This window comes from Nycticebus coucang, chromosome X (assembly GCF_027406575.1).
Source record: "Nycticebus coucang isolate mNycCou1 chromosome X, mNycCou1.pri, whole genome shotgun sequence".
Taxonomy (NCBI): domain Eukaryota; kingdom Metazoa; phylum Chordata; class Mammalia; order Primates; family Lorisidae; genus Nycticebus; species Nycticebus coucang.
Genome location: NC_069804.1, coordinates 46,442,728 through 46,731,085, shown reverse-complemented (window position 1 = coordinate 46,731,085; position 288,358 = coordinate 46,442,728). Strand labels below are relative to the sequence as shown.

The 288,358-nt window shown below is 41.3% G+C and overlaps 2 protein-coding genes, 1 long non-coding RNA gene and 1 pseudogene across 5 annotated transcripts; 2 read left to right on the top strand and 2 right to left on the bottom strand.

The window, feature by feature from the left end:
- Positions 1-17,536: 17,536 nt before the first annotated feature.
- LOC128577191 (uncharacterized) lies at positions 17,537-52,846 on the bottom strand. 3 transcript variants are annotated; one of them, XR_008377519.1, is made up of 5 exons: positions 52,641-52,846; positions 45,253-45,340; positions 41,042-41,084; positions 37,471-39,245; positions 17,537-17,743 (listed from the first exon to the last, which is right to left on the bottom strand). It is a non-coding gene; the product is annotated as an uncharacterized LOC128577191 (long non-coding RNA). The 3 variants fall into 3 exon arrangements; XR_008377520.1 differs by having other exon boundaries at positions 37,471-37,549; XR_008377518.1 differs by lacking the exon at positions 17,537-17,743 and having other exon boundaries at positions 37,118-39,245.
- An 8,577-nt stretch (positions 52,847-61,423) lies between these two features.
- On the bottom strand, positions 61,424-62,250 carry LOC128576786 (RNA-binding protein EWS-like). The gene has a single exon (XM_053579004.1). It carries the CDS (start codon positions 62,243-62,245, stop codon positions 61,424-61,426), a length of 822 nt encoding a protein of 273 aa, XP_053434979.1. The 5' UTR covers positions 62,246-62,250.
- A 9,852-nt stretch (positions 62,251-72,102) lies between these two features.
- On the top strand, positions 72,103-257,144 carry MAOB (monoamine oxidase B). The gene is made up of 15 exons (XM_053579285.1): positions 72,103-72,262; positions 113,976-114,070; positions 116,819-116,956; positions 206,074-206,178; positions 206,871-206,962; positions 224,623-224,764; positions 226,938-227,087; positions 228,797-228,956; positions 240,585-240,681; positions 241,668-241,721; positions 244,045-244,102; positions 248,219-248,316; positions 254,143-254,254; positions 254,800-254,862; positions 256,141-257,144. Exons 1-15 carry the CDS (start codon positions 72,217-72,219, stop codon positions 256,285-256,287), a joined length of 1,557 nt encoding a protein of 518 aa, XP_053435260.1. The 5' UTR covers positions 72,103-72,216; the 3' UTR covers positions 256,288-257,144.
- On the top strand, positions 128,917-130,827 carry LOC128577190 (proteasome subunit alpha type-6-like; annotated as a pseudogene).
- Positions 257,145-288,358: the final 31,214 nt, after the last annotated feature.

Here is a 288,358-nt window from a genome sequence, read left to right as displayed (position 1 = left end):
AAGTCCCCACCCACATCATCTGTTGAGAAAAGGGTTTGAGAATGCTAGGATACCATTAATCTAATGTCTGAAATTCTATTACAATGGAAAAAAATAAATTGGTCCAGAAAGACATTCTCAGGGGCAGAATTAGATCCAAAGGGATAGATTTCTTTAGGTGAAAGATTTCAATTCAATTTCAGCAAGATTTTTTTGTTTGTTTCACCAATAACTCTTTTCAATTTTAAAAATTAAAAAAAATTAACTACAGAAGAGTTGCAAGAAGAGTACAAAGAACACTCATATGTGGTTTACCTGGATTCCTCAATTGTAAATATTTTGCCATGTTTCCTTTATCTATTTCTCTCTCTTCTTCTTCTTCTGTCTCTCTCTTCTCTGTGTGGAGACACACATACACACACATATTTATTCCGGAACCATTTGAGGTTAAATTATTACTATAATATCCCTGGATATTTCATTATGCACTTCCTAAGAATAAGAACATTCTTTTACATATATAGGAAAAAATTATACTAACGTTTCAGCAATTGTCTCAATGATGCCCTTTATAATAATAATTTGTACTCCAATCCAGGATTCACTAGGATACATTATTGGTGATGTTAATAACTACGCACTTTTTTAAGATTCAGGATTTCCAGAAATGAAAGAGGCTATGTCAAATAACAAAGTTTTGTTTTCAAGATATTGAAGTACGGTTTAACTAGCTCAGCGGCTAGGATGCCAGCCACATACACCAGAACTGGTGGGTTCAAATCCAGCCCAGGCCCACCAAACAACAATGACAACTACAACCAGAAAATAGCCAGGCATTGTGGTGAGCACCTGTAGTCCCAGCTACTTGGGAGGCTGAAGCAAGAGAATCGCTTAAGCCCAAGAGTTTGAGGTTGCTGTGAGCTGTGATGCCACAACACTCTACCCAGGGCAACATAGTGAGTCTCTGTCTTTAAATAAATAAATAAATAAATAAATAAAAACAACAACCAAAGTTCAGCCTGTAATCTTAGCAGTCTGGGAGGCTGAGGCAGGTGGATTGCTTGAGCTCATGGGTTGGAGATGAGCCTGAGCAAGAGCAAGACCCCATCTCTAAAAATAGTGGGACATGGCTTGGTGCCTGTGGCTCAAGCGGCTAAGGCGCCAGCCACATACGCCTGAGCTGGAGGGTTCAAATCCAGCCCAGGCCCGCCAAACAACAATGAAGGCTGCAACCAAAAAATAGCCAGGCATTGTGGTGGGGGCCTGTAGTCCCAGCTACTTGGGGGGAGGAGGCAGGAGGATCACTTAAGCCCAGGAGTTGGAGGTTGCTGTGAGCTGTGATGTTACAGCACTTTACCCAGGGCAACAGCTTGAGGCTCTGTCTCAAAAAAAAAAGAAAAAGAAAAAAATAGTGGGACATGAGGGAGGGTATTTTGCTAGAATCTCACCTAATGTACACAGTGCAAGAGTACATTTCAAAACAACTAAGAATATATTATAAATGTCTTACCACAAAAATAAGTAAGTGAGGTGATGGTTATGTTAGTTTGATTTAAGCATTCCACATTGTATATCAAAATCATCACATTGTACCCCATAAGTATATGTGGTTATGATTTAATAAAAATTAAGTAAAAATGAATAAAAAATAAATAAAAATAAAAACCCACTGGGGTTTTATCTTTACTTTTTTTTTTTTTTCCAGACAGAGTCTCAAAAGAAAAAGAAAAATAGCCAGACATTGTAGTGGGCACCTATAGTCCCAGCTACTCGGGAGGCTGAGACAAGAGAATCATTTGAGCCCAAGAGTTTGAGATTGCTGTGAGCTATGACGCTACAGCACTTTATAGAAGGTGACAAAGTGAGACTCTCATCTCAAAAGAAAAAAATTCAAATATCAGCTCTGGAAACATATTGAAGAATATATGACCTGGCAGGTGGTAGAATATACCTGCAAATATCTTGAATATATACTTGCAAATATATTGAAGGGATATGTGGCAGAATAAATAAATAAATAAATAAATAACCAAAGCCTTTATGGTTAGGGCTTATTCTGTCCTGGGGAGAAAATTTTGTCTTCCTGAAAGTTATGACCATATCCTCCTATGTCTTCTGGAAGCTTTATGGGTGTATCTAGGCTTTACATTTAAGTTTATGATCCATCTGAATAAATTAATGTGAGTTACATAACATTGTGGTCGAGGTGCTTTTTGTTAATGTTGTTGCTGCTTTTTGGTTCTGTCCCATTGCTTCAGTTCTATTTGTTTAAAACATTAGGGTCCTGTTGACCTCCAGGTACTATTCATAGATGAAGAGATTTGGCCAAAGGGTTGCACCCCAATACAGAACTGGGGGAATGGCATTGCATGGGGAAGCCCTGGTCATATGAAGGGGAAAGGAATGCATTCCTTTGGTTCAAATGTCAGTAGTTGGGGATTAGTCCGGGTGGACTGAGTAGTGATTTGTGGTCTTCCTGCTGAGTTTCAGAAGACCGTGAGAGACTTGCTTGCTGCTTCAGAAAAATTGGTGACCTGGCTAAATGGTAGGTTACCACTCAGGGGAGGTCACTCTTACCCAAGAAGCAGCCCCTCAGTGTCCAAGAGTGCCCAAAGACAATAAATATATAGGGTAGAATTCCAATGTGAATTCAATCTGAAAAGAACAGGGTGCTGTGAGAGTTTGTTTCAAGGGGAAAATTTAGTCATAGCATGGGGTTCCCAAGGGAGAGACCCTCAAGTTGAGAATTATAGGATGAGCAGGAGAGAACAATGTGAAGTTCAGATGGCACCAACACAAGGAGGAGGTGAGGGAACTGGCATCCAGCAATAGGCAGCCATACAGTGTGGGGTTTGGGGAGCTGGGCAGGAGGTGGAGGAGCATGGAGATGACTTAGGAAGACAGGCAGGGACTGACTTTCCTCTCTGGTGACTTTGGGCTGTGCTAGGGACTTTAGACTTGATTTCAGATGTATTGCGAAGCCTTGGAAAAATATTAAGTGGCTTTTCTGTCCAAAGTGCTTTTGTGCGCAGAAAAATGGTTTTATAATTACCTGTGTCCTACTATTTAATTTTTTTCCAGTTCTGTTGAGGTATAATTGACAAATAAAATTGTACAAATTTAAGGTGTCCTGCACAATGATTTTATGTATGTGTGCGTATATATATATTTATAGTGAAACGATTACCACAATCATGTTAGTTAACATATCTATCACCTCACCTACTTACCCTTTTTGTGTGTGTGTTGAGAACATTTAAGATCTATTTTTTTTTTTAAGACAGTATCACTATGTCACCCTTGGTAGAGTGCTATGGCGTCACAGCTCACAGCAAGCTCCAATTCTTGGGCTTAAGCAATTCTCTTTCCTTAGCCTCCCAAGTAGCTGGGGCTACATGGGCCCGCCATAATGCCCAGCTATTTTTGTTGCAGTTGTCATTGTTTAGCTCACACTGGGCCCTGTTCAAACCTGCCAGCTTCGGTGTATGTGACTGGCGCTGTAACCACTATGCTACGGGCACAGAGCCAAGATCTAGTCTCTTAGGAAATTGTAAGTAAATAGAGTATTGTTAACTAGAATCATGTCCAATCCCCAGATCTTATTCATTTTATAATTGAAAGTTTGTATCTTTTGACCATTTCTTCACCCCAGCCCCCAGCCTCTGGAAACCACCGTTCTACTCTCTTTTGCTATGGATTTGACTTTTTTATACTCCACCTGTGAGATCATACATTATCTTTATGTGTCTGACTTATTTCACTTAGCATAACGCCCTCCAAGTTCATCCACACTGTCGCAAATGGCAAGATGTTCTTCTTTTAAAAGGCTGGTTAATATTCCATTGTGTATACCACATTTTTAAAAAGTCTACTCATCTATCAATGAACACTTAGGTTTTTTCCATGTCTTGGCTGTTGTGCATGATGCTGCAATGAATATGGGAGTTGGAAGTGCAGATATTTTTTCGTTTTAGTCTTTCAAGATATACTCAGAAGTGGGAGTTCTATTTTTAATCATCTTTTAGATTATATCTATAAACTTTGTGTTTTTATATAAGAAAAATAACGCTTAACTTGGTTATTTGATTAATGTCCAATTAATTCATAAATTTTACAGATCAACTTCTACTAAGTGTTTATCAGAAGTGTCATTTCTTTTTCTTTTTTTTTTTTTAGAGATAGAGTCTCACTTTGTCGCCCATGGGGTCACGGCTCACAGCAACCTCCAGCTCTTGAGCTTAGGCAATTCTCTTGCCTCAACCTCCCGAGTAGCTGGGACTACAGGCGACCACCACACTGCCAGGCTATTTTTTGTTGCAGTTTATCTGGGGCCAGGTTTGAACCCACCACCTTCGGTATATGGGGCTGGCACCCTACTCACTGAGCCACAGGCACCCCCCACCAGTGTCATCTTTAATTAACCAAACTACCTTAGCTATTTCAAACTACATTGACAAATTTACTATATTTGATTCTCTAACTTTTACAAAGTCAGACTCACAAATCTAACAGGGAAAACCCTTCCTCACCACTTCTGAACATCTAATAAATTTATTTACTAGATGAAATTCTCTTAAGCATTTCAAGTGTCTTAGAAAAATAAAAGAGAAGCCTGCTTAGAGCAACACAATACTTCAACACTTGTCAATACACTTGTATAACTACAAGAATGCAACGAATTCTCATTTTTAATACCTTCCAGTTAAGGAAGGGAAAGAAATTTATCATCAAAGTTTAACTGAGATTTCTGACTCAGAAATTCTAGGCTGTGAAAATCTGACCAGAAGTTTCACAGGCCCTGTGGATTAATATGTACCTGGGATTTGTTGGAATTGGGTATGGTAAGACATGCAGACACAGGAATGACTGTGTCACTAAGGAAGTAGTTTTTACTCACAAATCCCTGGACTCAGTCAAGGCATACCCTGCAGGACCACATGGGGAGGCACCAGGGTCAATCAGGAGGCAGAAGGAGGCAGGAGAAAGCATGAGCCAGAGACTTTATTGTGATTTTCATGGGGAAAAATGGGCAAGGCGGGGTAGGCAAGTGAGTGGCATTAGGATTGAGGGTTCTGAACAGTTTGGGCAGGCTCTGGGCTATCGAGTTGCATGGTACCTGGCCCTTGGGTGGTTTGAGGCAGGGGAATAGTATCCCAGACAGCAGGAGCCTGATAAAAGGAGGTAAGCAGGGTATGAAGTTGGGATTGGTTGGTTTGTAGCAAGATGTTTGCTATCTCTAGGAATTAGCTATCTCTGGGAGGTGTAATCACTCCTGGGTCTGTAAGAACTCAAGACGTTAAAGCATCATAAAATACAGAAATACATTTTTAAAAACATGATTAATACATCCTGGGAACCTCACTCAATATGAAGCAGGCAACTGTTGGGAAGGCCTTACTTGTGCAGCTTTTGTCTACTATGTCACCTGTCATCTGGGATTTCATCAAGCACTCACATTTCAGTTTCTAATAATACAATAAAACATAGTAATTCTGATCTAAAATGATCCCTTTGGTGGCACCTGTGGCTCAAGGAGTAGGGCATCAGCCCCAAATACCAGAGATGGCAGGTTCAAGCCCAGCCCGGCCAAAACTGCAAAAATAAATAAATAAATAAAATGATTCCTCTATTACATGAGCTGGGGACCTTTCCAGGTCCCCTGACTGACATTCCCTTTTGCATAACCACTGGTAATGCCTTACATTAGAGTCTGTTACATTGTATATGGATGAAATTTTGAACTGTGTACTCTGGCCTTGATTGCGTTCATTGTCTTTTTTTCTCTATTTCTACTTCTCCTATTCCTCATGAATTGCTACTCTGTTATTGCTTTATTCATTTATTCATGCAAAAAATAATTATTGAGAGCTGTAGGTGCTATGCCAGGCACTGTTTCAGGTGCTGGGGCTATGCCAGAGAATAAAACTGATGCAAATTCCTGCCCTTTGTGGAGCTTTCATTCTAATGGAGGGACAAACACCAAGCAATGTTCATAACAAATATGTTAAGTGTATAGTATGTTAGAAGGTGGTGTTATGGAAAATGAAAAATAGGGGAGGATGGGGCTGGGAATGCTGGCAAGGTATGAGCTCAATCCTAAATAGGGTAAACAATGGAGTACTGGAGCAAAGGCTTGACATTTACTAGTAGAGTGATGTAATCATACATAAATATCTGAAGATCAAGGCTGTGGCTCTGTTGGCTGCATCTGTCATTCTCCAAAAGTTAGGTAAGGGCTGAGCACCCGTAGCATAGTAGTTATGGCGCCAGCCACATACACTGGAGCTAGCAGGTTGAAATCCAGCCCAGGCCTGCCAAACAACAACACCAACTACAATCAAGAAATAGCTGGACATTGTGGCAGGTGCCTGTAGTCCCAGCTACTTGGGAGGCTGAGGCAAGAGAATCGCTTAAGCCCAAGAGTTTGCTGTGAGCTGTGGTGCCATAGCACTCTACTGAGGGTGACATAGTGAGACTGTCTCAAACCCCCTCCCCCACCAAAACAAAAGTTAGGTGAGGGCATAATAGGAGGAGTAGTAGAAAGAGAACAGACACATGACTTATGGAGGATGCAAAGTGTATAGATGTTGAAGGTGGTGCTACGGTGCTCCATCTGTGGGTCATCCTCCATATTCTGCAAAGGGTAGGGTACTAGGCTCTTAGAAGGGTGCTGGGCTGGACAAGGTGGAGGATAGAACCTAAGAGACAGGCGCGGCAGTCTGAAACTCATAAGTGGTAGTGGGAGCCATGAGAATAAACGAACTTACAAGGGGTCCCTGGGAACACCCATATTACAAGGGGAGGTAAAAGAAAGGGGAGCCCATGAAGACATCTGGGAGAATTCAGACAGAGGTGGTGAAACAGGACCTGGAAAGACAGGAACAAAGGAAGCAGAGGTTGAAGATGATCCAGAGGGTGGTCAGCAGTACATCACCCATCCATGGACTGTGTGAGGACCTAAGGGTTTGGATAGCACAATGTGGGTGGGGGTGGGGCTCTGGTGACATAGCAAAGGGGAATCAAGGTTGCAGACGGGATTAAGTTTGCCAAGCTAACTTTAAGGAGATCATGTGGATTATGCAGGTGGGCCGAATATAATCCCACGTTTCCTTAAAAGTGGAAGAGGAAGGCAGAAAAGTCAGAGTTAGAAGGACACATGTTGATAGAAGAAAGGTCAAAGTGAGGCAGTATGAGAAGGACTCCATTCACATTTGCTAGCTTTGAAGATGCAGGAGGGGGCACAAACCAAGGAGTGTGAATGGTCACTAGAAGCGTTCAGAGGTGCTAGGGGAGAATTAATTTCCTTGATTTCAGCTTCTAAAGACCACTTGACCAAAGTCCAAAAAACTCTTCTTTTAAGAAGTGGAATTACGAGTGTTAGTCTTTTAAGGAGTGTCTGAGATGGAGATATGATTGTGGTCAGCATTGTTCTCAATCATGCAAAAAAACAGTTCAGGAAGGTGGAGATGATCAAGAGAAGCTGGAGGCGTAATTAGTACAAGGATATGTTTTGAGAAATGTGTTGTTAGGCAATTTCGTCATTGTGCAAACATCCTAGAGTGCACTTACACAAATCTAGGCAGTATAGCCTACTACACACCTAGGTTATATGGTGTAGCCTATTGCTCCTAGGTTACAAACCTGTCCAGCATGTGACTGTACTGAATGCTGTAGGCAATTGGAACACAATGGTAAGTATTTGTGAATCTAAACATAGCTAACCATAGAAAAGTTACAGTAAAAATATGGTATAAAAGACAAAAAGTTATCACTGGTATATAACATCTCCATTATAATCTCATCAGACTACCATTGTATTTAGGCCCATTATTGACTAAAATGTTGTTATGTACTACATGACTGTATAATAGAATTTTCATAGAGATGAATTGGATCATTTTTCTTTATTTTCTTAGAAGACAGAAATATGGAAGTGGATTTAAGTTAGCACTGCAGAAAATTTACATCCTCATTAAGAAAAAACTTTTCTTTCAACAGAAGAAAACATGTTCCAAAGCTGGAACATGCATCCAATGGAAAAGATGTGAACTCTGGGCTGGAGAACCTTGAGAAAGGAAGAGAAGAGCAAATTGACAAAGTTTGAGACAATTCCCCAGCCTTGAAGTGAGTTCTGACAAGATGGATGATTTTCTAGAATCTCTTCTTCTTCTTTTTTTTTTTTTTGTTCGTTTTTTTTTTTAATTTTTGCGGTTTTTGGCCTGGGCTGGGTATGAACCTGCCACCTCTGGCATATGGGGCCGGCGCCCTACTCCTTTGAGCCACAGGCGCCACCCTCTAGAATCTCTTCTAATTCTAAAAAGAGATAATAAGCTGCTTCTTTTTTTTTTTTTTTTTTAGACAGAGAGTCTCATTTGTCACCCTTAGTAGAGTTCTGTGGTGTCACAGTTCACAGCAACCTCAAACTCTTGGGCTCAAACAATTCTCTTGTCTCAGCCTCCCAAGTAGCTGGGACTACAGGCACCCACCACAATGCCCAGCTAGTTTTAGAGACTGGGTCTCGATCTTGCTCAGGCTGATCTGGAACCTGAAGCTGAAGCTATCCACCAGCTTTGGATAGAGATTACAGGTGTGAGCTTCTATACCTGGCCAGATGATAAGCTTCTAAGTACAGAGAGTGTGTTGTGTGTCACAGACAATGTTAAAACTTGTTGTTGCTGACAGCACTCGATAATTTGGAAAACTTGTCACCCAAAATGAAAGGAAAGTTTGGAAGTCAAACATTTAGAAAGTTAGCGTTGCTTGCTTTGAAGGGATTAGACAATATGATGGAAGAAACACCTGCATGATATCTCCAGTCTTGGAAGAAGTGGTTGGACTTGTCAGATTGTCTTGGGTTTCAACCCTGATTATACCACTTTCTACTTAAGTGGCCTTAGCAAATTCACTGAACATCTCTGAGCCTCAGTTCTTCCATCCCTAAAATGAGAATAATACTTTTAAAAAGGTTTTTTAAGGGGACTTAACAAGGACTGTCCACCAAATTCTTAAAATTAGACCTGTAATGACAGACACTCAGTTAAGGACATTCTCCATCCTCCAGGGAAACCATGAAACAGGCTGCATTTGAGTTTAGTAGTTTTCATGCTGCCATTAACAGGCCTGAGCAAAACCTCCTTAGGATCTGCCTTCCTAGGAATGTGCTCTCTGTGCCTACATTTTCTCTCCTCCCACTGTATCTATATTCCCTCCCAAATTTACAACGTATATTGAGTGAATAAGACAATGTTCTTATACTCAAAGACAAGGAGAAAATAGAAGACACAAGAAAAGATCAACATAGATCAAGAAAGATCAATAGAACAACATGAAAGCTTTGTGAAAGGTGTAAGACCACCCTCCAACCCTTATGGTGCCGTCAGAGTCATAATGTGGTTGGCAAAGTGGCAGGTAATAAATCTAAGCTAGAAGTTGGGCTTTCTGCTGGTTTGGGTGTACTTTTATCAGGTGTTCCTGGGGACAAGTGTTTTAATGTTGCTAATCCCAAAGGATGGTTCAAATGGTGGAAGATGCTATTGATAGTGATGCTTTTAGACTACTTGGGTCTTTTACTTTCTCAGTAATGGGTCTCTTACTACATATAAGATGCACAGGGAGGCACTCTCCCCAGAGCCATGTCACCAGCTAGAAAGGAGAAGAACCATTCTAAGAGATTTGTGAATCAAGGGGATTGTCACTTAGTATGCATTGCTCAAGATTATTTAGATACATAAATTATGGTTGGCTGAGAAATAAAGAATTAAAAATGGCCACAAATTCTTCTCCTCCCATAAAGATGCATAATCTATGGCTTCACCTCAATTGGCTTGAAATTTTCTTTTTTTTTATTTTTTATTTTTTATTATTAAATCATAGCTGTGTACATTAATGTGATCATGGGGCACCAAACACTGGCTTATAAACCGTTTGACACATTTTCATCACACTAGTTAACATAGCCTTCCTAGCATTTTCTTAGTTATTGTGTTAAAACATTTATATTCTACATTTACTAAGTTTCACATGTACCCTTGTAAGATGCACCACAGGTATAATCCCACCAATCCCCCTCCCTCTGCCCATCCACCCCCCTACCTCCTCTCCCTCTCCCCATTTCCCTTATTCTTAGGTTATAACTGGGTTATAGTTTTCATGTGAAAGCCATAAATTAGTTTCATGGTAAAGCTGAGTACATTGGATACTTTTTCTTCCATTCTTGAGATACTTTACTAAGAAGAATATGTTCCAGCTCCATCCATGTAAACATGAAAGAGGTAAAGTCTCCATCTTTCTTTAAGGCTGCATAATATTCCATGGTGTACATATACCACACTTTATTAATCCATTCGTGGATCAATGGGCACTTGGGCTTTTTCCATGACTTAGCACTTACGAATTGGGCTGCAATAAACATTCTGGTACAAATATCTTTGTTATGGTGTGATTTTTGGTCTTCTGGGTATATACCTAGTAGAGGAATTACAAGATTGAATGGCAGATCTATTTTTAGATCTCTAAGTGTTCTCCAAACATCTTTCCAAAAGGAATGTATTAATTTGCATTCCCACCAGCAGTGTAGAAGTGTTCCCTTTTCTCCACATCCACTCCAACATCTCTGGTCTTGGGATTTTGTGATATGGACTAATCTTACTGGAGTTAGATGGTATCTCAAAGTAGTTTTGATTTACATTTCTCTGATGATTAAGAATAATGAGCATTTTTTCATATGTCTGTAGGCCATGCACCTGTCTTCTTCAGAGAAGTTTCTCTTCAATTCCTTGCCCAGCCTACGATGAGATCACTCGTTCTTTTCTTGCTTATATGTTTGAGTTCTCTGTGGATTCTGGTTATTAAACCTTTGTCAGAGACATAACCTGCAAATATCTTCTCCCACTCTGAGGGCTGTCTGCTTGCTTTAAATACTCACCCAGACCGATTTCTTCAAGGGTTTTTCCTGCATTCTCTTCTAGTATTTTTATAGTTTTGTGTCTTAAGTTTAAATCTTTAATCCAGTGAGAGTCTATCTTAGTTAATGGTGAAAGGTGCGGGTCCAGTTTCAGTCTTCTACAGGTTGCCAGCCAGTTCACCCAGCACCATTTGTTAAATAGGGAATCTTTTCCCCACTGAATGTTTTTAATTGGCTTGTCAAAGACCAAATAACGTTAAGTAGCTGGATTCATCTCTTGGTTGTATATTCTATTCCAGACATCTACTTCTCTGTTTTTGTGCCAGTACCATGCTGTTTTGATCACTATCGATTTATAGTATAGTCTGAGGTCTGGTAGCATGATTCCTCCTGCTTTGTTTTTATTTCTGAGTAATGTCTTGGCTATTCGAGGTTTTTTCTGATTCCATATAAATCAAAGTATTTTTTTTTCAAGATCTTTAAAGTATGACAGTGAAGCTTTAATAGGGATTGCATTAAAATTGAATATTGCTTTGGGTAGTATGGACATTTTAACAATGTTTAACAATTTAACAATTCCCAGCCATGAGCATGGTACATTTTTCCATTTGTCAACGTTTTCAGCTATTTCTTTTCTTAGAGTTTCATAGTTCTCTTTATAGAGATCTTTCACGTCCATTATTAGATAAACTCCCAAATATTTCATCTTCTTTGGCACTACTGTGAATGGAATAGAGTGCTTAACTGTTTTTTCAGCTTGACAATTGTTGGTATATATAAAGGCTACCAATTTATGAATGTTGATTTTGTAACCTGAGATGCTGCTGTATTTCTTGATCACTTCTAAGAGTTTTGTAGTAGAATCCCTGGTGTTTTCCAGGTATACAATCGTATCATCTGCGAAGAGTGAAAGTTTGATCTCTTCTGACCCTATATGGATACCCTTGATCACCTTTTCTTCCCTAATTGAGATGGCTAAAACTTCCCTTACAATGTTAAAGAGCAGTGGAGACAATGGGCAGCCTTGTCTGGTTCCTGGTCTGAGTGAAAATAATTCCAATTTAACTCCATTCAATACAATATTGGCTGTGGGTTTGCTGCAGGTGGCCTCTATCAGTTTAAGAAATGTCCCTTCTATACCAATTTTCTTAAGTGTTCTGATCATGAAGGGATGCTGTATATTATCAAAAGATTTTCCTGCATCAATTGAGAGAATCATATGGTCTTTGGTTTTTAATTTGTTTATATGCTGATTATACTTATAGATTTACGTATATTGAACCAGCCTTGAGACCCTGGGGATGCAAACGACTTGGTCATGATGTATAATTTGTTTGATGTGTTGCTGGATTCTGTTTGTTAGGATCTTGTTGAATATTTTTGCATCTATATTCATTAGTGATATTGGTCTATAATTTTCTTTTCTTGTTGGGTCTTTTCCTGGTTTGGGGATCAGGGTGATGTTTGCTTCATAGAACGTGTTGGGTAGTCTTCCTTCTTTTTCTGCATTTTGGAACAGGTTGAGTAATATAGGTAATAATTCTTCTTTAAAGGTTTGGTAAAATTCTGATGTGAAGCCATCTGGTCCCATCCTTTTCTTTTTAGGGAGATTTTGCTTGGTTGATGCTATTTCAGAACTTGATATGGGCCTGTTCAACATTTCCACTTGATTCTGGCTAAGTCTTGGAAGGTGACGTGCTTCCAAGTATTGGTCAATTTCCTTCAGATTTTCATATTTCTGAGAATAAAGTTTCTCGTAATATTCATTAAGGATTTTTTTAATTTCTGGTGATGGATTTTGTACCTTTTGTTTGTATCCTTGGGGTTGCAGCTCACCTCAGCGGGGTTAATGTGTGTTCTTCAACCTTCTCTCTTGTGCAGCTCTAATCCACCAGGTTACTTGCTAAATTTCTGTCCTTTAACTCTCCTTCTGGACAAGAGCCTCTGTGGAAAACTGGCTTCCATCAGCCATCTTTTCTCCACCCTCTGGCTTGCAATTTTCTTTGGCTAATGGAAAACTAGTCAACAGGATGCCAGTAGAAGCTTGAAAAATGCTCACCATTTTGGCTGAGGTTATTCTAAAACTGCCAGCCCACAGCTCACACACTTCTGATTCTAGATCAGGAATTGGCAACTAGAGTTTTCTAGGCAGTAGCCTGTTTTTGTTAATAACAATTTGTTGAAAAATAGCCATGCTCACATGCACTTCTGTCTACGGTTCCTTTAGTGCTACATTGGCAGAGCTGAGTAGTTGCAACAGAGACTTTACAGCCCGCAATGCCTAAAATATTTACTATCTGGTCCTTTACAGAAAAAGCTTGCTCATTATTGTTTTAGACATATAAGTAAGCCTAGCTAAAACCAGCAGAAGAACTTCCCTAACTGGTCCCAGACCAAATTGCCAATCCATAGAACTGTAAGCTAACAACAACAACAACAAAGATTGTTTTCAGAAACTTTTTTTTTTTTTTGCAGTTTTTGGCCGGGGCTGGGTTTGAACCCGCCACCTCCAGCATATGGGACTGGAACCCTACTCCTTGAGCCACAGGCACCGCCCTGTTTTCAGAAACTTAATTGTGGAATAGTTTACTGTGAAGCAAAAGCTCATTGGTGTTAGAGAGGTATGAAAACCTTGTGCAACTGAAGGAAGTTTTAGAAGAAGTCAGATGAAGGTAGCATGACAGCATGCACAAGCTTTTCATAATATTCCTGCATGCATTTATGAACTGACTAAAGAATAATTTGTTACAGGAGTTATACATACAGCTCCACAGCTATCCATCTGTCAACAAGTATCAGTCTATTTCTGTTTTATATGCTAATAGAGATTGTAAACAGATTAAAAAACTGGATGGCACATTCATAAGAGACAGCAGGGAATTTGTAAATAAAGACCCTTGGATATTAAATTTTGACAAGAGTTTTGTTAAAATCAGTAAGACTTGTTTTTCTTGATAACTGAGAATATTGACATAGTATCATTAAGTTGTCTCACTCTGTCATCAGAATGAACTTTGCCCATAATTAAATAAAGGTTATTTGTTGTTTTTAGTCGGTCAAGAAAACATCCTCTGTAAGGCAAGAAAAAGGAAGATTTTTTTTTTAACTCTCAAAGAGCAGATATATTATTTCTATTCCAGGAATTAGAACTGTCTTTCTCCCATCCCATAATTCTAGCCTCTTACTGGAATTTAAATGTCCACTTCTAAACTAACATTGACATTTAATTGCCATTGTGATGATATTAAGAGGTAGGTTCATTAAGAGGTGATTCAGTCATGAGGGTTTTGCCTTCATGAATGGATTAACATAGTTATCGCAGGAGTGGGTTTGCTATCCCAAGAGTGGGTTGTTAAAAAGCAAATTTGGGGCTTGGCACCCATAGCTCAATGATTAGGGTGCTGGCCACATGCACCGGGGCTGGCAGGTTGAACCCAACCCAGGCCTACTAAACAACAATGATAACAACAACAACAAAACAAATAACCAGGCATTGTGGCGGGCACCTGTAGTCCCAGCTACTTGGGAGGCTGAGGTAAGAGAATCACTTAAGCTCAAGAGTTGGAGATTGCTGTGAGCTGTGATGCCATGGTGGCATTCTTCCGAGGGCGATGTAATGAGACGCTGTCTCAAAAAAAAGCACATTTGTTCCATTCTTTTTCTCTTGTCCTTTCTCTTTCCTCCATGGGATGATGCAGCATGAAGATCCTTACCAGATGCCAATGCTGTGCTCTTGGACTTCCCGGTCTCCAGATATGTGAACCAAAAAAACTACTGCTTATATACTACCCTGTTTCAAGTATTCTGATATGGTAACTTAAAATGAACACAGACACCCTCGAACTCTGGAAAACAGAATGCCTTTTAGAGAGAAAAACCACTTTATTGTGTCTGCATGCAAGTTGCTTATTCTTAATCAATATTTGTTTCTGTTAAGAAAATGTTCATGTATGCATATGAGCCACATATGCCCAGAAGACCCAAAATAACTAGTTTTGGTTGGTTGATTGATTGATTAAACCCACATTTATCAAGAGAAATAAAAGAATTGTGGTGACCTTCACGTATGAAAGAACTAAAACCAAGAGTTATATAAAACCATCCCATGGATCACCATTAAATCAAAGCTTAGTGTGCACAATTTCCTGTCACCTTGATCCTGCTCAAACTACATCTTCATTCTCTCATAAAAATTCCAAAAGCTAAAATTGCAAAGTTGTTATATTGTCAGTTATAAATCCCTAGCTTTCTATGGACATTTTCCCGTGAAAATATGATTCATATGATCCTCACATCCTTCTACACTTTAAACTGTAGATTAAATTTACTTTTCTTCATTTGCTAAGTGCCACCTTGTTCAGTTTCCGATAATTTTTTTTTTTTTTTTTTTGTAGAGACAGAGTCTCACTTTATGGCCCTCAGTAGAGTGCCGTGGCCTCACACAGCTCACAGCAACTCCTGGGCTTAAGCGATACTCTTGCCTCAGCCTCCCGAGTAGCTGGGACTACAGGCGCCCGCACAACGCCCGGCTATTTTTTGGTTGCAGTTTGGCCGGGGCCGGGTTTGAACCTGCCACCCTTGGTATATGGGGCCGGCGCCATACCGACTGAGCCACAGGTGCCACCCAAGTTTCCGATAAATTATCAGCAAGTGTTTTGCTGTTCTAATGAACTCAGGGTATTTGAAATCACAAGATGATATTTCACAGACTGTTTTTTCAGCCACAATTTTAATTTAAATGATCTCCAAGAAAAAAAGCCAGAAATATAACATCTTAGTCCTAAGAGACTGATCCCAGAAGTCTCTTCCTGTCTGCAAAGAAAGAGAGAAAAAAAAAGACCTTCATAATTATAAATTTGCCATCAGGGCTTTATATAACTAATCACCAAAGAGTTACAATGAGATAGATATGTTATGCCAAAGTTAGAAAGATATTGTTTGATGACAAAATTGAAATTATAATTTGAAAATAGAAAATCATCTACAACACACAGATCCACCTTGCTACTACAGGTCCCTGATGTTTCTTACTAGAATATTAATAAATAGGGAGTAATAGGAATAGACATTTTTATAGAATCTTAGATATGTTTGGACACAGGTGGGTTCTTTAAAAATTCTATTTGTAAACTATTTTTAAGCCAAACAAGTATCTACTAGAGTATACAACTATTTATCTTCTCTTTCTCAGTTTATAATTATCTTTGTGAAAGAAAACGAATAATAAAGCAGACTGGCCACAGTGGCTCATTCTGGTAATCCTAGCACTATGCCAAGCTGAAGGCTGAAGGAGGATCGCTTGAGGCCATGATTTCAAGACCAGCCTGGAAAACATAGAGAGACTTTGTCTCTACAAAAAAAAAAAAAAAGTAAAAAATAAATAGGAATGGTGGCAAATGCCTATAGTCCCAGCTATTCAGGAGGAGAAGGAAAGGAAGACTACTTGAGCCCAAGAATTATAGTGAGCAATGATCCTACCACTACAATCCAGGCTGGGCAATAGAGCCAGACTCTGTTTCTAAATTTTCTTTTTAAATAAAGAAATAAGTTAAACCGTACTTCAATATCTTGAAAACCAAATATATCTTGATTTGATTCAGAGATGTAAATCTTCTCTTGTAGGTAAATAATAAGTGGGCAGAGATCCAATTAATTGGAAGCTGGCCAAAAGTGAAATGGAATCTTACATAGTGACCTGCTTTTATAATAGCATACTCTTCTATTTTTAAGGTAAAGCTATGTGTTCAAAGGTGGCACAGACTTCTTTGTTCTAGATATGACATGTCATTGTAGATCAAAAGAACTATCTTTCTATATTTCAGCTGGCATGATTTATTATGTAAAAAGGATGAGGATTTTCAGTAATTCCATATGCATTGACCTGATAGCCTTTTTCTTCCACTTGCAAAATCAACATAAAACATATACTCCTTACATAATTAAATGCAGTGATTAAGAAGATAGTGGTGATAAAAAAATCTTAACCCTTTCTGATCCAGTGTTGGACCTTGCATGATATAATGATTTTTCTGTTCCTCTGGGATGTTGGAAGATGGCAGACACGTTTTTGTTGTTGTTGTTGTTGTTGATGATATTTGTTCCCCTGGCTCCATTATATAGTATGGACTCTAGCCAGTAAAGAGATAGCACAGGTAATACTCTTTCTGTTTCTCAGCAGGCCATGTGTTTTGATGTGAATCGATGATCATCCTGTGTTGTATTGGTGCTGTTGTGCTTGTAGGAAAATGACAGGGAGAAGGCATGTAAATGATAATGATATTGTAATGTGGATTTTTGAGGACAGTGAGGTTGAAGGAGAGTTTAGAGATGAAAGTGAGCATGAAGAAACTCTTCCTGTATGCAGTGAATCTGTAGCTAGTGATGAAGAAGAAAGTTGACAATAATATGCAACCTGTAACAGGTAGTAGGAAGGTTTATCATGATGGTGATGGTGATCTTATAAAGTTCCCATATTCTATCACACAACAGTGATTCACCCTTCCTCAAAGTGCTCTGCAAAAACTGGACTTGAATATTTCCAGTGTTTTTCTCAGATGATCTTATTGGTGAAATTGTGACCACAACAACACATATATATGCGGGGGGGGAAATACAGAAGGTGACTTCACTAACAAAATACTCACTGTGGCACTTGTGGGAGGATATTTCATCAGAAGAAATAAAGTGTTCTTTGGTGTAATACTGAACATGGCTCTGAATTTGAAGGCACAATTAGTTTACTATTTTACTGAAAATTGGCTAGACCAAACCCTAATCTTCAAGGATTTCTCTCGTCTTCATTTTTCTCAAATATTTTGGACGCTTCATATATCCTGTCGCAGCTGAAGGGAATGTGCGTACCTGAGGGAACAAAGTGAAGAATGTTAATTAGTATATTGACAATAAATGCAAATAACTGTATGTACCGAGAAGAAGTGTGATTATAGATGAGAGCACAGTAAGTTTCAAAGGAAGGATTCAATTCAAGTGCTACCATCTGAAGAAGCCTACAAAGCTTCTTCAAACGAATTTTTTTTGCCTGTGTGATTCAGGAAATGGTTATGTGTTTTCTCATTCCCTATTATGGCAAGACAACAAAAGAAAGTCTTATTCATCCAGATTTGCCATTTATGTCTCAAATAGTAATTCATTTGGCATAAGTTTCACAAGCATATAAGAGTGGTTCAGGCTACCACATCTACATTGACAGATTTTACACAAGCCCTCAACTTGCTCAGGAATTGCATAAAATGAAAATACATATAACAGGAAAGGTTATGGATCCTAGGGAGGATTTTCCAAGTCATCTGAAAAAGAAGAAACTTCAAGACTCTGAATTCTATGCCTACCAATGTGATATAAAAATAATGTGCCTCTCATTCCATGATAAGAGGTGAGTGACAACGCTGAGTATCATGCTCGGCCCTCAAACACAAATGGTGCTGGGAGAACTGGATAACACATACAAAAGACTGAAACTGAACCTACACATTTCACCACTTACAAAAACTGATTTAAGATGGATAAAAGATTTAAATCTAAGGCATGAAACAATAAAAATCCTAGAAGAAAGTGTGGAAAATCTCTTGAAGACGTCAGACTGGGGAAAGACGTTATGAAGAAGACTTCCATGGCTATTGCAACACCACCAAAAATAAACAAATGAGAAACCATTTTCTTTCTTTTTTTTTTTTTCTTTTTTGAGAAAGGTAGAGTGCTGTGGCATCACAGCTCACAGTAACCTCCAACTCCTTGGTTCAAGCGATTCTCTTGCCTCAGCCTCCCAAGTAGCTAGGACCACAGGCACTTGCCACAACGCCCGGCTATTTTTTTGGTTGCAGCCATCATTGTTGTTTGGCAGTCCCGGGCTGGATTCGAACCCACTAGCTCTGGTGTATGTGGCTAGCACCTTAGCCGCTTGAGCTACAAGCACCAAGCTGAGAAACCATTTTCTATTGTGAGACATGCAAGAGGAAGCTTGGACTTCATCCTAGAAATTGCTTTAAGAATTATCACACTCAAAAAATTATAAACAACAGCTCAGCACCTGTAGCTCAGTGGTTAGAGCGCTGGCCACATACACTGAGGCTGGCGGGTTCAAACCGAACCCAGGCCCACTAAACAACAATGACAACTGCAATAAAAAATATAGCTGGGCATTGTGGTGGGCGCCTGTAGTCTCAGCTACTTCGGAGACTGAGGCAAGAGAATCACTTAAGCCCGGGAGTTTGAGATTACTGTGAGCTGTAACACCACAGCACTCTTCCAAGGGCCACATAATGAGACTGTCTCAAAAAAAATATTATAAACAAAAATAAATAAGAACACTTTAATTATTTTATGTAACTTGGATAATAAAATGAAGTGAGTTCTTATTTATGTTTTTCTCTTTTAAAAATGTAGGATAATTATAAGTAATCCACCCACCTCCTTCCCACCCAAAATAAATAAGAGCTGGGAAGTATGAGGGTGGCAGAAAAATTGGATGGAAAGGGAGGGGAAAAACATTTGACCCAGCACCAAAATCTCAGTGAACAAAAGGAAATTTCTGTAAACTCAAGAAAAGGCTTGCTACCCCTATATTCTCTGTCTGTCTTTTTCTTTTTTTTTTTGCAGTTTTTGGCCAGGGCTGGGTTTGAACCCGCCACCTCTGGCATATGTGGCTGGTGCCCTACTCCTTTGAGCCACAGGTGCTGCCCTATTTTCTGTCATTTTTTAAACAACTTCATACTATTTCTTATTTTATTATACTTTTTAAGGATTTAGTCCTTTTGTTAAATCATGTTTCAACTTCTTTCCTTCCTCCCACTTCTTCGCTCATAAAATACTTTCCCATGAGAAGGGCATGAGTGACTAGGACCAGTTTTAAACAATAAGAAGGATCCAAACAGTTGGCTAATTACTTTTATAAAAGGAACTAAGTGCTGTGTGTATTAGTCTGCTGGGACTGCTATAATAAATACCAGAAACTCGATGGCTTAAATGACAGAAATTTATTTTCTCACAATTCTTGAGGCTGGAAGTCTAAAACCAAGATGTGGCCAGGGTTGGTTTCTTCTGAGATCTCTCTGGCTCTTTGGCTTGCAGAGGGCCACCTTCTCACTGTGTCCTCACATGGTCGTCCCTCTGTATGTGTATGTGTCCTAACCTCTTCTCATAAGGACACCAGTCATATTGGATTAGGGCCCAACCTAAAAACCCCATCTGATCTTAATTACAGTTTTAAAGACTTATCTCCAACTAATGCTAATTGTGAGGTACTGGAGGTTAGAACTTCTATAGATGCATTTGAGGTGGGGGATACAATTCAGCCCATAACACTATGCTACTGTAAATCAATGTCCTTCTCTTTTGAAGCAGCAATAGCATCACTACCCTTGTCATTTTCATCCTCTTTCTCTTCCTCCTTTACTTCCTCCTCCTCCTCCCTCATCTCCATTTCATGAAATATATCCTCAGTGGAGGTTAAACTGGGAACCAAGAGGCTTTTTCTGGCTTTTAGTCTTATCTCCAATACTGCCTATCTTGAGGCATTCCCTCTAGCTCCTTGGGTATTGGTTTCTTCCTGTGTGAAGTGGCTGGTTAAGTGTTGGTGGATAAGAAGATATCCAAAATTTTATAGGCCAGCCAGGCACAGTGGCTCACACCTGTAATCCTAGCACTCTGGGAGGCTGAGGAGGGAGGATGGCCTGAGATCAGGAGTGCGAGACCAGCCTAAGCACAGTGAGATTCCATCTCTACTAAAAAATAGAAAAATTAGCCAGATGTTGTGGCAGACCCCTGTAGTTCCACTTGGGAGGCTGAGGCAGGAAGATAGCTTGAGCCCAGAAGTTTGAAGTTGCTGTGAGCTAGGCTGAGACCACAGCACTCTAGCCTGAGTGACAGAGTGACTCTGTCTCAAAAATATATATATATATATTATCTATGCCTGAAATTTCACCATTCCATTATTATATTTATGGCCTTATCCATAGTCACTGTAAGGAAAATTAGAGGTTATTTCTGGAAGATTTCTTCTGCTCCCAAATAACTCTCTAGCTCACTTGCTATACTCTAAAATTGTGTTATTAGAATTCATTCTTCAGCTAAAGATATTGCTCTTCTAGCATCTAGTTAAAAATATTATTCTTGGGATGAGAAGTATGTAAATAATAACGTGCAACAGTGCATTTCAGGATTGGTTTGCAATTTTTCCAAAGAGCCTAACTAACTGCATAATTTTATTTATTTATTTATTTATTTATTTATTTATTTTTGAAACAGAATCTCACTTTGTCACCCTCAGTGGAATGCCATGGCATCACAGCTGACAGCAGCCTCAAACTCTTGGGCTTAAGTGATTTTCTTGCTTCAGCCCCAAAGTAGCTGAGACTATAGGTGCCTGCCACAATATCTAGCTAATTTTAGAGATGGGGGTCTCTGTCTGGCTCAGGTTGGTCTCGAACCTGTGAGCTCAGGCGATCCACCCTCCTCCACCTCCCAGAGTGCTAGGATTACAGGCATGTGCCCAGTGTAGCTGCATAATTTTAGTGTGCATTCCTTCCATCAGTCAGCAAGAAATGTCTGTTTAGTACTTACTCCATGAAATATTACTACTACTACTACCAACTCCAATTTATCGAATACTTACTAAGTTATAGGTTTTTTTCTACCTATTATTTGTAACACATAACAATTCTAGGAAGTGGGCTTTATTATCTCCATTTTTTGCTGGTAAAAATTCTGAGACTCAATTGATTAGCTTTCCCAGATGTAGACCTAGTCTACTTGATAGCAGTTTTTCTATCTCTAATGCTGCATCACTTCAGAACTGATTCTGACAAAGACCTTCATGTTAGGGACCTTGCAGACTCAGTAAATGAGGCATAAAAATAGAAATGAAGTAAAGCATGATGAAGACTGAAGGAGCTAAGGAAATTTCATCTCAAAATATGATTTCTTGGTATAAAGAATATTTTAAATTAAAGGCCATTCATGATCAGAAAGCACTGGCCTCTCCTCTATAAAACCTGAGTAACCTGATTTAGAATCAGAAGGGGCTGCTGACTTCCTTATTGCATACCAATAGACCTGGCCCTAAGGCCATTTGAAACAATATCTGTTTCTAAGGTTAATTTACAAATTAATCTGTTTCTCCCCATCTACTCATCCCTTCCCCACCCCAGCAACCACTTGCTGTACCTATGCTTTCCACATTCTCCTCCCTACCTTCCAAAAGCCATCTATAAAGGCTTCCGACCATCTCTGGAACTTTGGGGTAATCATTCTTGTGATTCCCCTCATGTGCATGGTATTTGAAATGAACTTTTCTCTTATTAATCTACCATAATTGTGAGTTGATCTTTCAGCAAGAAAAGGGCAGGTTTCGCTGTGATCTCTACAAGACCATGAGGAAGAACTGTGTAACCTTAGAAGTAGCTTACTGTCCCGATACTTTTATCACTAATGAGATTTTATCATCTCCAGAAGGTGGGTGAAAACATTGATAACACCAACAATAATGATAATTCTGGGTCAGGCGCGGTGGCTCACGACTGTAAATCCCAGCACTCTGGGAGGCCAAGTGGGTGGATTGCCTGAGGTCAGGAGGTCAGGGTTTCTAGATCAGCCTGAGCAAGAGCCAGAGCCCATCTCTTAAAAAAAAAAAAAAAACAGCTGGGCATCATGGCCTGTGCCTGTAGTCCCAGCTACTCAGGGAGGCTGAGGCAAGAGGATTGTTTGAGCCCAAGAATTTGAGATTGCTGTCAGCTGTGACGCCATAGCACTCTACTGAGTGAGACAAAGTGAGATTCTGTCTCAAACAAAACAATAATGGCAATTCCTAGAGGAATCTTCATACTTCATATGTGAGACTACCCAGGGGGCCCCAAGCACAAGATCTTTTTAAAAATATAGACATAGGCTTGGTGAATGTAGCTCAGTGGTTAGGGCGCCAGCCACATACACTCGGGCTGGCAGGTTTGAACCTGGCCCAAGCCTACTAAACAACAATGACAAATGCAACCAAAAAAATAGCTGGGCATTGTGGCGGGCATCTGTAGTCTCAGCTACTTGGGAGGCTGAAGCAAGAGAATCACTAAAGCCCAAGAGTTTGAGGTTGCTATGAGCTGTGACAGCACAGCACTCTCCCCAGGGCAACATAGTAAGACTGTCTCAAAAATATATATATGGACATAAAAAATTTTAAATCTGTTGTGAGAATTGGCATTTTTTAAGTATTAACTTTTTTCTGATTGTAAAAAATAACAAGTTCGGTGTTGAAACTTGGAAAATACAGAAAAGTATGAAGAAAAGAATACAGTATTCTATATTTCTATTTCCAGTGATAATAATCATAATAATGTATTCATTAAATAGGCATTATTGCCATGAAATTTTAACATGGTCAAGTACTTACTATATGTTTGATTTTGCTCTTGTTCTCTAAAATTAGTAACTATGTTTTGTCTCTAAATTATTTGTAAACATTATTAATGGTGTTATACTATTTTCATTGTTTAGACACATCATCATATATTCAATTAATTAGATATTTCCGTTTTTTTACAATTTGAATTTGTTTCAGTACAAATAAATGTTTGCATTTAGAATTATTATTGCTTAAAATATGTTCCCAGAAGTGGAATTACAGAAACAGAAGAAAGGAGCACTTTTAAGACTACTGATTAATGGCTCGGCACCTGTGGCTCAAGCTGCTAAGGCACCAGCCACATACACCTAAGCTGGCATGTTCGAATCCAGCCCGGGCCCACCAAACAACAATGGCAGCTACAACCAAAAAAATAGCTGGGCGCTGTGGTGAGCGCCTGTAGTCCCAGCTACTTAGGAGGCTGAGGCAGAAGAATCACTTGAGCCCAGGAGTTGGAGGTTGCTGTGAGCTGTGATACCCCCTAGCATGCTACCCAGGGTGACAGCTTGAGGCTCTATCTCCAAAAAAAAAGACTGCTGATTAATATTACCAAATTGCTTTCAGAAAAGGAATTCTTATTTGTATTTCCACTGGCAATATGGCACTCATTTCATTCCCACTACCTTGCCAACTTTGGGTTTTATTTTTTTTTACTCTTCTTTAATTTGGTAGATAAAAATAGATTTCCCCTTTTTTACTTAATTTTTATTAAATTATAACTGCATACATTTATGGGATAAAATATGATGATTTGATATACAATGTGAAATGCTTAAATCAAACTAATTAACATAACCATCACCTAACTTACTTTTGTGGTAAAACATTTATAATATACTCTTAATTATTTTGAAATTGTTTTGCAATGTACCGTTGAATTGTGTACAATAGATGAGATCCCACCAAATGCCCTCCCTCCACTCTCTCCCCATCCTTGCTCTTTCTTTCTGGACTATCTTTGTATTTTATCATTCGTATGAACGTGTAAGTGATTATATATTGGTTTCATAACAGTATTGAGTACATTGGATACTTTTTTTTCATTCTTGAGGTACTTTACTAAGAAGAATATGTTCCAGCTTCATTCAGGCAAACAAAAGGTGTAAAGTTTCTCTCTTTTTAATGGCTGCATAGTATACCATGGCATACATATATCACGATTTATTTATCCATTCATGGGTGATGGATATTTAGGCTGCTTCCACGACTTGGCTATTGTGAATTGGGCTGCAATAAACACTCTGGTGCAAATATCTTTGTTGTAAAATGATTTTTGTTCATCTGGATAGATACTTAGTAATGGTATTGCAGGATCAAATAGTAGGTCAACTTTTAGTTCCTTGAGAATTCTCCATACTTCTTTCCAAAAAAGCTGTATTAGTTTGCAGTCCCACCAGCAGTGTAGAAGTGTTCCTTTCCACATCCATGACAACATCTGCAGTTTTGGGATTTTGCAATGTGGGCTAATCTTACTGCAGTTAGATGACATCTCAAAGTGGTTTTGATTTACATTTCTCTGATGATTAATGATGATGAGCATTTTTTCATGTGTTTGTAGGTCATGCACCTGTCTTTTTCAGAGAGGTTTCTGTTCAAGTCTCTTGCCCACAAAGAAATGGGGTTGTTTGTTCTTTTCTTATTGATTAGTTTGAGTTCCCTGTAGATTCTAGCTATCAGACCTTTGTCAGAAACATAACCTGCAAAAATCTTCTCCCACTCCGAAGCCTGTCTGTTTGCTTTACTTACGTGCCCTTAGCTTTGCAGAAGCTTTTTAGCTTGATCAGATCCCAGTAATAAATCTTTGGTGTTGCTTCAATTGCCAGGGGAGTCCTCCTCATAAAATATTTTCCGAGGTTGATATCATCAAGCATTTTTCCTGCACTCTCTTCAAAAAATAAATTTTCATTGTTGCTTTTAGTTTGCAATTATTTGGTCACTGACATGCTTAGTAGCTTATCACAAGTTTATTTAATAATTTAACTTACAAATTCGAAGAGTATATACCCATAACATGGGTTCATTTATACTTTGGGATCATATTCATTTTTATATTAATTTTTATTTCTCTTTAATTTATGAAGTTAACACTTTTTTTTTTTTTTTTTTTTTTTTTTTGCAGTTTTTGGCCGGAGCTGGGTTTGAACCCACCACCTCTGGTATATGGGGCCGGTGCCCTACTCCTTTCAGCCACAGGCACTGCCCTGAAGTTAACACTTTGTTCATAAATGTTTGTTGAAGATATTTTCTCAATGTTTCTCATTTATTTTACTATTAGTGTTTTATTTCTGCTAGTCATATTTGTTCGTTCTGTGTTTTCTGACATAGTTTTAAATTTAAACTTAGACACGCTGTATGGGGATTAAATAAATCTTTAATTTTTTTGTATTTGCTTTTTTTTTTTTTTTTGTAGAGAAAGAGTCTCACTTTATCACCTTCAGTAGAATGCTGTGCCATCACAGCTCACAGCAACCTCCAACTCCTGGGCTTAGGCGATTCTCTTGCCTCAGCCTCCCGAGTAGCTGAGACTATAGGCACCCACTACAACACCTGGCTATTTTTTTTATCGTTGGTGCAGTTTGGCCCGGTCTGGGTTTAAACCCGCCACCCTCGGTATATGGGGCCATTGCCCTACTCACTGATCCACAGGCACCGCCCTGTATTTGCTCATTTTGATAACATATAGTAAGATAGAATAAACAACATTTGAGGCAGCGCTTGTAGCTCAGTGGGTAGGGCGCCGGCCACATACACCTAGACTGGCAGGTTCAAACCAGGCCTGGGCCAGCTACACAGCAATAACAACTGCAACAAAAAAATAGCCAGGTGTGGCTCAGGGCCCCAGCCACATACATTGGAGCTAGTGAGTACGAACCCAGCCCAGGCCTGCCAAACAGCAATGACAACTACAACCTCCCCCTAAAAAAATAGCTGGGCATTGTGGTGGGCGCCTGTAGTCTCAGCTACTTGGGAGGCTGAGGCAAGAGATATTCCTTAAGTCCAAGAGTTGGAGGTTGCTGTGAGCTGTGACACCCTGGCACTCTACCAAGGGTGACATAATGAGACTTTGTCTCAAAAAAAAAAACAGTTGACACACAAAAAAGTGATTATAATCAACAGTAAGTTAGGATATTCTTTAAAATAACAAAAATAGTGAAATTAGAATGTTCCTAACACAAAGAAATGTTAAATGACAGGTGATGCATACCTCAATTACTCTGATTTGATTAATTCACATTGTATATAGTTACTGCTAACCAATTGAAATTTATTTCAAGTATTGTGTATGGTGAAGATTTAAAATTATTTTGTTCCCAAGTAGCTAAAGAATTTTCCAGCTTATTGTACTGATTAATTTCTCCTTTACCACTAATTTAGGATGCCACCTTTATGATACATTGCACGACTGTCTGTCAATGACATATAGATGTAATGATGTATCAAGGCATTCTTACATCATTTTTAAAAGCTTTTAGTTACTAAATCTTTATGATGCATATTAAAATACATTTTTTTTTTTGAGACAGAGTCTCACTTTGTCACCCTGGGTAGAGTGTCCTGGCATCACAGCTCACAGCAACCTCCAACTCCTGGGCTTAAGTGATTCTCTTGCCTCAGCCTTCCAAGTAGCTGGGACTACAGGCACCGGCCACAATGCCTGGCTATTTTTTGTTTGTAGCTATCATTGTTGTTTAGCAGGCCTGGGCTGGATTTGAACCTGCCAGCTCTGGTGTATGTGGCTGGCGCCTTAGCTGCTTGAGCTACACGTGCCAAGCCTAAAATACATCTTACTTTGTATTTCAGCTTCTACTCAAAGAAGAGACCCAAAGCCATTTTTTTTTCCAATGGGAAAATGTATGAAACAGTGGTTTTCAAATATTGGAAATCAAGCAGTGTAGGACAGTGATCCCTAGAAGAGGGCAGGCAAAGGAAGTAAGCCTTATGACTATCCCAGCTTTCTACTCAGAGACAATTTCCTAGCAGCAAAGCAGAGGGGAGGAACCAGATAAAGCCTTGTCCGCTCCCTGAGTTGACTTTATAGAACAGAGTTCCAAAGAAGAAAATGCCCAAAGAGGTTTTCCAGCCATCTGTATAGGACCTCATTGACTCTTCACCTGAGTCATGATGTGTACATGTATGTATTAGAGACTGGGGAAAAAAAAAAAGCTCAAAAATACTAGAGGGAAAAGTCTCCAGAACTGACAGTGTCAGAAGTAATTCAAGCTCCCAGTAACCAGAGAGAAAAGCTCATAATTCATAGGGCATTAGGTAGAACAATCACATGGATATTACACTGACTGAATCATGAGGCAAAATAAGACCTACCCAGAAAACTACTCAGATCTCATCTAACAAAGCTTAATACAAAATCTCTAAAATACTTTATTTACCAGTTACTTAACTCATCCTAGAACAAAGCTCAAGAATTATTATTTGAGGGAATGCAACACATCTAACTACCAAAGATACAAAGATACAGGGAATTTGATGCAAATGACAGAGAAGATAGAATTAGTAGATAAGGATATTAAAATAATTATAGTTATATTCCATAGGTTATATAAGATAGTAGAGACTTGGAAAAAATAGAAAAGAGCCACATGGAATGTTAGAGATAAAAATACAGTAATATTTTGGCTCAACGCCCATAGCATACTGGTTACGGCGCTGGCCACATACACCAAGGGTGGCAGGTTCGAACCCAGCCCAGGCCAGCTAAGCAACAATGACAACTGCAACAGAAAAATGGCCAGGCATTGTGGCAGGCAGCTGTAGCCCCAGCTACTTGGTAGGCTAGGGCAAAAGAATTGCTTAAGCCCAAGAGTTTGAGGTTGCTGTGAGCTGTGATGGCACGACACTCTACCAAGGGTGACATAGTGAGACTCTGTCTCAAAAAAAACAATAATATTTGAGAAGAAAAATACTCTGGATGGGATTGATGACCCATTGGACTTCCCAGAAGATCAGTGAAGTTGAAGACATAGCAATAATAACTACTCAAAATGAAATAGAGTGAGAAAAAAGCTAAAAATGTGTACAGTAATGCACCACATAATGTTTTGGTCAATGACGGACCACATATATGACAGTGGTTTCATAACATTATAATATTGCATTTTTATTGTGCCTTTGCTATGTTAAATATTTAACATTGTATTGTAATTGCCTATAGTATTCAGTGCAGGAAAATGCTGTACAGTTTTTAGCCTGGGAACAACAGGCTATATCACACAGCCAAGGTGGGCTGTAGGCTATGCCATCCAAGTTTGTGTAAGTACCTCCATGATGTTTGCACAATGATAAAATTGCCTACTGACACATTTTTCAGAATATCCCCATTGTTAGGCAATACATGACTATAAACAGAACAGTATCAAGTGATATATGTATAATTGGGATCTTCCAAGGAGAATAGAGAGAAGGGAACAGACAAAAAGAATTAGAAATTTTGATGAAATCTATAAAATCTTAAGAAACTCAATGAACTTCAAATGTAATAAACAAAGAAAACTACACAAATTTGCAACATTAAAAAATTGCTTGAAATTTTTTTGCATCATCAGCTGTTCTTTTTTATTACCAATAAAAAAGTAATAAAAATAATTGCAATATAAAAGTCTGAAAATTGAAATAAGCAGAAAACAAAATGAATTAGAATATTCACTTACTGTGACAGGTATACAAGAAACATAATGCTTGGTATTTTTTAATTGAGCTCTTGCAATGAATTCATTTGTTAATAATAGTTTTCCAATTGATTTCCTTGAATTTTTAAGGAAAATATTATGTTGTCATAATTACCATATTAAATGGTAATTTCCATATGTTTTATTAATATATTATCTCTTGGCAGGGTGCTGTGGCTCACACCTGTAATTCTAGCACTCCAGGAGGCTAAGGCAGGTGGATTGCTTGAGCTCATAGGTTCAAGACCAGCTTGAGTAAGAGGGAGACCCCATCTCTACTAAAAATAGAAAAACTAAGGCAAGAGGATCTCTCAAACCCAAGAGTTGGAGGTTGCTGTGAGCTATGATGCCATGGCATTCTACCCAGGGTGACAGCCTGAGACTGCCTCAATTAAAAAAAAATGTATCACTCTCTCTCTCCTGCTCTCCCTGTATTTTATATGGTACCATTCGATTTGGAGGGATTTTTATAGGAATCTTAAGGAAAAAGAAGATGGAAAATGAATGTGTAATATGATTCACTTTTATGAAATAAATTATGACAAACACTCATATGTGTGCATATATATATATGATTATGTAAGCTTGGTAAGAAATGTAGAAGGATACATACTAGGTAGTTCAGGGACCAATGCCCTTGGCCTTCTAAAGGGTCATTGAAAAAAATTCAGATATGAGACAAACTTATTAATAGGAGAAAAGGCATACAAATTTATTTTAACAAGTATAAATGAGAATCTTCAGAACTAAGACTCAAAGATACAGGAGAAATTGCCCATTTTTGTGCTTAAGCTCAGTAAAGTATAGACAGCTATGTGGAAATACAATTGGACAAAAAGGATATGATTTAATGCTAATAGACTGAATGGGGAAACCCAGAAAGTCTTGTCTACATAGATTGTTCTTGGCCACTGTGAGCAGCATTCCTTCCTTCTAAGTGCGGGACAGGGCCTTCTCCGGAAAATGGGGGTCTCATGACTCATAGTCAAACAGGATTGGTCAGATAATTTCCTTATGAACATTTTTTTCACAGGATAATTTTAGGTTTTGTGGCTGGCCTTCAGGAAAAGGGTTTCTGGCTTTTATGACCTGTCTTGACGGAAATGGATTCTACCCTGTTTCCCGAAAATAAGACAGTGTCTTATCTTAAGGTGTGCTCCCAAAGATGTGCTAGGTCTTATTTTCAGGGGACGTCTTATCTTTCCTACGTAAGCAGGTCTTATTTTCGGAGGATGTATTATTTTCAGGGAAACGGTAGATTCTGTGGCTGCTTCAGGGCAAAATGGGACTGACAAACAGGAAGAGAGAAGGTGAGAAAAAAAATTGCTACTAAGGCCTTCATTTGGGGGTATTGTTCTCTGAGCCCCAACAGTAGTGTGTGTTGGGGGATGATGATGGGTGAGAACAGAGGTGGATGCAAGCAAAAAATGGAAAATAAAATAAGAAGTTTGAATTATTAAAAATACATGTATAGGGGCGGCCCCTGTGGCTCAGTTGGTAAGGCGCCGGCCCCATATACCGAGGGTGGTGGGTTCAAACCCGGCCCCAGCCAAACTGCAACGAAAAAATAGCCGGGCGTTGTGGCAGGTGCCTGTAGTCCCAGCTACTCGGGATGCTGAGGCAAGAGAATCGCTTAAGCCCAGTGCCGGGAGCCAAAACATATCACAAGAATGCCCCTTGCTATCTTGATTTTACGAGCAAACTATTCTCAGGAATTCAACCGTAAACAGCAACAGTACTTTCCCCTTGCATATCTCCTCAAAAATGCACCCCCCTGCCTTAGGGTCCTTCTCCTAATAATTTTCCAGAAACTAGCCCCCTCCCCGCCCTGCTAGGAACAGCCCTTAGTTACTTCCTCGTTTGTGTGCTTATAAGCCCAGCTGAAAAATAAACTCTTCGGAGCTTGATCAGACTCTTGACTTGCTCTCATTCTTTCGTGTCTCTTGTTCCCTCATTCGACTGACCCCTTTGTTTCCCAGGTCCCCGTTGAATTCCCCGCGGGCCGGGGCAGCCCAGGAGTTGGAGGTTGCTGTGAGCTATGTGAGGCCATAGCACTCTACTGAGGGCCATAAATGAGACTCTGTCTCTACAAAAAAAAAAAAATACATGTATATGAGGACATATATGAATCATATAAAACTTAAAATGTACATATGAAAACAATTTTATGAATAACAAAGTTTTATATGCTTCATGTTCATATTCAAAGCACCTTTGGAGTTTAAAGTTGACTGTTACAGATGTCGTTTCGTTTTGAGAAGCTTGAGCTAAATAAAGGAACCATTGTTTTCCTCTAGAGAGGATTTCAGGATAATGTAGTTCATAAGTTCTGATCTTATTGCCAAGAAAATATCGGAACCTCAATCTGTGAAATCCATCCTTTGTTTTATGTTCACATAGACACATCCCCTTCCCATTGCCTTGTCTTAGGCATAGACATCTGGCCAACATTTTTAAAAAATGATTGTTGTCTATGATCAGAATTAGATATTCTATAGTTGTTACTGCAGCAATTAATGAAATTTGCCTTAGATAAAATTTTTCATTGTTTCAGATGGTTTGGGTTTGAGCAATTTCCTTGACAAGCCAAATAAACAAGTTCTGTTCTGCCCCTAGAATTTAAATAACACCTACTTTTTCTTAGGGCAGTTGGAGCAAGTTCTGTCATATGCTGTTTACTATAATATAAACAAGTCCTAGACAGGAAGCACCTTGGGCACTGATACAATTCAGAATGAACGAAAGAGCATAAAACCCTAAATGAAAGGTAGGGTCTTAAATCAACAAGCCAGCTCAAAAGCATAGGAAAAGTACATGAGGGATGTAAGTCTGAAGCACACAGGGACAATGTACGTAGCTGTTGCTCCTTACTCCTAAAATCCAAGTGAACAAATAAATAAAACCAAAAGGCTTCTTTAGGAGGAGAATCTATAAGATTGTCTGGTGTGGTTAAAGAAATGGAGAGACTATTTGCCATTATTTTCATGTGGAAATGAGAGGAGAGTGTGACCAGGAAGGATACAAACATGATTCAGGTACATTTTTTTTTTAATCTAACAATTTAGTTCTTGCTCTTTTACCTTATTTACATTTATGTGTTACAATATGATGATTTGTAGCAAAAGATTTCCAAAGTTGTTAGATCATCTAATGTACACAAGCAAGGGTAATCTCACAACTTTAGAAATCTGTTGCTATTTGAAACTAATACATAATATTTGAATCTTAGCAACAACAGTTTCATAGAAAGTTAACCTCAAGCTTCACTGCTTATGTGTCTCTGTCCTAAATTCTGAATGTACTGTAGCAGATAACTTGCCTGCAGGATCAAAATGCATGGGACTTTACAACCTGAAATATTAATTTTGTAAATTTGTTTTTAAGATAAAACTTCTGTGCATCTGGATTGTGTGCATAGATGAACTGTGGAACTACATGCACTTGCTTCCTTCTGGGACATTTAAGTTAGTCTTTATCACCACCAAGTGCACTGAGGGTCAGAAAAAAGATGCATGCAATTAAGACCAAAGACTACCTTTTGCCTGAAATGCACAGTTGAAAGCTAATTCTTGAATAATTTAAACCACTTTAAGTTTTGAACATTCCAAGTAACATATCTGTCTTTTTATTTATGTAATTCTTTAGTATGCTTTTTAAAAATTGTTTCTAGACCATCCCAAATAGTAGTTATGTATATTTTAGTTGGATGAATGAGTTGATGTTTAAAACTCCCCCTTTTAATGATTTCAACTATAGTAGAACCTCTGTAAGTTGACTACCCAAGGGATTATAACAAACTGGTCAACATATGAAGGTGGTCAACATAAGGAACTAGGCCTACTGGACTAATATGTACATATGATGCATGTCCAGTCTATGAAAATTACATTAACTTAAGGAGGTGGTCAATGTAGGGACGTGGTCAACTATACAGGTTCTATTGTATATGACATTCTGGAAAAGACAAAGCTATGGAGACATAAAAAGGTCAGTGGTTGCCAGGGATTAGGATGGAAGGAAGAATGAATGGGCAGAGTACAGAGGATAGTTAGGGCAATTAAAATACCCTGTGTGATACCATTAGAGTGGGTACATGTCATTATACATTTAACCAATCCTATAGACTGTACAACATTAAAAGTGAACTGTAATGTAAACTATGAACTTTGAATGATTATGATGTGTCAGTATAGGTTCATCAATTGTAACAAATGTATCCTTCTGGTGGGGAAAATTGGTAATGAGGGAAGCTGTACATGTGTAAGGGACAGGGGTATAAGAGAAATCTGTACTTTCTCCTATACCATGTTAATATTTGCTGTGAACCTAAAATTGCTCTACAAAAATAAAATCTTCAAACTTCTCCCTTTTAGGTAGTTCATGGTGCAACTGTGTCTGCCTTGGTTCAGACCTCCTCTTTTCCTTTCCAGGATGAATGAAATCCATGGTTTTTTGACAACTGAGAGTCATCCCAAATCCCACTAGGTTGCAATACAAATTCTATCTCCAGCTTAAAATTATTCAACTTAATTGTTATTAAATATTTAAATCATTCTATTAATTATATATTTATTGTTATACCTTTTATTACTAAGCATTAAAATTATTCCCTTAATTTTCAGGATACATTTAAATTCTTTACCATTGACATGCCATGCCAGGCACAACATGATTATGCTCTGTTTGTCTCTCCACCTCATCCTCCATCACACCCTTCAGGTTCAATTCCTATGAGCACAATGAGATATCCTTGGTGTCACACTTCAAAGAGCCACCATACACTTTACACACATCGCTGAGGTCTTTATTCATCTCACAAACTCCTATTTCCTTGAAACAAATTTTTATTTGTAACATCCTCCAGGAAGACTTCCTAGTAAGATTTTCTTTTTTTGAGACAGAGTCTCATTCATTATGTCACCCTCTGTAGAGTACTATAGTGTCATAGATCACAGCAACCTCCAACTGCTGGGCTTAAGCAATTCTCTTGCCTCAGCCTCCCTTGTAGCTGAGACTACAGGTGCCCGCCACAACGCCACAATGCCCAGCTACTTTGTTGTTGTTGCAGTTGTTGTTGTTTAGCTGGTCTGGACCGGGTTCAAACCCACCAGCCTTGGTGCTTGTGGCTGGCGCCATAACCACTGTGCAACAGGTGCTGAGCCCCTAGTAAGATCTAAATTTTCAAGTAACAGATACCAGAAAGAGTTAGGTGAAGGGAGAAAAGAAAAAGGTATTTTATAAGAGTCCAGAAAGGGACTGAGAATAGGAACTGTTCTCAGAACAGAAGCCTCTAGCAGTTTAGGTAGTATCACACTTCTCATTTTGTATCTATCCTACAACATTTCTGTCCATTGCTTTCCTTGTTTATTTTTAGGTCACCATGGAGCATAAAATATCCCTCAATCCCACGAAATTATGCTTATAAAGGGTTTAGCCATTCCTTGGCACATAAAAAATATTAGTTATTATATTAGCAGACAAATGGATCATTTGAGTACTAAAGTTCTGATTAAATTTCAATCAATTCCAAAGTTAGTATAAGAATTCAACACTAAATCAAGCAATCCACAAAAGTCAATTGAATGATCCATTTTATTAGACACTGCGGGAATAAAATATAAACCTAAATGAATCTATTTGGAAGTTGGATTACTGTTCCCATTTTCCAAAAGGGAAGAAAGGCAAGTTCAGGAAACGAGGAAAGAATGTATTTGATGGAATTGCTCAGCAAAATTCTCAAGCAGATTGCAGAGGGGTGGTTTGGAATACACAAAAGGAAGCCGGGGGTGTTGAGTGATAGAATGAGTTCATCAAAAAACAAGATGAACCTTGTTTCCTTTGTTGATAGTGTTAATGAAACCAATAGGTAAGGAATTTCCTAGGCAGAGTGAATTTTAAATTCAGCAAGGTATTTAGCAAAACATTCTATTGCATGTTTGTGAACAAAATTGTTGGATTAGTAACTATTTGGACAGCTTTAACCAATGGATATCAACCAGGCATGACCAGCAGTGCATGGAAAGGCTCTGTACTTTGCCTAGCTCAGCTCATTTAATCCCCACAACAACCCTGTAAGGTATATGGTACAGTATTATTTCCATCATTACAATGAAGACATGCAAGCACAGCAAGGGTAAAAAACTTGTGCAAAGCCTCACAGCTAGAAAATCAGAAAACCTTCCTGGAGAAATCCAGCTCTATCAGACACTAGTTAATCTTGGGTAAATTACTCAAGTCACTCTGCAACTCAATCTTCTCCTTTGATGAAATGAGGATAGTAATGTTTACCAACAGGATTGTTATGGTGATTGGGCATTTATTCGTTCAACAAATACCAAGCGTTGTGCAAAGTGCTGAGAATACACTATTGAGGAACTGTTGGAGATGGAGACATATAGAGAAGAAGGAGGAAGGGAGACATCTTAGTAACAAGCAAATGAACAAATAAATATCAATTCCAAAATAGTACAATGGTTTCATTGTATAGGTGTAGGTGCTGTGAGAGACAAAGGCATGTAGAAAATGCTTTCAGGTATAAATAGATGGGAAACTTGCTTTGTCAAATTTAAAATTCTATTACTACATTAAAGGCCAAATGAGTGATATGGTAGTTTAAAATTAAGAGGGATTCCTTGGGCTGAGGTATTTGGGAAGTCATCATAGAGGAGAGAGATTTTAAGCTAACCCTTTAAGAATGGGGAGGATTGATAGCTGGGGAGGAGGCAAGCATTCTCAGGCAAGAGGGAAAGGTTCAAACAAAGGTATCAGAAGAAAAGGTTCTTATGCCAGATGTTACATGAGTTTAATAATTATTCTGTTCCCCAATATTACAGCTTATGAGTAGATATTTGTACTTACTCTCTTTAAGTTAAAGTGTAGGCGTCATGTACCTTTAAATGTTTTTAAGTAAATGTGTAAGGAAATGTCTCTAAGAAGATAAGCTTGAGTTATTACAGGGCAATTAGAGACTTCGTAGGTTAAAAATAAGGACAACACAGCTTAGAGGAAGATTAATATAATGGATATTGAAAATCAAGTGAGAATTATCCAAGAAGGAACTATAGATTTAAATTTCTTGATATTTAATACACTTTACCCTGGGTAAGATTTATGGCCCAAATGCTTGTGGTTTTGAGTTCTTAGTAAACTATATCTAGGGCAGAGCATAAGGATTACAAAGACAATGAATTAAAGCCCAATTTTTGGCAAAGGAAGCCTTTTCCAATGTAGGGCACATGAAGTGCTAATGCCTAGTTACAGGACAGAGGTCTTGGGATCTCACTGAGCCTTTGCTATTGATAACAGTAAAACTATGTCATGATTTGAAGCGATTGACATTATTAAGAGTCAGTAATTTAAAGATATTTTCCAGCCCAGCATGGTGATTCACACCTGTAATCCTAGCACTCTGGGAGGCTTAGGTGGGTGGATCCCTTGAGCTCAGGAGTTCAGGACCAGCCTGAGCAAAAGTGAGACCCCATCACAACTGAAAAATAGAAAAAAATAGCCAGGCCTTGTGGCGGGCACCTGTAATCCCAGCTACTTGTGAGGCTGAAGTAGGCGGATTGCGTGAACCCAGAAGTTTGAGGTTGCCATATCAGCCTGGGCAACAGAGTGAGACTCTGTCTTGAAAATAAATTAAATAAATAAATAAATAAATACAAAATATACTTTTTTTCTTTAAGTGAAATGTTATCATAAGATGTATGGGGATATATGAAAATTAACAACTATAAAAGTAATTCTTCCTTTGTTCCCAAACTGGGCAGGTCCGTATTAAAATGCCATTTCCATTCTATGTTCTCTAATGTAAGAAGGATTACCGTGATCCCTACAACCCAATAATCCTAGAAATCTTCCATCAAAGCTTTTTGCAGACAACTATAAGAGTGCTGGGCTGGGGATCAGAAGACCCTTAACCCTTAGTTAGTTCCATGACCTTGGGTGAGTCACTTAGCCTCTCTGAATCATAATTTCTTTACCAGTAAAGTGGCATCCTATAGGACGGTTGGAATGCATCCCCAAAAATGAATAAGAAAGCATTCTAGTTAGGGCATCCAGATTCAATGTAGGACACCCAGTTAAATTTGAGTTTCACATAAATGAGAAAATTTTAATATAAATATATCCCAGATATTGGCATGGGGCATACTGTCACACACAGAAAATTTATTCATTGTTTACTTGAAATTCAAATTTTAACTGAACATCCTGTATTTTATTTGCTAAATCTGGCCAAAGGGAATGGCTCTAACAAAGGCACATAGGTGTGAATAGCCAGGAGTGTGGCATTATAAGAGGGTCAAATATGATGCAGAAGGGTGGCAGATGAAGCTAGAGAGAGGTAGGGACCAAGTCAGTGGACAGGAATGCCATGCAAAGGAGTTTCTACTTCATTCTCGTTTCTAGCATTAGCAAACCTTGAAGTCACAGAAGGCTGAAGGAGAATGATTTACTCTGCAGAATCAGAATGCATGAAGGTCTGCAGTCAGTACCTGTATTTTCTACCCTCTTTCATCTTCATCGCTTCTACTTCACATCTGTGAAGTCAGGAACAGCTCCCCTTTCTTCTTCCTGCAGCAAAGCCACAGCACCATCACATTCAGGCCTAGCCCAACCTGGGCTGTCAGGAGTTTAAGGAGCCATGTTTCAGTAACAGATGCCACTAAGTAGTCAATCAACATTCTACTGGATGTGCCTTAGGTCCAGCTCTCTGTATTGTTTCTGGAGTTTCTGCTTTGTTTTGTTTTGCCATCTTTCTGTAATCAAGTTTTACTTGTGAGCTAATTATCCTAGTTCACATTGGTTACATGACGAATACCTCTGTTTCTTCCTGCAAGGCTGGGCCGGGACATTTAGCCTGTTCACCTATGCTTTGTAGACTCTGTTGTACTTATCCCTTTGAGAGATAAATCCTTGGTCAGCAGCTCCCATTTAGGAGGCCTCCTATAAACTGTCCAGACTGACCTGGGGTTCACTTACTAGCTATCTGTTCTCTTGATTTGCCTCCTTTAGAGATCTCCTAAACAGAGCTTCCAGGTATCAACTGCTGCCTCTTCTAAGTCAGTGCTACAAGCTCCAGTCTCCAGGCTCTGTGCTTCTCTTTTGCCTGCTACCAACTGGTACAACTTGGTGACTTCACACCTTCCAGCCATGAGCACTGCTCTGACTTCCACCCCATGGCTAAAGGCCCTCCCTGGAATGGGCACATGTAGTTAGACTTCCTACTGTAGTTGGAATAACCTTCCCTTAGCTTGCTAGGACTCAGTGGCTCTGGATATGCCATTTGGGTTTTCTGTCCTTATCTGGTTATCATTTGGAAATCACTGCCCTGTCTCAAAGAGGTGTCAGTTCACTCCTCCCTTAGTCTGGACTCCCAATGTCATCTTTCCTACTCCCTGAAGGACAAAGTCCATGCCCAGGATGACCAGGAAGGCCTTCTCTGATTTGACTTCTGTCTCCCTCTCCAGCCTTAGCTTTATCTGGTTTTCTATGTTGCTGACATACTATGTTACTCATCTGTGCCTAAGGAAGATACTATACAGCTTCACCTCCACCGGCACTATAGCTTCTTCCTAGAATGTCCATTCCTGACCAATGCACCCACTCTCATTAAAGTTAATTACTCCCTACTTTGTGCTAACATCATCCTTTAGCATTAATCTCTATATAAAGACTTACTGTACTGCACTGCAATTATTTCTTTAATGTCTATCTTCTCTATTAGAATACATGCATCTGAAGGACCATGTCTTATTTATCTTGGTATCTTCAGAGTGTCTAGAAGCTGGTGGGATTTCAGTAAACATTTGTTGCCCAAATGAACATATAGATGGAGATATGAGTGAATGGCCCATGTAGCACTAATTTCCACTCTAATAGTTCAATATATCAGACATTTATCACAGAGTAAACATTCCCTCCCCCATTTTGACTGCCCAGGATCTAATCTCCTCTTACATTTGGGGAATTTGGGATGGCATTTACCAGATGACAAGGTGAGAGATAGGTACTGGCAGCTAGAACACAGTTATGTACTCAAGCTCAGTCAATTAACAGGGACTTTGAATTAATAATGAATTCAGGAGTTTGAAGACAGTTTAGGCTTCATTCTGGAAGCACCGGTGATGACCAACAATGTCCAGTGGTGTCACCCTAACCAGGGAAATTTCCTTCTGCACGGCTTGGGTAGTCTTGAGTGTTACTTGTCAGCTATTTCTGGTTCTTTCCTTCTTCTGAGTATGTGGCACAATTTCATTTCCTGGCTGCCCTGTAGTTGGGGAGAGCCATATGGTCAGTTATGCCCAATGAATTGGTTGGAAGTGATGCAGGTTACTTCAGGGCTGAGATTCTAATGAGTTGAGTCAGGCCCTCTAGAATTCACTTTTTGCTCTGTCATGACCACTAGGCAATGTTTGAGATAGTGGCTACTTTATCAGTCTGGGGTCATGAGTGACTGTGTTGAGCAGAAGCCCCTTTCCTAACCCAAGATGGATATGTGGCTTGAGCAAGAAATAAGCCTTTATTGACTCAAGCTGCCTAAACATAACCTAGTCAATCCTGTAAATTTGTTTCTGGTTTGTTCATTAGCTTAGTACTTTAGCCTTTCCATTGATTCCGTGAGGCAACCCTGATCCTTCCAATAAATTCTTTCCTTTTTTAAGATAGGCAGAATTTACATCATTCTTTATACTACCAAGAATATCAAGTGGCCCACTAAGAGGCACACCGATAATTGTGGCAGAAGATGGTTATGATGCAATGCCCCAGTTTTTATTTGTAGGAAGAGAATCAGTCATTTTCAACTGTTATGATCAAGAAATAATGTTCATGAAGAAAGAACATTGTCAGAAATCCTAACATTCTATGGCTTGGTCACCATGCTACCTTGGTAATATTACTGTCACTCTTCCTGTTTGAACCTATTCCTCTGGCATTGATATATATGTCAAATGAGAAATGTCACGTGAAAATGTTCTGTAACATTAGTAGGCATGTACAAATATGGCAGTACTGGCTTATCTCAGGCTGGGACTGAGCCAGTCTGGATCACAGGGAACTGAAGGAGTCCCTTTGCAGTAACACTTAGGACTGAATTATAAAGTAATTATGCAGAAAAGCAGGTCACTTCAGCTGCTGTGTAAATGTAAGAGGGTATTAGGGACTTTAGGAAGTAAGAAATCCTGAGAAATCAGCTATAGGTCTCAGCTGTGCTTAGGTGCATGGTAGAAGAATTCCTGCCTGCCCAAGCTGTCACTGGGACAAGGCCAAACTCACTAGAGACTAATGGGAAGAACAACACGTACTACTAAAGTTCCCCCTAAAAGCTTTTGTTTCTTACGATGGAACTACTGCTTCTGGATCCTTCTGCTTGACAAAAGCATTGTATAAAACACTGTGGGTGCATTGCATCACTTCCTCCTAGCCTGCATTTTGCCCCAGCCATTGGAGTGGCAACCAGTTCTGCACAGGTATAACCTCACAGCATCTCATCTCAACTGCATCTTGTACTCCTTGCATTCTTCCCCAGGATTCCTCTGACTCCACTGTCTGGGACACCTGGAGAAACCCTCTTGATGCTCATATAGGCATAAGCTGAAAGTATGGGGTAGTAGGCAGCGCATGAGTCACCACTGAGGTATGGGGAATGAATGTGAATCGATGGATAAATGCTCCCCCTTCTGTGCCATTGGCAGACAATTGTGAGGTGCATTCCATGCAGCTCCCCAGAAGGTCCCAGTGAGATTGAATATCGGGTATCCATCCTATGTTCCTCCTTCCTAGTTTCCCTGTTCTCCCATTTCCCAGAATCACTTCTCAAATCAACTGTCTGCATATACACCCATGTCCCAGGCTCTGCTTCTCAGGGCAACTGAGGCTAAGGCAAATGCCATATTTTCTGCAGAGCTGAGATATTCTCCCGCCCTATGAATGCCAGTGTCTCTTCTCCTGTTCTCAGAATGCCTCTCTAAATTTCCCATCTTCTTCGCTGGCCTTCTCCATTTCCCTCTTTTTCTGTGTGTCTCTAGCTTTCTCGCTCATACACACTAACACATACATACGTACAATGGCTGCTGATGCTCCTTTGTTAAAGTTTGCCACTTTCATCCTGCAGACACAGAATATTCAGACTTTGGCATTTTGCAGACTGATAGGATTTCCCTAAAAATAATATAATAATCAACTCATTGGTTTAAGGTTGCCACATTTCAGACAACCTTCTATAAAAAGATTTTAGAGACCATCTACTTTTGTCATTATTTTATAAAAGAAAGGACATGTTAACATCAAAAATGCATGGTGGTCCTCAAACTAGCATCATCTTAGCTTTCTGACAATTTTACCACAATGTGAACGTCTTTCTTTTCTATTTTGAGAAGGGTTGATAATTCTTAGTGGAACACAGGCATCAGCTCCTCCCTCAGGGTCCCACGTGGACTCTGCTGTTTTCCACTTGTACTCTTTGGCCCCTGGGCTCCTCTCCCCCTCCCCCCAAGCAACGCCACCCAGCTCTGTTCCCTTCAGTAAGAGCAAAAGGGTTTGGATTTATCTTACCCAATTCTTTCTTCTAACTAGACATACTATTTCTGAGATTCCAAAGCCAAGAAAATAAATTAGAAACCAAACCAACAATGAGAGATTTGCTTCAGTGTTTGTTTTCTTAAAGATAAAAATTCAGGGAAATGACAAAAATTTATGTTCTTGGCATCAGAAGACAAGAAGTAAAGTAACAGCTCTGTCATTTATCAGTTGTGTAATGTCAGAGAAGCCTCCATCTCTAGTATCATGGTATCTCTGTGTTATTTGTACTGAGGGAATGTCTTGGGTTTCAAGTAATTTTGTAAATAGCCGAAGAGTAAGGCTTTGACCTCTGGAATTGGGACTTTGCCACCCTGGCATCTCTTGAAAGCCTCTGCCCAGACCCTCCCATAGGACACTGCCACAGTCTGCTACTCTCTAGGAATTCTTAGTAACTCATCAAATAATTTATATGGCTGTTATTTTTTTCTCACTATGATTGTATATAAATTTACTTTATTTTAAAATAATTTGTAACCTGACATTTCTGAGTTGGTTTTATACACTCTTAGTCTGGTTAGCTTGTTTTAAATTCTTTTCTATGAATCAGTATTCTATTTTCTACTCTTTGGCTAAGAGCTATGCTTTTAAAAAAACTTTCCCTTTGAGGGTGGCGCCTGTGGCTCAAGGAGTAGGGCGCCGGTCCCATATGCCGGACGTGGCGGGTTCAAACCCAGCCCTGGCCAAAAAAAAAAAAAAAACTTTCCCTTTGAGTATTCATTGTATATGAATTTTTGCTTTTAAAATAACATTTACATGTTTTAGATATTTTTCCTTTTTAATTCTGATGCACAGGCCTTTTTGATTTCAACACTTTACATTTTTATCATTTTGTTTAATTTTATTTGATAGTTTAATATGATAAGTGATTATCCTTTTTCATTATAAATATTTAACTGTTACCTTTCCCTTTCATTTCTATCACTCATCGTAACCAGCTGTTATGGGGAAGAAACTGCTTTTTATTTTTGAGTGTGTTTTTTAATACAAATCCAGATCCTAGGCCAAGATATGTTCCTTTTCCTCTACCTTCCAAGCAGGTGGCTTGTGTCCAGTGAACACTGTCATTGACTCTGTTAGTGTTTGGGCTTCATTCAGGGTTCTCAGTTCCAACATTGCTTTGTGGGTCCAAACCTTCTCCTCCTGTCCCAGTTCTTCCCTTAAAATCCAATTCCCTCAATTAGAAAAAGGACCCAGGATATCTATAGTTTCAGATGATCACTTGTAATTCCATCTGTTTTCTATGTTAGGATCCTCACAATCTTTATCACTTATTAATTTATCTTTACATTAAAGGTTTTTGCTATATATTTTTATTGAAGTGACATTCACATAAAATAAATATTAATCATTTTGAAGTATATAATTTGGTGGCATTTAGTACATCACAATGTTGGGCAACCACCATCTTGTCTACTTCCAAAACATTTCGTCACCCCAAAGGACAACCCCTTACTTGTTAAGCACTTAATTTTCCATTTACCCCTTCCCCAGCCCCTGGCACCTACCACTCTGCTTTCTATCTTGATTAATTTACCTACTTTGGCTATTTCATATAAAAGGAATCATATAGCTCATCAGTTAGGGCGCTAGCCACATACACTGGGACTGGTGGGTTTACAACCCCACCTGAGCCTGCTAAACAAACAAACAAACAAAACAAACAAAAAATAGCCAGGTGTCCTGGCGGGTGCCTGTAGTTCCAGCTACTTGGGAGGCTGAGGCAAGAGAATCACTTAAGCCCAAGAGTTGGGGGTTGCTGTGAGCTGTGATGCCGCAGCACTCTACCTAGGGCGACATAGTGAGACTCTGTCTCAAAAAATAAAAATAAAAATAGGCTCGGCGCCTGTGGCTCAAGTGGCTAGGGCGCCAGCCACATACACCTGAGCTGGTGGGTTCAAATCCAGCCCAGGCCTGCCAAACAACATTGATGGCTGCAACCAAAAAAAAAAAAATAGCCGGGCATTGTGGCGGGCACCTGTGGTCCCAGCTACTTGGGAGGCGGAGGCAGGAGAATCGCTTAAGCCCAGGAATTGGAGGTTGCTGTGAGCTGTGATGCCACAGCACTCTACCAGGGTGACAGCTTGAGGCTCTGTCTCAAAAAAATAAATAAAAATAAAGTAAAAGGAATCATACATAACTTTTTATATCTGGCTTCTTTCACTTAGCATTGTGTGACGTTTGCTATATTTTATCTAGAATTTTTAGCTATTTTGTATTGGGAGAATTTGTCAGGACATCTAGTATATCATGTTGCTGGAAATAGAAGTCCTATCTCTGATTATTACTTAATGTTACCATCAGTAGGAAATTAAGGGACTTTATTGAAAATCCATTTTGACTGATACTTATCACATGGAGTTCCAAAACTTCATTCAGTGCCTCATTATTATTTTTAAGGCAAAGATATGAGAGTTTTCTCTAATATTTGGTCAATAATTCCCCTGAAAGAGTGGGTATTCAAAATATAAATTCACTTTATCCATATTTCTGAATCCCATACTAAATTTCACTTACTAAATTATGAAGAAAAACAAGATTTCATTTAAAGGCTCTAAGTTTGCCATGAGAAAAAAATTGTTTTTTGAATTAGGAAAAAAGTATAAGGATTATTATATGGAAAATATATATTTTCTCTCCCATAGGATCAATTCTTATAAGCCCCCTAATAAGTATTAGATGGAAGTAACCTTCGTTTCTCAAAATAATGAAATTATGTCTGTAGGATAGAATAATCATAGGAAAAAAATATGGGTGTTTTGGTTGAATGATACTGAATGTGAAAGTTTCCAGAGGATCTTTGAACTGATGGGACACAACATTTATCGACTGAAAGGAGTTGTCTCTCCGGAGGTCTAAAGGTCTTTCTCCTTTTCCTTTATCATGGGCAAATTTTCTTCTGTCCAACATTGTAGATGTAGAAGCATACATTAAAGGTAATCATCCCTGTCATTAGCCAGTAACTATCTGCTTTTCATTGTCAAGTGCACTTATTTCAATAATGGAACTTAACTTGAACAAGAACCACTGAAGTCTAGACCTTTGAAGTAAATCTTCAAAGATTTACTTAATGGATACAGGTTATCATTTCCCTTTTCATCACTCAGTATTCATGTTTGGCAGAATTTTTATTCATCTTTCAGACAAGTTTCTGAAATGCATGGGCTTTATTTGCTTAAATTGTCCCTTATTTGCCTTGGTTGGATATGAAGAATTACAATAGAGACTTCTTAGGCATCTAATTCAACTGGTACAGGAAGCTTTCATCTAGAGCAGGGGTTCTCAACAAGGAATGATTTTGGACCCCCCAGGAGAAATTTGACAGTGTCTGGAGAAATTTCTGCTTGTCACAAAAATAAGGGAGAGGGTACTACTGGCATCTAGTAGTGTCTTAATCCATTTATACTATTGTAACAAAATACCTGAGACTGGGTAATTTATAAAGAGCAGAAATTTATTTCAAATAGTTTTGGAGGCTGAGAGGTCCAAGATTAAGGCACCAGCAGGTTCAGTGTCTGATAAGGGCTTTCTTGCTGTGTCCTAATATGGTAAAAGAGGCAAATGCTATATTTTCACTTGGCAGAAAGTGGAAAGACAAAGAAGGGGATGAATGCCATGTGAAGCCTCTTACACAGAGTCCTTGATCCCATGCACAAAAGAGGAGAACTCATGACTCAATCACTCTGTAAAGGGCTTACCTCTGAGGGTGATGCCTGTGGCTCAAGGAGGAGGGCACCAGCCCCATATGATAGAGGTGGTGGGTTCAAACCCAGCTCTGGCCAAAAACTGCAACAAAAACAACAAAAAAGTTTATATATACCAACAATAGTCAAGCTGAAAAAACAGTTAAGGACTCTATTCCATTCACAGTAGTGCCAAAGAGGATGAAATATTTGGGAGTTTATCTAACAAAGGACGTGAAAGATCTCTATAAAGAGAACTATCAAACTCTAAGAAAAGAAATAGTTGAAAATGTTAACAAATGGAAAAACATACCATGCTCATGGCTGGGAAGAATCAACATTGTTAAAATGTCCATACTACCCAAAGCAATATACAGTTTTAATGCAATCCCTATTAAAGCTCCACTGTCATACTTTAAAGATCTTGAAAAAATAATACTTCTTTTTATATGGAATCAGAAAAAAACTCAAATAGCCAAGACATTACTCAGAAATGAAAACAAATCAGGAAGAATCATGCTACCAGACCTCAGACTGTACTATAAATCGATAGTGATCAAAACAGCATGGTACTGGCACAAAAAACAGAGAAGTAGATGTCTGGAACAGAATAGAGAACCAAGAGATTAACCCAGCTACTTACAGTTATTTAATCTTTGACAAGCCAATTAAAAACATTCAGTGGAGAAAATTCCCTATTCAACAAATGGTGCTGGGTGAACTGGCTGGCAACCTATAGAAGACTGAAACTGGACCCACACCTTTCACCATTAACCAAGATAGACTCTTACTGGATTAAAGATTTAAACTTAAGACACGAAACTATAAAAATACTAGAATAGAGTGCAGGGAAAACCCTTGAAGAAATCGGTCTGGGCGAGTATTTTATGAGGAGGACCCCCCGGGCAACTGAAGCAGCTTCAAAAATACGCTACTGCGACCTGATCAAACTAAAAAAGCTTCTGCACAGCCAAGAACACTGTAAGTAAAGAAAGCAGACAGCCCTCAGAATGGGAGAAGATATTTGCAGGTTATGTCTCTGACAAAGGTTAAATAACCAGAATCCACAGAGAACTCAAACGTATAAGCAAGAAAAGAACGAGTGATCCCATCGCAGGCTGGGCAAGGAATTGAAGAGAAACTTCTCTGAAGAAGACAGGTGCATGGCCTACAGACATATGAAAAAATGCTCATCATTCTTAATCATCAGAGAAATGTAAATCAAAACTACTTTGAGATATCATCTAACTCCAGTAAGATTAGCCCATATCACAAAATCCCAAGACCAGAGATGTTGGCGTGGTTGTGGAGAAAAGGGAACACTTCTACACTGCTGGTGGGAATGCAAATTAATACATTCCTTTTGGAAAGATGTTTGGAGAACACTTAGAGATCTAAAAATAGATCTGCCATTCAATCCTGTAATTCCTCTACTAGGTATATACCCAGAAGACCAAAAATCACATTATAACAAAGATATTCATACCAGAAGGTTTATTGCAGCCCAATTTATAATTGCTAAGTCATGGAAAAAGCCCAAGTGCCCATCGATCCATGAATGGATTAATAAATTGTGGTATATATACACGACGGAATATTATGCATCCTTAAAGAAAGATGGAGACTTTACCTCTTTCATGTTTACATGGATGGATCTGGAACATATTCTTCTTAGTAAAGTATCTCAAGAATGAAAGAAGTATCCAATGTACTCAGCCCTACTATGAAACTAATTTATGGCTTTCATATGAAAGCTATAACCCAGTTATAACCTAAGAATATGGGGAAGGGAGAGAGGGAGGGGAGGGAGGGGGGAGGATAGGTGGAGGGAGGGAGATTGGTGGGATTACACCTGCAGTGCATCTTAGAAGGGTACATGTGAAACTGAGTAAATGTAGAATATAAATGTCTTAACACAATAACTAAAAAATGCCAGGAAGTCTATGTTAACCAGTGTGATGAAAATGTGTCAAACATTCTATAAAACCAGTGTATGGTTCCCCATGATCGCATTAATGTACACAGCTTTGATTTAATAAAAAAAAAAGGCCTTACCTCTTAATACTATTCCAGTGAAGATTAAATTTGAACATGAATTTTAGAAGGACCCAAACATTTAAACCATAGAAACATGGTAGAAGCCTGGGATGCAGCTAACCATTCTTTAATGCACAGGTGGTACCCCACAACAGGCAATCATTCTGTCCAAATGTCAATTGTGCTGAAGCTAAGAAACACCACTCTGACAGGGGTAGGGGATCACGGTGGGTGACAAACCTCTTTGAGGTGGTATGCAATTATAAGAGGAACTTTACCAAACAAATACAATCCGTGTAACCTGGTTTTCTGTACCCTCAATGAATCCTCAGCAATTAAAAAAAGAAAGATAGAGAGAGAGGAACTCCGCTCTACCCTGAAACAATTCTAGAATTTAGGTCTTGTTCCATCTTGGTCCCAGTTAGTTTTAAGTGACTTTGTAAAATTCCTTTAAAGTCTGATAGGCCAGAGTGTGGGCTCTTTTTTTTTTTTTTTTTGCAGTTTTTGGCCGGGGCCTGGTTTGAACCTGCCACCTCCAGCATATGGGGCCAGCGCCCTACTCCTTCGAGCCACAGGAGCTGCCCAGAGTGTGGGCTCTCAATATGAACACTTTTATATCCAAATGTTGAGGACCTAATGTTTGTTTTTTTTACTTTTCATTTTTCTACCTCAAAAAACTTACCACTTCTATGCTAGTTGAATGTTTCTCAAAATATAATTCTTGAGCCACAGGGGGAATCAAGAACTCCCCTAAAGAGATATAAACTGATCTAAAAATGTAAATCTTGGGTGACACCTGTGGCTCAAAGGAGTAAGGCACTGGCCCCATATACCACAGGTGGTGGGTTCAAACCCGGCCCCAGCCAAAAACTTAAAAAAAAAAAAAAAAAGTAAACCTTCACATCAATCTTTCTAGGAGCATCACATGCAATTCTGCAGACTTTCATTTAATTTTGTTTCGTTTGTTCTTTTTTCTACTGGAAAGTGCAATGAGTACAGTCAGCAGCTATGGAATCTTCTGTTCTAAGTTATTCTCAGTCAAACAAAGTTTTGAGAATCACTGCTGTAGAAAATTTCCTTCATGACAGTTCCTTCTGATGTGGCTCTGCTAAAATGCATATGTTTATCCCTTCTTTCAGCTCTTCTTTATTTATACAAATCTCGATCATCCTTCAAGATCCACCTCAAGTCCTCTCACACTGATTGACATATTCATTTAATTGCCCATTTATTTAACATATTGTTTTAATTTGCATTTCCACTGCCACCATGCTAAGGGTTGAGGACATAGGAAAATCTCCAAAAGATAGAGTTTCTTGAGTAGCTCATTGTCTGTTGGAGGAATTTTGAGTTCTGTTAACACTTCCCTTTTCCTGTACCCCATAATTTAATACTTGATCTTATTCTTTCATTTATTACTATCCAATTGACTTCTGTCTTGATTTCTCCTCCTGAACCAGGATAAAATATCTTTTTGGACTAGGGTTGCCAGACAAAATATAGAACATCTAGTTAACTTTGAATTTCTAGTAGACGACAATTAAATTTTTAGTATTGTTGTAAACATTTGCCACATGGAAGAAAGACTCAGACCCCACTTCAGGTATAAATTAGATGGTGATTTATTACACCTGTGCAGGGGACTGCTGCCCAAAGAGCAAATGGCCCAAAGAGAAAAGCAAGTTGCCTTTTATACCTTTTATGTTGCCATGCAAGCAAGCAAAAATAAAAGCAGAACGTGGCAGTTAGTTAGCCCAGGGGTGGGGTTACAGAATTGGCTCAGGGGGCCTTGGCACCAGTTGCAGGGAGTCATGTGGGTTGTATCATGGCAGCTGGCATGGGGACAAACTTGGCATGGGGACAACTTGGGGGATGCAGTACCTTGGGAACTTCACGTAGGTAATTTATTTGTTTACCCATTGCTAGGGGGTTGGGGTTGGGGCAAGTTTTTCATCATTGTTTACCCATTGCTAGGGAGTTGGGGGAACTCGGAGAACTTCCCTGTTCTATTCTGAAATTTGCCTTTGAAATTAACTGGTGAAACATCTGGGGGACCAAGGCTGAAACAGGCTAAGACAAACCTGGGTCTTTTAGGGGGCTTCTCTTTATTACATTCCCCACTGGTCTTATGGGGAATCAAATCCTTGATTCATCTGTCACTGGGAAGGGGCTGATAATTGATATGTATTAGATTCTTATCTCCAGGCACAAACTCTCTGAGTTTCAGTAAGGTTATGAACAAAGCAGTTTTAAACATTTTGGATGGCTTTACCTTGATTAAGGAGTGTGCACCCTAATTCTTTCTCTAGGCAAAAATTGTAACAAAGACTTAATAGCCAGGGGACAAAGTTGGAGCAGGGAAGAAGGGCACACTTGCACATTTGTTTCACCTCATGAATGGGGGGAGGGGGTGAAGCCTCACTTATTGTTACCTGTCTCAGTCATTTTCTAAGCACTTACATGTGTACAATTTTAACTTATTTTTTTTTTAACCAGGGTAGCCTTGATTTCCCACTCTAGTTGCCACTTAGTCATAGGAAGCAAACCAATACACCCCTAGACCCTGTGAAGGGAGGTCTAACTCCATCTTTAGAGTTTTCTCAGTTACATTACACCCTATACATTCTTATACACTTTTTAATAGACCTGCTGGTGATTTAATGTTTAAGGAGTTGATTTAGGGTTTCAATATGCTTGTCTCTGCAGGTGCTGATATTTTAGCACTGAGGTCTTAGGGACTGTGACTCCTCTTGGGTTCTCTACTCAGGCCTTAATAGTACCATGGTGGTGGGCTAATATACCTTTCCCTGTGATATTTTTCCCTTTTTCCCAAAGTTCAAAAGTCCAATTAAGGTAAGTCCCTTGAGGTGTTTCCTCAGGCTTCAGCCATGTGTTGACCAGCCAGCTGTCTGTATGTGGCCAGAGCAGGGCATGTTGACTGTCTCTAGATGTCATTTTTTAAGTCCAGGCAAGTGGGTCACTTGGCTTCTGCCAACAGAAAACTCAGCAGAGTATATAGATTAGGTACAGTAGTATGCAGTGTTACAGTTATACTATTAACATTTGATACTGCACAAATTCTCTAGTGTAGCCAACAGGTGATCTTTGTTGAGTCTTAAGGCTTTAGAGTAAATATAACTACTGTATATAATTCTATACTCTTTGACTAGTCTCTTAGCCCCATTTAACAGATTAGTTTAGTAAAACAGTTACGTCTCATTTTATGAGTTGACATTACAGACAAGGCTGGGATTTAATACAGGTGGGTTATAGCCTTTTTTCTTTGAATCATTTTTTTCTCTCTAATCTTTCTCTTTACTAAAAACAAAATATAGTAAAACTAACTTAGTTGCTAAAATAAACTGTACTTTCAGTATACTGGGTTTGATTATTTGCATAAAGTGCAGTAAGAATAATTAATAGCCATCTAGGCTCTGTTTTAAAGTTGGCTTTGCTGGAATCTTTTTTTTTTTTTTTTCTTTTTTGGCCGGGGCTGGGTTTGAACCTGCCATCTCTGGCATATGGGACCGGCGCCCTACTCCTTGAGCCACAGGCGCTGCTCAGCTGGAATCTTTTATAAGGAATCTCAGTTGGAGTTTCTTGAAAGCCTTTCAGGAGCCCAGGTTTCATCTGTGCCATTTGATACCTGTATGCATTGGGTAAATTCTTCTTCTCTTGGGGTCCCCAAGCATATTTCAATTCTCAGACCCATCAGCAAGTGACCTTCATTACTCACCACAGATCAGGAAATGTTACTGATAGGTATCTGGCCAGTTTTCCAAAGGGCTTTTTATTGGCTTTACAAAGTCAACCTTAATTCCTTAGTGCAGTCTGGATACTTCTGGAAATGCTATTCCAGCCAAAGCCTTGGTAAAATAACTAGTACCTTTATCATGTTCTATAGAACAAAACAGATTCTTACTGAACTTATGCAAATAACTGTATTGTCAGGAATTAAGAATACTTACAAACAGCTTTTAAACTTCAGAGAAATTAAGGAGAGAGAAAAAATACATGTTTCAGATTCTGCTCATAAGTACATACTTAAAAAGCTATAAATAGCTCAAAAGACAGAAAATTATTTTCTTGACTTCTGGAAAACAGAACACGGAAAGAATCAACAATATTTTAAACAAAAAGCCATAACAAATTAGCTCAGTTCCACATGACTGATTTCTGTTCTGTTTGGAGTTAAGTTAGCAATACCCATAGACATGTTATCTTTCCAATGAAAGTTAGAGGAAATACATAGTTAATTGGATTACATGTAAACTTTTTCATAAGTTGTATTTAACCTGCACTGACATTTTAAAAATATTTTAGACCTTTTTAACTTTTTTCTTGTCTTTTACTTTTCTATATAACCATTTTGTTTCAGGACAAATTTATGACATAAGTTTCTTTTCCACAAAATTACAAAGTCTGTGACGTTAGAGGAGTTAGGTGTTTAACTTAACTTTAAGATTTTATATGAAGAGTGGGGGAGGGTAGTTAAACTTCATTTTTCACAGGCGAGGAAGTTGTGGAATACACAGGGGGTTGTATTTTACCTTTTACTTCAGAGATGGAGTTAACAAAAGTAAGTTTATTGTCAGAGCCTGCTCCTCCCCTGCATGTGTATTCCTCTATTGGTGGGCTGCTGTTACAGAGGACCACCATGGTATCTTCCTGTCACTCTGCTAGGGCCCTCCTCTCTGTGTAATTAGTACGGGAGGGCTCTTAGGGAATGGCATTATTCAGGGTGCTGGAGAGCACTCTCATCAGGGAACCAGAATGTTGCAGGAAAACAGTGAATTAAAATAGACAGACATTTATATTAACAATATAGAGGAAGAAACCTCTAATTGCTGACAAAAACTAGAACTCAGGTGTCTCAAGTCATAAAATGCTGAGTTCTAGGGAACCTTTTAAAACTCTTTTATACTTGTTCTCTTTTTCTCTTCAGTTTATATTTACTTTTATATTTTCATATTCTCAAAACCAGAACCAGAACACTTTCTCATATAGTTTTTAATAGGCCTGTGGGTGATCTAATACCCCAGGGGTTAATTGGATGTCCACTTTCATTTTAATGGTGTTTTTGGTGACGGGCGCGAACATACATTTCTGGGAGCCCCTGACTGACCAGTAGGGCTGACGCTTCTCATGCCTCTAAAAGCTTTTGAAAGGCCAATAGCCCAGCAACCTGAGGTCCCGGTCTCTTTCGCCTTCCCTCAGAGGCTCTACACAAATTACAACAACTGAATTTAACAAACAGTTACATATTTTTCTGATAATTCACAACAAATAAGCACAGCAAAAATACTATGAATAATTATATTAATGTCTGCTGACATTAGCCAAAATTAGATGTTAAAGTGGCTTACCTCCAGAGGAGGACTTACAGGTGAATTTAGGAGTGATCGTCAGCTGGTCTCCTGAGGGGCTCCAGGTTCTCTGGGGACCCTGGAATGTTTCCAGAGGGCACCTCCCCTCAGAGGGACACAGCCTGCCCCCCTCCTGGAGGTCGCCTGAGGATCGGCAGAATAAGAGCTAAACAGAATAATGCCAAGCGCTGCAGTTTTAAAAAGTAAAGAGGACTGTTTGTTTGTTTGTTTTTCTTTAGTTCCAAATGAGTAATTGACTTTGGTTTTTTTGCTGAATGCCAGCACCTTATCTTAAGACTATTTGTAACATAGCAACCACAGTTCTTAGCAATCAAAGGGAGGAAGAGTTTTACTAAACCTTGTAGTAACTCTTTAATTGCCAGAAAGAGAGGGTTTCAACCACAAGTGGGTTATAGGGCAGTGGAAGACATAGGGGATAAAACAAATTGTACATTGACACATTGACAGACAACAAGAAAACAGAGATGTTGACACCCAAACTTGGAATTGACCAATCTTTGAAAGGAATTCTGACAAACCATTGGACACAGCAAATACAAATTTGACAAACAACTCACACACACTAGTGCTGACATAAACTTGGATTTTACCAGGGACTTAACCTCTGAGAGCCTAAAGAAGAAAACCTGACAGACCAGGGACTCAACCTCTGTGAGCCCAAAGAAGAGAAAAACCAGACAAAACAAAGACCCACTTTCTGTGAGTCCTAAAAGGAAAAGCTGTCAGACCAACAGACCCACACCCTGTGAGTCCAAAAGGAGAAACCAATGGACTGGGCACCAAAAGACTGACAAATTTCACACAGTTTGACTGACATAAGAGTGAACTACCGAGAGACAGAAAGACAGAAACAAAGACACAGTGAGGACTCAACCTTTGAGTCCGACCTGACACCCAGACCAGACTCAACCCTGTGACTCTGGTGAGCCCTGCATGAGACCTGGACCCAGGGCCGTGAGCCCTGCATGAGATCTGGACTCACTGCCGTGAGCCCTGCATGAGACCTGACCTGGGGCAGGGAGACGCCTCCCCCAGCCCAGGGAACCGACTGTGTAGTTGCATCCAACTGGTCTGATTTCCCCCCCAAAAAACCTCTAGAGATCCAATAAATTTATAAAACTCACAAGGGTGTTACTGATTAATCACCAATTCAAAGGTTTTGGAAACCTATGCCCTGGCTCCACACGCCCGAGGACTCCGGGAGTGGAGGAACATCTTCTCCGAGGCCTTCCCCTGGAGCTGTGGGGCAGCAGTGGGCCTAGGTGGGGGTCCAGGGGTGGCAAATCTCACTGGGGCCTCCATAATGTTGTAAACATTTGCCACCTGGAAGAAAGACTCGGATCCCACTTCAAGTATAAATTAGATGGTGATTTATTACACCTGCTCAGGGGACCCCTGCCCAAAGGGCAAATGGCCCAAAGAGAAAAGCAGGTTGCCTTTTATACCTTTTTTGTTGCCATGCAAGCAGGCAAAAATAAAAGCAGAACATGGCAGTTAGTTAGCCCAGGGGTGGGGTTACAGAATTGGCTCAGGGGGGCTTGGCACCGGTTGCAGCAAGTCAGGCAGGTTGTATCATGGCAGCTGGCATGGGGACAAACTTGGCATGGGGACAACTTGGGGGATGCAGTACCTTGGGAACTTCACGTAGGTAATTTATTTGTTTACCCATTGCTAGGGGGTTGGGGTTGGGGCAAGTTTTTCATCATTGTTTACCCATTGCTAGGGAGTTGGGGGAACTCGGAGAACTTCCCTGTTCTATTCTGAAACCTTGCCTTTGAAATTAACCAGGTGGAACATGCGGGGGACCAAGGCTGAAACAAGCTAAGACAAACCTGGGTCTTTTAGGGGGCTGCTCTTTATTACAGTACGAATATGCTGCAAATGTTGCATGGGACAATTTATCTTAAACATTTATTTGTTGTTTATCTGAAATTCAGATTTAACTGGGCGTCCTGTATTTTTATGTGCTAAATCTGGCAATATTGTTAGGATAAAGTCTTTCTAATATTTTGGTTATATCTCTAAGGAAATGTTACACAGAACTCATATGGAGTACCCAAATAAGCATCATTTGTCATATTCCTTTGAGATAGGTAGAAAGTTAAAATTTTCTTCCTCCAAAGGTAAGGACAGTGAGGGATTTATTCTAATTCATATTCACACCATAGTTAAATCAATTGTGATCTGAAGTAAAGAACATACTTACAGGAAATGGTGGAGCTTAGTATATAACTTCTAAATATCAAGTTAGCTTTTATAATTTTTAAGAATTTAGGAGGCACAGGTGTTTGTGTTACATGGATGAATTGTATAGCAGTAAAGTCATGGCTTTTAGTGTACCCATCATCAGAATAGTATATGTTAGACCCAGTAGGTAGATTTTTATCCCTCATCCTCCTTTCCAGCCTTCCCCCTACTTAGTTTCCAATGTCCATTACAACAATTTGTATGACAAAGTATACCCATTGTTCAGCTTCCGCTTATGAGTGAGAACATGAGGTGTTCGTATTTCCATTCCTGAGATATTACACTGAGGATAATGGTCTTTGGTTCTATCCAAGTCTATGCTACAACAGACGTAACTTCATTCCTTTTTATGGCTGAGGAGTATTCTGTAGTATGTATATCTATCTACCTATGTATAGATACAACACACCACATTTTCTATTTGCACTCATCAATTGATGGGTGCTTAAGTTGATTTTGTATCTTTGTAATTGTGAACTGTGCTGTGATAAACACATGAGTGTAGGTTCTTTTTGATAAAATGACTTCTTTTCCTTTGAGTAGAACTGGATAGAATGTTATGTCTACTTTTATTTTTTTGAGGAATCTATGTACTGTTCACAGAGATTGTACTAGTTTACATTCCCACAAACATTGTATAATTAATTCCCTTTCACTTCATCCACACCTATATCTATTGGGGTTGTTTGTTTGGTTGGTTGGTTGGTTTTTTTTTTTTTTGCAGTTTTTGGCCGGGGCTAGGTTTGAATCCACCACTTCCAGTAAATGGGGCCAGGGCCCTATTCCCTTTTGAACCACAGGCACTGCCCCTCTCTGTTGTTTTTTGACTTCTTAGTAAAGGCTGTTCTGACAGGGGTAAGGTGGTATCTCAATGTAGTTTTAGTTCACACTTCCTTGATGATTAGTGATGTTGAGCATTTTTTCATGTTTTTCAGCCATTTGTATACTTAACTTCTGAACAATCTGTTCATGTGCTTTGCCCACTTTTTGATAGAGTTATTTTTTCTTGTTGATTTGTTTGAGTTCCTTGTACATTTTGAATATTAGTCTTTAGTCAGATGCATAGTTTGTGAATATTTTCTCCCATTCTGTGGGTTATTTACTTTGTTATGATTTCCTTTGCTGCACAGAAACTTTTGAGTTTAATTAAGTCCCATTTATTTATTTTGATTGTTGCTATATTTACTTGTGTGTTCTCACTCAAAAATTCTTTGCTTTCGCAATGTCCAGAAGAGTTTTTCCTAAGTTTTCAGGAGTTCAGAAAAAGAGAAATTCCAAGTCCTAGAATTGTTTTTAGAGTTTTTTTGTATTTGGGGGTTTTGGTAGAAGGGTAGAGTAGATGAGTTGAATTTTAGTCCCTTACATTTCCATCGTGAGTTTTACATTGCACATTGGTATATCAGTAATGTAGGAAAATAATTTGTTCTAACCTCAATTATTTGGAAAATTAATCATGGAAATTATACTCCAAATAGTATTTGTTTTTATCTAGCACTTTTCAATAAATGAACATTATTCTATTTCTACAGTGGGCATTACAACTAAAAATTCCTTGGGTTACCCTAAAATCTCAGCATTCAATGAAATGACTTCATTTGAATGCTAAGAAAGTGCAAACAGTCATTGCTAAATAGCACCCAACCTGAGCCCAGCAAATCAATTTCTGTTTGCAACATCAACTATGAGTAATGCTTTTTTGGAATTTGAAAGTGTTCTGCTACCTGGAATTTGGGGGCAAATGTGCCACATAAAGTAGAGTACTATTTAAATGGGAGCTACAGTCACAAAAAATGCTATGTAACTTCACAACATTCGAACATTTTATACTTGATTTTCATAGCCAAGAGTCCTGAATTCTAATGCTGGCTATATAAATGAGTGCTATTATTTGCAGGAGAAAATTTCAGAGATAAGATTACTTCATGTTCGTATTTAGAACCATTTACTTCACTGCCTCATTGTTTGGGCTTGTCTGCTGTTGACCTTGCCCTTTGACCTCAAAGCTTTAAGTATGCTGCTGTAGGGAGGTGACAGAGGAGATGTATACCAGATGGCTCCAAAGATCTTTGCTGGTTCTGTGGCTTACATCATTAATCCTCTTTAAGATTAAAAAGTATTAACTTCTCATCTGCCTCCAAGAAAGGTTTACTTTGTATTTGTTCTAGGTAATTTCCAGATGGAGAACAAATAAACTGAAGATTTGCTAGATTAAGAAAGATGGAAAAACTTAATTTTCATTAGCTTATAGTAAATCCTCTGTTATCCAACATAGTTGCATAAATTTATCAACTGATCACCAATTTTCAAATATTTAGCATAATAAAATATGTTTACTAAAATTATAGTGAAAATACCTTTGAACAATTTATTATGGAAATTTTCAAAAATGCACACAAATAGAAAGAATAGTATCATAAATTCCCCATGCACCTCTCACCCAGCTTCAAGATCTATCACTGTTTTTCCACTTATGTTTTATTTATAACCACTACGATTTTTGTCCTAGAGTATTTTAAAGAAAATCTCAAATACTATGTCATTTCACCCTCAAATACTTAAGTATGCATTTCTAATAGGCAAGGACATTTTTAATACAAGTATCGTGTACTTGGACATATATCAAAATGAACCATAATTGCTTAATATTATATAATAGCCAGTCCACATTCAAATTTCCCCAGTAGTTCCCAAAATACAGATGTTTTACTCTAACCAGGATCCAAATAAGCCTAAATATTGCATTTGGTTGGTTCTTTTTTTTTTTGAGACAGAGCCTCAAGCTGTCACCCTGGGTAGAGTGCTATGGCGTCACAGCTCACAGCAATCTCCAACTCCTGGGCTCAAGCGAGTCTCCTGCCTCTGCCTCCCAAGTAGCTGGGACTACAGGCGCTGCCACAACGCCCAGCTATTTTTTGGTTGCAGCCATCATTGTTGTTTGGTGGGCCCAGGCTGAATTCAAACCTGTCAGCTCAGGTGTATGTGGCTGGTGCCTTAGCTGCTTGAGCCACAGGTGCCAAGCCTGGTTGGTTCTTTTAAGTTTCTCATAGTGAGTATAATTTGATCTTTTCCTAATGGGGACTTTAGAAAATATTCTAGGATTTCAGAGAATTTTGGGATCCCTAATATAACAGTAATTTTACTATTCATAGCCAGATAGCTGGGAAAAGTGGTTATAATATATGGAACTTCTGGCTCAGCGCCTGTGGCTCAAGTGGCTAAGGCACCAGCCACATACACCTGAGCTGGCGGATTTGAATCCAGCTCGGGCCCACCAAACAACAAAGATAGCTGCAAACAAACAAACAAAAAAAATAGCCAGGCATTGTGGCAGGCACCTGTAGTCCCAGCTACTTGGGAGGCGAAGGCAGGAGAATCACTGAAGCCCAGGAGTTGGAGGTTGCTGTGAGCTGTGATGCCATGGCACTCTACCCAGGGTGACAGCTTGAGGCTCTGTCTCAAAAAATTATAATAATAATATGGAACTTCTTCTTTTTAAGACAATATTTATTTATTTTAATTGACAAGTTATAATTGTGCATGTTACATATTTCTGGGTTCAACATAATGTCTCAATCTATGTATAGCTTGTAGAACAATTACATCAAGCTAAATAACATATTCATCACCTGAGCAACTTATTTTGTGTGTGTGTGTGGTGAGAATGTTAAAAATCTATTCTTCTTGTAATTTTCCAAATGAAGCACCACAAATCAAAGTGAGACCACAGCTTTTGTCATATAACCTCTTTCTGACTATATGTAAAGACTTAATTAAACTTTGCTGACTTTGTTCTACAAAGGCCTTAACTAAAATTTCCCATTTTAAAAGTACCATTAAAATACTATCTGAGGGGGCGGCCCCTGTGGCTCAAGGAGTAGGGCGCCGGTCCCATATGCCGGAGGTGGCGGGTTCAAACCCAGCCCCGGCCAAAAACCACAAAAAAAAAAAAAAAAAAAATACTATCTGAGGGGTGGCGCCTGTGGCTCCAAGGGCGGCGCCTGTGGCTCAAAGGGGTAGAGCGCCGGTCCCCTATGCCGAAGGTGGCAGGTTCATACCCAGCCCCGGCCAAAAAAAAATAAAATAAAATAAAATACTATCTGATATCAAGACTATCTATTAGAGAAATCACAGTAAAATTTAGCATTTCCACTGTAGGATTTTTATAAATACTGTACTTGCAACTCTTCTGTAAATTTGAGAATGTTTAAAATAACATAGTTATGGAGAAATGATAATCTCCATCTTTTTCCTCTAAGATATCCTTTTTATTATACAGTATATTTCTATGTGTGATTGAATAAATTTCTACCACTTCCATTCCATTGGTTTCTTTGTCTATTTGTGAATAGATGCCACTCTGTTTTAATCATAGAGGCTTTAAATATATTTTTATAAATATTTCTCATTCATGGATTGGAATAATTAATAATTGTTAAAATGCTCATACTATCCAAAGTGATCTACAGACTCAATAAAATCCTTACCAAAATTCCAATGGCATTTTTCCTGAAAATAGTAAAAATAAAACTCATAAGGGACCACAAAAGATCTCAAATAGCCAAAGCAATCTTGAAAAAGAACAAAGTGGGAAATATCACAAATGATATTACAAAACTGTAGTAATCAAAACAGTATGGTACTAGCATAAAAATAGACACATAAACCAATGGAACAGAATTGAGAGTCCATAAATAAATCCACATGTACATGGTCAGCAAATAAGGACACCAAGAACACACAATGGGGAAAGGATGATCTCTTCAAGAAATATTGTTGGGCAAACTAGATAGTTACCTGCAAAAGAATGGTGGGATCTCACCTAATGTGCACAATGTGAGGGTATTCAGAGTGCTCCTTGGGTGAAGGGCTCAACTACAATTTGAACTTTGCCTTAGAAATGAAAGCAATGTAAGCTAAACATTTGTACCCTCATATCAATCTGAAATTTAAAAAAGAAAGAATTAAATTATACCCTTACCTTGCACCATATACAAAAATTAACTTGAAAAAGATTTAAGACTTAAATGTAAGATCTGAACCATAACACTCCTAGAAGAAAACAGGAAACAATCACTTCAGCATTAGTCTTGGCAATTTTTTTTTTTTTTTTTTGGATAGGACACCAAAAGCATAGGCAACAAAATTTAAAACAGTAATAGACAAATGTACTATAACAAAGAAGCTTCTGCACAGGAAAGGAAACAATCAACAAAGTGAAAAGGCAACTATGAAATGGGAGAAAATATTTGCAAATCATATATCTGATGAGGGATTAGTATCAAAAAGATACAAGGAACTCATACAACTCATTAGCAAAAACCCAAAGAACCCAATTAGAAAATGGGCAAAGAACCTGAAGAGACATTTTTATTTTTATTTTTATTTATTTTTTTTTTTTTGCAATTTTTGGCCATGGCCGGGTTTAAACCCTCCACCTCCAGTATATGGGGCCGGTGCCCCACTCCTTGAGCCACAGGTGCTGCCCTGAAGAGACATTTTTCCAAAGAAGACAGAAGACATACAAAAGGTCAACAGGCACGTGAAAAAGTACTCAACATCACTAATCATCAGAGAAATGTGAATCAAAACCACAATGAGATATCACCTCACACCTGTTAGGATTGTTACTGTCCAAAAATCAGGAGATAACAATATTAGTGAGGATGGGGAGAAAAAGGAGTCCTTGTACACTGTTGATGGCAACACAAGTGGGTACAGCCAATGTGGAAAACCGTAAAGTCGTGCCTCAAAAAATTAAAAATAGGGCTCTGTGCCCATAGCATAGTGGTTACAGCACCACCCACATACACTGAGAGTGGAGGGTTCGAACCAGGTCCAGGCCAGCTAAACAATGACATCTGTAACAACAAAAAAAAATAGCCATGCGTTGTGGCAGTCCCAGCTACTTGGGAGGTTGAGGCAAGAGAATCGCTTAAGCCCAAGAGTTTGAGGTTGCTGTGAGCTATGATGCCATGGCACTCTACCTTGGGCAACATAGTGAGACTCTGTCTCAAAAAATAATAATAATAATAATTAAAAATAGAACTACTACATCTGGGCGGCACCTGTGGCTCAGTGGGTAGGGCGCAGGCCCCATATACGGAGGGTGGCGGGTTTGAGTCTGTCCTCAGCCAAACTGCAACAACAACAACAAAATAGAACTACTACATCACACAGCAATCTCACTGCTGGGTTTGTAGCTGAAGGAAATGAAATCAGTATGTTGCAGAGATATCTGCTCCCTCATGTTCACTGCAGCATTATTCGTAAGATATGGAAACAACCTAAGTGTCTATCAACAGATGAATGAATAAAGAAACTGTGCTATCCATACACAGTCATAAAAAAGTCGTTTTTGGTTTTTTTTTTTTTTTTTGGAGAAAAGCACTGAGGTCTTTATTGAGACTGTTAGCTGTTAGCTAAGATGTCATGTCCTAAAGATGTATCTAGGATTCCAAAAGTAAACAATGGTAAAAAGCATTTATCATGTTCAAAAACTTCAGACACAATCATTCTTATTTGGTTTTCTCTCTTAGCAACTCACTCTGCTGCCTGTAGCTGCTGCTCTGTTGGCTATATTGACTTGGAGCCTGGCTGTAGAATCCAGTTTGGGGGGAGTAACTAGTGGAAGGCTGCTGCCCATAGCTGCTTCGTTGACCATAGTTACTCTGCTGTCCATAGCTGCTCGGCTGCCCATAGGTGTTCTGCTGAGAGTAACTGCTCTGATCATAACTAGTCGGCTGTGTAGAAGAATAGCTGGTAGGAGGGTAGGATGGAGGTGCGGTGACTGGCTGCATGGGGTAACTCCCAGGTACCTGGGGATAACTGTAGTTACTCTGCCCGTATCCTAGGTTAGGCTGGTTGTAACCCCCTGTGCTAGACTGAGGTTGACTAGTCTCAGCAGGCTTGTTACCATCCTGTGGTCTTGTAGGTACGGTAGCTGCCGGCTGCTGCCCATAGGCTGGGTAAGCAGGTTGAGTGCCATAAGCAGACTGAGCTGCATAGGAGGCCTGGGTGGTGGTGACTGTAGCAGTGGTGGTATCATAAGCACCAGTGCCATACCCATGGACAGGCTGGCTGTATGCCTGGGGGGCAGTTGGAGTAGTATAAACAGTGGAAGCCTGTCCATAAGAAGTCACATAGGAAGTCTGCCCATAAGTTGCAGTGGTTTGAGCTTGGGTATAGCTGACATCAGTGGGCTGTCCATAGGTTCCATAGCTTTGCTGCCTATATGCCTGGGTGGTCTGTGCATATCCTTGAGTGGGCTGGGCAGTGTAAGCACTGTAGCCCTGCTGGGCTGCAGCTTGGCTGTAGGTACTGTAATCCATGGACGCCATTTTCTCTCCTTATAAAAAAGATATTTTATCATTTGTGACAACATGGATGAAACTGAAGGACACTATGCTAAGTAAAATAAGCTAGACAGAGAAAGGCAAATATTGCATGATCTCACTTATGTGTGGAATCAAAAATAATCTAAATAAATAAGGTAAACTCATGGAAGTAGAGAGTAGAATGGTGGTTGCCAGGTCTTGGGGCAAGAAAATGGGGAGATGGGCAAGGTAGAAATTTTCAGTTATAAGATGAATAAATTCTGCAAATTTAATGTACAGCATGATGATTATACTTAATAATGCTGTATTATTTACTTGAAATTTGCTAGAAGAGTAGCTCTTAAGCATCCTCACCATATTTACCTCCCCCCACACATACACAAATGGCAACTACATGTGCTGATGGGTGTGTTAATTGACTTGGTTGTGGTAATCATTTCACAACGTTTACAGATATTAAATTATGTTGTAGTCCTTGTCAATTATACCTTAGTAAAGTCAGAAAATTATTCAAATTTAAATTTTAAAAATATGTTTTCTGGGGTGGTGCCTGTGGCTCAAAGGAGTAGGGCACCGGCCCCATATACCGGAGGTGGTGGGTTCAAACCCAGCCCTAGCCAAAAACTGCAAAAAAAAAAAAAATATATATATATATATATGTTTCCATGTCTGATAGTGTTATCCTTCTAGCTCCCTTTATTTTTGCACTTTTTTTCAGGGGCTTCCTGGATATTGTAAGGTAGAACTATTTCTATTTGCGTATTCTTTTGTGGAAAACCCAAATAAATCAATGGGGAACTACTGCCAATGACAAGAGACTTTAATAAAGTAACAGGTTATTAAAAAAATGCAAAGATTAAAGTCCTTGTTTACAAAAGAAACAGTATCATACTCAAAGATATAATGAAATAAAAGATTTCATGTTCAATAGGAAAAAAATAAAATACCTAGGCATCGAATTAATAAGGTACATCCAGGGCGGCGCCTGTGGCTCAAGGAGTAGGGCGCTGGTCCCATATGCCGGAGGTGGCGGGTTCAAACCCAGCCCCGGCCAAAAAAAAAAATAAGGTATATCCAAAACCTCAATGAGGAAAATCACAAGACAGTTTGGCAATACACCAAGTTATATTTGAACAAGTGAAAAACACTCCATGTTCTTGGATAAAAAGAGTCAACATCAGTTAATTCTATAGTGTAACATGATCCAAACAAAATCATCCATCAGCCCCCTGTGGGAATTGCCTCAGTCACTGAAAGCCGCTTCACCTTCCCCAGGCAGCCCACATCAAATTAAGGATTGAGTCCTGGCCCCCACTCCAAGAGGGCACAACTTCAAAAGGCCATTCCAATCTCAGGGCCATTGGGAATGAATCACAGCTCAACTTCAACTCCCTGCTCTTTTCCTTTCCTTTGCCTTCAGTAGGCATGAATCCTGAGAACACTCCCTAGTATACCTTCTGCTTTACTTCCAGGATGTAACACAGTCTCTTGGATTTTGGCTGAACTCTGAGCACAAAATCCTCAGTTCTATGGGACTAGATGTAGTAGCCTCAGCTGTATGCTTTGGGCATAAGGCTCTTCTCTACCCTGGGAAAGAATCACCTCAATCCTGTTCTGATACTGCTACATTCCTAAGGAACCCTAACTTCCCACAGTGCTTCTAACTTGCCCTCGGTTATACAATATTTTTTTTTTCTTTGTGGATGTGGGCACCTGGCCTAAAACAACGTGATAATTTGTTTTCTCAGGAGACCCCATGCTGCAAACCACGTGCAGCTGCTGATCCACAATCTTGGCTGTGCACCCCCAGACAAATAGATCTCAGTGGAAGTTTCTAAACACCCTAATTCTGTAATGTGTTTCTGTACAGTCATGTGTCACTTCACAATAGGAATACATCATAAGAAATGTGTCGTTAGGCAATCTTGTCATTGTTCAAACATTCTAGAATGTGCTTACACAAACCTAGATGTGTAACCTACTACACATCTAGGCTATATGGTATGACTTATGGCTCCTAGGCTACACACCTGTACAATATGTGACTGTATACCACTGACAAGTATAACACAATGGTATTTATATATTTAAACATAGATAAGGTACAATAAAATATGATATAAAAGATAAAAAAATGATATACCTGCGTAGGGCAGCTCCATTACATTCTCACATGACTACTGTTGTATATGCAATCTGTTCTATTAGATGTAGTAGTAGCAGATTTCAGAGGTACACTGAAGTTTCCTACCTTTTGGAGTATTATCGCTTGTTGTCTACTTCACTTATTTTTACAATTGTTCATATTTTAAAACCCTCAGAGTAATAACATCCATAGTGAAGAATCATTTTTTTCTCACACACAAAGAAGTCTTTTTTCTTTTTTGTAGAGACAAGAGTCTCACTTTATGGCCCTCGGCAGAGTGCCATGGCATCACACAGTTCACAGCAACCTCCAACTCCTGGGCTTAAGCGATTCTCTTGCCTCAGCCTCCCGAGTAGCTGGGACTACAGGCGCCCGCCACAATGTCCAGCTATTTTTTGGTTGCAGTTCAGCCAGGACCGGGTTTGAACCTGCCGCTCTCGGTATATGGGGCCAGCGCCTTACCGACTGAGCCACAGGCGCCGCCCACCAAGAAGTCTTTTTCCATCCTGACAACAACCAATTCTGATACCAGCTGGTTGTCCAAGTTAATTCAATTCTGACAGCATCTACCTAGAGTTAATATCAGACCCCACAAATTAAGGACTCAATCTCATTAAACTGCTTCCATTTTGGATGCTGATTCCAAATCCCCTGTATTTCAGAGGGACCAGGTATAAAATGAGGATTTCCATGACTCCTGATCAGCTCCAGTAATTTACTAAAATGGCCCGTAGAACTGAAGAAGTCACTTTACATTTCTGGTTTATTAGAAAAGATACAAATGAACAGCCAAATGAAAAAGAAACATAGGATGAAATCTGGAAGGGTCCTGAGTGCAAGAGCTTCTGTCCTCATAGAATTGGGGGGCTCCATCCTTCTGGCACATGGATATATTTGCCAACTATGAAGCTCTCTGAATCCCACGGTTTATGAAATTTTATATAAGTTTTATTACATACACAAAACTGATTAAATCATTAGCCATTGGTGGTTAATTCAATCTCCAGTTCCTTTCCCCTCTCTGGCAATTGGGGGATAAGGCTAAGATTTCTAAGCTTCTAATCAAGCCTTGGCCCTTCTGGTGACCAGTTCTAATCTTGAAGCTATGCAAGGGCTCACCAAGAGTCACCCCATCAGAACAAAAAATGCCCTTATCACCCTTATCTCTCAGGAAATTCCAAGGGTTTTAGGAGCTCTGTGTCAGGAACAGGGGACAAAGACCAAGTATTTTCCTATTATACCACAAATACTTTGTTTCAGGGATTTCGTATAAATTGCCTTTTTATTACTTAGAAGCATTCAAGTTAACGCAAGTCCCAGCTATAATCATCATTTTGTAATGTGTAACCTTTCCATGCGGGAATATGTAGCCATCTGTAAGAAGAGCTACTTTTCTTATCTGAGTACTCTTGACTGCAATGATCATCTGGAGTGCACATGGCATAAATATCTACATAAAATAAAACATGGAAAGATTATTTAACTCAAGTCTACATAAATTGAATAATTGATTCTATATCAGTAAACTCACACTATGAAATTAGATTTATATAAAGCAGAAAAATTCACTGAGAATAACTTTACTCAATAGCCAATAATTAGTATATAGTGTGGCTCTATATTAACTTCTAATTTTCTTTTTTATTTTATTTTATTTTAATTTTTTTTTTTATTGTTGGGGATTCATTGAGGGTACAATAAGCCAGGTTACACTGATTGCAATTGTTAGGTAAAGTCCCTCTTGCAATCATGTCTTGCCCCCATAAAGTGTAACACACACCAAGGCCCCACCCACCTCCCTCCCTCCTTCCCTCTTTCTGTTCCCCCCCCCATAACTATAATTGTCATTAATTGTCCTCATATCAAAATTGAGTACATAGGATTCATGCTTCTCCATTCTTGTGATGCTTTACTAAGAATAATGTCTTCCACGTCCATCCAGGTTAATACGAAGGATGTAAAGTCTCCATTTTTTTTTAATGGCTGAATAGTATTCCATGGTATACATATACCACAGCTTGTTAATCCATTCCTGGGTTGGTGGGCATTTAGGCTGTTTCCACATTTTGGCGATTGTAAATTGAGCTATAATAAACAGTCTAGTACAAGTGTCCTTATGATAAAAGGATTTCTTTCCTTCTGGGTAGATGCCCAGTAATGGGATTGCAGGATCAAATGGGAGGTCTAGCTTGAGTGCTTTGAGCTTTCTCCATACTTCCTTCCAGAAAGGTTGTACTAGTTTGCAGTCCCACCAGCAGTGTAAAAGTGTTCCCTTCTCTCCACATCCACGCCAGCATCTGCAGTTTTTAGATTTTGTGATGTGGGCCATTCTCACTGGGGTTAGATGATATCTCAGGGTTGTTTTGATTTGCATTTCTCTAATATATAGAGATGATGAACATTTTTTCATGTGTTTGTTAGCCATTCGTCTGTTGTCTTTAGAGAAAGTTCTATTCATGTCTCTTGCCCATTGATATAAGGGATTGTTGGCTTTTTTCATGTGGATTAATTTGAGTTCTCTATAGATCCTAGTTATCAAGCTTTTGTCTGATTGAAAATATGCAAATATCCTTTCCCATTGTGTAGGTTGTCTCTTTGCTTTGATTATTGTCTCCTTAGTGGAAACCTTTAACCCTATGTTTTTGGAAAATGACTGTTCTGATCTTCTTTCTGAGATGAAAGTTTTGCTATTTGCCCTTCCTCTGTGTGCCATACAATCATTGTCACATCATCTGTTCTGATATGTCACTCCTTGTTTAGGACCCTATTTGTGATTCGTAGAAATATTCTTAGTCTCAACATTAGTCATTGTAAAAAATTCACTTTGAGTACAGATTGTTTGGCGCTTATAATGCAAATAAGGTTTGGTTTTTCTTTAACATGCTCTACAATATATTCAGGGATAACCTCTATCTTTCTGAAAACTTATATACAGCCTGGTGTCTTTACCTGACTCTGAATGTTCTGGGGCTAATTCCTCCGTGTTTTGCTCATGTGTTCCCTGTTTTGTCCATACTATGGCAATGAAGTCACAGGGTAAAGAGTCATCTTCTGGTTCTTTGTGCAGGAAGAGTCTTTTTTTGTTGTTGTTGTTGTAGAGACAGAGTCTCACTTTATCGCCCTTGGTAGAGTACCATGGCATCACACAGCTCACAGCAACCTCCAACTCCTGGGCTTAAGCGATTCTCTTGCCTTAGCCTCCCGAGCAGCTGGGACTACAGGCGCCCGCCACAACACCCGGCTATTTTTTTTGTTGCAGTTTGGCCGGGGCCGGGTTTGAACCCGCCACCCTGGGTATATGGGGCCGGCGCCTTACCAACTGAGCCACAGGTGCCGCCCAGGAAGAGTCATTTTTCTGTCCATCTCCACCTTGTCACTATAAGCCAGCCCAGCACATTCCCATAGCTGTTGATCTGGTAAGGTGAGCTGTTGATACCCACATGTCATTTGACTTGTTTCCTATCAATTCTACTTTGATCTAGTACCTTACCAGTCCTTTGGCTCTTGGGTAGTTCTTTCCTTTGGCATCTTAAACAAGCCTTTGGACTTTAAAGAAAGATCTGGATTCTGTAATCTATTCTCCAAGCATGAAGGCCTTGACTTAGATTAAAGCCTGGATCCTCCAATTCTTGGGATCCTTGTGGATTTGTGATTTCCCCCAAGCAAGCCATTGAGGCCCAAAGCAAGGTCTTGGCCCACTGAAAGGTCCTTTACCACTTTTTCATTGCCCCAAGAGAGATTTAGACACTCTTAGATTGGGATCCAAGCTGATGACTGATATTTCACTACACAGAACCAGGGCCCTATAACATTTCCAATTTAACATTATTAAAGAACTGGCTGCAATGGCTGACCCTTTCATCGTTTTATCCATCAATATATATTTAAAAAAGATTAACAGAGTAGTTGCAAAAAAGAAACTGATAAGCTCTAAAGAATTTAATTTTAAAACAAATTTTCTACCCCTGTCAAGCTTCTAGCATTAAAAAAAAAAAGCAAAATGTACAACTTAGATAATATCTGGCTAACACACTGTTCTGCACAGCCGACTTCTTTATTGAAATCTCCTAAGACACTCAGTGAAATATCTGTTAATGAAAAGCTGGACAGCAAGAAAGAAGTAATAAGGACATTTTTATCTCTTTGGTAGTCTTCTAATAAAAAATGAAACAAAAGTAAGTTCATTTTAATTGATGTAAGAAACATGGATTTCATCAAGTTGAAAGGCAAGCACTGCTGGGGCAAACAGCATTCTTGCTTAGAGGTGTTGAGCATTGTTCCACTGGAACATGAATTAGGTTTATTGCAATGGTCTGTTTTCATATTTAGTTTTCCTAGGATTAGTATCATTTCTTATTTATAATTGTATATTTCCAATGACAAACACACGGCCTGAGTGTAATAATTTACTGGTGCCTGATAAATTATTCTTGAATGGATGAATAAAAGATGATGCATTATTCTTTCCTGCAGGAATTTATTACCTGGTTGGGAAGGGAATACACAGACACACACAAAAATAAATGATGTTTCATATCAGTTTATTCATTGTTAATCACCCACTGTTAACACCTTACTGTTCACGATTAATTTTGTGGTATTTGTGATAAGTCCTAAAGGGGGTCAAAATGTTCTTTCTATACTGGCCTGTGTTCGTTTCTTCCAATACTCCACCTTCAGGCTTGCCTCCCAATTTATCACTCTGGTCACTCTTCCTGAAGTGCCCATCTTCCTCAATAACTGATTAATCCCTCTTCATCTTTCAAGTCCCAGTAGAAACTTTATTTCTTTCTGGAGATCCTCTGTGATTGCCTGGGCTAGGTTATCTGATCCTGGTTCAGAATTACACTTGTGATCACTCTTCCTGGATGTCATCCCTGACAATCATGAGCCCCATGAAGGCAAGAACAGCTTCTGTCTTGTTCCTCTCTTCCACAGAGCTCAGCATAGCAGGCATTCAATAAAAGCTGATATAACCAATAGCACCTTCTTGTTGGGAGCACCCTAGTATAGGTAAGGGGCTCTAGAGCATGGAACTGGTTCTTGAGCTGACGAAAAGGCAGAGGCCTGGAGTAGGAAACATGCTCAGAGTGTGTGGTTCATGGGCCAGCAGCACTGAGATTACCTGGAACTTGTTAAAAATGTGATTTCTTAGACCCCACCTCAGCCCTGGGTGATTTGCATGCATGTTCAAGTTTGAGAAGTACTGTTTTTCATCTGGCCACCCAAAGGAGAAGACATACCTTGAGAATTATCCCACCTAAGAGTCTGAGGTCTTGAATAAGCCTGGATTGCCTATATGTGGGGACAAAGGGTGGCCTCAGGGACCATCTAAAGTCTCCTGTTTCACCTTTGCACAAAGCCTGAGTTCTAATTCAACCCATTTTTACCTCACCTGGCACAAGGTGACTGATTATTTTTGTCTGGGAAAAACTCTATTTGCCCACGAGCTTTTTCCAGTCACATGAAACTGTGGTTCCTTTCCCAGCCTCCTTGCTGGTTGGTCATACAGAAGGGATAGTCAGTCCATAGTCCACCTTGAATGCAAAGGCTCAGGTGCTCAGGCCCCTGGCTGACTTTGCACTGCCGGAACCAAGCAAAAGATATCTCAAGCAGATCCCACAAGGATCCTATCTTAGTGTTTTTTGCTGCTATAGCAGAATACCTGAGACTGGGTAATCTATAAGGAAGAGAAATGCATTGTCTCATGGTCCTGTATGCTAGGAATTTCAAGATTGAGGGACTAGCATCCAAAGAGGGCCCTCTTGCCTGCATCATCACATGATGGATGGGGTATGAGGGGTGAGAGAAAACAGACCAAACTTGCAGCTTCAAGCCCTTTTTATAGCAGCGTTAATCCATTCATGAAGGTGGTACACTCATGACCTAAACACCTTTTAAAGGTCCTACCTCTCAACACCACTGCCTTAGGGATTAAATTTCTGACACATGAACTTTGAGGGGCACATTTAAGCCATGGCAGATCCACTCCATGCATCCCAACCCACCTGACATGTGAGTCACTTGTAGACTAGGTGTGGGGACAGAGTGTCCACAGCTAAGAAGCCCACAACTTCAGGGACCTGTAGAAAGAGGTAGACCAGGTAGGGCATGGCCAGGAGCCCGTCTGAAGGATGAGGCAGCTTCATTCCCTACAGTGGGGACATGAGGTAGAGCTCAGGGTTCAGATACAGGGTCTTGCTTTATACCAAAGCAAGAGATATGGAAGTTTCTAGAACATAAGTCAAAAATGGACCAAGACTTTTCCTGCCACCAGTGACTTTTTAGTTGCAGAAGTGCCCAAACCCTCTTCTAGACTGAGGGCATATTCAGGATACCTTAGTAGCAGGGGATACAGGGAGTGGGTGGGATGAGGTAGAAGTTTGCTTTAAGTTCTTACCCATTCAGGACACCTGGGCCACTCCCAAGCCCGCAGCTCCCCTAGCCTGAACTTCATCCAGTTATTTCTTGTGTCTCTTCCCACTTTCAGTTCTCAAAGGTGGCTTTCCTACTGCTCTGTAGAAACAAACCTCTGTTTTTTTTTTGTTTTTTTTTTTTGAGACAGAGTCGCACTCTGTCGCCCTCAGTAGGGTGACAAAGGTCACAGCTCACAGCAACCTCCAGCTCTTGGGTTTAGGTGATTCTCTTGCCTCAGCCTCCGGAGTAGCTGGGACTATAGGCGCCTGCCACAACGCCTGGCTATATTTTTATGTTGCAGTTTGGCCGGGGCGGGGTTGGAACCCGTCACCCTCGGTATATGGGGCCGGCGCCCTACTCAGTGAGCCATGGGTGCCACAAACCTCTGTTTTATGCTGCTTAAACATCTATAATCTTATTGAATCACCCCTATGTTTGGTTAGACAGAGTCCCCAGACCTACATCCCAGGGTCACTTAAGTAACTCAGCCTGCTGATTTAGGGGGACTCTGAATCCCACCCTGCCCATCCATTGTCTCTCTCCTGCCGCCACCAGCCTCCTGGATTTCAGTCTCAACAGCTTCTACCACTGACACATAGGGCTATTCAATGTGCAGTTGGCTTTTTTTATCACTTGCAAAAGTGGGAAAACTTAAGAGCATCTTAAGGTGCTGCATTAGCAATGCTAGGGTGAAGGCTTTCTGACTTAATTACACAGGGGAATGGAGTAATTGAAAGTAAATGAAGTGGGTATACAGAGGAGGCTGAGGTGGGATAGAAATCTCACCCAAGAATGTGCCAAGAAATGACAATAGTGTGTGATGGATCAAAGTGGGTCTTGGAATCTTCCTGACTTTTTTTTTCCTTTCAACTTGTTATGTTACCTTGGATGCTCACTAACTACGTTGCCTCACTTTCCTCATCTGTAAAATGGGCTGTTGTAAGTTTGAACAGGAATCATGAGTTAAGCGCTTAGCATAGAGTCTGGTACCTTGAAAGGGTTCAATGAATGTTACTACTTGCATGGAGAAGTAATTTGGGTGGCTAGAAGACCCGGCCAATCTGCTAGCCCCTAGCCCCCAAGATCAATAGCGCAGTAGGAAGGCCCAGGGGTGGTGGCCCCGGAGCGGGACTATTTGAGGCCCCAGTGACCTCTTGGCCCAAGCGCCCGCTCTCCCCAGGCGTGCAGGGGGAGGGGGGGACCGAGCTGCGGGCGGGGGCGGTGGCCCGGCGCTCCAACCAGCCTGCGCGTCGCGGGCGGGCGGGGCTGCGCGTCCCGGCGCCTGGGGCCGGTCTTATAGCAGCTGGCCGAGGCGCTAGTGCGTGGGGGCAGCGTACGGCTGGCGGGCGGGGTCCGAGGCCCAGAGACCAGAGCAGCGGGCACCAGGGCGGCCTGGAGCTGGGCGAGCGCCATGAGTACCAAATGCGACGTGGTCGTGGTGGGGGGCGGCATCTCAGGTCAGTCGTGGCCGCGCGCCCTCCTTCCTCTTCGCGCACTCGGACAGGTGGCCGCCTAGGAGAGGCGCGTGGGGCGGCAGTGGGGCGCGGGCTGAGCCTGGACCCCCTCCGTTCTCTGTGCACCGGCCGGGCTCTGCGGGTCCCGAGCGCTGCGCATTGAACCCTCCCTCGGTGGAAGGATTTGGTGCGACCAGGGACAGAGGCTGGGGGTTAGAAGGAAACCTGTTGAAGGTCTAGGGCCAGACTTTGACCTTCTCCGGGAAGGTTGTCAGGCCTTTGCTTGCTGGAATTTTCGAAGCCTGGGGAAAAGGAATGAGAAAAGAGGAGGCGTCTTGGGGGCGGGAGCGCGCAAAGGTCAGTCATTGCTGCAACTTAATCTGCACACTGAGCACCCTGGCTTAGAGCTGGCATACACCACGACGCATTGTTATCCTGGTATTCGGAAAATGGCCTTGAACAGAAGGAAGAGGTTGGACCCTGCCAATCAGTTACCAAAGGCTTCCCAGAGCCGCCTCCCCACTCCCCCGCCCCCAATCTCTGCAGTTCTATGAATGTCAGGGATCTACCTGAGGCTGCAGGGCCTTCCTGGAAAATGCCTTTTCTCTCCCTCCCAACCCGCTCACCCTGAACAGGGTGGCCGAGCTGTAACTTGGCTCTCTGGCCCAGCCCATATTTGGCATGGATGGAAACAGAGACTATCCCTCAGCCACAGGGCCTCTGTGTGCAGCAGGGGTGACAAAAAAAAAAAAAAAAAGCCGAAGCCAGAAGGAGGAATGGGGTTAGTGGGGGGTGGGGGTGGAGGAGTTGAGATGATCATGACGATGGGATCCGTGGGAATGAATAATGCTCCCAATATGGGCTTTTAAACAGACCCCAGGGATACTTCAGCCCAACTCTCAGCACCTCCTGTTGCTTGAGCAGTAATTAAGGCACCTCCAGACCCTAAGAATGTGTTGTCTAAAACTTGCCTTAACCAGTTCTCAAGTAGCCTTCAAGAGCAGGAGTGGCCTTGCTCTCTATGAAGAGGGCAAGGAAGAGGTGTTGGAACTCCCCTGTGACTGCATTTGGGTTGGTTGCTGACCCTGGTACTATGCTGCGGCCTCTGCTGCAGCCCTCTGCACCCATGCCAAACCCTGTGCTCAGTGCTGCAGGTACATAGGTACATAACCTCAGCATGCTGAAGTTGGCCAAGGCTGTGTATAGATTCAGTTTTCATTTTATTGATTGATTGAGGCAAAGTCTCCCTCTCTTGCCCTCAGTACAGTGTCATAGCATCTTAGCTCACAGCAGCCTCAAACTCTTGGACTCAAGAGTGATCCCCTTGCCTCAGCCCCCCAAGTAGCTGGGACTACACAATGCCCAGTTTTTCTGTTTTTAGGAGACATGAGGTCTCACTGTTGCTCAGGTTGGTATGGAACTCCGGAGCTCAAACACTGCCTGCCTGGACCTTCCGGAATGCTAGGATTACAGGCGAGAGCCACTGCGCCCTGCCTAGATTTAGTTTTCTTTCAATATTTTTGTGAGACAGAATCTCACTATGTTGCCCTGGGTAGAGAACTGTGGCATCACAGCTCACGGCAACCCCAAACTCTTGGGCTTAAGCAATTCTCTTGCCTCAGCCTCCCAAGTAGCTGGGACTACAGGCGCCCACCACAACGCCCGGCCATTTTTTGTTGCTATTGTCATTGCTGGTTAGCTGGCCCAGGCCAGTTTGAACCAACTTCAGTGTATGTGGCTGATGCCATAACCACTGTACTACGTGCGCTGGGCCTTCTTTCAGTATTTTTGACATCCTCTCTCCTAGAGGAACTTATACATAAAAGCATACCTAGAAAGTTTTAGAAAATATTACTAAATGTATCTTGGGGCTGCCTTGCCCAGCACCCCATCTTATGGAAGCTGAAGGTTCTTTTTTCAGTCCCCCCGAATCCTTTTACTTTAGTATGCCTAATGGGTTCAAATTCTTCTATTTTCCCCTTTTATTTTGCCCTTTCTAATTCACATTCAGATTTATAAGTTCATGTAAGTTGTTCATGTTAAACTCACATGAGGAGGGTAGATAAGGGTTTTGCAGTTTTTACAAGCAGTGATGAACCTTGACATTCATTCCCTAACTTTTATCAAAACAAGGGATTGGTGAGTAGATTCACCTTTCTCAAGAACACTCCATGGAATAGGCATTGTTCTAAGAACCAAAAAAACCTAGGTTCCAAGGCTCAACCTTACTCAGTTGTTTATCTGCTACATGGGGATAACACCAATTAGTTATACCTAGATTTCAGGGTTGTGAAGGACAAGCAAAGCAATGTTTATGTAATAACTTCAAAAGTCTGAAATATGGCACAAAGCCCCACAAGAGTTTTGCTGATTTGTTCAAAAAATAGGCATCAGGGGAGGCTATGCTGGGAGATTCAAAATGGATCATGTTGTTCTTGATCTGGAAGACTTTCAATCCAAGAAGGAAGATGGGATGCTCAAACAAAGATGGTCAAGGTAGAAGGTCGTCTGTGCCACAGGAGGGGGTCCATTCATTTATTCATTCATTTATTCATCATTCATTCAATTAATATTGTCTTTCTCAAGTCAATATCCTGTCTCAGAAGGAGGAAAAGACAACTTATATGGTGCCATTGCCCCTGAGGCCCTCACAAGCTGATATGAGAGACAGAGTCCATACTGTTTGACCTATAATAGATGCCTTAGTAGTACCTTTAAAAGGTTCTAGGGAAGGTGATTGGAGAAAATGTCAAACTCTGAGAAAATCTGGGAAGACTTCATAGAGAGGTGACATTTGACTTGAGTCTTTTTTTTTTCTTTTTTTGCATTTTTTGGCCAGGGCCGGGTTTGAACCCACCACCTGTGGTATATGGGGGGCCAGCACCCTACTCCTTGAGCCACAGGTGCCACCCCATTTGACTTGAGTCTTAACAAACATGAATTCACCAGGAGATTAGATGAAAAAAGCATTTTAAGCTACAGCTTATATAAAACCACAAATATGTGCAAGAACATGATTACATGTTTAGAAAACGTTAAGAGAGAGGGCGGCTCCTGTGGCTCAGTGAGTAGGGCGCCGGCCCCATATGCCGAGGGTGGCGGGTTCAAACCCAGCCCCGGCCAAACTGCAACAAAAAAAAAATAGCCGGGCGTTGTGGCGGGCGCCTGTAGTCCCAGCTGCTTGGGAGGCTGAGGCAAGAGAATCGCGTAAGCCCAAGAGTTAGAGGTTGCTGTGAGCCGTGTGACGCCACGGCACTGTACCCGAGGGCGGTACAGTGAGACTCTGTCTCTACAAAAAAAAAAAAAGAAAGAAAACGTTAAGAGCTTCAGTGTGGAGAGGTGGGGGGTCTGGTGGGAGATAAAGCTAGAAAGATCAGTTGAGATGAATTGTGAGGAGCCTTGTGTATCATCCCCCAAAAGCTTAGCCTCTTCTGTGGTGGATGAATAGTACTATTTTTTGTTTCCTAAGAATTATGATACTAGCAAAAAGAGGGATGGGAAGAAGAGAGCAGGTGTTAGAAAAAGATAGGATATGTAGAGTTGGAGGTACTGGGAGGACACCCAGCGAGAGAAATATGGAAAAGAAATTTGAGTTATATGGGTGGCGCCTGTGGTTCAAAGGAATAGGGTGCCGGCCCCATATACCAGATGTGGTGGGTTCAAACCTGGCCTCGGCCAAAAACTGCAAAAAAAAAAAAAAGAGAGAGAAAAGAAATTTGGGTTTTAGATGTGCATGACACAGAAGTTTCAGTTGAATCCATTAAAATAGATGAAATGTTCAAAACTAAGGTTGTAAAGTATCTAATTTTAGAACAAGTAGGTTACTGGCACAATATTAAAGCTGTCAGCAAATTTTAATCAGCCCCTTTGGGATAACAGGGATGTATTGGGAGTATAGTTGGTTAATATATAACTGTCTTTTTGATATTTGAGAAATTCCAAACACTTGTAGACCAGCTTTTTAGAAATGTGTTCTGTATATAAATGAATACCTACTGAAATCTCTTTCACCCATGGGGATGGACATGTCTGGAGACTTGGCATAGCAATGACATCTTCCACATGGAGCTGGACAGTAACATGTTGCTTTTGTCCGAGTCTTGACTTTAGTATTTGGGTTGGTGGAACCATGAGAACTATCTTTTGCAATTCTAGAATGGTTCTTGCTCAGTTCTTAAAATAAAAGCTATAAAAGGCATCTCAAAGCAGAAATAAGAAATTTTTGTCCAGGCTTGGGAGAGGAGAGTTGGTCATCTAAGGGTGGAAAGCACTTGTTTGAAATCCCTAGAAGAGATGGAATCAGGCTTCTAAATTGTAACCAACACCTAGCAGGTGATCTGTGTGGCCAGGACAGCAATCCTGGCTGTAGGCTAGCAGTACTGGCCTGGGCAGAGAGTGGCATAGACAGTTCACTAGGGGTCATGAGTTGAAGGATGCAGTGCGCAGAAGTACCAAAGCCCCCCACTTACCTTTGGTAAAGAAAAATGGAGAACTTCCCTGGGCTTTTCTAACCCATTTGAATGTATAGATGCACCTGGAAATTTATATATCCCCGTCAGGGTATGAATATAGAGAGGTTATACAGCAATGCTAAAACAGCATAGGCTTCAGTGTCAGAGTTGTTGGGAATCCCATTTCTTACACTTACTATTGTATAACCTTAAAAGTTAAATAAATTCTGTTCTTCAACTGCCTTATTTTATTTTTTATTTATTTTTTAAAACATTTTATTTATTTAATTTTTTTAGGTAATTCTCTTGCCTCAGCCTCCCGAGTAGCTGGGACTACAGGTGCCCTCCACAACGCCCGGCTATTTTTTGTTGCAGTTTGGCCAGGGCTGGGTTTGAACCTGCCACCCACAGTATATGGGGCTGGCGCCCTACTCACTGAGCCACAAGCGCCACCCAACTGCCTTATTTTAAAATGGACTTATAATACCTTCCTGGCAGGCCTGTTGCAAGGATTCAAAATAATGTGCATGAAGGACCGTGAACTTTGGTGGTCATTATGGCTTTGGATTGTAGTTGCCTTGCTCTACCTTTTGGAAAATACATCCGTGTTTGGCTTGGAGGGTTTTCAATCTATAGGTATAAGCAAGAGGATTTCTGTGTAATCACTTCTTCCTTTTCACCAAGTAATTTTTTCTGGATGTGAGGCATATAGGTGTACAAGATGGCAACAGGATTTGGGGTATATGTGTGGGTGTCAGTAGGGACCTGCCTATTGGTTCCAGCCTCATCCTGCCCCAGCCCATCCTTTTGTTCCCCCAAGCAATGGAACTGAGTAACTCAGCCTCTTCTTGAGCTATGGGACCCATGGGGTTCCTCATGAGAAATTCTGAAAGCCCTAGATCTTCAGCCTCACCCCAGTCTAACTGTTATTCCAATTCTGACCTGGTCCTCATTTCAGCCACCTGAATTCCATCTTAATTATAATGGAAAACAAATGCATTAATAAATGATATTATTTATTCAATAATATTTAATAATAAATAATCAAAAATGGTAGCATATCAAGATATCAAGGACCGTCTACATGCTGGGCCAGGTATTAGGAGCTTGAGTAGAATGATAGCAACTCTGTGAAGGTTAAGCATGGCAAAGCCTTGTTGCTTCCGCTCAATTCTAACACCTGGGGTACATTGGCAAGTGGGGCCAGTTGGTGGGCTATGGGAGCTGAGCTAGGTGCCTCTAGAGTCACAATTTCTAGGTGCTTGTATGTCTTCAGAAGTCATCAGGGGAGGCTTAAGCCTTGGCTTGGCCATTGATAATGGCCTCGGTTTCCCCTCCCGTTAAGTGAGTGTTGAGGCCTAGGCTCCCTGCTGTGCACACAAGGGCAGTGGTAGAGCAGAGGGGTTAAGAGCATGGCGTCTACCCTTTTCCACCACGAACTAGCTGTGACAAATTAGGCAAACAATTAACCTTCCCATGCCTTAGTTTCCTCATCTGGAAAATGAATATCATAAGGGAATATTTCATAACCATTAAAAGAGAAAACATACGTAAAGTGCTTGGAGGCTCGGCACCTGTAGCTCAGTGGCTAGGGTGCCAGCTACGTACACCAGAGCTGGTGGGTTCAAATCTAGCCCGGGCCTGCCAAACAACAATAACGGCTGCAACCAAAAAATAGCCGGACATTGTGGCGGGCACCTGTAGTCCCAGCTACTTGGGAGGCTGAGGCACGAGAATTGTTTAAGCCCAAGAGTTGGAGGTTGCTGTGAGCTGTTGACACCATGGCACTCTACCGAGGGTGACAAAGTGAGACTCTGTCTCAAAAGGAAAAAAAAATAAAAGAAAATAAAGTGCTTGGAATGGGGCTTGCCATATGGCAAGTGCACAATAGGTGTTGGCTATTATTGTTAATTGGGCTGACAAAATAGCCTCTAGTCACTAAAGCAGTGGTTCTCAACCTTCCTAATGCCACGACCCTTTAATACAGTTCTTCATGTTGTAGTGACCCCAACCATAAAATTAACAATGTTTTGATTAATTGATTAATTAATAATGTTCGAGTTCATAGATTCATTTTATTCCCCTAAATAAAATAAGTAATAATTAAATTAATTCTATAATTAATAATTTATTAATTAATTAATAATTTAATAATTTTATGATTGGAGGTCACCACAACATGAGGAACTGTATTAAAGGGTCACGGCATTAGGAAGGTTGAGAACCACTGCATTAAAGGGTCTGCAGTGCCAGTATGTCAGCCTTCTCTGCTGTCAACCTTTGAGTCGGGTTTGTGGCTGTGTGCACGCATGCACTGACATACACATGCTCTCTCACACTCCAGGAATATTATTCTGTAAGATTGATGCTACTTTCAAGCTCTGCTTTCTTGGCTTATATGTAATTTACTAACACGGATGATGTGAGGAAGGCAGCAGCAGCTCAATTTAAAGAAAAAGCCTCGGGCAGCGCCTGTGGCTCAGTCGGTAAGGTGCCAGCCCCATATACCGAGGGTGGCAGGTTCAAACCCGGCCCCGGCTGAACTGCAACCAAAAAATAGCTGGGCATTGTGGCAGGCGCCTGTAGTCCCAGCTACTCGGGAGGCTGAGGCAAGAGAATCGCTTAAGCCCAGGAGTTGGAGGTTGCTGTGAGCTGTGTGATGCCACAGCACTCTACCGAGGGCCATAAAGTGAGACTCTGTCTCTACAAAAAAAAAAAAAAAAAAAGAAAGAAAAAGCCTCAACTCTACTTATTTTAATGTATATTTAAGAGATAAATATACCAGAAATTATATTTTTCTTTTTCTTTTTTGAGACAGTTTCTTTTGCCCTTTGTAGAGTCCTGTAATGTCATAGCTCACAGCAACATCAAACTCTTGGGCTCAAGTGATCCTTCTTGCCCCAGCCTTTCAAGCAGATGGGACTACAGGTGCCCACCACAATGACCGGCTATGCCAGAAACTGTAAACACAAAACACATTTCTATACAAAAAGAAAGCACGAGGGCTCTGGGGGCCTGGGACTTGGGTTCACATCTCACCTGTTTCCCCAAATGTGGAGCTTGGTCAAGTTACCTACTTCTTCAGCCTCAAGATCCTTACTTAAAAAGAAGGGAGATGGTCTTGGGCTAATTCCTAAAATGTTCAATAAATGTTAACTTTATTATTTTTACAAGTCACTGGGCAATACTTAACTGAGGGGAAGTATTGCAAGAACTAGAAGCTTGCAAGATCAAATACCCTTCTGTTTGCTAAACATAAGTCAAATCAAGAGGCGATATTCAGATGTCTTATGTGTCTGAAAAATGAGTGTTTTTATCTCCATAATAGAATGCTTCAAAAATTTGCTCAGGTTAAACTTGCAGCATTATCCTTTGCAAGGATCTCAGTCTATCCTTTGCTAGCTTATTAGTAAGGTGTTTGCAAAAAGGTTATTTCCCCTAAGAGAGAGGCATAATGATATAAAATTCCTTCTTGATTTTGAACATCCAAGTAACAAACTTCTTCTGAGCTAAAAAAAGTTTTGATTTAATAGATTCATTGGTGACAAAAGATGGAAGTAGCTTTAAAATTTTACCTATTAGTTACATCCAAGGAAAAACAGATCTAGAGAGGTCAAAGACCTCACAGCTCCAGACCTCACAGCCACTTCTTTTGAATAAAATTTCTGTCCTTGGAGATGAGCCCTTAGCCTTAAGAGGAAATACAATTGGAACTGACCAAATGGTGCTGGGTGGGAGGTAAAAATCAAGAACATTTCGAATGCGTTGTTTCTATTCTCAAGTTCACAAAATGGATCCATCTCTAGCCTCCTCAGTTAACTCAGTAAATAAAGGTATTATAGAAAGGCAAGTCCCTGTTAGCAATGTTTGCCAAGTCAGCATGCATTTATTTACTGAAAGGAGCTATAGAAAAAGAGTAAGGACAAGTTCTTAACCGCAGGAATCTGAAAATGTAGCCAGAGACACACAACTAGTAAATAACTGCAATAAGGAACAATTAGAAAGGTTGAGAACCGGCGGCGCCTGTGGCTCAGTGAGTAGGGCGCCGGCCCCATATGCTGAGGGTGGCGGGTTCAAACCCAGCCCCGGCCAAACTGCAACAAAAAAATAGCCGGGCGTTGTGCGGGCGCCTGTAGTCCCAGCTGCTCGGGAGGCTGAGGCAGGAGAATCGTGTAAGCCCAAGAGTTAGAAGTTGCTGTGAGCCGTGTAACGCCATGGCACTCTACCCGAGGGTGGTACAGTGAGACTCTGCCTCTACAAAAAATAATAATAATAATAATAATCATATATGATTGAATTAAGAACTGTGGGGCTTAAGGGCTAAGCCAAACAGAAGAAATCATTAAGTCTCATTAAGGGAGTTAAATTTATCAGATCTTGGGCGGCGCCTGTGGCTCAGTCGGTAAGGCGCCGGTCCCATATACCAAGGGTGGCGGGTTCAAACCTGGCCCCAGCCAAACTGCAACCAAAAATAGCCAGGCGTTGTGGCGGGCGCCTGTAGTCCCAGCTACTCGGGAGGCTGAGGCAAGAGAATTGCTTAAGCGCAGGAGTTGGAGGTTGCTGTGAGCTGTGTGAGGCCACGGCACTCTACCAAGGGCCATAAAATGAGACTCTGTCTCTACAAAAAAAAAAAAAAAAATTATCAGATCTTGAACAGTCCGGATTTGAGTACGTAGTCATGTGCCTGATAGCCAAGAAAGCCAAGAAATGGATAGAAGTTGAGGAACAAGTTCAGAGATGTTCAGCTAATTGTAATGAATTTGATTATCCTGAATGCTACAGAGAGGTTTCAAGCAAAATGTAGGTAAAGAGGAGGCAAGAATGGGCAGGAGGAAGTCTTCAAAAATGCATTTTCCTTTCTTCACTGTCTTGCTGAGAGCTGACCAGAAAAGTATCACAAGCAATAATTAATGTCTTCCTTCTTAAGTTTTAACATTGGAATTGAAGGACTTGACAGTATTTACAATTTTCCTTTTCTTTTCTTTTTTTTTTTTTTTTGTAGAGACAGTCTCACTGTACCGCCCTCGGGTAGAGTGCTGTGGCGTCACAGCTCACAGCAACCTCTAACTCTTGGGCTTACACGATTCTCTTGCCTCAGCCTCCCGAGCAGCTGGGACTACAGGCACCTGCCACAACGCCCAGCTATTTTTTTTTTGTTGTTGTTGCAGTTTGGCCGGGGCTGGGTTTGAACCTGCCACCCTCGGCATATGGGGCCGGCGCCCTACTCACTGAGCCACAGGCGCCACCCTACAATTTTCCTTTTCAATAAAATGAAAATTAAAGGGTGGCGCCTGTGGCTCAAGGAGTAGGGCGCCGGTCCCATATGCCAGAGGTGGCAGGTTCAAACCCAGCCCCGACCAAAAAAACACACACACACAAAAAAAATGAAAATTAAAAACAGATTTTCTTCCCAAGGGTTGGGACCCTATTTACTAAATGACACACATCTTGGGCAATGTCAAACACAAAGTGGCAGTTCATCCTATTTGTTATATAAAAACTGCCATTGTAACCTTTTGTTTTTTTGAGAGAGGGGACACAGGTCAGAAAACATATGCAGGTAAGTGTAACCTTTCAAATGTTAGTCATTTTACCATAGTCTCCATTTAATGGCATCTTAAATGTCATATGCTATTTATTCCACTTCATGTTTAAGCTCTTGATCTTAAGTTTAGCATCCCTTACCTAGGCCATTTTTTCATACAGGCCTCCTCCTTCTCAATATTTATTAGAGTTGCACTCAGGGGTCCTCAAACTTTTAAACAGGGGGCCAGTTCATTGTCCCTCAGACCGTTGGAGGGCCGGACTATAGTTTAAAAAAAAAAAAAACTATGAACAACTTCCTATGTACACTGCACATATCTTATTTTGAAGTAAAAAAACAAAACGGGAACAAATACAATTCACACTGCTGCATGTGGTCCGCGGGCCGTAGTTTGAGTACCCCAATGTGTTTGCTGTCCTTCTATCCCAAATAATCTTCTTCCTTTTTGATTAACCTCTCCAGTGTTTCTGAAGATTTTTGTTTTATACTGAATTTGGAATCCTAATTTCACCTTTTGGAGTTGCGGCTGCTTTTTAGTTGTGTTTCTGTCTTAAATTGTCTTGGTAATTATGTCTTTAGTTATACCTCACTTCTTTGGATTATTTTCTAGTTTTCTACATTAAAGAGACAAGCTCTGGGTAGCGCCTGTGGCTCAATGGAGTAGGGCGCCGGCCCCATATGCCAGAGGTGGTGGGTTCAAACCCAGCCCCGACCAAAAACTGCAAAAAAAAAAAAAAAAGAAAGAAAAAAGAAACAAGCTTTTGTCACCCAACAGAACATCTTTTTTTCAGAAGGATAAAGTGAAGAATTAATAACTAAATTGAAGTGAAGAATTATAACTAAATTAATAACCAAAATCCCTTTAAAATTTTTTTAAAGACAGTCTACTAATACAAATGAAAGAGGCAATCACATTCCACCTTAGTGATTTATAGTATGAGGAATTTTTTTAGATCAATGGGAATATTTTTTAATAATGTGAATTGCATATTATGAAAACCTTTAAATTATAGAAAATGGCAAGAAGAAAATGAAAATCTTTCATAATTGAACCCTCAAAAACCTAAATACTGTTACTATTTGCCTCCTATCTTTTTTTATGCATAGCCCATGTTGTCTTTACTGTAATCATTTGTATCCTTTTTTTAAAAAATAAATAACAAAATATTATGAAGCTTTAACCATGTCTAAATGTTCTTTCTTGTGATCTTGATAATGTTATAATATTAGTTCATATGATTGTATTATAAGTTATTTAACTAGTCTCCTATTGTTGAACATTTGTATTTCAAATTTTTGCTATTTTAAACAAAGCTATTATGAACCTAAGTTGATGTGCATGATTCTGATTATTTAGGAAATTTCTAGCAAATGTTGGGAATCCTTTTAAGGCATTTAATATTTGTTGCAAAATTGTCACCCCAAGAAAGTTTTGCCAATTTACTTTATGGCGTAATCTTAATAATGGGCTTCTTGGCCATTTCAATAGGAAACCAACATTCCTACCTCTCCTAGCACAGTGCATACACAAACATGATTCTTCACCAGTTCATAGTTGTAAATTAATGAAAGTGTAGGTGCTAGAAATTACAAAAATCTTCAGTTTTGTAAAATTTTAGTGCTGACAAGTAAACTTTGCTCTCTATAACATACAGGCAATTTTTTTTATATAATTATGGCCTATGCCTACCATTATTTACTAGGAATATGTATTTTTATACTACTTTCAAATTTATTGGATACAATTTATCTTGTGCTTCTAAGAAGTTTGGTATCATTAATTAGATAACTATTGTGTGTCCGTACAGAAAAGAAAAGAAAATAACCTTGTAAGAGACCATTTTCTGTGATTAATTATTTTTTACCCATCTAGATAAAACATGAATGCAGATTTTGTCCACAGTCTATTATAACAGCTGATCAAATAGCTGTTTCATGTTTTACATTTTAATTTCCCCCCTAGTTTGCATTCAAGTCCTGTGATAGAGTTCAGTTTATTTAGGAGACCTATAAGATACAGTTGACTGTTTCAAAATAGCTCTTTTACGCTATGCCAGTTAGTCGAAATCAAACAGCCCTTGTTAAACACTGGCAGTGAACACATATAAAGGTGTGTACTAAAATGAATTGTCTTCCTTTCATCAAATTTATTTCCCTGTGTTGTTGTTTCTGCATGAGAGAAAAACAAATTTGTTCATTTGGCGGTTCATGCATTCAATAATGCTTATCAAGTGCCCTATTTACCAAACATTGAGCTAGGCATGGGAATCATACAGTTGGGTGATACATGGGCCCATCTTTGAGGCGTACACCAAGCAGAGGGAGGCAGATGTGTACCGGTGAATGCTCTGAAGGGTGATGGGTGCTGAGAAAAGTGTGTACATCTGGTTCAGATGATACAGAGAAGAGGATGGCAACTTCACCTCAAGGGCCTCAGAGGACCTGAAGGAGGATTTGGTGATAGGGTTTATCGAAGAGACAACCAGCCAATTCAAATACTCTTCCTTAAAATATAGATTTAAGTGGCTAAAATTGAAATCTATGTCCTAATAAACACAGGGTGTTAGAATTTCAGTTTCACTCTTTGTTTGTTTGTTTGTTTTGTTTTAAGACACAGCCTCAAGCTGTTGCCCTGGGTAGAGTGCTGTGGCATCACAGCTCACAGCAACCTCAAACTCCTGGGCTTAAGCGACTCTCCTGCCTCCGCCTCCCAAGTAGCTGGGACTACAGGCGCCCGCCACAACGCCCTGCTATTTTTTTGGTTGTAGCCGGCATTGTTGTTTGGCAGGCCGGGGCTGGATTTGAACCCACCAGCTCAGGTGTATGTGGCTGGCACCTTAGCCACTTGAGCCACAGGTGCCGAGCCAGTTTCACTCTTTTTACTGGTGGCCCTGAAATGGCAGTGTAGTGGATGCTGTAGTAGGCTGTCCCACTCCTTTTAGGACCTGATGAGAGTGTTGGCTGCTGCCGGCGCACAGCTGAGTCCCTCTCTGGAAATTGCCCTTGATTGAAGGTAGCTTACTCACCCAAGGCCATGCCCCTTCAGTGGGGGCATCCTGCAACCAGTGTAGGGGATATGAGGGCCTGGCTGCTTTGCCTTAATCCAGGACAATTCTGAAGTGCTATCACAGCTTCAGAGCTCACTATAGGATTAACTGATAACTCTATTATGTCTGTGTGTAAGTTCAGCTCCTTACTCTGCCCAATCTTGCTTCCCTTACATGAGTTAAACCCGATAAAGCTTCTATATACAAATCTATCTCAGAGGCTGCTTGCCAGGGACCCTAAGTCAAACAGATAATGAGCAGTATTTTTGCTTTGCACATCATGAAGCTTCAGTCAGTTGGAGGTGGAAGCCATTAAAGCAGTGGGTCAACTTGTGAGTCGTAGCCCCTTTGGGGGTCGAGCAAACCCTTCACAGGGGTAGCCTAAGACCATCCTGCATATCAGATATTTACATTACGATTCATAACAGTAGCAAAATTACAGTTATGAAGTAGCAACGAAAATAATTTTGTGGTTGTGGGTCACCACAACATGAGGAACTATATTAAAGAGTCACGGCATTAGGAAGGTTGAGAAACTCTGCATTAAAGGATATATTACATGTCTGCTCCCTCTGCTTGGTGTATGCCTCAAAGATGGGCCCATGTATTACACAACTGTATGATTCCCATCCTTTCCATGTCCTGTAATGGTCTCAACCAAGGTTGCAAAAAGCCATTAGAGCCTGGGGAGGGTGTTTAACATCATCAGTTCTGGGTAACCACTCTTCAGTGCCCTGAGAGGCTCTAGAGCAGTGGTGGAAAGTGGAGGCTGATCACACTGGCTGAAATACACTCCTGGGAATCTTATTCTTCACTCACCACACTGTATGCTGATTCAGAGCTGAGATTCAGGACCCCTTATGTGGAAATACGGATTTCTTCCTCTAGAAATTTGTGGCAGTGTAGCCAAGGGAGAAGTTATGAAACAGACAGCCCTATTCTGGATGCAGAAGATTGGGGGCATCCATCTAAGCCACTGTTTTGGATCCAGGTCCAATTCTGGGTTCTTGAGAAAATAGCACTGTTGGCACAGACCTGTATTCTTCCACTAACCCTGCCACAATTTTATGTAGCTTCCTGTAGGATTTCTCCCAGGGAGTTGAAGATATACTGAAAGTGATTGTAAAAATCAATCACGGAATCCCAAATGGACAAGAAAGCAAGACTGTGAAGGAGATAGCTGGTTGGTAGGTTCACATGAAAAGGTTAAAAGATCGGAGGCTCTTGTCCGATTGCAGAACGTTCATTTTAGAGGGATTTGAACAAGTGATCTAGAAGGATAGATCATGATTGTGAGGGAGTGTGCTGCAGGGTTTTAACAGGAAACCTTATGATCATATTTCTCAGAAATGACCATTGATAGCATTTAAACAAGTTGCGACACATTGACTCAGCATGCCTGGAGTGTCATTCAATATACAACTTAAGTTCCTTGTGTTACTTAATATACAACTTAAGTGCCTAAAAGGTAGTTTTTAAAACTGCTCTGCTCTTGACTTTACAGTTGGGCAGAGGAGACAATTCCTCATTTGGTCTAAGTTTAAAGATGACTGGAAGGCTAACCCCTCCAGTGGCTTGAGAAAGGCAGGAATGACACATTGAGGGCCCTGAAGATTCTAGACAGAAGTCTGTGTTAAAGTTGCCTGCAGCTCACTGGGAAGGCTAACCCCCAACTGCTGATTTGTTGCACAAGCAATGGATGGTAGGATGAAGAGAACCAAAGCAAGGTGCTCTGGCTACTGCAGTGTGTGAGGCAGCTAGGAAACACAGATGTCATCCAGATCTTCTTTTTTTTTGGCATTACATAGTATTTTTTTAAATATCTGATTCATATGGTAGTACATACGATCAGGCGATAAGGTTACATTGTTTGGGTTTGTAAGGTAAAGTCTGAGTTATAATTGAGTCCTTCCCCCAGGACGTGTGTCATATACCCCTACATTGTACTGTACCCATCAAGTGGGAATTTACTGAACCCCTTCTTGAATTTAATTGTGCTTTTTTTTTCATGTGGGTCTGTACAGATCATTTTCTTGAAGATGATTAGAAAAGCATAGAAAAAGGCAGAAGCTATATATTAATAAAATTCAGCATTATTTAAAGTCAAATAGGGACAATGCTTTGTCCCATTCTATGGAAAACTATAATATAGAAAGGGAGAGAGCAGCCTTGTTCTTCCTGTGCCCCACCAAACCAAACCTTATGGAGTTAGACCTTTAGTATTATGATGTCATTAGCACTTTGAGGATATTGTTCTCTGATAAAGAGAAGGCACATTATTTGTGAAAGTGTCTGTAAAAGGATATTGTGGGCTAGTTTTTAATCCTGTGATTCAGCCTCTTATATTGACTACCCGAAGTCTCAGCTGGCAGCATGCCATTCTGTCCCCTTCGGACTATTCCTAGTCTTTCATTTAGAAGACATTAACTGAATGCCTTCTATGAGCTAGGTGCTAGGAATGAACAATCAGGAAGTGGTTCCAGCTTAACACATGCACACATACACATGCACAAGAAAATGCTGTAACATAAATAGTGGGGCGTTATGGCAGGCGTCTATAGTCCCAGCTACTCGGGAAGCTGAGGCAAGAAAATTGCCTAAGCCCAGGAGTTGGAGGTTGTTGTGAGCTGTGTGGTGCCACAGCACTCTACCAAGGGCAATAAAGTGAGACTGTGTCTGTACAAAAAAAAATTCATTGAACCGTGTGTCAAAATCATTGACTAACTGAGAGAAGCACAGCAGACCAAGTAAACGTCAATAGAGAAACAGGAAAATCTTCACTGAACGTCTTGGCCACCGACTCATGGTTCTCCCATCAGGACAATGCACCAGCTCACACAGCACTGTCTGTGAGGGAGTTTTTAGTCAGTGAACAAATAACTATTGGAACACCCACCTTACTCACTGGACCTGGCCCCCAAAGATATGGGAAATACTGAAAGGAAGACATTTTGATGATATTCAGGACATCAAGGGTAAATACGACAGCTTTGATAGCCATTCCAGAAAGAGTTTCAAAATCACTTTAAAGGGTGGACCAGGTGCTGGTGTTCGTGCATAGGGGAGCACTTCAGAGGTGACTGTGGTGATACTCAGCATCAGTTTGTGAACTTAATTGACCTGATATGTTGAAGATAATGTACAGTACAGATAAAGAAACCTTATCAGATATTGCCAAACATGAAGCCAGTAAGCTTCCCAGAAAGGCTTCCCAGTAAGCTTTCCAGAAAGGACTTGTTTTTCAGTGTGAAGCTATCGCTGATTTGATCTAATTCCTAAATTGTATATAGTGAGTAACTTGTATGCTCCTGGGCTTGATGTTTAAAAGAAATGTATTAGGTGTGGATGTGGAGAGAAAGGAACACTTTTACACTTCTGGTGGGACTGCAAACTAATACAACCTTTTTGGGAGGAAGTATGGAGAACCCTCAAAGAACTCATGCTGGATCTCCCATTTGATCCTGCAATCCCATTACTGGGCATTTATCCAGAAGGAAAAAAATCCTTTTATCGGGCGGCGCCTGTGGCTCAGTCGGTAAGGCACTGGCCCCATATACCGAGGGTGTGCGGGTTCAAACCCGGCCCCGGCCAAACTGCAACCAAAAAATAGCTGGGCATTATGGCAGGCGCCGTAGTCCCAGCTACTTGGGAGGCTGAAGCAAGAGAATCGCTTAAGCCCAGGAGTTGGAGGTTGCTGTGAGCTGCGTGAGGCCACGGCACTCTACCGAGGGCCATAAAGTGAGACTCTGTCTCTACAAAAAAAAAAAAAAAAATCCTTTTATCATAAGGACACTTGCACTAGACTGTTTATTGCAGCTCAATTTACAATCGACAAAATGTGGAAACAGCCTAAATGCCCACCAACCTAGGAATGGATTAACAAACTAGTATATGTACACCATGGAATACTACTTAGCCATTAAAAATGGAGACTTTACAGCCTTTGTATTAACCTGGATGGAAGTGGAACACATTATTCTTAGTAAAGCATCACAAAAATGGAGAAGCATGAATCCTATGTACTCAATTTTCATATGAGGACAATTAATGCCCTAGTACATGGTAGGGGGTGGGGGAAAGGGAGAGCAGAGAGAGAGAGAAGGAGGAAGTGGGGTGAGGAAAGGAAAAGTAGAAAGAGGGAATGAGAAAGGGAGGTGGGGAAAGGAAGACCAGAGAGAGGGAAGGAGGGAGGGGGATGGGAGAAGGGAAAAGCAGAGAGAGGGAAAGGAGGGGGTGGGGGTCTTGGTGTGTGACACACCTTTTGGTGACAAGACACAATTACAAGAGGGACTTCACCTAACAAATGCAATCAGTATAATCTGGTTTCTTGTACCTTCAATGAATTCCCAACAATAAAAAAAAGGAAATGTTTTAGAAGAAAAAAAAAAAAGAAAGAAAAAAGGAAATGCTGTAACATGACATTTCTTGTGCTTATTTATTATTGGCTCAGGCACAGAAATGTACTTTTTCAGTGAAAGGAGCCTCTTGGTACCTCGAAAAGGCTTACCTTTGGACCAAGTTCGAATCCAGAATCCATGCCAGGATCACTTTGGTTTGGGTTTCCAAGTGCTCTGTTTTCTGTTAGCTTCATTAGTTTTACTATAGTTGATACATTTCTGGCCTTCTGAGAGGTATATCATGCATGCTTTTTATATTATCAGAAATTGGGCTGCACACAGGAGTAGTCAGAGCCTGAAAGGAAATCACATGGCCCTAGTAGATAAAAGGCGAAAGACCAAAATACACTGCCTATGTCCTGCTTTTCTCCCCTTGTTCCTTTCTCTCTGATTTCATGGAGAATGTGTCCAAGGGGAAAATGAGTTTTTTATAGGTAAATCAGCCTGCAGTCCACAATATCGAGCTTCCAGTGGACAGGGCTGAGAAGTGTTCCAAGAGATTGAGATGACAGTAAGGGAGAGAAGGCAGAAAACATTTTGCATGTAGAAGAAAAATCATTTGGGGTTTCACTTGCTTTATTTCTGGGTTTTTGGTTTGTGAGCAGAAAACTATGAGAAGCCGATGAAAATGCCAAAGCATTTTTTTTTCTCCTGCTATGTTCTTTTAAACATATACTTTAGCAAAAAAAAAAAAAAAAAAATCTTTGAAATCTAGCTTCCTTCCTCATAGATGAATTCCTTTGAAAGGAGTTTGTACATTTAAAGATTGCTTGAGAGGGCGGCGCCTGTGGCTCAAGGAGAAGGGTGCTGGTCCCATATGCCGGAGGTGGCGGGTTCAAACCTAGCCCCGGCCAAAAACCAAAAAATAAATAAATAATAAAGATTGCTTGAGAGTAAATTTTAAAAAAGTCTTCAAAATTAAAAGCCTTAGTGAATTTTTAGTTTCTAATGAATAGATAAGTACGTGTAAAGATTTTGAATATCTTTGCTTAGAGAATAGAAAATTTTTGAAAAGTATTAGCACTCAGAATTTAATCCAGTTAAATAATATATTCTATATATAATTTTTAGCATCATTTTTCAATATTTTTCAAATGCAATGGATGGAGACTTCAATAACAATGAAAAATTATGTCTTCAAGTTATTTTTAAAGTGAGAGCTTACTCAATCTTGTAATTGTAGCTATGTGTGAAGAACAAACAAAATACATGTGCAAAATATAATAACTGCGATATCTGCCTGGTATTTCCAACGGACCTTGATTACAGGTACTTCTTATACACATGCTGAGAAGGGGAATATTCATTTGTTCTCAACAAATACATCCTTGCTATCAGGTGGTATGTGCAGTATATTGGTTTGTGTAATTCACATTAAGTGGAAGGTCAGAGAGAGATGAAGAATAGAAATACTTATTTCATACTGTTGTCTGGGCGAATATTGTTTTCTCCATATTAGCATCTGAATCTTGCAGTACAGTGCAGTATAGGGGTGTTTGAAGCCTATAAATTTTTATTTGGCTAATACCATTTTCCAAAATACTTTCCATGATCTAAGAAAAGCATTTCTGGTTTCTTGTGTTACATATTAGTTGAGCATGCTAAAATGGCATTCCCATGATACCACAATTTCCTGCTTCCCTCCCTAAATCACTAGCTGCTCCCTGAGTCTCCTTTGCGAGCCCTCTTTGACCACTCCTTGTTTAGCTTCCAGAATTTCCTGTTTTGAAAAATGGAACCACCTTCAGGCAAGTTTTCAAGCAGACTCTTGACATTTTTAGCGGACATTGTAGGGGTCCCACCAGATCCGCTTAGCACTTATTTCCATATATGTGGACTTTTGGCTTCTTTTAGCTCCAATTCTTTGCCTAGCCATAAAGGCTTTCTCTGGCCACTGGAGCCCCTCTTGCCTCATACCCAAGGCAGGCAAGCAGTGAGGATGGGGTTAATTGCCCTCCAAAAGCAGCCGTCAGACTCTGTCATAATTTGATCGATAAATAACCCAGTTTCCTCACCTCTTGGAATAGCTGAAGCATGTTCCACACTGTCTCCCAGATGTGCCCACAATTGCCCACAGTGGTAATCCACTTGATACTGTACCCATTATTGGCCACATTCCCTTGTCTCACCTCCCCAGGTCCCTACCAGGGCTTGAGAGCACCTCTCAAATAAACTAGTCACACCCAAATCCTTATTTCAGGTGTGTTTTCAGACCAAGTCAAACCAAGACAAAATTATTCTAGATGCTTTTTTCTTTTTGGTTTTCTTTTTTTTTTATTACTCAAGTCGTTCTAGATTGAACATAGATTTCAAGCCTGTCCACCTCACTGTCTCCACACCCTTTCTGGATCTGGGGTTCCTCACATGATCGCTATAGTTCCCAGAGTCTGCTCTTTTATGTCCCATCATTCAGTCCAGCCGTTTCTACTATTTACTGTGATAAAATACACCTAACATGGCTCAGTGAGTAGGGCGCCGGCCCCATCTACCAGAGGTGGCAGATTCAAACCCAGCCCCGGCAAAAAAAAAAAAAAAAAAAAAACTGTAAACAAAACAAAACTAGGTGGCGCCTGTGGTTCAAGGAGTAGGGCGCTGGCCCCATATACCGAGGGTGGCGGGTTCAAACCCGGCCCCAGCCAAAAAACTGCATAAAAAATAAAAAATACACCTAACATAAAATTTATCATCTTAACTGTTTTTTGTTTTTTTTTTGTAGAGACAGAGTCTCACTGTACCGCCCTCGGGTAGAGTGCCGTGGGGTCACACGGCTCACAGCAACCTCTAGCTCTTGGGCTTCAGCGATTCTCTTGCCTCAGCCTCCCAAGCAGCTGGGACTACAGGTGCCCGCCACAACGCCCGGCTATTTTTTGTTGTTGTTGTAGTTTGGCCGGGGCTGGGTTTGAACCCGCCACCCTCGGCATATGGGGCCGGCGCCCTACTCACTGAGCCACAGGTGCTGCCCCATCTTAACTGTTTTTAAGTATTATAGAGTTGGGGCGGTGCCTGTGGCTCAGTCGGTAAGGCGCCGGCCCCATATACCGAGGGTGTGCGGGTTCAAGCCCGGCCCCGGCCAAACTGCAACCAAAAAAAAAAATAGCCGGACATTGTGGCAGGCGCCTATAGTCCCAGCTACTCGGGAGGCTGAGGCAAGAGAATCGCTTAAGCCCAGGAGTTGGAAGTTGCTGTGAGCTGTGTGAGGGCACGGCACTCTACCAAGGACCATAAAGTGAGACTCTTGTCTCTACAAAAAAAAAAAAAAAAAAAGTATTACAGAGTTGAATGGCATTAAGTACATTCACATTGTTCTACAAACATCACCACCATCCAGCACTCGAACTTTTTTCATCTTCCCAAATTGAAACTCGACCTTTTAAACATTAAGTACCCATTCTCCCCTCCCCCAGCCTCTGGCAAGCACAATTGTACTTTCTATCTCTGTGAACTTGACTACTCCAGGAACCTTGCATAAGTGAGATGTACAGTAATTGTCATTTTGTGTCAGGCTTATTTCACCTCGCATAAAGTCCTTAAGGTTCGTCCATCCAGTCTATTCTTACACTAAAGGAAGAACAACTTGGGTTTTTTTTTTTTTTTTTTTTTTAGAGACAGAGTCTCACTTTGTCACCCTCAGTAAAGTGCCGTGGAGTCAGAGCTCACATCCTCTTGCCTCAGTCTCCTGAGTAGCTGGGACTACAGGCGTCTGCCACAATGCTTGGCTAGTTTTTAAATGGGAATCTGCCTCTGACTCAGGCTGGTCTCGAACTTGTGAGCTCAAGCAATCCACCTGCCTCAGCCTCCCAGAGTGCTAAGATTAAAAGTGTGAGCAACCAGGTCCAGCCTAACAACTTGTTTTTTATGGGAAAAAAATCAAATTTGATATTTTTAAGTCATAGCACATATTTTTTGTCATAAGTGAACAAGCGCAGTTATTCAAAGACAAAGCTAAATAGTTGTCGACCTCTGTCCTAATCCCTACTCTCCTGGTGGCCCATGTTAACAGCCTGGTGTGTATCCTTCCACACTTTTCTCCTAGAAGGGCAATTTTTCTAAAATGTAAATCTCATGAGGTTACTCTTTAGCTTCAAACCCTTCCGAGGCTCCCATTAGCCCCAGGATAACATTTGAAATGATGGTTATGGCCCCCACACACCACAGACCTATGTGTTGTATTCATCTATTTAGAAAACACAATATAAACAATGTCATCGAATCCCAAAATTTGCAGTGTAATCTAATAAAGATGTATTGGTGGTGTTAAAGAAAAAGCAATTAAGTGGAACAGCTCCCTAGCCATGAAAAAAATAATATGCATCCTTCTCTTCATTCCCCAATCTGATCGTTAGGTTGCAATTAAAACCAATTTTATAGGGCGGCGCCTGTGGTTCAGTGAGTAGGGCACCGGCCCCATATGGCGAGAGTGGCAGGTTCAAACCCAGCCCCGGCCAAACTGCAACAAAAAAATAGCCGGGCGTTGTGGCAGGCGCCTGTAGTCCCAGCTGCTTGGGAGGCTGAGGCAAGAGAATCGCTTAAGCCCAAGAGTTAGAGGTTGCTGTGAGCCGTGTGATGCCACGGCACTCTACCCGAGGGAGGTACAGTGAGACTCTGTCTGTACAAAAAAAACAAAAAAACAAAAAAACAATTTTATAAAATATCAAGTAGCTGAATTTATTTTAATTTAATTCGATATACAGTTGACCTTTGGGAAAGCACTTTTATCAATTTATTTGTGTCCACTTTTTTTCCTGATACAGAGAGGGTTAATGGCAATATAAAGGAAGGTAGAATGTGATTTGTAGAGAAGTTTTGCAACTGTGAGACTCTTAAGTGCTTTAGGTCTGTAAAAAGTATGCATTTATAAAGAAAAGTTGAACATTTATAAAGAGAATCCCAGAAACAGTCCAGTAAATGAAATGAAATTGCTCATGTGAGATTATGACTAAATAGTTTTTTGTTTTTTTTAAAGTTCATTTTAGAATCCTACCATTCAAAAACATGCGGTCTTAACTTTGGGCATATTTTCTTCCAGTCTTTTTTAATACATTTGTTACTTTTGGCTGAGTGTGTGTGCACTTGCACGTATGCATACATGTGCCACACATTTGTATTTGCAGTCATATTATAGACACAATTTTACATCTTTTCTTTGTAGTCTATGCTATTATAACATAAGCATGTTCCATATTATTATAGTCCTTATGAACATAATTTAAGTAACATTGAATAATGGGTACCATAGCTTATTTAACTAATACCAGACTTTTGGACATTATACGTTATGTAGGTGCCTTGTTATTATCAACACTGCACTAAATATCTTCAGGAATAATTACTTTTCCATATTTGGTATTATTTCCTTAGGATTGAATCATAAAGTAATACTTTCTGATTTTAAAATATGGACAGTTAAAAGTTTTTTTTTTTTTTTTTTTTTTGGTTTTTGGCCAGGGCTGGGTTTGAACCCGCCACCTCTGGCATATGGGACCGGCGCCCCACTCCTTGAGCCACAGGCGCCACCCCAGTTTAAAGTTTTTGACAGATACTGCCAAATTACTTTTCTGAAGTGCTTTACCAATTACTCTTTCTGTCAGCTTTGTTTCATCACACTGTTGGAAGCAATTAATATTATCCATTTTTTCAATCTTTCTCAAATTGAGAATGAAATGATATTTTCACATTGGGAGGTGAAAATGGTGTTTTTCTGTTTTAATTACTGGTGAAGTCTAACATTTTTCTTGTGTCTATATTCAATTATATTTTCTGGGAGGGTTATTTTTATTTCATTTTTTTTCTTGACTTGTAGATATAATATGAAGTGGAATCCATTCCTCTTTTTTAATAAACTAATGTTTATTTATGTTTATGTTTCTGAGCTGATAGGTAACTCATACTATAAATATTTTTTGCCAAGCTGTTTAGTTGCACTCTCTGTCTTTGAGAGCCCTTATGCCTTCCCAGGGCATGTATTCTGTGAGCCAACCACTTCCAGTCTACAGATTTCACACCCAGGTGCATGGGCAGTAGCCACAGGGTGATTCTTGATACTGCAATTAAGGCCTAATCCAGTAAGTAAACTTCCCTGAACATGTTCTCTGTGTGGTATTATTCTGTGCAAAATGGGCGTTGTGATTCTTTTATTTTAAAAAATCTTCAGAGAGACACTCAGTGGTTTCAAAACTCTTTTTTACTATAATGACTGCTAAATTTCTATATATTTTCTGCCAAGCCAACAAATAGTTGAGAGAGGCAAAAGGAATTGAGGAAGGATGAGATACAAAAGGACATAGTAAGGTGCAGTGCTAAGACTGTACAGAGAGACTCCCACAAAAATACAACACGGAAATAAAGACTTGTAGAATCAAACTAAATCCAGAGGTACAAAGAAGCACAGAAGAGCATAACATCATGGCATAATTTTCTGGATTTAGAGATTTTCCACTAATGACTTTTAAAATATTATATTTTGCAACTTTGGGTGTAAATGGTGTCATTGCCATTTTGAGTTAGCAAAGGATTTGCTTCTTTGGGAGGAATTTGTCAAGGATCAAAGGTTTTTCAGGTTTGGATTATACTTCCCTTCAAAAGATGGAATTAATTTCTCCCATTCCATGAATGATGACTCACTTAACAGTTTTGGGCTATGCCCAAAGCTTGTGGGTATAGAGACTGTTCAAGCTGTTTAAAAGTACACAGAGACACAAAATATTTCAGCTGGAACATAATATTAAAATGCATTTAATATGTAAGAAATTTCTGTAAGTAGCAAGTACAGCATAGAACAGCTCTTTCTTTTCAACTCTCAGACAGGGCAAGTATAGAATTTAAATGCCCCAGAGAAATTAATCATTAGCAAAACCCTTAAAATAACTCTTCCAAAATTCAGGTGCTCAAGTGACTTTCAGCAGAAGAAGCATTTTAATTTTCTGACAAGTGTCCAAAATGGTATTACCTATTAAAGGGAAAGAACTCTATAGACTTTAGACACAAGGCAAACAAGCTGTGGAGCTGACATTATGCTGTTGATATTTGGGGACCTATTTTGAATCCATGTCCAGGTGGAAGACTGCACTTCAGCATTGGTACTTGAATTTTTTTCTCTTGAAAAAAAATTTGTATTAAATTTGTAATTAAAGGACATTTGGAGTGGAAAATTGGGGGCTGAAAATTATAAAGGATACCTGTGATCAGCTGGTCACATTGACATTAAAATAACTTTTATGATAAATCAGGTTTTGAGTAGCCATGCATTTTGATGGACCCACCAGAGTTAAGTTCTTTGCAAAAAGAGTCACTCCTCTCAGCAGAACTAATTGACTTGTCTGAGTTATTTCATGCCAGCAACAAATACTTATTGGAGATAATCTTCTAGATGCTTGGAATAAAGTGGAAAACAACACAAGCAAGATCCCTGCTCTTATAGAACTTATCATCTAGTGGAGTGGGGAGATGTCCCATAATAAATAACCGATGGACCAGCCAAATAAATACCTACCTACATTCATGGTACTGGTAGTGGTAAGTAATCCATGAAAAGTAAAATAGCATGGAATGATGGAGCACAGTCGGGGAATGCCTCCTCCTTAGAAAGGACATGTAAGCTGAGATCCACGGTGCTGAACATGTATATATCAGGCAGGAGAGCATCACAGGATGCAGTGGAGTCATTATAGCTAGCAGCCACCTCAAACTCTTGGGCTCAAGTGATTCTCTTGTCTCAGCCTCCCCAGTAGCTGGGTAGCTGGGACTGCAGGTGCCTACCAAATGCCCAGCTAGTTTCTCTGTTTTTTGTAGAGATGGGGTCTTGCTCTTGCTCAGGCTGGTCTTGAACTCCTGAGCTCAAGCAATCCACCCACTTTGGCCTCCCAGTGCTAGAATTATAGGCATGAGCCGCCATGCCTGCCCAAAACCTAATTCTTACCATTTCAAAGGCAAATAATTTCTAAGATGTTGGTATTCACTCATTGAACAGATATTTTGGGGGTATTTGCCACATAATGGGCACTGTGCTGAGTACCTAATATATGTTGCCCCATTTTCTTTTCACAACTACTTGATGAGATAGGGATAAACACTTTTCATTTTTACAGATCAGAAAATTGATATTTAAAGATGGGAATAATTCTTTTTGTATTTTTTTTTTTTTTTGCATTTTTTGGCCGGGGCCAGGTTTGAACCCGCCACCTCCAGTATATGGGGCTGGCGCACTACTCCTTGAGCCACAGGTGCTGCCCAGGAAGGGAGTAAATTTGATCACCTAGTCAGTGGCAGACCCAGAATATGAAAGATGTGTAATTTTTCTTTTTTTTTTTTTTTTTTTTTTGTAGAGACAGAGTTTCACTTTATTGCCCTCGGTAGAGTGCCGTGGCGTCACACAGCTCACAGCAACCTCCAACTCCTGGGCTTAGGCGATTCTCCTGCCTCAGCCTCCCGAGTAGCTGGGACTACAGGCGCCCGCCACAACGCCCGGCTATTTTTTTGTTGCAGTTTGGCTGGGGCCGGGTTTGAACCCGCCACCCTCGGTATATGGGGCCGGCGCCCTGCTCACTGAGCCACAGGCGCCGCCCAAGATGTGTAATTTTTCTATTAAAGATATTAAAATTTCCTGTACAAACCCAATTTAACAAAGAATTAATTAAAACTTTTGGATTGGGGCCCACCACTCAGCATGACATCTAGATATTTTGAGTAAGAGCACCTGGATTTGGTTTTGATTTGAGATGACTAAGCAGATGTCTTAAAGTGAATAGGGATACTGGATCTGAGCTACAGAAACCCCTATAATAATTTACTCAGACAGCAATAGATATTTTTTTCTCTGTGCACTAGTGTTAATTCTTATGTGTCTGGTCCTCTTCTGTCACTGAGATCTAGAATGATCTTTTTGTAAAGTATGATCTTCTCTAAAAAAGACTGAACCTAATAAAAGTATAAGTTATTTCATCTGAGTTCCATTTGAGGCCTTGTCTTCACAAACATTGCCTGCTTCTTTTGGCTTTCTGTTAAGTCTTTTATCAAACCACAAGCTGGATTTTGGCCAGATGAGGAAAGATTTCAACCTATCTTCAATCTGCTGTGAAATAACAGGAAAAAGTCACTCTCCAAAATTAATTTCAGTAAAGTTTTAAACTGTGGAGCTCTCAAAAAGATACTTATGGATTTAGATGCAAATTCTGCCTCCGCCTATCTTCTTCTAGCCCTACATGGCCCCCTCCTTAGTGTGGGTGAGCCAGAAGGGGTTGCTGTGGAAATCCTTACTTAGGGCTGCTAATATAACCTGGGGGCTGATTAGGGTAAATTGTCTAGAGGAGGTGACACCTGAGCTGTGTTTTGGGGGAATAAGTAGAATTAGGTGAAATCTCAGCAGAAGAAAGGTCTAGAAACTCTAACCCTTGTGGGGTATGAAAGGAACCACCAGGGAGGTGGTTCAGTATTACCAGAGTATATAGAGTGGGGAGAAAAAGGAGAAGAGGCTAGAGAAATTGCTAGGGGCCAGTTCATGCTGGATCCTGTAGGGCAGATCTTGTAAAATGGGATAAGGGGCCTGGAATACTCAAGAATGAAGCCTTGTTTTTAGGCTTGAGCTTCTGGGCCTAAGTAATAAAGAAAAAGAAAACCTTAGAAAATGGGGAGGATTTGATCATTCTTTTGTTTCAGGTTTTTCAACAACCCTACCGAAAATCAGGGATTTTCTTATCCCTGAAAGTGTAAATATGCTGAAATCAGGGATTTTCTTATCAGTTTGACAGGAAGAGCCTCCATCTTTGGAGCCACAGAGGGAACTGATTTGAATCTGTGAGTTCACAGGAAAATAGCATCTGTCCTCAGTTGAAGCCATGTCCCCATTAATGGATGAGGCCCAATGATAGTTTAGAGCAGTGGTACTAATCTGACTCATGCATTATTTACTCTGCCAGGGTCCCTGAGGCTGCTGGGTTTTCAAACCCTTATTTGGAATGAAACATGAAGGTGGGCGGCACCTGTGGCTCAAGGAACAGGGCACCGGCCTCATATGCCAGAGGTGGTGGGTTCAAACCCAGTCCCGGCCAAAAACTGCAACAACAACAACAAAAAGAGATCATTAACTAAATTATTGGGGCAGCGCCTGTGGCTCAGTGAGTAGGGTGCCGGCCCCATATACCGAGGGTGGCAGGTTTGAACCTGGCCCCTGCCAAAGTACAACAACAACAACAACAACAACAACAACAACAAAGAAATGAAACATGAAGGCGAGATCTTGCCAGAACCTCAAAACTTGTGAGTCTGAGACCAACCCAGACAACATAACTTCCAGGGGCTAGCATGCAAGAGGTAGGAGGTGCAGATGGCTAAGAGCAGCCAGAGATGGGGGAGGGAATTCTATGAAGCCAGATTGGCAGGTATCTTTCCTTTCTAAGGAAGGCAGAGACCAGAGTGGGACAAACTCCAGCACTCTGGGAAAGTAGCTTTGCCAAGATTGGATTTTATGTCAAGATGGTCACAGAACAGGGTGGTCTATGTTGAGCAGCTGGAAAAGGCTTTCTAGTCAACATTGTTGATGGTGGAATGCTGCCAGAAGGGGAAAAGGCCTTGGATCCATTGCTTCCTATTTTAAAAGAAAAATAATCTAAATTTCAGTAAAATGGAAAAAAAATAGAAAATAAAGTGAAAGTACAGCTGACCCTTGAACAGCATAGGTTTGGACTGCATGGGTGTACTTATTTGTGGATTTTCTTCTGCCTCTGCCACCCAGTGAAGCAGCAAGACCCCTCCTCTTCCTCCTCCTCCTCAGCCTACTCAACTGAAGACTTTATGGTGATCTGTTTCCACTTAATAAATAGTAAATATATTTTCTCTTCTTTATGATTTTCTAAAGAACATTTTCTTTTCTCTAGCTTGCTTTAAGAATACACTATGTCCTGAAAGCAGAAGGAGAAAAATATCTGTTCCTTTCCTTGTAGGATACTATTTCCTTCCCATTTCATCATTTTCCATTTTTTTTTTTTTTTTTGTAGAGACAGAGTTTCACTTTATGGCCCTAGGTAGAGTGCCATGGCATCACATAGCTCACGGCAACCTCCAACTCTTGGGCTTGAGCGATTCTCTTGCCTCAGCCTCCCAAGTAGCTGGGACTACAGGTGCCCGCCACAACACCCGGCTTTTTTTTTGTTTGTTTGTTTTTGTTTTTGCAGTTCGGCCGGGGCCGGGTTTGAACCCACCACCCTCGGTATATGGGGCCGGCACCCTACGGACTGAGCCACAAGTGCCGCCCCATTTTCCATTTTTCTACAACTCAGCTGAGCTAAGTGCACTTCTGGCCTCCCCAGGAAGTTCCCTTTCCAAATACCTCTGGTGAGACTCTCCCCTACCCTTATAGTGCAGGTTCTTTTAGCCTTTTTTCTAGTTTGAATTGTTGGGAGGAAGACAGGAGAAAATTTTTTGGTGGGGAGGAGGATTCTGTGATGAGCTCACCACCAGTTTTAGCCACATCAATCAAATTGACCAGTTCTCTAGGTACATTTCCTAAAATATGTAAGAAAACATTTCTTCCCTTGGGAAACCATTTTTATCCCCTGCCCTCCAGTAAGTTATAAGACTAAGAAATTATGTTAATAATATATGTACTATCGCCTCATGGAGTTTTGTGATACATTAATTTAAGGCTCTAACAAGTTCAGCTGAATAGAAACCTATTTAACTTTTCTCCAGCATTTTCTTACTAAAATTTTCAAAGAATTGTACAGTCAACACTCATATACCTACCAATTGAATTCTACAGTTAACAGTTTTGCAATATATGCTTTATTCTATTGTATCCATCTATCTACCCCTCTTTCTACCTATCCATCCCTTTTATTTTTTGACACATTTCAAAGTAAGTCACAGGCATCATGGCATTTCCCCCTTAATTATCTTAGCACATCTAATACTAACCGGTTCCTTTAAATCAGCACTTAATTGTCCTACAGAAGCACAAAAATCACATAAGGTATTTTTATTCACACTTATTGATGACATCCAATTACAAGCTCTGCAGAGCAGATTTTGGGCTACATGCTCTGGGATCATGGAAACACCACCTATGTAATGAAAATCTCAGCTTATAGGAAATCACTTAATTTGTCCAACTTAATATGTCCAAAACCCATATTTAGTTAAAAAAAATTAGGCTTGGCCCCTGTGGCTCAAGCGGCTAAGGAACCAGCCACATACACCTGAGCTGGCGAGTTCAAATGCAGCCTGGGCCACCAAACAACAATGACGGCTGCAACCAAAAAATAGCCAGGCGTTGTGGTGGGTGCCTGTAGTCCCAGCTACTTGGGAGGCTGAGGCAGGAGAATCGCTTGAGCCCAGGAGTTGGAGGTTGCTGTGAGCTGTGATGCTACGGCACTCTACCCAGGGCAACAGCCTGAGGCTCTGTCTCAAAAAAAAAAAAATTAGATCATCTACTGGCTTCATTTTAGTATTGAGTACATTAGATATTTGCTTTTTCATTCTTGTGATACTTTACTAAGAAGAATGTGTTTCACCTCCATCCAGATTAAGACAAAAGATGTAAAGTTACCATCTTTTTTATAGCTGAATAGTATTTCATGGTATACAAACTAACACATGCCCACATAAAAGAAAAACTCAATTCAATTCAAGTTGAGGGAGGGGAAATAAGGGAAGGGGGAGAGAGGAGGGGATCAGTGTGCTCCCACTTAATGGTCACAATGCAAGGGTACATAGCACACTTTTTGGTTGTGGGACACAACTACAAGAGGGACTCTACCTAACAAATGCAAATATTGTAACCTAGTTGTTTGTACCCTCACATTAACCTGAAATTTAAAAAAATTAAAAAGATTAATCACATGGGCGGCGCCTGTGGCTCAGTGAGTAGGGCGCCGGCCCCATATGCCGAGGGTGGTGGGTTCGGACCCAGCCCCGGCCAAACTGCAACAGAAAAATAGCCGGGCGTTGTGGCGGGCGCCTGTAGTCCCAGCTGCTCGGGAGGCTAAGGCAAGAGAATCGCGTAAGCCCAAGAGTTAGAGGTTGCTGTGAGCTGTGTGACGCCACGGCACTCTACCCGAGGGCGGTATGTGAGACTCTGTCTCTACAAAAAAAAAAAAAAGATTAATCACAGACTAGAAGGGGCCTAAATCACCTCATTTTTATGGATGAGGAAAATGAGTCCCAGAAAAGTGAGGACTCTTGACAGAGGTTATATAGTCAGGAAGTGGTCGTTTAGTACAGATGGTCAAAATCTTGCCTTGTCCTTGACCTGGTGGTGTTTTTCTTCTACTCTGGTTGACACACACCGCTGACTACTTGGTCATTGTTTCACAGGGATGTTTGGGGGTCAGGCAAAATAAACCTGGTACAGGCTCCATAGTCTCACTAGGCTCCCAGAAGATAGAGGGAGAGCCAGGTTTTGGTATCACCAAATGACTCCATTGTGATTTCATTATTCTAATCACTCATTGCATCACACCCAGATTTCTTTTTCTAGACAATGCTTACATTTTATCCTCTTCTAGAATACCTAATCTGTCATTGCATTTTTGGTAAAAGAGGATGCTTTTCATGAAGAACTGATTAAGGATATATACAGCAGACCTCTGAGCCCTCTTTATGACATTTGTAACACCCATCTCTTTCAGAGAATGAGATCTAGAGAGGGGTTGGGTCAAAAGGGGTACACTAGGTCTCCAGTTTTATATTCTGCCTTAAAGATGTTTGTGATTCTAAAAATTGTATTGGCAATACAGAAAGGTGTACCATGGTAGTGAAATATTTTATCCTCAGATCCCCATTAAGGAAATGATCGTGGTTATATTCCACACATAGAAAACAATTTCTTAAAAGAGTGTATGTTTATTTATTTATACACATTTCATCAATTTCACAAAAGAATTTGAGGCAGGTAAATTAAAAGTTTAGTTGTATTGAACAGTGTTTAAAATGAATAATAGAGCTTGAGAAAGACAAAGCTGTAATTTCTGGGTTTTCTTCCTTTATTTGTAGGAGACCATATTGAGGTAAGGTGAAAACAAATTTTGTCTACCACAATTACAATACATAAAAGATATTCAGCTCCTTTCAAACAACAAAATGTAAAGACAAAAGCTTGGATATTAAACAAGACTCTATGATTGCTGACATTTTAGAAAAATGCAATCATTTGCATATAAAGCATGATGGAGAAACAATTTTTATAGTTTTAGACATATTCTGAAAGGCCTTAGAAGGCAATCTTGTTCTAGTATCTTCGAGCAGCTGCATCCGCATCTAGAGAAAGGTTTCTACGGCAACTTATGAAAGCTTGATTTTTTTTTTTTAATCTTTTTCAAGAGCATAAATCATCCCTCAGACTGAGGCTTCTAAAAGGTCTCCTTTATCTTACAAGCTATGGCCATTAGTTTTTGTGTTATATGTTTTGATGGTCTTCCAGAAAGCAGAACAAAGGATCACATGCTTCCATTATAAAAGGCTTGCAGTCCATCTTTTTCATTTTGGAGGATAAGATGTGAATAACATCATTCTAGAATTTGCTTCTCAGTGATCAAAATGATGGTATAGGCTCGGCACCTGTGCCTCAAGCGGCTAAGGTGCCAGCCACATATACCTGAGCTGGCATTTTTGAATCCAGCCCTGGCCCACCAAACAACAATGACGGCTGCAACGAAAAAATAGCCAGGTGCTGTGGCAGGCACCTATGGTCCCCTCTACTTGGGAGGCAGAGGCAGGAGAATTGCTTGAGCCCAGGAGTCGGAGGTTGCTGTGAGCTGTGATGCCACAGCACTCTACCCAGGGCGACAGCCTGAGGCTCTGTCTCGAAAAAAAAAAAAAATTATGGTATAGGCTTGGCGCCTGTAGCTCAAGCAGCTAAGACACCAGCCACATACACCAGAGCTGGTGGATTCAAATCCAGCCTGGGCCCGCCAAACAACGACAACTATAATCAAGGGCGTTGTGGCGGGCACCTATAGTCCCAGCTACTTGGGAGGCTGAGGCAAGAGAATTGCTTAAGCCCAAGAGTTTGAGATTGCTATGAGCAGTGACACTACTCCACTCTAACCAGGGCGACCATTTGAGACTCTGTCTCAAAATAAATTAATAAATGATGGTATATATCAGTATGTTCAATTTATGTAATGCATTATTTAGATTTTCCCAAAAATTATAATTAATGTGTTTTCCGGGAAGAGGAGTCAGTCTAAATTTAAGGAGAAGGAGGTACTTCTTGGCCAAAGCACCTTAATGTGTAGTTCAGTGGAGCCATCCTAGAAAGTGCTATCTTGTTCCAGATGCCTTCAGATTTCCTCTAATGATATGGTCCCAGGGTTTTGGACATTGGCAGACTTCAGGTGATTTTTATCAATATATTCTTTCCAAGAAAGTAAATAAAGAACAATTTTCTGATTTTAAGACTCTGCATGCTGTGAGATTTTGTTTTAGCAACATGGGATTTGTATAAGAGGTAATGTGGTTGATGAAACATATATAGGACACAGAAACAGAACTGAGTTTCAGACCTAGTTCTGCCGTTGCTAGCTGTATCATGCTAAGTGAGCCTTTGAATCTCTCTGAGCCTCCATTTCCTAATCTGAAAAATGGCACTAACAATGCCAGCTGGCAGGGTTACTATTAAGGATTGAATGTGCATGGGGGTTGGAAGTTGTGCAGTGCTGTACAAATGTAAGGTGATGATTATTATTAGTTGGCTGTCTATTTTTTGAGATAGAATCTCACTCTGTTGCCATGGGTAGAGTGCCGTGGCATCATCATAGCTCACGGCGATTTTTTTTTTTTGAGACAGAGTCTTAAGCTGTTGCTCTGGGTAGAGTGCTATGGCATCACAGCTCACAGCAACTGCCAACTGGGCTCAAGAGATCCTCTTGCCTCAGTTTTTCTAATTTTTAGTACAGACGAGGTCTCACTTTTGCTCAAGCTGGTCTCAAACTCGTACACTCAAGCAATCCACCTGCCTTGGCCTCCCAGAGTGCTAGGATTAAAGGTGTGAGCCACTGTGCCCAGCCGCTCACAGCAATCCCAAACTGTTGGGCTTGAGCAATCCTCTTGCCTGAGCCTCTCAAGAAGCTGGGGCTACAGGCACCTGCCATAATGACTGGCTAGTTTTTCTATTTTTAATAGAGAGAAGGGTCTTGCTCTTGCTCAGACTGATCTCAAACTCCTGAGCTCAAGCAATCCTCCTTCCTCAGTTCCCAGGATGCTAGGATTACAGCCAATACGCTGGCCTGGTTGACTGTCTTTTTCTCCCAATAAAAAAGTCAAAAGTTTCTGTTGCCATTTCCTGTGTGACCAGGGGAAATCTCTTTCAGGATGTCTAAATATTTTAGTTTCTTACACTATATTAAAAACACTATGCTTGGGCGGCGCCTGTGGCTCAGTCGGTAGGGCGCCGACCCCATATACCGAGGGTGCCAGGTTCAAACCCAGCCCCGGCTGAACTGCAACCAAAAAATAGCTGGGCGTTGTGGCGGGCGCCTGTAGTCCCAGCTATTCGGGAGGCTGAGGCAAGAGAATCGCTTAAGCCCAGGAGTTGGAGGTTGCTGTGAGCTGTGTGATGCCACAGCACTCTACCGAGGGCCATAAAGTGAGACTCTGTCTCTACAAAAAAAAAAAAAAACAAACCACTATGCTTATACAGACATCATTGCAGCCATTTATTTATTTATCGACTACTTAAATGTCATCTGTGTTGAGGGATATTAAGTAAATCCATTTGACAAACATTTAAGTGCCAAGTGTGTACTAGCATTGAGGAGGCAAAGATTACTTAAATTCTTACCATTCGGGAAATTAGTTTTCTGAGCTTCAAGGCTGCAGCATGAGCTGTTCAGGTGGTGCCCTGCACAAGGACGCCTAGCTGATGCAGTGGGAGGGGGATGTAATCTAATCTCTCCTTTGCCAGACAAGCCATTTGCCTGCAGGAAGGACATCTTTTGGAAATTTACTAGCCAGGAATGTGTGCAACCTTGTAATTTACACAAAGGCACGAAATGTGCTAGCAGCGGCCACAATGCTTGTATAATCTGTGATGTTAAAGGGAAGGTTTCCAATGTTTCACCATTAAGTTTGATGAAGGCTGCTGGCATGCTTGTTGTCTGGAGTCAGATAGCCTGCATTTGAATTCTGGCTCCACCACTTGCTAGCTGCGTGAACTTGGGCATATTATTTGGCTTCTCTATGCATCACTTTCTACCTCTGCCTGCCTCATAGTTATTGGGAGGTTTAATAATTTTAAAACACTTGGAATAGAAGTTGGCACACAGTTGGTGCTCAAAATGTTAGCTTTTTTCAAGTGATGGCTTTATCTGCTCAGGGTCTTCTTACTACTTACTCTGTGTTGAAAAGTTCATTAACATCTGAATTCTGCCTACAAATACCACTTTCTTTTAATGAATTTGATATCAAATTGGAGACATTTTTCTTCTTACCTCCAACTTTTTTGGTGTGTATTTGTATTAAATAACTAGAGCATTCTCTTTAGAGACAAAAGAATTCCAGTTCTTTGATCGGAAGATCACTTGGTTGTTGCTAGAATTTCCTCATAAAACCATTGCTTTGTCAGAAATGACTGAGGCCATGAGGGCTATTTGCATATTCGTGGCTTTTATTGGTCCTGAGGGAATGCCTATATCCTTTACTGGGTTACTTGGTTAGAGATATTTAGAGGTACAGTGAATTTCATTGTCAATTTTGGTTAATGTGATTTTCTCGCTCTCACTCTTGCTCTTGTAACTTTACGAGTATCAAAGTACTAATGTTTTGTACTGTTTTCAGGACAATTAACTTTGCATTTTAAAATGTTTAAAAATGTGTCTCAGTGAGTAGGGTGCTGGCCCAATATACCGAGGGTGGCAGGTTCAAACTCAGCCCCGGCCAAACTGCAACAACCAAAAAAAAATAGTCGGGTGTTGTGGCAGGTGCCTATAGTCCCAGCTGCTTGGGAGGCTGAGACAAGAGAATTGCCTAAGCCCAAGAGCTGGAGGTTGCTTTGAGTCCTGTGACGTCATGGCACTATACCGAGGGTGGTAAAGTGAGACTCTGTCTCTACAAAAAATGTTTAAAAAGTTTCATTATCAGATTTTGGTATGAAGGGCATGAAACAGATTGACAAAGCAAAGAATGAGGCAGCTGGTGATTTTGATTTTACCCTTCCCTTCCCGTCCTAACTCCTCCACTGTTCTTAAAACACTTCTTGCCTAATGTGCACAATGTAACGGTATACAGCACACCCCCTGGGGGGTGAAAGGGTCAACCACAACTTGAACTTTAGAACTGAAGACACTATAACCTAAATATTTGTACCCTCTTATTTTTTTAATCTGAAATAATAATAAAAAAAGACACTGTGAAGAGATCACTCCTGGGTTCTCTCTACTTTGTATTTACCAGGGTCTTACATGTCTGACTTGGGCCATTTCCCACAGCATAAAACTGGAAGTGTGGAATGTGAATAATGCTGCACATCACTAATATCCAGGCATTTAAAATAATTTTAGATGTCTAATCATAATTGAGATAGTCATCACTGTGATGAAACCTTTTCTAGGTAAACTACTCAGGAAGAGAGACGCAATATTTTTATGATTTCATGGCATTAGTGTGTGTTGTGCTATGTGCCAAATGGTCATTTGTCTGTGACCTATTAATTGATTCTGCATATTAAAGTTTCATTAGCTTTCTTTTTTAAGGTACAAAATAACTGTAAGTTTGCTCCTGAATTGTTTGCAAAAGTTAAATATCTATTTAAGAGAGAGACTGAGATTTTAAGATTCTTAAATTCAGATACAGAGCAGAATATATATTTTTTTTGAGACGGAGTCTCACTATGTTGCCCTTGGTAGAGCAATGTGGCATCACAGCTCACAGCAATCTCCAACTCTTGGGCTTAAGCGATTCTCTTGCCTCAGCCTCCCAAATAGCTGGGACTACAGGCACCCGCCACAACACCCGCCTATTTTTTTTTTTTTGTCACAGTTATCATTGTTGTTTAGCTGGCCTAGGCTGGGTTAGAACCTGCCAGCCTCGGTGTATGTGGCCGGTGCCCTACCCACTGAGCTATGGGCACCGCCCCAGAGCAGAATTTTTTAAGATACTTCACATCAATTAATGTATATAAAGAGTTACTATGTTTTGAGGTTTGTTTTTTTTTTTTAGGTCCAAGGATAGTGGAAGAGTTCAGGTTTGGAGTTGACTACTAATTGTGTAACCACAGCAAGTCACTGAACATCTCTAAGCTGCCATTTTTTCCTTTTTGAAATGAGAGTGATAATAATACCCCTTAACAATGTGGTGAGAATCAGCTGAACTTTGCATAAAGTGCTTCACCCAGAACAAAATGCTTCATGCTTTATGACAATGGCTGTTGTTATTGTATTTTCATTTCTTAAAAGCTGTTATTGTGTTTTATCAGGAGACTATTGTAGTGTTTTAACAGTAGCAATTATATAGGGCAAATATATTTCTGCTATTTTATATGATTTTTTTGTTGTTGCAATAGTGTTGCACTTGAAAATTCTCTGACTTCCCAGAGAATGTACCATCTCTCATGTTTTTGTTTCTATGGCTAAATGTGTTTAAAAGTTCCAAAAAGCAACATGGAAAGCAACTCAGGAAACAACTCTCTTGTGAGTCAAAGAGGCTCTATAGAGTTAATTATTTGCCTTGTCTTTGAGTAGTCAAATCATTAGTCCTTTTATCAATCATTACTGAGGGATCTTTTTGAGAGTTACCTCTTCTATACAATATTAATCGTCTTCTGACCAGTCTCTAACTCCTCAGTTAATTAAGTACCCTAAAATTCCTTCCTCCTAATTGCAGTGACTTTCCTGAGCCACCAATATTTGGACCAATTATTTTTCAGACCAATTTTTATCAGTTGATGCCCCCAAAGCATTTGGTTACCCACAGTGAACATTAGTGATCTAAATTGTGGGGTATTTCTAACAACATACTTTCTTATTCCCCTACTTAAGGACATTTTTGGAATTTTATATTTATGATTTTTTAAGGTACGTGAGCATAGAGAACTCTATCCAGTGGTTTGATTAGACTCTGGTTTGTTTTAATAGCTGTTTATGTTTAGCATAAGACATTATTGGGTGACTGCGCTTAATAAAAGGCAGTACCTTTTTTTCTTTGTGGTTTTTGGCTGGGGCTGGGGCTGGGTTTGAACCCACCACCTCTGGCATATGTGACTGGAGCCCTACTCCTTGAGCCACAGGTGCCGCCCTAAAAGGCAGTACCTTTTGTGGAATACAAAATGCTAGTGTATATGAAAGATGTATTTTTTTTCTGAACCCTTTTGTTTAAGCCTGAGCATGCTCAGGCTGTTTATCTGAACTCAGTGAAACAGCTGTTACTATGGCTACATGTTATTTCATTTGTTGAACTTATGCTTGATAAGAGAAATGTCATTGAATTGTCTGCAATTTTGAATTTAAATAGAAGTGTTTTTTTTTTTTTTCTTTATGAGGTGAAATTAAGAAACTGGAGTTAGGCGGCACCTGTGGCTCAAGGAGTAGGGCGCCGGTCCATATGCTGCAGGTGGCGGGTTCAAACCCAGCCCCAGCCAAAAACCACACAAATAAAAAAAGAAAGAAAGAAACTGGAGTTAAAAATCTAAGCTCTATGTTTCAAAATCAGGGTTGTGTAATGCTTGTGAGCACTGCCTGTGGGCTGTGGACTTTGGAACCATTACCCTCCCTCCAACTGGAAGTTTTGACCTTGCCTTTGGGAACAGGAATGAGAAGATAGATTAACTCAAATAATGAAATGTCAAATCACTCTCTAAAAAATAGTTTCCTCTATAAGACTGCCAATAGACAATGACTGAAGCCTTGGCTTTTCATTATGATTTTCAAGGTGGGCTCATATTTTATGTTAGATGTATTATTATCAAACCATAAGATACAAGTGTGTCTTTAAAAAATGTTGATCTAAATAAAGTGAAAGCTAATTTTTTAAATGTAACTTCAACCTGTAGACAAAATTGGGAGAAGGGATCAGTGAAGAAGATCACCATGAGGGCCCAGAGAAGTCAGTGTTGTGTAGTGATGGTGAATATAGATGCTGCAGTGAAAATGGCTTTGCCACTTACTCTTTATGTGACCTTGGACACCTCTTTGGGCTTTATTTCACTCAGCTACAAAACGGGAATATTAACAGTACCTCATGTCATAGGGTTGTTGTAAAAATTCATTGAATAAATATATTAAAACACTCGGAATTTTTATAGGAATCTTTTTTTTTGAAGTAGTGGAATATGAAAGTCACAGAACTATTATTTTTGACAGTCAAGATAGAAACTTTTATTTAGGCTCAGCGACTATATAGCTCAGCAGCTAGGGTGCCAGGCACATACACCAGAGCTGGTGGGTGCGAACCTAGCCTGGGCTGCCAAGCAACAGTGACAACTACAACCAAAAACTACCCAGGCGTTGTGGCGGGCGCCCATAGTCCCAGCTACTCAGGAGGCTGAGGCAAGAGAATGGCTTAAGCCCAAGAGTTTGAGATTGCTGTGAGCTGTTATGGCAAAGCACTCTAATGAGGGCGACGTAGTGAGACTCTGTCTCAAAAAGAAAAAAAGAAAGAAACTTTTATTTATCTATAAGGAATGACAGTGTCTTGGGATTTCCTTAATTTTGTTTTATCTCATAAAGCAAATGAGTAAAATAATTGTAACTAAGCAAATTCTGTTCATTATGGGAAGAGCACCAGAGTTCTATTCTCTGAGAAAACTCTTGCTAAATTCTGTAAGGTAAGTTTTAAAGGTGCAGGATTTTAAGAGTTCTGAGGCCAAAAACTACATGTATTAGTACCAAAAACTTTATATACAAATTTTGCACTGTACTTTGGACTTTGTCAAGAACACTACACTAAAATGGGCATACTAATCAGAATTCTCCAGAGAGACAGAGCCAACAGGATACATGGAAGGGAATTTATTTTTATTTTTTATTTATTTATTTGTTTTTAGAGACAGAGTCTCACTTTGTCACCCTCGGTAGAGTGCTATGGCATCACAGCTCACAGCAATCTCCATCTCTTGGGCTTAGGTGATTCTCTTGCCTCAGCCTCCTGAGTAGCTGGGACAACAGGCGCCTGCCACAACACCCGGCCATTTTTTTGTTGTAATAGCCAGGGCCTGGTTCGAACCCACCACCCTGGGTATATGGGGCCTGCACCCTACTCACTGAGCCACAGGCGCCACCTCTGGGAAGGGAATCTATTAGGGGGAATTTGCTCATACTATCACAAAAGTGGAAAATGAGCCATCTACAAGAGAAGCTGGCTTAGTCAGAAGCTTCAGAACCCGCTCGGCACGGGTAGCACAGTGGTTAGGGCGCTAGCCACATACACTGAGGGTGGCGGGTTCGAATCCGGCCCAGGCCAGCTAAACAACAATGACAACTGCAACAATAACAAAAAATAATAATAATAAAATAGCGGGGCATTGTGGCCGTTCCTGTAATCCCAGCTACTTAGGAGGCTGAGGCAAGAGAATCAATGGAGCCCAAGAGTTTGAGGTTGCTGTGAGCTGTGATGCCATAGCACCCTACTGTAGGCAACATAGTAAGATTCTGTCTCAAAAAAAAAAAAAAAAAAGAAGAAGAAGCAGCAGCTTCAGAACCAGAAAAGCTGAGGGTGCAGCCTCTAATTCCAAAGCAGAAAGCACAAGAATCCCTGTGAGGCCACTGCCGCAAGTCTCAGGGTCCAAAAGCCAAAGAATCTGAAGTCTGATTCTTCAAATTTGAAGGCAAGAGAAGAACAAGCATCTTTCTCCACTCAGGAAGGGACAGAGAATCCCTCTTCTGCCATCTGTTTGTGGCAGCCTGGCCCAGGCAATTGGATGGCTCCTACCCACTTTAAGAGCAAGTCTTCCTCTCTCAATCCAAGGGCTTACATGCCAATCTCCTTTGGAAACACCCTCACAGACACATGCAGATTGGTGAACAATCTTTCACCAGCCATCTAGGCACCCCTCAATCCAATCAAGGTAACACCTAAAATGAATTATCACACTGGGTAAAGTTTATTATACATAGATTTACTTCAATAGGCACGGCGCCTGTAGCTCAAGGGGCTAGGGCACCAGCCACATGTACTGGAGCTGGTGGGTTCGAATCCAGCCCGGGCCTGCCAAAGAACAATGACAACTACAACCAAAAAATGGCCAGGCATTGTGGTGGGTGCTTAATAGTCCCAGCTGCTTGGGAGGCTGAGTCAAGAAAATTGCTTAAGCCCAGGAGTTTGAGATTGCTGTGAGTTGTGACGCCACAGAACTCTACCCAGGGTGACAGTTTGAGGCTCTGTCTCAAAAAAAAAAAAAAATGTACTTCAATAAAGCAGTAAGTTTTTTAAAAGCTACATTTATGGGATAAAAATATAGTAGGCATTCAATAAGTATTTTTGACTGATGCAATAATTAACTGGGTATATGATGGAATCATTTCATTCTTCAGGGATGGATCACATCAGGGAATGAGGACACATGAAGGGTCAAATTTTATGTCCTTGGCTTTGGAACTGTATGTCTACTTCCCAAAGTCTAATCTTAACATTAAATCCCAGGTCCTTGCACATGCTTCGAAGGCCCACTCACCCTCAGTTTACCAGTTTTTTGTTTTTTTGTTTTTGAGACAGAGCCTCAAGCTGTCGCCCTGCGTAGAGTGCTGTGGCATCACAGCGCACAGCAACCTCCGACTCCTGGGCTCAAGTGATTCTCCTGCCTCAGCCTCCCAAGTAGCTGGGGCTACAGGCGTCCACCACAATGCATGGCTATTTTTTGGTTGTAGTTGTCATTGTTGTTTGGCAGACCTGGGCTGGATTCAAACCCCGCCAGCTCTGGCTGGAACCTTAGCTACTTGAGCTACAGGCACTGAGCCAGTTTACCAGTTTTATCGATTACCCTAAGAACGAAGTCAGGAGCTGTATTTAGCCTTCTGTTTTCTGCAGCTGAGCTATTGCTCTTAACTGTGGCCTCATGTTTTAATTTATGTTGTCAGACATGTGATTTAGTTATTAAAATAGATGTTTGGATGACTGAGGATGTTTTTGAGATTTGATGCATTTACCAAATCCCTTTTGTCCTTTCTGGAAATAACAGTCAGTTTCCCAGACTTGGGCTCTAGGCCACTATTATGAACCACTATCCACCTGCAAGTTGAATGTTTAACTGTAGGCTGTGCATGAGTCAATATGGACTCTTCTCATTGGCTACTCACATAAGCAGTTTGTCTGGAGTTCCCATAAAGTATTTGATGTTGATGTCTTATTTTCTCCCAGGTATGGCAGCAGCCAAACTTCTGCATGACTCTGGCCTGAATGTGATTGTTCTGGAAGCTCGGAACCGTGTGGGGGGCAGGACTTACACTCTTAGGGTAAGACAGTAATAATCAAATGGAAAAAAGTGGAACCAAAGCTGAGTTTTTGTTTTGTTTTTCCTTCAAAGTGCTCAATTTTATTTGACTCTTTCTGAGAGGGTGAAAATTTCTCTGAAACATTCTTTACAGCCTCTCTCTCCGTTTACCTCTTTCAACTCTTCTTCTGTCCCTTTATGTCTTCTCATCTTATCATGTTTGTTTTTCTTTTCTTTCTATTATTTTATTATTTTTTTAATTTATGGTATCATAACTGTATGATATCACAGGATATTTGGCCTCTTACAGTTAGGATCATGAAGGAGGGAAATGGACAGATAGTGATGTGGGGGGGAGGAGGGAAGAAAGGAGAGAAAACAGAGAAAATCGTAACTCTTTGTACTTTCTACTCCTAACTTTAAGGGTTCTGCAACATTAACACAATCATTCCAGGCATACAAACTAAACTGTTTTTGAGAATCTTTGTCTCATCTATTTATTTTAAAATTCTGACTTACAGCTGTTCTTTGAAAGGATTCACCAATAATATATGTCTAACATTTCATACTCATTCTTCTCAACAAATATCCACTGAATTCCTACTGTGTCAGCACAGAGATCACCAAAACATGGCCTCACCCCATGGAGTTCATCATCTCCTAGGGAACACTCAATACTGTGATTACCTAATTGCAGCTCACCAAGAAAAATGCCAGAGTGGATGCCAGCTTAGAGTGAAGCCATACGGCATCTTACCCAGTCTTGGGAACCAGAGGCTTTCTGCCTGATAGCCTTTTCTGTCATTGACCGTAACATGTGCCCTAGTTATTTGTGATTCCACACAGGTCTCTAAACTTGTCCTAGTGCCAAGGGTGTCCAACCTTTTTTTTTCTGCTCCTCAGTGAAAGAAGAATTGTGTTGGGCCACACATTAAATACACAAACACTAACAAAAGCTGATGAGCTAAAAAAAAAAAGGTCCATGCATAATTTTCACAATATTTGACATGACAGATAAGCAAACTAGGCCTCAAATAATCCACTTGTGGCCTGTGGGCCACGGGTTGGACACACCTGTGATCTAGCCCTTCTTGTCTCCTGGCTATTATTTTTGTCATTACTTGTTCCTCAAATATCTGTTTACTTTGTCACACTTAGCCAGGCATTGTGGTGGGCACCTGTAGTCCCAGCTCCTCGGGAGGCTGTGGCAAGAGGACCACTTAAGCCCAAGAGTTTGAGGTTGCTGTAAGCTATGACGCCATGGCACTCTACTGAGGGCAACAAAGTGAGACTTTATCTCAAAATAATAATAATAAAAAATAAATAAATAAATACTTTTGTCATACAGCAAAACCCTTACGTATATTCAGGGTATCATCTTTTTCTACTCTAATCAAAACCCACTTGCTTTTCCTCTGTATTAATACCACTTATCTGTTGCACACACGGACAATTATTATATGTTGCCTCAAAGGTTGTGTACATCTTATCTCCTCTACTTCTTGAAATCTTCATATTCCCCAGAAAATATGGCATATAAGACTGACTTTTACATAAAAGAAGTTGAATTAGTATGACTAAATGCTGAATTTTAAAAAATACCCTTTTTCATTTATTTGAACAAAGTTATTGGACAACTACTGTAGGTGTTTAGAATGCTTCAGTGAATAAAACAAGATCCCTGCCCTTATAAAAATTGTGTTCTTGGCGGCGCCTGTGGCTCAAGGAGTAGGGCGCCGGTCCCATATGCTGGAGGTGGCAGGTTCAAACCCAGCCCAGGCCAAAAACCACAAAAAAAAAAAAAAAAAATTGTGTTCTTTTGGGGGAGGTGAGTGAGGAGCTAGACAATAAACAAGCAAATAAACAAAAATAGAAAAGACCACTATAGTGTCCCTGACTAATAGGTACCTGCTTCCGCTTAGACCTGTTCAGAGATAGGAAACTATTCTACTCATTTCTTCTTCAAAGGTTGTCCCTTAGTCATTGGAAATGAAATCTATTCAAACCGTATACAAAAATACTATTAAACATAAAAACAATTTCAATGTCTAAATTATGATCAAATATTTCTTGGTGCTGTCTTTCAAATGTCTTCATTAACAAACCACATAGAAGTACTCATTTCCTCTCTTGCTTTTTCTCTGGCATTTGGTCTCTCAAAATTAGCCTGAAGAGGGTGGCACCTGTGGCTCAAGCAGCAAAGGTGCCATCTACATACACCAGAGCTGGTGGGTTTGAATCCAGCCTGGGCCTTCCAAACAATGACGACTGCAATGAAAAAAACGAATAGCCGGGCGTTGTGGCTGACGCCTATAGTCTAGCTACTCGGGAGGCTGAGGCAAAAGAATCGCTTAAGTCCAGGAGTTGGAGGTTGCTGTGAGTTGTGATGCCACAACACTTTACCCAGGGCAATAGCTTGAGGCTTTGTCTCAAAAAAAAATTATCCTGAAGTACTGAGTAAAGAGATTTATCAACAATTCACAGCTTACAAATTCAAGGCACTAAAAACTAAACCATGTTGTATTATAGGGTGAATGGTGAGGCTCAGAATCCTTTTGCCTATTCTACATTCAATCACTTACGCTTTAATTTAAAGACTAATAACTTACTCACATAAATGAAGTAGAGTTGAAAGCAGGATCTAGTTCTCCATGGATACACCTCAGGGTGTATCTATAATTCCTGAAAGGTCAACTTGCTTATTTAAGGACTTTTTTATTGTAGGGATATTTTCATGAATATGTTTTTATTTTTTTCTGTGGAAAAACAGAATGAAAAGGTTAAATATGTAGACCTTGGAGGATCCTATGTTGGGCCAACCCAGAATCGTATCTTAAGATTAGCCAAGGAGCTAGGATTGGAGACCTACAAAGTGAATGAAGTTGAGCATCTGATTCATTATGTAAAGGTAAGTCTGCGCCACACTAAGGATTTCAAAGTTTTTCTATCATTATTGCCCTATATGAGTTCCAGATCATTCTATCAGAGTATCTTTTGCATCTCTGGATAATGCATACGTATTTTTAAAGGTATTTCAGCCACTCTGAACATCCATTCACTGTTATCAAAGGGGAATTAGGTGGGAATTCTAAACTTATTTAGGAAGGTTATTGACAGTGTTGTCTCTTTGGTAAAACATTTAACATTATCTATAGAGAAAAAACATTTATAATGAATTTATTAAATATTTATATTTAAATATTTGGGACTCGGGCGGCGCCTGTGGCTCAAGGAGTAAGGCGCCGGTCCCATATGCTGGAGGTGGCGGGTTCAAACCTAGCCCCGGCCAAAAACCACAAAAAAAAAAAAAAAAGAAATAAATATTTGGGACTCATTTATGTTATACAAAAAAAAACCTGTATAAAGTTTTACAAATGTTGTCCTAAACCTCACTTTGTAAAGAGTATTTTGCAGTATGTATAATGGAATATTTAAACATTGTATTATTGTGTCTTATTCTTTGGAGATTGACATCAAAGTGGCTCAAATCCCAACTCCTGTCTTTTGTGGGGATGTTCCATTGATCGCCCCAATATTTCTGTGAATTTACCAGGTTTTTCTTTTCCATGATTATTTGTAGCTTATGGCCCCTGCTTCCATGACACCTATGCTCATTCATATCTCACGGCCTGTGACTCTTTTCTTCCCTTTGCTCTAAGCCAGCAGTTCTCAACCTGTGGGTTGCGACCCACAGGAACTGTGTTAAAGGGTCGCAGCATTAGGAAGGTTGAGAACCACTGCTCTAAGCCTATCTGGGTTTCAGCTCACCTCCTTGTGTGGATTTTCCTCAGACCACCCCACACATTTATGAGCAGCAGATGTGACTGAAGTTTTGAGCAATGGAAGGCTTTTATTTTATTATTATTTTTTTTTTTTGTAGAGACAGAGTCTCACTATACTGCCCTCGGGTAGAGTGCGGTGGCGTCACACGGCTCACAGCAACCTCTAACTCTTGGGCTTACGCTATTCTCTTGCCTCAGCCTCCCGAGCAGCTGGGACTACAGGCGCCCGCCACAACGCCCGGCTATTTTTTGTTGCAGTTTGGCCGGGGCTGGGTTTGAACCCGCCATCCTCGGCATATGGGGCCGGCGCCCTACTCCCTGAGCCACAGGCGCCGCCCGAGCAATGGAAGGCTTTTAAATTTCAGAAACACAAACAACTGTAGGGATGACGGCAAAACCCACCCTTTTCCCTTGGTTGGTTCTGAAAGGGGGGGGCACTTGACCGGCAGAGATCTCATAGACCACCAAGGCTTCTACAAAAGGTCTTTATTGGTGTGTGTGGGGGAATGTTGCAGGACAACACCAAGGAGGAGTGAGGAAAGAAAGAGAGAGAGGGGAGAAAACAGAGAAAGAGGAAAAGGGGAGAGAGACAGAGACAGAGAGAGAGGGGAGAGAGAGAGCACGCGCGCGAGAGAGAGTTATATAGGTTAGGTTAGGGGAAGTTTTAGAATGGTGATGGGAGGGTAGAATAAGGAATTACTGCCCTGGCCAGAAGAGGCGTTAGGGGCAGGCCATAAGTTGGGAGGGGCTTTTCTGGGGCAATTACCTAACAGGTTCGCTGAAAGATCAACTCAATTACGGTAGATTGTGAGTTGAGAAAGGTTTATTTCCAAATACCACCTGCATGGGAGGAACCACAGGAATGATTACCCCATGTCTCAGTGATGGTCAGAGACCTTTATAGATGCCTTTTAGAAGGGGGATGGGAGGCTCGGCACCCGTAGCTCAGCGGTTAGGGCGCTGGCCACATACACCGGGGCTGGTGGATTCAAACCCAGCCTGGGCCTGCCAAACAAGGATGACAACTATAACAACAACAAAAAAATAGCCAAGCCTTGTGGCGGGCACCTGTACTCCCAGCTAGTTGGCAGACTGAGGTAAGAGAATCGCTTGAGCCCAAGAGTTTGAGGTTGCTGTGAGCTGTGCACTAGGGCACTCTACTGAGGGCAACATAGTGAGACAAAATAAATAAATAATTTTAAAAAAAGAAGGTGGGGAGAATGTGCAAAGTATATGTGTAGCAAGTGGTTGCTGGAGGGGGACGTGTAGAGGGAGAGAAACAGATTGATTTGTAAATTAACCTGAGAGACAAGTATTGTGTTTTAAATGATTTGGGGCCAAGTCTGTTAGCATGAGGAAAAGGAAGTCAGTAGTCCCTTTTGATTTCCAGTCAGGTTACTCAGGTTTTATGTAGATAGAGGAAAGGCCTCTTCCAGTGCTTTCTGATCATGAATGGCCTTTAAGTCAAAATATTCTTTATGCCAGGGAGTCATATTTTGGGGTAAAATTTCCTTAGTTCCTTCACAACTTAAAACAGAATACTGGATGTTTTAACAACCCCTTGGACCAAAGCACCCCTGAGCATCCCTCCCTGGTCACATTTCTTTGCATATTCCGTTCTCCCACCATGTTGCTGGTCTTCAGACTCTCTTCACATCTCTCCACTTTTCTGTTTTTCCAGAATCCTCATCATGATCGAAAAAAGTCACTGATACTCTTTGGCAAGCAAAGAGCTACCTACTCTGGGCCCCACTCAAGTGCAGAGGTTTTGAATTTCAGTCTTTCCTTTCTTCACTTGCTCCTAGAATTGGAGTAAGCAATATAGAGACCTATCCATCACTGGTAGAAATTATCCCCTTAGAAGACAGAAGAAACTAGCAGCAGTCAGTGTTGATTTACATAACAATTTTGATACCCTAATATTATTTATGAGTGAAACTATCAAGAACATATAAAATACCATGTATTACAATTCGTTTAATAAAATAGGAACTAAGCATCTACTTAATTTGGTATAATGTGGATAAAAGGTTTCCTTGATTTGTAAATAAAATATCTCACCATGTGTCTAGCGGAAAAAGGAATACATGAATTAGAAATGAAAACGTAGCATGGTGATAGTGTGATTTGTTGAACATTAATCAGCAATTCTTAGTACCCTTCATGGGGTTCTTTTTTCTTTCTTTTTTTTTTTTTGTTAAATCATAGCTGTGTACATTAGTGCAATCAAGGGGTATAATGTGCTGGTTTCATATACAATCTGAAATATTCTCATCAAACCATTCAACGTGGCCTTCATGGCATTTTCTTAGTTATTGTATGTAGACATCTGTATTCTACATTTAGTAAGTTTTGCCTGTACCCATTCTAAGATGCACCGTAGGTGTGGCCCCACCCATTACCCTCCCTCCACCCTAACCTCCCCCCTCCCTTCCCCTTCCTTGGCCCTTTCCCCATAGTCTTGTGCTATAGTTGGGTTATAGCCTTCATGTGAAAGCTATAAATTAGCTTCATAGTAGGGCTGAGTACATTGGATACTTTTTCTTCCATTCCTGAGATACTTTGCTAAGAAGAATATGTTCCAGCTCTCTCCATGTAAACATGAAAGAGGTAAAGTCTCCATCTTTCTTTAAGGCTGCATAATATTCCATGGTATACATGTACCACAATTTGCTAGTCCATTCGTGGGTCAATGGGCACTTGGGCTTCTTCCATGACTTAGCAATTATGAATTGGGCTGCAATAAACATTCTGGTACAGATGTCTTTGTTATATTGTGATTTTTGGTCTTCTGGGTATAAACCTAGTAAAGGCATTATAGGATCAAATGGCAGGTCTATTTTTAGGTCTCTAAGTATTCTCCAAACATCCTTCCAGAAGGAACGTATTAGTGTACATTCCCACCAGCAGTGTAGAAGTATGCCCTTTTCTCCACATCCACACCAACATCTCTGGTTTTGGGATTTTTGTTATGTGGGCTACTCTTACTGGGGTTAGGTGATATCTCAAAGTAGTTTTGATTTGCATTTCTCTGATGATTAAGGAAGATGAACTTTTTTCATGTGTTTGTAGTTCGTGCATCTGTCTTCTTTAGAGAAGTTTCTCTTCAAGTCCCTTGCCCACCCTGAGATGGGATCACTTGTTCTTTTCTTGCTAATATGTTTGAGTTCTCTGTGGATTCTGGTTATTAGACCTTTATTGGAGGTATAACCTGAAAATATTTTCTCCCATTCTCAGGGCTGTCTGCTTGCTTTACTTACTATTGTTCTTGGCTGTGCAGAAGCTTTTTAGTTTGATCAGGTCCCAGTAATGTATTTTTGATATTGCTTCAATTGCCCGGGGAGTCCTCCTCATAAAATATTCAACCAGGCCGATTCCTTCAAGAGTTTTCCCTGCACTTTCTTCAAGTATTTTTACAGTTTCATGTCTTAAGTTTAAATCTTTTTTCCAGTGAGAGTTTATCTTAGTTAATAGTGAAAGGTGTGGGTCCAGTTTCAGTCTTTTACAGATCGCCAGCCAGTTCACCCAGCACCATTTGTTAAATAGGGAATCTTTTCCCCCACTGAATGTTTTTAATTGGCTTGTCAAAGATCAAATAACAGTAATTAGCTGGATTCATCTCTTGGTTCTCTATTCTGTTCCAGATATCTACTTCTCTGTTTTTGTGCCAGTACCATGCTGTTTTGATCACTACTGATTTATGGTACAGTCTCAGGTCTGGTAGCATGATTCCTCCTGCTTTGTTTTTATTGCTGAGTAATGTTTTGGCTATTCGAGGTTTTTTCTGATTCCACGTAAAACAAAGAATTATTTTTTCAAGGTCTTTAAAGTGTGACAGTGGAGCTTTAATAAGAATTGCATTAAAATTATATATTGCTGGGGAAACAGAGGGAAGGAGGGAGGTGGGTGGGGCCTTGGTGTGTGTCACACTTTATGGGGGCAAGACATGATTGCAAGAGGGACTTTACCTAACAATTGCAATCAGAGTAACCTGGCTTATTGTACCCTCAATGAATCCCCAACAATAAAAAAAAAAAATTATATATTGCTTTGGGTAGTATGGACATTTTAATAATGTTGATTCTTCCCAGCCATGAGCATGGTATGTTTTTCCATTTGTTGACATCTTCAGCTATTTCTTTTCTTAAAGTTTCATAGTTCTCTTTGTAGAGATCTTTCATGTCCTTTGTTAGGTATACTCCCAAATATTTCATCTTCTTTGGCACTACTGTGAAAGGAATAGAGTCCTTGAGTGTTTTTTCAGCTTGGTTATGGTTGGTATATATAAAGGCTACAGATTTATGGGTGTTGATTTTATAGCCTGAGACATTGCTGTAGTCCTTGATCGCTTCTAAAAGTTTTGTAATAGAATCTCTAGTGTTTTCCAGATATGTGATCATATTATCTGCAAAGAGTGAAAGTTTGGTCTCTTCTGACCTATGTGGATACCCTTGATTGCCTTTTCTTCCCTAATTGCAATGGCTAAAACTTCCATTACAATGTTAAAGAGCAATGGAGACAATGGGCAACCTTGCCTGGTTACTGATATAAGTGGAAATGATTTCAATTTAACTCCATTCAATACGATATTGGCTGTGGGTTTGCTGTAGATGGCCTCTATTAGTTTAAGAAATGTCCCTTCTCTACCAATTTTCTTAAGTGTTCTGGTTATGAAGGGATGCTGGATATTATCAAAAGCTTTTCTGCATCAATTGAGAGAATCATATGGTCTTTATTTTTTAGTTTGTTTATATGCTGAATTACATTTATAGATTTACGTATATTGAACCAGCCTTGAGACCCTGGGATAAATCCCACTTGGTCATGGTGTATAATTTTTTCGATGTGTTGCTGGATTCTGTTTGTTAGGATCTTGTTGAATATTTTGGCATCAATATTCATTAGTGATATTGGTCTATAATTCAGGTTGACTGATTTCTTGACTCCCTATTCTACCTATAAGACTTGTAGAGAATAATTTCTCATAACACTACCATCTCTCAGATTTTTCCAGGCAAAGGAAGTGAGCAGAGATTATATTCACTTTTCTGCATTTGTGTGAGAGAGATTCCTGTCAATTCAGAGCTATATTCAGGATGCTTTTCTTTCTCTGACTTTATAGTTGTCAGTTGTAGAAATGATGTTGCACTTAAATAATTTTTTCATGGTGATAGCCAAATATGCTGCTTTTTGAGACTTTTTCCAATGATCTATGTACAGCTAAGAAAATATGATAATTAAGCAATATCCCTGACTTAATACAGGGCAAATACACATGCAAGCAATGTTTTTATATAAAATTTAAAATAAATGTTATTGCTTTTTAATTATTACAAAGTAGAGCACGTTTATTTCAAAAACATAATTAGAAAATATAGGTAAAACAAAACAATTTTATTTTATTTTATTTTATTTATTTATTTATTTATTATATATATATTTTTTTTTTTGTAGAGACGGAGTTTTACTTTATGGCCCTCAGTAGAGTGCCATGGCATCACACAGCTCACAGCAACCTCCAACTCCTGGGCTTAAGCAATTCTCTTGTCTCAGCCTCCCGAGTAGCTGGGACTACAGACACCCGCCACAACACCCGGCTACAAAACAATTTTAAAAACCTTCACAATTCTATCTTGAGAAAAATCACTAAAATATTCTCTTGGTTCATAGATTTTCACATTCTTGTATTACTATTTTCTTACCTCTGCTGGAGGAAATGGGAAACAACAGTGCATTTAAAAATGTATGCATATTGTGAGAAAGGAATCCTCCCGACCCTGACAAGAATACAACCATTTTGGGAGACAACTAGTGAGAAAAAACAGGTCAAAAACCAAATGGCATGATCACAGCAACCCCCTCTCTACCCACCTGGAAAGCTTCAAGGCCAAGGTGACCGGAAAACATCAGAACAAACAATTTCCTACCACCCTGGTCCTGGCACTAGAGATAACCCCCTAGTGTGAAGATCATTCACACTGCAGAAAAGGAGACTCCCCTCATAACCCCCTCCCACATTCCAATTACACTGGTAAAGTTAATAAAAGTCTCTTTTTGTTGTTGAGACAGAGTCTTAAGCTGTCACCCTGGGTAGAGTGCTGTGGCATCATAGCTCACAGCAACAGCAACCTCCAACTCTTTGATCCTCTTGCCTCAGTTTTTCTATTTTTAGTATTTTTAGTAGAGATGGTGGGGGGAGGGGTGTCTTGATTTTGCTCAAGCTGGTCTGGAACTCGTGAGGTCAAGCTATCCACCTTCCTTGGCGTCCCAGAGTACTGGGATTACAGGTGTAAGCAACCACGCCTGGCCAATAAAAGCCTCTTGAAACAGTAAGCAGCGACCTGGCTCTTAGGTCAGACTCCACTCTCTGCTCCTTTTTTCTCATTAAAATCTCTCCTTAATCCCTGGACTGGCCTCCTCTTCTTCTTAGCCTTATTCTGGTCTTAGCTACTTCCAAGTGGGCAGAAAGACAAGAACCCTCACTCCAACTCTGTCCCTAAACTCCTCACATATGTGTATATGTTTTATATACCAATTCACTCTCTAATTCTCACTGATTAGACAAATTGAAGCACTAATAATACTGTGAAACAAAGGATTTTGCAATCTTGACAAAGGTGCCAATTTTATCTCTTCATAGTGGGCCATATTTAGTGAAGAGCTACATGATAATGAATAATGGTAATGGTCTTATAGGTAAGAAGTCCTCAAACTAACTGCTTATTCTTCGATATTGCCACTTCCATGTCTTTGGCCACATGTCATTTTTCTCAGTTTTAATCTACAAAAAGCATCCCTGGGGTCTATGTCCAGTTCTGGAATTATTGGCAAGAATGGATACTCTATCTCAGCGGTTCTCAACCTGTGAGTCGCAACCCCTTTGGGGGTCAAACGACTCTTTCACAGGGGTCACCTAAATACATCCTGCATACTAGATATTTACATTACTATTCTTAACAGTAGCAAAATTACAGTTATGAAGTAGCAACGAAAATAATTTTATGGTTGGGGGTCACCACAACATAAGGAACTGTATTAAAGGGTCGCAGCATTAGGAAGGTTGAGAACAACTGCTCTATCTCCTACTACATAGAGAACATAGTTCTGAAATTTGTCTCCTTTGTCATGAAAAGCACTGCTTTGGGCACTTGAACATTTCCCTCTATTAACTATTTTAATAACTACTATCCCCACTTCCCCACCTGCAAACTATGGTTCATGTAAATATATAGTATATTTGTGCCTTGTTTTTTTAGCAATCCTGCATGTATGTCTTAACATGAATCCTAAGAATATCAAGTATGCTACTGACTATATTGTCAGATTCCACTGTTCTAATCAGCCTGTTAACATTTCTTACATCGTTGTTGATGGAAGGTAGAGATTTATGTGCAGTTAATAACAATAGACTAAGGAACTTGGATATGCTGTCAATATTGAAACTGATGAAATGGAGCTACCCAGAAAAGAAGGGTCCAACAGCTCATGGTGGGCTAATGAAAGGGTGTCTTTCCTCAAGGATGACTCACAGTATCACAAGTTCCCTGGTAGTTGAAGAAATGGTCTGCTGATAGGTGAAGTGTGTTCATGCTGGCCACATAACAGGCATCCTTAACCCTTGTTATGCTATAATGAGCAGGCCCCTATACTGTCCAGATCCAATCTGTCAGAGATGTTTATATCTATTGAGTGACATTAATTTTTAGTGCTACTGTAGATCTGTTTTATGTTGTTAAAATATGGTTTTTCAAAAATGACTTCATGAAAAACAGATGTGATATCAGACTTTGCTGGGATTTAATTCTCAGTGGGAAAAGTGATTGCTTCAGCTCAAATCTGTATCATTTAGAAGGTGTTTTTCTCACTTCTAAAGTCAGTAATGCAGCTGTTAGTACTTAGTGATTATTGTTAAAAATGTACTGAGATTTTTTATTTGTTTTGCAAATAGTCATGCTAATTTCTACTAGTATAGTTTAGAAGACAGCTGTTTAGATACCTTGGAAGAAATCTGCAAAAATTATTCTCTTTTAAGGAATATACCCTAATTAAAAAGAAAAAGATAAAAACAAAAACTTCTTAAGGAATTCTGCTATGTTTTGACTTATGCCTCCTCTTTCATTGTGTATATGTATTTGCACATGCATATGTTTTGTCATTTTATTGTTCTTTTTTATTTATTTGAGTTCTTTAAAGAAGTTGGAGAAAATTCTGAGGTTTGGTACAATTTAGGCTACCAGCAAATAAAATTTCTTTGTCTCAGAAGCTTTCATCAGTCTAAAATTTAAAACTGAAGTTTAGGCAGGGCACAGGGGCTCACGCCTGTAATCCTAGCACTCTGGGAGGCCAAGGTGGGTGGATTGCTTGAGCTCAAGAGTTCAAGACCAGCCTGAGCAAGAGCAAGACACGGTCTCAAAAAACAAAGGGAGGCTGAGGCAAGAGGATTATTTGAGCCCAAGAGTTTGAGGTTGCTATGAGCTATGACACCACAGCACTCAACCACAGTGTGACTGAGTGAGACTCTGTCTTAAACAAACAAAGAAGCCTAAAGTTTAGTCAAAATACTCATTAAACCGCTTTAGAAGTTAAGGTTGCACTGTTAAAAGTTTAGTTGATATAAAGATGTGATGTGACTTAAAATTAAGAGCCCAACTCTATGGGCAGCGCCTCTGGCTCATTCGGTAAGGCACCAGCCCCATATACCGAGGGTGGCCAGTTCAAACCCGGCCCCGGCTGAACTGCAACCAAAAAATAGCCAGGCGTTGTGGCAGGCGCCTGTAGTCCCAGCTACTTGGGAGGCTGAGGCAAGAGAATTGCTGAAGCCCAGGAGTTGGAGGTTGCTGTGAGCTGTGTGATGCCACGGCACTCTACCGAGGGCTATAAAGTGAGACTCTGTCTCTACAAAAAAAAAAGAGCCCAACTTTATGCCGATTCTCATTTTCGAATTTCAGCTATCTGGAGAAACTGAGTAAAAAGACATTCTTGTCTTAGCCTACTTTCAAGTGGGCAAAAAGCCAAGCTCCTTGTCCAAGCCTCTGTGTTATACAGTCAGTTTCAAAGATGAAGAGGCATGTGAATGAGGCAACATCTCTCAAACACACTACTTGCTGCTATAATTGCTATTGGTTAAACAGCCTCACAGAGGAGGGAGCATTTAGCACAACCCCTCAATCTTGTTGACAACTCTGAGATCCAGCTGAAAATATGGTACATGAAAAAGCACATAAAGGCAGAGAGGAGAAACTGTAGATATCTATCTGCAATACCATTTCAGTGAATCTCTGTCTACTCCAACTATTTCTCAGTATTGGGGAACAGCAGTACAGTTAGAGTAGAAATATTTAGACAGAATATATCCAAATGATAATTGCATTTAGCAAGTGGAAATCATCTTGTTGTATAAGATCTTGACGTCTCTTGAAGATCAATGAGCTAGAAAGTGTCTAGTCTTCTCCAGGCCCTTAGTATTTCCTTTTTTACAGACTAATCCCCAATCCTATTCATCCAGGAAAGCCTGGATCTTAGTCCAGGGCATTCTTGCATCTCTAATGATAAGAGGTTAGAGAAACTCTTGTAATTTACCCAGTAGTTGCCTGTTTCACATGAACTTTACACTTGCAATGTTGAGCTTACTGGCTACAGGTGTCTACCCTATCTGAGGTGGACTTAATGAACCTTCTCTACCACCCCTGCCCATACTCCATTTCATTTCTTATTTGGAGGGGAACAAATATATGTCTTATCATTATGCAAGATTTTTTCAAAGAAAAAATGTGGAGAATAGTAATTTTATCTTCGATGAATGGAACCGATTTGTCTAGTGATCATTTTAAAACTTATGCTAAGTTATTCTAGAAACCAAAGTGCTCATTTATGTTCTTTAGGGAATACAGGCAAGATCTTTGGCATGTAATAATTTGCTGAAAATTATGCCTTTGATGGCTGGACTTGGAGCAACACTTTGGAATATGAGATGATTTATTCTGCTCCTCTAAGGTTTCTACTTGGAACCTAAAATATAATACAGGCTCGGTACCCATAGCTCAAGCGGGTAAGGCATCAGCCACATACACCTGAGCTGGCGGGTTTGAATCCAGCCTGGGCCCACCAAACAACAATGACAGCTGCAACCGAAAAATAGCCAGGCTTTGTGGCGAGCGCTTGTAGTCCCAGCTACTTAGGAGGCTGAGGCAAGAGAATCACTTGAGCCCAGGAGTTTGAGGTTGCTGTGAGCTGTGATGCCATGGAACTCTACCCAGGGTGACAGCTTGAGGCTCTGTCTCAAAAATAATAATAATAATAATACAACCAGTAAGTATATTTTCTTTTTTTTTTTTTTTTTGGCCAGGGCTGGGTTTGAATCTGCCACCTCCGGCATATGGGACCGGCGCCCTACTCCTTGAGCCACAGGCGCCGCCCGTAAATATATTTTCTATGCTCACACATACTTCTGGAAAAACTTAATGGTGACTAGAGTTGGGGGTAAGAGTTAGTTATAAATTATCCTAGGGGTAGAGGGTAAATAATGTACATCAATATCAATCCCTCATGAGTTATTCAATTATGATAGTGAAATTCACTAAGGGAAAGAGGACTGTGAAGGGGAGTCTCATGGAAACTTGCTCTTTTCTCCTAGGTTCGCTGAAAAGATTAACTCACAGCTATGGCAGATTAATAAGAGAAAGGTTTATTTCCAAATACCATACGCATGGGAGGAACTACAAGAATGATTTCTCAAAGTTTCAGTGATAGTAGCTTTAAAGATGCCTTTTAGAAGGAAGAGGTGAGAGAAACTGGAAAGTATACATGTAGTAAGTGGGTTGCTAAGGGGGGGATGAGTAGATGGACGGAAACACTGATTAGTAAATTAACCTGAGAGATAGGTATTGTGCGTTAAATGACCTTAGGGCCAGGTCTATTAGTACGTGATAAGTCTAGCAGTCCTTTTATGAGTTTAGGTAGATAGAGGAAAGTCTTTGTTCACTTTCCTGATTATGAACAGCTTTTTTTTCTTGTAGAGATGGTCTCACCTTTATTGCCCTTGGTAGAGTGCGGAGGTGTCACAGCTCACAGCAACCTCCTACTCCTGGGTTTAGGCGATTCTCTTGCCTCAGCCTCCCAGGTAGCTCGGACTACAGGAGCCTGCCATAATGCCCAGCTAATGAATAGCTTTTAATTCAAAATAATCTTTATACTAAGGAATCATATATTTTGGGGTGAAATTTTCTTAGCTTCTTCATTTCTCTCACCTGGAACTTCCCTAGAAGTTTCATACATTAAGAGTTGAGTTGGCAACTGAAAATAATAGATTAGTAATCTAGTATAAGATGGCTGAAAGACATCCAAGAATATAAATTAGGATGAGAATGAATAAGTAGAATAGATTTAAGTACATTTTAAAATACCTTATTAAATGAGTTTCTTGTTTCTCGGAATAGGTTAGTAAGAGTTCTATCTTAGTGGTGTGGGTGCACAGATTACTTTTTTTTTTTTAAGTTCCAAGTTTTAATTAAGACAAATTCCACAAGGAATTTCTTCAGGCTTCAGCTGTGCATTGATCAGTTGTTTTCAGTATGTAGCTGAAGCAGGGTGAAAGGGCAGCACTCGACTGGCAAAGATCTCATGGAGGCTTGTATGAAAGGTCTTTATTGGTGAGGGAGGGATACTGCAGAGCGGCACCAAGGAGGAGAGAAAAGAGAGGGAACCAAAAGAAAAGTGCACTCTTATATAAGTTTGGTTAGAGGAAGTCTTAGAATGGCGACGGGATGGTAGAATAGCCAATAAGGAGTTACTGCTCTGGTGGGAAGAGCCGTTAGGGGTAGGCCATAAGTTTGAAATTTTCAGCGGTTAATTGGGACAGAGGGATGAAGTAAGTTTTGTGGCTGGGAGATGTTTATTAGGCAACTCCCTGTGCTTAGAAAGGAGCTGTAACTTTAAGAGTGAGTCAGCTAGGGGGCGGCACCTGTGGCTCAAAGGAGTAGGGCATTGGCCCCATATGCCAAAGGGAAGGTGGTGGGTTCAAACCCAGCCCCAGACTTTGCTTGAAGTAGTAGGTGCACCAAAATGTCCCGTGGATCCAGCGCCGGTTTTGACCACCACATTACCATTTTTTCGCCCAAAAGTCGGCTCTACCAAGTAGAATATGCTTTTAAAGCTATTAACCAAGGTGGCCTTACATCAGTAGCTGTCAGAGGGAAAGATTGTGAAGTAATTGTCACACTGAAAAAAGTACCTGATAAATTATTGGATTCCAGCACAGTGACTCACTTATTCAAGATAACCGAAAACATTGGCTGTGTGATGACAGGAATGACAGCTGACAGCAGATCCCAGGTACACAGGGCACGCTATGAGGCAGCTAATTGGAAATACAAGTATGGCTATGAGATTCCCATGGACATGCTGTGTAAAAGAATTGCTGACATTTCTCAGGTCTACACACAGAATGCTGAAATGAGGCCTCTTGGTTGTTGTATGATTTTAATTGGTATAGATGAAGAACAAGGCCCTCAGGTGTACAAGTGTGATCCTGCGGGTTACTACTGTGGGTTTAAAGCCACTGCAGCAGGAGTTAAACAGAGTCAACCAGCTTCCTTGAAAAAAAAGTGAAGAAGAAATTTGATTGAACATTTGAACAGACAGTGGAAACTGCGATTACATGCCTGTCTACTGTTCTGTCAATTGATTTCAAACCTTCAGAAATAGAAGTTGGAGTAGTTACAGTTGAAAATCCTAAATTCAGGATTCTTACAGAAGCAGAGATTGATGCTCACCTTGTTGCTCTAGCAGAGAGAGATTAAGCATTATTAGTTTACCAAATCTGTGATGCCACCTGTCTACGTATTTGGAACCAACAGACCAACATTGTGGAGGCCCTTGGACTGAGAAAGAAACCTCTCCCAATCCTCCTCCTGCTAGGAAGTGGTTAGGGGTCACTATCACTTGCTGGATAAATAAAAGCAATCCTTTTGGAAGAAAAAAAACAAACCCAGCCCCAGCCAAAAAACAAACAAACAAACAAAAAAAGAGTGAGACAGCTAGTCTTGGTCTGTTGAAAGCAGGAAGGGGCTTTCTGGGGGCAATTATCTAACATTTCTCTCTTCTTGATATGTTAAAAGTAGGGAGTTGGCCTTGGGATAGGGGACATCAAGTTCTCTCTTCCTGCTGAGAGGGGCATGTAGTTTTAATTGGCTAACTAGAGGATGATTATGATTTTTTCACTGGGAGGATGTAAGTTTTTTTGTTTTTGTTCCCCCCCACCGACTGCCCTTATAGCAGTGGCTGTTTAGAAGTGGTGTTCAGGAAGGTCTTGTGGCCTGGAGTAGAGTGTAGCCCATGCATGAGGAACAGTTTCTTTTTGTTGTAGATTGGGAGCTGTATCTGGGGTATAGGTTTGAAGCACCAACTGAGTAATTACCTGTTGAGATAACTTTGAGAGTTGAGTTCAAATAAAACAAGTTATGCATGGAGCCACAGCCACCAGTCCAAGAACGACAACTATAGGTGTGAGGAAAGGTAGAAGTGCAACCCAGAGTGGGTTTTGAGTGAACCAAGAGGAGAAGTCTGACGACTCTGATTCACATTGTTTGTGTCGGAGTTCGAGGCTTTCTTGAAGTGATGGGACTTTGTTAGTGATGATTCCAGACTCATTAACAAAGAAAAAACATTCCTCTTGGAGTGCCAAACAAAGTCCCACCTTTTCTGCCAAAAGATCTAACCCCCTGTGGTTTTGTAGGACCACCTGAGCTAGTGAATTAATTTGCTGCTGGAGTCCTAAAATCATCTCACTAACCTGTTGAATGTCTTCTTCATGTTGACATTCTAATTCTTTATAAGGAGTTATTGAGTAGGAAATGCCAGCTGTTCCTGTGCCTATGCCAGCTGCAATTCCCACCGCTGCCAGTAAGGGAAGTAAGGCAACTTGGTCGGCCGGTTTCATATGGGTTGTTGGATAAAGAGAAAGAAGCACTGGAACAGGTTCACCTCCTGCAATAACTTTAAAATCAGGCAGCAACACAACTACGGAACAGAGCATTGAATGTGGACAGGGGGAATTCGGTATAATTTTTTCCCACAGAGAAAGTGGAAGAAAGGATGGCACTTCCTGTGTAACTTCTTCTTTGGCTTAGAAGGGAAAGTGACTGTATTAGAGCACTTTGATGGGTTTAGACCCGATAGGGGAGTGGGGCCGGTAAAGTTGAAGCAAAGAGAGGGTATGACTGGATGACTTGATTGAGTGAGGGTACGAAAGGTTTAGTTTCATGTATGCAAGTTGTTAAATTAAGAGATGCAGGGTCTGAAAGGTTGAAAGACAAAATGTTAGGAATTATGGCTGGGGTGGTTTGAAGTTTAGTGTGTAAGAGACCTTGAAGATTTAATCCAATCCAGCAGCCCAGTCTATATTTAGGGTGATGTTTTAAAAGAGAGTATGTCCATAAGATGGGATCATAGGTTAGATTAAGATTTAATTGGGGTGTGAGGGTGGAGAGATTGAAACCTTGGATTTGATTTTGGCCAATTTCCTCTTTTAAAATTTGAGAATGGGGCAGCGCCTGTGGCTCAGTCGGTAAGGCGTCAGCCCCATATACCCAGGGTGGTGGGTTCAAACCCAGCCCCGGCTGAACTGCAACCAAAAAATAGCTGGGCGTTGTGGTGGGCGCCTGTAGTCCCAGCTACTTGGGAGGCTGAGGCAAGAGAATTGCTTAAGCCCAGGAGTTGGAGGTTGCTGTGAGCTGTGATGCCACGGCACTCTACCGAGGGCCATAAAGTGATACTCTGTCTCTACAAAAAAAAAAAAAAAATTGAGAATGAGTTTTAATGATTTTGACAATATCTGTCAAAGGAGGGGGAATAAACTTTGGTTTTTCTTTTGTGATGGTAAATTCTGAATATGCATTTTCTGGACCCCCCTCTTATATGTCCTTATTTCCCACTTTTGTCCCGTAAGCCAAATAGGGTCATTTGGTTTTAACACTCTTATGGTGAGTTCATAAAAGTATGGCCAAGGGCATGGAAAAGTAGTTGTTGATAGTTGTATGTCAGTGTTGGTGACCTTCCAGGGGGCTATGGACTCACAGCCCCAATAGGCACATCCTTTTTTACATTTTGAGTCAGGATTTTGAGTACTGCAAGCATATATTTGGAGGTTGTAGTTTAAATTACAGTGTTTGCCAAAAGAGGTTAAGGTATATGAATCACGTTTAAATAACTCACATAAGGTGACATTAAACAATACATTACAGTGATTTGATTATCTAGTTAATGTTTTGTCAACAGAGGCCTGATATGACTTCCAGGTGTCAGCCCAGGAGTCGATGTGTAATTTCCATGTTTCTTCCCAGTGGCCAGAGAGTGAGAGAAGCTGAGGGTCTTGGAATTCTGACCCATAAGTGTTAGGAGAGGTTATTAGGAATAAGAGAATTATGAGAGATATTTTAGGAAGGCAAGGGAGGTGCCTGTGGCTCAAGGAGTAGGGAGCCTGTCCCATATGCCGGAGGCGGCAGGTTCAAACCTAGCCCCGGCCAAAAAACCAAAAAAAAAAAAGGAAGGCAAGAGAACCCATTATGAACATGGAGTAAATGGATAGAGAGCATTTTTGTTTCTGTGACCATTATGGTGAAGTAATTGTGATTAGACTAACTTTAAAGAGCAGTATTAGTACAATTTTTTTTATTTCACTGCTTATTTTTTATTTCTTTCTTTTTTTTATTGTTAAATCATAGCTGTGTACATTAGTGCAATCTATTTTTTATTTCTTTACTTTTGTTGTTGTTGTTGAGACAGGGTCCCACCCTATGCCCCTGAGCAGAGTGCAATAATTATTAATATGAAGATGTCTATTGGAGAGCATCAGGGGAGGCAATGATTGAAATTTATGAGACGTATCTTTTAGAGCCTTGGACCCTCAGGTGGAGGATGAATTTCAGTTTCCTGGACCTCTAGAATCAGAGTGAGTTTAAGCTTCAGGGGGCCTATTTCTTGAGCTGAGTTTGAGGGAAGATTTTCAGGTGTCATCTGTTGACCTGTAGTAATAGTTGGATTAAGGAAAGGCTTAATGCAAGACACATGAAACCATCCAGGAAATAAGGCTAATTTTATTGCAGTGGGTGTTGATAAAACTACTCTATGAGGTCCTTGCCATTTTGGCTCAAGCGGTCTTTTGGGATGAGTAGGAGGAGCTACTAGAACCTCATCTCCTGGGTGAAAGGAAGTGGGCAACGGAGGTGTCGGGATAGGAAAAAGTGTGTCTGTTTGTTTCCACAAAAGGGATTGGATATACTGAAGAAGAGAGGATAAGATTGAGGGAGATAATGGGCTATCTGATGGTGTAAGTCCTGGAGGAAGAATGGGTCTACCAAACATCAAGTCAAAAGGAGAGAGGTTGGAGGGTTTCTTTGGAAGGGAATGTAGGCGTAGAAGTGCCAGAGGTAGAAGAGTGACTCAGTCTAAATGAAGTTCAAGTGAAAGTTTGGTCAATGTAGATTTTAGGGATCTGTTAGACCTTTCAACTTTCCCTGAAGATTGAGGATGGAAAGGAATATGGAAGTGCCAGGGGATACCTAAGGCTTTGGTCAAGGTTTGAGAAATGGTGGAGGTGAATTCAGGTCCATTGTCGGACTGTAAAGAGCAAGGGACCCTAAAGCAGGGAATAATGTCTTTGAGTATGATAGAGGCAACAGTGGTATTCCTCTTGTTTGTAGTAGGAAAGGCTTCAATCCAACCTGAGAAGGTATCTACTAATACTAAGAGGTATTTATAACATTTGATCTTAAGCATGTGTGTGAAATCAAGTTGCCAGTCTGTTCCAGGAAGAAGTCCCCTTGTCTGGTGAGTTGGAAAGTGTGGGAGGCAAGACTTTGTTTGTGGGTTGGAGCATTGGCAGACTTCACAGGATGATGTAAGTTGATTCAGAAACTCTGAATCTATTTGTGAGAGAGGAAAGAAAGCTTTGAGAAATTGTAGTAAAGTCTGAGAGTTGGGGTGAAATAACTTGTGGAGATAGATAAGGAGGTCACGAGTGGGAAGTTGATTTGTTTCTTTTACTGTAGCAGTAATAGGAGCAGAAACAAGCAGGAGGTGAGAGTTGTCAAGAGATGAGTGTTGGAGAGCAGCCGTACGTGCTGCACTGTCGGCTCGGTTGTTACCCTTTGATATAGGCGAGTGGTTATAGCCTTAGGCAATTTAGAAGCTTCTAGTAGTTTGATAATAAAGTGAGAGTTAAGAATAGGGGTTACCGGGCGGCGCCTGTGGCTCAGTCAGTAAGGCGCCGGCCCCATATACTGAGGGTGACGGGTTCAAACCCAGCCCCGGCCAAACTGCAACCAAAAAATAGCCGGGCGTTGTGGCGGGTGCCTGTAGTCCCAGCTACTCAGGAGGCTGAGGCAAGAGAATCGCTTAAGCCCAGGAGTTGAAGGTTGCTGTGAGCTGTGTGAGGCCACGGCACTCTACTGAGGGCCATAAAGTGAGACTCTGTCTCTACAAAAAAAAAAAAAAAAAGAATAGGGGTTACCTTTGGTGTTACATAAGCCTTGCTCTTTCCGTATAGCTGCATGGGATAATAATATGTGGAATGCGTACTTAGAGTCAGTATAGATAGTGAGAGAGTTACCTCATGCTAGGGTGAAGGCTCTGATTACTGCTATTAGTTCTGCTCGTTGGTTAGTGATAGAAGAGGGAAGAGAATGTGCCTCAATGATCTCATTGGAGGACACAATTGCATAGCCTGTTGTACAAGTTTCTTTATACATAAAGTAACTGCCATTTGAAAACCAGAGGAGATAAGTACCAGGAAGAGGGCCTTCTTGTATGTTGGAGAGGCAAGGGAGAAGAGTGTCTAGTGTTTGAAGGCAATTGTGAGTGGGTGACAAGTCAGAGGGACTAGGCAAGATGGATACAGGATTTAGTGTGAGACATGTGTTAAAAGATAATGATGGGTCAGATAAGAGAGAGGTTTGAAGGTTAAGAATGCAGCATGGTGGCAGGGTTTGAAGATTTTTGTATGTGAAAAGATCAGATACAGAATGAGGGGACAGGACAGTAGTAGGGGAACCGAAAGTGAGTTTCTTTGATTCTTGCATTAGAGTAATTGTGGCTGCCAACACCTTGAGACCAGGGGCCCAACCTTGAACAGTGTGATCTAATTGTTTTGAGAGATAGGCAACTGGAGGAAAGGTGGGACCTAGCTGATGTCCAAGCATGCTGAGAGCACACCCATGGTGGAGGGCTGGAGCTTCTAATAAAGCATGCTGTAGAGATTTAAAAGAAGTGGAAATGGAGATTAGGAGAGGCTCAAGAGGATCACCTCCAGTAGCATTATATAAAGGAGCAGCTAGGAGAGAAAAGTTGGGATTCCATGCTCTGAGGTATTCAGCTAACCCTAAAAAGGAGAGGAGTTCTTGTTTTGTGGTGGGTAGAGGAAAATCGCAAAGAAGGCTTTTTCTGTCTATGGCTTAGCTTTGAAGCCTGGGGGCCTGGGGACAAAAGGACACCAAGGTAAGTGACTTCTTATTGGAATAACTGAACCTTTGAGGGAGAAACCCCATATACCCTATCTGCAAGGAAATTAAGGAGGGAACAGGTGTTCTGCTTATAGTCATGTAAGGTGGGACTACAGAGCAGGAGGTCATCGACATACTGAACTAAGGTTGAAGAGGAATCATCGAACTGGAGGTCTCATGATAATGTCTGGCCAAATAAGTGGAGGCTGTCACGAAATCCCTGGGGGAGTACTGTCCAAGTAAGTTGGGAAGAAGTCTGAGAAGTAGGGTCAGTTCATGTTGAAGGCAAATAGTCTTCGGCAATCAGGGTATAAGGGAATGGAGAAAAAGGCATCTTTGAGGTCTAGCACAGAGAAATAAGTGGTTTGAGGTGGGATGGTTGATAGGAGGGTGTATGGATTAGGGACTACTGGGTGTATAGGAATGACTGCAGAGTTGATGAGTCTTAGATCTTGCACTAAGCGATAGGTGCCATTAGGTTTTTTAATTGCTAGTATGGCAGTATTATATGGTGAGTAGGCAGGTTGTAAAAACCCTTTTTCTAGGAGATCTTGTATAATAAGTTGAAGTCCCAGGAGACTAGATTGGGAAGTGGATATTGACATTGAGAAGGAAAAACAGAGGGGTCTTTTAGTTTAACAAGAATTGGAGAGCAGGTGGCAGTTGAGGGGGTTTTAGTATCCCAAACCTTAGGATTTACTTGCTCTGGTGGAATGGGCCCAGGGCGACAGGTCTTTGATGGCTTGGGAAAGGATGAGGCAGAGTGAGGTAGAAGGAGATGGGTCAGCATCTATCAATTTAAGATCAAAAGTGAGGGTGGTACCTAATTTGGAAAGTATGTCACGTCCCAGAAGGGGAACTGGACAGGAAGGCAGCACCAAAAAGGAATGTATAAATGAGAAATTGCCAAACATGCAGTCTAAAAAAGGAGTTTGATGTGAATGGTGGGAAAAACCCTCTACCCTGACAATAGAGGTGGGCAACAGGGAGGTAGGACCGCTGAACTCTTTAAGAACTGATAAGCTAGCTCCTGTGTCTAATAGGAAGGCGATCATCCTACCTGCCACCATCAGCGTTACCCTTGGCTCCGTGGAGGTGATCTTCATCCGGTGAGAGAAGCCAGGGTCCCATCAGTCTTCAGAACAGGCAAGCCCCAACAAGTCTGCGGTAGGTGCTGCAGGTTGGCTGGCCCCATGTCCTCTCTGGGCCAAGGGTCAGTCAGCCTTCCAATGGCCCTTTCTTTTGCAGAGAGGGCATGGCCCTGGCAGGGGTCTGGGATTGTGGCAACGTCATACCCAGTGGCCTTCTTCACCACATTTGTAGCATAGTCCAGGTGGTTCAGTCATCAGGAACCAAAGGCATGAAGCAGCCTTTGGCTCCTGATGACTTAGGCAGGTTAGGAATGATGGCCTCAGTGACACTGTAATGTTTTGAGCTAGCATTTGATAATCTTGGGTTTGAGATTTTTATTTTTCCTTCGGAAAACATCATCTCACCCCATGTAAACCTTAAAGGCTGTGTCTAAGATCACGGCCTGGGGTGTTAGGGGTCCGTGCTTCAAGCACTTTAGCTTAAGTTTGATGTCAGGGTAACTTTGGTTAAAGAAATAAGTCATGAGAACGTTTTTCCCATCTATTGTTTCAGGATCTAAGTTAGTATACTTTTTTTTTTTTTTGTAGAGACAGTCTCACTGTACCGCCCTCGGTAGAGTGCTGTGGCGTCACACGGCTCACAGCAACCTCTAACTCTTGGGCTTACGTGATTCTCTTGCCTCAGCCTCCCGAGCAGTTGGGACTACAGGCGCCCGCCACAATGCCTGACTATTTTTTTGTTGCAGTTTGGCCGGGGCCAGGTTTGAACCCACCACCCTCAGCATATGGGGCCGGCGCCCTACTCACTGAGCCACAGGTGCTGCCCCTAAGTTAGTATACTTAACAAAAGCCTCAGTAAGGCATTGAAGGAAAGCTGAAGGATTCTCAGACTTATCTTGTAGGACTTCCCGTAATTTGTCATAATTGATAGCCTTTTTGGCAGAAGCTCTAAGTCCACAAAGAATGCAGGTAATAAAAATGTCTCTATTTTTTCTTCCAGCATTATCATTATAATTCCAATTTGGCTGGGAGTTAGGGACCGCAGTGTCACCTGTAGGATGCTCATTGTTTGACATATGAAATTGATCTGCTGTCTCTTTCATCCTCTCCCACACTTATTTGCGCTCATCAGAGGCTAGGTTATTGGCTAAAATAACAAAAACATCATGCCAGGTAAGTTGATAGGACATATAATAAATTGAAACTCTTGAATATAATGAGAAGGATTAGAAGTAAAGGAACCTAGTCTAACCTTAAGGTGTGTGAGTTCAGTCATGGGGAAAGGAACATAAACACAGACTATAACATTGACTCCAGCTACCTCGTGGAGCGGGGCCAGGAAGTGAGAGGGAGCTGAAGGTACCTCTAATTCTGGAGACCAATGGAAATGGGAACAGGTGATGTGACCAGAGGGAAGTGAAGGGTGAGTAGTGGATGTAGTAGAATTAGTTTGCAATTTGTCTATATTGTTACACGGTGGCACTGTAGGACCATCATATGGAGGAGCTGGAGGAAGAAAGGGGTAAAGAGGTCCAGAAGTATTTCTTGGAGCAGCTGGCAGTGGACTGAGAAACACCACGGAACAACTCTTGAGGGCTAGTTGGAAGGGAGGAGTTAGAAGACGAGTTCAGATTGCTTGACAGGTAAGTAGGAGGGGCAGAGGGTGGAGGCAACTGTGTGGTTGAGGGAGGAGCCAAATGTGGTGGAGCCAGAACAGGAATTACTCCGGTTCTGAACTGGTGGCTGCTTGCCTGTGTGGTGGAGATTCATCTGCTGGGTCAAATAGGTTTGCTTCAGGGAGATAGAGAGTAGAAGAACCCTTTGCTACAAGAATTTTGGAATCACCTGATCATAAATTAGGCTTGGTTCTAAGACATGAGAAGTCCTGAACATAGGGGACCTGCTCCATTTACCAAGGTGCTCATAATAGTTATATAAGTCTCAAATTAAAGAAAAATTAAATGAACCATAGCTTGGCTAGATACTCTAGTTGTCTAGTTTGTAAAGTGGCCAAAACCTGGGTAAAGGGTTTAATTTTGGGGAGGCTTTAAGTCTAAGCCTAATTCTACCAGGTGATGTAATAAGCACCCCAAGGGGGTGTTAGGTGGGATAGAATGGCCTTCACCCATGGTGATTCGTCACAGGAATAAAGCATGAGCAGAATCACACTAGGACCAGGACAAAGGGCAGATGTCTCCTCTGCTTTGTTGCTGGCCGTGAGGATGAGAACACAGTCTGGGACAGTCATCACTGTACCCCAGATCAGGGTCAGACCCTTGGGGCCAAAGAGAGCTTGAGACCTGGTGCCAGGAATTTTCAGGTGAGGCGCAGAAGCCCTGGGCTAAGCCAGGCAAGGTCAATGGGAATAGGGAACTCAAGCCTTGAGAAATGGGTTAATCACCAGGAATGTAAGCAACCCAGCCCACAATTAGGGAAAACTCACTCCCATAGGGGTACTCACCAAGTCTGGATGAGGCTGTTGTTGGGTGCTGGTTAGAGCACCTTGGCAGATGGACACAAGCCGATGTGATGGTGAGGGCCAGGAGTGCAAAAAGAGGATAGGGAGCCCCCAGGAGCTAAAACCCCGTGGAAGGGGTGGAAGCTGCCCTTGGAGGCATTCCCTAATTATATCCCACTTCTGACACCAGATGAAAGGGCGGCATTCGACCAGCAGAGATCTCACAGACCATCAAGGCTTGTACGAAAGGTCTTTATTGGCGAGGGATGGATGCTACAGAGCAGCACTAAGGAGGAGAGAAAAGAAAAGCACACTCTTATATAAATTTGGTTAAGGGAAGTCTTAGAATGGTGACAGGATGGTAGAATAGCCAATAAGGAGTTACTGCTCTGGTGGGAAGAGCCATTGGGGGCAGGGCATAAGTTTGAAATTTTCAGCGGGTAATTGGGACAGGGAGATGAAGTAAGTTTTGTGACTGGGAGATGTTTAGTAGGCAACTCCTGTTATTAAGAGGGCAACTCCCCACGCTACAAATGAGCTGTAACTTTAAGAGTGAGACAGCTAGTCTTGGTTGGTTGAAAGCAGGAAGAGGCTTTCTGGGGAAGGGACTTTCTCTGGGACAATTACCTAACACAGGGTATGTTAACTACTTCAAAAGTTACCTTGTAGGGGTTGGCTGGACTTATTATTTTTTTTCTTCAGTTTTTTTAGTCTGTTGTGATAGAGCTAGATTACGATTGCTTTAATTTTCAATGTTGTGGGTGTGCTCTGGATGACAGGGTAGGGTTCCTGGTTTGAGGGGGACTGGTTTTAATCTTTGACCTAGATTTGATTCTTTGGAGAGAAAGGGTGTACAGAACATAGTTAACTACTCAAGTGGAGATCTTCTTTGTTTTTCTTACGAGGACTTTTGTCTGTTTAATTTAGTTTCTTTTCTCTTAGTAACTTTATATAATGGTTTGGTAGTTTGTATGTTTCACACAGTTTTTTATAGAAAATTTCAGGGCTTTTATCTGGCTTTTGCATGACTCCAGTCACCTTACATACCTTTGTGGCTTTCTGGCTCCCTTACACTGACAGGGATGAAGTCAAGGTTGGGTTTAGCATAAGAGAATGAAATTATTTAGCAGTTATCTATAAACATTTACAAGTTCTGGGTTTTAAGGTTATGGTTTACACAATGAGAGCATTAGTATTTTTACTTACAGACTTGCCACAGTTTTCATGATAATATATAGTTTTAAGAGTTCATACAGAACTGATTTAAAGTTCTAGATAATTTAAGCTAACATTTCTGAACATTATTTGGGTGTGGGGTTACTTATGAGGCTATATTACAGTTACATTATTTATTGGGGTATTCTTATTTTGGTTCCAATTTTTTCTCATGTATTTATATAGACACAGTAGGTAACAGTAATACTGCACAAATTTTTTAGTGTGGTCAACAGGTAGTTTTGTTGAGTTTTAAGGCTTCAGAGTAAATATAACTACTGTATATAATTCTATACTTTTTGGCTAGTTTCTTAATTTTATTTAACAGATCAGTTTAGTAAAATAGTTATGTTTCGTTTTATGAGCTGACATTACAGACAAGGCTGGGATTTAATACAGGTAGGTCACAGTCTTTTTTTTCTTGAATTATTTTTTTCTCTAATTTTTCTCTTTACAAAGAGAAATTATAGCAGAACTAACTTAGTTGTCAAAATAAACTATTTTTAGTATACTGGGTTTCATTATTTGCATAATGAATAATTATTTGCATAAGAATGATTATTTGCGTAAGAATAATTATTAGTTATCTAGGCTTTTTTCCCTTCAAAATTGGCTTTGCTGGAACCTTTTATAAGGAATCTCAGGTTAGACTTGAAAGCCTTCTATGAGCCCAGGTTTTATCTGTGCCCTTACATACTGGTATGCATTGGGTAAATTCCTCTTTTGAATTATTTTTTTAATTCTCTTGAGGTCCCCAAGCAAATTTCGATTCCCAGACCTGTCAGAAAGTGACCTTCATTACTTACCACAGATCAGGACACATTATTGATGGGCATCTGGCCATATTTTTTACAGGGATTTTGTATTGGCTTATAAAGTTGTCCTTAATTTTTTACTGCAGTCTAGATACCTCTGGAAATGCTATTTTAATCAAAGCTTTGGTAAAATAACTAGTGCCTTCACTATGTCCTGTGGAATAAAACAGATTTTTATTGAACTTATGTAAATAACTGTATTGTCAGAAATTAAGAATACTTAAAAAATGGCTTTTAGATTTTAGAGAAATCAAGGAGAGAGAAAAAAATGTTTTAAATTTTGTTTATAAGTACATACATTGCTTGAAAAGCTATAAATAGCTTAAAAGACAGAAAATGGTTTTCTTGACTTCTGGAAAATAGAACATAGACAGAATCAGTTATATATATATATATATATATATATATATATATATATATATATATTAGAGACAGAGTCTCACTTTATCACCTTTGGTAGAGTGCCATGGCATTACAGCTCACAGCAACCTCCAACTCCTGGGTTTAGGTGATTCTTTTGCCTCCGCCTCCCAAGTAGCTCAGACTACAGGCACCTGCCACAATGCCCGGCTATTTTTTTGTTGTTGAAGTTTGGCCAGGGCTGGATTTGAACCCACCACCCTCAGCATATGGGGCTGGCGCCTCACTCACTGAACCAGTCACCATCCAAATCAGTAATATTTTAAACAAAAAGTTATAACAAATGAGCCCAGTTCTACCTGATTTCTGTTTGAAGTTAGATTAGTAATACTTGTAGACATCTTAACTTTCTAATTAAAGTTTTACAAGTTTGCTTTTAGTCGGAAGGTATTTAATTTTTTTTTTGTTTCTGTGACTCCTTTATTCTTTTCTTTAATTTTTACATATACATGTGTTTATTAGGTTTCCATTCTTTTGCCTTTACAAAATTAAAAAGGCTTAAATTTTAATAACAATAACAATGTTTAAAATAAGGACTAGAAACAAAAACCTCGTAAAGGACGAACATAAATACAATCAGAAAAGGAATCAGACAATTGCTACATAGAAATATTAAGCAATAATAATAATAATAATGCAAAGAAAGTAACATTCACATTGTCAAATAAGATTATGTTGGGCGGCACCTGTGGCTCAAGGAGTAGGGCGCCGGTCCCATATGCCGGAGGTGGCGGGTTCAAACCCAGCCCCAGCAAAAAAAAAGAAAAAGAAAGAAATAAGATTATGTCTATTATAGAATGCTTTGACTCTGAGGTTCAGTATGTAGTCACTTAACTTCTTATTTTTTTTAAGTCTCAAAAAATAGACAACTAATATTTATAAATAAAAACAACAGATAATTTTGAAAAACAGATCATGCCAAGTCTTATAGACAATAGAAAAAGAAGAAATGCTTCTTGATTTTTGGAAGGTTTGTCAAATATTAAAGGCTTAAAACATTTGTTTAAATAAAATTACAATCCAAAAGATTTTAAAGGAAATACATAGTTAATTGGATTACATGTAAATTCTTCTACAATTTTTTTGACCTTTATTTAGCCTGCACAGACCATCTACAAACGTTTTAAACTTTTTAAAATTTTTATTCTGCCTTTCACTTTCTTTTTACTAATTACTTTGTCTCAGGATAAAATTTATTACACAAGGGTTTTTTCTTATACAATGCCATTTTCTTTTCTGTATAATTTCTTTTACTCTCAAAAACTGACTTGTCGCAAAATAGGATTACAGTTTATTATGAAGTTAATTATTCACTTGGCAAAACTGATATAATTAGAAGGTTTAAAAGGCAAGAATCTTATTCTTTGACATAGAGTCCCTTTCTTTAATAATTTAAACAACTAAATTATTACATTTTACAAATGAGAGATATTTTATGGAATATAACATTGATATAGAATGTTTCTACTTAGGGCTAGACAGGGAACCCCCATTTTTCAGGTTCAGGTAAGCTCAGAAATTAGATTTCTATTTTTAGGCACAAACAACATTTCAGGCCATAGGCTTTGAGCCTTAGCAAGGTCATGAATAAAGCAGTCCCAAACATTTTGGATGGCTCTACCTGAGTAGGGAATACACACCCTCATCTCCTCCCTAGATAAAAACTGTAAAGACCTAATAACCTTGCCTAAGGGGAGGGACTGTACTCACTCATTTGTTAAAACATTCAGTTTGTAAAGGTACTTTTTTATTTACCAAGTTCTGACCAAAATATTTTTTAAGACCAATTATTTACTCTTAAACAAAGGACTCATGCAGGAGACCTCTGATTTGGGTCTCCTTCCCACTGCCAGTAGCTCTGGCACTCTCTACTCTCTCTGCATGCCCCTTCATTCAACAAAATTTTATATTATTATTGATTTGTGGCCCGAGGGCTCAATTTTCTTTCTTCCTTTCTTTTTTTTTTTTCAGTTTTGCCCAGGGCCAGGCTTGAACCCACCACCCCTGGTATATGGGGCCGGTGCCCTACTCCTTGAGCCCATAGGCATCACCCGCTGTGGGCTCAATTTTCAAATCTCCTAGACCAAGGACTCACTGAAGACATTTCAGTGACAAAACCATAACACAGTTATTTTTTTCTGATGTTTTTTTCATTTGTCTCCCTAATTTTCACATGGCCACATGGCATTAAAGATAGCCATAAAGGACTGGACTTGTGTTTTAATTCACTTACCAGGTGCAGAGTTTAAGGTAGAAAGTAGGAAACTAGAACATCTACTTTTTCTTAGAATAGTCAGGGGGCAAAGTTGGAGTAGAGAAGAAGTGACTATGTGGGCTAGACTCTTGTAGTTGTTGGCCTAAGTATGGGAGGGACAGGCTGTTAGGCCTCACAGAATTTAGAGGCTTAAAATCAAGAACATAAGCTCATAGTTGAATTTAGCAAACTTAGAAATATAGAGGTGGTAGTTTTATAATCTTCGAACATTTGAACTTTAATAACAGGTTTAAAATTAGTTTTATCTTAAAGGATATCCCAATCACCTGAACAACAAGGTATTTGAGTTATTTCTGTTCACACAAAGTTCTCAATCTCTCTGGAGAGATAATTACCGTATAGTCTCTTGTACCCTATCTTTAAATGCTAAAAGCACAGTTCTCAATGGGTGGGCGTTTCTGTTATTTCTATTTTTTTTTCCTCAGACAAATTACAAACATGTTATTGATTGAATAAAAATGGGGCCATAGATATGGTAAAAACAGGAATACATGCAGACAGGGGCCAGGGCATTCACACCATCATTTAGCCTTGTGAAGGGAGGGAGCCAGGGCCCTATTTATTGTCCAAAAGATTTTGTGGTGGAATCAGGGACAGGTAATTCAGGATAGAGGAATATAAGTTGGAAGGGGGTTTAAGGTGGAGATAGATTTTAACTTTTGCTGTAATTCAGATTTCTGCTCGTCATTTTTTTTTAAGGGAGTTTTTTTTTGTTTGTTTTTTTTGTTTGTTTGTTTGTTTGTTTTTTTTGGTTTTTGGCCGGGGCTAGGTTTGAACCTGCCACCTCCGGCATATGGGACTGGCGCCCTACTCCTTGAGCCACAGGCACCGCCCCTTTAAGGGAGTTTTTAAGTCTAGCCATAACACTGATGTTTTTCTTTCAATTTGATCTTTCTGTAAGTATAAATAAGGTAATTGCTTAAGATGAGAGCTCTCTAAAAATTTCTTTAGATTAAGAAGTTCTAGTTTAAAGACTCTATCTGCTTGAGTGGCTAAGGCGCCAGCTACATACACCAGAGCTGGTGGGTTCAAATCCAGCCTGTGCACACCAAACAACAATGACCACTACAACCAAAAAATGGCCAGGCATTGTGGCGGGTACCTGTTAGTCGCAGCTACTTGGGAGGCTGAGGCAAGAGAATCGCTTAAGCCCACGAGTTGGAGGTTGCTGTGAGCTGTGATGCCATAGCACTGTACCAGGGCAACAGCTTGAGGCTTTCTCCAAAAAAAAAAAAAAATCTATCTTCCGGCCATACAACGGTATATTTGTTCTAAAAGCGACTTAATTCACTGTCTTTTTATAAAGTCCCATGCCTCTTCATAGAAGAGGCCATTTCTAAGATTCCAAAAATTTCACTCTCAGAAATAAGACTTATGTTAGAATAGGCACTGACAAAAGATTCACTCCTCAGAACTTGACATGTTCCTTACACATAGTGTGCTGCTTAAATCTTATGTGTCTTGGACTCCTGGTCTTTACAGACCAGCCACCTGACATGTTCCCAACAAAACGCACCCTCTGGATGGCACTGAGGAGAGAACTCCCACTCAGTCACAAAGTCAAGTTCAAAGACATAGAACAGGACAAGAGGGAAACCTCATACAGTTTTTGTTTCAGGGACCCACCACAAAGTTCTCTTTAAAAGACACCAGACCAGCAGGAACGGTATAACTGCTGGTATGTGGGCCAATCTGAACGTTGGCCTTAGGGGGCTAGGCTCGAGTTCTGCCCTATGTTAACCCTCTTAGACAAATGACACAGAAAGACAAGTGACAAAACAAAACAAAAGCTATAACAATAATAATAATAAGTTATTTCTGAGAGAAGATGAAATCAAACAATATGAATATTCATATACCACAAAATACCTAAAAATATACTAATACTAGAGTTGCTTACAAGACTAATCACCAACAAAAACATTTCTCTTACTAATCTTAAATATGGAAAGAACAAAGAGCTTTTACCATCTGTTCAACCAGAGCCCACAGAGAAGAAGGCTGGGAGCCTGAATGGTAAGTAAAATATCTCACCACATGCAGGCTGGCATCAGGGTTCCAATCCTCCTGCTGTGGCTTTCAGGACAACAGACTGGTTGGGAGGATCCTGCACACAGCGCCAAACTAAAGGGGAGTCTCCGGGAAACTTGCCCTTTCCCCCTAGGTTGGTTCGCTGAAAAGATCAACTCACAGTTATGGTAGATTAATAAGAGAAATGTTTATTTCCAAATACCATACTCATGGGGGGAACCACAAGAATGATTTCCCCGGGGCGGCGCCTGTGACTCAGTCGGTAGGGCGCCGGCCCCATATACCGAGGGTGTCAGGTTCAAACCCGGCCCCGGCTGAACTGCAACCAAAAAATAGCCGGGCGTTCTGGTGGGCACCTGTAGTCCCAGCTACCCGGGAGGCTGAGGCAAGAGAATCGCTTAAGCCCAGGAGTTGGAGGTTGCTGTGAGCTGGGTGAGGCCACGGCACTCTACCGAGGGCCATAAAGTGAGACTCTGTCTCTACAAAAAAAAAAAAAAAAGAAAAGAATGATTTCCCCAAAGTCTCAGTGATAGTTGCTTTTAAAGATGCCTTTTAGAAGGGAGGGGGAGAGAGAAACTGGAAAGTATACCTGTAGCAAGTGGTTGCGAAGGGGGGATGGGTAGATGGAGGGAAACAGATTGATTTATAAATTAACCTGAGAGACAGATATTGTGCTTCAAATGACCTTAGGGCCAGGTCTATTAGCATGTGATAAGGAGTCCAGCAGCCCTTTAAGATTTTAGGTAGATACAGGAAAGTCTTTGTTCAGAGTTTCCTGATTATGAATAGCCTTTAATTCAAAATAATCTTTATACCAAGGAATCATATTTTGGGGTGAAATTTTCTTTGCTCCTTCAACTGAAACTTAAATCTTGTGCAAAATTTTTCAATATCTATATACCATGTGATCATGAGGTATAGCCATGTAGTTCAAAGAAGATGCAGTGACAGGGGGCCCAGCTCACTAAAATTTGGTGACTAACAAGGGGACCACTTAACAGGTTAAAGAGATTCAACATCCTGTAGTACCAAGGGATTGACAAGATTTCCTAAAATGTGTTAGCCTGTCTTACCATGTTCTCAGTGGAGCAGCAACCTGTAGAAAGGTTTAGGCATGAATTTCCAGTCTGTGGGAAGATGGCCTGCATCTTTCTCCTGGCCTCTGCTGCCACTAGGAAGTAAGTAACAATGGTAACATTACTCTGCTATGGACATCTAGAACCAATAAAGAATTTTCAGTCCCAAATAAGTATAAATTATTTAGTTGTGAACTAGACGTGTTATCCCCATTTCACAGGTAAAGACCTAAAGGCACAGAGATTAATTGCAAATGATAGGATACAGTGGGATCAGAGCAAGAGTTAGGTCTTCAGGTACCAACAACACACCAGAAAGAGCTCAGTGTGCTGGATGGAGGGGGTGCTTTCTGTCATTTCCATCTAAGCCTCAATACCTGGCTGGCACACCTTTTATTCTGCCAAACTTGTGCTCTTACATATTGGAAAAATCCGGTTTAAGCTCTTCCTTCCCTTAAAACTTTCCACAACTGATTACAGGCATTCCCTTCACTCTCTCCCAAGCCCTATATCCTCCATACTTTTCTAATTACACAATATAAAAAACGATTTGGAAATAGGATGAAGTTTTCTGTTACTTGTGCTTCAAGATTTTATATACTCTTGATCCTTGGAAAATGTGGGGGATAGGAATGCCAACCCTTTGTGCAGTCAATAACCTGCCCATAATTGTTTGTTTGTTAACACTTTATTTTATTAACACTTTATTTTGTTTATAACAGGTGGGTCTCACTTTTACATTCATTAAGTTGACACCCTTATACAGAGAAACTTCTTGTGTATCATAGATAACCAGTAGAAAGATTCAGATAGTGTGTTTCTACCCTCAAAGAAGCTAGTTTATTGTGGTAGACAAGAAATACAAATGTGCAATATTAATTAAGGAAATAAATTGAAATAAAAGCATAAAAGGTGTCGAAGGCAAATGATTTGCTCAAGATCACAAAGCTAGTTAACCTGAGGACTAGGATTATAACCATGGTCCAAGAAAAAATCCTGAAAGTGATGTAACTGAGTGTTACCTATCACATTAGGTTGCCTGCTGAGGCTTACAGTCTTTCAGATCGGCTTTAACATCCAAATCAGGTAAGGGCTATAAAGGGAAGAACTAGAACTCTGACCTGAGGATTCCCCATCCAGTTCTTTTCCCATAATTTTTGATTTCTCACAAACATAGCTACTAATAGCCTACTATAGACCAGAAACCTCACTGACAACAAACAGTTGAGTAATATATATTTGTATGTCACACGTATTATATACTGTATTCTTCCAATAAAGCTAGCTAGAGGAAAGAAAATTAGATTAAGTCATAAAAAAGAGAAATGTATTTACTACTTATTAAGTGGAAGTGGATCATCCTAAAGGTCTTCATTGTTTTTACACTGAGGAGACTCAGAAAGAGGAGGGGTTGGTTTTAGGGTGTTGGGGTGGCAGAGGCAGAAGAAAATCTGCATATAAATGAGCCCACTCAGTTGACCCATGTTGTTCAGAAATGTATGTATGTGTATATGCACACACACATACACATGTATGCATATAGCATATTATGTGCATAAACATATTTGAATATACTTTCATATGGAAAAAATTGTGAGGTCTTCTTTTTCTCTTGTAAATATGTCATAAATATCTTTCAATGTCCTTAAAAATTCTTTGTACAGGCTCGGTGCCTGTGGCTCAAGTGGCTAAGGCGCCAGCCACATACACCTGAGCTGGTGGGTTCGAATCCAGCCCAGGCCTGCCCAACAACAATGACAACTACAACCAAAAAATAGCTGGGCATTGTGGCAGGCATTTGGGAGGCTAAGGCAAGAGAATCACTTAAGTACAAGAGTTTGAGGTTGCTGTGAGCTGTGATGTCACAGCACTCTACACCAAGGGCGACATAGTGAGACTATCTCAAAAAAAAAAAAGATGCATAATATTGTATCATATGAATATTCCATAATATGGTAGACATTTAGCCAAACAATTACTGTTAATTAAGTTTCTACACTCTATTCATGTCATCCAACATTTATTGAGCACCTAATATATGGAAGATACTAGGATAAATAATTGAATTTGAGGTACAGATGGTGTTAGGTTTGTGGGACTGATGATTCAACTCTCAATATGAAATGAACAAAAAATAGGAAAAATTGACCAACTAAAATACAGCCAAAAAAAAATTGCACCATAATCACATCAGGAGAAGAGAACATAAAATCTGAAAATTGTCAGCAAAGAAAACTTAAGGTTCCTAATCCTGGCTATTCAATCTCCAGAGCTATAGTGTTGGCTAACACTCTTTCTAGTAGTTTCTCTTAGAGGTTTAAGTTTGAGGAGTATTTGGTCTGCTGTCCAAATTAGTCAGGCAAAAGTTTTACCAATGCTTTGCCACTTTCTCTACCTCTCTTTCATGTGACACCTATTTTCTGGTGAAGGAGAGTCTCAGGGAAACTTGCCCTTTTCCCCTAGGTTGGTTCGCTGAAAAGATCAACTCACAGTTATAGTAGAGCAGCGCCTGTGGCTCAGTCGGTAAGGCGCCGGCCCCATATACCGAGGGTGGCGGGTTCAAACCCGGCCCCGGCCAAACTGCAACCAAAAAATAGCCGGGCGTGTAGTGGGCACCTGTAGTCCCAGCTACTCGGGAGGCTGAGGCAGGAGAATCGCTTAAGCCCAGGAGTTGGAGGTTACTGTGAGCTGTGTGAGGCCACGGCACTCTACCGAGGGCCATAAAGTGAGACTCTATCTCTACAAAAAAAATAAATAAATAAGAAAAAGGTTTATGTCCAAATACCATACTCATGGGGGGAACCAGAAGAATGATTTCCCCAAAGTCTCAGTGATAGTCAGTGGCTTTTATTTTTTTTATTTTTATTTTTTTTTTGTAGAGACAGAGTCTCACTTTATGGCCCTCGGTAGAGTGCCGTGGCCTCACACAGCTCACAGCAACTTCCAACTCCGGGCTTAAGCGATTCTCCTGCCTCAGCCTCCCGAGTAGCTGGGACTACAGGCGCCCGCCATAACACCCGGCTATTTTTTGGTTGCAGTTTGGCCGGCGCCTTACCGACTGAGCCACAGGCGCCACTCAGTCAGTGGCTTTTAAAGATGTCTTTTAGAAGGGAGGAGGGAGAGAAATTGGAAAGTATACATGTAGCAAGTGGCTGTGAAGGGGGATGAGTAAGATGGAGGGAAACAGATTGATTTATAAATTAACCTAAGAGACAGGTATTGCACTTCAAATACACAGGTCTATTAGCATGTGATAAGGAGGCCAACAGCCTTCTCTGATTCTAAATAAGGTTGAGTAGGTTTTGTTTGGGGGGGGGTTTGCAGTTTTTGGCCAGAAATGGGTTTGAACCGGCCACCTACAGCTTATGGGGCCAGCGCCCTACTCCTCTGAGCCACAGGTGCCACCCAGGTTCGTAGGTTTTATAGAGGAGAGGCCGATGCTTTCTAACGAAAAATGGCCTTTTCACTGAAAATATTCTTTTTTTTTTAACTTTTTTTTTTTTTTTAGATTTTATTTATTTATTTATTTATTTATTTGTGTGTGTGTGTGTTTTTTGGCCGAGGCTGGGTTTGAATCCGCCACCTCCGGCATATGGGACTGGTGCCCTTCCCCTTTGAGCCACAGGCGCCACCCTCACTGAAAATATTCTTTATACCAAGGAATCATATTTTGGGGTGAAATTTCCTTAGCTCCTTCCCTGGCTACATGCAGCCTGTTCATTAATAAAGCCAATGACACATAATTTGAAATTTTGTCATTGCAGGATTCCACTTCAAAGTATTACCACCTGGTGACTCAAAATACAGAATTCACAAATGGATCAGCTGAATCCAAAGCTTTGGTGAAATTGGGGTTGAACATTAAATACATTTAAATAAAGATTTAAATAGAGGGCGGCGCCTGTGGCTCAGTGAGTAGGGCACCGGCCCCATATGCCGAGGGTGGCGGGTTCAAACCCGGCCCTGGCCAAAACTGCAACAACAAAAAAAAAAAAAAAAAAATAACCGGGCGTTGTGGCGGGCGCCTGTAGTCCCAGCTACTCGGGAGGCTGAGGCAAGAGAATCGCGTAAGCCCAGGAGTTGGAGGTTGCTGTGAGCTGTGTGAGGCCACGGCACTCTACCGAGGGCCATAAAGTGAGACTCTGTCTCTTTGAAAAAAAAAAAAAAAGAAAAAAAAAGATTTAAATAGAAAGAACTGGAGGAATTATGATCACTATACAGAATTGTATGTTATTAAAAGCTTTATATGTTAAAATATATATATAATCAACAAAATGAGAATGTAGGGAAGTTGAGAAGGGAAGTGGTCTAAGAAAGGTAACAGCTACTTAAATCTTCATAGCATGGAATTGATCTATCCCAAATTAACTTATAGTTAATACAAAACAAAGACAGAGGGCGGCACCTGTGGCTCAGTGGCCCCATGTACCGAGGGTGGGGGTTCGGGCCCAGCCCCAGCCAAACTGCAACAAAAAATGGACAGGCGTTGTGGCTGGCGCCTGTGGTCCCAGCTTCTTGGGAGGCTAAGGCAGGAGAGTTGCCTAGGCCCAGGAGCTGGAGGTTGCTGTGAGCTGTGACGGCACAGCACTCTACTGTGGGAGTGCCATGGGGTGAGAGTCGGTCTCTTAAAAAAAAAAAAAGGCAGAAATCTCATAGTGATTTTCATTATCTTTTCACTTAAAACAGAGTACTTTATGAAGCTAGGATCTCCTGGGGTTTATGACATTTATTTGAAGTTTAGTACTTCTTTCAGTTCACTTTAGTTTGTATTTCTTACATTACATTCTAGTATATTTGTCATTTAAAGTAGTAAATATAATATGTACAATTCAATTCTCATATACTTTGTTTTTGTGTCTTCCTCCCTGCTTCCTTTCTTCCTTTTTTGTTTCTTTCCTTCCTCTCTCCATCATCCATTTGTTCATTTATCCATCCATAACAACTATCTATCAGTTCACCATTCTATGTTACAGATGTTTATAAAAGGTCTGGAATGTCCTACAACAAATGTTATAGCTTTATTTTTTTTTTTGTGGAGACAGAGTCTCACTGTACCGCCCTCGGGTAGAGTGCCGTGGCATCACACGGCTCACAGCAACCTCTAACTCTTGGGCTTACACGATTCTCTTGCCTCAGCCTCCCGAGCAGCTGGGACTACAGGCGCCGGCCACAATGCTCGGCTATTTTTTTTTTGTTGTTGCAGTTTGACCGGGGCTGGGTTTGAACCCGCCACCCTCGGCATATGGGGCCGGTGCCCTACTCACTGAGCCACAGGCGCTGCCCTATAGCTTTATTTTTTAAACCCGAATGGTGCAACATGAGATAATTGTTGCTTTCTTCTTTGTGGTTTTTAGTACTGCCAGAACTTTTTATAAAAAGCTCGTCTCATTTTATTTTTATTTTATTTTTGAGATGGAGCCTCAAGCTGTTGCCCTGGGTAGAGTGCAGTGCCATCACAGCTCACAGCAACCTCCAACTCCTAGGCTCAAGCGATTTTTCTGCCTCAGCCTCACAAGTAGCTGGGACTACAGGCACCTGCCACAACACCCAGCTATTTTTTGGTTGCAGCCATATTGTTGTTTGGCGGCCCGAGCTGGATTTGAACCCGCCAGCTTGGGTGTATGTGGCTGGCGCCTTAGCGGCTTCAGCCACAGGCACCGAGCCCTCATTTTTATTTTTAAAAATGTAATTAGTCACAGACTTTACTTTGAAGAGCTCATGATCTGTGAGAAGAGGTAAGGCCCAGTGTTTCCAGAGGATCTCTATGCTTCTCACCTGCCTCTGCAGCAGTCTGCCAGGTTACATACCCATGAACAATATAATAACCAAACTGCTTCCAGCCAGGCTTAGTGACTGAGCTTAGATACTTGGAGTTTAGACAGTCTAGATCCCAAATGCAGCTGTTCTAATGCAGAACCTCAAAGGCTCGTATCCTGGTATTACTGGGCTATAGAGTATTCCCAGTGTCTGATAAACACAAACACACACACACACACACACACACACACACGCTTCATTATGGACCTTTTGTGACCTTGCTCATGCTTTTTATTTAAATTTTTTTTTTTTTTTGAAGACAGAGCCTCAGCTGTCACCACCTTCAGTATATGGGGCTAGCACCCTACTCACTGAGCCACCGGTGCCGCCCCAAGTTACAATTTAAATGACAAAATACCAGTTAGCATGAAGCTTAACAAATTCTTTTCAAAAGAGAACCAGGCTTTTTACATGGATGGAGCTGGAAAATATTCTTCTTAGTAAAGTATCTCCAGGAATAGAAAAAAATATATATCCAATGTACTCAGTACTACTATAACACCAATTTATAATCACTCACACTTTCATACAAGTGATGACTCACAACTATAGCCCAGTATGAAGGAGGGAAGGGAAGGGGGATGGGAAGGGGGATGGGAAGGGAGGGAGGTGGTTTGATAGAGGGAGGGTTAATGGTGGGACCACACCTATGGAGCATATTGCAGGGGAACAAGTCAAATCTATCAAGTATTGAACACAAATGTCTTAACACTGTGATTAAGTAAATGAGGTGAAAGCTATATTAGTAGGATGTTAGCACTCCAATTTGTACAAATAATCAACACATTGAATCCCACAAAGGCATAAATGTATTCATGATCTATGTATATATGACTTAATAAAAAAAGAGAGAGAACCAGGCTAATAAACATATTCTGAAAATATTTTCATGGGCTCTTTATGCAGTGAACTATGCACCAACACCCTATATCCAGTCATCATCTTTTTCTTTTATTTTTAGCAGGCCAGGAGATAAGCATTTGGCTGTCACTAAACTCATGTGCTCAGGCAAACTGACTAAATCATAGAAAAGAGAAATAAAGTGCTCTTCTCTGGTTGCGTTACCTTCTAAGTTTCCTTGGCTCCACTCTGATTTCTTTAGACCCTGGAAGATAGGGTCTTTAAGGCTCTTCTTAGGCTCAATTAAGACCCTTTCCTTCAGACCCCTTTGTAGCACTGTCAGGAGAAAGGAAGCATGTCAGAATTTACCAATCTCTAAAAAACTGAAGTTAAGAGAACTAAAATACATTAATTTAGGAAAGTACATTATTATTATTATTATTATTTTGTAGAGACAAAGTCTCACTTTATTGGCCCTCGGTAGAGTGCTGTGGCCTCATACAGCTCACAGCAACCTCCAGCTCCTGGGCTTAAGCGATTCTCTTGCCTCAGCCTCCTGAGTAGCTGGGACTACAGGCGCCCACCACAACGCCCGGCTATTTTTTGGTTGCAGTTTGGCCGGGGCCGGGTTTGAACCCTCCACCCTCAGTATATGGGGCCGGCGCCTCACCGACTGAGCCACAGGCGCCGCCCGGAAAGTACATTATTTAAGGAAATGTACTTAAAGGAAAAGCAGAGAGAAGGAAGGAGGGAGGGGGGCGGGGCCTTGGTGTGTGCCACACCTTCTAGGGGCAAGACATGATTGCAAGAGGGACTTTACCTAAGAAATGCAATCAGTGTAACCTGGCTTATTGTACCCTCAATGAATCCCCAACAATTAAAAAAAAAAAAAGAACTAAAATACATTAATTCTTCTCCTTTTTAACATATACATGAAATCTGGAAATATGTAATTAAGATTGTTTAAAATGGCACTGTCCAATAGAAATATGTGGTGCGGCGCCTGTGGCTGGTGCCAGCCTCATATGCTGAGTGTGACGGGTTCAAACCCGGCCCGGGCTGAACTGCAACAAAAAATAGCCGGTGTTGTGGCAGGTGCCTGTAGTCCCAGCTACTCAGGAGGCTGAGGCAAGAGAATCGCCTAAGCCCAAGAGTTGGAGGTTGCTGTGAGCTGTTTGACATCACGGCACTCTACCAAGGGCGATAAGGTGAGACTCTATCTCTAAAAAAAAAACAAAAGAAAGAAAAGAAATATAATGTGTGCACATTCATAATTTTATACTTTATAGAAGCCGTATTAAAAAGTGAGAAGAAACAGGTGAAATTAATCATACATTTTATTTAGCCCATAATATCCGAAATATTATTTTAACTTGTAATAGATATTGAAAGACTTGGGACAAGACCCCCACTCTGTCCTGGACTATGACGACCCCAATCAACCGCAAGAGACGGCACTTGATGCAATCAGCAAGAGGGTTTTATTCCAGCATGCTGGGGCTTAGCTAGTAACTCTCTCAGGAGCAGAGGAGTTAAGCCCCGAACAGCAGTTTTTACAAGCTTATGAAGGCAAAAACCACAAAGTAGGGAGGGGTAGCAGACATGGCAGGGGCTTTAACCACAAAGTAGGGAGGGGTAGCAGACATAGCAGGGGCTTTTTAGATAAGAAGAACTCTGGTTCATTACTTAACTGTCTTAAGACAAGATTAACAGTTAAACATTTGCTTAGCCCTTTTATCTGCTTCAGCTCGGGGCTATCTCCTGGAACAGTTACAAAAGGTCACATTCTCATGGTAGGGGGCGAGAGGTACTGCTACAGGTCACATTCTCATGGTAGGGGGTGAGAGGTACTGCTACATGGCTGGTTCCTCCCCCTCCCTTTTGGATTTGGTAGTACTTTCCTTCAATATAAAACATTATATATATATATATATTTTTTGTAGAGACAGAGTTTCACTTTATTGCCCTCGGTAGAGTGCCGTGGCGTCACACAGCTCACAGCAACCTCCAACTCCTGGGCTTAGGCGATTCTCCTGCCTCAACCTCCCGAGTAGCTGGGACCACAGGCGCCCGCCACAACGCCCGGCTATTTTTTTGTTGCAGTTTGGCTGGGGCCGGGTATGAACCCACCACCCTCGATATATGGGGCCGGCGCCCTGCTCACTGAGCCACAGGCGCCGCCCTATAAAACATTATTAATGAGATCTTTTACGTACCTTTATTTGTACCAAGCTTTTAAAATCTGGTGTGTAGTTGAAGGGGAGTCTTCTGGAAACTTGCCCTTTTCCCCTAGGTTAGTTTGCTAAAAAGATCAACTCAGCTGTAGTAGATTAATAAGAGAAAGTTTTATTTCCAAATACCATATGCAAAGGGGGAACCACAAGAATGATTTCCCAAAGTTTTAGTGATAGTCAGTGGCTTTTAAAGATACCTTTTAGAAGGGGGTGGGGGGAGAGAAACAGGATGGGTAGATGGAGGAAAACAGATTGATTTGTAAATTAACCTGAGAGATAGGTAGTGTGCTTGAAATGACCTTAGGGCCAAGTCTATTAGCATGTGATAAGGAGTCCAGCAGCCCCTTTTCTTATTCTAAATCAGGTTATTCAGGTTTTATAGAGGTGAGGCCGGTGCTTTCTAATCAAAAATGGCCTTTTCACTGAAAATATTCTTTATACCAGGAATCATATTTTTGGGTGAAATTTCTTAGCTCCTTCATGGTTTACACTCACAGTACATCTCAATTCAGACTAGCCTTATACCAAGTATAAGACTCCACTGGGCTGCTGGGGAGGCTGAAGCAAGAGAATCACGTAAGCCCAAGAGTTAGAGGTTGCTGTGAGCCGTGTGACGCCACGGCACTCTACCCGAGGGCGGTACAGTGAGACTCTGTCTCTACAAAAAAAAAAAAAAGACTCCACTGGGTAGCACAGGCCTAAAAGGTTAGCCAATACTATATATTTTTGCAAACACGTCTAATCCATCTTAAATTTTTCAAAAACCTGTATGAAACATATGCCTAGATCTCAAAACATAGATCCATCATTACATCACTAATTAACTTGTCTTTTTTTTTTTTTTGTAGAGACAGAGTCTCACTGTACCGCCCTCGGGTAGAGTGCTGTGGCATCACACGGCTCACAGCAATCTCTAACTCTTGGGCTTACACGATTCTCCTGCCTCATAATTAACTTGTCTTATTCTGGCAACTTCAAATATCTGGCATCACAAAGAACTTGGAAGTAAACAACAGAGTGAAATTCCTTATATATATACTTGTTACTTCCTAAGGGCAGACCAGCTTTGAATCCCTTTGAGAAAACTATTTAGGGGCACAGGGAGATGCTAAGTCCCTGTGATTTTAATGTATGGAAAAGTGAGCAAGTTGAAACTTATGAAGTGGTCAGAGAGACTACTATAAGAGAATGCTTTGAACATTTACCAGACCTTAAAGGACATTGCTCAATAAATATAGGGGAATAACTTTGTGGAGAGCATAAATACTTTTCATATAGTGTCATTATTTTAATGCATTTGTTCATTTGTCCCTTGAAAGACTTGGGGCAGAACCCCCCACTCAGCCCGGAGCTCTGACCACCCCAATCAACCACAAGAGTCGTCTCTTGATGCAAAAACGCAAGAGGATTTTTATTCCTGTATACGGGGACTTGATTCACAACTCTTTTAGGAGCCGAGAAATCAAGTCCCCCACAGCAGTTTTTTACAAGCTTATAAAGGCAAAAACTACAAAGTAGGCGGGAATAGCAGACATGCCAGGGACTCTAATAAGAGAGAATACACACACCTGGGATTCTAACTAGATAAGGAGAACTCTAGTTCACTATTCAACTGTCTTAAGACAAGACTAACAGTCAAATATTTACTTAATAGTAAACATTTGCTGAAGCTCCTGGGGCTATCTCCTGGAACAGTTACAAAAGGTCACATTCCTATGGTAGGGAGCGAGAAGTGGTCACATTCTCATGGTAATATTTTCTTTCATTCCCCCATTTGTTTTTTTGGGAAGTTCTAATCATGGAACTTCTGGCTCTATGTATTCATTCTCATGGCTATCGTCTCAGCGGAGAGACTGGTAATGCTGTCTGAGCATTAATACTTGTACAGCACTCACTCTCTCCCGGACAAAGGTGACTATACGGTTGAGAATGTAGGGCCCAAAGGTAAGAATTAGAAGCAGTATAATAAGAGAGCCTATTAAACTGGAAACGAGAGTGGTGAACCAAGGTGATCGGCTGTACTAACTTTCAAACCATCCTTGATGGGCCTCCCGATCTCGTTGTCTTTTTTCTAGTCTCTCCCTGAGTTTAGACATGGAGTCTTTTACCATACCAGAGTGATCTACATAGAAACAGCACTCTTCTCTTAGTGCAGCGCATAACCCTCCATCTTTTAGGAACAGGAGATCGAGTCCCCGTCTATTCTGCAATACTACTTCTGATAAGGATGTTAGTGACTCTTCTAATTTTGTGATGGATTGTTCTATGGCTTTTAGGTCCTCATCTACAGCTGCTCTCAGTTCTTCGAGATACTGTGGGGTCTGGACAAGCGCAGCCGTTCCTGTTCCTACTCCGGCCGCCACCCCTATACCCATCAGGACAGCTAGAGTAATAGAGACTGGTTCCCTCTTCTGTCTACGGGGTCTGAGATCAAATTCTGCCTCGAAGGAACTCGCCTCATGATAGATAACTCTAGGTATTAATTGTACGAGGATACAGTAGTCTGCAGTGGAGTTGAACACTGATGAGGAAATGCACGGGGTTAGCCTAGTGCTGCAAGCCCACCATTCTCCTTTAGGGGGCACTAGATAATAATTGATAGTGGTTGATGGGCTTTTAATGGTCTGATTACACAGATGCTGGCGATTTTCAGGGATCGTGCCTAGGCAAATGCCTCGCCCAGAGACTGCTGTAAGGGTGATCTTGGATCCCCAGTCACAGAATTATGGGAGGTGGTATTTTGGAAGATACTTGAGAAGGGGATTCCTTCATAATAGGGCGGGCCTGAGGCTAGACACAACCAGCAAGATTCGGTAAGATTAGGGTTGGAAGTATTGAGGACATTGAAAGCTCCCTGTATTAAGTTAAGAAGTCTCTGCCCGGTGCTTGGAGTCTCCGGGGATGTTACCTGGGGAGACAGTTTCGCAGGCGATGGGGCTGTGCTGGCCTCAGTAAATTGGGTGCTCCCCAGAGTCTGGGGCATATGGGGAGAAATAGGCGGCCTAGCTGGCGGCTGCTGTCCTGAGAGTACGATGTTGGGTCCTATCTGGACAGCGACGGGGGTCTCTATTTTTAATTTGATGAAGAAGGTAAATCCTTTATCCCACCCTGACATGTAGAAACGGAATCCCCATGTTCTTCCTTTTATCCAATCTCGGGCTTGTTTCCCCCTCTCTGTGAAGGAAATATTTAGGGGGTTTGACCCTGCTCCGGTACTGCTCCTCTTTACGGTTATTAAGTCCCAAGAGGAGAAGGGGTGCCAGAAGGCCTGCCCAGTCGTCTCACATCCCCATTGTTTACAATAGAAATTTTCTACCCCCCCACATCTGTTGGCTTGGCTTCTCGTTCTCCCGTTCCGGGGACAGATATAGAACTCCGTTTGTCGCATCCGGCGCTGGGCGGGCAAGTTGCCACAGCCAGGGGCGTCTGCAACGTACTGGCCTTGGGATGTGGAGCCTTGGGTAAGTGAGCGCTTTGTTAAATGGTGATCAAGGCTTGATGGAACCTCTTTAAAAGTCTCATCGGAGATATTCCAATTATCTAGCCCTGCTATTAAGGCGCAAATATCTGGGGTGAGGGACGGCCACCAGGTCCAAGGAGGGTCTTTTTTTGTAGTACTCCATACTACATCACCAGTCTGAGAGAGAACCTGCCAGGTTAACCTCTGGGGGACATGGGGGTTGGGACCGGAACTACTTATCACCGGGAGTTGTATCAGCAGGAGCAGGGCTACTGCGGCAAATGCGGAGCTTGAGGGGGTTGTCTGTCTTTTCCACTTTCCACCCGGAGTCTGGTGGCGGTGCTGGTTTGACATGAGATGCGTGGATCCAGGCTGCGATGCCATTGACTTTTATTGCCGTCGGGGTTGTGAGTAGCACCAGGTATGGTCCTTTCCACCGTGGTTCAAGGTTGGCTGTCCGGTGGCGCCGGATGTACACCGAATCTCCAACCTGGAACTGGTGAGGTATTTGCAGATCCCCGGGCTTGTAGGCCTCGATCAGCCGGCTCCACACCTCCTTTTGCATGGTTTCAAGGGCTTTTAATTTGGTGTATAGAGATTGAGAGGAGTAAGATTCTGGGGAAGGGAGGTGCTGCATGGCAACAAGTGGGGGGTGAGCTCCATATAGGATTTCAAAGGGGGTCAGCTTGAGAGTGCTAGGGGTGTTGCGCACACGGAACAGGGCAAAGGGAAGGAGGACTGTCCAGTCAGTAATGCCAGTCTCTAAGGATAATTTAGTCATGGCCTCTTTTAGGGTTCTATTCATCCTCTCTACCTGCCCTGAGCTTTGGGGCCGATAAGCACAATGTAATTTCCACTCAAGCCCCAGGATTTTGGCTAAACCTTGATTAACCTGGGCAACAAAAGCGGGACCGTTGTCGGATCCTATTACCTTGGGTAGCCCAAATCTTGGAAAAATTTCTTCTAATATTATTTTGGCTACGACTTGAGCAGTCTCCCTTTTTGTAGGAAAAGCTTCGACCCATCCTGAGAAAGTATCTATGAACACCAGCAAGTACTTGTATCCGTATTTGGCCGGCTTAATTTCTGTAAAATCTGTTTCCCAGTAGCTCCCAGGACGATCTCCTCGGAGTCGTCTACCCTGAGGTAATGTGCTAGGCTGGGTGTTTACTAATTGGCAAGGTCTGCACTCTTTTGCAGCTGCGTCAACGAGTTTACTTAATTCCATAATATAGTATGGGGAGGACTGAACAATAGTTCTTAGATGCTTGGGGCCCAAATGAGTTAATTTATGAAGTTGTCTGAGAAAGGTGATCGCCTGCTCTTCAGGGAGGATGATTTTTCTTTCTGGAGTTTCTCGGATCCCCTCTGGGGATTCTAAGTGGAGGCCTAATCTGTTCATTCTCTCGAGATCCCGCTCCGAATATTTAAAGTGTTTGACAAGGGGGGGTGCTATTTCTTTAAGGCTAGGCCTTAAAGTGTTTTCATATAGCGGCAGGATGTTGAGCCTTTGAGCTGCTAGCTTAGATTCTCGGTCGGCTCTTTGGTTTCCCTCGGCAACTCTGGACCCCCCTTTCTGATGCCCAGGGCAGTGGATAATGGCCACTTTCTTAGGGAGGTGAACAGCCTCCAGTAGACTTAGGATTTCTTCCTTGTGTTTAATTTCTTTTCCCGCTGAAGTCAGCAGTCCTCGCTGCCTGTAAATGGCCCCATGAACATGGGCCGTAGCAAAAGCATACCTGCTATCGGTGTATATGTTAACTTTTTTCCCTTCTGCCAAACGTAAGGCCTGGGTCAAGGCGACCAGCTCGGCCTTCTGGGCCGACGTCCCTTCAGGCAGACTACTTGCCCAGATGGTCTGCTTATCGTCCACTACCACCGCCCCGGCCACCCTTTTACCTTCTATTATGGAGCTGCTCCCATCAGTGAACCAGGTCAGCTGGGCATCCGGCAGGGGCTGATCACAGAGGTCCTTCCGAGTTCCAGTTTCCTCAGCCAGTACTTCTTGGCATGTGTGTAATACATCTTTCTGGACAGAAGTATCAGGTAATAGGGTAGCTGGGTTGAGGATGACAGGCGGGCCAAACTGGACTCTGTCTCCGTTTAATAGGAGACTCTGGTAATGTGTCATGTGGGCATTAGACAGCCACCGGTCAGGGGGCTGTCTGATGATGCTTTCTAAAGCATGGGGGGCAATGACTGTCAACTTCTGCCCCATAGTCAATTTGTCTGCATCTTTTACCAGTACCGCTACTGCCGCCACAGACCTCAGACAGGCTGGCCAACCACCAGCGACGGGGTCCAATTTCTTGGAGAGGTATGCTACCGGTCTTTTCCATGGCCCTAAAGGCTGCGTCAGCACCCCTCGGGCCACTCCTCTCTTCTCATCTACGTATAGGACAAAGGGCTTTGTTACATCTGGTAGAGCCAGGGCCGGGGCTGATAATAAGGCCTTTTTAATGTTGTCAAAGGCCCGCCGTTGGCTGGCACCCCACTCGAAGGGAGTGCCTTCCTTGGTCAAAGGGTAGAGGGGAGCTGCCAGAGTAGCAAACCTCGGTATCCATAAGCGGCAGAACCCCGCAGTTCCTAAGAATTCTCGCACCTGGCGGGGCGAGCGGGGAACTGGAATCTGAGTCACAGTATGCTTCCTGGCTTCTGTTAACCATCTCTGCCCTCTTCTTAAGGCGTAACCCAGGTACGTTACCTCTTTCTGGCAGATCTGGGCTTTTTTAGCAGAGGCTCGATATCCTAAGCGGGCTAGTTCTTCTAGCAATAGTTCTGTGCCCCGATAGCACTCTTCTTTTGTTGTTCCAGCTAGTAGTAAGTCATCTACATATTGTAGGAGCGTTACCTGAGGGTGGCTGGCGCGAAAGTGAGCTAGGTCTTGGTGGAGGGCTTCATCAAAGATGGTTGGGGAGTTCTTAAACCCCTGTGGAAGTCGGGTCCATGTCAATTGCCCCGTTGTTCCAGAGTCCGGGTCTCTCCATTCAAATGCGAAGATGTTCTGGCTAGAGGAGTGTAGTCGGAGGCAGAAGAAGGCGTCCTTTAAATCCAGGACAGTGTACCAGATATGGTTTGGAGGGAGAGAGCTTAACAGATTATAAGGGTTAGGCACGGTGGGGTGGATGTCTTGCGCCCGCTTGTTTACTTCTCTTAAGTCCTGCACAGGGCGATAGTCTCCTGTGCCGGGTTTCTTGACAGGTAATAAGGGCGTGTTCCATGGTGACTGGCATTTTACTAGTATGCCCAGCTGTAGGAGACGCTGAATGTGAGGCTTAATTCCTTCCCGAGCTTCCTTAGTGATAGGATATTGGCGCACTGCCACAGGAGTGGAAGTAGCTTTGAGTTCTATGACTATAGGCGGCCTTTCTGCGGCCAGTCCCATTCCAGCAGTTTCGGCCCATGCCCCGGGATATCTTTCTAGCCAGTCATTTACGAGACTAGTCCCTTTCTCCCGCTGCTTTTCAAAGAGTCTATGTTCATCCTCTAAACGCATGGTCAGGGCTGTTACCCTCTTATTTTGGGTTATCTCTGGGCCATCAGGAGTAAAAGTGATTTGGGCTTCCATTTTGGTGAGTAAATCTCTCCCGAGGAGGGGCGCAGGGCACTCAGGGATAATTAAAAATGAGTGGGTTACCCATCCCACTCCCAGATCTACTGATCTTCGGGTAGTCCATGAGTACTGCTGATGCCCTGTGGCCCCTACAACCCAGGATTTTTTCTTGGAGACGGGTCCTGATGGTTCAAGTAGGACTGAGTGTTGAGCTCCGGTGTCTACAAGGAACTCAACTGGCTTCCCCTCCACCTTAAGTATTACCCTAGGCTCGGGGAGGGGTTCCGAGCCCCGTCCCCGCTAATCTTCTTCTTCCTCTAAGGCCAGTACTTTCTTGGAGAGTTCTTTCTTCTTTTTTTTAGGACATTCCCTGGCCCAGTGCCCCTTTTCCTTACAGTAGGCACATTGATCCTTATCTAACGGGATGCAGTTATTCAGACTACCTGACTTCTTAGTTCTACCTTGGGTCTGTTCCTGGCTCTTCTCCCCTACTACTGCGGCCAAAATCCATGTTAAGTTTTTCTCCTGTCTTTGGTCTCTCTTATTTTCCCTTTCTTCTCTCTCTTTCTCCTTTCTCTGCTCTTTTTCTTCCTCAGTTTCTCTTTTATGGTATACTTTCTCAGCTTCCTTAACTAAATCCTGCAAGGTATAGTCCTGCAATCCTTCAATTCTCTGCAGCTTTCTTTTAATGTCTACAGCTGACTGCCCTATGAAAGTCATAGCCACGGAAGCCCTCTGTCCTTCAGAGGCAGGGTCAAATGGGGTGTAGCGCCTAAAAGCTTCCATTAGACGCTCAAGAAACACGGAGGGGGGTTCCGTGGCCCCCTGTATTACTTCTCTTACCTTAGCCAAATTAGTGGGGCGTCTTGCCACCCCACGGAGGCCAGCCATTAGAGCCTGGCGATAGACTGACAGTCGTTCCCTACCTTCTGCCGTGTTGAAATCCCAGTCTGGTCTGGAGAGGGGAAAGGCAGCCTCGATGATGTTGGGGAGCTGGGTAGGACGCCCGTCCGCCCCGAGTACATTCTTCCTAGCTTCTAATAAAATCCTCTCCCTCTCTTCAGTAGTGAAGAGAGTCTGTATGAGCTGCTGGCAGTCATCCCATGTGGGCTGATGAGAGAACATCAGGGACTCTACCAGCCCAGTCAGGCGTTGGGGGTCTTCTGAAAAAGGGGGGTGATTAGTTTTCCAGTTATACAGGTCTGCGGAAGAAAATGGCCAGTACTGGAGGGGCTGGAGAGGAGGTGGTCCCTCATCTGTTGCCACCGGCGGGGGGCCGTATGCCCTCAGGGGTAGGGCAACAGTAGTGTCGGGAGACACTCCTCCCCGGCGGTGACTCCTGGTACCCTGTGCGGGCCCCAGTGAAGGTTCCCCCGGGGGTGCAGAGGGGGCAATCGCCGGATCCGGCGATGCTGGTCCTCCCTGCCCCCCGACAGGAGCCAAGGCGGGAGTGTATGGGGGAGGAGGGGGTGGAGGGTCGAGGAGAAGATGATCAGTCTGGATTTCTGGGTAGATCTTCTTAGGGGGGTCCGAACTGTCGCCCCCTTTTCTGGGACCGGAAGATTGGACAGCGAGCACCTGAGGATTAGACAGGGGCCTGGATGTGGCAGTCCACGGCTGAACCCAGGGGGGCAGATTCTGCACCAGGTCCTGCCAGATTATGATGTAAGGTTGTTGATCCGGATGGGCTCCCGGTCCTCTCTGAAAAACAATCTCTTTAATAGCAAAAATAAGAGATAAGTCAAAGGTTCCTCCTGAGGGCCAGCCAACGTTAAAAGTAGGCCACTCCGAGGAGCAGAAAGTCTGCCATGGGCCTTTTTTAACCTCTACTGACAGATCACGACCTCTTCTCTTCACTTCAGTCCAATGATCTAGAGTTAAACTCAGAGGGGTTGTCACAGTCTGTCCCATCGTCAGTGGATATGTCAGAAACACAAATAACAGAAATAACAGAAATATTACAGGTACAAGGACCCACCTACTACACTTGGTCCTTCACAAGCCTATAACAGAATCAGACGGGCGCGTTTCCCGTAATTTTTGATCGAACAACCAGACTCGACCAGCGCCCTTACAGCAGGAGACAACCAGGCGTCCCTGGTTCTCCTCAGTTCCTGGGGCGTCCCCCAGGGTTTCAGCCTGTGGTCCTCCGGGCATGTCTACCGACCACTGTCCGGCCACTCTCGCGAGGTGCCGAACGGCTGCGAAATCGAAAGCGCGCACACAAAGTCAAACAAAAGGACTGAAGACACAGACTAGACAGTTTTCGGGGTACCCCTTTCTTACCTCCAAGGTCGACTCTGCAGGTGAGGGGTGGTCGTTATATCCCGGACGAGCCCCCAAATGAAAGACTTGGGGCAGAACCCCCCACTCAGCCCGGAGCTCTGACCACCCCAATCAACCACAAGAGTCGTCTCTTGATGCAAAAACGCAAGAGGATTTTTATTCCTGTATACGGGGACTTGATTCACAACTCTTTTAGGAGCCGAGAAATCAAGTCCCCCACAACAGTTTTTTACAAGCTTATAAAGGCAAAAACTACAAAGTAGGCGGGAATAGCAGACATGCCAGGGACTCTAATAAGAGAGAATACACACACCTGGGATTCTAACTAGATAAGGAGAACTCTAGTTCACTATTCAACTGTCTTAAGACAAGACTAACAGTCAAATATTTACTTAATAGTAAACATTTGCTGAAGCTCCTGGGGCTATCTCCTGGAACAGTTACAAAAGGTCACATTCCTATGGTAGGGAGCGAGAAGTGGTCACATTCTCATGGTAATATTTTCTTTCATCCCTGATTATGACCAATTCAGGAGAAACCACAGGACTAGACCAATTATTTTAATGCATTTGTTCATTTGTCCCTGATTATGACCGACTCAGGAGAAACCACAGGACTGGACCAATTATTTTAATGCATTTGTTCATTTGTCCCTGATTATGACCAACTCAGGAGAAACCACAGGACTGGACCAAAGTGCTATAAATGGTGATTGTCTTAAAATATAGTCAGAGAAGAGTCCAACAAGTAGTGAGTTATACAGAAGATAAGCCTATAGTTCAATGGAAGAAGTTTGTTTACTCATTTCACCTTTTAACACACATGTTCCATGCAAAATTCTGAGCAAAAGAGCTGCAGAGTGAGCTGGAGGCGTTTACTACTGACATTTACTATTTCCTCTTTAAGTTAGCAAGTGCTAACAGATACCTTCTAATCAAGTGCTAACAGATACTTTCTAATCATGTGCAAACCAAGAAAAAAATATCACAATTCATACTTGCCTATAATTTAGGCTCTAGGGTTAAACCAAACACATATGTATGTGGTGACTCTTGGAGATTCAGTTCAAAACTAAATTTAATAATAACAATAACTGACATCTTTTGAGATGTTGATATAGTCAAAGCACAGTTCTATGCATTTTTTTTTTTTTTTTTTGTAGAGACAAGAGTCTCATCCTATGGCCCTCGGTAGAGTGCCGTGGCCTCACACAGCTCACAGCAACCTCCAACTCCTGGGCTTAGGCGATTCCCTTGCCTCAGCCTCCCGAGTAGCTGGGACTACAGGTGCCCGCCACAACGCCCGGCTATTTTCTGGTTGCATTTTGGCTGGGGCTGGGTTTGAACCTGCCACCCTCGGTATATGGGGCCGGCGCCCTACCGACTGAGCCACAGGCGCTGCCCAATTGATTTGTCTACATTGATCTTCTTCTTTTTTTTTTTGTAGAGACAGAGTTACACTTTATTGCCCTCGGTAGAGTGCCGTGGCATCACACAGCTCACAGCAACCTCCAACTCCTGGGTTTAGGCGATTCTCCTGCCTCAGCCTCCCGAGTAGCTGGGACTACAGGTGCCTGCCACAATGCCCGGCTATTTTTTTGTTGCAGTTTGGCCGGGGCTGGGTTTGAACCCTCCACCCTTGGTATATGGGGCCGGCGCCCTACTCACTGAGCCACAGGCGCCACCCAGCATTTTTATATTCATTATCTCAATTAATACTCAGAAAAGCCTGATGGTTTTTATTATTCCTCCTTTACCAAGGAAGGCATCAAGGCACAAAGCATTTACATAACTCACTCAAGATCCCCCTGTTGGTAGGTAAGTGGGGAAGTGGGAACTTTAACCGTGGCAAATCTCATTCCAGTGTTGAGGGATTTGAGAGCTCTGCTGAGGTGCTGAGCTACACGGAGATTTTATTTAAGAGCAAGTGAAGTCTTCAGACAAGGAAAAGAGGCCGGTTGCGGTGGCTCATGCCTATAATCCTATCACTCTGGAAGGCTGAGGTGGGTGGATAGATCAAGCTCAGGCATTCGAGACCAGCCTGAGCAAAAAAAAAGCAAGACCCTGTCTTTACTAAAAACAGAAAAACAGAGGCAAGAGGATCACTTGAGCCCAAGAGTTGGAGGTTGTAGCCGGGCGTTGTGGGGGGCGCCTGTGGTCCCAGCTACTTGGGAGGCAGAGGCAGGAGAATTGCTTGAGCCCAAGAGTTGGAGGTTGCTGTGAGCTGTGATGCCACATCACTCTACACAGGGTGACAGCTTGAGGCTCTGTCTCCAAAAAATAAAAATAAAAAAGAGTTGGAGGTTGTTGTGAGCTATGACACCACGGCACTGTGCTCAGGGTGACAGCTTGAGACTCTGTCTAAAAAAAAAAAAAAAAAAAAAGACAAGGAAAAGAATGATAGTGCCAAGAACAGAGCTTTGCGGGGCAGACCCTCAAACCTCTTCTTTCTGCTCAGGTTCCTGCTTCATAATGCTGGCTTTTTCTGTCTTATGCACCATCACTGATTTTTTAATCTCCATTTGACCTCCTAGGACTTACCTGATCTTCCAATCGTATCAGGAGCCCATGGAAGCCACCAATGTAGACTATCCATTTGGTTAAATGAATGACTATTGGGAGACATTGAACTTTCTCATTTCATTTCTAATCAGGGATTTTAAAAAGTATTAAAGCTGCTCATTGTGGTGAGTGAAAGGTGTGAGACAAGGCTGCAGAGGAGATGTTCAGGCCAGGTTTATTAAAATGGGTGGGGTGACTCACGTGGGTAGTGCAAAGATGGCGTCTGAGGGGGTGGTGGTAATTAGAGACCCCTTTTATATGGGGGGTGGGCACATTCCAGAGCTTGCCTGTCGGGTTAGGGTCTTTTGGCACAAATTTCTGGAGGTAAGGCTAGCCAGATCCTTTGTGTTTGTATTAGGAGGAGAAGAGAAGGAGAATGAGAAAGAGTTTGTGTGTGGCTGCATTATGTCCCCCAACAAGGAGACTGCTGGGATTCTGTGTCCCATAAGATAAATGGAGATGTAGACAGCCATACATTGTATCTTGGGTTTATTTCATGTTTCCCTTGCAAAATTTAAACACAATAAGGTCAGAAGGCTTGGCTCCTATAGCTCAAGGGTCTAAAGTGCCAGCCACATATACCGCAGCTGGCGGGTCCGAATCCAGCTTGGGCCTGCCAAACAACAATGACAACTACAACCAAAAAATAGCCGGGCATTGTGGCTGGCATCTGTAGTCCCAGCTACTTGGGAGGCAGAGGCAAGAGAATCACTTAAACCCAGGAGTTGGAGGTTGCTGTGAGCTGTGAGGCCACAGCACTCTACCCAGGGTGACAGCTTGAGGCTCTGTCTAAAATAATATTAATAATAATAATAATGTCAGAAGAAGCTGTGCTTTATGTATAACTTCATGCTTAGGCAGAAAGTAGAATATAAAACTATACATTTAGGAATGGCCTATGCAGAGTAGATGTTTTAGCAGTTGGAAAGATGTCATTATAATACCTAATGATATTGATCCTTTGGATTAGAAAGGATGAGAGTCCATCCAGAAACAACAGGTTATTTTTAAGCTGCTGTGGCTCTTTCTAAGACTAGAGTAGTTGTGCTGTTGCTATTTTAGGGAACTCATATTTCTCCCTGATTGGTTTTCAGCAGATTTCTGTTGATGTCTGTGTATCCAGATTGGAGCTAAGTTTTCTTGACTGTAGAACCTGGAAGGAAAAAAAAGTAACAATAAGTTAGAAGAATGAAAAAAATTAAATCTTTATCATGGCCTACAAATACTTAAATGATATGCCCCATACCAACCTCCTGACCTTGCTCACTCCGGCCACTCTGGCTTGTAGCGTGCCAAGTTTATTCTTACCTCTGGGCTTTTGTACTTTGAGGCAGATTAAATATGGCTGGCCGCACATTTTTTGATAGTCCTCTCACAAAGGGAGAGAAGTAGGTTCCATGTTTCCTCCTTTGAATCTAGGAGGGCTTCTTTGACTTGGAGAATATGAATGAACTGATGCTATTCCAGTTTGGGAGCTTAGGTCTTTAGAAACTGACAGGTTCCACTTCTCCTTTGGAGTTTTGAGTTACACCATGAAAGAAGTCTATATACCCTGAGACTACCATACTGAACAAGCCACATGTAGGTACTCTGGTCACCTGTCCCATATGAATTCAGCCTTCCAGCTCTCCCTACAAAGGCACTAGACATAGGAGTGAACCTGTATTGAATGACCAACCCAGTTGAACCTTCAAGTGATTCCAGCCCCAGCTGCTATCTGATGCAGCCACATGAGCAGCCTAAAGCAAGAAACTACCCAGCAGAACCTAGTCAACCCACAGAAATTATGAGAGAAAATAATAGATGGATGTTATAAGCCTTTAAGTTGTGGGGTTATTTCATTGTAAAACAATAGATAACCAAGACACACTTGCCATTTTCTCCAGTTGGAGTGCTGTTTCTTAGATCTCAAATCAAATATCACCTCCTCAGAGAGGCCTTCCCTGATAATCCTATTTTAAGGAACAGCCTTTCCCACCCCTACCTGGTATTCTCTATCCTGAATCTATCCCTTTTCTGTTTTATTGGCTTTTTTTATTCATAGCACTTATAAATGCCTGACATCATATTATACATATATTTGTTTTTCAACTTCCTTCTCCTAATGTAAGCAAGCTTTATGAGGACAAATGCTATGGTTTGAATGTGTCCCCAAAGGTCATGTGTTGGAAACAATCTCTAATGCAACAGTGTTGAGAGGTCTTTGAGAGACAATTGATTGGGTCATGAGGGCTGTCTCTGTCCCCATGAAAAGATTAATGCTATTATCACAGTTATGGGTTTTTGATAAAAAATACGACTTCAGGCTCAGCGCCTGTAGCACAGTGGTTATGGCGCCCGCCACATGCACCGAGGCTGGTGGGTGCAAACCCAGCCTGGGCCAGCTACACAACGACAACTGCAACAACAACAAAATAGCCAAACTTTGTGGTAGGCACCTGTATTCCCAGCTATTTGAGAGGCTAAGGCAAGCCCAAGAGTTGGAGGTTGCTGTGAGCTATGATGCTACAGCACTCTACTGAGGGTGACATAGTGAGACTCTGTCTCAAAAAAAATAAAAATGTGACTTCAGTCCCCTTCCTCTCTGGCATATGATGCCTTCTATCACATTATAACACTGCAAGAAGGCTCCAGCCAGAGGGAATGGCAAATTCCTAAGCCCTGAAGCTGGTATGTGAAGGGGCAAGGGATGTGTTTGCTAGACAGAGAGGAGTCACACTGGCTAGAGCAGAGTAGAAGACAAGGGAGAGTTAGGGGTGAGAAGTAGTAGGCTGATAAACCACTATCAAAAAAAAGCAATTTCTCAGCTGCCTTACCTGTAAAGTCCACACAGTGTAAATACTTCATGGCCAATGCCAAGCTACCAAATTATCGTCACTAAACACAGAATTGGAAAGAGATGAGCACAGTTGGTTTTCATTACCCAATACGCATAGATTCCAGCATAATACTGGGAGGTCAGAGAGAGAATAGGGCTATCATGCAGGGGTGGGAACTTGTGACTTTAGGGCTACACATAGCCTTCTAGATTAGGGATTTTCATCCAGCGTGCTGCAAAACTTTTTAAAGATCATTAATGAAAATATTTTCTAAAGAAGTGTAAAGCACAGTAAGTATATTCTTTTCTTTCTTTCTTTTTTTTTTTTGTAGAGACAGAGTCTCACTTTATGGCCCTCGGTAGAGTGTCGTGGCATCACACAGCTCACAGCAACCTCCAACTCCTGTGCTTAAGCGATTCTCTTGCCTCAGCCTCCCGAGCAGCTGAGACTACATGCGCCTGCCACAACGCCCGGCTATTTTTTGGTTGCAGTTCGGCCGGGGCCGGGTTTGAACCCGCCACCCTCGGTATATGGGGCCAGCGCCTTACCGACTGAGCCACAGGCGCCACTCAGTGTATTCTTTTCTTTACTCTTTCTTTTGATGAACATAATTTAAGTGTGCCGTGGAAGTTTAACTATAGGTTCAAGTCTGCTGTGAGATAAAAAAGGTTGAAAAAAAGTGGTCTAGGGCGGCGCCTGTGGCTCAGTCGGTAAGGCACCAGCCCCATATACCGAGGGTGGCGGGTTCAAACCCAGCCCCGGCCAAACTGCAGCCAAAAAATAGCCAGGCGATGTGGCGGGCGCCTGTAGTCCCAGCTACTCGGGAGGCTGACGCAAGAGAATCGCTTAGGCCCAGGAGTTGGAGGTTGCTGTGAGCTGTGTGAGGCCACAGCACTCTACGGAGGGCCATAAAGTGAGACTCTGTCTCCACAAAAAAAAAAAAGAAAAAGAAAAAGAGTGGTCTAGATCCTTGAGTGTTGACTTGTGACTGAATCCCAATTTTCCAGAACAGATGCTTTTAGTAAAGGGATTTGTTCTGTGAAGTTTGGATTTGGTTGAGGGGTCACACCTGGGGATCTGGGGCCACAGGTAGCCTTGAAACTACAGGTTCCCTACTACTGGAGGGCTTTGTAGGCAATTACAAGAATATTGGCTTTTACTACGAGGATATGGGAAGCCATTGGCAGGTTTGAAGTAGGTGAATAACATGATCTGACTTTCATTTTAAAAGTAATATTCTGCAAAATTTCCCATATAAGTGAAGAGATTCTCTGTGTGTGCACACATACACGTTTTATTTATTTATTTATTTATTTATTTTGGCTGGGGCTGGGTTTGAACCCACCACCTTTATGGGACCCGCGCCCTACTCCTTGAGCCACAGGCGCCGCCTGTGCCTGTGTATATTTTTTCTTCATAGATGGCCATTCACCCCAGGCACCAGTCTGCTTTCTTTCTTTTGGACAGATACAAAAGAAGAATACACATCCTTTCTACCCTTTGAAGGGCTGATCCTCTTTCTTTATTTAGGCATTTAACCCAGAATCCTCAGAAATAAAAATGCCATTACCATGATTTTTAAGACTATGTGGCTTATTCAATCCTAGAGTTTCTCATACAAGTGTGAGCACATGTGTGAAGCCTTAAACATATCATCACCATTCATTTCATTACTTCATCTCATTGATTGGTGATGGAAGTTTTCTTTTTTTTTTTTTTGTGGAGACAGAGTCTCACTGTACTGCCCTCGGGTAGAGTGCCGTGGCGTCACACGGCTCACAGCAACCTCTAACTCTTCGGCTTACGCGATTCTCTTGCCTCAGCCTCCCGAGCAGCTGGGACTACAGGCGCCCGCCACAACGCCCAGCTATTTTTTTGTTGCAGTTTGGCCGGGGCTGGGTTTGAACCCGCCACCCTCGGCCTATGGGGCCGGCGCCCTACTCACTGAGCCACAGGCGCCGCCTGATGGAAGTTTCTTAGGAACCTACTCCGTTCTCCAGTTCTGAAGCTTATAGCAACCCATTCAAACTGATGTGTAGATGCATGAGAAACAGAAGTATCATCAGTAGTCATTCAAGAGTTTTGAAGAAAAAAAAAAGTTTTGAAGAGGAACATTTTGAAACTGTCTTAGACTACCCTGCATTTCTCATTGTCACAGTCATTGCTGAAACCTACTTTCTGTCAGTATACATTAACTAGCACCTTGTGACCGCCTTTGAATTTTAAAGTCATCCATATGAGATGACAGTATCCCCAAACAGAATTTTTAAATTGAAGGTATGCATAAGAATGGCATTGAGAGTATTTTAGAGATCTTCTAAAGTAAAAGATTAATTTTGAGTGGGTCCAAATGATATAGATCAAAAAAAGAGAAAATACTAGCATGGTGACAGACTTTCCTGAGCACAAATATATAAGCTTGAAGATGGAAAAGGTTGTATAGTTGAAAATAATGTCAAGAAGAAAGAGGCAGATGCTTATAAATTTAACTGAAGCTATGAATTATTATGCAATACATCTTATAGACTTTCTCTCCTAGCTATGAAAGAAATAGCCTTTGCCTCATTGATCTTTTGCTAATAATATTTTGTAGCAGCTCCAAGATATTTAAGCATTATCATATCAAAGCTCCTCAGAGCCCTGAGAAATATATGCTATCATGTGTATTTTCTCAGAAAAGTCAAAAGATAGAGATTGAGATCATACACTTAAATGCCAGAGTCTGGATTTGAAATTCAAGACTCATTAATTATTGGCTGTGTGAGTTGAGGCAAGTTTCTTAACCTCTCTGGCCTCAATTTTTTAATCTAAAAAAATGAAGATAACAGTAACACCTTCCTCATTCGGTTGTTGAGAGAGAGAAATGCATTAAATGTGTAAAATCCTTGGAAAGATTGTGTTACACAGCAAATGTTTAGAAAGTATTAGCCCTGGGCGGCGCCTGTGGCTCAGTCGGTAGGGCGCCGGCCCCATATACCGAGGGTAGAGGGTTCAAACCCGGCCCCAGCCAAAAAATAGCCAGGCATTGTGGCGGGTGCCTGTAGTCCCAGCTACTCGGGAGGCTGAGGCAGGAGAATCGCTTAAGCCCAGGAGTTGGAGGTTGCTGTGAGCTGTGTGAAGCCACGGCACTCTACCGAGGGCCATAAAGTGAGACTCTGTCTCTACAAAAAAAAAAAAAAAAGAAAAAAAAAAGTATTAGCCATGATGACAATGATGATGATGATAGCAACAATGATGATGGTGGTGGTGGTGACAGTGATGGTAATTATGATGCTTGCCTATCACAATCCTTATTTCTCATACCCATCTTCTTGTTACTTGTGAATCTCCTTTGAAATGGCTTTTTTAAAAAATGAGGATTTCTATCAAAAGTACCCCTTAAGTGAGTTTCTTTGAAAACTTCTTCTTTCTGTAAATAATTGTTTCAAATAAACAGATACTCCTGAGATATCCCTTTCATCAAAGTCCATTAGGTAAAGTTTGAATTCTCTTAAAGCAGCGGTTCTCAACCTTTCTTTTCCTTTTTTTTTTTTTTTGTAGAGACAGAGTTTCACTTTATTGCCCTCGGTAGAGTGCCGTGGCCTCACACGGCTCACAGCAACCTCCAACTCCTGGGCTTAGGCGATTCTCCTGCCTCAGCCTCCCGAGTAGTTGGGACTACAGACGCCCGCCACAACGCCTGGCTATTTTTTGGTTGCAGTTTGGCCGGGGCTGGGTTTGAACCCGCCGCCCTTGGCATATGGGGCCGGCGCCCTACTCACTGAGCCACAGGCGCCGCCGGTTCTCAACCTTTCTAATGCTGTGGCCCTTTAATATAGTTCCTGTGGATCGTCGCGACCAACAGGTTGAGAACCGCTGTCTTAAAGTGTCTCCAGGGTGTCTTCCATGTAAGATTCACAAGTTGCTTCTTTGCCAAATTGGCATCTTCTTTTATCTGACTGTCACTTCAGGTTTCTTCTGCCATGTTATCTCATGGATGAGTCTGTAGAATATTCTTCTATTCAGGATCTTCCCAGACCTTTTCCACCTTCCTCAACAAGTGAATCTCCCTTAAAGTAACACCGTTTCAACAGTAGGTTTAACAGTCATTGCAGCAAATCACCATGTAGTGTCAAGGAAAGCAACCTCCAGCTTTTGGGCTTATGCAATTCTCTTGCCTCAGCCTCCCGAGTGCTTGGACTACAGGCACCTGCCACAATGTGCAGCTATTTTTTTGGTGCAATTGGGCTGGGGTCGGGTTCAAACCAGCCACCCTCAGTATATGGGACCAGCGCCCTACTCACAGGAGCCGCCCGGAGTTATTTTCAAAACATTGAATTTCTTTGGGGGAATCTTCTGAATCAGCTAAGTGATTCACCATTTTTGTTTGTATCACTAAAGAAAGTGAACATTTTTGCTCGTAATCCCAGCACTCTGGGAGGCTGAGGAGAGGGGATCGCCTAAGCTCCCCAGTTCGAGACCAACCTGAGCTGGAGTGAGACCCTGTCTCTAAAAAACAGGTGGGGCTTGGTGCCTGTAGCTCAGCGGCTAGGGCGCCAGCCACATACACCAGATCTGACGGGTTTGAATCCAGCCTGGGCCTCCCAAACAACCATGACAACTACAACCAAAAAAAAAAAAAAAAGACGGCTAAAAAACAGCTGGGCATTGTGGCAGGTCCCTGTAGTCTCAGTCTTTCGGAAGACTGAGGCAAGAGAATTACTTGAGGGCAGTGCCTGTGGCTCAGTGGGTAGGGCACTGGCCTCATATACCGAGGGTGGCGGGTTCGAACCCAGCCCCAGCCAAACTGCAACAAAAAATAGCCAGGCTTTGTGGTGGGCGCTAGTAGCCCCAGCTACTCAGGTGGCTGAGACCAGAGGATCACCTTAGCCCAAGCGTTGGAGGTTGCTGTGAGCTGTGACGCCACAGCACTCTCCCAAGGGTGACAAAATGAGACTCTGTCTCAGGAAAAAAAAAAAAGTGAACACATTTTTGTCAATGTATGGACTGAAAAGTTGGTACCTGTATTGGCATTAATCAGAGGCAGACATTGGAAGTGAGCAAGTTATTCAATGGAGAAGAAAATACATAGTGTGATTGGATAAACGCAAAGATATGAATTTCTATCACATAAAGATTTCTCTGGGCGGCGCCTGTGGCTCAAGGAGTAGGGCGCTGGTCCCATATGCCGGAGGTGGCGGGTTCAAACCCAGCCCCAGCCAAAAATAGAAAAACCACAAAGGGCGGCACCTGTGACTCATTAGGTAGGGCGCTGGCCCCATATACCAAGGGTGGCGGGTTCAAACCCAGCCCCGGCCAAACTGCAACCAAAAAATAGCCGGGCGTTGTGGCGGGCGCCTGTAGTCCCAGCTACTCGGGAGGCTGAGGCAAGAGAATCGCCTAAGCCCAGGAGTTGGAGGTTGCTGTGAGCTGTGTGAGGCCACGGCACTCTACCGAGGGCCATAGGATGATACTCTGTCTCTACAAAAAAAAAAAAAAATTTCTCTATAGAGAAAGGCATACTAACTCTGGAGTCATAGACCTCTGTTACATGCCTGAGATTTTAGTAAAGTTACCATGGACATTGGGCATGTAATTTAATGCTTCTTAGAAGCTTTAATTCCTAGTTTATAAAGTGGGATTACTAGTTTTTACTTCCTAGTATTGCCATGAAAATGAAATATGATAATATATAAAATGACTTTGTTTTTTATTTTTATTTATTTATTTTTTTTGCAGTTTTTGGCTGGGGCTGGGTTTTTTTTATTTTATTAAATCATAGCTGTGTACATCAATATGATCATGGGGCACCATACACTTGTTTCATAGAATATTTGACACATTTTCATCTCATTAGTTGACATAGCCCTCCTGGCATTTTGCACCACCTCTGGCATATGGGGCCTGCACCCTGCTCCTTTGAGCCACAGGCACCGCCTAAAATGACTTTGTAAATATGAATACTTTCATCTTTGCTTTTTAAAAAATCTTATATGGTAGGGCGGCACCTGTGGCTCAAGGAGTAGGGTGCCAGTCCCATATGCCGGAGGTGGCAGGTTCAAACCTAGCCCCGGCCAAAAAACAAACAAACAAACAAACAAAAAATCTTATATGGTACAGAAACACTTCAAGAAGGATTTTGTTTCATAATTTGCTCTTTACACACAATTTTTCCAGACTTAGATCATCACATGTCCTCAGATTTCAAAATGATAGTCTGGTAATCCAAAGATAATAATTGACAGCTGAGGAAAAGCCTGTTTTGAGGAAAATCATTTATTTTTAGAAATCAATTTCTCCCTCTATCTCTTTCCCCCTCCCTCCTTTAATATTGTGCTAAGGCATGTACCCAGGTTATAAAGAGCTTTTCCGGGCGGCGCCTGTGGCTTAGTCGGTGAGGCGCCGGCCCCATATGCCGAGGGTGGCGGGTTCGGACCCGCCCCGGCCAAACTGCAACCAAAAAAAAAATGGCCGGGCGTTGTGGCGGGTGCCTGTAGTCCCAGCTACTCGGGAGGCTGAGGCAGGAGAATCGCTTAAGCCCAGGGGTTGGAGGTTGCTGTGAGCTGTGTGAGGCCACGGCACTCTACGGAGGGCCATAAAGTTAGACTCTGTCTCTACAAAAAAAAAGAAAAAAAAAAAAAGAGCTTTTCCATCTTCTCATTACTCTCTATATTTCAGAGACATCAAAAGCATTTAGTAGGGCGGCGCCTGTGGCTTAGTGAGTAGGGCGCCGGCCCCATATGCCGAGGGTGACGGGTTCAAACCCAGCCCCGGCCAAACTGCAACCAAAAAATAGCCGGGCGTTGTGGCGGGCGCCTGTAGTCCCAGCTGCTCCGGAGGCTGAAGCAGAATCGCCTAAGCCCAGGAGTTGGAGGTTGCTGTGAGCCGTGTGACGCCACGGCACTCTACTGAGGGCAATAAAGTGAAACTCTGTCTCTACAAAAAAAAATAAATAAATAAAAATTAAGAAAAAAGCATTTAGTAATATCTTTGAAAGATGAGGGGCACACCTGGCATCTGGCACCTGTGACCCCAGTGAGGCTATAGTCGAGATAGGAAAGTGGTGCAGTTGTTTAGGATTAGCTGAGCTGCTCTCAGAGATAGGAGTTCAGGGTCCAGTCCTGGAGGTTCTGAGAATGCTTGCTATAGAATATGACTAGATGAACACTTTCTCCAACACGGGGTTGCTGGGGTGATCAGTTTGAGATGGATTTTTTTGTACTGGGAAATCCAAGCATGCTCAGTTGATGCTGTAAGAGCCTTCTGCTACAAAGTCATCTGCAGGTTCAGACAGTAGAATTGCCCCAGAGGGCTTGGAGAGCCTCCCTTCATGGGAGGAACAAGATGGGTATAGAAAGGGGCTTTGTGGTATTTATTAAAATCAAATAACTAGCATCCTTCTAAAAACTTTGAATGTAGGGCGGCGGCCCCATATGCCAAGGGTGGTGGGTTCAAACCCAGCCCCGGCCAAACTGCAACAACAACAAAAAAAATAGCTGGGTGTTTTGTGGCGGGCGCCTGTAGTCCCAGCTGCTTGGGAGGCTGAGGCAAGAGAATCACATAAGCCCAAGAGCTGGAGGTTGCTGTGAGCCGTGTGACGCCACAGCACTCTACCGAGGGCAGTAAAGTGAGACTCTGTCTCTACAAAAAAAAACCCAAAAAACTTTGAATGTAGTATCTCATTTTATTTGTGCCACAGCCTGATGGTAGGTATTATTATCTTCATTTTATAGATTGTGAGAGTGTCAGAGATATTACTAACCTAAGGTCTTATTAGAATTAGTGTGTTTCTTTTCTTTCTTTTTTTTTTTGTGATTTTTGGCGGGGCTGGGCTTGAACCTGCCACCTCCAGCATATGGGACCGGCACCCTACTCCTTGAGCCACAGGCGCCGCCCCCCCTTTTTTTTTTTTTTTTTTTTTTGAGACAGAGCCTCAAGCTGTTGCCCTGGGTAGAGTATTGTAGCATCACAGCTCACAGCAACCTCCAACTCCTGGGCTCAAGCGATTCTCTTGCCTCTGCCTCCCAAGTAGCTGGGACTACAGGCGCCTGCCACAAAGCCCGCTATTTTTTGGTTGTAGCCGTCATTGTTGTTTGGCGGGCCCGGCCTGGATTTGAAACTGCCAGCTCAGGTGTATGTGGCTGGCGCCTTAGCCGTTTGAGCCACAGGCGCCGAGCCAGAATTAGTGTGTTTCTTGATCCAGTGCTTCCATCCTCTAAATTACAGTTGGTGACACCTTTTGTGGAAAGAAAAGTGTAGGAATAATAATGATGAAATTAGTCTTTATTTATATATTTACTGTGTATAAGGCATTGTGTTAAGAGCTGTGTATGGGGCTCAAAGTGGCAGTGCCTGTGGCTCAAAGGAGTAGGGCGCCAGCCCCATATACCAGAGGTGGTGGGTTCAAACCCGGCCCCGGCAAAAAAAAACTGCAAAAAAAAAAAGAAAAAAGGGAGGCTGTGTATGCAATATCTTACTGATGGCCCACAACACCATAACATTGGTTCTTCTTTTCTTTTTTTGTAGAGAAAGACTTTCACTTTACCGCCCTCAGTAGAGTGCCACAACGTCATATAACTCACAGCAACCTCCAGCTCTTGGGCTTACACGATTCTCTTGCCTCAGCCTCCGGAGCAGCTGGGACTATAGTCGCTGGCCACAATGCCCAGCTATTTTTTTGTTGCAGTTTGGCCGGAGTCGGGTTCGAACCCACCACCCTTGGTATATGGGGCTGGCGCCCTACTCACTGAGCCACAGGCGTCGCCCCATGACATTGGTTCTATTAACATCCATATCACAGGTTTGGCACCTGTGGCTCAAGCAGCTAAGGCGCCAGCCACATACACCTGAGCTGGCAGGTTCGAATTCAGCCCGGGCCCTCCAAACAACAATGACAGCTGCAACCAAAAAATAGCCAGGCATTCTAGCGGGTGCCTGTAGTCTCAGCTACTTAGGAGGCGGAGATAGGAGAATCGCTTGAGGCCAGGAGTTGGAGTTTGCTGTGAGCTGTGATGTTACGGCACTCTACCCAGGGCGACAGCTTGAGGCTCTGTCTCAAAAAAAAAAAAAAATCCACATTACATATTGAGGCCTAATTTGTCACGTGCCTGAGTTCATGGTTACCTAATGGGATGTTGAATGCCATAAGCTGTGCTCTCACCTCTAATAGCATGTATATGTAGGCAAAAATGGATCTTTTCCAAGTCGTTTCTGGTGTTAGAATATTATAAAATATGAGTTTGCAATGATTATACTGAAGCCAAGTGTCCCTTTTTTGCACGTACTATTACTATTTGGCTTTATTTTTTTCTTACTTATTTACTTATTTATTTTTATTTTTTTGACAGAATCTTGCTCTGTCAACCTAGGTAGGCAACATAGCTGGTTGCCTGGTTGCTGTGGCACCATAGCACAAAGCAACCTCGACTCTTGGGCTCAAGCGATTCTCTTGCTTCAGCATCCTGAGTAGGTGGAACTATAGGCGCCCGCCACTGCACACAGCTAGTTTTTCTATTTTTAGTAGAGGCAGGGTCTTGCTCTTGCTCAGGCTGATCTCAAACTTCTTTTTTTTTTTTTTTTTTGGCCGGGGCTGGGCTTGAACCCACCACCTCCAGTATATGGGGCCAGCAACCTACTCCTTGAGCTACAGGCACTGCTGATCTGTTTTTTTTTTTTTTTTTTTTGTAGAGACAGAGTCTCACTTTATGGCCCTCGGTAGAGTGCCGTGGCCTCACCCAGCTCACAGCAACCTCCAACTCCTGGGCTTAAGCGATTCTCTTGCCTCAGCCTCCCGAGTAGCTGAGGCACTGCTGATCTTAAGCAATCCGTCCACCTCAGCCTTCCAGAGTGCTAGGATTACAGGCGTGAGCTACTGCACCTTGCCTCTATGTTTAGTTTCATTTCTTTATGTACTGCCCAACAATTCAATCACCATAAAAATCATTTTACTTCTGTAGCAAAATTTTTCAAACCATAACATATCTGTATGGGCCTGAAATTTTACAATGTTTTAATATTAGCTATTTTTTTGAGATAAGAGTCTCACTATGTTGTCCTCGGTAGAGTGCTGTAGTGTCACAGCTCACAGCAAACTCAAACTCCTGGGCTCAAGTGATTCTCCTGCCTCAGTCTCCCAAGTAGCTGGGACCACAGGCGCCCACCACAATGCCAAACCATTTTTTATTACAGTTGTCATTGTTTAGCTGGCCTGGCCCAGGCTCGAACGCATGTGGCTGGCGCCATAACCACTGTGCTACAGGCGCTGAGCCAATAATAGCTATTTTAATAAGCACTTTATTAATATTTCTGTAATGAAAAACCATATTATTTATTAATAACACTAGAGTATTAGACCTGGGAAAGCTACCTTCTATGTAAATAATTTATGGAACAGTTTATGAAAGTCTTGTAATAAGACTAAAAGTGATCTTTTCTCTAATTTAAGAATTACACTTACGGCTGTAGTCCCAGCTACTCCGGAGGCTAAGGCAAGAGAATCACCTAAGCCCAAGAGCTAGAGGTTGCTGTGACCTATGATGCCACAGCACTCTACCAAGGGCAATAAAGTGAGACTCTTAAAAAAAAAAAAAAGAAGAAGAATTACACTTAAGCTAATACAGCTAGCAGAGCACGTTAAAAATACAAGAAAGAGATGATCTCGATATTTAGATTTAAGATTCATTAGAATTTGGAAATCAAGTGGATTTTAACTCTGAAATTCTTTCCTCAGTAACTTAAGATGTATAACAAGAATTGTTTAGGCTCAGCTCCCATAGCACCGTGGTTACTGTTGATGTGAATAACAATGCTGCGGAAGGACAGCCTTGCAGCCTTCTTGGCTTGTGGAATTTTAGCTCCAGGCAAGTTAACTCTGTTCGTGCCTCAGGGGGACCCAGGTTCCTTAAGCCTCTGTAAGAATAACAAGTCGTTTGAAACTCACACTGAGTTCACTTTGTGTGCTTGATGTAGGATATGTTTATTTCTAAATATTATCCTACAGGTTACAGGGCCAGCCACTGACACTGAGGGTGGTGGGTTCGAACCTGGCCTAGGCCAACTAACCAACTGCAACAAAAAAATATCCAGCATTGTGGTGGGCACCTGGTAGTCCCAGCTACTTGGGAGGCTGACGCAAGAGAATTGCTTAAGCCCAAGAGTTTGAGGTTGCTGTGAGCTGTGACGCCATAGCACTCTCCCAAGGGTGACATAGTGAGACTCTGCCTCAAAAAAAAAAAAAAAAGAGTTGTTTAATTTGTTGTTTAGGTTGGAGATACTTTTAAGATGGCAAATTCACTCTTGCTGAACATTAATGGGATATTAAAATTATGATCTATGATGTAAAGATAAGCTTTGCCTTGTGGAACTTAATTAGATTTGATTATAAACTTAATCCTCTGAATTTAATCTGTTCACCTATCTGAATATGTTTATATTTCCCATCTGCTTTAGCAAGTCTCTGGTAGGGAACATGCTGAAGATTAGGACTTCCCTGCCAATTCCTCCAAAAGAAAACACATTTATTCTCAAATGCGGTTCCATTAGGCCTGGTGCTGAAAGTTCCTCATGAGTTCTGGAACATCCCAGAGCCCTGGGATTAAGATTCTTTAGACATTGCTATGGTCTGCTGTGTCTATGCCAATGAATTGTGGTGGTGGTTGTGTTCCCCAGAATGCAGACTCCGTAATGGAGAATAGCATTCAGGAGGCTTATTAGGCAGTGCTTCAGGATCAGCAGTTGTAGATAGGAAAGGAAGGAGGTAGGAACAGGCAGAGGGAGAAGTCAAACTGTGATATAGTTGCAATGGAAACCTCAGCTGACCTGGCAAAGGACTCGGAAGAGCACATGACCCTTCAGAGTTGTCCTGAGTGGGGGAAGAAGAAAAGGCCTTTCTACCTTCATGTCAATCAGTCATTGTAAGTGGGTTCCCCAAAGGAGGCAGCAGAACCTTATGCAAAGTGGCTTTTCTGCATCTGGGGTAATCTCAGAAAGGAGCTAAGAATCAAGGGCTGCCTGCTGAAGGGTGATCTGTGCAAAAGTGTCACAGCATCCACCACATTGACCAGATGGGAAGTCCACTCTTCTCTTTCATCATTCCAGGCCAAACTTCACTTATTGGATCTTTTTCAGGCCTTGGCATCTGGCTGACAAAATGGATCTGAACAGAGAGTGTCTGGGGTAGAATAAACAGAATCATGCATCCTGCTGACTGCGCACTCCATGAAAAAACGCCCTAAGGACATTATAGGCGGTGCCTGTAATTGGCAGCACCCTAAAGGCTAAGGGTGCCATCACAGGCTGTGTAATACACAGCCACATAGCCAGGTGAAACCATGAAGCCAGCCATGTGCCACATTTTATTAATTTCAGCGCTATAATTCTCAGTTTTTTGTTGTTTTTTTTTTAGAGACAGAGTCTTACTTTGTCACCCTCGGTAGAGTGCTGTGGCGTTACAGCTCACAGCAGCCTCCAGCTCTTGGGCTTAGGTGATTCTGTTGCCTCAGCCTTCGGAGTAGCTGGGACTACAGGCGCCCACCACAACACTGAGTCATAGGGACCGCCTATAATTCTCAGTTTTTGTGTACCTGTCTTTCCAATGAGACTTTGGAGATCCTTGAGCCTGGGTCTTTGTCCTATTTCATCTCTATATCTTCAAAGCACTGCCTGTTTCATAGCTTGTCCTCACTCCATTTTTGCTTAATAAAAAAAGAAACCATCCAAAGGTTAGTAGCACTTGTAAGTATGATGTATAGAGATTTCTTCTGGGCTTATCCAAGCCTATCAGTAAGATAGTTTTGATTCTCTTCATCAGATAGTCAAATATAGTGTTAATTCTAATATGATAGCTATCATTTCCTTTGTGTCTCTGCCTAGCACTCTTAAAGTCATAATTACATTTAAGTAGATGAGGTGGGTCTGGTTGGTGCCTCCTGTTGCCTGTGCACTGAGGTCTGTCCAGAACTTGAATCTCTCGCTGCATAAGAGGTAGCACGCACTGCAGAACTAGCTTGATTTTGTTCCCAAAAAATGGCGGCTCAGCGCCTGTGGCTTAAGCGGCTAAGGTGCCAGCCATACACATCTGAGGTTGTGGTGAGCTGTAAAGCCACGGCATTCTACCCAGGGTGACAGCTTGAGGCTCTGTCTCAAAAAAAGAAAAAAGGAAACAACTCAACTGTCCATCAACTGATGAATGGATAAACTAAGTGTGGTATATCCATAAAAAGTTAATTTTTTAAAAGACTATTTCAAATAGGTCAGGGAAGGCCATGAACGAGAGGAGACAAAGAAAAGGAGGAGGTTGAAAGGTTCCGGACCCAAGGATAAAATCATTCTGAGATGAAAGGAAAATGGAGATCCAATTCATGCAGTTAAAGTGACCTTTGTTCCGGGCGGCGCCTGTGGCTCAAGGAGTAGAGCGCCGGTCCCATATGCCAGAGGTGGCGGGTTCAAACCCAGCCCCTGCCAAAAAAAAAAAAAAAAAAAGTGACCTTTGTTCCACCTAGAGTGCAGGTGGGGTAAAATTCCTGACCAGAGAGAAATCCACACGTGGGATATGGCGGACAGGGATTTAAAGGGTTAGGGCAGCCAGGATTAGTGGCAATTCTATTTCCTGGGAGGGACATGAGTCTGACCCTTCCTTGGCGGGCCATGAACCTGGCCCTGCCTGGGTGAGGCAAGTTTATTTGGGCAGGTACACCTGATTTTATCAATTACCCTGTCCTAAGGATAACCATTATTCTGACTGCTAGCACTATAGATCAATTTCGCTTGTTTTAATTCTTTTTTTTTTTTTTTTTTTTTTGTAGAGACAGAGTCTCACTTTATGGCCCTCGGTAGAGTGCGGTGGCCTCACACAGCTCACAGCAACCTCCAACTCCTGGGCCTAAGCGATTCTCTTGCCTCAGCCTCCCGAGTAGCTGGGACTACAGGCGCCCGCCACAACGCCCGGCTATTTTTTGGTTGCAGTTTGGCCGGGGCCGGGTTTGAACCCGCCACCCTCGGTATATGGGGCCGGCGCCTTACCGACTGAGCCACAGGCGCCTCCCAATTTCGCTTGTTTTAAAACTTTACATAAGTGAAATTATACAGTACATAGTCTTTGTGTCTGACTTCTTTTGTGAATTTATGCTGTGAAATTCATCCATGTTATTAGGAGTAGTTGTAGAATCTACAATGTAGATGGCTTGTCCTCATTGTTGTATAGTATATCTTTGTGGGAATATACTGCTGTTGATGGACATACACATACACATTCTTGTATAGGTGTTTGGAGAATATTATCTTGGTCATATAGAAGTGAGTCATAGCTATGTGTGTATGCAGCTTTAGTAGACACTTCCAGGTTTCCAAAGTGTCTTTACTATATCACACTCACATTAGCAGGGTATGAGAGTTCTGGTTGCTCCTTTATCTCACCAACACTTGGCATTATCATCAACCTTTCTCAACTTCATGTTCCTGGATTCTGAGGACAGGACTCACAGACAAGCTTCAGGTACACTGTTCCGGTATTACATAGAGAATCATCAGTATTTGTACACTCTACTGGAGAGACTCCATAGTTTTCAACAAACTTTTGAGGGGCCCTTGTCCCAGAGAAGGTCAAGAACCACTGTTTCCGGCGGCACCTGTGGCTCAAGGAGTAGGGCGCAGGTCCCATATGCCAGAGGTGGCGGATTCAAACCCAGCCCCCGCCAAAAACCAAAAAAAAAAAGAACCACTGTTTCAAGTTTTTGCCTTATTTATAATCTCTAATATTGTGATTGAACAGCCTTTTATTTCAGCCAAGATTTTTCCTAGAAAAGCTAATACTGTTAACAGGGTAACTATCTCTATTTTTTTTTTTTTGTAGAGACAGAGTCTCACTTTCTGGCCCTCGGTAGAGTGCCGTGGCCTCACACAGCTCACAGCAACCTCCAACTCCTGGGCTTAAGCGATTCTCTTGCCTCAGCCTCCCGAGTAGCTGGGACTACAGGCACCCGCCACAATGCCCGGCTATTTTTTGGTTGCAGTTTGGCTGGGGCCGGGTTTGAACCCGCCACCCTTGGTATATGGGGCCGGCGCCTTACCAACTGAGCCACAGGCCCCGCCCCCCTACATTCTTTTTTAAAAAAATTTTTGAGAACTCCAACTAGCTTTTACCTATGTAGCTTTATCTCTTTATATTTACCATTTTAGAAACTGAAACAGAATCTTCAAACGATTTATTAATTAACTTACAATAATAACCCTATTATAAGTTAACATATTTTTATGAGAAAACAAGTTTCTAAAACAAAAATAAAAGAGTGGCATTGATTTACATTTTTTTCATATCTCTTTCACATGTGGCTTGGTAGAAGACAGCTGGATTCTCATCTTTCCTTTGGCACTCAACCTGCTATATATAATATGTTGTTTTAGTTGAAATATATGAAGAAAATATTCCCTTATGTAGATATGTAGCTGAAAAGCAAAACCCTCAAATATTCCCTGAATGTTTTGGGGACCCAAATGGGTACCCAAGCCATAGTTTGAAAACTGCTAGTCTCTGCATATCATGGAATATTATGTAATAATCAAGAAAGGTTTGTTGGGCAGCACCTGTGGCTCAGTGAGTTGGGCGCCAGCCCCATATACCAAGGGTGGAGGGTTCAAATCCGGCCTGGCCAAATTGTAACAAAAAAATAGCCAGGCATTGTGGCGGATGCCCGTAGTCCCAAGCTACTCGGGAGGCTGAGGCAAGAGAATCACCTAAGCCCAGGAGTTGGAGGTTGCTGTAAGCTATGTGACTCCACAGCACTCTACTGAAGGGCGACAAAGTGAGACTCTGTCTCTACAAAAACAAAAAAAAGAGTTTTTTTTAACAACGGTAAATGAATGACATTGGAAACATTTAGGCTATACCATTGAAAGCTAGCAGGCCAATAATTCTATGTACAACAAGAACTCAACTGTAAAATATATAAATTTAGGGCGGTGCCTGTGGCTCAGTCGGTAGGGTGCCGGCCCCATATGCCGAGGGTGGCGGGTTCAAGCCCGGCCCTGGCCAAACTGCAACCAAAAAATAGCCGGGCGTTGTGGTGTAGTCCCAGCTACTTGGGAGGCTGAGGCAAGAGAATCGCTTAGGCCCAGGAGTTGGAGGTTGCTGTGAGCTGTGTGAGGCCACGGCACTCTACTGAGGGCCATAAAGTGAGACTCTGTCTCTACAAAAAAAAAAAAATATATATATATATATATAAATTTAATAAAAAGATGAAAGAAATATGCTGAAATGTTAATATCCAAGATGGTCTGGATACTTGGTGGGATTATGAATGCTTACCGTTTATAGTTTTTTTTTTGTCATCTGGAATTTCCATATGCATATACACACACACTATGTGTGCATAGACATTTCCATCAACCATAGCTTCTGGCCTTTGCCTTCTCCCCACTGGCACGGATACATGCCTTCCAGCCGTGTCTTACCCCCCCATCAAATACCCACCCTCCCTGACATGTCCCCTAAAGAGACTGGGGCTGCTTTGGATTCCTGTTATCTGTTTGTCCCTAAGTCCACTTTATAGTTCCTTCTAGGGAGCCCAGAAAAAAATAAGCATTGCTCTTCAATCCCCATATCCTTATTGCAGTGTCTCTTTTTCATGGTGCTTGCTGCTGACACTTGCTTAATTTGTATCAAGGATTTTGATATCAATCACCACCATATATGTGTTGGCTAATGAATGGATGGCTCCCAACGGTTGCCAGGCTTTCCCCATCCCCCCTCTTCACACTTGTGACCATGGCAGCAACTGTAAATTAAATAGAACATCTAATAACTTCCAAAATGATTAGATCCCAACTAATCATTTAAACTTATTTGAGCTTTATTTTCTTTACCTATAAAAGGAAGAAATAACTTCTGCTGGTCCTAGTTCACAAGGCTGCAATGAGGATAAAATAAAATGCTATATGTAGTTAGGCTTTGTAACTTGGGCACACCCTGTGTTGAGGGCTTATTCTGTCTTCTTGTGATTTCTTCCCAAAGACGGGCCTCTCTGGACCTTGTTCAAAACAGTAACAAACACTGTGCTGTTTTTACTCTGGCCAAATCTGAGGCACAAAACTCTTGCCGTGCCTTTGGTTGTGTAATCTTATAAATTTAGACATTTCCTCCCTACCCTACTTATTCCCTGTTGCTTGAAGATTTGAGGTTTTTTTTTAATGAGTCTAACAATAGCTCTTTCCTGTGTTTGTCAGTTTTCTCCGATCTTATAAAAGAATACTTGTTTTTATGAATCTGCTTAGATCTAAGACATCAAGGACTGTTAATAAAAGAGTACATAGGCTTGGCGCCCGAGTACAGTGGTTACGGTGCCAAGGCTTGTAGGTTCGAACCTGGCCCAGGCCAGCTGAACAACAATGACAACTGCAACAACAAAATAGCTGGGCGTTGTGGTGGGCACCTGTAGTCCCAGCTACTTGGGAGGCTGAGGCAAGAGAATCACTTAAGCCCAAGAATTTGAGGTTGCTGTGATCTGTGACGCCTCAGCACTATACTGAGGGCAATGTAATGAGACTATCTCAAAAAAACAAAATAAATAAGAGTACATAAAAAGATAAAACGTTTTATTCTATTTCATCATAGCACTCTTTACATATTGTAGGTTACCATTTTCTCACACACAGCCCTTTGTGGTAGTCACTTCTGTTTTTGGTTTTAGAGTTCTGAACAAACCTCCTTTCTTTTTTTTTTTTTTGGTTTTTGGCCCGGGCTAGGTTTGAACCCGCCACCTTCGGCATATGGGACCAGCGCCCTACTCCTTGAGCCACAGGCGCCGCCCTTGGTTTTTGGCCGGGGCTGGGTTTGAACCCGCCACCTCCGGCATATGGGACTGGCGCCCTACTCCTTGAGCCACTGGCGCAGCCCCTCCTTTCTAAGACTATTCCTGAATCTGGAGGGCTTTAGAACCTGGTCTTTGTCTCCATTGTATTGCTGGAATGATTGCTATTTGGGAAGTCCCCAATCATTCCAGCAATACAATGGGACCTCATTGTATGCAAGTCCCTATATTTTAGCTAAGGTGATATTTCACCTGGGCTATTGAGCAGAGATCTATCAAATGGAGTCTTGGAAGGTACTCTCTTCCCAACCTATCAAATTGCTTTTATATGACATGTACTGTACAAAGGTACAAGGTCTTATCTTGGGGGAAAGAAGGGAGGGATGGTGGAGAGGTGTCCATCTCACATTTGCTGAATGGAAGGTTAACATAGAAGGAGGCGCAGGATGCTCTTTTCTGGTGGGGCTCTGCATGCAGGTCATGGTTTGTCATTTAACTCTGCTCTCACTCAAAATCTGTCCTTCACCCTTTCCTAGGCAAGCCCCATGAGTCAGACAGGAATTCTCACTTTCTGAAACCACTGTCTTTATGTTTCCAGTAGCTGCCACGGCTATGGGTGCAGACCCTGGCTCTGACAGAATAGACACTAATTAGTCAGATCTGCTGGGCTCATACTCTTCTTCAAGTCACCAGGTGATGATTTCTGGCACAACCAAGGTATTTGTGAAAACAAACAAATAAACAAAACCCTAAATAATTAAATTATTTGGCTGAATATCAGTTTCTTCCCCTCCATTTATGTCCTAAGGATTTTCACACAAAAAAATGTGCTGTTCTTCTCATTTAGGGGGTGGCTATTCAATCTGCTTGTGGCTTCTTTCTCATCCCCTTTATCTGTGGGCACAATGACACAGTGAGAAATCCAGGGAAATGACTTTGTATGCCAGTTATAGATGCACATTCCCCACAATGGGTGGTTTGACTTGGTTCTTTGCTATTTAAATTTCATCTCACAGCTCCTTTGTATAAATGCATATGTATTGTGCAGGTGGGGGAAGGGATTGATACTATTCTGCTGGTGGGGATCTGCAGAGGCCAGAATGGGTTTGAGTTCAATCAGAGCCTTAAAAATAAGGAGGTTGATAATGGCATAGGAAACCAAAGTACAAAAGAGCACTTTAGAGATCAGGACATTGTGTGTCAAACTAATAACAAGTCTGTGGTCACACAGCCAAAATGATATCAAACATGAAGTATGAACCTACTATGTGCCAGCAATCTATGCCAGCAGGTCCTAGCCATACAAAGATTATAATTACAGTAGTAGCAGCTGCAGTAAACATTTATTGAGAGCTTACAACATGCCAGCCACTGTTCAAAGTGAGTTACATGGATCAACTCATTTCATCTTCTCAATATGTCTCTGAGTTAGTGACACTTGTCATGCTTCACAGTTGAGTTAACTGAAGCACAGAGAGGTTGAGCAACTTAACACAGCTGATAAATAGCAGAGCCATGACTAGTCCCAGGGAAGCTGCCCCAAAGCCCATGCTCTTGCAGTTAGGGCCCAGTGGGTGACACAGACTGGTAAATTCATGAAGCTGGTGCAGTGGAGTTACTTGCACATCAAAGAGAAATAGAGAGCTTTGGGATACTAAGAGGACCACCTAACCCAGTTGTGTATGGTAATCTGGGCATACTTACTGGAGAAAGATGATGGGACCCAGAAACTGTCTTATTCTATGTCAGTCCTTAGGAGAAGCAGAGCTGGAATGCGGATCCACATCCACTTTGTGGAGAATGATCCAATGGAGTAATCCCCAGGTTTCTACTAAGTTCTATGTCTAAGCGCTGATGGAGGAGGTGTAAGTACAGGTTTTTAAAATTCAGTGCACAATTTGTATAGCATATGAATTATATCTCAATAAAGCTTGCACCCAGCATCCAGAAGTTGCTTCTAAATACCATACCATTCTCTTGATAAAAGGAACTAAGGCTCCTTGGATAAATGAAAGATCCTAGTGAAAGACTTGGGGCAGGACCCCCCACTCTGTCCTGAGCGATGACGACCCCAATCAACCGCAAGAGACGGCACTTGATGCAATCAGCAAGAGGATTTTATTCCAGCATGCTGGGGCTTAACTCGTAACTCTCTCAGGAACAGAGGAGTCAAGCCATGAACAGCAGGTTTAACAAGCTTATAAAGGCAAAAACCACAAAGTAGGGAGGGGTAGCAGACATAGCAGGGGCTTTTCCAGATAAGAAGAACTCTGATTCATTACTCATCTGTCTTAAGACAAGGTCAGCAGTTAAACATTTGCTTAGCTTTTTTCTTTCAGAACCAGTTACCGGTTATCTGCTTCAGCTCGGGGCCATTTCCTAGGACAGTTACAAAGGGTCACATTCTTATGTAGCAGCATGGCTGGTTCCTTCCCCCCCCCCCCCTTTTTGGATTTGGTAGTACTTTCCTTCACTAGGGCTTCTTCAGAGAAAATAGAAGATAAGCCTAGAGAATCTTCTAGTGCCAGAAATAAAGGAAGAGTTCAAGGAATAAAAAGATGAGGACATTTCAAAGGAACACAGGAGCCAACCTAAAGAAGTGCTCAATACCCATAGGTGGAGTGATTTGAACAACAAAATGAATAATATAGTATTGGATAATCCAAAGGATTTTTATATAGCGAGGGTGCCAAAAAAGTATTCACATTTTGAGAAAGGAAAAACTGTATTAAAATTGTAACAATATATACTGATAATAAAAGATGAATACAAGTTACCTTAAGCACCTCTTGTAATTGCAGAAGTCAAGTGGGCCTTGAGCTTTTCAATTTTGATACAGTTTTTTCCTTTCTTAAAATGAGTCTACATTTGGCGGGGGGGGGGCGGGGGGTCGGGTCTTGGCACCCGTAGCTCAGTAGTTAAGGCACTAGCCACATACACCGGGGCTGGCGGGTTCAAACCCTGCCCAGGCCTGCTAGACAACAATGACAACTACAACAACAACAAAAAAATAGTTGGGCATTGTGGCAGGTACCTGTAGTCCCAGCTACTTGGGAGGCTGAGGCAAGAGAAGCACTTGAGCTCAACAGTTTGAGGTTGCTGTGAGCTGTGACACCACAGAACTCTACCAAAGGTGACATAGTGAGACTCTGGCTCAAAAAAAAAACTTGAAAAAAATGTGTATACATTTTTTGAAATCCCCTGTGTATACACACACACACACACACAAGCACATACTGATATAAATAAATGACTAAATAGGTGAATAAAAGTGGGGAAGAGGTAAATCTTACAGAAGAATTTTAAAAATGTATCTGGGTACTCTCCCTTCAGGAAATGAAACTTAATCCCTACAATCCCCTCTTAAGGATGGTCTGAACTTAGTGATTCTCTTCCAAAGAACATAGAAGGGGGTAAACATCAACTTCACAGTGGAGAGACTCATGTCGATATCACATGCTCCCTAAGGTGATTATTGGGGGGCCTAACACAGACAGACATAATCCCTTTTCCCTTCCTCCTTTTCCTCCCCTCCTAAAACAAAGACACAAAGACACACCCATGAGAAGTTCACAAGAAAGACCCTAACCTGACAGGCAACCTGTGGAATGTGCCCACCCTCCACTGCCCCATGTAAAAGTGGTCTCTACCCCCAGGTGTAGATGCCTTCTTTGCACTGCCCAGGCGAGTCACTCTCCCCATTCAATAAACATGGCCTGAACATCTCTGTGACCTTGTCGCTGGGTGCCACCATTTACACCTTTCACTGATGTGATGGCAAGATCAGCTCATCTCTATGGTATTGTTCCCTAAACCCCTTAACCCATGTCTAAAAATGAAAAAAAAAACAAAATTACATAGCTGGGCATTGTGGCAGGAGCCTGTAGTCCCAGCTACTTGGGAGGCAGAGGCAGGAGAATCGCTTGAGCCCAGGAGTTAGAGGTTGCTGTGAGCTGTGATGCTACGGCACTTTACCCAGGGTGACAGCTTGAGGCTCTGTCTCAAAAAAAAAAAAAAAAAAAAAAAGAAAGAAAGAAAGAAAGAAAAGAACAAAATTACTTCAGATAGACCCAAATTGAGAGACATTCTATAAAATACCTGACCAGTATTCTTTAAAACTGTCAAGGTCATAAAATATGAAGAAAGACTGAGAAACTATCACAGGCCAGAGGAGACTAAAGAGACAGGATGACGAAATGCAATGTGTTACCCTGGACAGGATCCTGCAACAGAAAAAGGGTGTTAGTGGATAAATGGGTATAAACCAAATAAAATCTGAAGTTTAATATATAATGATGTACCAGTGTCAGTCTCTTGGTTTTTGCTACCATAGTAACACAAGATGCTAACGTTAGAGAAAACTAGGTGAGAGGTATATGGGAACTTTGTGAAGTACTTTTGCAACATTTTTGTAAATCTAATATTACCTAAAATAAAAGGTGTGCTTAAAACATAAAACAGGCTGGGTGTGTTGAGCCTCCTAACATTCTGGGAGGCTGAGGTAGGTGGATTGGTTGAGCTCAGGAGTTTTCAACCAGCCTGAGCAAGAGTGAGACCCTATCTCTACTAAAAATAGAAAAACTAATGGGGCTTAGTTATGTGTGCCTGTAGTCCCAGCTACTTGGGGGACTGAGGGAAGAGGATTGCTTAAACCCAGGAGTTTGAGGTTGCTGTGAGCTATGATACCATGGCACTATACCCAGGGCAACAGAGTGACACTCTGACTAAAAACTAAACAAACAAACAAACAAAAACATAAAAGAAAAATCAGCAAGGGTCAGTATGCAGAGAAACTACAATTCTCACGCATTGGTGCTAGGAATGTAAAGCGGTACAACCACTTCAAGAAGCCATTAAACTAAAAAAGTAAAAAATATACCATATGTCTCCACTACTCCACTCCCAGGCATTTACCCAAGAGAAAAAAAAAAGACCTGTACAAGAATGTACATAGCAGCTACATTCACAGTACATTAAAGCCGGAAATAGTTATCAACAAATGAATGGATAGGGGCGGCGCCTGTGGCTCAGTGAGTAGGGCGCCGGCCCCATATGCCAAGGGTGGCAGGTTCAAACCCAGCCCCGGCCAAACTGCAACAAAAAATAGCCGGGCGTTGTGGCGGGCGCCTGTAGTCCCAGCTGCTTGGGAGGCTGAGGCAAGAGAATCGTGTGAGCCCAAGAGTTAGAGGTTGCTGTGAGCCGTGTGACTCCACGGCACTCTACCCGAGGGCAGTATAGTGAGACTCTATCTCTACCAAAAAAAAAAAAAAAAAAAACAAGTAAATGGATAAACAAACCATGGTACATCCATGTAATGGACTGGTACTTAGCTTTGAAAAAGAGAAAGCTACAACATGGACAAACCTCAGAAACATTGTGTTGAGTGAAAGAAGCCAGATGTAAAGGTGTACATACTTGTATGAATCCATTAAAAAAAATTAGAATAGGCAAAACCTATCTGTAGGCCAGGCACTCTGAGAGGTCAAGGCGTGTGGATTGCCTGAGCTCACGGGCTCAAGACCAGCCTGAGCAAGAGTAAGACCCCCATGTCAAAAATAGCTGTGTGTTGTGGCTGGTGCGTGTAGTCCCAGCTATTTCAGAGGCTGAGGCAAGAGGATAACTTGAGCCCAAGAGTTTGAGGTTGCTGTGAGCTGTAACGGCAGAGCACTTTACCAAGGGCGCCAAAGCGAGATTCTGTCTCAAAAAACAACAAAAAAGGGGTGGCGCCTGTGGCTCAAGGAGAAGGGCGCCTGTCCCATATGCCGGAGGTGGCGGGTTCAATCCCAGCCCCGGCCAAATACCACAAAAAAACCCACAAAAAAAAAAAAACAACTATCTGTAGTGACAGAAAACTGAACAAGGGTTACCTTGGACCAGAAGAGAGCCAGGGACTATGTGGGAAAGAAAAGGGAACTCCTGGAATGATGGGAGTGTTTTCTATCTTGATTATGGTGGTAGTTCCCCAATTATATTATAATTTACATTTAAAATGGGGACATTATTGGGGAAAATGTTGGTCATACGATACAAAATTTCAGTTAGAGATGAGGAAGAAGTTCAAGATGTCTGTTGTATAACATGGTGACTATAGTTAATAATAATGTATTGTGTTCTTGCAAATCGCTTTTTTTTTTTTTTGTAGAGACAGAGTCTCACTTTATGGCCCTCGGTAGAGTGCCGTGGCCTCACACAGCTCACAGCAACCTCCAACTCCTGGCCTTAAGCTATTCTCTTGCCTCAGCCTCCCGAGTAGCTGGGACTACAGGCGCCCGCCACAACGCCCAGCTATTTTTTGGTTGCAGTTTGGCCGGGGCCGGGGCCGAGTTTGAACCTGCCACCCTCGGTATACGGGGCCCGGCGCCTTACCGACTGAGCCACAGGCGCCACCCCCTCTATTTTTGTTAAAGGTGAAAGGTGTTGGTCCAGTTTCAGTCTTCTACAGGCAAATTGTTAAGAGAGTAGATTTTAAGTGTTTTCACCCTTAAATAAGTATGTGAGATAAAGTATATGTTAATTACACGTATAATGTATATGTTAATAAGTACCAAAATAAGTATGTGAGGTAATGTATATGTTAATTAGCTCAATTTAGCCATTCCGCTATACATATTTCTTTTTTTTTTTTTTTTTTGTGGAGACAGAGTCTCACTTTATGGTCCTGGGTACAGAGCCGTGGCCTCACACAGCTCACAGCAACCTCCAACCCCTGGGCTTAAGCCATTCTCTTGCCTCAGCCTCCCAAGTAGCTGGGACTACAGGCGCCCGCCACAACGTCTGGCTACCGGCTATACATATTTCTTTTTTTTTTTTTTTTTTTTTTGACTTTTATTTTATTTTTTTTATTTTATTTTATTTTTTTTTATTGTTGGGGATTCATTGAGGGTACAATAAGCCAGTTACACTGATTGCAATTGTTAGGTAAAGTCCCTCTTGCAATCATGTCTTGCCCCCATAAAATGTGACACACACTAAGGCCCCACCCTCCTCCCTCCATCCCTCTTTCTGCTCCCCCCCCCATAACCTTAATTGTCATTAATTGTCCTCATGTCAAGATTGAGTACATAGGATTCATGCTTCTCCATTTTTGTGATGCTTTACTAAGAATAATGTCTTCCACTTCCATCCAGGTTAATACGAAGGATGTAAAGTCTCCATTTTTTTTAATGGCTGAATAGTATTCCATGGTATACATATACCACAGCTTGTTAATCCATTCCTGGGTTGGTGGGCATTTAGGCTGTTTCCACATTTTGGCAATGGTAAATTGAGCTGCAATAAACAGTCTAGTACAAGTGTCCTTATGATAAAAGGATTTTTTTCCTTCTGGGTAGATGCCCAGTAATGGGATTGCAGGATCGAATGGGAGGTCTAGGTTGAGTGCTTTGAGGTTTCTCCATACTTCCTTCCAGAAAGGTTGTACTAGTTTGCAGTCCCACCAGCAGTGTAAAAGTGTTCCCTTCTCTCCACATCCACGCCAGCATCTGCAGTTTTGAGATTTTGTGATGTGGGCCATTCTCACTGGGGTTAGATGATATCTCAGGGTTGTTTTGATTTGCATTTCTCTAATATATAGAGATGATGAACATTTTTTCATGTGTTTGTTAGCCATTCGTCTGTCGTCTTTAGAGAAAGTTCTATTCATGTCTCTTGCCCATTGATATAAGGGATTGTTGGCTTTTTTCATGTGGATTAATTTGAGTTCTCTATAGATCCTGGTTATCAAGCTTTTGTCTGATTGAAAATATGCAAATATCCTTTCCCATTGTGTAGGTTGTCTCTTTGCTTTGGTTATTGTCTCCTTAGCTGTACAGAAGCTTTTCAGTTTAATGAAGTCCCATTTGTTTATTTTTGTTGTTGTTGCCATTGTCATGGCAGTCTTCTTCATGAAGTCTTCCCCCAGGCCAATATCTTCCAGTGTTTTTCCTATGCTTTCTTTGAGGATTTTTATTGTTTCATGCCTTAAATTTAAGTCCTTTATCCATCTTGAATCAATTTTTGTGAGTGGGGAAAGGTGTGGGTCCAGTTTCAGTCTTTTACATGTAGACATCCAGTTCTCCCAACACCATTTATTGAATAGGGAGTCTTTCCCCCAAGGTAAGTTCTTGTTTGGTTTATCAAAGATTAGGTGGTTGTAAGATGTTAGTTTCATTTCTTGGTGTTCAATTCGATTCCAAGTGTCTATGTCTCTGTTTTTGTGCCAGTACCATGCTGTCTTGAGCACTATGGCTTTGTAGTACAGACTAAAATCTGGTATGCTGATGCCCCCAGCTTTATTTTTGTTACTAAGAACTGCCTTAGCTATACGGGGTTTTTTCCGGTTCCATACAAAACGCAGAATCATTTTTTCCAAATCTTGAAAGTACGATGTAGGTACTTTGATAGGAATGGCATTGAATAGGTAGATTGCTTTGGGAAGTATAGACATTTTAACAATGTTGATTCTTCCCATCCATGAGCATGGTATGTTCTTCCATTTGTTAATATCCTCTGCTATTTCCTTTCTGAGGATTTCATAGTTTTCTTTATAGAGGTCCTTCACCTCCTTCGTTAGGTATATTCCTAGGTATTTCATTTTCTTTGAAACTATGGTGAAGGGAGTTGTGTCCTTAATTAGCTTCTCATCTTGACTGTTATTGGTGTATACAAAGGCTACTGACTTGTGGACATTGATTTTATATCCTGAAACATTACTGTATTTTCTGATGACTTCTAGGAGTCTTGTGGTTGACTCTTTGGGGTTCTCTAAGTATAAGATCATGTCGTCAGCAAAGAGGGAGAGTTTGACCTCCTCTGCTCCCATTTGGATTCCCTTTATTTCCTTGTCTTGCCTAATTGTATTGGCTAGAACTTCCAGCACTATGTTGAATAGTAAAGGTGACAGAGGACAACCTTGTCTGGTTCCAGTTCTAAGAGGAAAAGCTTTCAGTTTTACTCCATTCAGTAAAATATTGGCTGTGGGTTTGTCATAGATAGCTTCAATCAGTTTTAGAAATGTGCCAGCTATGCCTATACTCTTCAGTGTTCTAATTAGAAAAGGATGCTGGATTTTATCAAATGCTTTTTCTGCATCTATTGAGAGGATCATGTGATCTTTATTTTTGCCTCTGTTAATATGGTGGATAACGTTTATGGACTTGCGTATGTTAAACCAGCCTTGCATCCCTGGGATGAAGCCTACTTGATCATGATGAATGACTTTTTTGATGATAAGCTGTAATCTATTGGCTAGGATTTTGTTGAGAATTTTTCCATCTATATTCATGAGTGAGATTGGTCTGAAATTCTCCTTTTTGCTTGGGTCTTTTCCTGGTTTTGGTATCAGGGTGATGTTTGCTTCATAGAATGTGTTGGGGAAGATTCCTTCTTCCTCAATTTTTTGGAATAATTTCTGCAGTACAGGAATAAGCTCTTCCTTGAAGGTTTGATAGAATTCTGGAGTGAAGCCATCTGGACCAGGGCATTTTTTAGTTGGAAGCTTTTTTATTGTTTCTTTGATCTCAGTGCTTGAAATTGGTCTGTTCAGGAGGTCTATTTCTTCCTGGCTAAGTCTAGGGAGAGGGTGTGATTCCAAATATTGATCCATTTCCTTCACATTGTCAAATTTCTGGGCATAGAGTTTCTGGTAGTATTCAGAGATGATCTCTTGTATCTCTGTGGGATCAGTTGTTATTTCCCCTTTATCGTTTCTGATTGAGGTTATTAGAGATTTTACTTTTCTATTTCTAGTTAGTCTGGCCAATGGTTTATCTATTTTATTTATTTTTTCAAAAAACCAACTCCTTGTTTCATTAATTTTCTGAATGATTCTTTTGTTTTCAATTTCATTGATCTCTGATTTGATTTTGGATATTTCTTTTCTTCTACTGGGTTTAGGCTTAGATTGTTCTTCTTTTTCCAATTCCATAAGATCTCTTGTGAGATTGTTGATGTGCTCTCTTTCTGTTTTTCGAATGTAGGCATCTAAAGCAATGAATTTTCCTCTCAAAACTGCTTTTGCAGTATCCCACAGGTTTTGGTAGCTTGTGTCTTCATTGTTGTTATGCTCAAGGAAGTTAATGATTTCCTGTTTTATTTCTTCCTTCACCCATCTGTTATTCAACAGAAGATTGTTTAATTTCCATGCCTTTGGGTGGGGTTGAGCATTTTTGTTAGAGTTGAGTTCCATCTTTAGTGCCTTATGGTCTGAAAAGATACAAGGTAAAATTTCAATTCTTTTGATTCTGTTGATATTTGTTTTGTGTCCCAGGATATGATCAATTTTGGAGAATGTTCCATGGGGTGATGAGAAGAATGTATATTCTTTATCTTTGGGGTGGAGTGTTCTATATACGTCTATCAAGCATAGTTGGTCTAGGGTCTCATTTAAATCTCTTACATCTTTGTTTAATTTCTGTTTAGAGGATCTGTCCAGCTCTGTAAGAGGTGTGTTAAAGTCCCCTGTTATGATGGTATTATCAGATATCATATTGTTCAGACTGAGTAAGGTCTGCTTCAAGAATCTGGGAGCATTTAAATTGGGTGCATAAATATTTAGAATTGAAATGTCTTCTTGTTGTAGTTTTCCCTTGACCAATATAAAGTGACCATCTTTGTCTTTTTTGACTTTAGTTGCTTTAAATCCACATGTATCTGAAAATAAGATTGCAACTCCTCTTTTCTTCTGAATTCCATTTGCCTGAAAAATTGTCTTCCAACCCTTGACTCGGAGCTTTAATTTGTCTTTTGAAGCCAGGTGTGTTTCTTGCAGACAGAAAATGGATGGCTTGTGTTTTTTAATCCAGTCAGCCAATCTATGTCTCTTCAGTGGGGAATTCAAGCCATTAACATTTATTGAGATAATGGATAAGTGTGGTAGTATTCTATTCGTCTTATTTGGTGAGAGTCCATTGCTTAGTTTTATCTTTTGCATCAGTGTGGAGGTTAGGTTCTGTCCTTTGATTTCTGAGTTCTTACTTTGCTGCTGATCCATTGTGGTGGTCAGTGTGCAGAACAGGTTGAAGTATTTCCTGTAGAGCTGGTCTTGTTGTGGCGAATTTCCTCAATGTTTGTATATCCATAAATGATTTGATTTCTCCGTCAATTTTGAAGCTTAGCTTAGCAGGGTACAGAATTCTGGGCTGAAAATTGTTCTGTTTAAGTAGATTAAAGGTAGATGACCATTGTCTTCTTGCTTGGAAAGTTTCTTTAGAGAAGTCTGTGGTAACTCTGATGGATTTGCCCCTGTAGGTCAACTGGCGCTTACTCCTGGCAGCTTGCAGAATCTTTTCTTTTGTCTTGACTTTGGACATGTTCATCACAATGTGTCTTGGAGAAGCTCGGATAGAGTTGAGGCGACCCGGGGTCCGATATCCCTCTGAAAGCAGTGTGTCAGAATCTTTGGTGATGTTTGGGAAATTTTCTTTTACAATATTCTCTAGTATGGCTTCCATTCCTCTGGGGCATTCTTCTTCCCCTTCTGGAATTCCTATAACTCGTATGTTGGAACGCTTCATAAAGTCCCATAATTCTGACAGTGAACGTTCTGCTTTCTCTCTCTTCTTTTCTGCCTCTTTTACTGTCTGAGTTATCTCAAGAACTTTGTCTTCTACCTCTGAAATTCTTTCTTCTGCATGGTCTAACCTGTTGCTGATACTTTCCATTGCATCTTTAAGTTCCCTAATTGACTGTTTCAGTTCCTTCAGGTCTGCTATATCCTTTTTATATTCTTCATATCGTTCATCTCTTATTTGATTCTGTTTTTGGATTTCCTTTTGGTTATTTTCCACTTTATTAGCAATTTCCTTCATTGTTTCCATCATTTCTTTCATTGTTTTCAACATGTGTATTCTAAATTCCCTTTCTGTCATTCCTAACATTTCTGTATAGGTGGAATCCTCTGCAGTAGCTACCTCATGGTCCCTTGGTGGGGTTGTTCTAGACTGGTTCTTCATGTTGCCTGGAGTTTTCTGCTGATTCTTCCTCATGAGTGATTTCTTTTATCTGTTTGCTTGCCCTAATTTTCCTTTCACTTCCTCTTGCTCTTTAAGTTCTTGTGCCTGTGGACTAAAGGTTACAGGACCAGAAGGGTGAGAAGGTTGAAGAGCAAAAAAAAAGGGGATGAAAGAAAGGAGGACCGAGTGATAAGAAAAAAAGAAAGATAGAGAAAGGAGAGGGGGTGGGTATAAGGAATATTGACAAAAAGAAGAGAGGCACAGAAAGAGGGAGACAGGGCAATATAGGTGTACAGTAGGGTACTTTGACACAACCTTAAAAAACCCCACCTTCTGGGGGTGCCCAGTTGCGTGGTTCCCTTGAGGTCAGCAGCTCTTTGCTAACCTGATCAGACACAGTACCCCACCTCCACCAAGTAGAGAGGAAAGACAAAAATGCTATAAATCAAACCAAAAGAAGCAAACAGAAAACTTTACAGGGATAAAATTGGGTGAAAAACCAAATTATATCGGTAGAAACACTAGCAAAAATGAAGTTGAAGTTATTAAAAAAAGCAGCAATGGGAAATTATAATTAAACTAGGAAAATTGAGAAAGAAAAAGGGATCTGTGTGGAAAAGATTGAAATTAAGAAAACAAAAGAATATCAGCAACGTTAAAATAAACAAACAAAAAAAACAACCAAGCAAAAAAAGAAAGAAAAAAATACACAACCAAAAACAAAGCAGTTTGTATATGTTATTGAATATTGTCTGGGCAACACGTGGTCTTCTGGGGTATGAGATGTTAGTCACAGTTCAGATACGACTGGAGGCTGCTGATTACTCAAACCCCAGCAGGTAGACACCCTGAATCTCTCTTCAGCCTACTTAAAAGGCACTTCGAACTTGTAAACTTGTTGAGCAGAAGCTTTCCCAGCTTTCTTGCTGGAATCGCTGCTGAAGTGGCTATCCACTTACTCAGTGTGCCAAAACCGGTCTCACTCTGCCCCTGAGGGTTAGGGCTGCAAGGCGGCTCAGTCCCCACCCTTAGGCTACTTTGTTGCTGGGTTACCAGCTCCCACCCGTTTCTAGCTCTGTGACCCTGAGGGCGGAGCTTGCCGGGGCAGATCGCTGACAATGGATCCGTGTGACCCACCGCCAAACACTATTAGCTCCGTCTGGCTCAGCGGCTCAGACTGGGGCCCTAGACAACGGCCAAAGTTCTCGCACTCCCGCTCAGGCCTTCCCCAAGGCAGTTCAACTCAGTGCCAAGTCCAAGGACATCAAAACAGTTCACAGGTAAAACAGTTCACAGGCCTTTCTGGTTTGCAGTCTCGCTGCTACTGAACTTACAGTTGTGGGCGGGTTTAGACGGATTGAACACACGCGACCACTTGCCGGTTTTCCACGGATTTAGTCCTCCTCTTGGGGTCCAGAAGTCTCTCGCTGACTCCCTGTATCCTCATAGGAGTGATGATAGGCAGTTCCCACCAGCCAGAGACGCCTGGAGTCCTAACTCCCCAGACTCACGGTGCCCAGATGCAAGGAAGCTGTTACTCGGCTGCCATCTTGCTCCGCCTCCTATCGGCTATACATATTTCAAAACAACACGTGGAACATGAGAAATAGTTATAATTTTATGCCAGTTAAAAGTTGTCGTTTTTTTTTTTTAATTTTATTTTTTATTTTTTTGAGACAGAGCCTCAAGCTGTCACTCTGGGTAGAGTGCTATGGCATCACAGCTCACAGCAACCTCCAACTCCTGGACTCAAGTGATTCTCCTGCCTCTGCCTCCCAAGTAGCTGGGACTAGAGGTGCCCACCACAACGCCCAGCTATTTTTTGGTTGCAGCTGTCATTGTTGTTTGGCGGGCCCGGATTGCATTCAAACCCACCAGCTCAGGTGTATGTGACTGGCGCCTTAGCCGCTTGAGCCACAGGCACCAAGCCAAAAGTTGTTTTTAATAATTTTAATTATATTCCAGATGAGATCGACCTACAGCACCCGGTATTCCCAGGCGGTCTCCCATCCAAGTACTAACCAGGCCCAACCCTGCTTAGCTTCTGAGATCAGACGCAAAGTATCTCAGGAATGGAAGAAAAAGTATCCAATGTACTCAGCCCTACTATGAAGCTAAATTATAGCTTTCACATGAAGGCTATAACCCAACTATAGCACAAGACTATGAGGAAAGGGCCAAGGAAGGGGAAGGGAGGGGGGAGGTTAGGGTGAAGGGAGGGTGATGGGTGGGGCCACACCTACGGGGCATCTTAGAATGGATCCAGGCAAAACTTACTAAAGGCAGAATACAAATGTCTACATCCAATAACTAAGAAAATGCCATGAAGGCTACGTTGAACAGTTCGATAAGAATATTTCAGATTGTATATGAAACCAGCACATTGTACCCCTTGATTGCACTAATGTACACAGCTATGATTTAACAAAAAAAAATTAAAAAATAAATAAATAAAAAATAATAATTTTAATTATAGGCTTGGCGCCTGTAGCTCAAGCGGCTAAAGTGCCAGCCACGTACACTGGAGCTGGTGGGTTCAAATTCAGCCTGGGCCCACCAAACAACAATGACGGCTGCAACCAAAAAATAGCCAGGCGTTGTGGTGAGCGCCTATAGTCCCAGCTACTTGGGAGGCTGAGGCAAGAGGATCGCTTAAGCCCCAGAGTTTGAGGTGGCTGTGAGCAGTGATGCCACGGCACTCTACCCAGGGTGACACCTTGGGACTCTGTCTCAAAATAATAATAATAATAATTTTAATTATAAAAAACAAGTAAACTAAACTAAAATGGGAATATTGTATGTAAATTACACCTCAATAAAGTAAAAAAAGAACTGGGATGGTTCATTTTATGTTTCAACTTCATAAGCCACAGTACTTAGATATTTGGCCATACAGTATTCTATGAAGGTATTTTTATTTATTTATTTATTTTTTTGAGACAGAGTCTCACTATGTCGCCCTCAGTAGAGTGCCATAGTGTCACAGCTCATAGCAACCTCAAACTCTTGGGCTTAAGCAATTCTCTTGCCTAAGCCTCTCACGTAGCTGGGACTATAGGTGCCTGCCACAATGCTCAGCTATTTTGTTGTAGTTGTCATCGTTGTTTGGTGGGCCCAGGCCAGGTTTTAACCGGCCAGCTCCCGTTTATGTTGCTGGAGCCTTAGCCGCTGAACTGAAGGTACTTTTAAATGAGGTTAACATATAAGTCAGTAGACTTTGAATACAACAGGTTATCCTCCATGATGTGTGTGGGCCTTATCCAATCAGTTGAAGACCTTAATGGAAAAAGACTGACCTCCCCAGGAGAAAAGGGAGTTCTGCCAGCAGACTGCCTTTGAAGTTGAACTGCAAGTCTTTTCTGGTTCTCTAGCCTATCCTGCAGATAGGGACCAAACAGTGCCACTTGCCAGACCCCTCAACCATGTGAGCTAATTCCTTAAAATAAATCTGAATCTTTCATTCTCTCTTTCTCTCTCTCTCCATACACGGAGGGTACCCCAAAAATCTAAACACATTTTAAGAAAGGAAAAAAGTATATTAAATTTGTAATACTCAAGTTGTGTTTGACTTCTGCAATTACAAGAGGTGCTCAACATGACGTATTCATCTTTTGTTATTAGAATATATTATTACAATTTTAATACAGTTTTTTTCCTTTCTTAAAATGTGTATACATTTTTTTGGTGCCCTCTGGAGAGAAAAGACCAACATGGCCACAGAATTATAAGCAATCCCTGAGTTACAAATATCTGACTAATGTATCATTCACACTTAGGAATGGCGGCTATTACAGATAAAATGTACCTGTTCCATCTTACATCCAAATTCAACTTAAGAGCAAACCTACGGGACCTATCTTTTTCATAATTTGGGGACTGTCTGTAATGCAAAAACAAACATGAAATCTTTTCTCATTTCGCAACTCTAGTTTCTTTGCCTACAACATCAACACAAGATATATGTTTGTTGAATGACTCAGAGTTACTGTAAGGTTTTAGTTCACCAAGAACCTTGAGATACACTAATCCGGTTGAAAGATACTGTCAGAATGCATAGCTTGGCTTCTGATTCAGGTTTTCTGAAGTAATTTGAAAGTGGTTTGATCTAAAGTAGTTTTGGTGTATGTCCCTTAACTGCCCTCAGCAAGTTAAGCCTCCTAGAGATGATCTGTGCACTGTCTTATTTTTAATCCTTGGAGAGATATATTTCCTTCATCTCTGTGTCAGGGTGTCCCTGAAGGGAGAACCAAGTAGTGTAAACATGTCTGGATGAGAGACTTGAAAGTTGTCTCATCTTTCTTTTCTGATTTTGGTGATCTCTGGGAACTCTTGTGTTGACCTAGCACATCTGTATCCTTAGGAGAACTTGCTGGGTCCTCTTTCATGCCTTTTTTTATGGACAGTTGCATGCCTGTGATTAGTTTTTTTATCCCCTTCTAACTTGTATAATGTTTGTAGTTTTGTTTTGTTTTTCCAGGTTCTGGCCGGGGCTGGGTTTGAACCCGCCATTTCTGGCCTATGGGGCCAGCGCCCTGCTCCTTTGAGCCACAGGTGCAGCCCATGTTTGTAGTTTTTCATAGTTATAATTTTCTGACCCTCCAGAAACACAGGGGCTCTTCAATCTCATTTGCCAGTGGCATTCATTTGCAATTATCATTGGCAAATGAGATTACTTTAGATAACTGCATTTCTGTACTGACATTTAGATTTTACCTGGTAAGGGTTCCAAGTTCAGAGAGATATACCTCTTTACTGTGCTTGATGTGATGCCAAACTTTAATTTAGTTAACGAAAGATTTTGATGGAAATCTTTATGCTTAAAAGTTAAGTGAGGTTTTGAGGTCATGAGGACCTAAAAGAGGGTGGTGCCTGTGGCTCAAAGGAGTAGGGCGCTGGCCCCATATACCGGAGGTGGCCAGTTCAAACCCAGCCCTGGCAAAAAAAAAAAAGAGCTAAAAGATTTGAGTGTATATCACCTATTGATAACTAACATGATTTTTCTTGTAGACATTTACCAACTTGACAGATTTAACTACTTTAACATTGTTGTACATGTTTACTCTTTAAAATATATCTTGTATCTCACAGGGCAAATCATACCCCTTCAAGGGTCCATTCCCACCCGTGTGGAATCCAATTATCTACCTAGATTTTAACAACCTTTGGAGAACAATAGATGACATGGGGCAGGAGGTAAAGTTTCTTTGACTACATTTGTATTTTTCATAAGTTTAGTCCTTAAAAGAAACAATGTACAGCATATCACCAGTGCCTAGCATATTGTTGAGAACATGGTAACAATTAGTAAAGATTTGTGAAAGGCGTGAATGAAGAGCTTCTTTGTAGCCTTTAAAAGAATGATATGTCTAAAAAAAAAAAGAATGATATGTCTAACAAACTGTTATTTGTATAGTGTTACAAGAGGACAGAAAATCATGTATCACTCAACCTTTCTGAGATAATGTTTCTAATTTAGCAAATCCTCAGGATATAGCAAAGTAAGACTTCTAGGTCTTTGATTCACCACCATGCTCAAACCTGGAAAGTCCAATTTAGTGCAGCCGTACGATACTTGTTAAAGAGTAGACTTATGAATGTTCTCTAGAAGTTAGTAACTTAGTAATCAATATTTGGAAATAACCCAATTACAACATATGATACATCCATTTATTGTGCATGAAGTGTTATAAATTAAACATGGCTTAAGTGGTATAGATTTAAAATAGGAAATCTACAGAGATAGCATTGACTATATGGTAAAAGTAACTATTGGGGGAATCTGGAAAGCTTAACAGTTTTCTTCAAGTTAGAGATTTTAACACTTTAAATATTTAAAATGGACAATTACATTTGTCTTTCTCCTTCAAATTCTCATCTGAATGTAGATTCCTAGTGATGCCCCATGGAAGGCACCCCTTGCAGAAGAATGGGACTACATGACAATGAAGGAGCTGCTGGACAAGATCTGCTGGACTAAGTAAGACCATTAGGCACAGGCTTTTATTGTGACCATTTTTCAGGGTTATTTAGCAATACCAGTCAACAGTTATGGTAGCTGCTTTATGTCTAAAACCATAGCACCAGCCAAGTGAAATGCTGAAAAATGTTAGAACTGGCTCCTATCCTAAAGATGTCTATAAAACCAACTTACTTCTTTGGGATCATTTTGCACCGCAAAGGTGGTATTACCCCATAGAATCCTCAAAGCAGACCAGTATGTGTCACCTCCTTTACCTAGAACAGTTTAAAGACCATCAGCTTAAAGATCTCACATGTTGGGCGGCACCTGTGGCTCAGTCAGTAAGGCGCTAGCCCCATATACCGAGGGTGGCGGGTTCAAACCCGGCCCTGGCCGAACTGCAAACAAAAAATAGCCGGGCACTGTGGCGGGCACCTGTAGTCCCAGCTACTCGGGAGGCTGAGGCAAGAGAATCGCTTAAGCCCAGGAGTTGGAGGTTGCTGTGAACTGTGTGATGCCACGGCCCTCTACCGAGGGCCATAAAGTGAGACTCTGTCTCTACAAAAAAAAAAAAAAAAAGATTTCACATGTCAAGTTGCTGATGTAGGACATATTCTACACTGGTGGCCACATATAGTGATGGTTAATATGCATGTACCTTATGGGATGTAGTACAACTCTTCAAGGATTTAAAGAGGAACTACTAGTGACATTCTCCAGGTAAGGTAGGGGAAATATGTATGTCTGAACTCACCGCTCCCCTTTAGTGAAAAAGATGTGGTGTTGAAAGCAAGTATTTATGTATTAAGCATTCAATTCTCTCTCTCTCTCTCTTTTTTTTTTTTTGTAGTTTTTGGCTGAGACTGGGTTTGAACCCGCCACCTCCGGCATATGGGGCTGGCTGGCTCCCTACCCCTTTGAGCCACAGGTGCCACCCTAAGCATTCAATTCTCATTGGCAGAGCTGAGAACTGTATACAATTTATTAAGGCTGTATACACAGACTATATGGAAAGGTGCTTTGTTCTTAGATGGCAGGGAAAATGGAAAGGATTGTAGGAGTTCCCATTCAAGCTCATGGCAAATCTGTAGTAAACAAAAGTAAGAGAAATGGAAGCCACGTTCAAGGAGACTGTCCTTTCATGCTAAACCATGTTAGTTGGGAGTATGCTTGGCCCTTGGGTTGATGGGTTCATACTCTAGGCATTGGGGAGGCAAGGTGGGGCACTGCCAACTAAAAGTAAAAACAAATGTTTAGGTATATCTGAATCTAAGAAGAAGAAAAAAATCAAAAGATAAAAACTTGGGTGGCTCCTGTGGTTCAGTGAGTAGGGCGCTGGCCCCATATACCCAGGGTGGCGGGTTCAAACTCGGCCCTGGCCAAATTGCAACAAAAAAATAGCCAGGCATTGTGGCAGGTGCCTGTAGTCCCAGCTACTTGGTAGGCTGAGGCAAGAGAATCGTCTAAGCCCAAGAGCTGGAAGTTGCTATGAGTTGTAACACCACAGCACTCTACCGAGGGTGACAAGGTGAGACTGTCTCTAAAAAAATAATAATAATAAAATAAAAACTTTATGTACTTCTTCATAGAGAAATTTAGCTTCTTAGAACTTCGCTTAAAGAAGGCATAGAAAAGAAGAACAAGAAAGAGGCATATAGGAAGGGAGGAAGAGTGAGAGAGGTAGATTCAAACCACTAATTTTTTTTTTTGTATTTTTTAATTTTTATTTATTTATTTTTATTAAATCATAGCTGTGTATAATAATGCATTTATGGGGTACAATATGATAGTTTAATATAAAATTTCAAATACTTACAACAAACTGGTTAACATAGCATTCACCGCACCTTTTTTTTTTTTTTTTTTTTGTAGAGACAGAGTCTCACTTTATGGCCCTTGGTAGAGTACCGTGGCCTCACACAGCTCACAGCAACCTCCAGCTCCTGGGCTTAAGCGATTCTCTTGCCTCAGCCTCCCGAGTAGCTGGGACTACAGGCGCACACCTTTTTTTTGTTTTAGAGACAGAGTCTCACCTTGTCGCCCTCGGTAGAGTGCTGTGGTGTTACAGCTCACAGAAACCTCCAGCTCTTGGGCTTAGACGATTCTCTTGCCTCAGCCTACCAAGTAGCTGGGACTACAGGCGCCTGCCACAACACCTGGCTATCTTTTTGTTGCAGTTTGGCCAGAGCCAGGTTTGAACCCGCCACCCTTGGTATATGGGGCTGGCACCCTATTCACTGAGCAACAGGAGCCACTTTCACCGCACTTTCTTAATTATTGTATTAAGACGTTTATACTCTGCACTTAGTAGATTTGACATGTACCCTTGTAAAACGCACCATAGGTGTGGTCCGACCAATTACCCTCCCTCCACCCATCCTCGACTCTCCCCTCCCCTTCCCCTCCTCTTCCCCTTCATCTTGGGTTGTAGTTGAGTTATAGCTTTCATATGGAAGTGTGGGTGATTATATATTGGTTTCATAGTAAAGCTGAGTACATTGGATACTTTTTCTTTCATTCTTGAGATACTTTACTAAGAAGAATATGTTCCAGCTCCATTCATGTAAACATAAAAGAGGTAAAGTCTTCATCTTTTTTAAGGCTGCATAGTATTCTGTGGATTAATTTATTAATCCATTCATGGGTAGATGGGCACTTGGGCTTCTTCCATAACTTAGCAATTATGAATTGGGCTGCAATAAATATTCTGGTGCAAATATTTTTGTTGTAAAGTCATTTTTGGTCTTCTGGATATGTAACTAGTAGAGGAATTGAAGGATGGAATAGCAGGTCTATATTTAGGTCCCTAAGTGATTTCTAAACTTCTTTTCGAAAGGAACGTATTAGTTTGCATTCCCACCAACAGCACGGAAATGTTCCCTTTTCTCCACATCCATGCCAACATCTGTAGTTTTGGGGTTTTGTGATGTGGGCTACTCTTACTGGAGTTAGATGATATCTCAAGTTGGTTTTGATTTGCATTTCTCTGATGATTAAGGATGATGAGCATTTTTTCATGTGTCTGTAGGCCATGCACCTGTCTTCTTCAGAGAAGTTTCTATTCAAATCTCTTGCCCAGCCTGAGATGAGATCACTTGCTCTTTTCTTGCTAATGCGTTTGAGTTCTCTTTAGATTCTGGTAATCAAACCTTTGTCAGAGACATAACCTGCAAACATCTTCTCTCATTCTGAGGGCTGTCTGCTTGCTTTACATAGTATGTTCCTGGCTGTGTAGAAGCTTTTTAGTTTGATCACATCCCAGTAATGTATTTTTGGTGTTGCTTCAATTGCCCAGGGTGTTCGCCTCATAACATTCTCCCATGCCAATTTCTTCAAGTGTATTCCCTGTACTCTCTTCTAGTATTTTTATAGTTTCATGTCTTAAGTTTAAATCTTTTATCCAGTGAGAATCTATTTTTTTTTTTTTTTTTGTAGAGACAGAGTCTCACTTTATGGCCCTCGGTAGAGTGCCGTGGCCTCACACAGCTCACAGCAACCTCCAACTCCTGGGCTTAAGCGATTCTCTTGCTTCAGCCTCCTGAGTAGCTGGGACTACAGGCGCCTGCCACAACACCCGGCTATTTTTTTTTCTTTGGTTGCAGTTTGGCCGGGGCCGGGTTTGAACCCACCACCCTCGGTATATGGGGCCGGCGCCTTACCGACTGAGCCACAGGTGCCGCCCCCTCTATTTTTGTTAAAGGTAAAAGGTGTTGGTCCAGTTTCAGTCTTCTACAGGTCACCGGCCAGTTCAACCAGTACTATTTGTTGAATAGGGAATCTTTCCCCCACTGAATGTCTTCGATAGGCTTATCAAAGATCAAATGACAATAGGTAGCTGGGTTCATTTCTTGGTTCTCTATTCTTTTCCATACATCTGTCTCAGTTTTTGTGCCAGTACCATGCTGTTTTGATCACTATAGATTTATAGTATAGTCTGAAGTCTGGTAGCATGATTCCTCCTGATTTGCTTTTATTTCTGAGTTCTGTCTTGGCTATTCAAGATTTTTTCCTGATTTCATATAAAACAAAGTATTATTTTTTCCCAATCTTTTTTTTTTTTTTTTAGAGACAGAGTCTCACTTTATGGCCCTCCGTAGAGTGCCATGGCATCACAGCTCACAGCAACCTCCAACTCCTGGGCTTAAGCGATTCTCTTGCCTCAACCTCCCAAGTAGCTGGGACTATAGGCGCCTGCCACAACGCCTGGCTATTTTTCGGTTGCAGTTCAGCCAGGGCCGGGTTTGAACCCTCCACCCTCGGTATATGGGTCCAGCGCCTTACCGACTGAGCCACAGGTGCTGCCCTTTTTCCCCGATCTTTAAAGTATGACAGTGGAGCTTTAATAGGGATTGCATTAAAATTGTATATTGCGTTGGGTAGCATAGACATTTTAACAATGTTGATTCTTCCCAGCCATGAGCATGGTGTGTTTTTGCATTTGTTAACATTTTCTTTTTTTTTTTTTTTTTTTTTTGTGGTTTTTGGCCGGGGCTGGGTTTGAACCTGCCACCTCCGGCATATGGGACCAGCGCCCTACTCCTTGAGCCACAGGTGCTGCCCATTTGTTAACATTTTCAACTATTTCTTTTCTCAGAGTTTCATAGTTCTCTTTATAGAGATCTTTCACATCCTTTGTTAGGTAAACTCCCAAATATTTCATCTTCTTTGGCACTACTATAAAAGGAATAGTGTCCAAACCATTAATTTTTAAAGGGAGGCTCAGCACCCATAGCTCAGTGGCTAAGGTGACAGCCACATATACCAGGGCTGGCAGGTTCAAACCCAGCCTGGGGCTACTAAAAAACAATGACAACTACAACCAAAAAAACAGGCATTGTGGCAGGCACCTATAGTTGCAGCTACTTGGAAGGCGGAGGCAAGAGAATCGCTTAAGTCCGAGAGTTCAAGGTTGCCATGAGCTGTGATCCCCCAGCACTCTACTGGGGGCAACATAGTGAGACTCTGACTCAAAAAAAATTTTTTCCCCTTTTTATTTTATTATTATTATTATTTTAACTGTTCAACGCAGCCTTCATGGCATGTTCTTAGATATTGTATGTAGACATTTGTATTCTGCATTTAGTAAGTTTCGCCTGTACCCATTATAAGATGCACCATAGGTGTGACCCCACCCGTTACCCTCCCTCCACCGCAACCTCCCCCATCCCTTCCCCTTCCTTGGCTCTTTCCCCATATTCTTGTGCTATAGTTGGGTTATAGCCTTCATGTGAAAGCTATAAATTAGCTTCATAGTAGGGCTGAGTACATTGGATACTTTTTCTTCCATTCCTGAGATACTTTGCTAAGAAGAATATGTTCCAGCTCCATCCATGTAAACATGAAAGAGGTAAAGTCTCCATCTTTCTTTAAGGCTGCATAATATTCCATGGTATACATGTACCACAATTTGCTAGTCCATTCATGGGTCGATGGGCACTTGGGCTTCTTCCATGACTTAGCAATTATGAATTGGGCTGCAATAAACATTCTGGTACAGATGTCTTTGTTATATTGTGGTTTTTGGTCTTCTGGGTATAAACCTAGTAAAGGCATTATAGGATCGAATGGAAGGTCTATTTTTAGGTCTCTAAGTATTCTCCAAACATCCTTCCAGAAGGAACGTATTAGTGTACATTCCCACCAGCAGTGTAGAAGTATGCCCTTTTCTCCACATCCACAACAACATCTCTGGTTTTGGGATTTTGTTATGTGGGCTACTCTTACTGGGGTTAGGTGATATCTCAAAGTGGTTTTGATTTGCATTTCTCTGATGATTAAGGAAGATGAACTTTTTTCATGTGTTTGTAGATCGTGCATCTGTCTTCTTTAGAGAAGTTTCTCTTCAAGTCCCTTGCCCACCCTGAGATGGGAGCACTTGTTCTTTTCTTGCTAATATGTTTGAGTTCTCTGTGGATTCTGGTTATTAGACCTTTATTGGAGGTATAACCTGCAAATATTTTCTCCCATTCTCAGGGTTGTCTGCTTGCTTTACTTACTATGTTCTTGGCTGTGCAGAAGCTTTTTAGTTTGATCAGGTCCCAGTAATGTATTTTTGATACTGCTTCAATTGCCCGGGGAGTCCTCCTCATAAAATATTCACCCAGGCCAATTCCTTCAAGAGTTTTCCCTGCACTTTCTTCAAGTATTTTTATAGTTTCATGTCTTAAGTTTAAATCTTTTATCCAGTGAGAGTCTATCTTAGTTAATGGTGAAAGGTGTGGGTCCAGTTTCAGTCTTTTACAGATCGCCAGCCAGTTCACCCAGCACCATTTGTTAAATAGGGAATCTTTTCCCCACTGAATGTTTTAATTGGCTTGTCAAAGATCAAATAACAGTAATTAGCTGGATTCATCTCTTGGTTCTCTATTCTGTTCCAGACATCTACTTCTCTGTTTTTGTGCCAGTACCATGCTGTTTTGATCACTATCGATTTATAGTACAGTCTCACGTCTGGTAGCATGATTCCTTCTGCTTTGTTTTTATTGCTGAGTAATGTTTTGGCTATTCCAGGTTTTTTCTGATTCCATGTAAAACAAAGTATTATTATTTTTTCAAGATCTTTAAAATATGACAATGGAGCTTTAATAGGAATTGCATTAAAATTATATATTGCTTTGGGTAGTATAGACATTTTAACAATGCTGATTCTTCCCAGCCATGAGTATGGTATGTTTTTCCATTTTTTAACATCTTTGGCTATTTCTTTTCTTAAAGTTTTATAGTTCTCTTTGTAGATATCTTTCATGTCCTTTGTTAGGTATAGTCCCAAATATTTCATCTTCTTTGGCACTACTGCGAAAGGAATAGAGTCCTTGACTGTTTTTTCGGCTTGGTTATTGTTGGTATATATAAAGACTACATATTTATGGGTGTTGATTTTGTATTCTGAGACATTGTTATATTCCTTGATCACTTCTAAAAGTTTTGCAGTAGAATCCCTGGTAGTTTCCAGATACATGATCATATCATCTGTGAAGAGTGAAAGTTTGATCTCCTCTGACCCTATGTGGATACCCTTGATCGCCTTTTCTTCCCTAATTGCAATGGCTAAAACTTCCATTACAATGTTAAAGAGCAATGGAGACAATGGGCAACCTTGCCTGGTTCCTGATCTGAGTGGAAATGATTTCAATTTAACTCAGTTCAATATGCTATTGGCTGTGGGTTTGCTGCAGATGGCCTCTATTAGTTTAAGAATGTTCCTTCTCTACCAATTTTTTTAAGTGTTCTGATCATGAAGTGATGCTGGATATTATCAAAAGCTTTTTCTGCGTCAGTTGAGAGAATCATATGGTCTTTATTTTTTAGTTTGTTTATGTGCTGAATTACATTTATAGATTTATGTATATTGAACCAGCCTTGAGAGCCTGGGATAAATCCCACCTGGTCATGGTGTATAATTTTTTTGATGTGTTGTTGGATTCTGTTTATTAGGATCTTATTGAGTATTTTAGCATCAATATTCATTAGTGATATTGGTTTATAATTTTCTTTTCTTATTGGGTCTTTCCCTGGTTTGGGGATCAAGGTGATGTTTGCTTCGTAGAATGTGTTTGGTAATATTCTTTCTTTTTCTATGTTTTGGAAGAGGTTTAGTAACACAGGTATTAATTCTTCTTTAAAGGTTTGGTAGAATTCTGACGTAAAACCATCTGGTCCTGGGCCTTTTTTCTTAGGGAGATTTTCTATAGTTGATGCTATTTCAGAACTTGATATAGGCCTGTTCAACATTTCCACTTCATTCTGGTTAAGTCTTGGTAGGTGGCGTACTTCTAGGTATTGGTCGATTTCTTTCAGATTTTCATATTTCTGAGAGTAGAGTTTCTTGTAGTATTTGTTAAGGATTTTTTGAATTTCTTAGGGGTCTGTTGTTATTTCATCATTACCATTTCTTTTTTTTTTTTTTTTTGTAGAGACAGAGTCTCACTTTATGGCCCTCGGTAGAGTGCCATGGCATCACACAGCTCACAGCAACCTCCAACTCCTGGGCTTAAGCAATTCTCTTGCCTCTGCTTCCCAAGTAGCTGGGACTACAGGCGCCCGCCACAACACCTGGCTATTTTTTTTTTTTTTTGGTTGCAGTTCAGCCGGGGCTTTGTTTGAACCTGCCACCCTCGGTATATGGGGCCAGCGCCTTACCGACTGAGCCACAGGCGCTGCCCTCATCATTACCATTTCTGATTTTTGAAATTAGAGATTTTACTCTTTTTTTCCTGGTTAGATTAACCAAAGGTTTATCTATTTTATTGACCTTTTTAAAAATCCAACTTTTGGATTTATTGATCTGTTGTATAATTCTTTTGTTTTCAATTTCATTTAATTCTCCTCTGATTTTGGTTATTTCCTTTCTTCTGCTGGCTTTGGGGTTGGAATGTTCTTACTTCTCCAGTTGCTTGAGATGTCCCATTAAGTTATTAACTTCCTCTCTTTCCGTTTTCTTGAGGAAGGCTTGCAGTGCTATAAATTTCCCTCTTAGGACTGCCTTTGCAGTATCCCAGAGGTTCTGATAATTTGTGTCTTCATTGTTGTTTTGTTCCAAAAATTTGGTGATTTCCTTCTTAATCTCATCTGTAACCCATCTGTCCTTCAGCGTAAGGTTATTTAGCTTCCATGTTTTTGTATGAATATGCAGATTCCTATTGTTATTGAGTTCAACTTTTATTCCATGATGGTCTGAGAAGATGCAAGGAATCATTTCTATTTTTTTTAATTTGCCGAGGTTAAATTTGTGGCCTACGATGTGCTCGATTTTGGAGTATGTTCTGTGGGCTGATGAGAAGAATATTTATTTAGTTTTGTTGGGTTGAAATTTTCTGTAGGGCGGTGCCTGTGGCTCAAGGAGTAGGGCGCCGGTCCCATATGCCAGAGGTGGTGGGTTCAAACCTAGCCCTGGCCAAAAATAAAAATAAAAAAAAAAAAAAGAAATTTTCTGTATATGTCTGTTAAGTCTAGATGTTCAATGGTTAAGTTTAAATTTAAAATTTCTTTGCTTAGCTTCTTTTTGGAGGATCTATCCAGCACTACTAAGTGGGTTTTAAAATCTGCAGCTACTATGGAACTGGAGAAAATCAAGTTGCTCATGTCTGTTAGAGTTTCTCTTAGAAATTTAGGTACATTCTGGTTGGGTGCATAAATATTAATAATTGAAATCTCATCATATTGAGTATTAACTTTAACAAGTATGAAGTGTCCATCCTTATCCTTCCTTATTTTGGTTGGTTTAAAGCCTATTGCATGTGCGAAAGGATTGCAATGCCTGCTTTTTTCTGCTTTCCATTTGCCTGGAGTATAGATGACCATCCCTTCACCTTGAGTCTATATTTATCTTTTAATGTATGATGAGATTCTTATATGCAGCAGATATCTGGCTTGAGATTTTGTATCCAGTCTGCCAACCTGTGCCTCTTTAGAGGACAATTTAAACCATTCACATTAATTGAGAATATTGATAAGCCTTTCGAGAGTCTGGTGGACATTTTTAATCCTTTTGCGACTGTGGAAGTTGGAATTTGATCTAAATTTTCTGGGTGGGTTTCCTTTTGTGGTGGAGGGTTACACTGGTCTTTATGAAGGATAGGTCTGAGAATATCGTGGAGAGCTGGTTAAGTTATGGTAAATTTCTTCAGCATGTGAATGTGGTTAAAGTATTTAATTTCTCCTTCATAAATGAAACTCAGTTTAGCTGGGTACAGGATCCTGGGTTGAAAGTTATTTTGTTTTAGGAGATTAAAAGTTGATGACCATCCTCTTCTAGCTTGAAAGGTTTCAGCAGAGATCTGCAGTTATTCTAATATTCTTCCTCTTGTAAGTGATGGTTTTCTTTTGTCTGGCTGCTTTCAGAATTTTCTCCTTCATATTAACTTTAGTGAAATTGGTTATGATGTGTCTGGGGAATGTCTTATTTGAGTTAAGTTGTGCTGGAGTTCTGAAACTGTCTGCTATCTGAATTTCAGAATCTCTCGGCATGTCTAGAAGTTCTCCTTCATAATCTCACAGAGAAGAGACTCTGTGCCTTGTGAATCCACTTTATCATTTTGTGGGATCCCTATAAGACAAATATTGGTTTTCTTCGAATTATCCCATAGCCCTCTGAGCAAATGATCCGTTTTTGCCCTCGATTTCTCTTCCTCTCTGAGAGTTTGGGAGCATTCGAAAGCTTTGTCTTCAATGTCAGAAATCCTTTCTTCTGCTTTCTCCATTCTAGTACTGAGGGATTCTACTGTGTTTTTCAGATCTTTGAGGGCTGCAACTTCTTGTCTCAATGTGTCAAAATCTTTGGTCATTTGGTCTTTGAATTCATTAAATTCTTGAGCTATCTTTTGGGTTACTGCTTGGAATTCTAATTTGATCTTATTTGCTATGCAGATTCTGAATTCGGTTTCTGACATCTCAGCTATTTGTTTGTGCATGGGATCTTGTGCTGTGTCTGCCCCATTGATCCTTTGGGGAGTTGATCTACTCTGATTATTCATATTACCAGGGTTTTTCTGTTGATTTCACCTCATGATTGTTTTTCACTGTTGCCTCTGGCCGTCCTGAGTTGGGGAGGTGTATCTCCAAGATTAGACCCCAGCGGGATCACTCTATTTTTGCTGGATCTTTGTAGGGAGTGACCATGTATAGCTCCTCTGGGGCTGCCCCAGCCAGGGAGTTCTGGTTGTGGAAGCAGCTCCGGAGTGTGACACACCCGGATCCAGCAACAGGGAGGGGGGTGGTGCACACGGTTCTGGGAGTGCCTGGCACCCAGTGACTTTGGCACAGAGAGCCCAAGGTTATAGCAGTCTCTGGCCAGGAGTAGGGCTCCGCGTAGAGGCAGTGAGGGCTCCGGAGGGCACGCAGCTACCAGAGTCCCTGGCCAAATGAGCAGTCTGGTGTGAAGGCAGGGAGGGTACAGGAGGGAGGACGTGGGGTTGCATGGCTCTAGCAGTTCCTGGTCAGGGTGTGCTAAGGCCAGGCGAGCATGGGCCGCGGGTTGGGCGTTGTGGCGCAGCTCTTACTGAGGTCCAAGCGGGTGCCAATCACAGTCACAGAGCAGTTCTTACCGAGGTCTGGATGGTGCAGCTCTTACGGAGTTCCAGGCCGGAGCTGATCACGGTTGCGGCATAGCTCTCCAGCCCAGATGTCTCCCATTAGTTACAGCATTTTCTGACTCTTCTGGCTATCCCAGAGGCATCTTTTGTTTGTATCCTTGGGGTCTCAGCTCTCCTCAGCAGGGTTGTGCGCTCTTCAACCTTCTCTTTTGGTGCAGCTCTAATCCACCAGGTTACTTGCTAAATTTCTGTCCTTTAACTCTCCTTCTGGACAGGAGCCTCTGTGGAAAGCTGGCTTCAATCAGCCTTCTTGTCTCCCCTCTTTTTTTTCCCTTTTTAAAGGGAAAATTTAAATGCGTAATAATAGAAGATTAGCTAATATAAGTATGGGACATCTGAAAAATGGAATACTCTAGAGTCTTTTAAAATCACATCATAGAGGAATACTTAATAGCTTGAAATATAGTAATATTAAACACATAGAAAAGCAGGGTGTATATTGCATATACAGTGTGATATATGATCTAATTTTAAAAACAAAACTAAGGATGGAGACATTACATCTTTTGTATTAACCTGGATGGATTTGAAATATATTCTTAGTAAAATATCACAATAATATAAAAGCAAGTATCCAATGTACTTGATACTAATATGAAGCCAGTAGACAATCTAATACATGTCCACACAAGAGAAAAACTCAGTTCAATTCAAGATGGGGAAAGGGGAGAAGAGAGGGAGTTTGGGGTGCTTCCACTTAATGGGCAGAATGTAAGGGTATATGACACACCTCCTAGGGACAGGACACAATTACAACCGGAAATCTACCTAACAAATGCAAACATTGTAACCTAATTTTACCCTCACATTAATCTGAAATTTAAAGAAATAAAAAATAAATAAATAAAACAAATAAAAACAAAACTGTTTTTATATATGCACTACAAAAGCAATGGAAATCCATAAAAATATTTTTAACATTTAATATTACCATGCACAGTGGTGCCTGTGGCTCAAGGAGTAGGGCGCCAGCCCCATATACCAGAAGTGGTGGGTTCGAACCCAGCCCTGGCCAAAAACTGCAAAAAAAAAAAAAAAAAAAAAAAGAGTGAAAAAATATATTACCATGCAAACATTTATTTTTAAAAATGTTTTAAAACATTACATCATAAAATATTCTTCTTTAAGCCGGACGTTGTGGGCGCCAGTAGTCCCAGCTACTTGGGAGACTGAGGCATGAGAATCACCTAAGCCCAGGTATTGGAGGCTGCTGTGAGCAGTGTGATGCCACAGCACTCTACCGAGGGTGATAAAATGAAACTCTGTCTATACAAAAAAAAAAAAAAGAAAAGAAATTCTTCTTTAAATGTCACATTTTGTAGTTGCAAAATATTCCATGGAAAAAGATTACCATAATGTATTTAATCCATTATCATTCTGCTGGACATTTTGGTTACCTCTGGTTTTTCATTATTATTGTTATATAATACTCTATAATAGGCTCGGCACCTGTAGCTCAAGTGGCTAGGGCACCAGCCACATACACCAGAGCTGGCGGGATTGAATCCAGCCTGGGCCTGACAAACAACAATGACAACTACAACCAAAAAAGAGCCTGGTGTTGTGGCGGGTGCCTGTAGTTCCAGCTACTTGGGAGGCTGGGCAAGAGAACGGCTTAAGCCCAAGAATTTAAGATTGGGGTGAGCTGTGATGCCACTGCACTCTACCCAGGGCAACAGCTTGAGGCTCTGTCTCAAAAAAAAAAAAAATACTCTATAATAAGCACCTTTGTGCTTCTCCTATGTCTTCAGCTATTGATAGCAACCAATTATAAAATAGTAAAATCATTTTATGTCATAAAATCAATGCCTATAATTAATTATATCCTCTTTAATTTATTTAACACATTATTCTCATATATTTATGAGAATATAATTTGCAATATAACTTATTTTGGTTGTAATAAAGTTAAAGTATTTATTTTTAAATTCTATACTTTAGACTTGAAAATATAATGAGCATAAATTATCTGGATTTGTTTTATAACTCCTATTATGAAAATATTTTTATTTATTTTTTTTTTTGTAGAGACAGAGTCTCACTGTACCGCCCTTGGTAGAGTGCCGTGGCGTCACACGGCTCACAGCAACCTCTAACTCTTGGGCTTACGCGATTCTCTTGCCTCAGCCTCCCGAGTAGCTGGGACTACAGGCGCCCGCCATAATGCCCGGCTATTTTTTTTTTGTTGTAGTTTGGCCGGGGCTGGGTTTGAACCCGCCACCCTCGGCATATGGGGCCGGTGCCCTACTCACTGAGCCACAGGCGCCGCCCTGAAAATCTTCTAATAAATTCACTTAGATCTTTTCTCTTCAGAAAGCTCTTAAATTTCTTAAAGAGAGGAGCAATTGTATGTCCTTGGGATCATAGAGACCTGACTATTTTATTTATTTTTTGAGACAGATCTCACTACATCGCCCTCACAGCTCACAGTAACCTCCAACTCTTGGGCTTAAGCAATTCTCTTGCCTCAGCCTCCCAAATAACTGGGACAACAGGTGCCCGCCACAACACACAGCTATTTTTTTGTTGTTGCAGTTGTCATTGTTGTTTAGCTGGCCCTGGGCCGGATTCAAACTGCCAGCCTCGGTGCATGTGGCCAGTGCCGTAACCACTGAGCTTCGGGCGCCGAACGGAGACCTGACAATTTCTATCATGGCCCCTGGCCTAGTCCTCCAGTTAGTGAATAATCCAGGTTGTTGTCTGACAAAATAAAGCATTCTGAGATATTAGGAGAATACAAACACAGGATAATTTTCTAACTTTTCCTAATCAAGATACACATGGTATCATTTCCTGGTTTTAAAGAAAGTAATCCCCAGAATATCCAACCTAGTATTATTCAAACTAAAGCACAGTTATACATTCAAAGACCAATGTTGACCATTCTTTCAGTTACTGTTGTTTATAAGGTGCTTCTCAGAAACCCAAATTCTATTTCCAGTGTGACCACAGCTATGTAAATACATTTTTTTTATAAAAAACCCTATACCTGAAAAAAAATATATCAAAATGAGATTAGTGATTATCCTTTGAGGGGGCAGAAATACAGAAGATAGTCATTCTCTCACCTTTTTATCTTATGAATTTTCCAAATTTTATATAATGTATATATATATTTATGTAGAAAAGTGTTATAACATTTATCTTTTAAAAAGTCAATGGGGCCAAAACAAGTATGGAAATATTACACTAACTTCCTTGACCTTCCATCCCTCAAATATTGTTCTTATTTCTTTTCTTACTGAAGCTCTTAGAGTAAATCAAATAAAGGATTAGGAAAGGATGGGCTCTTCAGAAAGAATTACTTTTAGATCTCCCTTCATTTCAAACCAGGATTATTTCTTTCCTACCAAATTGGCAACCATAACAACTAGAATTGCAACAACAAAATTTTTATATTTAATATTGGCCATCTAGCTGGGCCAAAGTTATGTTTTAATTATTTATTACTTACTTTACTTTACCTCCTGAATTCACGTATAAAATAAAGAATAGACGGTGCATCTTAGAAGGGTACATGTGAAACTTACTAAATGTAGAATATAAATGTCTTAACACAGTAACTAAGAAAATGCCATGAAGGCTATGTTAACCAGTTTGGTGAAAAAATTTCAAATTGTATATAAAACCAGCACATTATACCACATGATTGCATTAATGTATGCTATGATTTAATAAAAAATAAATAAAAATAAAGAACAGAAGAAATAGGATATCAGAAAACAGCAAAAGATGTTTCTCACTTTCAAGTAGTATTTTAAACTGACATCTAAAAATTTCCTTTAGATAGGTACCGCAATTGCCTCTGAAAGGAAGGCATGAGTCAGCACTTTTCATCTCTTCCATTAGGAGGAATCTTAAAAAACTAACTCTAAGTTATTTCAATATATATATGAGACCATTTTGCAGGTTGTAATGATGGGGACTGTCACAGAAGTGCTGTCAGGTTGTTATGGCTTCTAACAATGTCAGTAACCGGTAAGTGTATTAGGCATGATTCTACAGACTTCCAGAGTCAAGACATACTAGAGTAGCGATATGCCCTTTGGTGAATATTTGTACTTCAAAGGTTGTCACCTAATGAATTATAAAACATTTTGAGGTATTTAAAGCATAAATTTTGAGCCAGGTATGATCAGGTTTCTTGAAGTTATACTACTGAGTGTTACTAAACTCTGTGAACTGGGAAAAAATAATGGCTATTTCATAGGGTTGTTATGACAATTCAGTATAAGTTTAAAGACCACGGAGTGTGGAAAGATTTCAATAAATGAAGGACAGTATCTTTTATTCCACCCGTTATCATACTACAAGGTGGAAAATTCTGCCTTGGAAGTAACCAGATTAACAGTATGCAAACTTTCTGTCAAAGTTACAAAGGGATATTTGTCCTTAATTAAAGATATCCCAGAGTCTGCATTACTACTGGTGAATTTTGGGATATGTTCTTGATATAATTGAGTCCTTAGAATTGCAAGAGATTGTTCACTTTCTGGTGTGCTTCCTGATAGGATATAACTGTTTGCTGTTTACCTGCCAACCCTAAGCAAAAGTTTACCCATTCACGCTCTATTAATCACTTTTTCCCTCATCCATTCTTTGAAGTTGTCTTCCATCAGGCAGTAAAATAACTGAATGGATAACTGCGACTGATTTTGTGTTTGGTACAACACTGAGCATATCCTTACACACTATGGATGTTTAGAAAATAATGTTTAGGCTCAGTGCCCATAGCACAGTGGTTACGGTGCCAGCCACATACACTGAGGCTGGTGGGTTTGGACCTGGCCCAGGCCAGCTAAACAATGACAACTGCAACAAAAACTATCTGGGTGTTGTGGCAGGCTCCTGTAGTCCTAGCTATTCAGGAGGCTGAGGCAAGAGAATCCCTTAAGTCCAAGAGTTTGAGCTTGCTGTGAGCTGTGACACACAGCACTCTACCAAGGGTAACATATTGAGTCTCTGTCTCAAAAAAAAAAAAGTTTAATTGGTATTTCACACCATTCATTCAGCCAATCATTTAGCAAGTAATTATTGAGTGCTTACTATGTGCCAGGCACTATTTTGTTAAAGGGGATACTATGGTAACCCAAAAAGATGAGGTTCCTGTTCTCATAAGTTGATATTCCAGTGGAAACACAGCAATAAAAAATAAATAAACCAAGAATCAAGATAATTTCAGACAGTGAAAAGAGTGCTAAAGATACTATACCATAGCAAAATGACAGAGAATGCCAAAGTGCTGAGAATATGGAAGAAGCCAGTGCTCATTTTCATAGCTGAAATAGAGTGTATCTTTCCAAGGAAACATTAGCGGAAATAGAAAAACTCACAAGATGAGACAGGAAAGGTAGGCATGGGCTAGATCTCATAGGGATTTGGAAGCCACAGTGAAAGATCTGAATCTTATTCTTGTTTTGATAGGATGCTACTAGAGGGTTTTAAGTAAGAAAATGGCGGCCGCACTGGGAGGCTCATGCCTGTAATCCTAGCACTTTGGGAGGCCGAGGCAGGTGGATACCTTGAGCTCACCAGTTGGAAACCAACCTGAATAAAAGTGAGACCCCAGTCTGTTCTAAAATAGAAAATCTGAGGCAAGAGGATTACTTGATCCCAAGAGTTGGAGGTTGCTGTGAGCTACGACGCCATGGCACTCTTCCCAGTGTGACATCTTGGGACTCTGTCTCAAGAAAAAAAAAAAAAAGTAAGAAAATGGCATGGCTCAATTTATACTTTAGAAAGAGCTCTGGCTCGGGCCCCATACCTTAGTGGTTGGGGCGCTGGCCACATGCACCCGGGATGGCGGGTTTGAACCCCTTCCGGGCCTGCTAAACAACTATGACAACAACAAAAAAAATAGCCAGGTGTTGTGGCGGGCCCCTGTAGTCCCAGCTATTCAGGAGGTTGAGGCAAGAGAATCGCTTAAGCCCAAGAGTTTGAGGTTGCTGTGCGCTATGACACCATGGCACGCTACCGAGGGCAACATAGTGAGACTCCGTCTCAAAGGAAAAAAAAAAAGAGCGAGCTCCATGGTGGTGAGGGAGGTAAAATGCATTTGGCTTTGAGTGTGTTGCATAGATATCAGGTGAGGACAAGTGGAGGCAGAGAGGCCACTATATAATTGCAGTACTCCTGACAAGAGGTGATGCTAATTGGTGATATGAAGGTGGAATTAAAGTGGTGAGAGACAATAGGACTTCTTTATTGACTGGATGGGAGAGGGTGATGGAAAGAGAGAAATTAAGTTCATTTTCTAGAGCGTTGGCTTTAGCTGTTAAGTGAATAGCGGTAGCTTTTACTGAGATGGGGAGCACTGGAAGAGCAACAGGTGTGTGGGGAGAAATCATGGCAGCACTGAATATGGAAGAGAAGCTGATGCTGAGTAAGGTAAGTTTTGTTTAAGGAGGAGATAAATCTGATATTTCCAAAATCTCTAATGCCATGTTTTATAATATCAGATTCTAGTGACAATTGTCTGTTACTTGCCAATTTGCAATAAACTTTGCCAAGAAAAATGTATTATTGGAATAATTTCTAGAGAATTAAGAAGATTCTCTCTTGCATTTTTGCTCATTTCTTTCTGCGTAGATCTGTGAAGCAGTTTGCCACTCTTTTTGTGAATCTGTGTGTCACTGCAGAGACCCATGAGGTCTCTGCTCTCTGGTTCCTATGGTACGTGAAGCAGTGTGGAGGCACGACCAGAATCATCTCAACATCCAATGGAGGGCAGGTACCCATCCTTTCCCCACAGTCTCAGCAAAGTTGCAAGGTTGGCATTTCCTTCAATCAAGAACTACTGAAGCAGGAGGCAGGCTTGTGGCTTTTAGAGCTTCCTCATTGCAGCTCACAGTGGTTTTGTAAGGCTCCATTCTCAGGTGCTCAGTGTGAGAATCTAGTGGCCAATGTAACTTTAAAACTAGTCCATTTTCTTTTCTTTCTTTTTTGAGACAGAATCTCACTTTCGCCCTCAGTGGAGTGCTCTACCCTCACAGCTCACAGCAACCTCAAACTAAATCCTGGGCTCAAGTGCTCCTTTTGTCTTAGCCTCCCAAGTAGCTGGGACTACCACAACGCCTGGCTAGTTTTTTGGAGATGGTCTCACTCTTGCTGAGGCTGGTCTTGAATTCCTGAGCTCAAGCAATCCATTTGGCTTGGCCTCCCAGAGTGCTGGGATTACAGGCGTGAGCCACCATGCCCGCCATTTTCTATTTGGATTATGTCCAGTGATTATTAGGTAAGTTTGCAAGAGACCACCTGATGAACATAGTTTGAGCACTTCTTGGAAAGCTCAAAAAGGAAATTCAGAAAAGCATTTTCAATTAAAAATACACATGGCATGTGGTATTAATTAATTGATCAATGAATTCAACACCATTTCCTGAGCCCAGGCATTGCAGAAGGCACTGTGCCAGTCACACTAGGAAGTGGACTAAGAGTTCTTAGATAATCTTCTTGGTTGTCAGGTTTCTTTATTCATCCTTCCTCTCCTTCCCTCTTCCTTTCCCTCTACTTCACCTCTGAGAGATCAGGTGTACCTGCCCAAATAAACTTGCCCCGCCTAGACAGGGTCAGGTTCATGGCCCACCTAGAGAAGGTCAGACTCATGTCCCTCCCAGGAAATAGGAATGCCACCAATCCTGACTGCCCTAACCCTTTAAATCCCTGTCCGCTATATCCAACGTGTGGATTTCTCCCTGGTCAGGAATTTTACCCCACCTGCACTCTAGGTGGAATAAAGGTCACTTTAACTGCATGAATTGGATCTCCATTTTCCTTTCATCTCAGAATGATTTTATCCTTGGGTCCAGAACCTTTCAACCTCCTCCTTTTCTTTGTCTCCTCTCTTTCATGGCCTTCCCTGACCTATTTGAAATAGTCTTTTAAAAAATTAACTGAACTGAAAATCGAGGAGACAGTCCACTAAGGTGTGTGCACAGGCCCTGGTAGAATGTCTGGATGCTTTAGCAGAGCTGGGGGCGGGGTGGGAGGGGGCAATCAAGTTGGAATGACCTTGGTGGCCATGGAAACATGAAACACCATACCCCTGGAGACCACAACCTGAGACGAGGAGTAGGTTAGCCTGGGGTAAGGGGTGTGGTGTCTGAGCCTGCGACTATAGGCTCAGGAAAAACCAGGCTTCTTCCAGCTCAGACAAGAAGCGGAGGCAAAGCTTTAGCAAGCAGGTCACCTGGACCATCTGCACAGCAGCAGAATGCAGAAGCAACCTAGAGCAGGGAAGGTGACCAGAGAGGTGAGACTTGGGGGTCATTCTAAAGATGCCCAGCTGAGGTTGGAACCTGGGAATTTACAAGAGAAAAGCCTGGAAGGTGACTCTGAAAACTTGCAATTTTGTCCAAAGCCTGCAATTCCTATTTAGAAAATAATGGTGAACTGTTATTTTCACGCAGCTGAGCTAACTGCTTCCTGCACAATTTGCAGTTCAGTTAATTTTTTAAAAGACTGAAGGGCGGCGCCTTTGGCTCAGTTGGTAGGGCACTGGCCCCATATACCGAGGGTGGTGGGTTCAAACCCGGCCCAAGCCAAACTGCAACAAAAAAATAGCTGAGCATTGTTGTGGGCGCCTGTAGTCCCAGCTACTTGGGAGGCTGAGGCAAGAGAATCGCCTAAACCCAGGAGTTGGAGGTTGCTGTGAGCTGTGACACAACAGCACTCTACCAAGGGCGACAAAGTGAGACTCTGTCTCAATAAAAAAAAAAAAAGACTATTTCAAATAGGTCCAAGAAGAAGGAGAAGAAGACCAAGTTAGAGAATACTATTCAAAGCAATAAAATGAAATGTTTTACATTTCAGAGTAAAGATATGTGAGGAAAACTAGAACTTTAACAATGTTTGCCCACTCCTGTATTTCCCACCTACATCTTGTGTCTGTTTTTGCTTTCCAGGAGAGGAAATTTGTGGGTGGATCTGGTCAAGTGAGCGAGCGGATAATGGACCTTCTTGGGGACAGAGTGAAGCTGGAGAGGCCTGTGACCTACATTGACCAGACAGGAGAAAATGTCCTTGTGAAGACCCTAAACCATGAGACGTATGAGGTAACTGTGATATTGTGAAATATAGCCTCCATAGTTGACCGCCTCCTTAAGTTGACCTAAGTTTCATAGAATGGACTTGTGCTACATGTACTTATCAGTACAGTAGGCCTAGTTCCTTATGTTGACCACCTCTGTATGTTGACCGGTTAGTTACAGTCCCTTGGGTGGTCAACTTACAGAGCTTCTACCCTTAAAATCTCCAAAGTGCTGTCCTTTGTATGCTAATGATGACTGATGGCTGGCATCCCTTCAGGATGTGGGGAGGAATGTGGAGGTTTTTGGAGAGTGTTCTCCCAGGGAAGGCTTGGAATCTCCACCCCCCTTCCCCCCAAACCCCACTCTGCCTGGCTTCTTCTGTATTCTTTGTTATCTCCTTTATAATAAATTGGTAAATGTGTTTCCCTGTGTTCTGTGAACTGCTCTAGCAAATTAATGTAACCTAAAGAGGGAATCTGAAGTGGTGGTTGTAGAAACCCCAGCTTAAAACCAGTTATCAGAAGTTCTGGAAGCCCAGACTTATGACTGGTGTCTAAAGTGGAGACAGTTGTGGGACTGTGCTCTCAACCTGTAGGTTGTGATACAATCTCCAGATAGATAGTGTCTGAATTGAATTCGAGACCACCTAGCTGGAAGCACTGCAATCCTGGTTGTTTGGTTGGTGTGGGGGAGAAAAGCCCCCCATACATCTGGTCACAGAAACCTTGTGTTGATTTGTTGTTGAGTGAGAGAATAAAAAAGCAACTTACTTTGAATTTTTTCTGCTCAGAGTAAGCAACACCCTTAAACTGTGGGGAAGAGGCCAGAGTCCCATAGATAACCAAAGCTTAAATAAAGTCAAGAGTAGCACAGACTTCATAGACAGTCCCTTTGCCAAAAGTGAAAAAGTACCTATATTTGAAAAGAAAAGAAAAGAGAAACAATGTTTGGGGGAGGGGGGGATTTATAGAAGAGGTATTATCTCTATATAATATTATGAACCCTCTGTATTGGGATCTCATGTAATTAGAAAACAAGAAATATTTAATAAATGTCAAGCACCTTCTATGTGTCTGTCATTATTCTAGGAATTGAGAACATAGCAGTGAATAAAACAGATACAATTCTCTGTTCTCCTTCTAGTGAAGGAGAAAGGCCATAATGAAATATATAGTTAAAATAAAAAGTATGTCAGATAGTGATAAGTAGTGTGGCCAAAGTCAAGTAGGGAAGGGAGCAGGGAGGGTGTACCAGAAGGTGGGGTGGGGGAATTGGTCATTGAAGTTTAGATAAGGATGGCAGGGAAGGCCTCACTAAGGAGATGGTATTTGAACATGGAACTAAAGCAGATGAGAGATTGGGCCATGCGGACATCTAGTGCCAAGTTCCCAGAGTGGGAGCAAGCCTGACAGCATCAAAGAACAGCAAGGTGGTCAGAATGACAGAATAGGAGTGAGGAGGAGAGTAATAGGTAGGTCAGAAATGTACTGGGTTCATTTTATGGATGGCCTTGGAAGTGACTGAAAGGAACTTGACTTTGACTCCAGGAGTTATGGGAAGTCTTTGGAGGTTTTGAACTAGAGAAAATTAAGAGCTACTTTAGGTTATAACAAAATCCTTCCTGCTTCTTTATTAAGGAGAGATTAAAAGGAGACAAGGGTAGAATCAGAATAATTAGGGAAAAACAGAAAAAGCAGGCCAACAATGTATTAACCATGTTGCTTTTCTTTCAGGCTAAATATGTGATTTGCGCTATTCCTCCTACTCTGGGAATGAAGATTCACTTCAATCCCCCTCTGCCAATGATGAGGAATCAGCTGATCACTCGTGTGCCTCTGGGTTCTGTTATCAAGTGTATGGTTTACTACAATGAGCCTTTCTGGAGGAAAAAGGGTGAGTGCTTTCCTTATATAAACTTTGAGGAGAAGATCCAAGAAACTTGGTGCTGGGCAACACCTGTGGCTCAGGTGTTGTGGCGGGCACCTGAGGCAAGACAATCCCCTAAGCCCAGGAGTTGGAGGTTGCTGTGAGCTGTGATACCAGGGCACTCTACAAGAGTGCCATAAATTGAGACTGTGTCTCTAAAAAAAAAAAAGAAAGAAAGAAAGAAACTTGGTGCTAAAACATGCATTTGCATGTAACATATTTATTAGAATGCTGAACATAAACCATTAGTCCAAATTCTAAAGTACAATGCATTCAAATAAAATATGTTGGTGTAGTGGTGGCACCTGTGGCTCAGTGAGTAGGGAGCTGGCCACATATACAGAGGGTGGTGGGTTCAAACCCGGTTTGGCCAAACTGCAACAAAAAAATAGCCGGATGTTGTGGCAGGCACCTATAGTCCCAGCTACTCAGGAGGCTGAGGCAAGAGAATCACCTTAAGCCCAAGAGCTGGAGGTTGCTGTGAGTTGTGATGCCATGGCATTCTACCAAGGGTGACAAAGTGAGACTCTGTCTCAAAAAAAACCCAAAAAAATATGTTGGTGTAAACTCATGGAATTAATTTTACTTGGATTATAACCAACTGTGCTTATAAATCAACATAAATTTTATTTAATACTCCCATAATATCTTACGAGAAGGGGTGATTAACCTTTTCTAATATAGTTTTTACAAACATGGACTTATAAAAATATTCACAAAAGTAGGGATTCTAAAAATTTCTGGGCCATCTCTCATTAATGTCAAGACTCCACTATATTAAATTAAATTCATTTATCTGTTTATATGTATTTAAAAAGGATGCTACTTAACTGGGTAGAACATTACAGGAATACTTACTAAAGTGCTAGACTCTGCAATGATGGCAATATTCTAGAGTTGCTCTGTTTAATATACTAGCCACTAGCACGTGTGGGTACTGGACACTCAAAATGCTATCTATTGAGACTGAAGAACTAGATTTTTAAATTTCAGTGGGAAACCATGTCAGAAGAGCCAGTAACTTGGACTGAGGAGGGCAAAGGACAGGATGGACTGAAATGAGGAACAAGACTACAGAAAAGAGAAGCATGAGCTGGAGGCAGATGTGGAAAGTGCATTAGGGGGATTCTTCCTGTGTGAGTATGGAAGAATCCCTCTCTCAGTGACATCACAGGCTCCTCCTCCTCCCTGCAGATAATCATGTTTAAGACTGTTCCTGGATTGGCGCATCAGTTGAGCAAGTAATTTGCTCTTTGCAAAAGACAGTGCAGTGACCTATCATGAAGAACCCTGTCGTTTTAGTCTTTGAATCTAATGGCAGCAGCACACTGGTGCTGAGTTGCCTCTTCTTATAACCCAGGTCACCCATTTTTAGATAGCTGGCTGGTGGCAAGTAGAGAGGATTTATGATCAAGAATGTAGTTTCTTTTAATGACTATGAATGCCTTTATTTGTGGAGAGAATCTGTATTTTTTCATTCGTGTCTGCAAACCTTTATTTTAGGCATGTTTGTGCCAGGCAACTTGTTAGGCACTAGTATATATATAAAAAAAAACAAAACCAAGTTCTTCACCCTCAGTAGGAAGCTGGATCTGACTTGGTCCTTGTTGGTAATAAACCTTGAAGAAGATTTTAAAAAATGATTGTTGAGGGCAGCGCCTGTGGCTCAGTGGGTAGGGTGCCGGCCCCATATGCCGAGGGTGGTGGGTTTGAACCCGGCCCCGGCCAATCTGCAACAAAAAAATAGCCGGGCGTTGCCTGTAGTCCCAGCTACTCAGGAGGCTGAGGCAAGAGAATCGCCTAAGCCCAAGAGCTGGAGGTTGCTGTGAGCTGTGACGCCACAGCACTCTACCGAGGGTGACAAAATAAGACTGTCTCAAAAAAAAAAAAAAAGATTGTTGAGCTGGGTGCAGTGGCTCATGCCTGTAATCCCAGCACTCTGGGAGGCCGAGGCAGTTGAGCTCAGGAGTTCGAGACCAGCCTGAGCAAGAGGAAGACCCCATCTCTAAAAAATAGCCAGGCATTGCGGCAGGTGCCTGTAGTCCCAGTGACTTGGGAGGCTGAGGCAAGAGGATCATTTAAGCCCAAGAGTTTGAGGTTGTAAGCTATGACACCACAGCATTTTACTGAGGGTGACAAAGTAAGATTCTGTCTCAAAGAAAAAAAAAAAGATTGATGATTGTGTGCCAGAACTTACAGTTCATACCTGTAATCCCAGCTCTTTGGGGTCCAAGATGGAGGAATTGTTTGAGTCCAGGAGTTCAAGACCAGCCTAAGCAAGAGCAAGATCACATCTCTACTAAAAACAGAAAAAGTCAGGTGCCTATAGTTCTAGCTACTTGGGAGGCTGAGGCAAGAGGATTGCTCAAGCCCAGGAGTTTGAGATTGCTGTGAGCTGTGATGCTAGGGCACTCTACCTAGGGTGACAGAGTGAGACTTTGTCTCAAAAAAAAAAAAAAAAGTGATTGTAGACATGAGATAGCCTCACCAAAGCATTTGAGATTTCAGTTATGACTTTAATGTATTTCTTCAACTGACCATTATTGAGCACCTATAATATGCCAGGGACTGTGCTAGGCATTGCGAATTCTTTTTTTTTGATACAGAGCCTCAAGCTTTCACCCTGAGTAGAGTGCCTTGGCATCACATCTCACAGCAACCTCCAACTCCTGGGCTCAAGCGATTCTCCTGCCTCCATCTCCCAAGTAGCTGGGATTACAGGCGCCCACCACAACAGGCACCTATTTTTGGTTGCAGCTGTCATTTTGTTTGGCAGGCCCCAGCTGGATTCGAACCCACCAGCTCAGCTGTATGTGGCTCATGCCTTAGCCGCTTGAGCCACAGGTGCCAAGCCCATTTTTTATTTTTATTTTTTTTAGAGACAGAGTCTCACTTTATCACACTCAGTAGAGTCCTGTGGCAACACAGCTCACAGGAACCTCCAGCTCTTGGGCTTAGGCAATTCTCTTGCCTCAGTCTCCCAAGTAGCTGGGACTATAGGTGCCCGCCACAATGCCCGGCTATTTTTTTTGTTGTTATAGTTTGGCTGGGGTCAGATTTGACCCGACACCCTCGGTATATGGGGCCAGCGCCCTACTCACTGAGCCACAGGTGCTGCTCGGCATTGGGAATTTAAAGGGATTTTTCCTGGTCTAGAAAATCCAGACTCAGAAGGAATTACCATGCAAACTGGCAATTGCATAACTATGTATTGAGTTCTAGGCTATTATAAAAACACAGAGGAGGCCTCTAAAACTTACATCTAATATGATTCCTGTTACATTGATAAACGATTCAATAATACTTATTTGATGGATTCTATAATGGAATCTAAAGAAGCTGACTCTTCTAACAGGGTCTTTGCTTTGCATCAGACTGAAACCTTCAATGTCACTGCCAAATACACTGTAATTAACTGGTAACCCAAAACTCAGGTGATACTATGTATGAGCTAACAAAATAGAAGGGATGAATTTTGCAGCCCCAAACAGCTTAGCACAGAAACTAGCACAAATCAGGCACACAGGTAAGCAATCACTCAAGAGGTTTGTTTGTTTATCTGCTTTATTTTGTTTTATAAGCTCAGTATAGCTTGAGTTGCTAAAGAGAAACCAAATTTTATATTTTGATACAGACAGCTGTAGCCAATTCTTGATTGCTTCTCCCCACCCCCAGCATCATGCGAAACACTGCTTTTATTTTTTATTGTATATATTTAAGACATATATCATGATGTTTTGATATACATATGCATAGTGAAATAATTTGTAGTCAAGCAGATTAATATGTCTGTCTCCTCACATGGTGACCTTCTGTATATGACAGGAACACCTGACTGTTTCTGGATTATCTCAGGAAGTACTTCCTAGTCTCTTTAGTCTCTTGGTGTGTAATGTCTTTGTGAATTTTCAAGGAAGGACCTCCTCTTCTTTACCACCTTCTACCAAAGCATCCTAAATCCAAACATCCTCACCATCAGTATCCCCCTCCAGGGTCTCCCAGCCCACTTCTGTAGAAGGTAGCCTCCTTGCTTTTCATCATCTTTGAGCTATTTTCACCTTCCTTGAAATCTTTAAATAATAATATATTTACATTTTCAATGACAGGAACAACACCCACTTTTTTTTAAATTACAAAAGTAAACTTCCTGATGATAAAACTTCTAAAAAAGAAAAATGTATGAAAAATGCTCCTCTCCTATTGCCTCCCTCATTCTCCACAGTAAGTGATATAATGGACATTGGAAATGAAGAAGGTAGGAGGGGGGTGAGGGATAAAAAAACTACCAATTGGGTACAGTGTATGAGGCACGAGCACAGAGGCACGAGCCTGTAGTCCTAGCTAGTCACACATCCTTGCCAGCTAAAATATTTGACATTTTCTTGCCAATTGGGGGGGGGAAATTATCTAATTTATCTATAATTTATAATGTTTATCATTAATAAGACTTGAGGACTAGATTAACTCATTTTGGAAATCTATTTGTCCTTTGCTTGTTAAAAAAATATTTTCTACTTACGTTGCAAATATATTCTTCCAGTAAATCATTTTTTAAAATTTGTTTATTATGGATTCCCCTTACTGAATTCTCATAAATACATGGGGCTTTTCTACTGTTCTTTGTCACAAGGATCCAGATAGATTTTGCACCTATGTACATAAAAAATATAAACTACCACTGTATGCATTTATTCCCAATTTGTACACATATGCCTATGAAAATGTATTGTCATAACTATAAAACAAAATAAACATTTTTTTGTGTGTGTGTGGTTTTTGGCCGGGGCTAGGTTTGAACCCGCCACCTCCGGCATATGGGACCGGCACCCTACTCCTTGAGCCACAGGCGCCACCCAAAATAAACATTTTTTAAAAGCTCAAATTGAGGCTTGGTGCCTGTGGTACAGTGGTTATGGCGCCAGCCACATACACTAAAGTTAAGTGGGTTCAAACCCGGCCTGGGCCAGCTAACCAACAACGATGACTGCAACAAAAAATAGCTGGGCGTTGTGGCAGGTGCCTGTAGTCCTAGCTACTTGAGAGGCCGAGGCAAGAGAATCACTTGAGCCCAAGAGTTTGAAGTTGCTGTGAGCTATGATGCTACGGCACTCTAGCAAGGGTGACATAGTAAGACTGTCAAAAAAAAGCTCAAATTGAAAGATAAGAATTTCCATATTTTCTTCCACTATCTAGATATGCAAGCTAGGTGTACACACTCCGCTTTGGAAAGCACAGATTTATATTATCTAGTCCTATGATGGTACTGTATCATTTAAATCACTAGCTTTATAATACATTTTGATATTTGGTAAGACATTCTCGTCATTATTTTCCTTTATTTTGTCGTTGGTAAACTTCAATTATTCTTCCAGATGAATGTTATTATCAATTTGTCAGAGCTCCTCCTTCTACACCCCTATACACAAAAAGCTTCTGCTGATTTATTTTACTCTGGATATTCCTTCCAGAGCTACAATACCTTCTCTTTTCTGTCTGAGAATACTATGTTTTAGGGGAAATTTCTTCTGGGGGAATTTGTTCTACTCCCTGAATTATTGTTCTTCTCCATCTCCACCCCCCAAAGTTCCTTCTGGTTTATGTGTTTCTTGTTAGTTTGTTTCTGGTTTTATCTTTGCTTTTTTTCTTTTAAGGACTTTGTTGAATATCTGGTGTCCCTGAATGCCCCTTCTTTTGTTGGTTTGTACTTAGTGTATAAGTTGACTTCATTTAGGAAATATATTCTTAATTTTATTTAGTTTTTTGTTTTCAAAAATTTCAATAGATTTAGGGGGTATAAGTATTTTCAGTTATATAGATAACTTGTATCATGAATGATGAAGTCAAAGCTTTTAGTGTGCTTATCACCGAAATAGTGTACACTGTACCCAATTGGTAGTTTTTTTATCCCTCACCCCCCTCCTACCTTCTTCATTTCCAATGTCCATTATATCACTTTATGAACATATATGTCCATTATTTATCTCCTGATTGTAAGTGAGAACATGCAGTATCTGTTTTCTCATTCCTGAGATACTTCACTTAGGATAATGGTTTCTGGTTCCATCCAGGTTGCTGCAACAGACATTATTTCAGTACTTTTTACAGTTGAGTAGTACTCTGTGGTATGTATATGTATGTGTATATATAGACCACATTTTCTGTATTCACTCAGTTGATGGGCACTTAGGTTGATGACACTTGTGAATTGTGCTGCAATAAATATTCAAGTGCAGGTGTTTTTTTGATAAATGCCTTATTTTCCTTTGGGTAGATACCCAGGATTGTGGATTGCTAGATCAGATGGTAGGTATACTTTTAGTTCTTTGAGGAATCTCCCTATTGTTTTTCATAGTGCTAGAACTAATTTACATTCACACCAATAGTGTATAAGCAGTCCCCTTTTCACTGCATCCACACCAACATCTATTGTTTTTTGATTTTTTTAATAATGGCAATTCTGATCAGGGTAAGGTGGTATCTCATTGTAGTTTTAATTTGCATTTCCCTGATGATTGTGATGTTGAGCATATTTTTTTTTTTTTTTTGTAGAGACAGAGTCTCACTTTATGGCCCTCAGTAGAGTGCCATGGCATCACACAGCTCACAGCAACCTCCAACTCCTGGACTTCAGCAATTCTCTTGCCTCAGCCTCCCGAGTAGCTGGGACTACAGGCTGAGCATATTTTTATATGTTTTTTGGCCATTTGTCTATCTTCTTTTGAAAAAAAAAAAAAAGTTCCTATAAAGCTGATGGGATGCTCTTTGTGCATGGCCAGAGCTTGTGAGCTTTTTACCTGTAAGTGATTGAAATCATACTAGGGCTGCTTAGTTTGTTCTGGCAGGAACATGACTTTTCTCTATGCCCCTTGTTTGTTCACTTCCACCAAGTACACTCTCCTTTCTCTGAGGCCAGATTCATTCTGGGAAGGAAATGTCCAAGGATCCCCTGCACCCCGAATGCAGCACCTCCACCTTGGCCAGCCTGATGTAGCTCTTCATCCCATACAACTGATCCCTACATACTCCATATGCACCTGTTATTTGATCAGATCATGTCCTATTTGTCGCTTCTCTCTCTGGCCTTCTTCTAACAGGTGATGCCTTAGCTGGCTCTCTTATTCTAAAGTCTTCTTAAATTCTTGGACAAACTTTAAACATTTCTCCTTCCTATATTTTAGTCTTTCTCAACATCTTTCCTGCCCTAGCACACCTGAGGGGCATATAAATGTCCCCAAGCCACTGGCTGACTGTGACATTGATTCTCACAGGTACACAATGGGGAGAAATATGAGAGGAGAGAAGCAAGTGCAGTTAAAAAAGCTTCCTGTGTATCTGTTTGCACACGTGTATGTGCACAAAGGCTGCGAACGGTCTTTCTCTGTTTGTTCTTCCTCATTTTGGAACCTTACTGCCTTTTCTATACATTTGCTTCAGAGTGTTTCACCATAATATTGTTGAAATAACCTCATATTTGCAAGTCAATGATGAAGCAGGAGGAAAGTACGATCTAGTAGGACATTATTGTAACATTACAGACTCTGCCCTGATATTTTCACCATTGCTTTGTTAACATTTTTTTGTTGAGATTGCGCATACAAGCATACTTTGTTTTATTGTGCTTCTTAAATACTGTGGTTTCTTTTATTTACAAATTGACAAGCCTTCATCTAGCAAGTCTCTCAGCTCCATTTTCCCAACATTTACTCACTTTGTATCTCCATGTCACATTTTGTAATATTTCAAATTTTTTCATTACTATTTTATCTGTTATGGTGGTCTGTGACCAGTGATCTTTGATTTTACTATCATAACATTGGGGGGTGGGTACCACAAACCATGCTCATATAAGACAGCCAACTTGATTAATAAATGTTTTGAGTGCTTCACGGATAAGCTGTTGCCCCCTCTCCTTATTCCCTAAAACACAACAATATTAAAATTAAGCCAGTAAGTGGTCTCTAAGCGTTAAAGTGAAAGGAAAAGTCACATGTCTAAATCAAAAGCTAAAAATGAATAAGCTTAGTGAGGAAGGCATTTTGATAGTCAAGATAGGCTGAAATCTAAGCCTCTTGTGCTAAACAGCCAAATTGTGAATGAAAAGAAAAGTTCATGAAGGAAATTAAAGTTGCTACACCTGTGAACACATGAAAGTGAAGCAGTCTTTTTGCTGATGTATAAAAAGTTTTAATTGTCTGCAGAGATGAAACCAGCCACAATACTCCTTAAACCAAAGCCTGATTCAGAGCAAGGCCCTAACTATTCAATTCTATGAAAGCTATGAGAAGCAATGAAGCTGCAGAAGAAAATTTGAAGCCAACAGAGGTTGATTCATAAAAGCCATCTCCATAACATAAAAATTCAAGGTGAAACAGCAAGCGCTGATGCAGAAGCTGCAGCAAGTTATCCAGAAGATCTAGATAAGATCATTGATTGTTAGGCCTAGGCTATAATGGAAAAATACCAGATAACTCCTGGCAAATTTCCAGACTGCAAGCTTTAAGAAAAAAGAGATGAAGTAAGTCTAGTTCACTTCCAGTTTCTTGCTTGGCTAACTCCCTGGGAAACAGACCAGGAAATACCAACTATCCCCAGACTGACCTTTAAACAATACCAAGTGAAGAAATTACTGAAACTAAGATGTATGTAGGGAAAGTACTGAAAACAAAAATGTATGATGTATGACTAACTAAATGCAAAATTCTGCTTCTGTACAATGCTTGCTTGCTACCCCACCCATATGCACCTGGACAGCCTGTGTGCCAACCAGGATGCAGACCAAGCCTTAAAAACCTGACCCCTTAAGCACTCGGGGCTGCTCTCAGAAACCCCAAGTTGGGACACTGAGGCAGTTGCCGGCCAGCTCTCCAATAAAGGGACTCTGCTGTGAATTCAGCTTGTTTGGCAATGTGGTCTTTGTGGAACTCCTAGGCACAACATGATGAAGGTACTTACACTAAACAACAGATTTTCAGTGTAGATAAAACAGTCTTACAGTGGAAGAAGATGCCACCTAGGACTTTCACAGCTAGAGAAGAGGAAAAGGACAGGGTGACTCTTGTTAGTGGCTAATGCAGCTGGTGACTTTAAGTTGAAGCCAGTGCTCATTTACCATCTGAAAACCCTAGGGCTGCTAGGAGAATTATGATTTACGAATTAGGCTAAATATACTGTCTGTGCTCTATAAATGGAACAACAAAGTCTGAATGATAGCTGTTTATGAGCATGGTTACTGAATTTTTAAGCCCACTATTGAGATCTACTTTTCAGAAAAGAAAGATTCCTTTCAAAATGTTACTGCTCATTGCCAATGCACCCAAGAGCTCTGATGGAGATGTACAAAGAGATTAATGTTGTTTTCATGCTGCTAACTCAACACCCTTTGCTGAACCCATAGATCAAGGAGTAATTTTGACTTTCTATAGCTGCTATAGATTGTGATTCTTCTGATGGATCTGGACAAAGTAAATTGAAAACCTTCTGGAAAGCATTCCTCATTCTAGATGCCATGAGGAACATTTGTGATTCATGGGAGGAGGTCAAAATACCAACATTGAGATGAGTTAGGAAGAAGTTGATTACAACTCTCATGGCTGAGTTGGAGGGGCTCAAGAATTCAGTAGATGAAGTAATTGCCATTATAGTAGAAATAGCAGTAAAACTAGAATTAGAAGCAGAATCTGAAGATGTAATTGGATTGCTATGAAACTTGAAACTCATCATGAAAGTTGAACAGATGAAGTTACTTTTTATGGATGAGCAAAGAAGGTTGTTTAACTGAGATGGAATCTAATTCTGGTGAAGATGCTATGAGCATTTTTCATATCGTCCTTTGAAAAGACAACAAAGGACTTAGGATATTGTATAAACTTAGCTGATAAAGTAGTGGCAGGGTTTGAGAACATTGTCTCCAATTTTTAAAGAAGTTCTACTGTGGATAAAATGCTGTCAAACAGCATCGCGTGCTACAGAGAAATCTTTCATGAAAGGAAGAGTCAATTAATGCAGCAAATTCATTGTCTTGTTTTAAGAAATTGCCACAGCTACCCCAACCTTAAGCAACTACCACCCTGATCAGTCATTAGCTGTCAACATTGAGGCAAGACCCTCTATCAGCAAAAAAGATTATGACTTTATAAAAGGTTAGATGATCATTAGCATTTTTGCAATAAAATATTTTTGAAGTATGTACATTTGATTAGACATTAAACTAGTGGAAACTTGGCTCGGCGCCTGTGGCTCAAGCAGCTAAGGGCCAGCCCCATCCACCTGAGTTTGAATCTGGGTTTGAATCCAGCCCAAGCTGCCAAACAACAATGATGGCTGCAACCAAAAAATATCCAGGCATTGTGGCGGGTGCCTGTAGTCCCAGCTACTTGGGAGGTGGAGCCAGGAGAATCACTTAAGCCCAGGAGTTGGAGGTTGCTGTGAGCTGTGATGCCACAGCACTCTACCCAGGGCAACAGCTTGAGGCTCTATCTCAAAAAAAAAAAAAAAACTAGTGGAAACTTAACAACTACAGTATAGTATAAATATAACTTACATGTATTAAGAAACAAAAAAAATCATGTGACTTACTTTATTGTGGTATTCACTTTATTAAGGTGGTTTAGAGCTGATCCTGAAATATCGCCGAGTATGCCTGTATTTCATTTAGGAAAGAAATGAGACTTTTATCTAGGTTTATTAATAGGCGAAATTGTTTCCAAAGTTTTTCTTTAAGGGAAAAAGAGTTTTTGGAGTACATGTATGAAATGAGAGTTTGGGAATCTATGGATTTTAGTTATCCACATCTTCTCCTCTGTTCTGTCTCTAGATGATAAAGAGGTACTCAAAATAGAATAAATGGCTTCTCATAAAATGTGAATGTTCAGTCTCTCCCATTTTATAGTAATGGACTAGTATTTTCTTTATACATCTTTAGCTTTATTCTACCTTTTTTTTTTTAATTTTTTTATTAAATCATAAGTGTATACAATGATATGATTATGGGGCATCATACACTCACTTCATAAACCATTTGACACATTTTTATCCCAGTGGTTAACATAGCCTTTCCGGCGTTATCTCAGTTACTGTGCCAAAACATTTATATTCTACATTTACCAAGTTTCGCAAATACAGCTGCAATATGCAAATCAAAACTACTTTTTTATTTTTAAATCAGAATCTTACTCTGTCACCCTGGGTATAGTGCCGTGGTATTATCACAGCTCACAGCAACCTCAAATTTTTGGGCTCAAGAGATCTTCTTGTCTCAGCCTCCCAAGTAGCTGAGACTAATAGATGCCTATCATGACACCTGACTAGTTTTTTTTTCTATTTTTAGTACAGACAAGGTCTCGCTCTTGTTCATACTGGTCTCAAACTCCTGAGCTTAAGCAATTCACCCACCTTGGCCTCCCAGAGTACTAGGATTACAGGCATGAACCACTGTGCCTGACCCAATCAATATGGTTTTCCTTCATATATTTAGAGTATGATATGCTATATTTGGCTTTGAGACTTCTCAAGTTGAAAAATGTGTGCTTCATTTTGACCGCTGTGGGTAGTTTGATTGGATGATGAATATGTCCTTCCATTTTGCTATTCTCCTAGATTACTGTGGAACCATGATTATTGAAGGGGAGGAAGCTCCAATTTCCTACACATTGGATGATACCAAACCTGATGGGAGCTATGCTGCAATAATGGGGTAAGGCATAATTGTGGTGTTATGGCTGCTATTGAGCATTGATAAGATAATCTCATATTGTTAATAAATGTGCCCCAAACTTTGTTGAATTATTTTTTTTTTACCCAATGGCACTATTCTTCAAATCTAGCCATACAAAAATCTTTATTGCTTCTTTTTTATAATGCCTTGCAGTGACTAAATATCTAGAAATTAATATGACAATTTTAAATTTTGCTATATTAATTTTTGTTGCAGATTTAGTGCTTGGGGTAAATAATTTTGGTGAGCCACCTTATGTTGAAAGTATGATTAAAAAACCTGACTTGGAGTGTTTTACTAAGAGGGCTTCTTGTAGAGGCTGTGTGGGCATCAACATTATACATGTGGGATGCTGAGATTTTTCAATCCCACTAGAGAAGAGCCAAGATGAGCCCAGTCTTCAGCTTATCACAAAAAACCAGCACAGATGGGGATGCCTTAGGAGCCTAGAGAGGTAGTTCCCTAGAGTAGCATAAATTAAGATGAGCCCTAAGACACATGTGAGTTCATCTCAGAGAGATCCAAGTATCACTGCAGGGAGATCAAAGCAATTGCAGTTCTAGAAATGGACACAGAAGCTAGAAATTTAGGGGCTAGGAAAATACCAGGGTGGAGATAGACCCAAAGACCAAAGACTGGATGAAATTGGAATTTGAGACCCAAGTCTTATCCCTATCGGCCACCAGCCAGGGGAGGGAAGTGAGGTCACCCATACTATCACTCTAGGCAGAAATTATGATCTGTCATCTATTTTTACTCCCTTCGCTCCTTGAAAGCTAGAAGATGCTCTTCAGAGTCAGGAATATAACTTGTATAGTAAAACTTTGAACATAAAACATGCTAGTATATAGTTTGTTTCTTCTGATCAGCTTTTAACACTGAATACTGGGCATATGTGTAGCAATAGAAATGAGGCCAGGATGAAAACAACCATTAATTTCTCCTCTTTTTCTTGTTTGTTTTAGATTTATACTTGCCCACAAAGCCAGAAAGCTGGCACGTCTTACCAAAGAAGAAAGGTAACAAAAGAAGTGCTTTTTCTTTCCCTACCTCCCTTTTTCCCTTCTTTTCTGCCTATTTGCCTGCCTTTCAATTTTACATCAGTTTTTTTTTTTTTTGAGACAGAGTCTCACTTTATTGCCTTTGGTAGAGTGCTGTGGCGTCACAGCTCACAGCAACCTCCAGCTCTTGGGGCGTAGGTGATTCTCTTGCCTCAGCCTCCCGAGTAGCTGGGACCACAGGTGCCCACCACGACACCCGGCTATTTTTTTTGTTGTTGCAGTTTGGCCAGGGCCAGGTTTGAACCCACCACCCTTGGCATATGGGGCCGGCGCCCTACTCACTGAGCTACAGGCGCCACCCAATTTTACATCACTTTTTAACTTACAAACTGCTTAATAATATGTGTATTTCTTTCTTTCTTTTTTTTTTTTTTATAGAGACAGAGTCTCACTTTACTGCCCTCGGTAGAGTGCCATGGCGTCACACAGCTCACAGCAACCTCCAGCTCTTGGGCTTACGTGATTCTCTTGCCTCAGCCTCCTGAGTAGCTGGAACTACAGACTCCCGCCACAACGCCCGGCTATTTTTTTGTTGCAGTTTGGCCGGGGCTGGGTTTGAACCCACCACCCTCGGCATATGGGGCCGGCGTCCTACTCACTGAGCCACAGGCGCCTCCCTAATATGTGTATTTCTAATGCTATATGTCTGCTATGTTATTCTACGGATTTTGTTATATAAAGATGTAGTGCTAATAACTTAAGAACTGAGGGTTCATATTAATATTTATTAAACTTATTGTATATAAGACACCATGCTAGGAGCTATAGAGAGTATGAAAATGGATAACCTGGGGCTGAAAATTTACTTGTGGAGAAGCTAACCAGGTAAACAAATTACTGTGTTTTAAGGCAGTCTGCAGTACATATTACATGAGTGATGCATGACAATTATAAATTGTAGATGCAGAGGGACTAATTTCTGTGGAGGTAGCAATTTATTCTGGCATTAATATCCACCACTGCCAATTATTTATTGCTACACCATTACTGATAACATATTTACCAACTAAGAGCACCTGAATTTCCATTATGGAACATTCTTTACCCTTCGGTCATGGTGTTCCTGCATGCCTAGTTCCACCTTCGGGTGTGGTCAGTGCTGTGGAGGTCTGCCTGGACACTCACCTAAAAATGTCTCTACTACAACATAAGATCCATGAGGATAGGATGCTTTTGTCTGCTGTCCAGCTCCTAGAACAAATCTTTTCCCAGTTTGTTTTTTTGCCATTCTTATTCATTTTATTCCATAATAAAATTTTATCTTTTTATGTAAATCAAATTTATCCATTTCTAAATCAGACCTTCTGAACTGGTCTGTTATGTATAGAAAAGACTTTCCTATTCTAAGATAATTTTTTAAATAACTAATTTTTCCATTTTATAATCTCATCCATTACATACAAATTTTTGATTCTTCTAAAGTATATTTTGGTGTAAGAAGTAATGTATAGAAGTCCAACTTTATTTCTTTCATGAGAGGCCATTTTCCCCAGTGCCATTTTATTGCATAATCTGTCTTCCTATGGGTTTAAAATGTCCATCTTCATGAATTCTAAATTCCTTACCTATTTTGTTCCATTTCTGAATTTGACTTTACTTCTTTGCTTTGTGTGGCCATTTCTCTGCTTGTGACAAACTATTTTATTTATGTAAAATCAGAGAGAGAAGGAAGAGAAGGGGGAGAGAAAATGAGGCATTTTTATATACTTTGGTTTATAGAAAGGAGGATTTAAAATAATAATAATAAATAAAATAAAAATTCAGGTAATGTATCCCTTTGCTTTTTAAAAGATTTGTCATATGGGGAAAGGGAGGGGAAGAGAGGGGGGAGGATGGGTGGAGGAAGGGTAATTGGTGGGACCACACCTATGGCACATCTTACAAGGGTACATGTGAAACTAACTAAATGTAGAATATAAATGTCTTAACACAATAACTAAGAAAATGCCAGGAAGGCTATGTTAACCAGTTTGATGAAAATATTTCAAATTGTATATAAAACCAGTGCATGGTGCCCCACGATTGCATTAATGCACATAGCTAAAGAAAAAAGAAAAAAGAAAAAAATAAAAGGTTTGTCAACAATTTCACATGATTAATATCTGTGACCTTGTAGTTTGAAGACATTCAAAATAGAACAAAATGCCTGTTTAAAAACATTTTTTTAAATAAATAATTAAAATGTCAAAGTCAAAGCAGTGGCTCATGAAGGCATAGACACCTTTCACTTCTTTTTCTTTCTTCCATCATTTTCACTTTGATGTATTTTTTCCTCCCATAGGATGAAGAAACTTTGTGAGCTCTATGCAAAAGTTCTAGGATCCCAAGAAGCTCTGAAGGTAAGGTTACTTCCCAACCCTTTTCTGAGGGAGAGAGATCTTGCTTTGCTCTCAAGGAGCTGGCAGGGATAGGTTCTTGCAAATGGGGCCCAAGAGCTCATGTTTTTCCTGATATATTTGCAGAGGGGTCTGCGCAGGGCTGATCTATTTATAAGTGGTCCCAGAGAGTTGTGGGCCCTGTCTGTACTAATGGCGGGCAGAGGCCCTGCAACATGTTGTAGTTTAGGTGATACTACCTTGTCCCTGAATTCAGAGTTCTTCCTAGAGCAGCTCATTCAGCCACTCTGCTCCCAGTTCTGTCATGGGGTAGAAAAGAGGAGCTTCTGCTGCATGTAAGGAAATCCTAGATCCTGGCTGAAAAGTGCTTTCTTTTTTTTTTTTTTTTTTTTCTTTTTTTTTTTATTGTTGGGGATTCATTGAGGGTACAATAAGCCAGTTACACTGATTGCAATTGTTAGGTAAAGTCCCTCTTGCAATCATGTCTTGCCCCCATAAAGTGTGACACACACCAAGGCCCCACCCCACTCCCTCCCTCTCTCTTTCTGCTTCCCCCCCCCATAACCTTAATTGTCATTAATTGTCCTCATATCAAGATTGAGTACATAGGATTCATGCTTCTCCATTCTTGTGATGCTTTACTAAGAATAATGTCTTCCACTTCCATCCAGGTTAATACGAAGGATGTAAAGTCTCCATTTTTTTTAATGGCTGAATAGTATTCCATGGTATACATATACCACAGCTTGTTAATCCATTCCTGGGTTGGTGGGCATTTAGGCTGTTTCCACATTTTGGCGATTGTAAATTGAGCTGCAATAAACAGTCTAGTACAAGTGTCCTTATGATAAAAGGATTTTTTTCCTTCTGGGTAGATGCCCAGTAATGGGATTGCAGGATCGAATGGGAGGTCTAGGTTGAGTGCTTTGAGGTTTCTCCATACTTCCATCCAGAAAGGTTGTACTAGTTTGCAGTCCCACCAGCAGTGTAAAAGTGTTCCCTTCTCTCCACATCCACGCCAGCATCTGCAGTTTTGAGATTTTGTGATGTGGGCCATTCTCTCTGGGGTTAGATGATATCTCAGGGATGTTTTGATTTGCATTTCTCTAATATATAGAGATGATGAACATTTTTTCATGTGTTTGTTAGCCATTCGTCTGTCGTCTTTAGAGAAAGTTCTATTCATGTCTCTTGCCCATTGATATAAGGGATTGTTGGCTTTTTTCATGTGGATTAATTTGAGTTCTCTATAGATCCTGGTTATCAAGCTTTTGTCTGATTGAAAATATGCAAATATCCTTTCCCATTGTGTGGGTTGTCTCTTTGCTTTGGTTATCGTCACCTTAGCTGTACAGAAGCTTTTCAGTTTAATGAAGTCCCATTTGTTTATTTTTGTTGTTGTTGCAATTGCCATGGCAGTCTTCTTCATGAAGTCTTCCCCCAGGCCAATATCTTCCAGTGTTTTTCCTATGCTTTCTTTGAGGATTTTTATTGTTTCGTGCCTTAAATTTAAGTCCTTTATCCATCTTGAATCAATTTTTGTGAGTGGGGAAAGGTGTGGGTCCAGTTTCAGTCTTTTACACGCAGACATCCAATTCTCCCAACACCATTTATTGAATAGGGAGTCTTTCCCCCAAAAGTGCTTTCTTTTTCTCTCGTGATCTTGCAAGGAGACAAGAGTCTCATTCATGTACAGATACCTAGACCCACCTTTACCCTCCCCCAACTGAGATAAAATAAAATGACCCGTCCCCCTCCTGCATGTTTCCTTTTCTGCTTTGTTTTACCCTCAAACATGAGGGATGGAAGGAAGACAGACATGGGCTCAGCCCTGTCAGCTGAGTTTCCTAGATACCTTAAAAAGTAGCCTGAGAAAACAGTCATCTTCAAATGGATCCCGTTGAACCCCAAGGTGGTTAAAGGCAGGTAGGGTAGGAGGCAATGGGTGACAGTCAGAGGGCTCAAGGTGCTCATAATGAATAGCCATAACCGCCTCCATCAACACTCAAAATGATGAATTGGTATTCTCGTGACATTCACCAAACTGCTGAGTTTTTAAAGTTTTGACGTGGATTTTTGTCACCTTTTGAAAGTGATCATTAAATCCAGTTATCTGTGAAGCATTTGAAGACAGGGAAGACCAATGTACAAATGAGCAGTTAAAGTGTGAGAAAAATCTAATGAGGGAGCTGAAAATGTTTAACTTGCTAAGCCTCTTAAATCCAAATCTCTGTAGTATATACCATGATCTAGAAGAACAACTACATAGTTTAATCCTATTATTCTAATACTTACCCTTGCTCAACTTTGGAGTGGCTTGCTTCCTCCTGGTCAAATTGTTGTGGCTTTTGAATTTGTCATTTCTTTTCTTTTTTTTTTTTTTTTTGCAGTATTTGGCCGGGGCTGGGTTTAAACCCGCCACCTCCAGCATATGGGGCCAGAGCCCTACTCTTTTGAGCCACAGGCACCGCCCTGAATTTGTCATTTCTGTTCACTACTTTAAAGATCTCTCACCCACTCCATTGTAGATGGTGTGTAAGGTGAAACATATGCTCTTGAGGTTTTTTGGAGTTTTTTCTCAACGAATTAACTAGAATAATTCACTGGTTTGGAGAGAAACATATTAATGAGGAATGTGCTTTATTTCACTTTTTTTGCTTTCATATACCATTTAGCAAGTTTAAATTATAGGCATCACCTCCAGGATCAAGGACAGTGATTAAAGTAGCAAAACCAAAAATACAATACATATACCCTAAAAAGATTACTTAACTTCTATTTAAAATTATTAGTGTTTTTGGCTTAAAAATTTGGCCCAAGACACCTCCTGGGTGAAGGGCTCAATTACAACTTCTACTTTCCTAACAAACGCAAACAATGTAACCTAATCATGCCCTTGTATTAATCTGAAATAAAAAATAAATTTAAATATAAAAATTCGGAAAAAAAGAAGAAAAAGAATTTGGCCCAAGATATGTCACGTTGGTAGATATTCAAGCGTTTTGGAAGTTACGTTGTGAGACAATCTCAGGCTAATGCAGTTGGTAATTGAAGTTCCCAGCAAACTGTGGGATGGCCATTTAGGGAACCTTAAGGAGAGAAAAAAGCAATTTTATTTTGTCTTTTTTTCATTTGAGGAAGTCTCTTTTCCTAAGAAGAATTTAAATGATTAGTTTTTAGTGATAAAAGTGAGCTCGTCCAGTTCTTGTTGCTCTTGGCACAGAGAGGGCCCCTTGCTCTGCTCTTGCTCTGGTATCTGTCGTTTGGAAGGAAGAAATTCTTGAGAGGAAGGAAAGGTGAAAGATAAAGTCCAGCCTTTCTTCTGATTGGCTGGAAATTCCAGAGAAGAATGCTCATAGGAGGTAGATGCTGGGGTGTGCAGCGTGCTGACACTCAACCTATCAGGCAGGGCTGCATACTTTGTGAACAAGATACCTCACTAATAACTATACAAAATCAGATGTATGCTTACATTTTTTTCAACAAAACATTTTTCTCTTAAAACTTGCAATGTTGACTTTATTTTTTAATGTTTAATAATGAACTTACTTTAATAAAGAGTTTGAGCATTGCAAAGTCTTAGCTAAAGTAGTGCCTGTTCATAACAAAAACATATTTTTCAGACCAATAGCTGTTTACAAGTACCCACCATCAACAGAAGTGCCTACATGCTACAAAAACCATGAGTTTGTCTCGCTCCCCTTAAAACTCACCCGCACCAGAAACATGAATCTGATCACCCTTTCCTTTGACAGACATGTTTTTCTGCTTTTTCTTCTGGCCAACCATTCAAGCAAGCATAAATCTTTCTAAAAACCTTTTTCTTAAAACCAGTAGGCACTAAAAAGTTCATAATAGGCCATTGCTATTTATGCATGATACTAAAAACATGAATGAACCAAGTGAGAAAACTTTCTACAGTTTGAATTTCTTATAAGTTTATTGCCAAGGACATTTACTTGCCCAAAGACATATCTTCCAAAATATCATGATAATGAGGCTCTATTTCAGAAATACATTGGTTTGCCAATCCAATACCTACTGGACTGTGTTTGATTTATTCTAGATTAGGTAGCTTCCTCTGCCTCTTCTTCAAGCTTTTGTCACTCTGCCTTACAGCCATCACATTATGAAGAGAAGAACTGGTGTGAGGAGCAGTACTCCGGGGGCTGCTACACCACCTACTTTCCCCCTGGGATCATGACTCAATATGGAAGGTAGAGTAAAAATGTGCTAAGCTGTGACTGAAATCCCCTGCACCTGAATCCAAACTCTACATGGATTCAGGTAGCTTCTCTCCCCCTGTGTCTTATAAATACAAGGGAAAAAAAAATTCCCAATTTCCAGTGTATCTAGTGAGTATTATGAGTGAAGTCATTATAATTATGCACCATGGTGCTACCTTTCACCCTTACTTGCTCTGATGGAGCAATCTCAATTGATATAACCAAAGAAGGCTGGGCGCAGTGGCTCACACCTGTAATCCTAGCACTCTGGGAGGCCAAGGTGGGTGGATTGCTTGAACTCAGGAGTTCAAGACCAGCCTGAGCAAGAGCAAGACCCCATCTCTAAAAAAATAGCCAGGCATTGTGGCAGGCACCTTGGGAAGCTGAGGCAAGAGGATCATTTGACCCCCAAGAGTTTGAGGTTGCTGAGCTATGACCCCTCAGCACTCTACCAAGGGCAACAAAGTGAAAGTATGTCTCAAAAAAAGAAAAAAGGCGGCACCTGTGGCTCAAAGGAGTAGGGTGCCGCCCGCCCCATATGCTGGAGGTGGCAGGTTCAAACCCAGCTCCAGGCAAAAACTGCAAAAAAGAAGAGTAGTCCCAGCTACTTGGGAGGCTGAGGCAAGAGAATCGCCTAAGCCCAAGAGCTGGAGGTTGCTGTGAGCTGTGATGTCATAGCACTCTACCAAGGGCAGCAAAGTGAAACTCTGTCTCTAAAAAAAGAAAAAATATAACCAAAGAAGGTTACAGCATTAGAATAGTGATAGAGGGTTCACTTCTGTTATCAGCAGAAGTTTAGAACTCAGTGAAACATCGCAAATGCAACTATGTAAATGCCAACATATGTACAGTCTTATAAAGCAAAATGATTTCTAGACTGGATATGAAGGGACTTGGGTTCCAGTGTCCATTCTACCAATAACTAACTTCGTCATCCTGGGCAGGTCACTGAACCTCGTTTTCCTTAGATGGATGAGAAAGCACAGGGTGGTGTGCAGTGGGCAATAATCAGTATTTTAGCGAGAGTATGAGTTATTTTTTAACATTCTTATCAAGCTATAATTCACATACCATATAATTTATCCATTGAAAGTTCACAGTCCAAATGGCTTTTAGTATTCACAGCTTTGTGCATCCAAGTATGAGTCATTGATGTTTAACTAATTATATTTAATGACAATAACAAGGTATGAATTAATGATATATCAGTAATTTTTATTAATATTATAGTATTACTCAACAAAGCAATAATTTGCTACGAAGAGCTGGATCTAAACTGAATAGGAAATGTAGAACACTAAGTGAACGTCTAGTGAGAGTATGCAACAGAGGGTGTGAGTAAATGGAAATGACTAATCCATCCTCTGTGAAAATTGGTGAAACAAAGATTTAAACCTGTTTGTCAGAAGATACATAATGACATTGGTTAGCACTTTTTTTTTATCTTCTTGAAGATGGAAAAATATTATCAAGAGAACATTCTGGGGTCAAAGATAAGCTACTGGGTCATTAAGTTAATTTTCAGATATACGGAGTGTAGAATATGTCAGTAGTATTTGTTTCATTCAGCTTTTATTGGCTAAATGCCAAGTACTTTACTAAACACTTCAATACCAAGGGCAGTCCTCCTTGCAGAGAAGGAGCTGACAATGTGGAGGGCCAGAGTGGGGATGGGCAGAGAGGACAGAACATCAACCTTGACTGTAATGTGCCCAGGGAAGGAAGTACCCTAATAGAGGGGCATAGAAATACCATGAAGACACGTGGCGAGACATGCTAGCCTGACCTAGAGAAATATGAAAAGGCTTCATAACGCAGATACCACCTTAGGGTTGGAGGAGGCAGAGAAAGGCTATTGGGGGATGTCATCTAGGCAGACAGAATAGTATAAGCAAATTCTTAGAATCCTACAAGTTCCTGGAAGGTCTGGAAAAAATAAAAAAAGCTCTGCATGGATAGGCTATGGGTGGTATTAAGGATAGATGGAGAACCGGACCAGAAAAGGTAGGAAGGATCCTTTACCTCATATGTTGACCTTTCAATAGAGAATGGCCATCGTTGCATTGCTTTTGTTTTTGGCTTTGTCTGAAATAAAGTGTCTTGTAATTAGATTTCTGACCACAGAGTGGCAGATTTTATGCTCGATCTCATAAAGGGTGTCAGGAAAATGCCTTTGGGGTCAGCGAACAAAACTTGACACTCAACCTGTACTGGCCTGATCCTGACCACATGAGAGAAGCAAGATAAATCCCATCATATTGGGCCTTGATAGCCCTCTTTCATCTTTATTCCTTCCCAGGGACGCATGTCAGGTTTCATATTAGTGCCTTCGATTTGTAAGGTAGAAACTAAGGTACAGAATTAGTTCAGTGACAAAACCTCCAGCCTGAGCAGAGACTACCTGACCACAGGGCCTCCTTTGACCTTCCAGGGTCATGATATTGGGGCTACAGCAAGGAGTTTCATCTTCAGGGCTCTGGAAGTATACAGTAAATATTCTGCTTCCAGAAGAATATTAGCAGTACAATTGTAGTAAAGAACTAAATACACATTTCTTTCTTTCTTTCTTTTTTTTTTTGAGAATGAGCCTCAAGCTGTCGCCCTGGGTAGAGTGCTGTGGCATTACAGCTCACAGCAACCTCCAACTCCTGGGCTCAAGCGATTCTCCTGCCTCTGCCTCCCAAGTAGCTGGGATTACAGGCGCCCGCCACAACGCCCAGCTACTTTTTGATTGCTGCTGTCATTGTTGTTTTGGCCTGCCCGGGCTGGATTTGAACCCTCCAGCTCAGATCTATGTGGCTGGCGCCTTAGCTGCTTGAGCCACAGGTGCCGAACCTAAATACACATTTCTTAAGAAATTTTTCTTCTAGGTAGAGTGAATAACTGATTATAGTGATTATGCATAAAACATATCAGCCACAAGAAATATATGTGGAGATCTCCTTTATGATATCCTGTATCCTTTGTGAATATATGTCTACTCACCTACAAAAGAAGGGGCAGGGATTTTTCTTATCTAGCTGTTGGACATTTTCCCCTATAGTCAGATAATTTCTACAAGTGTAGGGAAGACAACAAGTGCAGGGAAACTATTTATTTGTTTAAAATTAATTCTTGGTTTTTACATTTTTACATTCTGATTGTTAGCATGATTAGTTCTCTCAGCCTTTGATCAATTTCCTATTTCACTCTAGGGTTTGGCCAGAATTCCCAGAGCTCTCCAACGAGAATTAGTTTCCTCTGAAAAATGGAAAAAGTAAATCAAGCTTCTCTCACAGGGAAGTCCTTCTTGAATCCCCTTAGGCCTTTGATAATTACAGGTTTACTCCATGTATTATCAGTATAATCATATAGATGCTTCTTGACATACAATGCGGTTACATCCCAATAAATCTATTGTTAAGTTGAAAATACTGTAAGTCGAAAATATGCTTAATACACCTGACCTACTGAACATCATATCTCAGCCGACCTTAAATGTGTCCAAAACACATTAGCTCACAACTGGGCAAAACCATCTAACAAAAAGCTTGTTTTTATAATAAAGTATTGAATAGCTCATGTAATTTATTGAATACTGTGAGCAACAATTGTTTTATGGGTACTCTAAGTTCAGTTTCTACTGAATGTGTATCACTTTTATACCAGCGTAAAGTTGAAAAATCGTAAGTCAGTGACCATCTGTGTTCTATGATATTTTTTCTTATATTTTCTTATCTTTTTTTCTTGATAACTACAATTAGGGCAGGCAAAGGAAAACCTGCCAATTCAGGCCAAACTGTTTAGTTTTCTAATAAAAGGCCCAGATGTGTACAGTGTGTACATCTAAGATGGACCATGGGTGTTCGTGCTCGACATCCCTTATCTGATATAATGGAAACTTGAGATAGGATGGATAATGGCATATGGGCAGTGCTTTCCTTATGGTATTTTTGTGAAAGAAAGTATCAGCAAACTGCCCCTCCTACAGGCAAAGTGCTATGACACTTCTGTCCCCTGCATAGCGTAAGAGCATTGTATATTAGTGTGTGATGATGATGATATATCAGGCAAAACATTTAGGATAAAAACAGACAACAGGTGGTGCCCATGGCTCATTATGGCTCACTATGGCTCAAGCAGTTAAGGCACCAGCCACATACACCAGAGCTGATAGGTTTGAATCCGGCCCGGGACTGCCAAACAATGACAACTATAACCAACAAATAGCCGGGCGTTGTGGCAGGCACTTGTAGTCCTAGCTACTTGGGAGGCTGAGGCAAGAGAATCGCTTAAGCCCAGAAGTTTGAGGGTGCTGTGAGTTCTGACACCACGGCACTCTACCCAGGGTGATAGCTTGAGGTTCTGTCTCAAAAAAAAAAAAAACAGACAACATCTGGTAGACCTGGTTCAAAACCTGATTTTGCTGTTTTCTGGCAGTGTAGCTCTTGGCAAATCCCTGTACATTTCTCCAAGCCTCAGTTTCTTCATGTGTAAAATAAGAAAATGATAATAATACCTATATCATAGAGTTCTTAAAAAGATTGAAGAAATAATTCGATAGAGAGTAGAGTATAACTAGATGGTTAAGCCTGTTGGTTTTAGAGTCGGATTGATTGCTTGGGTTCAAATACTAGGTCTGTCCCTTACTATCTATGACCTAGAGCAAATTACTTTGTCTTTCTTGCTGGTTAGTTAGGTTTCAGGAAGCAGACACTGAAATAATGGGCCCTGACAGATAAATATTAGAGGATGCCCTTGGGATTAACACCTGGTGGGAAGGGACTAGAAGGAAGCAAGAATGGGTAGAGAGAGCAGTAGGGCTATGATGCAGTTCCAATGAAGGCTTTAGCTGACTCTGCAGGAGCTTTGGGGCAGAGACTTTACAGCTCATGATGATGAGTCACTGGACGCAATTGCTGCTGCAAGGAGACATGTCTTAGGGTGAGGAAGTGTTCTTCAGCAGAGGCAATTTCCAAAGAGAGTTGGCATCAGAAGACTATCTTCCAGCAGCACTCTTGGCAGCCAGGAATAAGTCTTCTATTCTTGAACGGGATCTGGGTGTTATATCACACTATCTACCACAGTCTATCTTCATGTTCTCACCAGAAAAATGGGAATAATAATAGTACTGACCTCACAAGGTTGTGGTGAGGATTAGTGCATTAGGAAGAGTACTTGGCACCCAACCAACGTTAACTGTTATTGTTTAAGGCAGTAAAACTCAGTATCAGTAGAGGCAAATACTCAAAAAATAGTAGTCATGGAGCCATTTCAGACTCAGATTTGTTAGATGTCACTTATGGAAAAGGCTGTTAGAAGTCAGTGGATGGGGCGGCGCCTGTGGCTCAAGGAGTAGGGCGCCGGTCCCATATGCCCGGAGGTGGCGGGTTCAAACCCAGCCCCGGCCAAAAACCACAAAAAAAAGAAGTCAGTGGATGATCCCCTTTAAAATATGGGGAAGCCAAAGCTCAGTGAGAAGTGATTTGCCAAGTTCACCGGTGGAATAACCAAGTAGGGAATTGGGGGGCATGTATCATTGCAAGCCATACATGATTGGGCTCCCGTAGTCTCTCATTTCATGTGGATGAAACAAATACATATTTTACTTCCATTGATGTTAGTTTTTTTTTTTTAACTGGTAAAGTCATAGTTCATGAGTGGATTTTGGTTTTTACTTCTTTTTGTCTGTGTCAAGGATCATGCAAGAGCTGGTAATTGCAACTGTTCTCCTTGATGTTTAGAGCTGAGGAAACTGCCAAGCCTTGATCTTTGTGGGAAAGCTTTTCTCTGGCTCTCTGAGACTGACCACTTTTACATCTTTGTTTTTATTCCAAGGGTACTACGCCAACCAGTGGGCAGGATTTATTTTGCGGGCACTGAGACTGCCACACACTGGAGTGGCTACATGGAGGGAGCTGTGGAAGCTGGGGAGAGAGCAGCCCGAGAGGTAGGGTCTGGGGGTCATGGGCTGTGGGGAAAGAGGCAGCCAATAGGCTTGATATGCACATCAAAGATTGAGATCCTAGAGGCCAACTTCTCAGTAACCCCCATCTGGAGACCCATGAAATGCCATTTTAACAGCTGTCTCAAGTGAACACTTTAACTCAAAAGTAATAATGAAAAAGGTAAAAAGAGCCATGGCTATACTTGAGGACTACCTAGGTCTTACAGAACCAAACATGTTTCTATTAGGACTCAGTATTCATTCATTCATTCATTCATTTCACAGGAAAGATTTCTTGACATTTTGTATGATCTCCTTCCTATTAAGGCATGTTTACAACCATTAAAATTTATGGTAAGCTCATGGTTGAGACCTCTTATACCATAGGTGAAAGAACTTTTGGAACTTTTTAAAGGTCTCTGGCCTTGACCTTGGTGTTTTCATGGATATCCCAGGGTAAAGAGTCACTGAGTCCTTAATTTAGAGAGTAGAATAGGAGAAAAATGGTACCATTTCTTTTGTTTACCAAGGTAACTATTTCATTTCAGATCCTGCATGCTGTGGGGAAGATCCCAGAGGATGAAATCTGGCAGGCAGAACCAGAATCGGTGGTAATCTAAATTTTATTTATTTCATGAATTTAGATCTCTTTTCTCTAAAAAGAATTATTTGCAAGAAGAACCCATCTGTATTATTTATGAACCTTTCCCTAAGTGATTCAACCCATGAATGTTTAAATAGGTATTGTGGGTTTGGCATCTGTGGCTCAAGCAGCTAAGGTGCCAGCCACATACACCTGAGCTGGTGGGTTCAAATCCAGCCCAGGCCTGCCAAACAACAATGACGGCTGCAACCAAAAAATAGCTAGGCGCTGTGGCGGGTGCCTATAATCCCAGCTACTTGGTAGGCGGAGGCAGGAGAATCTCTTGAGCCCAAGAGTTTGAGGTTGCTGTGAACTGTGATGCTACAGCACTCTACCCGGGGGAAAAGCTTGAGGCTCTGTCTCAAAAAAAAAAAAAGTTATTGTGGGATAGGGCAGAGGTGAGAGATTCAGACAAACTTTGAAAACTTAGTTGCTGCCACATCCATTGCAGATTATTAGGAAAAAATATTTTTTGGTGGAGGGGGAGACATTTCTCAGAGTTCTAGACATACTAGGAACTCAGTAAATGCCGGTTGAATAAATATTAATGTCTAACCTAAAGGTTCTCGAAAGGAAGGTGTTGTTAGCATCCCCTGACCAAGGGCAAACGGTTGGAATGAAACAGAGCATATTTAAACTAAAAATTCATTTTTAATATACTTATCATTCTGTAACAAAGCCCCAAGAAGTTTTCTTGACTAGAAGGAAGGATATCTAGAGGATAGAGTAAAAACACATTGTAGAGGACAAGGTTTGAAAGGTTACAGTTATTCTTCTGTCTTTTTAAGTGTGAAGTCAAAGAGAATAGACTTGGCCACTCCAAAATCATTCTCCCAGTACCTCTACTAAAGATGGGATTGTGTACTGTGGGGGACATTGATTCATTCACTCAACAAATACTTATGATGTATAAGTTCAGCATCAGCCATTGTGGTAAAGGCATAGCAGCACTTTCCTGGACCTCCACATCTGGTGGAGAATGCAGATAATCACCAAAAAGTACAAGTACAATGACAAAAACATGCTGAGAGGAAATATAAAAAGAGGGGATCCATTCTAGGCTGGGGACTCAGGAAAGGCTTTCTAGGGAAGTGAAGTAGGGGGCCCAGTGGGGAAGAGAGAATGTCATGGTTAATGGCCTAGAAGTTGGCAAGAGTGGGTCATGTTCAGAGAGCTGGAGGAAACACAGACTTTCTGGAATGAAGTGCCAAGCCCTGTACTAACACCAAATATTCTCTGAACCCAGGATGTCCCTGCACGACCCATCACTACAACCTTCTTGGAGAGACATCTGCCCTCTGTGCCAGGCCTGCTGAAGCTGATTGGATTGACCAGCATCTTTTCAGCAGTGGCTCTGGGCTTCCTGGCGCACAAAAAGGGGCTGCTTGTGTAAGCCTGAAGAGAAAGTGTCTTAACCACACCCTCTTCTTACTGTATTTGGGGTGTGGGCTTGGGGAAGGAGTTATAAGAAAGTCCCCTGAAAACATAAAGAATGGAGTGAGGTAGGGAGCATGAAGAGAAGTCCAGCTCTGATTGCTTTATCTCTTTCTCCATTGTGGCCCCAGGTTAGGATCCCTTACCTGGCTTAGCACTGTGTTTCACCAATTTCTGAGGTTATCGTCCTCAGACCCTTTAGAATAGTTAAATAGGCTTGTGTGCTGCCACACATTACACCTTGTCCATGCACAACTAGTTTTTTCCTCCCTCTGTGGCTTTGTGCTTGTACTTTTTCTTTCCTGTAATATCCTCACCTTCCCTGGTTTTTTGCATTTGCTCTTAGAATCCTGTTTTGTTATAATTGGAAGACCTTAGAGTCTCCTCCCCTAATCCTCACCTTCTGCTTTAGAGCTGAGCAAACTGAAGTTTATAGAGGTGGAGCTCAATTGCTCAAGGGCCTTAAGAAGCCACTGGTCTCTGGGGGATGAGAACACATGTCCGATACTTTTCCGCCTTCCAGGATGTATCCCCCAATTGCTCTCCTTCACTCCCTGTCATAGTCGCTGATGGTGTCCTCTGGTGTGGGTTTACTCTGTTCTGTGCTGTCTCGCACTACTCAAATGCTACCCAGTAAATATCTTTCAGTCTTACTATCTTGTGCAGTGTGTATCAAGTTGATTTTAATTTTTTTTAGGGTAAGGATCTTGTCTCTTTTTCCTTTGGTATCTTCCATTATGTCCCAATAAAGGTCAGTATATACTTGGGTAATTAAAAATAAAAGTTGGTTGAGCAGATGTCTGCTGTCCTTTCTTTTTGAATAATGACTTTCAAGCTTTTGATAGATGAAGTCAAGATCCAGTATTAGGCATATAAATGTGGCTTTAAAGCATTTAGTCAAAATTTCCTTCACGCCTCGATGATGCGTACATTTTGCTTGCATGATCCATCACGAGTGGCATATTGTGAGCACTTGGTGATTTATAATGATATGGTAAGGATGCTAAAAGATTCTGTTCCTTGCTTTCACCCCGCTCAAAAATATCTGTCAAAATAATTGGTATTAATAAGCAAGATGATTAAACTATTAAGATAATCACAATATTTCAGTTAACCTTTCATATTCCCTATCATTGCTAAGCTTTTTACCAGGTGCACTCATTAATTTAAAACTATGGGTTAGGGCGGCGCCTGTGGCTCAGTGAGTAGGGCGCCGGCCCCATATACCGAGGGTGGTGGGTTCAAACCCAGCCCCTGCTGAACTGCAACAACAAAAAAATAGCCGGGCGTTGTGGTGGGCGCCTGTAGTCCCAGCTGCTCGGGAGGCTGAGGCAAGAGAATCACATAAGCCCAAGAGCTGGAGGTTGCTGTGAGCCATGTGACGCCACGGCACTCTACCGAGGGCAGTAAAGTAAGACTCTGTCTCTACAAAAAAAAAAATAAATAAAAAAAATAAATAAATAAAATAAAACTATGGGTTAACAGTTCATTGAATCCTATTTGAAGTACTTTTTCTTTCTTTCTTTATTTATTTCTGCAGTTTTTGGCCGGGGCCAGGTTTGAACCTACCACCTGTGGGATATGGGGCCGGCGCCCTACTCCTTTGAGCCACAGGCACTGCCCTTGAAGTACTTTTTATTTTTTATTTATTTTTGGCCGGGGCTGGGTTTGAACCCGCCACCTCCAGCATATGGGACCGGCTCCCTACTCCTTGAGCCACAGGCACCGCCCAGTACTTTTTAAATGAGATAATCATGTCAATGTATTCACAGCTCTTGAGTCTGTATCAATTTTTTTTTTTTTTTAGAAGGCTTCTCAAGCTGTTCCCCTGGGTAGAGTGCCTTGGCATCACAGCTCACAGCAACCTCAAACTCTTGGGCTTAAGAGATTCTCTTGCCTCCACCTCCCAAGTAACTGGGACTAAGGCGCCCGCCACGTTGCCCAGCTATTTTTTGGTTGTAGTTGTCATTGTTGTGTAGCTGGCCTAGGCTGGATTCGAACCCGCCAGGTCCAGTGTATGTGGCTGGCGCCCCAGCCACTTGAGCCACAGGCGCTGAGCCTCCTAGGTCAATTTCTTTTTCTTTTTTTTTTTATTGTTGGGGATTCATTGAGGGTACAATAAGCCAGGTTACACTGATTGCAATTTTTAGGTAAAGTCCCTCTTGCAATCATGTCTTGCCCCCATAAAGTGTGACACACACCAAGGCCCCACCCCCCTCCCTCCATCCCTCTTTCTGCTTTTCCTCCCCCCCATAACCTTAATTGTCCTCATATCAAAATTGAGTACATAGGATTCATGCTTCTCCATTCTTGTGATGCTTTACTAAGAATAATGTCTTCCACGTCCATCCAGGTTAATACGAAGGATGTAAAGTCTCCATTTTTTTTAATAGCTGAATAGTATTCCATGGTATACATATACCACAGCTTGTTAATCCATTCCTGAGTTGGTGGGCATTTAGGCTGTTTCCACATTTTGGCGATTGTAAATTGAGCTGCAATAAACAGTCTAGTACAAGTGTCCTTATGATAAAAGGATTCTTTCCTTCTGGGTAGATGCCCAGTAATGGGATTGCAGGATCAAATGGGAGGTCTAGCTTGAGTGCTTTGAGGTTTCTCCATACTTCCTTGCAGAAAGGATGTACTAGTTTGCAGTCCCACCAGCAGTGTAAAAGTGTTCCCTTCTCTCCACATCCACGCCAGCATCTGCAGTTTTGAGATTTTGTGATGTGGGCCATTCTCACTGGGGTTAGATGAAATCTCAGAGTTGTTTTGATTTGCATTTCTCTAATATATAGAGATGATGAACATTTTTTCATGTGTTTGTTAGCCATTCGTCTGTCATCTTTAGAGAAGGTTCTATTTATGTCTTTTGCCCATTGATATATGGGATTGTTGGCTTTTTTCATGTGGATTAATTTGAGTTCTCTATAGATCCTAGTTATCAAGCTCTCCTAGGTCAATTTTTATTGAGATGTATTTTACATCCATATATGGCCATTCTCACACTCTCCTTTAGAAAATGAAGCTTGTTATTAGCATATTCATCTCAGGATGAACTAATACGTAAATTTCTGATTTTACGGTGATATTTACATGTGTGAATTTATAGGAACTTTAGACAGACTGTTTATGCTGCTATAACAAAATAGCACAGACTAGGCAATTTATAATGAACAGAAATTTATTGGTTCATTATTCTAGATGCTAGGAAGTCCAAGATCAAGGCCGTGGCATCTGATGAAGGCCTACTTGCTGTGTCATATGGCAAAAGGCACTGCCTGGGTTAAAGAGCAACAGGGGACAAAACTCATCCTTTTGTCAGGAACCCACTCTCTAAACATTGGTGTTAATCCACTCAAGGAGGCAGTACTCTCATGACCCAGATACCTCCAATTAAATCCCACCTCCCTACATTACCACACTGGGGATCAAGTTTCCAACATACGAACTTTGGTGGACAGAGACTAAATGGGAAAACTAGGGGGCCGGACATGGTGGTTCACATCTGTAATCCCAGCACTCTGGAAGGCCTAGGAGGCTGGATTGCCTGAGTTCCCAGGTTCAAGACCAGCCTGAGCCACAGTGAGACCCCCGTCTCTAAAAATAGCCGGGATGGCACCGGTAGCTCAAGTGGCTAAGGCGCCACCTACATACACCAGAGCTGGCGGGTTCGAATCCAGCCCAGGCCTGCCAAACAATGACAACTACAACCAAAAAATAGCCAAACAGGCAGCACCCATGGCTCAGTGGGTAGGGCGCCGGCCCCATATATCCAGAGTGTTGGGTTCAAGCCCAGCCCTGGCCAAATTGCAACAAAAAAATAGCCAGGCATTGTGGCCAGCGCCTGTAGTCCCAGCAACTTGGGAGGCTGAGGCAAGAGAATCGCTTAAGCCCAGGAGTTTGAGGTTGCTGTAGGCTGTGACACCATAGCACTCCACCCAGGGCTATAGCTTGAGGCTCTGTCTCAAAAAAAAATAATAATAAACAAAATAAAATAAAAATAGCCAGACATTGTGGTGGGTGCCTGTAGTCCCAGCCACTTGGGAGGCTGAGACAAGAGAATCGCTTGAGCCCAAGAGTTTGAGGTTGCTGTGAGCTATGACGCTAAGGCACTCTATTGAGGATGACAAAGTGACACTCTGTCCCCCCCAAAAAGGAAAAATTAACAGACTAAGATTTTCTTTTTAACTACTTTTTTTTTTTGAGACAGAGTTTCGCTCTGTCACCCCAGTGGCTAGAGGGCAGTGGCATTATCACAGGTCACTACAACCCCAAAATTCCTGAGCTAAAGTGATTTTCCTGGGTGACACCTGTGGCTCAGTGAGTAGGGTGCTGGCCCCGTATACGGGGGTTGGGGGGTGGGAGTTCGAACCCGGCCCCAGCCAAACTGCAAGGACAAAAAAATAGCCAAGGGGCCACTCCTGTGGCTCAGTGAGTAGGGTGCCAGCCCCATATGCCAAGGGTGACGGGTTCGAACCCGGCCCCAGCCAAACTGCAGCAAAAAAATAGCCGGGTGTAGTGGCAGGCGCCTGTAGTCCTAGCTACTTGGGAGGCTGCAGCAAGAGAATCGCCTAAGCCCAAGAGCTGGACATAGCTGTGAGCTGTAATGCTAGGCACTCTACTGAGGGTGACAAAATGAAACTCTGTCTCTAAAAAAAAAAAAAAATAAATAAATAAATAAAGTGATGTCCTATCTCACTCTCCAAGTACCTGGGACTACCACCCCTGGCTAATTTTTTCTATTTTTGGTAGAGACTCAGGTTGGTCTCAATCTCTAACCTCAAGGTGTGAGCCATCCTGCCTAGCTGTTTTGTTTTTTGAATCTGCATAAAATGCAATGTACTTGCAGAGAGGTATCTTCGTGAACGTGTTCTCTTCCAAAAAAATCCCATCTCAAAAGTCATCACATTACTACCTCCAACACATCTATTAAGAAAGAGTCAAATAAGGAATTGCCTTTTCCAGGAGTCTCTCAGACTACTCATTCTCCAACTAAATGAGGTGGCCCTTTTCTTTGTTCTGGCAATACCACACACAGGCATAGATCCCTTGTCCTGTGCTCACCACATGATATGACAATCGTATCATATTGTTAAATTACTTAATTTGACTGAGGTTTCAAGTTACATTAAATATTAGTTACCAAAGTGAGTTCTGGGGTAGACAAAAATGGAAAACTCAAAAGACCTAAAAACAAGTTTTCTGTTTGTTTTTTTGTTTGTTTGTTTTGTTTGTAGTTTTTGGCCGGGGCTGGGCTTGAACCTGGCCACCTCTGGCATATGGGGCTGGCGCCCTACTCCTTTGAGCCACAGGTACCACCCAAAACCAGGGTTTTTATTCTGTTCAACCCCCTCACCAGTTCTGATATATAAAGAGAGTAGAGAAGGGCTTTTGAAGGGGCAGATAAGTGAAGCGATGTCTTGAGAAAGAGCTGCCATGCTCTGTGTCCAACACACCCCCAGGAGGGGGGGGGGGCTACCTTCTTGTTCCAAATCTGGTGAAAGAAGCTTCAAGGAGATTCCTTTGAGACTTTGGCATACCTCGGCACGAACTGAAACCCTAGATCCTGCTCAAAATAGTTTTGACCAAAGAATTGAGGAGCTGCCAGATACTGCTGGAAAACAGAAGCTGGGCGAAGATCAAAACTGCCTAAGAAAAGGAAAGGTATTGCCTGTGTTGTGGTAGTCAAGGTCAAGGCCAGAGTGAGAGTCTCTGGGGAATAAAAAACTCCCCAAACAAAAAAATCCTTCCATGCCTGGTGTGATGGCTCATGCCTGTAATCCTAGTCCTCTGCAAGACTGAGGTGGGTGGATCATTTGAGCTCAAGAGTTCAAGACCAGGGCAGCACCTGTGGCTCAGTCGGTAAGGCGCCGGCCCCATATACTGAGGGTAGCAGGTTCAAACCCGGCCCCAGCCGAACTGCAACAAAAAAATAGCCAGGCATTTGGCAGGCGCCTGTAGTCCCAGCTGCTTGGGAGGCTGAGGCAAGAGAATTGCTTAGCCCAGGAGTTGGAGGTTGCTGTGAGCTGTGTGATGCCACGGCACTCTACTGAGGGCCATAAAGTGAGACTCCGTCTCTAAAAAAAAAAAAAAGAGTTCAAGACCAGCCTGAGCAAGAGTGAGAACCCCCCCATCTCTAAAAAAAAAAAAAAAAAACTAGCTGGGCATTGAGACAGGGGTCCTGTAGCCCTAGTTACTTGAGAGGCTGAGGCAAGAAGACCACTTGAGCCCATGAGTTTGAGGTTGCTGTGATGTATGAAGCCATGGTACTCTACCAAGAGTGACAAAAGGACTTTGTCTCAAAAAAAAAAAAAAAAAAAGGCTCGGTGCCTGTAGCTCAAGCGGCTAAGATGCCAGCCACATACACTAGAACTAGCGAGTTTCGATCCAGCCCAGGCCCGCCAAACAACACTGACAACTACAAACGGAAAAAAAAAAAAAAAGGACAGCACCTGTAGGGGGTAGGGCGCCTGCCCCATACACCAGAGGTGGTGGGTTCAAACCCAGCCCCGGCCAAAAAAAAAATAGACGGGCGTTGTGGCGGATGCCTGTAATCCCAGCTACTTGGGAGGCTGAGGCAAGAGAATCGCTTAAGCCCAAGAGTTGAAGGTTGCTGTGAGCTGTGATGCCACAGTACTCTACTGAGGGTGACAGCTTAAGACTCTGTCTCAAAAAAAAAAAAACCTCCAAAAGTGTTCCCACAGAAAGAGTTCTCATAACAACCAGGCCTGCATCATATAAAAGTATCTTATAAGAGAATGAGTCAAGGCTTGGTGCCTGTGGCTCAAGCAGCTAAGGCACCAGCCACATGTACCTGAGCTAGCAGGTTCAAATCCAGCCCACCAGCCCAGGCACACCAAACAACGACAACGGCTGCAATCAAAAAATAGCCTAGCCAGGCATTGTGGCGGGCACCTATAGTCCCAGCTGCTTGGAAGGTGGAGCCAGGAGAATCGCTTGAGCCCAGGAGTTGGAAATTGCTGTAAGCTGTGATGCCATAGTACTCTATCCAGGGCAACAGCTTGAGGCTCTGTCTTAAAAAAAAGGATCAGTCAAGTAGAAATGTTTAATAAGCCCCTCTCCCTCCTCCCTGGCTTTCCACACCCAATCAGTAAAGCCTCAGAACTCAGGGTTGGCAAGCTAAGAAAGGAGTACAGAAGGAAAGAAAGAGTTTCCTGCATGCCCTTGCTAAATGGGACAGCTGCCTGTGAAGCTGGTCCTAACTGGGAGATGGTAAAAGAGCAATGTCTAAATCAAGCTCAGAGATTTGATGATTCCACGGCATTGGACATCCAAATAAAAAAGTGGTTTGTGACTTGAAGAAACCATAGGATTATATCTTATGTAAGAGTGATTGGTAGAGTCAATGACCTGCCAGGGTTTTCAAATATAAGAATGAGAAAACTTCCCTCACTAAGAAGTTTTAAATGAAAAATGGAAGATAAAAAAATAAATAAAGGTGTGATTTCTTTTTTTTTTTTGGCAGTTTTTTTTTTTTTTTTTTGGTCAGGCTGGGTTTGTACCTGCTACCTCCGGTATATGGGGCTAGCGCCCTACTCCTTTGAGCCACAGGCGCCACCCAAGATGTGATTTCTTGACATCCTATTCAAAGAACTGGTTAATAACACATCTTTTTTTTTTTTTTTTTTTTGTAGAGACAGAGTCTCACTTTGTCACATGCGGTAGAGTACAGTGGCGTCACACTCCTGACAGCAACTTCCAGCTCGTGGACTTAGGTGATTCTCTTGCCTTAGCCTCCCGAGTAGCGGAAGGCACCCACCACAACGCCCAGCTATTTTTGTTGTTGCAGTTTGGCCGGGGCTGAGTTTGAACCCGCCACCTTCGGTATATGGGGCCAGCGCCCTACTCACTGAGCCACAGGCGCTGCCCACCATCTATTCTTGAAAGCAGAGATGGTTTTCTATTCATCTTTTCATCCTCTGTACCTCCTATATTGCCTAAGACATCATAATATCTCATTTTATTTTCCCTTTAATTTTGGATTGATAATCCTGTTACATCTACTCAACAAACAGGATGTTTCTGTGTTCTTTTGCAGAGAGCCAATTTTAATTTTTCCTCAATTTGAAAGTATCAATCATCAGCTTGGGGCTATAGCTCAGTAGCACAGCCACATACACTGGGTTGGTGGGTTTGAACCCAGTCCGGGCCTGCTAAACAACAATGATAATTACAACTAAACAATAGCCGGGCGTTGTGGCGGGCACCTGTAGTCCCAGCTACTTGGGAGGCTGAGGGAAGAGAATTTCTTAAGTCCAAGAGTTTGAGGTTGCTGTGAGCTGAGACGCCACGGCACTCTACCGGGGGTAACAGCTTGAGACTCTGTCTCAAAAAAAAAAAATAAATAAAAAAAGAGAGGGAAAGTATCAGTTGTCTATTTGACTATATTTGAGTTGAGGTAGCACTAATAACTGGTTGGGTATAGTTTCTTTCTTGGGTAGATTGATGGGTTTAAACCTATGATTCTCGGCTTGGCACCTGTAGCTCAAGCGGCTAAAGTGCCAGCCACATACACGAGAGCTGGTGGGTTTGAATCCAGCCAGGCCTGCCAAACAACAATGACTACTACAGTAAAAAAATAGCCGGGCATTGTGGCAGGCGCCTGTAGTCACAGCTACTTGGGAGGCTGAGGCAAGAGAATTGCTTAAGCCCAGGAGTTGGAGGTTGCTGTGAGCTGTGATGCCATAGCACTCTACCCAGGGCGACAGCTTGAGGGTCTGTCTCAAAAAAAAAAAAAAAATAAATAAATGAACCTATGATTCTCAATTGGGTGCACATCAGAATGACTGGGGGGCTTTGGAAAGAACCCTGTGCTTACACACACAGGGAGTTTAATACAGCAGGTTGATAGGGGTTTAGCATCTTCACAGACCTCTGTGATGGTCTTAACCAAGGGGTAAGAATCACTGATTTGAAGATACAGTCAGGACTGGGCAAGGAGGGTCATGTTTGTAATTCCAGCTCTCTGGGAAGGCAAGATCAGAGGACGATTTGATGTTAGGAGTTTATGACCAGCCTGAGCAAAATAGCAATACCCTGTCTCCACAAAAAACAAATAAAGCAGTAAGGCTTAGAGATCTAGTATTGAACCTTTCTCACAGGACTGCTGCTTTGCTTCCATCCTTTTTCAGCTACCCAGCTATATTGAGGTCAAGAGAAGATGCTTACAAAATAACTTAGAATAAAATGAAATAGTGCTGCTTCCTGAAAGTTAAGCATTAATTCACCAAGCTAAAGAATAAGACGTGTTCCCTAGAACATAAGAATTATTACCCTGTTTCCCCGAAAATAAGACAGTGTCTTATTTTAAGGTGTGCTCCCAAAGATGCGCTAGGTCTTATTTTCAGGGGACGTCTTATCTTTCCTGTAAGTAGGTCTTATTTTCAGGGAAACAGGGTAGATTAAAGAAAGACTATCTTGATTAGAAGGCATGATTGTCTTAGTCTAGGAAACCCCCCACAAGCAAAGTCTCAAATAAGGGCTTTTATGCAAACCATTTACTCTGAGAAATGGTCTCAGAGAGCAGAAGTGGAGCTGGGAAGTGTAAAACAGGGAAGCAGGTAGAGCCAATTCAATGGTGTGTTTTTATTGAGCTGGTACCGCTGTGGGATATAAGGACTCAGTCTGCTGAGGATCCTTTGAGTAGCTGTGCAGAATATATCTCAGATTAGATCACCTAAGGGACCAAAGAGGGGGATATTTATTCCTCGTTGGCCAAATTATACCCTAGAATATGAAATTCTTTGAATTTTCAGGTTTCCCTGTGTATTGGAATGGCCACTGAGGAAGGTGCTGGTGTCAGCTTGCACATCTGGTTGCTGCATCAATGTCTGGAGTGAAAAGATGGGCTATGCAGTGGTATCCAAGATTTGTCATATACAGGGGGGAAACATACAACTTTAAAGAGTTCTGTAGAGAAAAGTACAAAGTGGCAATTTTCTTTTTTCCTTCATCCAAGGGAGAGAGATGTTGAATCTTAAGAAAACAATCTGTTGGGTGGGACTGTGGCTCAACAGAGTAGAGTGCTGGCCCCATATGCTGGAGGTGTTGGGTTCAAACCCAGGCCAAAAACAGAAAAGAAAAGAAAAGAAGGAAGGAAGGAAGGAAAGAAAGAAACCAATCTGTTCATGTTATGTCTCATGGATCTTTTAGTTATAAAGTTAGTTATAAAGAGAAAATCCCAATTTGGGATCTTTAAGGCTGCACAACTGGTGTGAATCCCAAACGGGATAAATTCCCTCCATGGTAGGGTCACAGGCTGGAAAGGTGTCTATGAAACACTATGTTTATGCCTGGAATTCCCTTTTTAAAATGTGGTCAGATGTGGATCTTTGCAGAAAGGTCACAACCAATTAGACTAGAGTTGCTTCCTGAGTTAAAACTCTCTGTGGGTGCCCAAGTAGTCCATGAGTTGGCCAGGGGGGAAAGCCTTTCTTTCTTTCTTTCTTTTTTCCTTCCTTCCTTCCTTTCTTCCTTCCTTCCTTCCTTCCTTCCTTCCTTCCTTCCTTCCTTCCTTCCTTCCTTCCTTTCTTCCTTCCTTCCTCCCTCCCTCCCTCCCTTTTTGTTGTTGTTGTTGTTACAGTTGTCATTGACAGTGGCAAAGACACAAAAAGAGAGCAGGATAAGTCACAGGAATGGGGGAATAATATGGAATAATGCCCAAATCTGAGAGGGTGAAAATAGAGTGGCTGCTGTGTCACTTGAATTATTGAGGCATTTGAATAACGATGACCAGTGCTGCAGGAAACCATAATACTTGACCGAACCATGGTGGGGCTAATCTCCCCTACTTCCTCACCACCTCAAGTTTTTTTCTGTGGAAACAAAGTATCTAGCTGAGACACCTTTTCTCCACCAATATTCACCTTCCCTCCAATGTGCTTCCTTTCAAACTTTAACTCTGCTTGTTCTCAATTACCTAGTCCTCTGTCACTGCATTCCCATCAGTATCTTGTCTCCTGGCCAATTTGTTAGGCCTTGGCTCCAAATTAAGAAAGATAGGTCCTATATAAAAGCAAGGATAGTTTTCTCATTCATTCCTCATTTTGATAATGGAGTAAATTTTGTAACCAAATAGAACAATCTAGAAGGTTATGGACTCTAGGAGAATGTATGTATGACATTGGTGAGTTTTTCTGGTTGTTTCTTTCCTGTTAATTTGTTAAGTGCAAAGAAAAACTCATTTGAGTTGAAAATTCTCCTGGCAAGAGATCTTAATGACATTCAGCCAGTGAACATTGGAAGCCAAGCTCCTGTATTGGAAATAACTGATTTAATTAGATCCTTCACTTACCCTGGACTGCTCCTCTCTGATATAATTGTTCTTGTCATTTATGCTGAGACCACATGATGAATCAGTGAGAAGTCATATACCACTCCAGTAGAATGACATTTTAGCCTCTGGCCTCTAACCCTGATCACTTTGACCTTCTCTTTTACCTTTCTTTACCCCTCTAATTCCCAATAATTTCTTCTTTAAGCAATCTGACTCAGTTTATTCTCTTTGAAATTCCATTTCCCAGTCAGGCAAAATGCTGAATGGCACTGAGGTTTTGTTCTTGAGTTTGACATTCTGACTGTCTTACCTCTAGGCCATTTCATTGCATTATATTTTTCCCCCTAGCTTGCTGTCAAAACCTTTTCAATACCAGAATCTTCGCCGAGTTATAGAAAATCACAGAGAAAGTCTAGGAGTTGTGTAAAGGTGTTGGGTAAAAGACCATTAGCTGTTTCAGAAGAGAATGAGGGCTGGCTTGGGTCATAAGTCCCTTATCTCCGTGACTTATCCCTTTCCTCTGGCCTCTACCTGATATTCTCCTCTTATACCCCCAGTGCTGCCAAATGCTTAGGCCTTATCTACTGGTCAAGGCTGGCTTTAAATAAATATTAATTCCTGTGGAGTCCAGAGTTCACAGGGGCTGTAGGCCTTTTGGACTATGCATCCCAATATTTTGGAAGCACTCCAAAGACAAGATTATCTTCAAAATATCTTTTCTGAAACCTATTTTTTTTTTCTGTTTGTTTGTTTTTTGTAGAGACAGAGTCTCACTATATGGCCCTTGGTAAAGTGCTGTGGCCTCACACAGCTCACAGCAACCTCCAACTCCTGGGCTTAAGCAATTCTCTTGCCTCAGTCTCCCAAGTAGCTGGGACTACAGGCGCCTGCCACAACGCCCGGCCTGAAACCTATTTGTTAATGTTAAAAGCAGGACATTAATTATGTGTATTTAAGTAAAGTAAGGGCCTTCCTGCCAAGTTCTTGAATGCCTCTGTGTGTATCCTGAAGTCCCCTTTTGTTAGGTGCCCAATGCTATAGATACTGCTTAAGCCAAGGACAATGTAGCAAAGGAACAATACAGGATCAGGGTTCACAGAGGGGAATTTAGGTATATATGCCCATCTCATAGGCAATGGCCATTTCTTTCTCAGCCACAAGTTAGGACAGAATATTGAGTATGAGATTTACTCAATCCTTCTATTTCCTTCCTAATAGAATCTTAATTTATTCAGCTATTCACATACTACTATGCTTCAGAGAAGGTAGGCTGACCACATTCTCAGTTCTAAGAGGTGGATAATGGTAGTCTAAGGCAGCGGTTCTCAACCTGTGGGTCGCAACCTCTTTGTAACAATGAAAATACATCCTGCATATCAGATATTTACATTACGATTCATAACAGTAGCAAAATTACAGTTATGAAGTAGCGATGAAAATAGTTTTATGGTTGGGGTCACCACAACATGAGGAACTGTATTAAAGGATCGCAGCATTAGGAGGCATTAGGAAGGTTGAGAACCACTGGTGAAAGGCAATCATGGTGGACCTGTTTGCTTTGCCAACAACTGACTTAAGCCTGGGTATGTTATGCACATCTGGCCAATGGCCAGAAGAAGGCTTCTTCGGGGGTGGACTGGAGTTTGTGAGTAAGGGTTCTTCACTGTCAAAAACAGACACATGAAATAAAGAAGTCTATCTTATCCTTCCTATGGATATTACAAGTGTCTGGATGTGACATTTGTAATTGCTATAGCCACCTAATTTGCAGGCCAAGGAGGGGGAAATTCCATACACAGAGAATTTCAAGGCCAAAAAGTCACAAAGAAATTGAACTGCAGCCCTGACAACAATTTTGAATACAAGTTTTCTATTATAGCCCAAAGAAACCTTACTGTTGCTATATTTAAGTATTTGCTTATAGTCACCTAATTCTCCGAGGAGTTGAGACAACACCCAGCAATGCATGTAAATATAAAGTTAACAAAGTAAAACAAAAGGAGATGGAGAGCAGTGTGTGGATGAGGAGAAGGTAGACAAAAGGCAGGCATGGGGAAGACCAACCACTGTTGAGATGGGTAATCTGGGGGAGTCCAGCAAGAACCTGTTGACCAAGGCCTGAACATTTTTCTGTTCTGTTTTATCGCACTGTCTGAAATATTACATCAGAAGGCCTCTTGGACTGGGATCTGCCAAAATACGCATTCAACCCACCAAATGGATTCCTGGCATGTCTTCACTTACCTTATTTATTTATTGCAGTTTTTTGGCCTGGGCCATGTTTGAACGCACCACCTCCCGTATATGGGGCCTACGCCCTACTCCTTGAGCCAAGGCACTGCCCAATGTCTTACTTTAGTGTAAATAAGGTTCATCAAATTGTGGTAAACCCAGGGAGAAAGAGGGAAACACTGGCACAAAGTGACTGCAGGATGTTGGGAGTTTCAGTGATTCTTCCTTCCTTGTCACGTTTAAGCTTTTATTTCTGTCTACCTCCTCAGTGTCAGCTCTTCTTCATGTCTCTCCTTGGCTTCCTTCTAGAGCACTGTCTTTCAATGGATGACTCTATCCTTTCTCAAGATCTTGATGATGGAAGGAAGAAGTTCCCAAGTTTTTCCCAAGGGTCAGCAGAAGCATGCTAAAAAGACACTTTTCATGGCTTGACCTCAGAAGGATGAGTTCCCTGTTGGAAAGGGCTCTATGAAAAAGTGTGTGTGTGAGTGAGAAAACTAGAAAAAAGATAGAAGGGGGGAGGAAGGCTGTGAAATCTTTTTTTTTTTTTTTTGCAGTTTTTGGCGGGGGCTGGGTTTGAACCCACCACCTCCGGCATAGGGGCCAGCACCCTACTACTTTGAGCCACAGGCGCCACCCAAGGCTGTGAATTCTATTGGCCTTTTGTCCGTCCTTCAAACTGTGACCCAAGAACCTCATCCAAGGACTTGTACCTGTGGGCAGTGTTATACCCTCTGCTTTGGGTGTTTCCCCCTGCAGTCATCTTGAAAAATCTCTACATTTTGTCTCTAGCAACTCAGATCCAGAATTTCCTTCTTTGAGAAGCCAAGGAGAGGAGAGTCAGTTTGGTCCAGGGATGTTCTTTACCCACACCAACCCACTGAGGCTGGCAGTGCCAGTCACACCATATCCCTGCTTGGTAATGTGACCTAGATGGGCAGGCAATGCAGAGCAGCAGGGTCCAAGTCGGGCTGACAAATGATTTAGTCAAGTTTCTGCAGAGGCTAGTCTGGGTTGATCCAAGGGTTTAGAACTCAGCAGGGTTATGAAGAGTCATATTCAGTCAGGGAGTAAAAGATTGGCAGCATCTGAACACTGGCCTTATCCCCGTCCCAGAGGGAGCTGTGAGGAGAGCAGGATAGTTCAGATGCCCAGTGCAGATCACAAGCTTAGGACTGGGTCCCAGATCCCATCCTCTCACAGACAGGAATCTGCCTTAGGAAACAGGACCAAGGCTTCACGCTGAGTAGCTTTCAGTCACCCCTAGCCTCTGCTTCTTATGCATGTGGCTCTCCTGTCTGAGCTTAAAAGTGTGTCTTACCTGATATTTTCTCTTCTCAGAATTTATCTTCTTCCAAGATACCCTAGACCTGTCTGTCTGAAACCCAAACTGAGGATACCTGGGCCTTTGTATGGCAAGCCCACCTTCTCTTCTGAACATTCCCTGACCACTGAGGCTGTTGTTTCTCTTTGTTCACCCTATTCATCCACCTCACCATGTTGCCTCTGCCCTAAGAGAGGATATTGTGCCATGTATGGGCCCCTTCTCCCTATCTCAGAGGGACCAGCCATGCAGAGCCACCAATTCCCTGGATGTTGATCCATGGAGGATGTTTTTCTGCTGAGTGCTTGAAAGCACTCACCTAATGCCAAATGATATTGTCCTAATACTATCTTCTCTCCTATCTTTCTTCTTCTATCCTAATATTATCTTTTTTCTTTCCCTAACCAGACATTTCTACCATGGCTTTATGTGCAGGGGTGGGAGTGAAGAGGTGGAGGAGAAGCCACCACCTGGGTGCGCCCAGTGTCAGTCACAGCCTTATGGAGTAAGCTAGGGCAAGAATGGATTTTTTTTTTCCTTTCTGTGCTTGTTAATTTTAATTTGTTAATTTTGTATTTCAGCCAGATACCCAGCTTCCCCTGGAGACTGGGTATGTCATGAATGATTGAATGAAATAAATAATAAATAAATCCTTCTCTCTTGGATTCCAATTTAAATCCAAGAAGCCCCAGTGAGATCTGAGGACCAGTCCTTTCAATTATTTTTTCCACACTGACCTTCAGTTACTAATTGGCTCATTTAAATTCATTCTTTTGAGGGCATGTTACAATGGAAGTAAGATAATTAAAGAGCAGCAAACTCGAATTTGTGGTTGGGTATGTTTGAAGGTATGTCGTTAGCATTATGATACCGGGCACCATGTAAAATTGTGGTCCTGAGAAATGACAGTGAGTTTTACTTTTTCTCATTCAAGCGATGTTTCAGAATAAAACCTGAATATTAATGGTGATCCTTGATCCTTGCTTGCATCTCTATCCATACCAAAAAATACTGGCATAAGGCAGTGCTTGCCAAGATTTTTCACATCCCATCACGCAGAAAAAATGACTACATTTTTGTGGTGCACTTGGGTAAATGGATAAGGTTACTGCATGTCTGGAAGCAAGCAGTCCAGCAGCTGTGGCCACCCGAAACAGTCCCTCTGTCTGGAGGGCTAATGGCCTCCAAATCTGTACACACATGTAACCCATTTGTGATGGGGCCCATCATTTGGGGAGACATTAAACAATCATTTCAAACAATATGCAGTTTCACATATTTATGGAAGGAAAACAAATGCAGTGATAAGAGATTATGATGGAGAATTAATTGTGGGGAAGGGCTAGTCAGGAGATGCATCTCTGAGGAAATGCCATTTCATTTGTGACCCAAGGGATTTAGCCAAGTAAAAAATGGAGACAAGAACCTTCCAGGGGAAAGGGAACCAAGACAGAAAAGAATTGGATATGTCTGAGGATTTATGAGAAGAACAAAGAGAAGAGGCAAAGGTAGGGAAGGAGGCAGGTGACAGGGTGTGCGAGGCTCAATTATGATACTGGGAATCATATAAAATTGTGGTCCTGGGAAATGACAGTGACCTGGGAGCCATGGTGCACCATATTGTCCAAAGTGCATTTAGTTGCTGCTGAAGAGACTTGTGCTTGGACAGGATCAGATTGGCATTTTTTATTTCATTTTATTTTATTTTATTTTATTTTATTTATTTATTTATTTATTTAGACAGAGCCTCAAGCTGTCACCCTGGGTAGAGTGCTGTGGCATCACAGCTCACAGCAACCTCCAATTTCTGGGCTCAAGCGATTCTCCTGCTTCCATCTCCCAAGTAGCTGGGACTATAGGCACCCTCCTGGCTATTTTTTGGTTGCAGCCGTCATTGTTGTTTGGTGGGCCCAGGCTGGATTCGAACCCACCAGCTCAGGTGTATGTGGCTGGAGCCTTAGCCACTTGCGCCACAGGCACCAAGCCTTTATTTATTTATTTTTATAGAGACAGTTTTATTTTGTCACCCTCGGCAGAGTGTCGTGGCATCAAAGCTCACAGCAGCCTCCAGCTCTTGGGCTTAGGCGATTCTCTTGCCTCAGCCTCCTGAGTAGCTGGGACTACAGCTGCCCACCACAATACCCAGCTATTTTTTTGTTGAAGTTTGGCTAGGGCTGGGTTCAAACCCACCATCCTCAGCATATGGGGCCGACGCCTTACCCACTGAGCCACAGGTGCCACCCCAGATTTGCTTTTTTTTTTTTTTTTGCAGTTTTTGGCCAGGGCTTGGTTTGAACCTGCCACCTCCAGCTTATGGGGCCAGCGCCCTACTCCTTTGAGCCACAGGCGCTGCCCCCAGATTTGCATTTTTAAAAGATCATTTGGGCTACTGGAATGGTGTGGTAAAAGGGAAAGCTAGGAACAGATGATTAACCAGAGAGGCGATGGGAAAAGACAGAAGTAATTCAGGATGTACAAGATAACCATTTTAATTTGCACACAAACTTTAGGGCCATCATGTATTTTGGAAGTAGGAGTCATAGCAGACCAAAAGTTGATCTTAAGTATTCATTTTTTTTTTTTTTGAGACAGAGCCTCAAGCTTTCACCCTGGGTAGAGTGCTATGGCATCACAGCTCACAGCAACCTCCAATTCCAGGGCTCGAGCAATTCTCCTGCCTCCGCCTCCCAAGTAGATGGGACTATAGGTGCCCACCACAACGCCCAGCTATTTTTTGGTTGCAGCCATCATTGTTGTTTGGCAGGCCCAGGCTGGATTTGAACCTGCCAGCTTAGGTGTGTATGGCTGGTGCCTTAGCTGCTTGAGCCACAGGCACTGAGTCAAGTATTAATTTTTTTTTTTTTTTTTTTTTTTGTGATTTTTGGCCGGGGCTGGGTTATGAACCCGCCACCTCCGGCATATGGGACGGGCGCCCTACTCCTTGAGCCACAGGCGCCGCCCAGTATTCATTTTTTTTAAGGTGAACATTTATCATTAGTACTATAACAATTTTACCTGTGTTATCCTAGTGAACACTGAGAACAATTGAACAGCACCATTTAACGGATAAAATATATGCTCGGTACTAATGTTAAGGTGAAAGAGAAGCAAGTCTAACTCCATTTTGATATAATTTTCTCTCTTTCTCTCTCTCTCTCTCTCTTTTTTTTTTTTTTTTTTTGCAGTTTTTGGCTGAGGCTGGGCTTGAATACCACCTCCGGCATATGGGGCCAGCGCCCTACCCCTTTGAGCCACAGGCGCTGCCCTGATATAATTATTTTTCCAGAGAATCAGGGGGAAGGCAAAATAGACCTGATTCCATTCTGGTGTTTCACTACATTTTATGGCTTTAAAAAAAAACGGTTTCACGTGCCTTTGCGCGCATTGCATAGTATTTTAAGTGTACCTGGTTAGAACTGTTAAAATTATTAATATTGTGTAGAAAGTTGCTAACTACCCTTGTGACAAACAACCTTCGTGATTATGTTAAAGTAATCTTCATACCATCTGTATATAATATTGAAATGTTAACAGAACAAGCTTAACTCCATTTTACTATTTACTCTTTTTTACCTTCAGAACTAGTTCCTCTTGTTTTCCCTCCCAGTGTAACTGTAAATGCCTTTAGCTGAAATAGTTAGTAATGTAAATTACTGACCACATAGCCCCTATGACTATAGCTTTTTATGATCATGTTGTTTATGATCCTCACCTCAAGTCCCCCTCCCTACATTACCTAAGGACATTGTAGATTGTGTTTGTTTTGTAAAAATTACTGAGTGTTCTCATAATCATAACATTGTGTACTTGTTGTTTTGTCCCTCCTATCTTCCTCTAATGGTTGTTTTCACTTTTGTAATTATGTTTGTTTACCCTCTGGAAAAGTTTTGCCTTATAAAAGTCAGAGCTTCAGTCAACTCAGGGCTGCACTCAGAAACCCCATGTTGGGACACTGGGGCAGTTGTTGGCCAGCTCTTCGATAAAAGGATTCCTCTTTAATTCGACTTGTCTGGTGGTGTGATCTTTGGGGGAGCTCTTGGGCATAACATCAAGATTCAAACTCAGGCCTACCTGGCTTTAGAAACCTGAGCTCTGAACATTTACACTCCCCTACAAAGAAGGGTAACTTAACAAAGTATCTCGAAAGATGGAGACTTTACCTCTTTCATGTTTACGTGGATGGAGCTGGAACATATTCTTCTCAAGAATGGAAGAAAAAGTATCCAATGTACTCAGCCCTACTATGAAACTAATTTATGGCTTTCACATGAAAGCTATAACCCAGTTATAACCTAAGAATAGGGGGAAGGGGGAGAGGAAGGGGAGGGAGGGGGAAGGTTGGGTGGAGGGAGGGCGATTGGTGGGATTACACCAGCAGTGCATCTTACAAGGGTACATGTGAAACTTAGTAAATGTAGAATATAAATGACTTAACACAATAACTAAGAAAATCCCAGGAAGGCTATGTTAACCAGTGTGATGAAAATGTGTCAAACGGTCTATAAAACCAGTGTACGGTGCCCCATGATCGCATTAATGTACATAGCTATGATTTAATAATAAAAAATAAATAAATTAAAGAAAAAACAAAGTATCTCTCTTTTTTTTATTTTTTTTTTGAGACAGAGTCTCAAGCTGTCACCCTGGGTAGAGTGCCGTGGCATCAGAACTCACAGCAACCCCAAAGTCTTGGGCTTAAGTGATTTTCTTGCCTCAGCCTCCTGAGTATCTGGGACTACAGGCGCCCGCCACAATGCCTGGCTATTTTTTGGTTGTAGTTGTCATTGTTGTTTGGCAGACCTGGGCTGGATTTGAACCCACCAGCTCTGGTGTATGTGGCTGGCACCCTAGCTACTGAGCTACAGGTGCTGAGTCAACAAAGAATCGCTTTTGAAAGACAATCCTTAGGGCTAACAAATCAGAATGGGTATTTAGAAATAAACAGTAAGTATTCCCAGTTCTGTGTTCAATATAGGAAACTGAAACCAACATATTTTCCTATCTCTGAGCTAAACAACATGGGAACCAGTCAAAATGACTTGGTTACTTGTCCTGGGAAATACTTGATCCTGGAATAGAAAGCTTTAAACTGAAGGAGCTAAGGAAATTTCACCCCAAAATATGACTACTTGGCATAAAGAATACTTTGAATTAAAGACCATTGGAGATCAGAAAGCATTTGGAAGGGGCTTTCCCTCTATCTACATAAAACCAGACTGACCTGGCTCAGTGCTTGTAGCTCAGTGAATAGAGTGCTGGCCACACACACCGAAGCTTGTGGGTCTGAGCCCAGCCTGGGCCTGCTAAACAATAATGACAACTGCAACCAAAAAAAAAAAAAAAAATAGGGCGGCACCTGTGGCTGAAAGGAGTAGGGCGCTGGCCCCATATGCTGGAGGTGGCAGATTCAAACCCAGCTCCAGCCAAAAACTGCAAAAAAAAAAATAGCCAGGTGTTGTGGTGGGCGCCTGTAGTCCCAGCTACTTGGGAGGCTGAGGCAAGAGACTCACTTAAGCCTAAGAATTTGATGTTGCTGTGAGCTGTGACGCCAGAGCACTCCACCAAGGGCGATATAGTGAGACTGTCTCAAAAAACAAACAAAAAAAAAAACCCAGACTGACCTGACCAAAAGATCAAAGTGAGTAACTGACTTCCTTTCCTCCTCCTTGATGCTAGAAGACCTGCCTCAAAAGATTTAAAACAGAACACCTATCTCTCAGGTTCATTTACAAGTCTCTCCCTTCTAAAAGGCATTTATAAAGGTATTTGACTGTCATTGAGACACTGGGTAATCACCCTTATGATTTAACCCCCCTGCACGTGGTATTTGGAAACAAACATTTCTCTTATTAGTCTGCCTTAATTGTAGTTGATCTTTCAGAGAACTTTTTGTGGAAAAGGGAAAATTTCACCTTGCCTCTACAAAACCAGCACAAATAGATTATATCACAAGACTAACAGGTTGCTTGTCAAGACTCCCTTCAAGACCCCCATGGAGCCATGCTTGCCAATCCACAGCTACTCTGTCACAAACTCTGCCAATTCCAACCAGCTTTCTGACTTGCAAGACCTGCCTTAAAAACAACCCAGCCCAAGTTGAAAACCCTATGACCCTGAAGGAGCTAAGGAAATTTCACCCTGAAATATGATTCCTTGGCATAAAGAATATTTTCAGTGAAAAGGCCATTTTTGATTAGAAAGCACTGGCCTCTCCTCTATAAAACCTACTCAACCTGATTTAGAATCAGAAAAGGCTGTTGGCCTCCTTATCACATGCTAATAGACGTGTGTATTTGAAGCACAATACTTGTCTCTCAAGTTAATTTACAAATCAATCAGTTTCCCTCCATCTATCCCTCTTCCCTAGCAGCCACTTGCTACTCCTAGTTTCTCTCCCTGCTCCCTTCTTCTTTTTTTTTTTTTGTAGAGATCAGAGTCTCACTTTTATGGCCCTCAGTAGAGCGCCGTGGCCTCACACAACTCACAGCAACCTCCAACTCCTGGGCCTAAGCGATTCTCCTGCCTCCCTGCTCCTTTCTAAAAGGCATCTTTAAAAGCCACTGACTATCGCTGAGACTGTGGGAAATCATGTTTGTGGTTCCCTCCATGCACATGGTATTTGGAAATAAATCTTTTTTTTTTTCTAGACAGAGTCTCAAGCTCTGTCGCCCTGGGTAGAGTACCATGGCGTCACAGCTCAGAGCAACCTCAAATTCTTGGGCTTAAGCAATTCTCTTGCCTCAGCCTCCCAAGTAGCTGAGACTACAGGTGCCTGCCACAATGCCCGACTATTTTTTGGTTGTAGTTGTCATTGTTGTTTGGCGGCCCTGGGCTGGATTCAAACCCGCCAACTCCGGTATACGTGGCTGTCGTCCTAGCCGCTTGAGCTACAGGCGCCAAGCCATAAACCTTTTTCTTATTAATCTACCATAACTGTGAGTTGATCTTTTCAGCAAACCAACCTAGGGGAAAAGGGTAAGTTTCCCTGTGATCCCATCAACCCCTTCCCTAACTTTTCCACTTTTAAACACTACTAAGACTCTCAATGTGATGTTCTCCTTCACTGCAGTGTGTGTGATAAACTTAGCATGGCTTGATTGACATGTTTTCTGGTGATCTTTGGAGAAGTCAACAGTTGGCAAGTTTGGTAGGGATATTCTTGCTTGGGACTCTGCCACCTAACAGGAGGGCTGAGCAGGTTCATGTGAAAGCATACTATTCAGTCATATGCAGAGTGGCAAAGAAATTCAGTTGTTTGGATTGGAGAACTGAAATTTCTGTAGAGGTCCTCAAACTTTTTAAACAGGAGGCCAGTTCACTGTTGGAGGGCCGGACTACAGTTTAAAAAAAAACTATGAATGAATTCCTATGCACACTGCACATATCTTATTTTGAAGTAAAAAAACAAAACGGGAACAAATACAATCACACGGCCTCATGTGGCCTGCAGGCTGTAGTTTGAGGACCCCCTGCTTGGAGTCTAGTTTTGTGCTTATGTAAGACAGATATATTTGTGTCTCAGGATCACAGATTCCAGCTTTGTTGTATGTAGAAGACAAAACTGAGAAGTGGCTATATTCAGATGTGTGTGTGACAGGAAGGAGGGCAGGCATTGGAGGAGACAGCAGAGCCCATATGCTTTTTTTTTGTTCTTTTTTTTGTGGTTTTTGGCCTGGGCTAGGTTTGAACCCACCACCTCTGGCATATGGGACCGGCGCCCTACTCCTTGAGCCACAGGCGCCACCTGCCCATATGGTTTTAAGTTATTGAAGTTTCTACTTGCTGCTCTAAATTCAGGTGCCTGTAATAGCGGGGACTGAAGGACAGGCCAATGCTGGCATTTAATTCTTGGTCTTTAAGAACATTGAAGCCTATGTGGTAGGCTGGATAATGGCCCCAAAATGTCCGTGTTTTAACCCTGCAATCAATGAATATGTTACCTTACATAGCAAAAGAGATTAAGTTAAGAATCATATAAAAGAGGGAGATTATCCTGGTGGGCCCAGTTTAATGAGGACAAAGGTGCATACCTGGAAACAAGGGATTGGAGGGATACAGCCATGAGCCAAGGAATGTCAGCAGCTTCTAGAAAGAGCTCTTCTGCGGCGGTGCCTGTGGCTCAGTGAGTAGGGCGCTGGCCCCACATACTGTGGGTGGCAGGTTCAAACCCAGCCCTGGCCAAACTGCAACAAAAAATAGCCGGGCGTTGTGGAAGGCACCTGTAGTCCCAACTACTTGGGAGGCTGAGGCAAGAGAATTGCCTCAATCCAGGAGTTGGAGGTTGCTGTGAGCTGTGACGCCACAGCACTCTACTGAGGGCGACAAAATGAGACTCTGTCTCTAAAAAAATGAGACTCTGTGTCTAAAAAAATAAAATAAATAAATAAATAAATAAAAATATGTTTTAAAAAATAAAATAAGGCAGTTAAAGAACAATTTATTTAACTTTTAAGGTTATACAATAGTAAGTATAAGAAATGGGATTCCCAACAACTCTGACACTGAAGCCTATGCTGTTTTAGCATTGCTGTATAACCTCTCTATATTCATACCCTGACGGGGATATGTAAATTTCCAGGTATATCTATACATTCAAACGGGTTAGAGAAGCCCAGGGAAGTTTTCCATTTTTCTTTACCAAAGGTAAGTGGGGGGCTTTGGTACTTCTGCGCACTGCATCCTTCAACTCATGACCCCTAGTGAACTGTCTATGCCACTCTCTGCCCAGGCCAGTACTGCTAGCCTACAGCCAGGATTGCTGTCCTGGCCACACAGATCACCTGCTAGGTGTTGGTTACAATTTAGAAGCCTGATTCCATCTCTTCTAGGGATTTCAAACAAGTGCTTTCCACCCTTAGATGACCAACTCTCCTCTCCCAAGCCTGGACAAAAATTTCTTATTTCTGCTTTGAGATGCCTTTTATAGCTTTTATTTTAAGAACTGAGCAAGAACCATTCTAGAATTGCAAAAGATAGTTCTCATGGTTCCACCAACCCAAATACTAAAGTCAAGACTCGGACAAAAGCAACATGTTACTGTCCAGCTCCATGTGGAAGATGTCATTGCTATGCCAAATCTCCAGACATGTCCATCCCCATGGGTGAAAGAGATTTCAGTAGGTATTCATTTATATACAGAACACATTTCTAAAAAGCTGGTCTACAAGTGTTTGGAATTTCTCAAACATCAAAAAGATAGATGCCATGGCACTCTACCAAGGGTGGTAAAGTGAGACTCTGTCTCAAAAAAAAAAAAAAGAGCTCTTCAGAAAGAGCCAAGGAATGGATTCTTCCCTGGAGCCTCCAAAGGAATCAATCCTGGTGAAGAAAGTATTAGAAAAAAAATACATAGGCTCAGTGCTGGCTACATAAACCGAAGCTGGCCTGTTCGAGCCGGCCTGGCCCTGCGAAACAATAACAACTGCAACCAAACAAAAAAAAAAAAAAATAGTTGGTCATTGTGGCGGGCACCTGTAGTCCCAGCTACTTGGGAGGCTGAGGCAAGAGAATCGCTTCAAGCCCAAGAGTTTGAGGTTGCTGTGAGTTGTGACACCACAGCACTCTACCAGGGTGACAAAGTAAGACACAGTCTCAAAAAAAGAAAAAAAAAAAAAAAAGGAACCATCCCTGCCAGCACTTTGATTTTAGCCTTCTAAGATTTATCTTAAACTTTTGATCTCCAGATGTGTAAGAAAATAAGCTTGTGTTGTTTTACACCACTAAATCCGTGCTAATTTATTACAGGGGCAGTAGGACACTATTACAGCCCACAAAGTTAAAAACACTGACAAAGCAAAGGTGGTCAGGCTGCTTGTGAGAGAAGCTGATATGCCCTCACTCCTTTTGGTCTATCTAAATTGGTCCCATCTTCCAGTAAACTTGCCTTTTGGAAGCACATTCTTGGTCTGTTCTACACAGTCTAAATACAAAGCCCATCTAATAGCAGCTGCATCACTGGGCCCATCTAGGGGCCTCGTATCTTCATCTTCCATGTTTGCTGCTGAATGTGATACAATACTCTTCAGTAGCCAGATCAATACACAACACACCCTGGGCAAGCAGACCTCCTTTGCTCATTTTCTTAATGTAAATCTAGTTCAAATGCCATGTATTATTAAGTGATATTTACTGTATGTCTGGCCTAGGATGCACAGATTACCATCTTACATGTTGAAGAGTAGTTAGTGTAGCTGAAGTTCTTTCTGTTTAGTTCCACTCAGATCCCACAAACTGAACCCACAGGGCTCAGGCATTGTTCAAGATGCCAGACACTTTTTTTCCAAGACGGAGTCTCACTATGTTGCCCTGGGTAGAGTGCCGTGGCGTCACAGCTCATAGAAACCTCAAACTCTTGGGCTTAAGCAATTCTCTTGCCTCAGCCTCCCAAGTAGCTGGGACTACAGGCACCTGCCACAGTGCCTGGCTATTTTTGGTTATAGTTGTCATTGTTGTTTGCCTGGCCAGGGCTGGGTTCGAACCCGCCAGCTCCCGTGTATGTGGCTGGCACCTTAGCCGCTTGAGCTACAGGCGACCAGCCTTCCCTACCATTTCTAAGATGAATGCAACTACCTCTCTCAGCTCCCATAAATTTTCTGTTCGCCCAGATGGATACAACAGAGGCTGAGGAACCAAGCAATTCTAACAAAATATTTCCCTGTGGGATTAGGGCATAGGAAAAGCTGTGAATATCAGATATCAGTGTATTTGATCCATGCCACAAATGAAAGTAAGAGCATCGGCAAATGTGTCTGGATGAAATTCTGGGTGGAGTTGATAGCTCTCAGTTTTCACAAGACAAAACTGTCTTGAATACGGCAGGATTTCCATTGGATGGCAATAACCGTATTTGGCCAGAAGATGGCACTCTTTTAAAACAAATAGGGGCGACCTAGCACAGGAGCTGGGAGATCATGAATCATAGTTGATAAAGATTTCTGAGTGCACATTTTCATCACACTGGTTTATGAAGCTAATGTATGATGCCCCATGATATACACAGCTATGATTTAATTAAAAAAAAAGATTTCTGAGTGCAAAGAAGGGCTGGGTACACAGAGAAACAGTAAAACACTGTGGTCAGTAAGACAAAAGGGACTTAACATTCAGCACTTATTGATGGTACTTGTGGTTTTCTTTACCGTTTAGCCATGCTACCTCTTTATTTTTAAATTTCTTTCTCTGTCCTAGGCAGTGTCCTTACTGACAGTGATGTTTATGGAAGCTTAAGGACATATCCTAGTAACTTCCCCTTAAATCTCATTTTCCTTGCATTCATATCATTCTATGCTTTTCTGTAATAGCACTGACCAGAGCCACAATTAACATGTTGCATCGTGTCTAAAATTGATGTGTACTCAATAGTAGGTGTTCAATAAATATGTATTAAATAATCATATCATTGTATACAGTTATGATTTAATAAAAAAATATGTATTAAATGATTGTAAAAAATTCAAGGTAGTAACTGTTCATAAAATTTTAAAAGGGTTTTCTGTTTGCTTCTAAAAGGTCAATAGAGAATAGCTGATGTTTATTGAATGCTTGCTGTGCTAAGCCTTTATCTGCATCATTATCTCACTATTTTCATCAGCTCTATAAGGGAGGTACTCAAAGTCACAGAGTGGCTGTCTAGGGCCATGTAAGTGGTAAATGACATGAGATGTGGGGTTACCTTATTCAACGTGGTGGTATCAACCCATCAAGATTCTCATTGTGTTGCTGTGTAACACAGGGGACCTTTAAGTAACCCCCTTCTCTTCTTTTTCTTACTCCCACCCTACCCCCAGGATACACCTACACCACTCCCTTCCACCCCATCTTACCCATAGATCTCAGGGGTTTGTGGAAAATATCTGAGGCCCATTAACAGGAAAACCTGGTGGTTCCTATGAGGTGTGACTGTAAGGAATATAGATTAATAATAGTTTTTATGGATCACATGTGCATTAATAAGGGGGTCCTGCTTGAAGAGCTCATGGTCCACCTTAAAGGAATGGTAAGTTCCCTCAAGCCAATTTTTGTTTTTTTTCACAAGAGGCCTCCAAATCTACCTTCAGAAGCCTGGCTCTAGGCTGAGGGAACTAGCTCAGACCAGCTGTCACTTTGAAAGCTTCCTTGGACTTTGTGCTCTGAAGAGAATGGCATTGGTCAAGGTAGAGAACTAAGCCCTAGGTTCTGACAGAAGAAACCTTACTGTTACTATTAACTAGTATCTTCCTTTGTTTTCATCCTCTTCCTCCAGTCTCAGTCAGCTTCCCTAGGCTAAAGGACATGTCTCACTTGAATTTTTACCACCACCTCATTGTAAAGAGAACAATATAGTTAAAAAAAAAAATACAACATTGATGTCCTATTTACTGGAATTGTTATCATAGTCAGCATAGATTAAATGTTGATGGAAGAGTGGCGATTTCCAACTCATTGGCAGGTTGCGGTTTTTCTAATCAAGTCACACACGGCTTGTCAATCATGACACTGATATAGTAGGAGATAAACATTGCCACTTGCTGGGCTGGGGTAAGGGTTATTTCCTAAGGGACATCTGGTCTAAGAGGGCATTTTCCTGTCTTTGTTTTCCTTTTCTTTTTGCCCTTCTAACCCAGGCTTCCCTTACTCATTCCAGGTGGTTTTATAAAATAGTTGAAGTCTTGGTACTCTTTTCTCAGAGAATAAAAGACATCCAAAAAGAATTTGTCATTCAAGTGATACAAAACCAAACTTTGTACTTACTTATGAGAGAGTTGAGGACGATTTGGACATCTGAACCAAGACAGCCTGCAATGTGTTTTGATTGGTCAACAGTCCTTTAAAGGAATTAGAATATAAGTGCTCTTCAGTGGGGCAGTACTTCGTAGGTCAGCCACTGTCATCTCTGCTACCTAATGTACCATGCCTGCTGTTCATTTTTAGCTGCCTGACTCCTAAAGACATTGGATTTTGGACTCTTGTTTGTAAAGTCATATTTTTTTCCTCTTTGATCTTTCTCTTAATCTGTAATTGGGGTTCTTTTCATTGAGACAGAGATTGAATCATTTCCAGGGTTCTTTCCAGTTCTGATTGTTTTCTTCCATATAAAGCAAGCAGAGTTCAGAAATACAATCTTCTTTTTTTTTTTTTTTTTATTGTTGGGGATTCATTGAGGGTACAATAAGCCAGGTTACACTGATTGCAATTGTTAGGTAAAGTCCCTCTTGCAATCATGTCTTGCCCCCATAAAGTGTAACACACACCAAGGCCCCACCCACCTCCCTCCCTCCTTCCCTCTTTCTGTTTCCTCCCCATAACCATAATTGTCATTAATTGTCCTCATATCAAAATTGAGTACATAGGATTCATGCTTCTCCATTCTTGTGATGCTTTACTAAGAATAATGTCTTCCACGTCCATCCAGGTTAATACGAAGGATGTAAAGTCTCCATTTTTTTTAATGGCTGAATAGTATTCCATGGTATACATATATCACAGCTTGTTAATCCATTCCTGTGTTGGTGGGCATTTAGGCTGTTTCCACATTTTGGCGATTGTAAATTGAGCTGCAATAAACAGTCTAGTACAAGTGTCCTCATGATAAAAGGATTTCTTTCCTTCTGGGTAGATGCCCAGTAATGGGATTGCAGGATCAAATGGGAGGTCTAGCTTGAGTGCTTTGAGGTTTCTCCATACTTCCTTGCAGAAAGGTTGTACTACTTTGCAGTCCCACCAGCAGTGTAAAAGTGTTCCCTTCTCTCCACATCCATGCCAGCATCTGCAGTTTTGAGATTTTGTGATGTGGGCCATTCTCACTGGGGTTAGATGATATCTCAGGGTTGTTTTGATTTGCATTTCTCTAATATATAGAGATGATGAACATTTTTTCATGTGTTTGTTAGCCATTCGTCTGTCGTCTTTAGAGAAAGTTCTATTCATGTCTCTTGCCCATTGATATAAGGGATTGTTGGCTTTTTTCATGTGGATTAATTTGAGTTCTCTATAGATCCTAGTTATCAAGCTTTTGTCTGATTGAAAATATGCAAATATCCTTTCCCATTGTGTAGGTTGTCTCTTTGCTTTGGTTATTGTCTCCTTAGCTGTACAGAAGCTTTTCAGTTTAATGAAGTCCCATTTGTTTATTTTTGTTGTTGTTGCAATTGCCATGGCAGTCTTCTTCATGAAGTCTTTCCCCAGGCCAATATCTTCCAGTGTTTTTCCTATGCTTTCTTGGAGGATTTTTATTGTTTCATGCCTTAAATTTAAGTCCTTTATCCATCTTGAATCAATTTTTGTGAGTGGGGAAAGGTGTGGGTCCAGTTTCAGTCTTTTACATGTAGACATCCAGTTCTCCCAACACCATTTATTGAATAGGGAGTCTTTCCCCCAAGGTATGTTCTTGTTTGGTTTATCAAAGATTAGGTGGTTGTAAGATGTTAGTTTCATTTCTTGGTTTTCAATTCGATTCCAAGTGTCTATGTCTCTGTTTTTGTGCCAGTACCATGCTGTCTTGAGCACTATGGCTTTGTAGTACAGACTAAAATCTGGTATGCTGATGCCCCCAGCTTTATTTTTGTTACAGAGAACTGCCTTAGCTATACGGGGTTTTTTCCTGTCCATACAAAATGCAGAATCATTTTCTCCAAATCTTGAAAGTACGATGTTGGTATTTTGATAGGAAAGGCATTGAATAGGTAGATTGCTTTGGGAAGTATAGACATTTTAACAATGTTGATTCTTCCCATCCATGAGCATGGTATGTTCTTCCATTTGTTAATATCCTCTGCTATTTCCTTTCTGAGGATTTCATAGTTTTCTTTATAGAGGTCCTTCACCTCCTTCGTTAGGTATATTCCTAGGTATTTCATTTTCTTTGAAACTATGGGGAAGGGAGTTGTGTCCTTAATTAGCTTCTCATGTTGACTGTTATTGGTGTACACAAAGGCTACTGACTTGTGGACATTGATTTTATATCCTGAAACATTACTGTATTTTTTGATGACTTCTAGGAGTCTTGTGGTTGAGTCTTTGGGGTTCTCTAAGTATAAGATCATGTCGTCAGCAAAGAGGGAGAGTTTGACCTCCTCTGCTCCCATTTGGATTCCCTTTATTTCCTTGTCTTGCCTAATTGTATTGGCTAGAACTTCCAGCACTATGTTGAATAGTAAAGGTGACAGAGGACAACCTTGTCTGGTTCCAGTTCTAAGAGGAAAAGCTTTCAGTTTTACTCCATTCAGTAAAATATTGGCTGTGGGTTTGTCATAGATAGCTTCAATCAGTTTCAGAAATGTGCCACCTATGCCTATACTCTTCAGTGTTCTAATTAGAAAAGGATGCTGGATTTTATCAAATGCTTTTTCTGCATCTATTGACAGGATCATGTGATCTTTATTTTTGCCTCTGTTAATATGGTGGATAACGTTTATATACTTGTGTATGTTAAACCAGCATTGCATCCCTGGGATGAAGCCTACTTGATTATGATGAATGACTTTTTTGATGATAAGCTGTAATCTATTGGCTAGGATTTTGTTGAGAAATTTTGCGTCTATATTCATGAGTGAGATTGGTCTGAAATTCTCCTTTTTGTTTGGGTCTTTTCCTGGTTTTGGTATCAGGGTGATGTTTGCTTCATAGAATGTGTCGGGGAAGATTCCTTCTTCCTCAATTTTTTGGAATAATTTCTGCAGTACAGGGATAAGCTCTTCCTTGAAGGTTTGATAGAATTCTGGAGTGAAGCCATCTGGACCAGGGCATTTTTTGGTTGGAAGATTTTTTATTGTTTCTTTGATCTCAGTGCTTGAAATTGGTCTATTCAGGAGCTCTATTTCTTCCTGGCTGAGTCTAGGGAGAGGGTGTGATTCCAAATATTGATCCATTTCTTTCACATTGTCAAATTTCTGGGCATAGAGTTTCTGGTAGTATTCAGAGATGATCTCTTGTATCTCTGTGGGATCAGTTGTTATTTCCCCTTTATCATTTCTGATTGAGGTTACTAGAGATTTTACTTTTCTATTCCTCGTTAGTCTGGTCAATGGTTTATCTATTTTATTTATTTTTTCAAAAAACCAACTCCTTGTTTCATTAATTTTCTGAATGATTCTTTTGTTTTCAATTTCCTTGATCTCTGATTTGACTTTGGATATTTCTTTTCTTCTACTGAGTTTAGGCTTAGATTGTTCTACTTTTTCCAATTCCATAAGATCTCTTGTGAGATTGTTGATGTGTTCTCTTTCTGTTTTTCGAATGTAGGCATCTAAAGCGATGAATTTTCCTCTCAAAACTGCTTTTGCAGTATCCCACAGGTTTTGGTAGCTTGTGTCTTCATTGTTGTTATGCTCAAGGAAGTTAATGATTTCCTGTTTTATTTCTTCCTGCACCCATCTGTTATTCAACAGAAGATTGTTTAATTTCCATGCCTTTGGGTGGGATCGAGCATTTTTGTTAGAGTTGAGTTCCACCTTTAGTGCCTTATGGTCTGAGAAGATAGAAGGTAAAATTTCAATTCTTTTGATTCTGTTGATATTTGTTTTGTGTCCCAGGATATGATCAATTTTGGAGAATGTTCCATGGGGTGATGAGAAGAATGTATATTCTTTATCTTTGGGATGGAGTGTTCTATATGCGTCTATCAAGCACAGTTGTTCTAGGGTCTCATTTAAATCTCCTATATCTTTGTTTAATTTCTGTTTAGAGGATCTGTCCAGCTCTGTAAGAGGAGTGTTAAGGTCCCCTGTTATTATGGTATTATCAGATATCATATTGCTCAGACTGAGTAAGGTCTGTTTCAAGAATCTGGGAGCATTTAAATTGGGTGCATAGATATTTAGAATTGAAATGTCTTCTTGTTGTATTTTTCCCTTGACCAATATAAAGTGACCATCTTTGTCTTTTTTGACCTTAGTTGCTTTAAATCCACATGTATCTGAAAATAAGATTGCGACTCCTCTTTTCTTCTGAATTCCATTTGCCTGAAAAATTGTCTTCCAACCCTTGACTCGGAGCTTTAATTTGTCTTTTGAAGCCAGGTGTGTTTCTTTGCAGACAGCAAATGGATGGCTTGTGTTTTTTAATCCAGTCAACCAATCTATGTCTCTTCAGTAGGGAGTTCAAGCCATTACCATTTATTGAGATAATTGATAAGTGTGGTAGTATTCTATTCGTCTTATTTTGTGAGAGTCCATTGCTTAGTTTTATCTTTTGCATCAG

Coding starts and splice junctions, on each gene's coding strand:
- LOC128576786 (XM_053579004.1), bottom strand. CDS start 62,245: ATGGCGTCCATGGATTACAGTACCTACAGCCAAGCTGCAGCCCAGCAG.
- MAOB (XM_053579285.1), top strand. CDS start 72,217: ATGAGTACCAAATGCGACGTGGTCGTGGTGGGGGGCGGCATCTCAG. Junction 114,071..116,818: donor GCAGGACTTACACTCTTAGG/GTAAGACAGTAA, acceptor GTGGAAAAACAG/AATGAAAAGGTTAAATATGT. Junction 116,957..206,073: donor ATCTGATTCATTATGTAAAG/GTAAGTCTGCGC, acceptor TGTATCTCACAG/GGCAAATCATACCCCTTCAA.